The 288,358-nt window shown below is 41.7% G+C and overlaps 2 protein-coding genes across 2 annotated transcripts; one reads left to right on the top strand and one right to left on the bottom strand.

The window, feature by feature from the left end:
- Positions 1-42,173: 42,173 nt before the first annotated feature.
- LOC147425989 (uncharacterized) lies at positions 42,174-43,572 on the bottom strand. Its single transcript, XM_086498784.1, has one exon. It carries the CDS (start codon positions 43,524-43,526, stop codon positions 42,345-42,347), a length of 1,182 nt encoding a protein of 393 aa, XP_086354910.1. The 5' UTR covers positions 43,527-43,572; the 3' UTR covers positions 42,174-42,344.
- Positions 43,573-209,314: 165,742 nt separating this feature from the next.
- Positions 209,315-211,349, top strand: LOC147425988 (uncharacterized). The gene has a single exon (XM_086498942.1). It carries the CDS (start codon positions 209,403-209,405, stop codon positions 210,795-210,797), a length of 1,395 nt encoding a protein of 464 aa, XP_086355068.1. The 5' UTR covers positions 209,315-209,402; the 3' UTR covers positions 210,798-211,349.
- Positions 211,350-288,358: the final 77,009 nt, after the last annotated feature.

Genomic DNA, 288,358 nt, shown 5'->3' with positions numbered 1-288,358 from the left:
AAACCTTTTCCATGTTGTAGCATGATTTTTTGTTTGAAGAGTATTTTTATATAACTATGGATTTAACAATGTAATCTTTTTCACTTACAGGATGGACTTTGAATCTGGGGAGAAAGTACATATGATACTTGACAATGAAATTGTTGGTATTGGTTGTGTGTGTAGAACAGATCCAGATTCCACTTGTGGTGGTACAAAGATAGGGCAAGGAAATGTCTCCATACTAGTGGAGGAATGCTTGAAGGATGTGGTCCTACCTTTTCCTACAATGGATACTTCATCTCTCCAAGGCTCATTATGGAGTGTTGTTCTATGGTCAAAGCTTCTTTTGCAATCTTTTGTATTAAATGGGAAATTAATTGATCCACAGGAAAGCTACAATGGTGATGAAGAACATGATCATTCTGATCCTCTAGTTACAGATGCAATACCTATGACAAGCCCAGAATTTGAAGCAATGATTCGAGAGTCTTGGAGAAATCAGAGGGTCCTTTTAAAATATGACACAATGATGCAAACCATGAATGAAGGGACCATCTTATATGTATTTCCACATGATTATGTCAACTTTCAGGAACTTGGTCTTGATTGTGTGGGTGTGGGTATTGAAAGAGAAAATGCAAGCATTGATGATGTGGTTGAAGTGGGTAGCATCACTTTGCTAAAGTGGCCCATCAAGCAGACAACAATGTTGAATGGGAGCCCATTACAACGATTTGTTCATGTTGATGGCATGCATGCTACATATGAGGATGTATCCAACGATAACAATGTTTGAAAAAAACTTGATGGGAGTAATGTTGTCCAGTTGTCAAGGAAGAGACGATACACTTTCATGAACAGGACTCAAAAATCAAAAGCAGCACCAGCTTTGACTTTTTACCTTTCAAACAAATCAATTCAAAGGGTATCATGCATTGATTGTTGTGCACAAAAATGTTTCCAATTTGCAGATCGTGATATGGTGACAAGGTTACGACAACAGTTTTGGGGAGAGTCTCAAAAATCACACACTAATTATGTTTATGATGTTCTTTCTATATGTTATCAGAAAGATGAGAAGTCACGATATCAATTCAAGCTAAATGGCTCTATTGTTTGTTGTAGAGCATGGTATGAGCTACATGGAATACCAAAGACATCATTTTATCGATACAAGGAGAACTTTGAAAATGGTGTGCGCCAATATGTACATGGGAACACATGTACATTGAGAAGGGGACTTCAACATACTAGTTTAGCAAGAGCACTACTAAATGAGTTTGTGAAAAACAACTCTGAGAAGATGCCACATAGAAGTAGAACACTGCTAGATGGCTCAAGAGAGACTCAATTGGTGATTCCATCAACATACAAACAAGTGGATATTTTATGTGAAATCAACACGACACTTGACCAAATGGGCTATGAGAAGAAGCTATCCCAATCTTCTTTTGGTAGAATTTGGAACACATGTCACTTTAACAAAGACGAGTGAGTTCTCTAAGTGCAATATTTTTAGCTCAATCAAGGCAAGGTTAGAAGCTAAACCTTCTCTTGAAGAGAGAGCTCTTCTCTTGAGGGAGAGACAAATTCACATGGCACAACAAAAGATTTGCAGAAGCCTATATTATGCATGGCGCACGTATTCAGAAACTCAACCACAAAAATATGTATGCATAATCCATGATAAGATGGATCAAAAGAAGACTGCCATTCCTAGATTACGCATTGTTCCCAAGGGTGTGGATTCAGGATATAATCTGCAGGTGGCATTGATTGGCATGATCACTCATGGACATGGAGAAGGTCATTACGGACACTTTGTCTTGAGTGGTTTGTGGCCAGTTGATCCAAATCTTACAATTGGCTCAATTGCTAATTGTTTACATAACCTAGAGAGGATAGATAAGCATCCTCTTGGTGATCTAGTAACAAATGAACTTCCAAGGAGCAATATTTCACTACTACATGCTTTGAACTCAAGGGATGCTTTGGACTACCATAACTTGAGTGATGGAAAAGAGCCCATTTTGCAGTCGTCAGAAATTGCAGAAGAGGAATTGGGGTCAACATTTCGCAAATTGCCAGAGAGCTTGTTGCTACAATTGGATAATTGTGCAGGGGAAAACAAAAATCGATACTTATTTGCCTATTTGTCAATGCTTGTTGCAAGGGGTGTTTTCAAAACCATCCAGCTGGGATTTTTAATGGTTGGGCATACACATGAGGACATAGACGCCATGTTTAGTAGATTTTGAGAGAAGCTGAGAGTTACACAAACCTATACTTTGCCACATTTGATGGATACATTACGAAACAGCTCATCTTCATCTCCAACTCCATTTTTTCTCACAAAGATCCCCGATTTCAAGCAATATTGTGATGGCTATCTTTGTGATGGACAAGACATACTTGTTGGACATTCCAAACCGCTTCAGTTCAGGTTCTTTATGCAGGATGAGACACCAATGATGCAATATAAGGCACATGTAGGTGTATCAAGTTGGAGTGGAAGTATTCGCCTTTGGAAAACAGACATAGAAGGCAAGCCAATGTTACCACATGGAGATCCACCTCTAGTACAAATGGCGGAGAATGTCAAGGCCCACGAAGAAGTCATTTTGGGGCTAAAGAACTATATAAAATTTTGGAAAAATTTAGGGAATGGTTCAAGTATTCTGAGATATTATAGACCCGTGATAGATTATTGGAGTAAGGTAATTGAAGAGATTGGAAAAGCAATCATATCAGAGGGAGTCTTGTATGAAATGTTTTGGCCAAAAACTCAAGAATATTCTCACCTACAAAGCACTACAATGAATTTGCAACAAGGAGCAGAAAGATTCCTAGGCCTTGAAGAGTTGAACGATCATTTTTGTGGGCCTCAACGAGATATGCCAAGGGAAGAGTTTGACCCTATGTCTGATGTGCACTAAGGTGACTTTCTTATGCTTGTTCCGAGTGACATAGAAATCTATCCAGTGTGGCTTGCAATGGCTTTATCTGACATTGATAATGAGCCTACATCACCAAACTACAGAAAACTCTTGATTCAATATTGGGCACCTTGCGTGAGAAAAAGTGGGATGACAGATACTCAAGCTTACAGTAATTGTTGGAAGGGTTATTGGGCTATCAACTATAAGGACCCACAAGTGTGGGAAACTGTAGATGCAATTGTTTGGTCCTGGAGACCCAACAAAGAAGGACCATTTTCTAGAATAAAGATTCCAGAAAGGCATGCTATAAAAGCCAAAGAAGGCCTCACTCGTGCACATCAACCACACTTGGATCAAAGTTCAGATATGGTATCAAATGTGGAGTAGAATTATGTGGAGCTTCCATTGTGACTATACTAGTCAGTTTGTAAACAAAATCTTCTTTGTATCTTCCTTTGTTTTATGTAATTTATAGTTATTATTCAAATCCATGTGTTGTACATCCTCTTGAATTTTGGTGTTTATCAATACCACAATCCTATGAGATTTTCACTTTATTTACTAACCACACACCTCAATTTTTCCCACTTTAAGTGGAAAATTCCCAAATTACATGAATTTAGTCGATTTGGAGATTCCCATAATGTGAGATTTTTACCAAAATACCTAATATGGTCTTTTTATGTTCTCAAACTTGGGGTGAGTAGAGATCGAGGCTAGGTTTAGAGAGCATTTAGTCGGGTGCCCTTATGTGCTAATGCTATCTCTTTTTTTAATTCAGTCATTGAGCCCTCGCCATTAGGAAGAGAATAGGGTCTAGGAGGGCCTCTTTATTTTGCAGTTTAAGGAAGTCAAACCTTTTGTATTAAGAAAGTAATCAAAGAACATCTTTTGAATTCAACCAAGCAAAACGGTTAGTTTATTTGAAGTCAAAGTTTCCCCCCAAAATGTAATTTAAAATCTAGTAGGTAAAACCATATCATGTAGCATATCTATGGAAATATCTCGGCGTGTAGATTGTAGATCTATGATCTCCGCTTAAATTGGAGATCATATGGGGGAGTTATGGAAGGCCAAAAATTATAAAATTGTCCACCCATTTTTTTTTGGGGGGGGGGGAAATGCATCCTTTGACCACTCTTACACATCTCTTACACACCCACCATTCTTGTACGCATGGCTTATACCTATTTGTCAAAATGTTAATCACTTGCATCAGCTCATGGCAAATAAAGAGGCCCTCCTACACCCCATCCTCTTCCTAATGCTCTTGGTGTGACAACATCTTCCCATATCTGGTTGAATTTTCTCTGAAAATATTCTAGCCTCTCATCTACTTGGAGATTTTTGCCTCAGCTTTTGTCTCAAGCTTCTTTGGACATCTTCCAAGCTCTGGTCTTCTTGAAAAAACTAGCATATGAGTATTCAAAACTCCGTGGTAGACTTGAGATGGAGACCTTCATCCACCTCAAGCTTCTTTGAAAGCTAGAACCACGCCTTCATGGACTCTAAGTCAGGGTCATTCTAGCCCTGACTACCCCATTTGGCCTTGGATCTAGCCCTTCTTTTACTGGCCTCAGCTCATGAGCTTCCTTGTATTTTGAAACCACTCGGATGAGGTCTTCTTCATGTTCAAAGCGCTACCCAACTTCAACTTGCCTATCACAAGGCTCCTCCCTCTCAGTCATAGTCCTTTCCAAGTGTTTCCGTGACACTTTTGTCATGCCACAATGTGATATGGAGGCACGTCATAGTCACCCCCCATATTGTACTGTGGCACAACATAAACTTTCATATCCCACCACAACATGATATGGAGGTATATAGATCGTAGTCACGTCTCCATATCGCTTAATGGTGCAACAAAGGTAAATATTGCATCACAATGATAAGCAAATGTGACTAGAAGCCTCTCGCACTAATCACATTGTGGTGTGACATTTACCTTTGTCGCACCACAACACAAGATGGTAGGTGCGGTTTGTCAAGTCCCCCCATATTGCGCTGCATTGCAACAAACACTCAATGCCCCCCCCCCCCCCCCCCCCAAAAAAAAAAGTCGTTGTGGATGCCATGCCACGTGTTGCTCATGCGATGATGCACACTTCCCAATGACAATGAATGAGGAAATTAATTGTGAGGGTCGTCATAATTAATATCGTAGTAATGATGATGTTGTCTACCCTAATATATAATGTCCCTAGTTCCATAGAGCCCAATATTGTTTTATCTCTCTCCTCACCTCTCAGAGCCAACATACCCAATTGTGTTGCTTGATTTCTTTTTCTTCTCCCTTTCTTGTAACCTTCCATTTTCCCAAAAAAAATAGCTTCTCATGGCTTGCACAAAGCAGACAGCTAGGAAGATATACCCACAAGGCAACTAGTCTTCAACTTCATGAGTTACGAGCAAAACCTTGCCCAATTTATGCACAACAATTATGCAACTTAAAAGGTAAAAAAAGTACCAAAGCGTACTGCTTGATATTGGCAAGATCCAAAGGCACATAACCCTAGTTGTCCCTAAGCTACTTTTCTACAGGTTTGTGTGTGATATCTGCGAGACAACAAACCTGAATTTCCTAGGGGCGAGAAACGCGATGGGTTGCCTTCACGAGGCAACCAAAAACTTTTTGATTGAGCTATTCCAAGATAGATACCTCCTTAGAACGCATGCCCACAGAGTGACTGTGATGCCCCAGGATATCAACACCCTTAAGTTGTTACAATTCAATTATACGATAGGACACTAATGCTAGTTCCTCTTTTTTATAAGACAATGGATAGCATTTTGACAATCCCACTCATCAATAAAGTCAAGGTGAAGGATGTGAGCTCCACCAAGACTCATTAATTTTTATCAATTCATAGCATGCTTGTTTGTAATCTCCCATGGAATTGCCATAGATGTATTAGATGCATAGCTTTCAGTGGTGCTGACCTCAGAGTCGACTTCCTTGATCAATGTCGTTGATTGATTTCAATCAATCAACACGGACACAATCAAGGTTTTACTTCTAGCTTACAATGAAGAGTAAGTATTATCTATTTTATTATCGTTTCAATATTTTGTCTACTATGAATAGTAGCATAATTCCTAATTATTTTCAAATAGTTCACATTGGAGCTTTATTGGACTGAACATTGAGCGCAAGTGTTTCTACCTTGCAAACTTTATGGGAGGGTTTCATGCAAATATTCACAAGTAGCTGTTCTCTATTATTTGTTTTTGCAAATCATATGCAACATGCCATTACCATCTTCTATGTCTTGCAGGTCTATTAAAAAACTTGTGGCTTCTTGGGAAGCATTAACCCAGGACAATATTTGGGAAAACATGCTGATTCTCAGTGGCAAGGTGCCCAAAGCAGACGACGGGTATTCTTGTGGATGGAGAGTTCTTGCAAATGCAGAGCTTCTATTAGAGTACATTTATACTGAGGAGCATAGAAGTATAAGTGCACTCTTTTGCTTTTTCAGTCCTTTAACAATTTTTACATATATTTACTTAAGGTAGAAATTTGCAAGGCAAGGAACTTGGCAGATTCTTTCAATGTCCAAGTTGAGGTATTCAGGATGACGATGATCCAAAATAGGATCAATCTAGTGGAGAAACATTCTGGAGGAGCCCTCAAGGCATTTGCCACAACCACAACCACGGCCACGACCAGGGCCTCCACCTTAGAGGTATGATCTGGTGCCTCAAGCATCACACCAAGCTCCTGCAATTGCCTCTCCTCATATCTCTAATGAGTCCACCTCTAGAGAACAAGGAGACCATTGTACAATCCTCTCCTCAACCCCTAGACCATCATCTAACTCCGATACCATCTCTTGGGCATGACTTGGCACCCACAATCTCTCATGTTGTCAAGGCTGCTCATTCACCTACTCACTCACCTTCCATCCCTGCTAACTCTCAATCTATTCCTTCATGGATTGAGCCTTTACATTCTAGTCATGATAATCAATCTCAGAAGGGATCTCCCCCACTATTGTAAATGAGGGTTACAAATCAATGTATTGAATTGGAGAATTTAGTGTACATGATTGTACCTAATGTAAAGACAAGTTGAATCGGACTCGAAAAAACATTTGTGCTCATACTTTGTTTGCAAGAAAATTTATATTTTATTTTTGTAGGAATAAAAATTACAAACGTGCTCTAAAAATTTGTTACAAAATTGGGGCTCGAAAATATCATGATGCTTTGTGTGAGCCGCCTTCTTCAAGTAGAAGTTGCACTGCACCAAAAATAGTTGGTCATCATTTATCTTTGCGCAGATTATCTCCTTGTCCTTCTTTGAGGGACCTATATGACAATTAATCCAACATTTAGATTAAACCAATCTTTTTAACAATGACAAACAAGAAAGTGGTACATGCAACACATACTACCTTTCACATGTTGCACTACAAAAGAAATTTCGGAGGTAGGTTGAGGTCAACCTCATTCTCCAAGTCCTCGTGCACCTATCATAGTGTCACATTGTCTTGAATGCTAAGAATGGTCAACAAGCTAGGTCCACACCATACCTCAAGCATCCTCAAAGGGTTAGTATGTCATTAAAAAAATATTGATCAACAGCTACCAGATGACCATTCACTCAATGCGCCCACCTTATGTAGTGGAAGGAAGCTATGAAGTTCCGAGAAGCTATCATGCATTTACACACAACAGACTTCTTATCTACCTTGCACAATATGCCATCAAAATAATCAAGGATATCCCAAGACTTGTCCAAAAAGTCAAGAAATTTCTCTAGCTTGTAGATTAACATAGTTGCAATGTTCCTAAGGTCCTGATCATAATTGAAGAAGCTGATGAACGCATGCATGGGCATGAATATTGAAACACGTACCACCCAACTCGCAATATTTGGACTTAAGCTCTTTTGTATTTCTTGATGAAGCTTTAGTTTGAAACACTCAGAGGTTTCAAAGGCAAGTATTAGCCACTTTGGACTCTCCTTTGGAGGAAGCGGGAGATATTGTAAAGTGCCAAAGCCAAGCACAGAATGCGGTGCATTGTAAAAGTGGTCAACGAAAATATCCCTCCTCTTAGCCAAAACTCTTTTAGCACTAGTTTTATGTGTGGAATGCATAAAAACTTCCTATAATGAAATGCATCGGTTGCCACTCTTCTTTGTCCAAGGGATAGATATCTGCAACAAACAATTTAAACACAAGTTAAACAGTGAACAAAAAAATATTTAGTGGAGGTTAAAAAACATATATTTTGGTCAATGAGATGGAAGTCCTATCAACATTGCTCTCAGATGGAGCTCTGAGTGCATATATGCATGTTCAATGAGCACCTCTTTGATTGTTTTGCATGTTTATGACTAGCATAAATCTATCAGCTTGGCTTTGTAACTATTCACAAATTCATTTCCTGTGTGCTTTCTCTTTCTTGTCTACATGAGAACCCAACTTCCAATGGTAATGGTGATGGAAAGCGAGTGGAAAGCCAACGACCATTGTCCAAATTGAAGCTGTTGAATATTTCCATAGACTTACTACTTGTGGATGGTCATTGAGGTCTTTTGTTCTCCATTAGTGCTTCTTTGACGATGTTAATATGCATGATACAGAAGAGAGAGGGAGAGTGTTTAGTAGTGTCCTTGAGCACAAAGAGCATGTAGTCAAATGTAAGCAGAATAGTAAGTTGAGCGCAAGTGGATAGGAAGAAGCGAGAATACACAACCACATCAAGTGTGAGTTATTTCACATGTGTACTCGATGCTGACAAAAGAAATATTTGAGCAAATTGCAACGTATATTATTCTTAATAATTTTGAAACAACTAAAAATTGTTTTTTGAAAATGCAAAATTTGACATAAAAATAAGGAAAAACTGAGCTACCGTTACTGTAGGCCACCATCCATTGGTCGTGCAATATTCTCTCTCTAGCGCTAAAAGGACCAAATTTGACTCCAAAATTTTCCTAATGGGAGAGGATCTTAATGGTCTGCTCATTTAATTTCTTGAAGTCCACACAAATTCTAAGTTTGTTGTTCTTCATTGGAACCATAACTATGAGGAATAGTAAGTCAAATGAACCCAACTTTCACAAATGCATCTATTTCTTCTTTTTATTTTTCCACATAATTTGGATTTATCTTGTACCTTTGCAACCTTATTGGTGTCCATGCATACATTCTAAGTGAAATTTTGTGTTAGCACACCCTTGGATCAATGCCTTTTAGTTCGGTGTGATCCCAAAAATATGTCTTTGCATTCTTAGTACAATTTTGAGAGTGATTCCTTGAAACATTTGAGCAAATGTTTGCTCATTCTCATTATCCTTGCTTCATCTACGCTTATCTTTACCTCATCCCCAATCACTTCTTGGCTCGACTCTTGGTTACCTACTCAATGCCTACTTCATGGTGCCTGAAGTGAGTTGGGAACATTTCTTGCTAAGTTGCTAACTTCAACTTAGCACCTACTAGTATAAATCCAGGGTGGCCATCGGGACAATGGCCACCTTGGGCAATGTTGTTGGCTTCTATTTTTTCAACACTTCCTAGGGCTCAGAGACAAATATGTCTCTTGGTCTGCTACATTTTGGCATCATAGTAGAAGAGGTTGATACAACAATTTTTCTAGTGCCCAATCTCATGGTTAGCTCACCCGTTCACCCCAATCATGAAATGCTCCTACTACTTTGAGCCATGACTTTCCCAATAACACATTGTAAGAATCCCACACCTCCAATATAAAAAGTGAAGCTTTAAATTTGACCCCTGCCACTCTGATGGACACATTTTACACTATTCCCAAGGGGTCTCATTAGGAAATTTCGGAGGTCATTTGGAGGGCCTTCTAAGAAAATGTATTTTTTGCACTCTCTCTCTAGAAAAAATGGCATATAAAAGAGCTGGGTCTTTCATAGTAAAACTTCAAAAAGTGTACTTTAAGTAGATTCCTTACTCCTCTGAACATTCGTTCGTAGTGATTGAGGGATAATCCTCTTTTCAGTTGCATTGAATGAACAACGTCAATACGGAGGGAATGAGGCTAACATGGAGGGACGAATCCGTAGCCGCTATTCACTTTCCATTAAACCTGCACATTTGGCTAATGGCACACTCCTCAAATGGCACAAGTGTTACCCAGAAACGAGCCAAATATCACCTTCACATTGATTTGGACAATGAGTACCAACCATTGATTAAGCGCAGTAAAACAAACACACATATACCTCCCGCCTCCATAGACACGCTCAGAGCTCAAGGAGCTAAACACATAGATATCTGGACGAGAGGCTCTCTCTACCCTAAGAATCCAATAACTAATGCGTCTCCACCGTTTGTCAATCCTACAAGCTTATTGACCTTTGCTGGTGATGGAGAAAAGGGCCTTCTGGGTTATTGTAAATCACTTACAAGAGAAGCTGAAACTTACAAGAGCATTCTCCAAGCTCAACAATGTGAGATTGTTTGCCTTTCACATTTACATTCTACAGATCAGGTTACCATTTTGCAACATAAAACAGAGGTACAAGAACTGAAAGGAAAGGTGCGAAGTTGTCAAATGAAGGACACCATCTTGGGTGGTCGTATCCGAAAGAAGAAATTGCGCAATCTTGAAACATTGCAGGTTGCATCAGGAGGTCTCAAGAAAAGAATCCGAGCATTAAGGTGATGCTTCTTGGTTGGCTACATTGTCTTAGTTAAGTAATCTCTTTGTTTTTTCTTGTTATGCATTGTTTTCATGTGCCTAAATAGTGTTAGTGAAGCAAATTTTCTGTTATTTACTTATGCATTGTCTTCATGTAGAGATTCAATCTATCCTGACAAGGAAAACATTGACCCCAAAGCCAATATAGGAAAGAGATTGAAGCCACTTATAAGTAGAAGCCTGGCAGCAGATATAGTACATGACAAGAAGTTTAAGGTTCTACAAAGAAATGTAGTGGACCGCTTTATTTCAGAGAACTCAGTGCCTGCAAAAGAGATACAAGGCACACTTGATTCACTTGGTGTAAGCAAAAGAGGATATTCGGCTATCCAAAAGTCTGTCTCATCCATCTTTGTTAGGAAGGGTATAAAATCCAAACTTCTACCATCAGCCTCAAGTGTTTGGAAAGAGAGGCTTCAGCTTAACGAGGCACAGGGAGACTATCTTGGACAGCCCTTTCATATTAAAGCAACTTACAGTGGCCATGGAGCGAACATGGCATATGATGAGTTCAACAATATTTTTATGGACCTGCGGATACTACAGAAGAGAATGGTGGAGTTTTACAACATCACATTTGAAGAGTCACATGGGCTATTACATTTTGTGTTAAAACTGGATGAGTGTGAGCTTGTTAAAGAGAAAAAGCTAGAGCGTGTTACTATTACTTTAATGAATAGAGCCCTCTCAAAGTGTCCCAGTGATGATCCTTTATATTTTAGTGTTCAATCAGAATCTAACATATGGTGGCTTGGTGCGTTTGAGGTAAGCGATAGTCTCAAGTAAGCTCAAATGTTCAGATCTACTTAAGTCTCATTTATTTTGTGTTGCAGGTAAAGAAAGAAGATCATGAGATTCTATATTGGGTGTTCCATCGAACTAATATTCCGGAGCTGATTGATCGACAGACTAACCAGGGAGAGGTACTACGTCTAGATGGAAGGGGAGACTTTCAAGTTCAGTGGCATCTTGCAGGTGACCTTAAAACATTAAAGTGCATGTATAATTGTGGAATGGGTGCAATGGCAAAGTCACCGTGTTTGTTCTGCATGGAGCTTGCAAAGGTCATGGACCCAAAGTGGTGGAGAAAAGCTCCAACACGTCACATTGAGGATCCTGCTTTTCGACCAGTTTTGAAAATACCACTTGTGAATGTCCACATTTGTACAATGCATGCCCTTTGTAGAATTGTGGAGAAATTGGTCTATTTATACATCGGGTTTGCTTGGAAGATTAAGAACTCCGCAGAACGACAAGTAGCCCTGCAGTGCTTAGAAATGGTACTGTCAGATATGGGGCTTCATGGTGGCAATGTGAAAATCCAACGGGATGAAAAGAGATCAACTGCTGAGAAGGATGTCCCATGCAAACCATCCATCGGTGGGGTGAAGGCACGGAGGTTTTTATCTAAGCCCCAAGGTACAAGAGATCCAAAGCTAACAAAACATGGAAAAATATATAACACATCTTATGTTAGCAAGGTAGAGTATCAGAGCTGGAAAAAGCTACATATTGCAGTCAAAGACCACGAACCAACTACTCGTAACGCGAAGGCTGAGGTTTGGCGATCAATAGACATCCTATTTTTGATGTGCGACAAAGATGACCAGCAAGGTGATATGAACAAGTTCAAGGAAAATCTCAACCTTCTGAAAAAATCATTCAAGACAGCATGGACAGACACCCAGATTACTCACTACATGGTATTATAATGTATTCTTTCTCTCTTATGTGCAAATATGTGACTGTAAAACATTCTAACTAATCTGTTTTCATATCCAGCACATCATCTTCAATCATTTGCCATATTTTATACAGAAGTATGGGAACCCGGCAATATGAAATACCCAAGGGATGGAAAAGTCTCATTACATGGCGAGAAATGCTTATTTCAGGCACACACGACATGGTGGCTCTCGAATCAAGGCTAACAGTTTGAGAGAACTATTTGAATGGTTCTATCGTAGAATCATTCATCAAATGCAGGCAAAAGAAGTCTTGGCAAATTCAGAAACAGCACAAGCCATCAGACATTTACAACAACAAAAAGCTAAAAGATCAATGGCATACAACAACTCCGGAGCTCATGAAAGTCAACGAAGGTGGAGAGAGACAATGGTGTATGTGAATCACAAGTGGAGAAAGATACTCTGAGTGGATGACATTGTACAAAATTTATGTAATACATGATCTTATACAATTGGTACTTGAAGTGTATCAAGATTTTGCAGGTTCAATTTTGTTTTTTGGCACGTCACCCTTGTAACGAATCATGAGATGTTTGCCATACTCTAAAAGTTCATCTGGGTTTTGTCTACCAAGAGCTAGTGCCATTGCTGTGTAGGTGTAGTAATACGCTGCCCGACCACCTGTATAGCCTGGGCAGTAACCAAAACAATCTCTAGCAAACACTTTGTCCACAAGAATGACTTTATCTGCACTTTTGGGCAGCACCGGTCCACCCAAGAAGTGTGATAGTGTCTTGAATGTGTAAGTTGCTATTGAACCCTCTTGTGACATGGAATTGTGAAAAACTACTATCGGCGACTCGCAAAGCTTTGAAAGGTACTGTGCTAGGGCCGCATCCCTTCCTCGATACTCTCTTGTCCGGCGCCGAAGGAAGTCATCCTTGTCAGCAATCCAAGACTGCACATACAATGTCAGAAATGACACAAACAGAGAGAGAGAGAGAGAGAGAGAGAGAGAGAGAGAGAGAGAGAGAGAGAGAGAGAGAGAGAGAGAGAGAGAGAGAGAGAGACACTTACCATGAAGCTCTCATCCTGCAGAAAGAGGTTTTCTTGCCACAGGTCTACAGATGTAGTTGACCCCTGACCTAAATGGTTAAACCAATCCTCCACTTCTTTGTTACTTTTTGATGGTCTTAGGCTTTGTCTTATTGCTTGGAAGGTGGCTTCATCAGGTAGTGTCTCCTTGTACTTTTCAGCTTTCTCAAAGCATCTTCGAAGGCATTCCATTGGATTGCTGGATGTTTCCATTGCCTCATCATCACTACTATCCTCTGAAACAAATCCACTCCTCTCCTCTTGGACTCTGGAAATAATAGCTAGGGAGAAATCCTCCCTTAAATAAAACACACTTTGCACATCATGTAAGAAGATATAGGTCCTGTCTCCAATCCTGAAGTCAGGCACAGCAGGCAACATCATCTGAGCATGCTTCTCAGTGAAGTTACTGACATCCAATGGAAGTTTGATTTCTGTGGTTTTCACAGAGAGCATCTTACTTCTTTGTACTTCAATTGCCTCAACCTCAAGGTCGACTGTGTCTTCAACCTCCTCGACTTCTTGCATATGAGTTGTCTCCTCGCATTCCTCATCTGGTGTTGCATCCTGCTCCTCTAACACCTCATCAGGATTCTGCATGAGGAATCCAAACAGGTTGTTCAGATAAATCATAAAGCCAAAGGCTTCCTGAATGAGTTTGCATTCTTTTTTATGCAAAGGGTAGGCTGAATGTCGGCAAGAGGGTGGTAATTCCCTATACTTCTTCACTCCCTGTCCCTTTCCACCACAGTCATTTAAATGCACAAGAGTCATGTTAGGCAGAACAACCCTTCCTACCTACACCATCACTTCAAACTTATCTCTGTAGGCCTGCAAGAAATTACTGTGCTGAGCTAACAGGTCTTCAATGTCAAACTTTGGATTAAACATAGAATGAACTAGATCATACTTGTCCCCATCACCACAAGATGCTGCAAAATCAAACAGCCTCTCATCAGTTGCAGCTGGGTCTTCCAGAGAAGACACATCCTCTTTTTCTTTACATTTAGTTGTACAGGGACTACTTTCTAGCACATCTGCATCATCTGAGAAGTCTATATTTCTCTTTCTTGTATTTTTCTTCAGAAGTACTCTACAGGGCACCACACCCTTGTAGGGTGAGGGATCCTCTTGCCCTGGTGACCTCTCTGATTGATCTTCACCAATCGACTTTTCTTCAGATATGTCCTAACAAAAGTCAACAGTTCTTTTGGCAGATACATTAAGCAACTGAGCCTGCAAGGGTTGAAATCCTGGCACAAGCTCTGGATCTGGTTTCAGCCTCTTCTGCCTATTGGACCTTAATCCTGTTCATCAAGAAACATGACAAGTCAAAACCATGAGGAAAAATGACAACTCTGCCAAAACCAAACCATCATGATCTCTCTCTCTCCTGATAGATATAAATATATATATAAATATATATATATATATAAATAAATGAATAAATAAATAAATAAATAAATAAATATATATGTCTCTCACCAAAGCACAAACAAAAACACACCTAGTCTCTCTCTCTCTCTCTCTCTCTCTCTCTCTCTCTCTCTCCAAAGAACACTAAAAAATACACACAGCCTCTCTCTCTCTCTCTCTCTCTCTCTCTCTCTCTCTCTCTCTCCAAACAACACTAAAAAATACACACACCCTCTCTCTCTCTCTCTCTCTCTCTCTCTCTCTCTCTCTCTCTCTCTCTCTCTTTGTATTTTTCTATTTGACTAAAGGCGCGCAAGGAAGGAAAAGTCCCTTTTGCAAACCTCTCCGCGCGCCTTAAGTACAACTGAGAGAGCAATAACAATACTAACGGCGCGCGGAGAGAGTTGCAAAAGGCACTTTTCCTTCCTCGCGCGCCTTTAGTCAAATAGAAAAATGCACAGAGAGAGAGGGAGAGAGAGAGAGAGGCTGTGTCTGTGTGTATGTGTGTCTGTGTCTCTGTCTATGGAACTATGGGTATTCAGGTGTGTGTGTTGAACAACACACACACACACACACACACACACACACAAACAAACACACAATTTGTACCAACTGTTGGAAATACAGAGAGAAAGAGTGAGAGATCACCTTTTTTTCGTGGGGTTTGCAGGAACTCAAAGGGAGGTGTCTTCTCCATTGGTTTTTTGTGTGTCAAGCTGACTCTGTCTTTCTCCCTCCCTCTCTCTCTCTCTCTCTCTCTCTCTCTCTCTCTCTCTCTCTCTCTCTCTCTCTCTCTCTCTCTTTCTGAGAGTAAGGACTCCCTCTTTCTATCTCTCTCTCAATCTGTGTCTCTCCCTCTCTCTATCTCTGTGACATATTGATCACTCTTTCTCTCCCTCTGTCTCTCTAAGACTCTCTCTCTCTCTCTCTCTCTCTCTCTCTCTCTCTCTCTCTCTCTCTCTCTCTCTCTCTCTCTATTGTTCTCTCTCTTTGTCTCTTTCAAAATCACACTTATAACGGATACACACGGCGGCGCCCCACGTGTCACTATAAATTATAATATATTTGCATGTTGTCGCACGTGTGGTCATTATTGAGACCGTATACTTTTTGTACGCCATATAAAGCGGTCAAGAGAGAGAAAAAACACACCTCGTGAAAGAGAGTGAGTGAGTGAGAGTGAGAGAGAGAGAGAGAGAGAGTGCAAGCCGTCGCCTGCGTCTCCGACAGCAAGGCCACGCATTGACATAACGAAGGTCTGGTTCTCCCCCTGCCTTTGCCTAAATCTCTCTATCTCTGTTTCTGTCCACCACACACACACACACACACACACACTCACAAACACACTAACAAACACACAGACACACATCTTTAAAATACAAACACACACACACACAGACACACACATACACACCCACACACTCACAAACACAGACACACACACACACACACACACATACACACACTCACAAACACACTCACTTACACACAGACACACATCTTTAAAATACACACACACACACACATTCTCTCTCTCTCTCTCTCTCTCTCTCTCTCTCTCTCTCTCTCTCTCTCTCTCTATACCAAAGGCGCGCGTAGAGAGCCACACCCGTAGTGCATGTCTCTATGCGCGCCGTTAGTACTGTCCATTGACTAGAGAGAGAGAGAGAGAGAGAGAGAGAGAGAGAGAGAGAGAGAGAGAGTATGTGTATTATTTCCCCTATACTAACGGCGCGCGGAGGTGCTTGTTGAGGTTAAAAAGTGCTCCGTGCGCGCCTTTAGTAATGTGGACTCTCTCTCTCTCTCTCTCTAGTTATATATGCTAAGCTATAGAAAGGAGAGAGAGAGTAAGAGAGAGAGAGAGAGAGAGAGAGATTCATAGAAAGAGAAAAGGGGATTGAGACTCTTCTTTTGGTGTACAGTAAGATGGCTAGAAAAAAAGCCACTGCAAGGAAGGCAGGCAAGGGTCCAGGATTAGCATCGAAAGCAAGTGGCAGATCTGCAACCCCAAAGAAAAGAGTTGGAAAACCAAATAAAATTCTGAAAGGGCCAAGGATGAAGAAGCTGCAAACCTGCATGGGACTTTTCACAGAAATCAGAAAGGCACAGAAATGTGTAGATTTATGCATACCAAAGCTGCCCTTCCAGAGGATGGTGAGGTCCATATGTGATGAAACTACCTGGGGCACCAAAAGGTGGAAGGTGGTGGCATTAATGGCTCTACAGGAAGCAGCAGAGGACTTCCTACTGGAGTACTTTATTGACATGACCATTGTTGCATCCCATGCCCACAGGGTTACTATAATGGACAAAGATAGTGAGACATTGAAAAGAATAAGGTGGAGGTATGACAAACTGCTGGTCCCCAATGTCTGCAAGGATAAGAAAATGAGAGAAATTTTGTTATACCCCCCGGAGCTAGTGCCTCAGCTCACAGTTGTAGATGTCACACATGATGTGAATACAAGGGCAAGGGCAAAGACTATTGCTCGCCAAACAGAGGAAATGAGGGAAGCGGAGCTTAAGGAGAAAGCAAAAGTAGCAGTGGAGTCCCAGAAACAAACAGAGTGCAATGTGACCCTGTCTATAGAGGCAATGAATCAAGAAACTCTACTTTCAATGAAGAATGGTTTGCTTGCAGAGATACCATTTGTAGATGGAACCAGAAAGCTAGCTCTGGAAAAAGTGGACATCGATTTATTGCAGAATCCAGATGCTCAGATTTCAGACACAATTATCTATGCTTGTCTTAAGTAAGTGTTACTATCTTGCTAGCTTTGAAAACTCAGATAATAGGTTTGCTAACTCAGGTAGAGTCTCTGCAGCCTGATCAAAAGTCAACTCCCACTGCACACTCACACAGAGGTGTTTCTCCTTGATCCACAAATGTCTGTAATTATTAGACAAAAGAACAGTCCATCTGGGACCTTTGAGAGCTGGTTTCTCCACTGTGCTATGCTGGAAGTTACTGTGATCATCTTCCCATATGAGAACAACCATCACTGGAGTCTCATATGCCTTGATGTTGACCAACTAGCAATGTGGGTGTTCAATTCAATAAAAGGAACCCACCCCTGAAATTAGGCTGTAAGTGTTTTGTATCAGAAAGTGTTTCTTATAGATATCCATGTAAATTTGAGGCCTCATGCTAACATCTTGACATTGCTTTGTGCAGTTGTATAAAGAGGTTGTTGCTTGCCTATGGCAAGCTATGTGGAAGGTATGAACTATACAAGGCCCCAATCAAAGAAGTACCTGTCCCAAATCAAACCGATGGGAATTCTTGCGGCTGGAGATGTCTTCTCCATGCAGAATATGTCCTGTAAAGCTACTTTGCATTAAAACCTTTCATGACTAAGGTACCCATTTGGCAATGCATTCAGTTAGTTTTGGTTTAGTCTATAAAAGAATTCTCACCATGTGGTCTTTCAATTTTGCAGAGTGCTTTAAAAAACTACACATATGATTATTTGCAAAGATACCGGGTAAGTTTAATACAACACCTGCTTACTATGTCTAGCCCTAGAGAGCTTGAAGATAGCGGCTTGGATGAGCGCACTATTGATCTTACAAAACATGACGTGCCACCATGAAAAACCCCTACATCCGATACAGTGGAATCGCATCGGGCCGAGGGTGTCATATCAGCAGAAGATGAAAGAGCCGAGGATGAGGAAAGGACAAATGAGCATATGGAAGCTGCTAAGGTTCAACCGGAGGAGACAATGAAAGAGCCAAGTCAGCCAGTGGAGGAGCCAAAAGAGCCTATGGCTGAAACCCAAGATGAGGAAAGCAGGCCTATAGATGAGCAAAAGGATATGGATGAGGAAAGCAGGCCTAGGGATGAGCAAAATGATATGGATCAGGCAAGGATGTATGAGGCAAGCCGATCAACCTTGAATCAGGCAGAAAGGGCCATGGGGGAGACTCCTGATGAAGATTTGAATGATGACTATGAAGATAAAGCGGAGGAGAGCAACAACGACATGAACACTACAGAGACCCAGTATGGACCCTTGCTACCTGTAGATACGGTTGTTTCGGTAATGTCTATTCAAGTATGGCAAAATATGTTCAGCTTCTAACTACTTATATGTACTTGTCAACTTTTACAGAGGTTGATTATCTTGGACGTCAATGGATTGCTGCTGATGCGGGTGCCTCTCGGTGACAGAGGACCCTTTGAGGATTTGCAAACGTTTCGGATGGGAACTTGTCGAGTCGTGGTTCGTCCAGGAACCAAGGAATTTATTGAGTTTCTTCTTCCGCGCGTCAGAGTTGCCATATGGTCTTCAATGCAAAGTCAAAACTTATCGCCACTAGTTGCAATAGTTTGCAGTGTATGCCAAGCTCACACGTCAGATTTTGCCTTTTTGTATGATCAAAGAAAATGCGTTACCGTTGAGGGCCACTACCACCCTAAAAAACCAGGATTACCTCTTTTGTACAAACCGTTTAGCCAAATCGGTGTACCCTTTGATGCAACTAATACACTACTAATTGATGATACTCCTGAAAAGGGAGAACTAAATCCGCCGGGAACAACTATCTCACCACCTTCTTTCGAGGGGCATTCCTTTGATTTTTACCTTGAAGACATTCTGATTCCATACTTACAGAAATTGTATCTCAGTCCATTGTTCACGGACGAGTTTGTACTTTCTAATGAATTAAGATGATTTTTCTATCTGTCTTTGTCTTTTCTAACATATATATATATATATATATATATATATATATATATATATATATATATATATATATATATATATATAGAGAGAGAGAGAGAGAGAGAGAGAGAGAGAGAGAGAGAGAGAGAGAGAGAGATTTGACGTGGTAAAGAAATGTATTTCAAGCACACTTTTTCACAGGGCACAATTGAAAAATGAGATCAATAAACTTCATGTCTTGAAAGTCATTTGTATACACTTGGGTTTACAAGAATATCTGTTACATTGACACTACTTCAACCCGACCATCCAACTCTTTGCACAAAATATCTTTTTCCCTTCGCCGCATCACCTTACGGCCAGCTAAGAAAAAGGAAAAATCTGATAGTTCCTTGTCCATTGACTCTTCAATGATGTCATTTCGCAAATGCTGAAGACTGCATAGCTCCCTTATTGTAACCACCAATAGTAGGCCATGCTCTTTATCAATCACTTCCACATCCATAGTAGGATTATCTTCCAAACCTGCAAAAACCTGGTCCATAGGAATGTACTTACCGTTTAGCATTTGTGATTGCATATACCAAAATGAGAGTAACAGTGATTGGCTTGCAATCATGTACTTGACAACTAGAGTATCAAGCGCGACCTCGCACCGTAAACCAATCTCTTCCTTTGCATACCATCCTTTGTCAAGAAGTTTGTCACAGGATGACTGCTGAAATGACTTGCACATGAACATAGTTTTTGTAACTCTGATGTTGTAACTATGAAACAGCTCTATGAAGAGTGCAACAGGACAAAAGTTTGCAATTCTAACCAGTTTGGTAGGAATAGAGCTACGTAGAGACCTTTGTATATCCTTGTAGAGCTTACTTCGCATTGCCTCCACCATTGTTTCCTCGGGAACTGGCCAGTCCACAGTGTTCCAATCGGTTGGTAGAGGCACTTTCACCAACATGCCATTCTTATTCCCTGAGCTGAGTTGTTAAAAGTGGTCATAAAAAAAGATTCCCTCATCAGCCAATCTTTTGCTGCTCCTCTCTAAGTACTGTAGAGAACCAATATGGGCATGTACAACATGGAAGAGGCCTATTATGCACTCCACAGGTTCCCATTGCTCATAAGAAGAGGGATAAACATCTGCAATATATATAAGAAGAGTTAAACTAAGAGTATCAATAAGTACAAATGACAAATCTAATGCAATTGAGCTGTGAAGAGTGGAGACATTACTCATAACAAGCGGGAGAAACATTGCAAAATATATAAGAAAAGTTATAATGAGAGTATCAGTAAGTTCACATGTCAAGAGTACTTACAATTGCAACGTGGTTGATGTATATCTGATACATTTCCACCGTTTGCTATCACCTCTGGATGGGTAAACACATGCTGAACAAGAACTTCCTTTACAGATCTTTTGCCGATCTCAACTTTGAAATCCAACACCCTGGCCTTCCATGCTGAGCGGTAAACGTTGATACCACTAGACCTCTTGGGTCTTCTTGGTTGCATGAGGACCCATGAACCTTTGTTTATCCTTTGTCCAACCCATTGGTTGTCTGCACTTATTGAAGCTGGTATTGTAATTGAGGATATGCTACTACTTGGCCTTCTAGGCAAAGTGCCGTTGTTGGTTGTTGGTGTGAGAGACAGTAAACACTTGGAGGCTCTTGGGCGAGAAGACGTAGACGCCATAACTCTCAGAGAAAAGCTTTAGTGGAGGGAGATTCACTTTGAAAGCATTCTAATGGAGGGAAAGTGTTTTAAAATTCCAATATCTTGCGCGGGCTTAATGGTCACCCTCCAGTACGTTAATGACCGTAAGAGAATATCAGAAGTGGGACCACACGCAAGCACCTAAAAACTCGGTAAAAGGAAGGAAATTACTATGCTAGAATCCTAGTTTCGTGAAAGTTTTATGCTATTTTCCTATTTTTTGAGTCTTTCCAGGTACTTTCCTACGTAACGTAGCCTTCATGCTCATTGGACGTGCTCTATTTTTCTCTCTCTTCATATGGCCCTCCAAATGACCTCCGAAATTTCCTAATGGATATTGTTCGATCTTCCATTCCTAATCTGAAGGGTGCATGTTTGTATTTCAGGTCAAGGTGCTTCTCAACCCATTTTGACATGATGTAGACACTTGTCCCCCATCTAGAGTCACCTTGTTGATTGGTTTCCAGTGGTTCTTTATCTTACATTCCACCATTACCACTAGTGCTTGGTCATATCTCATACTAATTTTGTTGAGCTCATATGTAGTCTTTAGGCCTTCTTCTTCCAAACTCTCCTCCACTATGGTATTACGTGAAAAAATCTTGAAATTTCTAATGACAATTTTGTTATTATCTTTGAAATATTCTTCTAGAGAGCTCTCTTAACTTCTCTTTCCTCTGTCCTTTGCACATTTAGCACCACTGTTATGCCGTGGCACCTACATAGTGTGAAATAAAAACATTCACCTCACTCTTGAAACTTCTCAATGTATGCAAATAAAAGCAATCATGTACATATTGTGATATATGTTGAAGTGTCTATTGCGGTCATTATCATGTACATACCTATCCGGGAAGTCGTGGCCCTGGATGTGGCGCGCTTTTCTACTTGATAAGATGCTTAATTTGGTTTGACGGTGTACATATTCCAAGTGTTTTTTGGTATCACACTCATCTCGCCGAAAAAGACCGATGCCGATAAAAAGTGCCAAAAATAGCAGCTAACATCGCCGACGCAGAATTATATGGAAAGCGACCCAAAATGATATGTTGATGAAAACTAATTCTTATCTATCCTTTTTATGCTTATGCGAGTGATCCCAACAATTTAGGGATTTTTTAAACTCTGTTTGGGATTTTTGCATTAGAAATGACATTTTTTTGGGTCAAAAATGAGCTGAAAATGACCTAGTTTTGGTCCAAAGTGGCAAAAGGCCCAAAAATTGACACATAGCTCATATTTCCGTGGGTAAGAGAGAGAGGGCTGATTTTTACAAAAAAAAAACATGCAATTTTCTTCTACTATGTGCAATAGCTTCCATGGTTGCCCAATTTATGTGTGTTGCAGTCCCGCCTCTTCGCAATCTTGTATATGAGCTTGTGAGGGAGTGAATTAGGGTTTCCCCTTATCAAAATGGTGTTTGGGATTCACTCTGAAAAATATCTGCAAAATCAGAAAATTATCTTCGTGAAGGTGGAAGCTCAAGCATTCCTTTCAACTGTTTGATGTTACGACTATGTAATTAGGGGCGAGGCTACATGATACCATGAAAGAGGTTTGGGTTTTGATTGTGAAATGTGCTTGTATGAGCATTGAGGTTTCATGGCTGAAACTTTAGTGTTTTCAAATGGTCTTTTAAAGCAAAGTTGAATGTGATTTGGTGATCCTCTCATCATATTCTCAACTACAAAAACAAGGAGACTCCAAGCACGATAAGAAAGAGGGTTTGTGACTTTGCTATCACAAACGCTCTTAGATTTTTTGTCACCGTTAGAAAGAGGGTTGGTGATTCTCCACAAACGCTCTTTCACAAAGTGTTTGTGACTCTCATCACGAACTCTCACAGCCAGAGGTTTTGCACCTTCCCAGCTAGACTGCACACATTCCGACATTTCTGGTGAACCCAACGCGAAGCACCAGGGGTGGGGGTTCAAAAACATGTTTTGAAAGGTTTAATTACAAATACTTAAAGATCAGCAAGAGCAATAAGGCATGCGTTTTGATCAAGGCACAATGTAAATGTTTCAAGCATTCGCCATGTTTATACAACAACAACAAGCTGCAGAAAGAAGAGAGGTGTCAGCAACCAAAGCCCTTCAAGCTATTGTGAACAAGATGGACCAATTTGAATGGAAAGATGTCAGAAATTTTCTTCATTTTTATGTAAAGGAGATGGAGCTACAACGGGTTCCAGAGGTGGACATGATTTGTAGTTTTGAGCTTGTTGTGGTCCCCGAGATTAGAGAACATGTAAGGGGAATCAAGGAGGAGCATGGAGAAGGTTGGGAGCAATTCAAATTAGCCCTAAAGGAGGAATAATTCATGGAGGACTTTGAAAGGGTTACAAAAAGGACCTTCTTGGAATAGGTTGCAAAGCCAAAAGAAGGACTTTCCATCACTAAACTATTAAGAGAGTTTGAGTGGCGCTATGCTCAGTTGTCAAGAACAGAGCGAGTCACTTTGGATAGTGAAAATAATGAATTGTTTCTTCAAGCTGCACGTTCTGAGCTCCAAGAAAAGCTAGAGCTACTCCTTGAAGACAAAAATACAAAACAGGGTCTTAAGGCTGAGTGGAAAGAGATTTAAGACACAGCCTCATTGCTTGCTAAGAGGCAACGTTGTAGGGACAGATGGTGGTGAATGGTACTAGCTCTCCTCCTAGCACGCCAGAGATTCCATCAAAGCCTACTGTTGTGAGTCCAAAAGGTGATAATTCAATGCTTGATGAGCTTGTTAAGGGCATGCCAGAAAAGAAGTTAAAGCTAACAAGGCTTGAAGAGAAAGGACAACCTACTGCGGAACAAAAATCCTAGAGCAAAGAAGGATTTGTGCACAGATGCATATGGTGTGATGGCACAGACCATGACAGAAGGGATTGTGATAGCTTTAGTGATGCCTTAAAAAGAGATCTTGTGCTTTTTAAGGATGGCAAGATCCATCTGTGGGAGACAGGTATGCCATTAGGAACTAAATTAGTAAAAGGAGGTATGCGGAAGTTAGTGGAGGATATGGCAACTAGTCATGCTATTTTTGCAGTGGAGGGTGCTAACTATGGGGCAAAGATAGAGCTAATTCCAAGAAAGTGTTAAAGTATACTCCAGATGATTTTGAGGAGGTTGATATCTTGTGGCCATATGCAGTAGCCTTAGCCAAAAAAGGGAAGGTAACTAAACAGGTATTACATGAAGCTGGTGATTGCATACGCCATAGTGATAGGTTGGGATAACTTTATGGACTCTTTATTAGTGCATTCCTATCTTACAAAATGCTATAACAATGAAGCAATTGTGGAAGAGAAGCGCAGATGTGGGAATGGAGATGCAAGTCCTTCTACTTCAAAGAGGGTTACAAGAGCTATTGGAAGAAAGGATCCAAGACCTTCTTGTGAGGCTCCACCACATGTGCCTCCTCCTCCTTAGATTCCTATGGAGGAGGCATCTACAGGGAAGAAGAAAGAGCAAGGAAAAGCTAAAGCGAAAGGCCCTGCATACAAACTACAATCTGGCATTGAAGCTACAACAAACTTAAAGCAGGTATTGGAGGAAATAATTTTGAATAGCAAAGTTGAGTTTACCTTGGGTGAGGTTCTTGGCATTGCTAAACGTGAGTTTCATGAAGAAATTATAGATATCATAAAAAGAAAGAGGCAAACTCTCACTGATTAAATTCCTCCATAGTCTGAGGGTGAAGGGGAGTCACTTAAGGCACATGGAATACATGTCCAAGAGAGTGATTGTGATGAAAGTGTGGTAGGATGCTACCAGTCTTCTCGAAGAGATGTACATGCTAGATTCGCAGATGATGATGATGATGATGAAGCCTCCTATAAAAGCACTACTCCAAAAGTCATTGGGCAAGAGCTACGACAGAAACTTTAGTCAAGGTGGGTGATCTTGAGGAGCCATATGTTGCATTGATAGATCATGGATCGAAGATCAATCTTATGTCCAAGACTCTCTACATGAAGGGTAAGTGGCCGATAGATACAGACCATGGGTGGATGATTAGAGCTGCAAATAACTCATCAAGAGAGCTGTATGGGGCTTGTCCAAACGTGAAAGTGATGTTTGGTAATGTGAAGGATGAGCCAAACTTCTTTGTGCAAGAGATGTCTACCTATCCTCTTATCCTTGGGCAGCCATACATCACAGCCGTTTGCATGGAAACAAAGATCTTGGATGATGGTTCTGCTTATGCTAGGGTAAAGAGCAGAGATGGGAAGCAAGCTGTGCAATTTTTGACTGTGTGTGTGAATCACGAGAGGAACCGCAATAGTCTTCGTGAGTATCCTCTACCAAAAGCGAACAAAGAGTTCAAAGAGTACAGAGAGACAAGGGGTTTTGGCCATGTACCATTGTAAAGCTGGATTGCAATGGTACAAGAAGAAAAAGACTCTCGCCAGCTGACCCAAAGCGAGAAGAATCTTTTTCTATAAGTTTTCAGGGATTAACAGAGCATGGGTCAATATGCTTTATGAAGCTTGAGGATATGAAAAGAAGTGCGCGACAATATGTATACAGTGTACAGAAATACATGAGAGAAAATGGTTTCATAGAGGATAGTGAATGCATTTCAGGTTTCTTTAAACAAGTTTCTCATGTAGATACTATGCTTGAGCTTGAGGCTATAATGGACTCTAGCATGCAAGATGGAACCCACATTGTGGAAGTATACTCTACGGAAATGTATGATGTGATTGAGTCTTTTGAAGATCAGATAGATTTCAATACTAATGAAGGACCGGAAGTGCGTGTGGAGACCAAGTACAAAATGGTGGCAAAGAAAGTGAGATCAGTGGCCTTACCTTTACCATTAGATTGCAAGAAAAAGCTAGAGCAAGCTTCTTTGCAGCCGAGTCTCAAGGATCTAAAAAGAACTGGACACAAGTTCACAATGGAATCCCTAAAGAAGATAAAAGTTGGCTGTGAAGAGCTTTTAAACGAAGAAGAGTTCTAAAGAAATGCTTGCAAGACATGGTAAGGCTTTTAGTTTCCACCACATGAGATAGGGTGTGTTGATCCTAATGTTGTTGCACCTATGGTGACCTTCACTATCCCTCATGTACCTCGGAATTTACACCCAATTCCAGTTCCGAAAGTACATTTGCCAAAGTTAATAGAACTACCCAATGAAAAGATTAGCATGGGTATCTTGGAGCTTTCTTGTGCGCCATATTTGAACAGGTGGTTCACTGTGCCTAAGAAGAATGGAACTTTGCGATTCATACAAGATATGCAACCTGTAAACAAGGTTACCACCAGGAATGTGGGTACAACACCTATAGTAAATGAGTTTACAGAGGCATTTGCAAGAAGGTCAATTTACTCAATGGGACATCTCTATTCAGGATACGTTCAATTTCAACTAGATGTTGAGAGTAGAGATCTGACAACTATGAAAACACCTTTGGGACTGGTAAGGATGTATACCTTACCTCAAGGAGCAACAAATTTAGTTTCACATATGATGAATGGGATGAACAAAGTTCTATGTGACTTCATATCTCAAATCACAATGCCATTTCTTCATGATGTGCCCATCATAGGATGTGAAGACAAAGATAAAGATGAAGCTATGGATTCAAGGGGGTGCTGTAAGTTTGTTGTAGACCATATCGAAGATTGTGATAAGATTTTGTCAAAGCTGGAAGAAGTTAATCTTACCCTGTCATGGCAAAACTCTATATTTGGTGTTAATGAAGTGTTGATTGTGGGGCATATGTGTGGTCCTTATGGTAGAACGCCTTGTCCAAAAAAGATGGATGCAATCAAAAACATGGAAGAAACATGTACAGCTATAAGTGAAGTTCAAAGATTTCTTGGTGCTTGAATCTTCTATCTTATTTGGATACCACATTATGCACATGTAGCCAATCCCCTTTATAGGCTGTTGAGAAATAATCAAAATTTTCAATGGGAAGAAGAGCACACAAAAGCCATGAGAAAGCTAAAGAAGCTACTTCTTTCATCGCCAACCTTGAGAAAGGTAGACTACGCATGTGCAAGACCTGTCATTGTGACAGGGGACATGAGTCCTACAGGGATAGGATGGGCAGTAGGGAAAGATGATGATGAAGTAAAAAGGTATCTGGTGAGATTTGGAGCCAAGATTCTGAATTCTTGCCAACGCGATTATGCATGCACAAGTAAAAAGGGAACTATGGGGGGCGGTTACAGGGCATTGAGGTGTGACAAAGAGTACTTGATAGGGGCATTAGTGGTTGTGGAAACTAATTGTTTGCATCTTCTTGGAATGATCACAAATTGTTCGACTTATGATATTGCAATGCTGCGATGGATAGCCTACATAAAGTCCTTGAATCCTGAGTTCAAGCATATTGCAGACAGGGATAGACAATCCAATGGCAGACGTGCTATCTAGGGCAAGGTATGAAGATGAACATGACATGATTATTGAGGGAGATGATGTAGGCACAAAGTTTTATACTATTGATCATGCAAAGAGTAGTCATGCATGTTTTGTGTCTTCGCTTGAGTTCTTTTCAGAGGAACTATATGAGAGTGAATGGCTCTTGATAGGTCACTGCTTAAGTACTCTGCAAAAGCAGGATGATTGGACTGAGCAAGAATTTAAGAGGATAAGAAGAAAAGCATATGGATACTTCTTGAGGGATGGCTACTTATAGAAGCATCGATGGAACACCATTGCGTGTAGTATGCAATAAGGTTATTCAACAACAAATAATTAAGGATTTCCATGAAAGTTTATGGGCACGACATTGAGGTGTATGGGCAACATTTGCTAAGATAAAAGAAAGGTATTGGTGGAAAGGGATGTATAAGGATGTGGCTGAGTTTGTGGAGTCTTGTGTGACATGCCAAGTGTATTCAAATGTACGGCATCCTGATGGACTACATCTTACTTATCCATTAGCCATGCATTAAAAATGGGTTGTGGACTTGGTTACAATGCCTTTGGGACTTTGGCAAATGAGGTATTTGGTGCTTGCAAGAGAAGATTTGTCTAATCAAGTTGAAGGGCGTGCATTGAGGACAAAGAGTACACAAGATGTATGTAAATTTCTTCTTGAAGATGTGATCTGTCGCTATGGGCATGTGGGAAAGATAGCTACAGATAGAGGTGAATTGGATGCTGATGAAGCAAGGGAATTCTTCTCTAGAATGGGCATCAAACTAGCTTTAACTAGTGCTTATAACCCAGAGGGAAATGGCAAAAGTGAAAGAGGGCATCCTTCAATAATCAAAGCTTTAGCTAAGGCTTGTGAAAGTAAGCTTGGAGAGTGCCAAGGTTACTACCATTTGCATTGTGGACTGACCGTACAACACATAGTTCAGTCATTGGCAATATGCCTGTTAAATTGATGTATGGTCAAAAACATGTGATGCCAATTGAAGATGTAGTTCTTATGTACATAGAATGTATTGCCATGGGAAGATGGAATGAGTAGAGAAGACCTTCTTGCATTGCGCATACAGCAATTGGAAAGAAGGCCTGAAGACATTGAGCTTGCAAAAACTCAACTAAAGAATGCAAGGTTGAAAAACAAAGACAGAATTGACAAGATGCATAGGCTCAGACCAAAATACATTCAAGAAGGTGATTGGGTGTTGGTGTACGATAGTAGCCTTGAAAACAAGCACTCTATAATAAGGAAGCTTGCAAAGAGATGGTTTGGCCCTTATGTTGTCAAACATGTGCATGGAAACGCAACTTACACCTTGCGTGAATTCGATGGGACAGAACTGAAAATTCCCATTGCAGGAAAAAGAAATAAACTATCCAAAAGAAGAGGGGATGCTAATCCATTTGATGCACAACCAAGTGAAGAGGATGATGAAGCCAACTATATGAAAAATGAGGATGAAAGTGAGAATATCGCGTTTGACCATGAGTTTTAATGCTCTACAAATGTTGTTGTGGCACATACCAAAGGATATGCAGGTTCAGAGGGGGTGGATGTCGTGCCATGGCACGTACAGAGTGTGAAATAAAAACATTCACCTCACTCTTGAAACTTCTCGATGTATGCGAATAAAAGCAATCATGTACATATTGTGATATATGTTGAAGCATCTACTGCGATCATTATCAGTACATACCTACGGGGAGTCATGGCCCTGGATGTGATATATGTGATATATGTTGAACATCAATCAACATATTGTGATATATGTTGAAGCATCTACTGCGATCATTATCATGTACATACCTACGGGGAGTCATGGCCCTGGATGTGGCGCATTTGCGTGCTTTTCTACTTGATAAGATGCTTAATTTGGTTTCACAATGTACATATTCCAAGTGTTTTACGGGGCACACTTATCTTGGCTACAAAGACCGATGCCGGTGTCAGGAGTTTTTTGGAGCAAGGGATTGCGCATATGTACATACCCATGCATGGTGCATCAAATAAAGTATTGCCCATTTTCCAGAGCCAGGTGGTTACGTGGGGCCCACATGTGTACAGGTAGGACACCATGTACATAGTGCATCGATTTTCATCGTTACTAGTACCATTGTGTTTTTCTACAATAAGGAGGAGTTGGTAGCGCGTAAAACTTCTCGAGGAAGCTATCCGCGGGCCGACGACGTGAGGTCAGCAGGTGCGTCAGATGGCATCTAGTGGCGTCAGGAGGGCGAACGAGGTCAATATTTGCACGCAGATGAGGACGGACACAACGTGGGTGTTTTCTTGTGAGAATTATGTAGAAAGGTCATCATTAGGACCAATTTTTGGGGCCACTTCACGTGGTGGCGAGATGCATTATTGGAAAAAAGCTGAGTGCCAGGTGTGCGAATGATGCAAAAAGGTGACAACTATGCACTGCGAGGTCAGTTTTTGGCCTGTTCGGGGTCCGTTTGAGGTCATCTAAAAGGCCAAGGGTGCCCAACTAATAAAGCTAAGTGTGGGAACTGAAAAAACTGAGAGAAGACCAGAAAAAACGTGGAGAAGAGAGGAGGAACAGCCGCAGGTGTGTTTTTGCTCATTTTGGAGCCTGTTTTGGCCGTAAACTGCTCATCCGAGGTCGGATTTGAGCACTTTGACATTGTGGACTGGGGTTTTGGGCCGTTCCGGACGCGATGGCGCTGTCCATTTTGCCAAATTCCTCACTCTTTTCCTGCTGTTTTTCTGTGTAAGTTTCTCCTATGAGCGAAGTTTCTGCTCCAGTTTGTGATTGTATCTAGCTTATTTTACCCATATTGTGTGAGCTGTTTGCCCCATTGGTGTTGGCCCAAGCTCATTTGTATCTAAACATCAGAAATTCTCCTCTTTTGAGCTGAGTTTTTTGGGTGTGTGTGTGTGTGTGTGTTTGTGTGGAGTGGGCAAGTGGATAGTCTCTCTCCTCTCACTCCAGAGGTGTGTTCCCTGTCTCGGCCAGGTGTGTTGTGTAAGCCGAGTGGTGCCCCATAGTGTGTGTGTGTATCTTCCCAAGAGTGTGTGTCGGGTCGTTATAGAGGCGCTGTGTGTGTTTTCATCCCGCTCACATTCTTTTGGCGCCCCCACGGAGGATCTTCTTCAAGTACCTTCTGCGTCGAGCTTCAAGCTTCGAGATTCGGGGTTACATGTTGTAGGTTGCAGATTACAGGTTACAGGTCACGGTCACAGGTACAGGTACAGGTACAGGTGATTCACACAGGTACAGGTAACTGGAGTACAGTGATATACTAGCAGTGATGTCACTTGCAGTTGTTGTGGGAATGCATCACTTGGCGCCTATTTGAGCGCATTGTCTACTGAATTGTACGTTACTTGTGGAAACTGCCATTGTACGCATTTGTGGAGCCATAATTGGTTGTATTTGGCAGTCCCAGCCATTTCTGAGACTTGGTCTGGAAGATAGTCATTTCTGAGACTTGACTATATGCGATTTGCATTAGCCTTCGTGTGAGGGTCGATAGCGTGAGGTTTTTATTGAGTTGCGGGATTCTCAAATGTGGAGATCCTTTCGGTGATACAGGTAGCTGGAGCACCCTTTTTGTGACCTCGCCATAGGCTATGTACTAGTGATTCCTACTTGATGCTCGGGTTCTATTGTTGACAGTTTATGCATACATAGACAGTCTATATTTTGGGTTCCTACTGCTCTACTTATGGGGAAACTCTGTCGAAATTTTCCCAAGTTATGATGGCTGGTTTTTTGGTATTTTGATCCATTTATGCTGTTATGCTACTGAAATTTTGGCAAAATCAGAGGTTGAGTCAGGTGTGCCTTCTTGGGAGCTTCATGGTTGGCTTTAATGGATGATCAAAATGGCCCTCACTTCACTACTTTTCATTTAACTCAAAGAATTCAGATTAATGTTCATGTGTCTAGGAAGATCTTTTTCCAGCAGCGCATAGTCTTTATGTTTGGGCCAAGAAGATTGAGAGAGATCCTGGAATGTCCTTTGCCTGTTGTAATTCCGATGATCAACTATGAAAACTCATTTGATGTGCATGTGTTTGTTCTCATCTAAAGCTGAGCTCCATTGAAGTTTCTGGGGATTGGGTAGTGAAAAGTTTTGGGTTCTTGCACGTGTGTTTGAAGGGGTTCTCTAGCCATGGCTTTCTCTTATCCGGAGTTTCATGGAAGAAGTGATGAAGATGTGGAGGACTTTCTGGAAAAGATGGAGGTTGCCTGCATTAGCAACCAGATTCATGACCCTATGCAAATGTTACGCCTTCTCCAAATTTGTTTGAAGAGTGATGCACGAGTTTGGTCCAAGGCATTTGAAGAGGAGTTGCGTGCAGCAGATCCACCTATAAGATTGAGTTGGGACAATCTAAGGCATGGATTGGAAGTGGAGTTTGTGAAGATAGAAGATCCTGACAAAGTGTGGCAAGAAGTACAAGGTTTGGTGCAGAAGGAAGGTGAGCCAGTAGATGCGTACATACGTAAGTTTTCATTGGCATGGGAGCAAATGTGCAAGGCTTTAGCACCACAGGTACCCCCGCCTGACATGATGAAGAAGGACAGGTTTTTGGCTGGTCTTTGGGAGAATATACGTTGGAGAGTGGAGCTAAAGAAGCCTAGGACATATGAGGATGCACTAGAGGTAGCAAGGAACAAAGAGTGGAAGCTGAGGAAAATGAGCCAGTTAGGGGTGGAGTCTTTGCCAATGAGGTCTGAATTTCAGCCTATAGAGTCTTTACAAGGGCGCATGTCAGGGGTTCATCATGAACCAGTGGTTCCTGTTACTACTCAGGTTATGCCAGTAGTGGTCACTACAGCAGTGCAAGATGATGGCCTAAGGCAAGACATGAGGCAAGTGGTTGATTTGATGAAGAATCTCAGCCTAAACATGCTAGGTCAAGTGGAAAATAATCGAGGTCGAGGGCGGTTTGCAAATCAGCCAGGAGGTGAAGAAAGGCCTAGGAATGGTGTTGGACAAAGCAATGGTAGGTTTTGGAGGCAGACGTCCACATGTTATAATTGTGGAGAGTTGGGTCACATCAGCCCGCAATGTGATAAGCCACCAAGGATGGGGGGAGACATGTATCCATTGCCAAGACAGGTGCTAACTAGGTCAAATGATTATGGCATCGAAATTAAGGGAGATGAAGGAACCAGTGGACTGACCCAGGAGGAAAAAGGAAAGACAAAAGTGCTAAGTGTAGTCACCTTGGAGAAGGCATCAAAGCTAGAGGATACATTAGTGATGCCTATTGGGAAGAGGACCACAGAGGATAAGGAAGGAAGAAGTGCCCCAGGTCCTAGTAAGAAGAAAGGAAAGAGCCATGAAGGCGAGGATGTCAAGGCCAAGAGGAAAAGAAGAGCTCGTCGAAAGTTTCATGTTTCAGATTTTCCACTAGGGGATGGGCAATTAAGCTATGACTTGAGGGAGGATTTGACGAGTAGGAAGGCAGATGTTACTTTTGGGCAGCTTATAGAGATGGTTCCTAAGCTAAAGCGACAGTGGAAGAGGATGGTTAACCCAATGGAGAAAGAGCCAGAGAGAGGTTCAGTAAAGGTGTTGGCAATGGATGAGCTACCAGACATTTGTCCAATAGTAGATGTGTGGCATAAAAGGAGAAATTTGGGACAAGGTTATGTGGATGGCGGAGCCCAAATATGCGTCATAACACACTCATGCATTGAGAAGATGGGTCTCACAGTGGCTGGGGTGTCAGGGTTTCGGATCAGATTGGCAAACCATCAAAAAGTAAAATGCTTGGGTGTTGTAAAGAGCTTAGAAGTGGAGGCATATGATGCAAAGGCAGTGGTTGATTTTCATGTGATGCCAGCAGGGTTGGGAGCATATCCTATTATACTAGGCAGACCATGGTTACGTGCAGTGGGAGCTGTTCAAGATTGGCGACATGGTACGATTAGCCTCTATGGAAAGACAGGTACCAAGAAGCTTTATAATATGGACACAAGGAAACGATTAGAGGAGCTTTATGAAGATGAGGATGAGTCTAGTGATGAAGACTCTTCCACGGTGACAGATGAGGACAGTGATAGCACTACCAGTAGTGATGAGGATGCTGATGTTGCATTTCTTTTGATGGATAAAGAAATCCAGGAGTGTGGTTTAGTCGCATTTGCGAAGGAAGTTGAAGATGAAAGTGAAGGGCCTTATGAAGTGATTGAAGGGCTGATGCAAACCAAAGTTGAGTTGTCAAAGAAGCAGGAATTAATGACGCAAATGATTAGTGGAGACCTCTCAGCTATGGAAAAGGATATATTTTTGCATATGCTGGCTAGTTTTCCTGATTTGTTCATTACTTCATATGAAGAGATCAGAGGGTTCAAGGGCGAAGAGATGCATATAGAGCTGAAAGAAGGTGCTAAGCCAGTGCGGCAAAGGCTAAGAAGGATGGGTCAAGAGCAAATGGAAGCCTTGCGGGAAGAGGTGGACAAGTTATTGAAGGCAGGGTTCATAGTCCCTGTGGAGACCACAGAATGGGTGAGTCCAGTAGTAGTCAGTCCAAAGAAGGATGGGAAGTGGAGAATTTGTGTAGATTTTAAACCCTTAAACGCAGCCACTAAGAAGAACCCATATCCTCTTCCATTCATCGATCAGATCTTGGATTCAGTGGCAGGTTATGAGAGGTATAGTGTGTGTGATGGTTTTTCAGGCTATTTTCAATTGAAGATTGCTCTTAAAGACCGCACAAAGACAACTTTTATTACGCCATGGGGCTGCTATTGCTACACAGTATTGCCATTTGGGTTGTCAAATGGACCTTCCTTCTATCAAGAGAGAGCAAATTGGGTGTTGGAACCATTCATTGGTAGTTGTGTTAAAGCTTTTATGGATGACTTCTGTGTTTATAACAGTAGGGCTGAACACCATGAGAAGCTGCAGATGGTATTGGCTCGATATGATGAATGTGGAGGACAACTAAATCCAAAGAAATGTCATCTAGCACAACCAAGGGTGAAGTTATTGGGCCATATGGTGTCAGAAAATGGCATTGAGGCTGATCCAGATAAGGTGAAGTCTATTATTCTTCTTCCATCACCTATGAGTACGAAGCAGTTGGCAACCTTTATACACAAAGTGAAGTACATGGCACGGTTTATTCCATTGTCTTCACAGCTTCTTTATCCATTACAGCAAGTGGCAAAGCATGATCCATTGCAATGGGATGACAAATGTGAAGAAGTGTTTCAAGAGGTGAAAGAGGTGTTAGGGGGGTTGTCAGCCATGCAGGCTCCTGATTGGGAGAAAGTTTTTATGTAAATCCATCAGTAGGGGATGATGCCATTGGAGCCATGCTATTGCAAAAGGGGAAGGGCAGCCATTATATGAGGCCAGTGTATTGTGCAAGCCGAGTGAAGTTGGTAGCGGAGAGAAAGTTATCGGAAGTAGAGCTAGTGATGGCCAGTGTAATATTTGCTTGTCAACGATTTTGTCATTACTTGCTACCACGGCCTTTTGTTTTCTTGACGAGTTATGCCTTTTTGCCACAGTTAATTAATGGTATTAACATGTCAAATGTGGTGAAAAAATGGGTAATTGAGCTGCAAGAGTTTGAGTTCTCTTTTCTAGTGGAAGATAGTACAAGGGCTACCTTAGCTGATTTGTTGACCTACAAGGAGAATCCCCTTATTGTTAAGGAAGAGGTGGTGAGAAAGGTAGTTGAAGAAGTGCCACAGATCAGCAATGCACATGTGTTGTTCTTTGATGGTTCATACAGAAAGAGCCATGATGCAGCTTCAGGGGGTATAGCACTTTATGATCCAGAGGGGAAGCTAGTATGCAAGAGAGGGTTCAAATTGGATGCTCATAGTAACAATGAGGCTGAATATGCTACATTGGAAGCCGGATTACATATTTGTTTGAAGCATGGGGTTCGAAGGTTGAGCATAAAAGGTGATGCCTTAATAGTGGTGAAGCAAGTGTTGGGTGTGTGGAAGAGCAAGAACACCTCATTGAAGGAAATGTGCTTCAGAATTAAAGGTCTGTTAAAAAAGTTTGAAGCATGGAGTATCAGACACATTGAACGTGCTCTAAATGGAGAGGCACATGAAGCAGCTCAAGGCATGATTGGGGAGCTATTTGTGTTGAGGACCACTTTACCTCTTTATCATGGCCGGGAAAGTTTGGCTCAAGAAGAGGAGTTTTTGCTAACAGGAATTTTCCAAAGGAGATTCAGAAGTCTAAGAAGTATGGCTTTGTGTGTAGAGCATACAGGTACAAATTGATTGGTGATGTCTTATACATGAAAGGGGCTGATCTCGTGCTGAGACGTGTACCTTGGCGGGAGGAGCTTTACAGAGTGTTGGAAGAGAATCACGAAGGCGCATGTGGTGGCCATTTTGCTCTAAAGATCACCTTGCATAAGATTTTGCAAGAGGGGTATGTATGGCCTAGTTTGCACAAGGATGTTCACCATTGGTGTAGGTCTTGCAATAGGTGTCTAGCATTTGGGAAGAGAGTTTTGAAGCCAGAGCTACGAAAAACCATTATGGCGTTTGATGTGTTTGAAAAGTGGGGAATTGATGCAATAGGCCCGTTACCTATCACAAGCAGGGGCAAAAGCTATATTTTGACGGCAGTGGACTATCTCTCTAGATGGGCAGAGGCTATAGCAGTAAAACAGATCACTGCAAAGGATGTGGCAAAATTTGTGTATGATGAAATATGTTGCAAGTTTGGGGTGCCACTGGAGCTACTTTCAGATAAGGGGCCTGGCTTTAGAGCTAAACTGCTAGATTTTTTATGTGCAAAGATGAAGATTAGGCACCAGCATACCACTCCTTATTACCCGCAGTGTAATGGCTTGAATGAAAGATTCAATGGTGAGTTGGTACAGATTCTTTCGAAAGTGACAGAGCACCAAGGAAACAATTGGGATTTGGAATTGCCTAGTGCATTATGGGCTTACCGTACTTCGGTGAAGACAGGTACAGGGTTTACTCCATTTCATTTGGTGTATGGAAAGGAAGCACTATTGCCTGTGGAGGTAGAGTTGCCTGCGGTCAAGATGTTAGAGAAGTTGCTTGGGCCGCCTAGTGATGCATTCAAAGAGAGGCTCTTGCAGTTACAAGAGGTCCAGTTGGATAGGATGAGCGCATTGGAGCATTATGGGCAGATGCAGGATAAGGCTTTGACAAAGATAAATGAAAAGGTCAAAAGTAAGGGTATCAAGAAACATGACTTGGTTTTGCGCTACAACAGTAAGCTGGACAACACCTTCCAAAAGAAGTTTCAAATTAAGTGGGAAGGCCCTTTCAAGGTAGTAGAGTGTTTTCCAAATGGCACATATCAGCTGGCTAACCTAGATGGTGTTCTACATAAGTCAAGGGTAAATGGATTGTGACTTAAATTGTATCATGCTAGATTGATGATGGTGGAGCAAGATGAGTTGTCGATGGAGCAAGAAATGTTGGTGAAGGATGAGGAGACTTGTGATGCGGCGAGTCTCATATCTCTCTTTGCTGCTGTTGATCATGAATGATCTAGCAGGCTAGGGGATGGGCAAATTATGTCAGGAGTTTTTTGGAGCAAGGGATTGCGCATATGTACATACCCATGCATGGTGCATCAAATAAAGTATTGCCCATTTTCCAGAGCTAGGTGGTTACGTGGGGCCCACATGTGTACAGGTAGGACACCATGTACATAGTGCATCGATTTTCATCGTTACTAGTACCATTGTGTTTTTCTACAATAAGGAGGAGTTGGTAGCGCGTAAAACTTCTCGAGGAAGCTATCCGCGGGCCGACGACGTGAGGTCAACATGTGCGTCAGATGGCATCTAGTGGCGTCAGGAGGGCGAACGAGGTCAATATTTGCACGCAGATGAGGACGGACACAACGTGGGTGTTTTCTTGTGAGAATTATGTAGAAAGGTCATCATTAGGACCACTTTTTGGGGCCACTTCACGTGGTGGCGAGATGCATTATTGGAAAAAAGCTGAGTGCCAGGTGTGCGAATGATGCAAAAAGGTGACAACTATGCACTGCGAGGTCAGTTTTTGGCCTGTTCGGGGTCCGTTTGAGGTCATCTAAAAGGCCAAGGGTGCCCAACTAATAAAGCTAAGTGTGGGAACTGAAAAAACTGAGAGAAGACCAGAAAAAACGTGGAGAAGAGAGAAGGAACAGTCGCAGGTGTGTTTTTGCTCATTTTGGAGCCTGTTTTGACCGTAAACTGCTCATCCGAGGTCGGATTTGAGCACTTTGACATTGTAGACTGGGGTTTTGGGCCGTTCCGGACGCGATGGCGCTGTCCATTTTGCCAAATTCCTCACTCTTTTCCTGCTGTTTTTCTGTGTAAGTTTCTCCTATGAGCGAAGTTTCTGCTCCAGTTTGTGATTGTATCTGGCTTATTTTACCCATATTGTGTGAGTTGTTTGCCCCATTGGTGTTGGCCCAAGCTCATTTGTATCTAAACATCATAAATTCTCCTCTTTTGAGCTGAGTTTTTTGGGTGTGTGTGTGTGTGTGTGTTTGTGTGGAGTGGGCAAGTGGATAGTCTCTCTCCTCTCACTCCAGAGGTGTGTTCCCTGTCTCGGCCAGGTGTGTTGTGTAAGCCGAGTGGTGCCCCATAGTGTGTGTGTGTGTATCTTCCCAAGAGTGTGTGTCGGGTCGTTATAGAGGCGCTGTGTGTGTTTTCATCCCGCTTACACCGGTAAAAAGTGCCAAAAATAACAGCTAACAGGCACCATCACAAAATTACATGGAAAGTGACCCAAAATGATATGTTGATGAAAAATGATGCTTATCTATGCTTTTTATGCTTATGCGTGTGATCCCGCAAATTTAGGGATTTTTTTGACTCCGTTTGGGATTTTTTGCATAAAGAATGGCATTTTTTGGGTCCAAAATGAGCTGAAAATGACCTAGTTTTGGTCCAAAGTGGCAAAATGGCCCAAAAAATGATACATCAGCTCATATTGCCGTGGGTAAGAGAGAGAGGGCTTCTTTTTACAAAAAAGAAACCCTGCAATTTTCTTCTACTGTGCAATAGCTTCCATGGTTGCCCAATCTATGTGTGTTGCGGTCCCACCTCTTCGCAATCTTGTATCTGAGCTTGTGAGGGAGTGAATTAGGGTTTCCCCTTATCAAAATGGCGTTTGGGCTTCACTTTAGAAGCCCATAAATCTCTGCAAAATCAGAAAATTGTCGTCATGAAGGTGGAAGCTCGAGCATTCCTTTCAACTGTTTGATGTTACGACTATGTAATTAGGGTGAGGCTACATGATACCATGAAAGAGGTTTGGGTTTTGATTGAGAATTGTGCTTGCATGATCATTGAAGTTTCATGGTTGAAACTTTAGTGTTTTTAAATAATCTTTTAAAGCAAAAATTGAATGTGATTTGGTGATCCTCTCATCATATTCTCAATTATGAAAACAAGCAGACTCCAAGCACGATAGGAAAGAGGGTTTGTGACTTTCTATCACGAACGCTCTTAGATTTTCTATCACCCTTAGAAAGACGGTTGGTGATTCTCCACAAACGCTTTTTCACAAAGTGTTTGTGACTCTCATCACGAACTCTCACAGCCAAAGGTTTTGCACCTTTCCAGCTAGACCGCACACATTCTGACACCGCTCTACCCTAGGGTTTTCTTTCACTATTTTTTATTGTTCTTCTGATTGAGAAGCTTTAGCTTTCTCGTGCTCGCGTGAGCCTTGGTGTTTGGTGGTCTCTAGGCTTGCTTCTTTGCCCATATCAAAGTTTTATGCTTCTTCTGGCTTATCTCACCAATTGCAATTCAGACATCTTGAGCACCCAATGGAATCCCTTCGTGTTGGGGCACTCTTTTTCAAAGACCTTTCACTACCTAGGCCATCTCTTGTTTCAATTCCTACCAAACTTCATTTGGTGATGTTCTAGTTTTACTCAAATTTTTTGGGAACTCTCTGGCTCTTGCCCTAGTCACTACCACTACATCTGGTTGGAGCAAAGTAGCACTAGGGTTATTGGGTTCCTGGTGGGCAAGTATCTTTGTGCATTCTCTTGCAAAATGGTCCTCTTTTCCACATTTTCAAGAGTTGAATGTTCTCGGCGGAGGTCTTGGTGGGTAGTTAGTTCTGATCATCGGATTTACAAGCTACATTGAAGCTTCCTACGTGGTTGATGGGACCTCTAACTTGACTATTGGTGGTGACAACTTGACTTGACAATCCTCCCACATGCCCCTTGAACTCACAGAAGCCGCATTTGATGTACTCACTAGTCTAGTTGAGTGATCACTTTCTCTACAATGGGTGTACCATTTCTCTCCCTTGGCTGGCATTTTTCTTTTTACTCCTGACAATTTCTCTATTTTCTTCCTAAGCATTTCTAACTCCTTTTCCCAATCCATGGTTTTGTTGTGTTTGTCAAGAGATTCTTACTCTGAGGTGCTTGTGTCGTCTGAGCTATAGCTGGAGTCACTGGAACTGGTGTTACCCTATCAGTCTCACAGCTTCATCCAGTGTTCGTTTCTTGGGTCTACCAAGTTTCTTCCTTTGTTGTGTGCCTAAATTGTGAGGCCCAGCCCGATCATCTGTGTTCTTCGACATGCTCCTTTTAGAGCGCTTACCCACATGATTGTTGATGTTAATTTTGAATCCCATTATGCTACATATTTGCTCAAGATTCTAGTTTAGCCAACTTTAGTAAAACTTCCCCAGCTATACCAGTACCCGATACACAAACATTGTGACACAAAGATCGATTAACACATAGGCTAGTAAATACATTGAATACAAATTCACCAAGCAACTTGCTTTCGTAGATTTGTATTTCGCGTGTGGCACCATCTTGAAAGCGGAAAGAGTTTGTCATGACCTTTCTGTCAAGGATGTGATCTCCTAGGACGTTGATAAGGACAAGATTATATGGCTTTCCATGTGTATTTGTTGAAGTGTTTACATGCTAGTTATGTCTATACTACTCAAGTGACCACCTTCTGTGACAAGTTAGTGACATCGTAGCTGTATGGCCACCCGCAAATTGCGCTGGTTAATGACATGGAAAAAGCAGTTTGGATTTTTGTGATTTGCGCTCATGATGTGGCAGCTGAATGGATTTTTGCTAATTGTGTTGGCTAAAAAAACTGAGAGATTTTAGCGCTAGCTTTTCTCTTGTGCTTCAATAGGAAGCAGCATAGCCTGTGCTGATCTATTATCTCTAGTAAATGTTGTATGCTATAAGACTCTCCAAATGTGAGTGGATATCTTTGTTCAGTGATGGCTCTGTGTGCATAGCATGGAAAAACATAGTGCTCCTCACTCTCCACTTTCTCTCAACATAGTCTGTTACCTACTGTAAATCCTCTTCACTCTAGGGATGTAGTTGTTCGATTGGTGTTTATCTCAAGTTTCATACGTAATTAATGCTCAAAAAATATCTAAAAAACGATTGTTACCTATCTAGAAGAAAGTATGGGCCATAGATTTGGAATCCTATGAAACATTCAAAGCAATAACTTATGTTACCCAATACGTATGGTGGCAGTTTTTTATTTCATTTTTTTATTGGGTATCTCACAAAGATCCTTTCAATGGAGGGGACTCGTTACTAAATGACACCTTGTTTTGAGAGGTGGGATCAATGGCTCACGATCATCGGTTCATTGTGACTGTTGGATCGCCTATGGAATGCAACAGATTCTCACTTTCTCGGATCTGGGACTTGAACCCACTACCCTCTCCCCCACGGAATTGACGCTAACCACTAGGCTAACGTGCACTCGTTGAAAGGTGTGTGTGTGGTAAGTAATATATCACAGCGTCGCGGACAAGTTTACACCTAGTTCACACCGAGTTTGCATTGAGTTCACATCAAATTTGGTGTGGTGTACAGACCCTCCCCAAATCACACCTTGTTTATGTTGAGTTCACACCGAGTTCACACCAAATTTGGTGTGGTGCACATAGCTCCGAGTTCACTGTTCACACCTAGTTCAAATGATGATCGGAAGGCCCCGATTGCACTTGCATCGCGACTCCTAATGTGGGCCATTGATCCACCTCCCCAGAAAGGTGTCAATTTGAGAACGTGCCCTAAACACTGCCATCGTGGGGGGGGCCCGATGCTGATGGCATGGTGCGATCTGAGAGCAGGAGAAGCTACCTACATGAGGGTGGGTAGGTGGAGGTGCGGTGCTGTCTATCTCAGGTCGCGTCAATAGCTGCTAGCTAGTACTATACGTGGAGCAGAGAGAGGAGCCCATGAAAGCAAAGGCAAAACCCCACTTGAATATAGCGTTATAAAGCTTACACCTTCACATTGTAAAGCACCTGCTCAGCTAAAGATGAATGAATCATCTGTGAAAAGTCATATGATTTTTTCCTTCCTACCTGATCTGGCTACGATACGTGCAATTTCATTGTGCTTAGTTTGGTGCTTTTACCGAGTCCTCATGGAATGCTCCACTTCATGCCAAAGTTACAAGATCATACCACGGAAAGGAATATGCACCAACGTGGAACATACTACTGCATCAACAGCACCAACGGATAGGCTAAGTGACATCGTTAAGCTCTCATAAAATCCCAACACCCAGAAAACTGGTATGCACTCACAATGCAGACAACAACAACATATAGCTTGCAAACATCGCCAGTACACTATATTGCCCAAATGATGCTCTCCATACATTTCCATAATTATATATAAACAACACATCTTGTTAGAAAACGTGAAAACATTTTGTCAGATTTGTTCGATCATACTATGGGGAAATTAAAAAGGAACTCAGTGCAGTGAAGCTCGGTTCGAATGTGAAGGCTTTCCTATAGCAGCTGAACTATTGAGTGCTTGAGCTCGTTATTTGAGATACTTGCCACTGTCCAAAATCTTGAAATAGCATGGTAGACTCCTGCAGGCACTATATTGTCACCCCAGTTTTCAAGGTGGCGGGGGATGAAGAAAATGCGATCGGATTCCTTGTTCGAGAAGGATGTGTCGAACAACGCATGCAAGGGATGGACTGGCCCGGTGATGCCCGCGGCCAGCTGCCTTGAGAGTTGATGTGGCATGAAGCTCACCTCTAGCCAGTCATCGAGGACAGGATCGAGCTCGGAGACGCCGATGCGCACTGTATCTCCTTCAGCCGGGACGTAGCAGCCTTCCAAGAAGAGGCGTCCCCTGAGAGCATGGAGAGTGGTGTGGGCTTTAATGGAATCAAATGGTGTACTGGGCGGCGTGAAACATGATGCCGGCATCTTGAGTGAATCCCAACGGTCGCTGTGCACATCGTATGTTAGGACATGTCGGTGAGTTGTAATGCAAAACCTTCCCCTCCACCACACGTACTCTCGATTGGAGTAGCTAGTGAGATGCATCGGCATGACGGGCAGAACCCGCCATGAGCCAGCTGCAGAGTCGTACAATTCGGAGGCTAGCTCGGAGCAGATGATGTAGAAAGATGTGAAGCTGGCATCGGCCGCCGATACGCCCAGGCAATCGGTGACGAGGATGTGGCGGAGAGGCGGCAGGCTGATGTGGCACCCTGTGAGGGGGTTGAGAAGGGAGAATAGAGGAGGGGAGACCATAGATCGGTCACAGAGCAGACGGGATACTCCCGGGTTGCACGCACAAAGCAAGATCGCCCCATGACTACATGCGCCAGCCGCCTTGTAATCTTCAGGCGGTCGGAGAACAGGGCCATAACAGAGGTTTTGGCTCTGTCGAGGTGGTTGATGGCTCATACTGCACGGTAAGAAGAGAAGCGAATGTGTGCCATCATCAGTTACCCGCTCGCGCAGCAGCCAGACGTCCGCCACGGGGCTGGCAGAGACATGAGCTGCCCGGCGGGAGTCCCAGAGGCGTGCGAAGGCGGGCGACGTGAGAAGCGCCCGCCATTTCTTGCAGACCAGGCGAGCCTGCAGCACCAGGGGAAATGGCAGAAACGAGAGAACCTGCAGCAGCGTTTCCTCCGGAAGCTCATGATCATATTGCTGTGCTGACTGCATTCCCACGGTGCTGCCAGCCTGCACTGCACTTGCAGTTGAGACGAATATGAAAGCCACCAAGGGCACGTTCTCGCGATTTGTATTTAAAAATTTGTCCAAAGGACGTGTTGACTATAAGAGCCCAGACGCAGTGCCATTTGTAAGACTAAAATAGTATAATTAAAATGGTGCCACGCTAGGACTTTTTGGCCCGCCCAAAGAGCCATAGTGTCAAATGATGATTCTTAGCTTCGTTATTATGCAATGAAAGCTAGAAAAAATCGTAGCATCATCTTTATTATGATCATGAACACCTAATCTCACTACAAGAGGCTATTCATATTAGCGACGCTCACATAGCGACGCTCAAAAAAAAAAAATCAGCGTCGTTATGAGCGTCGTAAATTTCTTTTGTAAATTTGCGATGCTCATAGCGACGCCGACTGAGCTAAAAAAATAACCGAGCGCGCCCAAAAACTCAGATCTCAGATCTGAGTTTTTCGACGCTCTCAAGCAAGGAGCAGATAACGCTCTCTCCTTCTCTCTCTTTCTCTCTCTCTCTCTCTCTCTCTTTTTCTTCTCCACACACACACACACACACACACACACACACACACACACACGAGAAGAGGAAGGAGAGCCAGGTATGCTCCTTCCCTCTCCTCATTCTCATGTTCCCTTTCCCTCTTTCTCTCTCCCTCTCTCTCTCTCTCACACACACACACACATACACACACACATAGTGTTTTTGAGAGAGAGAGAGAGAGAGAGAGAGAGAGAGTACAAACATAAACAAAAACGCACACACACATCATAAACAAAAAATGCACACACACATTGAGAGAGAGAGAGAGAGAGAGAGAGAGAGAGCATGCATAAACAAAAAACGCACGCATTGAGAGAGGAAAAGAGAGAGAGAACATGCATAAACAAAAAACGCACACATTGAGAGAGGAAAAGAGAGAGAAAACATGCATACGATCCAAAAAAACGCACACACATTGAGAGAGAAAGAGAGAGAAACTAATTTAACGTCGTAGGAAACTAATTAAAATTAAAAGACCTAAAGATCTAGCCGACGAGGAGTTGAACTCAAGACCTATTATTCAAGAGGAAAATGGCATAATCAATCTATCATACTTGGCATGGGTGATAGAAAGGTTATACCATTTATCTCTTTTTCTTGGCACACACATCCACACACGCGCACACACACAAGAAGAAGAGAGTTATAACGTCGTAGGAAACTATTCTAAAAGACGTTAAAGATTAGGTTAGATGTAGACTTACGTTAAATTAGATTTAGGTTTATTTAAGTTAAATTAAATTAGATTTAGGTTTATTTTTAACTAGATTTACGTTTATTTACGCTAGATTTAGATTTACGTTATATTAGATTAGATTTAGGTCTCCATAGACTGCGATGCCTGCATGAAGCGGGTGAAGAAAGCCCTCAATGGAATATAGGGTATTGTTGCCTTCACTCATGGTGGGCTCCGTCGATCCAAAAGTACTGGTGAAATGTCTTCAGAAGATAGGGAAGAAGGTGGATCTTCAGGGCGGCAAGAGTCACTACATCCCCGACACAATGACCATCTAGACAACCTCTAGTCATTCAACAGCAACTTCAAAGTTAGTAACAAGAGCAAGAACGGTCTAAAGGGCCAATTGCTGTGGTCAGATGTGGATGGAGATGAGGCAGCGTCACCATCGGAAGTTAACTCTCACATCTTTAGTGATGAGAATGCCAACTCTTGCCGAGTTATGTGAAAAATTATGTGTTAAATCAGTTTTAAGGTTCTTATAATCCCTGTTAGTTTAGTTCTTTGTTTTTAATATAACATAATTTACGTTAGATTTAGATTTATGTTATATTAGATTAGACTTAGGTTTATTTAGGTTTACACACACACACACACACACACACAAGAAGAAGAGAGTTTTAACGTCGTAGGAAACTATCCCAAAAGCCGTTAAAGATTAAGCCGGTGAAGACACCTGACGTCCGTACCCCCATCGACACGCCGCTAGAGACCCCTGCCGGAACACCCAGGTTCACGCGTCACCGGCCAGAGGGCTTGTCTTACTCCGTCGACTTCAGCGGCGGCATCATCATGGATGATGACGGCAAGAAGGTGATCTCGCGCATGCGTGGTCTGTTGGAATTAGGGTTGCAGAGAAACACACACAGCTTGGAGAAGACGAAGGAAGCTCAAGGCACACAATAGAGAGTGTGTTACTTAGTGTGCAATGGAAAGATAGATAGCCCTAGAGTGATGGGCGTATATACAATGCACGGGGAAAAAAACCTCCTAAAGAGGGAAAAAATGCCCCGGCGGTCCTAGTGTGTTCACACACATCACTACCACATGTATATGGTAACAAATCCCCCCTGGAGTGATGCGGTGAACGAGAGCTGGCACATGAGTAAAGGGAAGTGCCATGCCCTGAGGACAGGATCAGTCCACAAAGGGGAGTAAGCCCAAAGCTTTGCGGAAAGCTTCAAGCTTCTCACGAGACAATGCCTTTGTGAAAAGATCTGCAAGGTTGTCCTGTGTTGGCACATAAGCCAAGCTGATCTCTCCTGCTGAGAGCCTCTCCCTGACATAGTGGTAATGCACCTCAATGTGCTTTGTGCGAGCATGAAAAACTGGGTTCCTCGCAACTGCCAATGCGCTCTGACTGTCAGTGTAGATAGTGTTGGCAGTGTCCTGTCCAACACCCAAGTCAGCCATAAGGCGTCTGAGCCATACACACTCAACCGTAGCTGTGAAGACTGCCCTGTACTCAGCCTCACAACTCGAAGTGGCCACAGTAGGTTGCTTCTTGCTCAACCATGATATACATGAACTGCCAAGCATGAAACAAAAACCACTTGTGGACACTCGCGTGTCAAAACAACCAGCCCAATCTGAGTCCGAAAAAGCATGTAAGTCTGGCGGCAATGATCCCCCCTTGGGATAAAACAAGCCAAGATGTAAAGTGCCACTAAGGTAGCGGAAAATCCTCTTGACAGCCTGCCAATGCTTAGACCTTGGGCTATGCATAAATCTGCTGACCTGCGAGACTGCAAACTGAATATCTGGCCTCGTGTTGCATACATAAATGAGGCAGCCAACAGCAGTTTGGTAAAGAGTGACATCAGCAGGATCGCCAGCATCATGTAGACTCAACTTCAAACCTGTTTCCATGGGAGTGGCAATAGGTTTGCAATCCTCAAGTCCAAACTTACATAGCAATGTCTCTATGTAACTTTTCTGACACAAGGCAATACCACCATCACACTGCTTAAACTGTATACCCAAGTAATGATGCAACAGCCCCAAATCTTTCATCTTGAAAGTAGCATTCAAATCAGCCTTAAATTCAGCAATATGTCTCTCATTTGGTCCAGTGATCAGCAAATCATCAACATAAAGAACCACAATGAGAAATACATCATCCTCACGCTTTACATACAATGTGCTTTCTGTTGGACTGTTACGAAAGACTCGTTTAACCAAATGAGTGTCAGCTTTCTCATACCAAGCACGAGGAGATTGCTTCAACCCATACAAAGCCTTCTTACATTTGCACACTTTGTCCTCTTGTCCTTTTATGACAAAACCGCGAGGCTGCGTTACATAAACTTCCTTAAATATGTCACCATTCAAGAAAGCAGTAACAATGTCTGATTGATGTACATCCCAACCAAAATGAGCTGCCAATGCACATAGAAAACGCACAGTAGTCATACGACAAGTGGGAGCAAAAGTCTCTTCATAATCTATGCCTTTTTGCTGTGCATAACCCTTTGCAACAAGTCGAGACTTATGGCGATCGATCTCACCATCCGGCTTGCGTTTCAACTTGTAAACCCACTTCGTACCAATGGCCTTTTTGCCAGGAGGCAAATCACATAAAGTCCATGTGTCATTCTCTATAAGTGCATCATATTCTGATTTCATGGCAGCAATCCAATTTTCTGAATTCTGTGCTTCATCAAAAGACAGAGGCTCCTCAACATCATGTAAACTAGACACAGCCAAAGCATAACAATCTGATGCATAAGATGCATGGCGAGAGCCTGAACGAGTACGACTAGATAAAGGTGCATCCAATTTACTGTCACGCAAAGTGTGCACCAGCCATTTTGGCATACCTCTAGCCTGCTCATTTTCAGCCCTTTCCTCATCAAGTACATCATGTACATCTGCATCAGTAATAGGCTGTTCTAAAACATTTTCAGAAACCCCCATAGGCTGTACATTTGCCTCATTGGAACTTACATTCGGATTTCCACCACTGAAAAGAGGCAACAAAGTGTCATAAATGTCCTGTGAGCTTACATTACTGTCTCTAGTACATGACAGCAAGGGTTGAACAGAATCTTCCACAAACACTACATCCCGTGAAACCAAAATACGTTTTGTTTGCGGATGATACAACCTGTAACCTTTGCTTTCAGCACTATAACCAACAAAAATACATTTGACAGCCTTATCATCCAATTTTCTGCGCTGCACTTGTGGCACCAAAGCATATGCCAAACAGCCAAAAACACGCATGTGCTCAATAGAAGGTTTTCTATCATGCCATGCTTCATATGGAGTAATAGACTGCAAAGCTTTCGTAGGACACCTGTTAAGTACATAAGTGGCACACATGATGGCCTCAAGCCAAAAAGAATGCGGCAAAGCTTGACTTTTGACCATACATCGTGCCATTTCCGTTAGTGACCTATTTTTCCTCTCAGCAACACCATTTTGCTGAGGTGTATAAGGCACTGTACATTGGTGTTTTATCCCATGACTAGCCAGAAATGCATTAAATTCATGAGACATATACTCCCCCCCTCGATCGGAACGGAGGGTGCCCATAGTACATTTTGAGACATTTTCAGCCATAGCCAAAAATTGTTTGAAGCACATAAAAACTTTGGACTTTGCTTTAAGCGGAAATACCCATGCATGCCTGGAGTAATCATCAATGAAAGTCACGAAGCACAGGTAATTGCCCAAGGACGGAGTTTGCATGGGCCCACAAACATCACTATGCACAAGATGCAACCTGCATGTGGCCCTAACTGAACCATCCTTTGGAAACTTAGAACGCTGCATTTTACCCAGAATACAGCCTTCACAAACATGTTTGATAGGTGCTTCAAGAGGCGGAAAAGAAGCAACCATATCAGATTTCTGCAAACGCAGCAAACTGGCAAAATTCAGATGACCAAAACGTGCATGCCAAAGTTTTGCATCTGAAATAACCCTTGAATCTGCAACAGCATTTGCAAAATTTTGTCCACACTTGTCATACAAAGTGAGCTTATACAGCCCACGGCACAAAAGCCCAGATGCAACAATTTCATCACCAAAACTGAGATCATGAACTATACATCTGTCATCCACAAATTTGACTACAAGTCCAAGTCTAGCAAGTGCAGATACAGACAATAGATTCTTCTTGATCCCAGGTACATAAAGTGCATCAACAAGTGTGAAGGAACTGCCATTAGCAGCAGTGAGCACAATCTTTCCAACTCCCTGAACTGGATAAGAGGCGTTGTTGGCACAAGTGACTGAATTCCCATGAGGGACAGACTCGAGAGAGGTAAACAATTCACGATGTGAGGTAATGTGCTTTGTAGCACCACTGTCGAAATACCACACATGTGAATCTGCAGCAACTGACAAGCATGCATCATGGACAGCAGGATTGTAAGTGCACTCTGCGCTAAAAGCCCATTCTGCATCAACATCAACATCACAATCTCCTTTCACAGAAGACTCAACAATGGCTGCATTTGTAGTGGAACCAGCATTTGCAGTGGAACCACCCTCTTTCTTCTTAGCCTCTTTGGCCTTCAACTTAGGACACGACTTGATCAAGTGATCATTGGCTTTACAATAATGGCAACGCATCTTCTTTTTGCCCTTATCACCAGAATTGCCAGACGAAGTGCTGCCAGCAGAAGCATTAGGAACAGAATTTTTGCCACTCGCAGCAGAACCATAAGAAGTGGCTGCATTACTGTTACCACCCTTTCTTTGAGAAGCAATAAAAGCCTGTTCAACTGCACGCTGCCTAGTCCTGTTTTTTCTAGAAAGTGACTCTTGCAACAGCAATGTGCATAATGCATCAAACTTGACAACTTCAGGATTTCCTTGGGTCATCAGTCTCCAAGTACTAGCAAAAGTCTGGTAGGAATCTGGTAAGGCATCAAGAACAGTCTGCACAAGGGAACTGTCAGAAATGACTTCACCTGCAGAAATGAGTTGCTCATTGATATCCTTGACACTAGCAAGGAAAGTGTCCATATCATCTTCCTCATGCATAATCTTCGACTCTAGCTCTTTACGCAGCAAAGCAATTTTAGCCTCATTGCGGCTTGCATAAAGACCTGCTAGAATATCCCAAGCCTGTTTTGCCGATTTTGTTGAACGGATGTGAGGAATAATGGTGCGCTTCACAGACAACGCAATCAATGCATGAGCCTGCGCATCCTTAACATCCCAACGAGCTTGTTCTGCTGTAGGCAAAACAACTCTAACAGCTGCAATCCTTGCAGCAAGACCTGCAACATCCTCAATATCGCCTACATCTTCAGAACCAGGACGTACATCAATGCCCTGCACAATGTTCCAGACACCTTTTGACACAAGAACGTGTTGCATCATATAAGCCCACATAGGGTAGTTGTCCCCATCCAACCTGTCCTCAGCAGCAAACATCTTGAACACATCTGTGTTGTTGTTGTTAGCCATGGTAAATGTTGCACCTGATGTGAAAACTGCCCAAAAATAGGAGAAATGGAGCGGGAACAACTTGTGCTATATAGCACAAACCGTAGAAGACTATAAGGCACCTGTTATGCAGAAAACGGCACTGACAGAAAATCTGCACAAAATGACGAAATAACCTGTGCAGTACTGCCCGTAGTGGAAACGGAGGCCGAAATGAGCCCAAATCAAAATTCTGAGCAGACCAAGCTCTTCGAGCGCTCCCAAAATATTTGTCGACCTGCGAACGCTTGCCAAAGCTCACTGAAATCGGAGAAAGTGAGCAGGCGTGTGCTGGAGCAGCTGGCGACTAAGCCCGGGAGGACGTGACCTGCTCTGATACCAATTGTTGGAATTAGGGTTGCAGAGAAACACACACAGCTTGGAGAAGACGAAGGAAGCTCAAGGCACACAATAGAGAGTGTGTTACTTAGTGTGCAATGGAAAGATAGATAGCCCTAGAGTGATGGGCGTATATACAATGCACGGGGGAAAAAACCTCCTAAAGAGGGAAAAAATGCCCCGGCGGTCCTAGTGTGTTCACACACATCACTACCACATGTATATGGTAACATGGTCTTTGCTCTCAGCTGTTTAGACACTACATACTAAACAAATGGAGTGAAGTACCAAGTGATTTAAAAAACAGAGTCATCAGCATACTTCATGATGAGTTTCCCGTTCCAACACGGGATCAGCGCTTCAATGAAGACGTGATGAAGATTTGAATGCGCGAATACTGCAAACACAAGCGTTCCGAAGTGCAAAAAGCAATCAAGAATGGGTGGAACAGGCCAGATTGGCTGGCCAAAGAAGATTGGAAGAATGCGAAGAAAGCAGCGCGCGAGAATCCCGACAAGTGGAAGCAACAAAAGGATGCAGCCAGAGCGCGAGTAGAGGCAGGGAGCTCACACCACTTGGGGAGCGGTGGATGGGCATCATTTGAGGCCGATTTTGTAAGTGTTTTCGCATTGCTCTTTATGTTCGATAGTTTAGGGTTTATGAGTTTTTTAATTCTAACATAATGAAATCTTTGTATGTTTTGACAGTGGTCGATGACAGGACGTGATCCCACACCGTACGAGCGCGAGTACGCAGGCAGGAAGGGCTTAAACGCCCTGATGGACATTCTCAGTTCTCGCGGCGGCATGGTTAGTATTAGGGTTTAATCTTTTCTATTTTTTGTATTGTTTTATAAATATCGTTATATGTTTATATTTACTGAAAGCTGTCTTATTGTCTTTTTTTGCAGAATCCGACAGATACGCCGCTTGGACGCGATGAGACGTCTGACTAGACGACGTCAGTTTAGCCGTAGCTAGATAGCATTAGTTTAGGGTTTCTCATAGCTTATGTATCATGAGACGGATTTTATACGTCTTTTTGAACCATGTATATTATTACATTTGTCACCGCAGTTCCTTTTGCCAATCAATTCTTTATGCCTATGATGTTGTACAATTGTCATTATTACATTTGCCAATCAATTCATTTTGCCTATGATGTGTACAATTGTCAATTTTGCAAACAATGCGTCTTGTGGGTGACTATTTTGGGTCTATTATCTACCCTTGCACTTTTTTAAAAAAGTGAATCAAGTACAATATTGTTGATGGGTGGCAGGGCATTCAATGCCCTGTCACCAAAAAAAAATTCTCTCGGGCATTGCTATAACCGTCGCTATTTATGGCTCGGTAGCGTCTCTATGAGCGTCGCTATAGTCTTCTGTGTAAACGTCGCTATGAGCGTCTCTATTTAGCGACGCTTATAGCGACGCATATAGCGACGCTCTCGTAGCGACGGTTTTAGCGACGCCGGGGGTTATAAAAACCCAGTGTATTTCCGTCGCTAACAGCATCACAAGAGCACACAACCTCTTGTAGTGTCTCTAAGCTGTTGACCCTTAAATTGCAAGGAAAAGAGGGTCTAGATGTTAGGATTCAAGCCAATGGGATGGACACCCTTCACTAACCTCGCTAACATTATCTCCTACTCATTGGTAAAAGAGATAATAATGAGTGGTGAGGACATGGCCTCATTAAGAGATCATGTGTAGATTCACCTTCTTCACTGCACCTATGCACTCGAATGCTCCATACATGCTTCGCAAGTGGTAGATCACAGGCAGGGGGAGCGTGGCAACATCATCTTCATCCGCTTCGCATGTGCACGAGCTTTGACGGGTGCATAAGGTTCAAGCACCTTAGACGCAGGGAGTTCTGACTTCTATTGTTCTTCAGGTAGAAAACACTAGTGTATCAGACTGTGAAGAGAACCATAGCATAAAAGACCTTATCACTGCACCCTATCTGATTGAAGGAAGCGCAAAGAGTTTCTAAAGCACAAATAAAATTCGACACAGTTCGGGGCTTTCGGCTGTTGTTAACAGAACATAAGCACTTTTTGGAGGTGTTTATGGATAGCGATCCCATGCGCATAAAGACTAGGGAAAAGGGAATTGGTTGAAGCTCGGGCATTGAATAACAGAAATATTGAATGGAATCAACATCAACACTCAAGTCTATAGCAAGCGAAAGCAACTATGTAATGCAAGCTACTCGACAAGGTAGAGAAGAGCTTGGGGAGGCGAAAAGAAGACCTCAAGAGGTAGCGTCAACTAGCCACGAGGCGTTGCAAGTGAAGCACACACATTAAACACAACAAGTGCACAAAGGTGAAGGAAGATGTGTGTAGAGTTTCCTCACTGCACACCCGACCCCTAGAGTGAGGGCAGATTCATGGGCCACTAGAATGCCATTGTGAGCTATTGGGAGCAGATTGGGACCATCATATGCACCCAAAATTGGTAGTTAAGCGGTGTACATAGCTTGACATACATGCTTCTAGTGCCACCCTGTGAATTTTGTAGGCATTATGGGAAGCATAGGCAACCTATGAAGCTTGCTTAGAGTAGCCAATGCATCACCTTGTAGCAGCTGACAGTTACTTCTACTTGCTAGTGTAGTTGGAGTGTAGTTGTATGCACAACATTTAATGTATACCACTTGTGGGCACCACTCTATTACTTAGTTGTTGGCAGGTGCTACTCACGTCATTTGTGCTCAGGCCGGGGGGGGGGGGGGGGGGGGGGGGTGTGCAGTATGTAATCATGTTACTGTATAACGTGAGTTCGAAAGGAGGGGTTTTAAAATGTAAAAATTATAGGCAATTTAAAAGACATACATTAAGATAAGGGGTTTTTATATTCAATTTTGAAAAATTTTCTTAAAATAAGGGGTCATTTTATTCATTCAAACATGTTAAAAGAGGGGTTTTCTTAATACCCCATGAACGCACTTCATATAGGGGGGTACTGGTGGATTGTGAACCCCCCGAGCATTTGTGTATCTGTGGTCTTTCATGCCCAAGCTTAGTTGGTTATTGACAGGTTTTATTACCGTAGTTTTTCACTTCTACTGCGAGGGTTCAACATTATCCAACTATCTCTTTTGGAAGTTCTATGCATTGTGGTATGTGTGTTAGCACCTAGATTTTTCTTGTTGTCATACCAAGGGTAAGACTAGGCAGCAAGCCAAGGGCCAAGGTGAACATGAAGTATAGGGGGTCCCTATATTTAGCAAGGCAAGGCCTATATAGGGCAAGGTTGGGTGGTAAGTGGCATGCTCCACTCCCCTCAGTCTCGCATTGGTATCAGAGCTCAGGGGAGAGGGCAGCTATGGAGGAGGGGGAAAGCAGGCTTCTAAGGTCTCGCATGTGATGCATGTTCTTTCTCTTTCTCTCTTTGTAATGGAAATGGCCTATGAACATTGAGAATAGCGGAATTAAGAGAACTGTAGTGAGCATTTTTATGAGACTACTTTGAGAAGATAGAGGGTGAACTTAATTAGCGGTAACAACATAACCATTATACTTAATTAACTTGGCAAAAACAATACTTTGTAAGAGAGAATTAGAGAACTTGAAAACAATTGAGGACCGGATTTATGTGGTGCCGATCCCCCCTCCAAAAGGATTTTGCATTATACTTTTTCCCATAAAGAGAGACTTGATACAATACAAGCTTTTGGTTCCTTAAGACCTTGATGGTGCAATGAAGATAGAGAGCTTCATGCACCACAATCATGTGCATAACTTAGCTAAATAAAAGCATTAACTTGTCCCAGTCCTCAATCCCAAGACCGCAAACACCTTCGAAAGAAGAGGCTAGCTGGGCATGAGGATAGGGAAGAGGAAGAAGAAACATTCTTATGAGAAAGAAATAGCTCCTCACTTATCATCACTCTCCTTGCTTAGCATAGCATAATAGCATATTAATGAAGATAGAGAAGATGTAAAGCTTTAGCATTGGAGCATGGCTCTTGGTTGGATTTGCATTCCAAGTCAAGAGTGTTAGTGTAGGCTCTCAGCTTCTCAGCAAGCTTAGAGAAGGAGATGAAACTCTTGCACTTGGCACTTCACACAATGAGAGAGAGAGAGAGAGAGAGAGAGAGAGAGAGAGAGAGAGAGAGAGAGAGAGAAGAGTGTGTGTGTGTGTGTGTGAGAGAGAGAGAGAGAGAGAGAGAGAGAGAGAGAGAGAGTGTGTGTGTGTGTGTGTGTGAGAGAGAGAGAGAGAGAGAGTATAATAGCCTAGTTAGAGGCCAACCAATAGGCTTTAGGCACCTTATGAGGGCAACATGGGGAGGAGCTTGACATGTGTCCTTGTTGCCTCTTTAGATTAGGCTTGCCTTGAGTGAGGGTGTGTGTGTTCTCTCTTAAGCTCCTACAAGTAGGGCTCGCTCCCTCATATGTAGGGATCCTTGTTGATTTTTGAAACAACTTAAGCCCCTCTAACACCTTAGTCATGAAGCACCTTAAGCACCTCAGTCATGAAGCACCTCAAGCATTAAGCATAACAAGCACCTCAAGCACCTTAGTCGGCAAGCACGATAAACACCTCAAGCTTGGGACGGGTTCTTACCTCAAGTACAACTCTAGCTTTCTTAAGGTCCTAGCTCTAAGGACTTTTAACACTAACCTTTGGAGGTATTTAATGAAGCTAACCCTAAGGTCTTTAAGCTCCATTAGCTAGCATTTCTCTTTGACAGACCATCTCATTTGGACCCATTGACTTTGGCCCCGTGTTGAGATAGATCCATAAGCACTCTTGTTCCTGTTTATTCTTTGTCATGCCAAGGGCATAGCCCGATGGTCAAGGACCAAGCCCAAGGGGCCGGCTGCGAGTGTGGATGGGTGAAAGCATAGAATGGTGTCTAAATACTTGGTGTCCATGGACACCAAGTATGATGCTATGGCAGTGGCACCATAGCTGGGCTTTTTAAGTCAATAATTTTTAAAAGAATACTGGTAAAAGAATATAGGTAAGATAACTGACTTCATGACTCCACTACTCGGATTGAAAGACATGGAGCGGTTAGCACGCGTGGACCTCTCCCTCTCTCTCTCTCTCTCTCTCTCTCTCTCTCTCTCTCTCTCTCTCATATGGCCTCCAATGCCCATCTCCATCTCTCTCTGTCTCTCTCTCCTACTCTCCTATTCAGAATATGGATGATGGAGACTCTTTTCCTCTCACCGGTTCCAGCTCATACCTCCTCACAAGCAGCAATGGAGCTTCTTGAACTCAACAATGCAGCACAAATGGATTTCAGTTCACTATTACAATCAGGAAGTTTTGTACGACTTCATTCATTTCAAACTACTGCAAACTGTTCCAGGATGGTGGACGAAGGATTTTATGATGAGGCACATGGAATAGATATAGTTCATACGTAGGTGCACTCCAAGAGAAAGGCTTGTCTAAATGAGGATGAAATTATTGTAGTGAGGAAGTATGAAGCAAAGGCTAAACGTGAGTACAGAAAGCGATGTCATGCAAGAAAGCAAGTACAGCCAAGCATCAACATTGGAGCGAAAGATTGTCATAGGGAGGACGTTGATGTACACACAAAGGAAGACAAGAAGCAACATACTATTCAGAATATTGTTCAGCACATTGTGAGACAGTTGCATAGTTACGGTAAAGAAGATAAGAATGCAATTCTTCAAGGTGTTTTCAATGATGATAGAATCTTGCCATTCTGTGAAGATTTGTATCTTCCTTCAAATGGCCTTATTTCTGCACTAAAGGTCTCCTTACAGGAATTAAAGATTCCAAAATCAGCTGACGAGATGTTTTTAAAACGAAGCACATTCAGCATGCTGGTGAATGGATTACTGCATGATAATGGGAGCCAAGGTAGAGGTGTTACTCTACATAAAGTGGCATAGCTATTAAATGTTCATCCAAGGAATTTATATTCAGCTTTGGGTAGACTTGACAACGATCCTATGTCAAGTACGTTGAGGTTCGACTTATGCAAAAGGAAGTCTGGAAATGTTGGGTCCTTATCGGAGGAATTGAAGCAGACAATTATTACATTTTGGATAGAGCACATTAGGGTGTCTCCAAACAAGAAAGATATTTGTCGAAAACGATTGGGCAGAACACATTATCAAGAGCATCCCATACACTTACTTGATGAATCTCAAGTAAACATGTCTCATTCTTACAATGAATAACTCTCAATTAGTGAAACATATCACTCTTATGAACAGCTACCCATTGGGTGTTATGGAGTTGTGTACATGCTACTATATGTGATATGTAGCCAAGTAATGTGTCAAGATAGTCCATTGTCTCTACCTAGGCTATTATGTGTGCTATATTGCACAAGTGTAGCCCAATGTCCCTATCTATGCTATAAGTGTGCCATGTAAAAGGACTCTATTGTAGTAAGATAGCAACATGTGTGCTATACAGTAAAAGTGTGTGTAAGAATAGCACAATGTTCTTGTCTATGATATGATGTGTGGTATGCAAAAGAGCTATATTACATATTGAGAGCACTATGTGTGCCATATAGCGTTAGTGTGTGTAATAAGAGGCCAATGTCCCTATCTATGCTATTATGTCATAGTATTTCTTGCAGTATGAGTGCTATATAGCATAACTATGTGTAATAATAGCATGATGGTCTTGTCTATGCTATTATGTGTGTCATGTAGCAGGACTCTATCAGAGTATGACAACATCATGTCTTCTATATAGCAGACATGTGTGTATAATAGCACAATATACCTATCTATGGTATTATGTGTGCTATCATATTATATAATATTGTGAGAGCACTATGTGTGCTACATAGCAGATGTTAGTGTAATAGTAGCACGGTATCCATGTCTATGCTATTATGTGTGCTATGTAGAGTGCGATATGTGTAATAATAGCACAATATCCTTGTCTATGCTCTTTTGTGTGTTATGTAGAAGAACCGTGTTATAATACGAGAGCACTATGTGTGCTATATAGCAGACGTGTGTGATGTGTGTGTAATAACAACTAAAATTCCCTATCTATGCTATTATGTGTTATATAGCAAAATTGAGCATGTAATGAAAGGTGAGTTATCTATCTATGCTATTATCTGTGCTATGTAGCATAGCTATATGTATTTATACCAATGCATTTGTAGCTATGCTATTATGCGTGATATATAGCAAAATATAATTCTAATGCATTTTTTTTTCAAGCAGACATAGTATTTCTTGAAGTTTAAAGATAGCCACCCACATGTGACAATTGGGCAAAGGTCCTTTGAGAAGTTGAAGCCTTGGTTCGTGTGAAAGTTGAAAGATCGAAATACTTGCTATTGTGTTTATCATATACGACTGATGTATGTCAAAGATGTATTTAATGTTATGCGCTCATCTGCTTTTGGTTTTCATGGGAGGTCATGTACATGTAAATGCAATGTTTGCAAATCAGATGGGGTGAATGCAGAATGTCTTGCTGTTGAGCACTCGTTTTCAGGGATCACTAAGTTGTGGGAATCATGCGTATGTACAAAGGCTGAGGGGGATATGTTCCATAAACACACATGCTTGATGGGCCAATGCAAAAACTGTGGTGTGGAAAAGCTCAGCCTTTGTCCACGAGAACATGCAGAGATGACAAAGACAGTTCCACTGCAAGTCTTCGAGGACATTAAAGTTCAAACTAAGCATGGTCTAAGTAAGAGAAAGATGTTGTCACTCAAACAAGTGGCTTTAAGTGAGCTGACAGGGAGGATCAAAAACGACATCAAAATCTTCATCGAGCACAATTTCACTTACAAATGGCAGGCACATCAATACAGAGAATGTTTGAAGGTGTTTCCTTCAGATACCATTATATCTGTAGTAGACTTTGCTGAAAATTACTTGTTCAAAGAGCAAAATGAAGTACAATCCATGCATTGGTATACATATCAATGCACCATCCTTGTTCACATAACGTACATGCGTGACAACGAAGATGACAATATTATCAAGCATATGCATTTCTACATCTCCGATGATAGGCAACATGATACGCTATTTGTCCAGCATTGTTTTCTTCTTTGTGATCAATGGCTAATTAAAGACCAGGGGTTGAATTTCAAGAAGCACTGGGTGTGGTCAGATGGTGCAGCCTCGCAATTCAAGGCTGCAAGGCCATTTTACTTTGTTGCTAGATATTACCAACTAACAGGTACAGAGATGACATGGTTTTTTTTTTTGCTATGGCCATGGCAAGGGGGAGCATGATGGCGCTGGCACTGTGATAAAGAGAGCCAGAGAGCCCTTACACATGAACGACTCAAGAGTAATAGATTTTTTCTTAGGCAAGTTGCAGACGTGGTTGCATTTTTTACAAGAACAATGTCCAATGCTGCATGTAGCTCTTATGCACCATCCACTAAAGCAGGTCCTACTATAAACATGAAATTTTGGCTAGTAAAAGAGACAGAAGTGGACAGGTCTAATCTATGGGGTTGTGAGAGAGTACCAAGATCTCGATCACTCCATTGCATTTCAGGCTTTTGTCGTCATGATCCTACTCAACTAATGACCAGGCGGCTTTCTTGTTTTTGTGATGCTTTCATGAAGGGCCATTGGAGGACTTGTTCCAACAAATCATATGCAGGCAAGTGGACACATAAGGCATTGAAACCACTCTCTGAGGTACCACAAGAGACTGAGGTACTAGAAGATGAAGCTGCAATGTTTGGGGGATCCCAGGATATGCTGAGTGAGTATCTCATTGAAGGTGATAACTTTGCAGTCAATGCAGACGCTAGCAATGCAGAAGGTGTAGAGTTGTTTCTTTTGAGATGTACAAAGAGAAAATGGATGACAGATTGCATCTTAAGAGATAAGTGGAAAAACAAATGTAATAAAAACACTTATGTTGTCACAGGGTGTTATTATCAACAGCAAGAGGGGGACCCAAATCACTACACTCTACTTGATGATAGGGGAGTTACTAACATGTACTCTCACCTTGTTCGGGCAATCAAGTTTGACATACCTTTGGGAGATGCTACCTCAAAGACATATTATTTATCTCTGGAACTACATGAAACCATTTACAGTGACATGCCCTATGAAGCAGCATGATACCTATTAGTAACAGGCTTATATTATGTTCTATATAGCCTTCACCATTCAGTTGCTCCTTACACATGTCCATTGTGCTATGTATCACATAGCACACAACCACATAGAGCACATAGCATAGAATCACACACATTTCAGATAATGAGGTTACTATTGTGAACATGTTGCACCTTGAAAAAAGTTAGCCAAGATATTTGTCGAAAACGATTGGGAAGAAAACATTATCAAGAGCATCCCATTCACTTTCTTGATGAATCGCAAGTAAACATGTCTCATTCTTACAATGAATAACTCTCAATTAGTGAAACATCTCACTCTTATGAACAGCTACCCATTGGGTGTTATGGAGTTGTGTACATGCTACTATATGTGATATGTAGCCAAGTAATGTGTCAAGATAGTCCATTGTCTCTACCTAGGCTATTATGTGTGCTATATTGCACAAGTGTAGCCCAATGTCCCTGTCTATGCTATAAGTGTGCCATGTAAAAGGACTCTATTGTAGTAAGATAGCAACATGTGTGCTATACAGTAAAAGTGTGTGTATCACATAGCACAATGTTCTTGTCTATGATATGATGTGTGGTATGTGAAAGAGCTATATTACATATTGAGAGCACTATGTGTGCCATATAGCATAAGTGTGTGTAATAAGAGGCCAATCTCCCTATCTATGCTATTATGTCATAGTATTTCTTGCAGTATGAGTGCTATATAGCATAACTATGTGTAATAATAGCCCGATGGTCCTGCCTATGCTATTATGTGTGCCATGTAGCAGGACTCTATCAGAGTATGACAACATCATATCACCAAAATAAAATTACATCATTCAATCATTAAGTTCAGAGAACTTTGAACAGGTCAGTTTTTTGTATAGTAATTGCAAGTACATTCAGTGCACAAAATGCTGTATACATGATTCCATAATCACAATCAACCGTTCCTGCATACTTCTCGTTGACTTCTATAGTGGTTGATGACACGAGCAGACACTATGTCCGAAGGATTTTCAAACCGGTTCATCTTTGCATAAGCATTAGGGCTGGGTGAGACTGTCCACTTGACTAACCAAGGGAAACATGTGCTAACCAGGTAAATTGGCGACTGACAAATCTCTGCTGGTTCAAATGAAGCAGGACAGACCCAAGTCCCGGGAGGGTTGAGCAGACACTTGTAGAGTGTGTCATCCACCACCAGTGTATTATCAGAGTTGAACTTAGGATAGTGCTTCCAAAAGTCTTTCAAACACTTGAAAAATATGGGCTTTGCGTTATCTCTAGATGGAGGGATCCCAGGAACTTCATTTAGCTTGAAGCTCACCTCTCTACACCCCTCTTGACCAATAATATCGAGGAAAAATTGTTTGTTCAACCTAGGAAAGCATGCACTCAAAGAAAGTGCTAGATTATCCTGGGTCATGCATCTCCATAGTTCAACTTGTGCTCTTTGCAGCAGTGCATGCAAAAAGATTGATGCATTGGGTCTAACCATATATTCAAATTGCATATTTCCTGTAGCATTTGGCCCAATGGCTACCTGATACCTTGATCTTGCCCAATCAGGAGTACTGCTTCTCGCTATTCCTTTGTAGAAGGAGACCTTATACCTCCTTATGAGAAGCCCATTCACATCCAGTATGATGCATAAATTGTCCCTTCTCTTCTTGTCCTCACAAGACGCAGGAGGTAGTGCAACAATCTGTACTGGCATTACCACAAGACACTCTGGCCTCTCTTGCCTCTCATATTCATGTCCATTTTTGGCCTCTTTATCAATTCTTTGTACCTGCCTCATTTGTATCTGTAGCAGCCGCTCGACCCATAGGGACCTCTGGACTTTTACCTTTGGTATTCCCAACAGTGGGATCTGTACAAGACTCAGTTGTATCATGTGTAACTGCCTCTTTCGTGTCCACAGCAGCCATGAAATGTTCTCCCATTGCCTCTCCTGATTGAGCTGCTCTGTCAGTGGGCACCTCCGTGCCTTTCCCTGCCTCATTGTTTTGCTCTATACATGCCTCAGTTGTATTATGTGTATTTGCCTCTTTCATGTCCATAGCAGCCACGACAACTTCTCCCATTGCCTCTCCCGATTGAACTGCTATGTCACCTGCCTCAGCTGTGTTGGCAGAAGCCGCGACATCCCTATTACCCACTGCTGAGCCTATTCCAAGTACTCTCTTAGTGAGGTCCTCCTCACCCAAGCCTCCCATATATTCAACAGCGGCATTTGTACCCTTTGCCTCCTCTACATCAACAATGTCATCAGCTGCATCACTTGGACAAACCACCTCGGCTTGGGCTGTGACATCACTTGCACCCACTGCCTCACGTGTTCCAACTTCTCTCTCAATGAGGACCTCCTCACCCATGCCTCTGATATCCTCAACAGTGGCATCTGTACCCATAGCCACAACTGCATCAAGAAGGGCATCTATGACAGCATTAACAATACTTTCTGTTCCGCCATCATTAACATTGCCATCAGCAGCAGCATCTGTGCTAGCATCAACTTCCATAGCATCCACAATGTCATTTGTGCAGGCATCAACTACCGTAGCATCAGCAATGGCATCTGTGCAGGCATCAACTGTGGTAGCATCATCAATGGCATCTGTGCCAGATTCAACAGTGGCATCTGTACCCATAGCCACAACTGCATCAAGAAGGGCATATATGACAGCATGAACAATACTAAACATGTATAGAAAATACATCAAATATTTTGCAACTACTCGATGCAAAGAATTAAGAGACATGTCACTAACAAATTCCAACACTTGATTCATCAATGAGCATGGATACAATAGGGGTGCAATGGATTGCACATGCCTTCTAAAGACATCTTCTAATTGCATGAAGTTACAACAAAAACACACTCATTGCTTTGCATGTGGTTTCTTCCTCTTCCTAAATGAATCAAGAGGTATATCCATTGTGGGACTTCCACCTAAGTTCTTGGGATTCGAGTGCTACATAGAGTATGCATTGTAGCAGAGAGGCTTTTTAAAATACCAGATATAGCCCAAACATTTTCTCTATATGCTATATAGCACAAGCTTGTTGAGTATATGATATGCAGTGGGCTATATGAGACATAGCACATAGCATATAACACAAATATTGTGCTATGTAGCACATAGCACAATTAGAGATGGTTCTATGTAGCACATAGCAAAAATAGAGATTGTTCTATATAGCACAATTCACTATTCCACACACTCCAGAGCTATACTGTGAACATATAACACACAAAATGTGCTATTTAGCACATAGCACTTAAAAAGATTGTGCTATGTAGCACATATCAATATTTAACACACACTTCAGGGCTATACTATGAGCATATAGCATACAGGTTATGCTATATAGCACATATTACACATGTCCATTGTGCTATGTATCACATAGCACATATTACACATGTCCATTGTGCTATGTATCACATAGCACATAACCACACAAAGCACATAGCATAGAATCACACACATTCCAAATAGATGAGGGTACTATTGTGAACATGTTGCACCTAGATTGAACTATAAAACGCATAGCACATAACCACACATGACACATAGCATATAACCACCCACTCCATGAAGATGATGGCTATGTTGTGACCATATAGCACATATTTTGTTCTATATAGCACATAGTAGAAATAGAATATGCTCATATAGTACATAACCATACAATCCAAAACAGTCTAACCACATAACCACATGGAAGTGAACCACATACTCCAAAACAAAGTGAAGCACATGTAGGAGGGTATGCACCTTTGCTTTAGCCACATTGGCTTCTAATTCAGCAACGTTCTCTCTAGTAGTACTCGAGAATTGTCCAATCAAATCAATCAAGCACTGTCGAGCTATAGGGTCTTGCACGCAATCAATCTCCGTTTGCAACTTTATGTCCAAAGTGTTTGAGCTTTGAGCAACCTCAGACCTATGCAATTCTATGACTTGATCCTCTACCTGCTTCTTTGCACCCTCTAGTCTTGACTTATAGTCTTGCAATCTACCCTCTGCAATATTCTTCATTTCTGCAAGTGCCCTGCTATCCTCCTCTACCAATTGTACCAGGCATCCTCCTATAGGCACGTTTGACAATGGTACAGACGTACCTTCTGTTTTCAATGATGATCTGGTAGAGGCAGCAGTGGTTTTGGAACCTTTCACTCTACCACTCATTTGCTCTTCCCACCTCTTGATCTTGTTTTCAAGTTGTGTCTTTCTTCTAAGGCTCTCATTGCCCTCTCTGCAAAGATAGCCCAAGAAATTTGATGTTCGCCAGATTCACTGCAGTGAATCAATGCAAAGTCCTTTGCAAATTGAGTCCCTACTTCATACATGAAGGGACCCTCTTAGTAGACATCCCAGTGTCTCCACACAAGCTTTTGTAAGAACTCCGTCCGAGCATGGTATGCCTTCACTTTCTTCTGGCTACCCGAAACAGGCTTTGGGCATATAAGACAGCTTCCCAGTCCTCCTCAGAGATGTCATTGTTTCCTGTCAAGCTACATGGATCAACTCCCTCCAATGGCAATCCACGCTCCATATGAAATTCCTTGGCAAGACGACAAAACTTCATCTGTAGAGGTGGTTCGATGTTCCTAACTAGACTGTTGCTTGCTTGAATCGGATGCTTTGAGGAAGGTGCCATAATACAGTCTTAAGTGATATACCTGCACAGCATCCAACGAACTCATGAGACATGGTGTGCCCTCGCTTATCATCCCTGCTAAAAAGCAACAAGAATTTCATGGGCCTACTCTTGTAAGCAGGGCATTCAAGGTGATGTGCTATGGGATTTGCCACAAGGTTGCATGCAGCTTGTGGACTAGAAAATTACCTTGGGAGTCTATGTCCTCTCATGCAACCAGCAGTAGCATTAGGTTTTCCTCGCCTCTTGTTGCAAATGAGCAAGGTGTGGCACTCATGCAACTCCAAATGCAGCTTAATGTAGCTAAATGATCCCAGGTGGGGCACGCGTGCTAAAGCAGTAGAGAGTGTACATGTTCAATGGGAGAGACATACCTCGAAGAGAAGAGGGCGGTTACTGTAATCGTCCTTAAAGTAGCCAAGCTTGCACAGTAGAATCTCTAAGCACAGTAGACCTTGAGGATGCACGTGCGCAAGAGAGAGGGGTTGGGGGGGGGGGGGGGGGGGGGGGGGGCACGGTGTTTGAAACTGCCAACTACTCATGAAAGAAAGTGGGTGTGTGAAGGCTGAATTTTTAAGTATAACATTTTTTAGAATATAAATTTGGACGTCTGAAATATGGCACCAGTGACCACACCCCCAATGTCATGCTATGCTATTTAATTATATCACATATATAGATTTCCACCTATTCATGCTTTTACCCGGATAGGGAATGAGGCCCAAGGGGCTATTTAAAGGGAGGTTAGGAGGCTCATTCCATGCAGTCCCACCAGGGGCATTATACTGGTATTAGAGCCAAATATAGACAAGGGCGGGTATGGTCCTCTCATGCTTTTTTCATGTGCATGCTACAGGTCGTGGAGCTCCTCTCTTGTTGAAGGCGGGGAAGTTCTCTATAGAGAGGGAAGTCGAAGCCGCAGCGTGGGCAGCAACCCTAAGAGGGGAGGAAGGCGGTGATTTGATCGGCACCAAACTGTGCACAAGCAAGCTTAGTAAGAGCGCGAGGGGGAGCTGATGGGAACTTGTCACATGACGAGCGCAGTGCAGCACCGCAACAACCTCGATCTCTCTTTCTCTCTCTCTCGGCGGCTCTACTGTGAACGCCATTGCCAAACTCTTGAAGTGTTTTCTCATTTAAGCGTCCAAAGGCCTTTGGCCTTAGGGAAAAGACCTTTTCTTTCCTTAAGGGCAAGTACCCACGGGATTTAAGCCTGCATCAAGGAGTTGGTTCGAGAGATTTTGACAAGGTGTCGAATCTTGGCACGTATTTGGCACACCTTCGATAAGCCACTGGTTGCTTCACCTGCACCTGCATCAAGAAGGAGTTGGTTTGGGAGATTTTGACAAGGTACCAAATCTTGGCACGTATTTGGCATACCTTCGAAAAGCCACTGGTTGCTGCACCTGCAAAAATTTGGCAAGCGTCTCCAACACAATTCCCTTTGCAAAGCTTTTAAGCGGTCATCCTTGGAGCTTGAAAAGTTGCTTCTATTTAAAGGAAAGCTTGACATAGCACGTTCGAATTGCAAATTATGCAAGGTGATTTCACAACGAGCTTGATTTCCCGGATTTGTAACTTTCGATGACCATATATTGCGATTGCAGGGCCTAATTAGCACGGCTAATTATCATCTTTTGCGGTGCATACTCAGTTTGCGATACCTTTTGGGAATCAAGATATTCTTCTATTATTTTCCCCTTTATTTTCTAGCACCACACAAACCGGAAATGGAATCCTCGTTCGATTTTTTGGATACAAAACTTTTCCAGAATCGTCTTTTTGACTTTGAACTTCCTTCCCAAGTATCTACTCCTCCTCCTCAGAGTGTGCTTGAAAATTTGGAGGACAATAGTAATTTAATCGACGACAAAGAATACGTCACAAGACGCGACTTTCAAAACTTTAAAGAACGGTTTCAAAAATTGGCGGTTCACGTCCAATTGCTTGCTACACGGGTGGATCACCTTACGGAGCTGATCATCTCGTGCATCCCACAGGCTACAATATCTACACCTATGGCAGTCATCGAACCAGTCTCCACCAAGGTGGAAAAGAGGAGACTTTCCACATTAGACTTTCTGAAAGTCAAATTGCAAAAGTTATGTTTTAATTGTATGGGACAACATCAACAGAAACATTTTCCCCAGGTATTGGATTGATAGGTCTTTTTGATGGATTCTAAGATTAAGTAGTCGATCGATTTTTTGCATGCTCTTTAGTGGTTATCTACCCTTTCAAGTAACCCTTTCAGCTCTTTGTATAGGATACAATAACTTGCTTAGTATAGCATATTCAGTCAAGATATCATACATAATGCTTTCTTTCTTTATGAAATTTTGACACGGTCGGTTCCTTTCCACTTGGACACATGTGCGTCAACGGAAGCATAATGGTTTTCAAAGGTTTGGCATACACTAATAGCAAGTTCTTATGTCACACGAGACTGTATATGGCACATGCAATGAAATTCTCTTCCGTAGCAGATCTCGCTAAGATCCAAATTTCAACAAATTTTATTTCGCCAAACTCAAGGCAACTTGCCAGAGTCGGGCAACCAGGGTTCACAATTTTAATTTTTCTTTTACGTTGGCAATGATTTCCTATTGTACAAAGCAATGTGCTTTGACACAATTTATGAGACGCAAGGATTCTCTCTCATGCCATGATCATACCAATGACTTCCACTCAATGCCATTGGCACACAGTTCTGTGCATTCGGCAATATGAGGATATAAGCTCACAATTTCCGTCAGACAACGGCAAATTGTGATGTATAGATGCTCAATTGTGCAAGGCACTTTATGTATAGGCTCGATTGGTAGAGACCGTCAATGTCACCAAGGGCTTACACCTCTGCATGCATGGCATGCCATTGAGATTGACATACTCCTATCTCATTGCTATTTATGATACCTATTCTCTCAAAGATGAGACATGTTATTGCCATTTTAAACCCTTCTATGCTTATTCACAGGAAAAGTGCCATATATATGCACCCTGATATAGTCATGATCACAGACAAGGTCAGTGGGTCAAGAAGTGACTTATGGTACCTCTCTCCAAGAGGGCATGGTAAAGTACACTATTGTATACTATTGCAATAAGCTATGACACAGACATGGTCTACAGTGGAGCCTCTGCAAGGGCATACAACACATTAGAATCCGGGTTTTTTCCTCAGCCCAGCATTCTCTCTCTCTCTCTCTCTCTCTCTCTCTCTCTCTCTCTCTCTCTCTCTCTCTCTCTCTCTCTCTCTCTCTCTCTCTCTCCAGCTTCTATGTGGGAAAGGTCAAACTAAGTATGATTTTATTGACATCTTTCTATGTCAATAGAAAGGGCTATGAGCCACCACGAAGGCCATAATAGAAAGGGGTACGAGCCCACACAAAGGGCTAAAGCACCATCTATTGCCACCTCTTTTGGAAATGCCTAAGGGCCATCTATTTGTAGTTAATCAGCGATTGAGTTCAATATTGAACAATTCTATCTAGGGGTGAAAGCATGACTGGGTGGACACCAAAGCTATGTCCGGGACATCACTATTTGGCAAATTAATAGTTGTAATATGTTTGACAAAGATAGAAGAACCCAAGGCGTGTGATATATCATTGGATAGCTCTTGAAGAGGAGAATCTAAAAAGCTGTTTGGTGACAAATTTAGAATAAATTTGCAAAAATTTTACTACGTGCCACGTCTAGTAGTGCAGCTATTCAAAACTAGTAATCAACCCATAAAAGTGTACCACCCAGTCATGCTTTCACTCCTAGTTGAGTACCCATCAATTACGATGGACAAGCAAGAGTCTTGCCATTAGTAATTTATGGAGAATTGTTTTAGCACTACACACCTTAATGTGAAATTCAAGTGAGTTTTTGAATGTTTTAAACTCATAAGGGCTTATCTATACCCAGGTGTATAGATGACGCCAACATTCCTGACAGCATGACTGTTCACAACAACCCAATATGGATCTAGTTGTGAATATGACTCCAATTTCAATGGAGTTTCTATTAGCACTAAGAGTGCCTATATAAGTACAATTTTGGGGTAAGACCCAACTCGTGATTACTAAATCACTTAGTAAGGGTTGATGGTCAATTCTTGGAACCTTCACACTTGCATTTTCAAGGAAAGAAGTCCACATATTGCCAAGGGGTGGTGGAACAATTTCAAACTTCCAAAGGAATGTAATGCCACGGGCAAACCCAATGGGGGTCACAAACATAGGCCAAGGGTCGGGTGCTGGTCGCGAATCTGTTTTCCTCCAAAGTTTAACCAAGGGGTTTGACAATGTTGATTTTAAGCAAGGGGTCTGGATTGCAAAGGCAACACCCAAGGTTACATGTGCAATACTACTTGCATTTCCCTAATTTTCAATTAGTGTTCCTAGGCCTTTGTAGGCGGAAAATTTGGGCAGGTGCCTTTCACTATGGATAAGTGAACACTATGTTCAAACATCCAGGTACACATCTGATTTAGTTTCATTTCTATGTTTTCATCCATTTTTGCTCTTCAACGAGATGACAAGGTTAGGTATGAGCCAAGAAATTTGGGCTAAATTTGGGTTGTAGTGTCCAAAATAAGTTTCTGCATTATGCAGTTATAAACCTACTTGTAGGGTTTATTTGGCACATGTTGTCGCATGGGATGCAACAGGGTCTAGAAACTTAAGGAGTTCAATTTAGCCAATGTGGAGCAAGACTACTGAGAGTCCTTCTCACTCCTATCGTAGAGTGTTGCAGTTACCTCCACGAACAAGTACATCTCCTACTTGAAGGATGTTTTTTTTCAAACACCCTTACATGAGACATAATCCACATGTGGAGAATATGAGTCTCTGGGAGTGACACTGGCACCCACTATTTCAATTATGTGTCACGACAAAGTCCCTTGGTGCTGGTTGTATCCGTTTTTTAGACCATTTTCAGCACGTGATATCAGGAACAATTTCAGTGGCGAAAAATTGTCAGATACTGTGAATGACTTATTAAGGTATAAGTGTTGCTAAACATCATTAATGGATGGTTGTTTATGCATATAGAGATGCTATGATTTTATGAATATTATGATTCAAACGTTTTAGGCACATGATTGCAGCAAAAAATATTTAGTTTCTTTTCAACACTATTTACACTCCTCTTTAATGTGTGCTAGGAGCATCACATTTTCCATCAGTATTGGCAAGTATGCTTATGAATATACAGGTTCGGATCTGTTTTTTGCTAAATGCATGCACACTGGGTGTTATGGGCCCTAGTGTTTAGCAAAGGCTAATTTGGAATGGCATGTGCATTCATCAAGTTGTTGCTTTTGAATCATATTGCACTCTATGTGTAGTATCTCTCTGAGATTATGTTTGGATCTACCAATCACCAATAGAGGTCATGGATCGGTTTGGGTGTTGTTGGTTCTTCATGACATTGTCATTTTCTGAACACTGTTGTACGACATTGTGCTCCATATTTACCAGTCATTTGGAAGACTCTCTGTAAACCATGGGGAATCCCACACCTCATTATTGTCAGTATCCAAGGGGATGGGCAAATTACAACAGTTATTCTACTGTCAATATCCAAGGGGATAGGCAGATAACAATAGTTATGCTACTGTCAGTATCTAAGGGGATAGGCAGATTAAAGTTGTTATGCTACTGTCAATATCCACGGGGATAGCCAGATTAGGTAGATTACGAAGCGTAATATTGTACTAAAGGATATGCAAAGTGCGTATGTTAGCACCAAGCAATCCAATTCTTGCCTTTTTCTTCCTTTGTTTCCTCTCTTCCCTTTTGAAGTAATGAGGAGAAGGACTATGGGTTACCCATTTTCTCTTGGGAGGAGTTGGCGACCGTCTAGACCATCATCTTTGTGGAGCCACATCTTGAGAGGAAGTTAGGGATTCATTACTTTCTTGTTCTTTGGATTCCTCCTCTCGTATGGGAGAGATTCTTCTTTGGGGGGTCTCATCAAGAGGCCTCCTAAGCTCTCTCTCCTCTTGGAGAGGAAGGGAAATCCCATAAGCACAAAGTTGTTGAGTAACTTTGGCTTGCAAAGCAGGGCTGTCCATTGCTTGCTACAACCTAGTAAGAAAATAATTGACAAACATGGGGGCATCATCATTAGCACCTTCATGTGCAAAATCAAAGCTATCAATGTTTATTCTACTCTCTTCGTTATTGTCAGCCATGCTAATTATACTTATGTGTTTACTTAGTGTATTCTTTGGCATTTCAAAACCTTAGTTGCTACTCCTCTTAGCCTTTGAAAATTAGCACTTAAGTATCTACACCCGCGGCTCGAATTGGTAATTATAGAGAGTAGTGGAGTGGGTCTAATATTGAAGAATTACCAAGGGCTAGCTCCTTTTAAACTTCTTACGGCTCAACAATACTAAAGTCGTAGGCAAGTCTAGAAAGACTCCACTATTAAGACGAAAGATCTAGAGGTGTGCACCATATCCCACATAGTGGGCTCAACAAAACCGATAATAGATCCTAGTCCCACTTACCCTAATATAATTAAAAAAAAGTAACCATAAATAGGCTACTTAAGGACCACTCTTCTTAAGCAAGAAAAGAGAAACCAAATGCTATGATACCAATATAATGGAAATGGCCTATGAACTTTGAGAATAGCGGAATTAAGAGAATTAGAGTGAGCATTTTTGTGAGATTAATTTGAAAATATAGAGGGTGAACTTAATTGATAGTAGTGATAGCCGTTTTTTGGCTATCCAAATTGCCATAGTGACCTACCTCACCCTACCAAAATCACCCAAACACTCTGGCTATCCCTACCATTTCACTGTCCATAGGTGTGTGCGAGTTAGGGTACTTTCCCCATATTTTCTTAAAAACCCTCAATTAGCTAGTCACTGGGCTAGTTGAGCCAAAAAAATAAAAGTATATTATGGCCTCTTTGTGTGTAAATATTTCATTGTATATAGGGCACAAATACAAATGTATACATAGACTAAATATAAGGATTTTTCATTGTATATAGGGCACAAATACAAATGTATACATAGCCTAAATATAAGGATTTTTCATAATTATTTTGGTATTTATTTAAATATTTCTACCTAGGTGTGCATTATTTATGCTATGTATATTGACTCACCATTACCATATTTTTCTTACCATTTTGCATACTCTTTATTTCATATAGAAATATTTTCATTAAAGCTTCTCTTATTTTTGGTGTAACTCCACCCCAACAAAAATCCAAAATAACTAGTTTTATTTATGTGCATATTTTTTCACTATTGTGATTTTTCCCTTCCTACATCTATTCTCTTTTACTCTCAGAAATTAGAACACCAAAAATATTCATCTTTTTATGGTAGCCTCATAATGAGAGAGATTTATTTTGACCCCTTTATATTTTCTTTACCTATATTATTTATATTTGACATGTACATATTTTTTAGAACCCTCAATATTTGATTTCCTTAGTTGTACTATTCATTTATATCATGATCTCAACAATATCTTCAATTATAGACCCACAAAATAAGGTCAAGGATATGTAGCATGCATGCATGCACTATGAAGGGCTCACTCTTGGAGGCATTCAAAAGAATCATCCAAAGAAGGACCCCACAAGGACTTTGTGCAGTGGAAAAAGACAGTCGGTTTTGCTGAATTTTTAAAGGTCACTTGCTCTTCGAATTTGAAAAGGTGATACAAACAAAAGTTATAGCTCATGAGCTGAAATTTTGCCTCAAATTTTTTCATATTTTTTTGAGCTCGTGAGAAACCATGGTGAACTCATGAGAAAATAGTGAACTCATGTCTCCTACCCACACTTCCATTCCAAAATTGACCACCTAGTCTCATTTTTCCTCCTCCAAATTGCCTATATCTATCAAAAAAACCATAAAATTCAGTCTCTTCTCTTGAAAGACAGCATCATGGTGATTGATTACTCATATTCAAATACCTTGGCTCCCAAGGAAGGTCAAAAGTGGAGAAAAAACGTACCGTCAAAGCTAGTGGACCGTCAACAAGCGTCAAAATTGGCCCTACTCAAGACACTTGGAGCATCAACCTTGTAAGAAATCCATCTTTTCTTATCCCTTAAGATTTTTTCTTTCTTATTTGTATCCTACATGGATACTCCCATTGTAAATATCCAACTCCATTTGTAAATTAATAAAAATACTAACTCTACTAATCTACTAACACTAACCCACTATGAAAGTCCTGTCACCTCCATTTCTCTCCTTTCTCTTTTCTTCATCTATCCCCACCAACTTCTTGATAATTCCAAGAAAAAAGAAATTAGATAAGTGCTGAAAATCTAACCCAACCATGGTTAGAGAAGTAACCCTACCCCTCAAAATTGCTATAAAAGGAGGGTGTAGCTAGCACAAAAGGGGGAGAAGCCATAAGCAAGAGCACTATGCTATAGCTTGAGAAGCCAAGCTCAACCTCTTGAGAAGGAGCTCTTGAGTGGAATCTCTTTGGCTTATGCGTATGTGGGTGGATTCAGATTAATCATGGATAATTTGTCTCTCTTCCAAAGTGAAGTCATGGATGGACAACAATGATGTGCAAGTGTCTTGGTGTTTTATTTAAGTTTTTGATAGCTTGTCTCCGGGTGTTGTTATCAATTTAGCCATAAATCCCACATATTGTAAGAGGGTGACAGGGTGGAGAGGACTCCCCTGACCTTAAGACAGTGATTGGGGTGGCTTTTCTTGTGATGTGTTGCGGTGTAATTTACTCAAGCTATGTTGAACAAATACTAATCTCACTTTGATTGGTCATGACAGATTTGTAAGAAGGTATCAGTGCAACAAGCACCCCTTCCCCCTTCTCTCTCTTTCTTACATATATATTTTTGTTTGCTTGATCACCGCCGATACATTTCAAAGAAGCCCGAGCACTCTCTCTCTCTCTCTCTCTCTCTCTCTCTCTCTCTCTCTCTCTCTCTCTCTCTCTCTCTCTCTCTACGCATCCTAGTTCGTATCCAAAACTAGGTGGTGCCCCAAATTTGTGTAGGGTTAGGTTGTGGGTTTGTATGTGTGTTTGTTGTTTTTTCCAACCCCAACCCAATTGAGCAGCACGGGAGCCTAGAAGGGTGCTTAGAGGCCACTCTTCTTGTTGCCCGCCCCGGATCGCCTCAAATTGGTGCCCCCACTGAGGATTTAACTTGTGTATGTTTTTGTGTAGGATCAATCTTTAGAATAGTCAAGTAGTTTGCATGAATCACGAGAATTTGTATGATCCTTTCATTCCCATTGCAAGGCAAAAGGTACACATAATTGTTAGTACTAAGTTGCAATTTCAGCATGTATTTTGTAGAATTTTAGGTTCTCTTAGGTTAGCCGAAATAAACACTTCGGTAAATCCTTGTATTTTGCCTTTCATTAGGTACGATCTTAGTTTGGATGCATATATCTTTGTTCTATTTTAGGCATTAGGTTATGTATAGAGCATGGATAATGGACCAAAATTTTTTCGTTTTTACTTCACACCACATATTAGGATAAATATTGCACTTAGTAGAAAGATACATTTCCAACAGCGTATGGTGTTTATATTTGGGGTTGAAAAAACAGGGGAAATTCTTGCATCTCCACAACCTGTCATCCTACCTCTCATCAGCTACCACACTTCTTTTGATGTATATGTGTTCGTTTTATTTTAAAATGAAGTGCAGCCCAACAAAATAGTGTGTATGTTGGTTTTTTCTTTGTCCAAGTTTGTTACAAAACACACAAAAAAAAAACGATCATTTGTTCTAACAAGGAATGTGTGTACAGTGAAAGTTCAATCCTTAGAGATCTAGCTCTATTACCGATTGAGTTGCAGGAGCAGGTAGTAAAGCTTCTCCCTCATAACAAGAGGGTGGTGAAGTTAAGACGAAAGGTCCTGCGTGTGGATTATATTTTCCTCTTGCTGTTGGGCACTAAGGAAGACCGCACATTCATCCAAATAGTGTGTGCCCTAAGATTGGTAAATAGAGTGAAATTTGGTGTTTGGCGAGTGCATTTCACCATTGAGGAAGATTCTTCAAGAAACTTGCGGCGGCCAGAGTTCATGCTTCATAGACTCACATTTGGTGAATTTTTCCCTCCTTTGTGTCTTATTAATAGTCTTCCTTTCACTTTCAACAAAGGAGATAGGGAGCTATTTAGGGCTTGTCTTAATAAAGAGAGCATAGAGAAGATTGCAAATTTGTATAAATTCTCATCCTTCTCTACTTTCTATGACACTTTGTTCATAGAGACATTGTAAATCTCTTGATGCTTCTGATTGATTTAACCATAATCCTAAGGAGTTTTTGTCCAGGAATCTTGTAGCACAAGTGGAGTCTTTAAATCTTGCAAGCTTGATTAGACTTGATGAGGATGTTCTTTATGAAATTGTGAGAAGGTTTCCTCATTCGGACTATGTGGAACTCGAAGGAAAGGAGCTCCTAGTCAATTGCTACTTTCTCACAGCCTTCGACGAGCATGAAGATCTAGTTTTTATACAAACCGCTTGTGCGTTGGGAATTGTAGAGCAAGTGTAACTCATCACTTGGGACGTGGTTGCTCTTCTAGATCCAGAAAATGAAGTTCTAGAGATTTCTGTTTATCACCTTAGCTTTGAAGAATTTCAACTCTTCTTAGAGCTCATCAATAGTCTACCTTTTTGTTTTGATCAAACAAATCGAGACCTCATTGAAGCTTGGATATCTGAAGAAGAAAACCTAGAGTGGTACTTTCTTACTTCTTCATTTGTAGGCAAGTGGTTCTAGATTTCTATCGTATCCCTTGTTGTAACTCGTGTTGTAATCTTTCATAATAATGGAAAGCCAACGCCAAATGTCCTGTATCCTCTTTTCTTCAAAGAGACTAGAGAGGATGCAGAATTATTTTTAGAAAATTTCAAGATGTCTTACCGTATCAAGAGAATAGTAACTGATCAAGAATGCATAGAAATGTTTGAGGTGGTCCTTAGGAAAGATGCTCGCACTTGGTTTGACTCTTTGCCTAAGGAAGTTAAAGGGAATTACACAGAAGTTTTGAATCATTTCAAGAGATACTTCTTTGGTCCCCAAAACACTCAAAAACTATGGCAAGACATTCTTTCCCATAAGCAAAAAGATTTAGATGACTACTACTTGTACAAGCAAGAGTTTCTACGTCTTTGGGCTCTATGGATACGAAATGTTGCTAATCCTGGTGACGGTGTAGAATTTCTAAAGAAGGAGAGATTCATAGTTGGACTCTTTCCTGATCTTAAGGTAAAGGTGGAGGCGAATGCACCTGCCACCTATGATGCAGCTGAAATTAGAGCTTCCAAGAACTATAGGAAACTCAAGTGCCTAAGGGGAGAGGTTCCAATAGAAGGTCTTAGACCCAAAGGTAAGTCACAAGCATCGACATCTAGGGAGCTTCTTGAGGTAACAGCTAAAGTAATCGAGAAGTTAAATGAATCTTTAAGTAGCCTGTCAATTCACCTTGCACAAGCCGTAGGTCCAAAGCCACAAGAAAAGAGAAGAGAGAGAGCAACGACCTAGGAGATTCTTTCAATGTTGGAATTGCGGAGAGTCTCGACATGGGATGTATAATTGTCCTTGGTCCCGTGGGGAGCCAAGGAGACCTAACTTGAATTATCTAGTAATGAATGCAGGTGAAGGAATGGGTCAACAACCAAGGCTTCTACAAAGGCCAAATGGACCAAGACCACCTCCACATGGGGTAGAAGGAGTTCCACCTTTGCTAGATCCAAATGTGCATGTGGTAGAGGTGAAGAATTCAAATGAGGTTAACATGGAAGCAAATGGCATTAAGCATGGACGAGGAAAAGGTAAGGAGAAAGAAGGAGTTACGTCACAAAGTGACAATGGACGAGAAATGAAGGCAAAGGAGACAAGAGGAATCAACGACGTATCAACCTCCAAGACTTCCCTCTTGGACACTGGGTATGGCTCCATACAACCTGTTGGAAGACATGAGAGGTAAGGGTCCTGATATCTCATGGCCTCAATTTCTTGCATTATGCCCACAAGTTAGCAGGGATTTAACAAAGTCAGTTAGCACTAGGAAAAAGGTAAAAGAGAGTGTGCCTGTTGTAAAAATTGCACAAGCTGAAATGAATGAGGATATTACACCTGTGCTAGATTGTTTCATCAAAGGAAGATTGGTTAGGAAGGGTCTAGTGGATGGGGGTGCACAAATTTGCATCATGACAGAGGGACTCATATAGAGACTATGCATGCACATCCATGAGACACCTGAAATCAAAGTAAAAATGGCAAACAATAGCAAGACTAGGTGCCTAGGCATTTTTAAAAATGTTTTTATGGAGGCCTTTGGCATTAAGAAGGCAGTGGATTTCTATGTTATGTCTACCAAAGGAAATGGTTACCCATTTATCCTAGGAAGACCATGGCTAATGAAAATGCGAGCTTTGCAGGATTGGGAGAGTGGAAAATTAATTTGCAGGAATGACAATCATAAGAAGGTTGTCACTGACATGAAGAAGCAATGCCAAGAGGAGCTCCATGAAAAATCATCACAAAGTGAGACGGAGGAAGGTTGGACCGATAGAACTTCAGAAGAAGAAAGTAGCAGTAGCATTACTGAAGAGGAGTCTTCCATCAAAGTCATGGGGGTAAGGTTTAGGCCAAACAACCAAGAGACCTCTTGCCCAGGTTTGGAAGAGGTAGGTTCCCAAGAGAACCAAAAAGTGGAAGATGAAGGAATGCTAGAAGGTATGTTGTTTACAACACTTACAAAGGATGAAAGAGAGGAGTTCAAAGGTGTGTTAAGGAAATTTCCTAGGCTTTTTGCTAAAGATTACACCGATGTGCATGGAGTAGATGTTGTTCAACACAAGATTGAGTTGAAGCCAGAGGTCACACCTAAGGCTCAAAAGCTACGAAGGCTAGGAGTCATCAAGGAGCAGGCTTTACTCAAGGAGGTAAGAAAGCTTCTAGCAACAGGTTTCCTTTATGTAGTGGAGAATTCAGAGTGGGTCTCTCCCGTTGTTGTCACTCCTAAGAAAAACGGCAAGTGGAGGGTGTGTGTGGATTACCGTCCACTCAATGAGGCAACAAAAAGAGATCCCTTTCTCCTCCCATTTCAGGATGAGATATTAAATGAGGTAGCTGGTCATGAGAAGTACAATGTGTGTGATGGCTACTCAGGTTACTTTCAAATAGGTATCACATTGGAGGATCAGTTAAAAACAACCTTCATCACTCCTTGGGGTTGTTATGCTTTTAGAGTCATGCCATTTGGCCTCATAAATGCTCCTGCAACTTTCCAACGTTTCATGAACATGGTGTTTCAAGCATTCTTTGGAAATATAATTAGGGTGTTCATTGATGATTTCTGCATTTATAGCTCAAAATCATTGCATCTACAAAAGGTAGAAGAAGGTCCAAAAAAAATTACAACATGGAAGGTCAACTCAATCCTGACAAATGTCACATAAGTGAGGATGAAGTGATCTTGCTCGGTCACAAGGTTCCCTATAAAGGCATTGAGGTGGATCCTTCAAAGGCAAAGGTTCTTATTGATCTCCCGTCACCCAAGAATCTCAAAGAGGTCATCTCATTCATTCAAAAGGTGAAGTAATGTCACGCTTCATTCACTTAGCTTCGGAGTTGCTTCACCCTTTTCAAAACTTGACACAACAAGTAGAGTTTGCATGGTCTAATGAGCTTGAAGAGTACTTTTGTAACATTAAAATCATCCTATCAGAGCTACCAACACTCATGCCTCCTTGTTGGGAGTACACATTCTTTGTTAGCTCTAGTATTGGGAAAGAAACAATTGGTGCAGTTTCGCTACAACAAGATTCCCATAGTACTCGGATACGACCCATCTACTTTGCTAGTAGGGTCATGAATGCTTTGGAGAGAGACTACACGGAGGAAGAACTCTTGATGCTTTCTCTCATGTTTGCGGTGAGAAAGTTTAGATCCTACTTGATACCAAAACCTTTTGTAATTCTCACTGCAGAAAATTTGTTTCCTTGGGTGTCATCTCAAATGAATCTTAGTACGAGGATCTCAAAGTGGATTATGGAGTTGCAAGAGTTCCAATACTCTTTCAAGGTAGAAGATAGTGTACGTGCACAATTGGCAAGGATCCTTACTTATAGGGTACATGAGAAGGAGATTAAGGTGCCTGAAATAAAGACCCTACCATTGCCACCACCAAAAAGTATTCCTCATTCTTCTATATTGTTCTTTGATGGAGATTTTCAACGAGCCACAGGAAAAGCAGGGGGAGGGCTAGTGTTGCTCAACCTAAGTGGAGAGGTGGTCATGAAAAAGAAGGTCAATCTACCAGGTTCAACTAGCAACAATGAAGCAGAATACGACACACTACTTTATGGTTTAAAGATATGCATTGGCCAAAGTATACAACGTCTCATGGTAAAAGGGGATGCACTTCTCATTGTGAAGCAAATTTTAGGCATTTGGGCATGCAAGAATGAAAGCCTAAGGACAAATGTTCATGCCATTCGTAGATTGTTTAATCAATTTGAAGAAGTGCAACTATATCATATTCCTAGGAAACAAAATGAAGATGCTGATTTACTTGCACAACAAGCAGTTACATGTGTTGAGAAAAAACTGCAAGTCATCATGGTGGCAGCAACTGTCAAGCAACCGAGGTACCAGGGATTGGAGTCATTGACCCCCATTATTGGCTACATTTTGGAGGGTGAGTTTCCACAAGACTTCACGAAGGCTCAGAAGAGGAGACTCATGAAGAAGACAAGTGCGTATCTCTTCCTAGAAGGATCAAGTGTGCAGAAGAGTACCAACTATCAAGGAAATTCCAGCCATTCTAAAAGGTTTGCATGAAGAGGCATGTGGTGGTCATTTTTCCCAAGAATTAACTGTGAAGAAGATTTTGCTTGCGGGGTATGTTTGGCCAAATCTGCATGTGGATGTCCAACATTGGTGTAAAATTTGTCACAATTGCCAGGTAAATGGGAATAGAATATTGGTTTATGGCCCAAGACAAATTGTGCTTGCAAATGGACCCTTTGAAAAGTAGGGCATTGATGCTATGGGTCCTCTGCCTAGGACAAAAAATGGTAAATTCTAGTGGATGTAGACTATATGACTAGGTGGGTGGAAGCACAAAGTGTGGCAAAGGTAAATGGGAGGATAGTGAGAAAATTCATCTACACTCACATTTGTTGTAAATTTGGCACACCTTTGGAGATTGTTTCTGATAATGATCCAGGGTTTAGAAAGGGCTTGCTCACAGAAGTCTGTGAAGAACTTCACATTCTACATCGTCACAATACACCCTACTATCCCCAGTCAAATGGTTTGGTAGAAAAAGCTAATGGTGTCATTGCAGGTATCATTAGAAAGATAGTGAAAAACAAAACAAAGTTGTGGGATGACTTCTTGGATGGTGCCTTGTGGGCATATCGAACCACATATAGGGAAGCCACAGAGTTCACACCATTTCACTTAGTCTATGGTCAAGAGGCTTTACAACCAATTGAGCTCAACATTCCAACAAGGCGACTTCGTGGCAAAGCAGCACAAGATGATCAAGAATCATGGATGGATTGACTTCTTACCTTAGCTGAGCTTGAGTGGAAAAGAGAAGCAACATACGAGTGCTACAAGAGGAAAGTTGCACAGGTGAAGGAGAAGCTTGACAAGAAACTAAAGGACAAAGGCAACAATGAAGGAGATCTTGTGCTAAGGTATGACAATCAACTCGATAATTTCTTTGATGCCAAATTTGAAACTAGATGGCAGGGGCCATACATAGTTAAGAAGGATTTCAATTCAAGTTACTATCAACTTACATACTTGAATGGGAAAGAGCATTCGAGGAAGGTAAACGGGTATCGCTTGAAGCCCTATTTGAGTCGCCTTCTACCAAAGGATCTACCAAAGATCTGTCAAAGGGCAGCTATCTCATGTAATTATTGTTCCATGAGCATGAGTGTAACTCAAGCCAAAATGCCAAGGGGCCAAACAATGAAGATCTCGTCAAGGACTCTGAAGCACTCTCTTTGGAAAAGATGCTCTATGATGGTACATGAATATTCCATCATCCTGGGGGAGGACTATTGATAGCCATTTTTTGGCTATCCAAATTGCCATAGTGAGCTACCTCACCCTACCAAAATCACCCAAACACTGTGGCTGTCCCTACCATTTCAATATACATAGGCGTGTGCGAGTTAGGGGACTTTCCCCATATTTTTTTAAATACCCTCAATTAGCTAGTCACTAGGCTAGTTAAGCCAAAAATAAAAAATAAAAGTATATTATGGCTTCTTTGTGTGTAAATATTTCATTGTATATAGGGCCTAAATATAAGGATTTTTCATAATTATTTTGGTATTTATTTAAATATTTCTACCTAGGTGTGCATTACTTATGCTATGTATATCGACTCACCATAATTTTTCTTACCATTTTGCATACTCTTTATTTCATATAGAAATATTTTCATGAAAGCTTCTCTTATTTTTGGTGTAACTCCACCCCAACAAAAATCCAAAATAACTAGTTTTATTTATGTGTATATTTTTTCACTATTGTGATTTTTCCCTTCCTACATCTATTCTCTTTTACTCTCAGAAATTAGAACACCAAAAATATTCATCTTTTTATGGTAGCCTCATAATGAGAGAGATTTATTTTGACCCCTTTATATTTTTTCCACGTATATTATTTATATTTGACATGTACATATTTTTTAGAACCCTCAATATTTGATTTCCTTAGTTGTATTATTCACTTATATCATGATCTCAACAATATCTTCAATTATAGACCCACAAAATAAGGTCAAGGATATGTGACATGAATGCATGCACTATGGAAAGCTCACTCTTGGAGGCATTCAAAAGAATCATCCAAAGAAGGACCCACAAGGACTTTGTACAGTGGAAAAAGACAATCGGTTTTGCTGAATTTTTAAAGATCACTTGCTCTCTGAATTTGAAAAGGTGATACAAAGAAAATTTGTAGCTCGTAAGCTGAACTTTTGCCTCAAATGTTTTTCAAGTTTTTTGAGCTAGAGCTGTGAGCTATGATTTTATTGGTGGACCCCAGTTTGCCCATGCCATGCAGCCACACTCTCTCTTCCACTTTATCATTTTCCTCTTTCACACACACTTCTCCACTCATCATCCCCACCTCTCTCACCACTCCTCTCTGCACCCTACTCACCTTCTCCTCAACCTTGAATATAAGAGAAACCATGGTGAACTCATGTCTCCTACACACACTTCCATTCCAAAATTGACCACCTAGTCTCATTTTTCCTCCTCCAAATTACCTATATCAATCCAAAAAACCACAAAATTCAGTCTCTTCTCTTGAAAGACAGCATCATGGTGATTGATTAGTCATATTCAAATACCTTGGCTCCCAAGGAAGGTCAAGAGTGGAGAAAAAACGTACCGTCAAAGCTAGTGGACCGTCAACAAGCATCAAAATTGGCCCTACTCAAGACACTTGGAGCATGCATCAACCTTGTAAGAAATCCATCTTTTCTTACCTCTTAAGAGCTTTTCTTCCTTATTTGTATCCTACATGGATACTCCCATTGTAAATATCCAACTATATTTGTAAATTAATAAAAATACTAACTCTACTAATCTACTAACACTAACCCACTATGAAAGTCCTATCACCTCCATTTCTCTCCTCTCTCTTTTCTTCATCTATCCCACCAACTTCTTGATAATTCCAAGAAAAATAAATTAGTTAAGTGCTGAAAATCTAACCCAACCATGGTTAGAGGAGTAACCCTAGCCCTTAAAATTGCTATAAAAGGAGGGTGTAGCTAGCACAAAAGGGGGAGAAGACATAAGCAAGAGCACTATGCTATAGCTTGAGAAGCCAAGCTCAACCTCTTGAGAAGAAGCTCTTGAGTGGAATCTCATTGGGTTATACATATGTATATATTGTACTAGGGGTGATTAGCAAGGGAGCTCTATGCCATTGTATGAGAGAGTGATCATTCAATTGAGAGTAGGAAATCTATCATTTCTTCTACTAGTGTAAGCCCAACATTTGCTGAATCAAGGAGGGTGGATTCGGATTAAGCATGGATACTTTGTCTCTCTTTCAATGTGAAGCCATGGACAACAATGATGTGTAAGTGTCTTGATAGCTTGTCTCTGGGTGTTGTTATCAATTTATCCATAAATCCCACATACTGTAAGAGGGCGACAGGGTGGAGATGACTCCCCTAGCCTTAAGACAATGATTGGGGTGGATTTTCCTGTGATGTGTTGCGGTGGAATTTACTCAAGCTATGTTGAACAAATACTAATCTCACTTTGATTGGTCATGACAGATTTGTAAGAAGGTATTAGTGCAACAAGCACCCCTTCCCCCTTCTCTCTCTTTCTTACATATATATTTGTGTTTGCTTGATCACCACCGATACATTTAAATCAGCCCGAGCACTCTCTCTCTCTCTCTCTCTCTCTCTCTCTCTCTCTCTCTCTCTCTCTCTCTCTCTCTCTCTCTCTCTCTCTCTCTCTCCACATCCTAGTTCGCGTCCAAAACTAGGTGGTTCCCCAAAGTTGTGTAGGGTTAGGTCGCGGGTTTGTATGTGTGCTTGTTGTTTTTTCCAACCCCAATCCAATTGAGCAGCACAGGAGCCTAGAAAGGGTGCTTAGAGTCCACTCTTCTTGTTGCCCACCCTGGACCGCCTCATTAGGAACATAAACATAGTACTTAATTAAGTTGGCATGAACAATACTTTTGCAAGAGAGAGTATTAGAGAACATGACAATAGTTGAGGAGTGAATTTACTTGGAGCCCATCCCTCCTCCAAAAGGCGTTTGTATTATAGATTCTCCCGTCAAAAGACACTTGGTACAATACAATCTTTGTGTTCCTTTTGACCTAGGTGTTGCAATGAAGATGGAAATTTTCACGCATCACTAGCATAACATCAACTTTGCAAAAAACATACCTAACCCCACCCTCAACACCTTCGAAGGTGGAGAGGGCTAGCGGGGAATGAGGGTAGAGAGAGGAAGAAGACTCATTCATAGGAGAAAGAAATAGTTTCTCACTTATCATGACTCTTCTTGTTTAGTGTAACATAATAGCATAGTAATGAAGATGAAGAAGATGTCAAGCTTAAGCATTGAAGCATGGCTCTTGGTTGGATTTGCATTCCATAGCCAAGAATGTTGGTGTAGGCTCTCAACTTCTCAACAAGCTTGGAGAAGGAGATGGAGCTCTTGCACTTTGCACTTCACACAATGAGTGTGTGTGTGTGTGTGTGTGTGTGTGTGTGTGTGTGTGTGTGTGTGTGTGTGTGTGTGTGTGTGTGGGGAAGAGTATACCCCCTCTCATGCTTGGCACACCTCTCTCTCTCTCTCATTATTTAATTATATCATTTGGACATGTGTCCTCTTTTTCCTCTTTGAGAGAAAGAGCTTAACTATTTATTTTTATGCATCTAAATTCTCATTGGACACCTTCAATAAAGCCTATCCAATAGGATTCAAGAACATCATGAGGACCAAATGGGGAGGATCTTGACATGTGTATTTTATGCTTCTTAAGCTATCATGTTTAAATTGAACACTTCAAGCAACTTAGTCATTTAAGCATGAAAAGAGTTTATGCCTCTCGAGAGATCATGTTTGAATTGAACAATTCAATAACCTTAGCCATTTAAGCATAAGAAGAACCTCAAGCTTGGGCAAGGTTCCCACAAACACCTTAAGCACCTTAGTGAGCAAGCATGACAAGTAGTTCATGCTTGGGGAGGATTCCCACCTCAAGGTCAGGACTAGCTTATCTAAGGTCAAAGGACTTTTTAACACTAACTTTTGGAGGTTTTTAATGAAGCTAACCTTAAGTTCTTTAAGCTCCATTAGATAGCATTGCTCTTTAGCAGACCATCTCTCATTTGGACCCCTTTACACTTCGCCCCATCTTGAGACAGATCCATAAGCACATGTCTATATTCTAACCCTTGTTCCTGTTTATTCTCCCACATTAAATGATCAGGTTTAATATGAGAAAATCATTTGGGTTGGCTTAAGGTCTTTAAGCTCCATTAGGTAGCATTGCTCTTTAACAAACAATCTCTCATTTGGACCCCTTTAACCTTGTCCCCGTGTTGAGACAGATCCATAAGCACATGTCTATATTCTAACCCTTGTCCTCATTTATTCTCCCACATAAAATGATCAGTTTAATATGAGAAAATCATTTGATTGGTTAGATATTAAATTTTATAACAAGATGAGTCCAATTCTTCTTTATTTCTACCACTTTGTTTTGTTAAAGCATTAGCATTAGAGACTCTTTGAAAAAAATCATGTACGAGGAAATTGAACTTTGACTTGTCAAAAGCAGGTGAATTTACAAGTGGTATAGTATGACCAGACTCATTAGCATCTATATACATGCTCTTTTCTCTATAGGTGAAGTAGATTCTCCTTTTAGGGAAATTATGTTGGTAGCCATGCATTTGAACCATGGTGCCCCTAGGATAACATCCTCATGGTGGAGAGGAAAACATCCTCATGTTGGAGAGGAGAGATGAAAAAGTCTTCTTTGTCAACGTAGCTTTGGACATGAAGCCTCAACTTCTCAATCAAGGGAGTAATGCTTACTGTCCCTTGAAAGATCCATCAGTAGTTACAGTATCTCCCATCTCAAAAGCTTGAAATCTAAACTTAGTGTCCAACTCCGTTGATATAAAGTTGTGATTAGAGCCAGGGGTCAAACAAGATGAAGTCATCATGATCCCTTACCTTTTCCCAAGCATAGGAGAGAGGTGATCCTTTGCAATGAGCATCCTCTTTTGGAGCTTCAATCGTGGAAGCTCTAGGAGTTTCATTGCAGGCATTTCTTTTGGGGCAAGAACGATAGCCATGTCCTTGCTCCCCACACTTAAGAAAAGCTTCTAGCTGTTCAAGAGAGATTTTGTTTTACCTTTGTAAGCTTCCTTCTCCTTGGACCAATTGTTGTTGTTGTTGTTGTTGTTGGAATTGCCTTGGGAAGAGTTTTGGGCATTGTTCTTCTCCTTTACATCATTTCAATCTTTTTTTTCCATGGGCTTGGCATTATTTCTAGCCCCTTGTTGGAAATTGATGCGCAAAGCAACCATAGTGTGGTGGATTACTTTGATGATAGTAGCAGGACGTTGCGAGTTGACATAATCAACCATTTCTTCAGGTAATCCCGCACAAAATTGTTGCTTTTGCTCGACGAAGTTTATTTTTTGAAAGATAGTAGCCTTGAGATGTAAATCCCAAAACTTGTCAATATATTTATGGATAGAATCATTGGAGAGAAACTTCAAATTCCACCATTCGGTAAGCACTTTGTTCTTTGCATCGCTTGCAAGGAATTTCTTCATGATGGAAACCCATAGAGTATTCCATGCTTTGGGGCTTTGCCGTTGCCACGAAGACTAGCCCACCATTGACAAGCAAATTTTTGGAAGTGCATAGCTACATGTCGTAGCTTGAAGGACTCCGTGAAGCCCTCATCTCCAAAGGCCGCATCAAATTGCTGGATAAAGGCCAAGACTTTGTCGGTAGCACCAAAGGTGCCATCATAGGTGAGAAAAGAGATACTGTTTTCTCCCTCTTTGAAATTCTTTAGCTTTTGGGACCTTTTCCAAATAGCGTAGCATTTGCGATTTCCTCTCCTCTTGTATTCTCTAGGAGAATACAGGAGGAGAGGACATCGCAAATCCTCTTGTATTCTCTTTTGTCGGTAGCACCAAAGGTGCCATCATAGGTAAGAAAAGAGATACTATTTTCTCCCTCTTTGAAATTCTTTAGTTTTTGGGACCTTTTCCAACCAGGGTAGGATTTGCGATGTCCTCTCCTCTTGTATTCTCTAAGAGAATAACCGCTGCTTTTGTCGGAAAAGGAGGAAGGTGAAGAAGAAGGAGAAGAGGGTGACCTCTTTTTTGCCTTTTTCTTCCTTTGTTTCCTCTCTTCCCTTTTGGAGTGACGAAGAGAAGGTCTATAGGATGATATTTTCCTCTTGGGAGGAGTTGGGGATCGTTGAGACAGTCGTCTTTGTGGAGACACATCTTTAGAGTAATTTGGGGATTCACTTCTTGCTCGTTCATTGGATTCCTCCTCTTCTCTTATCAAAGAGAGTCTGTTTTTGGGAGTCTCAAAAAGAGGTTCCTAAGCTCTCTCTCTCTTCTTGGAGAGGAAGGGAGATCCCATAAGCACGAAGCTGTTGGGTAACTTCAGGTTGCAAAGCAGGGTTTCCCATAGCTTGCTCCAACCTAGTAACAAGATAGTTAACAAACATTGGGGCATCATCAGTATCACCTTCATGTGAAAAATCAAAGTTGTCAATATTCATTCTACTCTCTTGATTATTGTTAACCATGCTAATTAAACTTATGTATAAAATACCTTGTGCTTTGGTACCCTCAAAAACCTTAGTTGCTACTCTCCTTCACCTTTGAAAATTAGTTCTCATGCAGCCACACTTGTGGTTTAGAGACTATTGATTGCAAAGAATAGTGGAGAGGGTTTAATATTGCTCGATTGATTATGGTTCCTGTTGATCTTGCTAGTAGCTCAATAATGGTCAACCAATCATCCTCTGTTTCAGCGTGGAATGCATGTGTAACTCCAAGGTTGGCCTCCTGTTTGCGTCTTATGTGTTGTTGTTGCTCCTTATTAGCCTCAGCTTGAGCTTGTATCTTCTTCAACCCGGCTTGTGCCTTGGCTGCCTTTCTCTGATGGATGGCACGCAATTCTTCTTGGCTTAAAGGATCATAATATCTTTTAAATTTACTCCCATTGAGGAATCCAATGGTTTCTACTCCATCAAGAGTTTCGACCCGAATGGTACCTTGTGGGGTGATTTCACATACTCTATATAGTCCTTTTCCCTCACATTTCAACTTTTTCTTCTCGTTTAGCACTCCATACATGGGAACTTTATCACCAACATTGATATCTTTGTCCTTTAGATGATGGTCAAACCACTTTTTCCTCCTATCTTTCTCCACAAGTGCATTTTGCACAGCCAATTGTCTTTCTTCATCTAATCTCTCAAGGATATAAGCAATCAACTAAAGGATTACCATCCCAACCTTCTTGTGAAGCTACACGCAGACTAGGAATTACAAACTCCCATGACATAAGTGCTTCTTGGCCATATACCATTTTGAATGGTGTACAATTAATAAAAACCTTGTAAGAAGTACGGTAAGCACATAGAGTTGATGTCAGCTTGGCCATTTGCTTGTGGATAATAAGGCCTGGACTTATGGTGAGCTATCATGAAGTTGGTAGTGAGTTCTTTTATCACTCCATTTATAAAATGAGTGCCATTGTCACTCACAATCTCAAAGGGACAACCAAATCTTGTAATAATGTTCTCAAAGAGAAACTTTGCAGTTGACCTTGCATCAGCCTTACGTGTCGCCCTGGCTTCCACCCACTTTGTCACATAGTCAATGTGGCAAAGATAATATATTGAGATTGAGTGTTACGAGCTGTCGGACTAATTGGGCCTACAAAGTCTAAACCCCATTTTTCATATGGTTGAGTCACTTTAACAGGATGTAAAGGCATCTTATCCTTTTGTCGTGTAATCTTGTAACGTTGGCATTCATCACATTGTTTTGCAAAAAGTGATGCATCCTTGAATAAGGTAGGCCACCAATAGCCTGATTGGAACACCTTTCTAGCAGTTAGTTCCCCTAAGAAATGTCCTCCAGCTATACCCATGTGGGCCCCTTGTAGTACGTATAAATACTCATCATCACGCTCACAACGTCTAAGAATATCGTCCTTCCCTAGCTTGTAGAGAGTTCCTACAATTAGAGAATAAGGTTCACATTATTTTAATAGTTTTCAAGCTATATCCTTACGAAACTCCTTGGGTGGAAAACCATTAACTAGAAAGTTCACAATCTTCTCATTCCATTCAGGCATGGTCTCAACTAGAAATAAGAAAGTATCAGGTAATTCATCATCGACTGGAATAGGGGCTTCACCATTGGGTATGCAAGACAAATGATCCACCATGACATGTCTTTTACCAGGTCTCACCACAACAGTAAAATCAAACTCAAGAAGAATTAACAACCATCATGTAATTCGTCCCGTGGAACAAGGTTTATTTACTAGATACAACAATGCTTGATGATCAACATAGAAACCAAAATTGTTGGCAAGAAGGTAGTAGCAAATTTTCTTCACTGCATAAATCATAGCTAAACCTTCCCTCTCTGTAGTGGTGTAGTTTCTCTTGGCATCATTCAATTGACGACTTGCAAAGCTAATGGGGTAGTCCAATTTATGTTCTCCTAGTTGAGCTAGAACACACCCAATAGCAAAGTTTGATGAATCAATATGCACATGGAAAATTATATTCCAATTGGGCACTTGTAAAATGGGAGCGCTTGTCAAGGTCTTTTTCAATGACTCATAAGCATGGTCACACTCCACGGTCCAGTGGAACTCAATAAAAAGCTTGTATAAAGGACGAGCTATCTTGACAAAATTTAAAATAAACCATCGGTAATAACCAACATGGCCCATGAACCTTTGAAATCCTTCATAGTTTGTAGGAGGTGGCAATTCAGCAATGGCTTTAATTTTTCCCTCATCTGTGGAAATCCCATTTTTGGACACTATATGCCCTAAAATGACTCCATGTTTAACCCAAAGTTGGCATTTGAAAGGGTTTAAGGAGATGCAATACAATCTGTACTTTTCAAACACTTTTTGTAAGCATGATAGATGTTCTTTCCAAGAGGAATAAACACAAAGGTCATCTAAGAAAGCTTTGCAAAACTCCCTCAAATATTCTCTAAAAGAAGTGTTTATTAATCTTTGAAAGGTAGCAGGGGCATTGGTTAAGCCAAAAGCCATAACACAAATTGCGAACACGCCAAATTCGGTTATAAAGTCTGTTTTAGCTTGGTCCTCTAGTGCAATTGTGATTTGATTGTAGCCAGAGTACCCATCTAGAAAGCTATAAGCTTCCTTCCCTCTGCAACTCTTTCAAGCACATGTTTTGAATATGGCAAGGGGTAATGGTCCCTCCTAGTGATGACATTGAACTTCTTGAGATCCACACACACTTTGAGTTTTCCATTCTTTTTTGTCACAATAACTATTGGAGACACCCATTCTGAGTGCTCAATAGGGTATATGAATCCACATTTGACAAGCTTTTCAATTTTCTCCTTGAACAATCTTTGCATACTTAGGATTCATTGGGTAGGGTTGTTGCTAGATTGGTTTTGCCATGCTATTCATGGGGATTGTGTGTTGCACCGCAAAAGGTGGAACACCTTTCATATCATGATATGTCCAAAAAAATATATCATTGAATTCCTTGAGAAGTTCTTTAAGTACATACTCCTCAGTCTCTATGAGATCTTGGGCAATGAAGACAGGTTTGGACTCCTCACATGGGTCTGATAACTCTATTTCCTTAACTATTGCTGGACTGTAATAAACTCAGTTGCTTCCATCGATAGGTTTTCTTTGAGCCTTTGTATAAACAACCTTACGCTCCTCTGTGTTGTAGGATTTGAAATGATCGGGTGCAGGGTGTAAGTCTGTGGGGTCTTGTTGTTCTGTGGACTATGATTTCACTTCTGCTTCCTTTTGTTGTTGAGCTAACTCTCAATTTTGTCATCTCCTTACGGTATGGCTCAACTTTGGCTTCTCTATAGCCTCTAGCTGTGTGATGTCAATGGGTTGTGGACTACACCACATAACGCTTTGAAGGTATTCACCCTAGTTATCTACCAGCTTCCAATGAGCATCACATGCCCCTATATAATTAAGCCATTCCATGGTAGATTTCTTTTCATTTATTCTAGAACACACATTTGCTCGATATTGTCGCCTCTTATATCTCTTAATCTTCTTGTCTAACTTTTTAGTACGGCTGATCTCTAGTGAAGAGTCACTAGATGAATCGCTACTTGTGTCTTCTGCTCCCTTGTATAGATTGTCATCTAGGGTACCACTGGGCCCTGGATGGTTTGTCCCCACATTTGCACTAAGATTTAACTCAATTCTTCGTCCTCAGAGTAAATTTCCATTGATGATTCTGACTCCGAATCTTGTGGACTATAGTGTTGGGAGACGCTACTGGTTCCAATGTCAGTCAAGCCTTCATCTTATAGGTCAACATAAGCTATATGCATTGCTTCTATCATATTTAAAGGTACGAGTGGTGGCATTTCATCCCCCTCAGTTGTTACCCAGGTTGTCCCCCTATTCCCCAAGTGTCTATGGTTGCTGATAGGTGGACCCAATCCACATTTTCAGACTCAATCATCCCAGGTAGAACATCCATATAAAGAGAATCTTTCCCAAAATCAGTGTCCATTGTACATGTGTAACAATACTGCAATGGGGCCGAGTGAACTGTGGTGTCAGAATCTATGATCAATTATAAATCTGTTCCCTAGAGGATGTGCTCGACCAGTTACAAGATCCACTCGAATGACATAATCTTGGATCTGTAAGTAGACATGGTTTTTAAACCAATCATGCACAATCTTTGCTTCCCTCATGAAAGGATGTCCTAAGATCATCCTAGATGTCATAGTGTGCTTGGAGAAATCCATAACAATGAAGGTATTTCTTATTTGTGTCCAAAGACCAATCTTGAGATCTTCTAGCATCCCAATAGGTTTAACAATAGACCCATTGGCCATCGTTACTACTATGGTTGTGGTCCCAAGGTGAGGTCTTCCCATAGCTTCCTAGCAATTATTAGTCACAATGCTAGCTCCAGCGCCACCAGCAAGGATTCCCTTCACAGTTAATTCCTTGGTAGTGATTGGTATGGTTGCATTGGATTCATCGCCCTCAAAGTATTGTCCCAACTTGTTAACATGTATTTCTACAACGGAGTTCTCATCTAGGTTGGGTTATGGATCTAAGTGTTCCTCCTCTATTGGCATCTCCCTAGCTCCATCCATCTGTGCAAATTGTGGTAGCCCAACTTTCAGTTCTCCATTGAGGTAAGCTCGAAGAGCTAAGAATTGCTCGGGGTCTCCATATAGTTTGGACATGATGGTGGTTCTAACTTTTGAAGCCATGAAATCCATCAATTTTGCAATATTTATGGGCACCTTTTGGGCTTCATTCCCTTGATGTGGGAAGATGGGATCTCCATTTCTTTGATAGGGTTAGGTAGTCCCTCTGTAAACATTCTTTCCAACAAGAAGTGAGTACGCCCACTTTCCCATGACTTTAAGTCACTTTCTTCTTGGATGACACTAGGTATAGCTAGGGGTCTATGTACTTTGTGAGGTTGTTGTTGCATAGGGAACATTGTGTCTATAATCTGGATGTACCTAGGTGTTGGCTCTAGATCCTTTTGGGTATCTTATACCAAAATCCTTAATTGCTTGACTTGCTCGATCTTCTCTGTAGGGTTTGGGTAACTTCCTATCCTTTTCTTGGGGCCTGGCCATTGTGGTTCATGACGATCTTCCTTGTTGGTTTCTTTAGTGGTCATTTTGGTCTCCATGGTTTCACTTAATCAGAATCCTCTTCAACATCGTTCATATATACGGGTCATCACCAGTCCCTATGTTGGTCTTTGAACTGGGGTCTGACGTCGCTGCTTTTTGCAATCTTTTCCTTCGTGTTTTCTTCTTCTTCTGAGATTGGGCAATTGATGCCGTGTCTCTTTCGTTAAGAGTATGATTTTGTTTTTGGAGCATTGATCGTGTGAGTACGTTTACTGATACCATAGGTGTACTTTGTGATGGCTCCTTGTTGGTAACCTCAATCAAGTTTAATGGCGTGATCTTTGGTGCATTTGGATTATTTGGACATTGGACAATCAAATGATCTATGCCACATCGGTCACACATGAGTATCGGCATTGTAGACGTGCTTGCTTGATTGGTTTTCATTAGTGTAGCATTCTTTTGTAGCCTAATAGGACACTCGGCTACACGATGTGGACCTCCACACTCATAGCATTGAAGAGGTGGTCTCTTGGTAGTGTAATTGATATTTTGGCCTCTTGCAGCAAGAGCAACTACTTGATAGATAGGCTTGACTTGTCCTCAATAGTCTTCCATGTAGTATTGTGGACTTTCTTCAAGTGCATCAATCCCATTAGCAATACTGGGTTTATACCTTCCGCACGGCCTTCCAAACCAACAGTAGATGACTCACAACCCACTTGATTCTTGGATGTGGTGGTTGTGGTCCTAGCATTGGAGGTGGTAAGGGTGTTGTTTGAACAACATTTTGGGCCCTAGGGACCATGTGTTGTGATGTTTGTTCAAGAGGTGGGACCGGCATCAATGCAGACACTTGAGGTGTGTCCGTCCATGCTAAGGTTGGTCTATTAGCCATCGCGTGCTTAAATACTATGCAATCCTTAGCGTGATTACCATACCTCCCACAGGCATTGCAATTCCCATTGAATTTTACTTTAAAAGTAAGGCATTCACTGGTACGATGTGGACCATAGCATACTGAGCACAATTGTCTCTAATACTCTCTTGAATAGCCTTGGTGAGATATGCTAAAGTCATCTTAGATATCTTTAGCTCCTTAGCATTGGCTCCTTAGCCATAGGCTTTAGGGTCATTGGTTGATGCCCTGATGCTTGCGAGCTAGTAGATTTAGGCTCAACAGACACTCTTTCTCCTTGAATCAGTAAATTTCTCCAATTGGATCGCATTGGTGGTGATTGCTTCCCAAGTGGTGTTACCTCTAATGACTAGGCCATTGTAGATATCCTCATGCTGTAATCCCCTAATGAATCTATCAAGAAATTGGTTATTACTGAAGCGCTCATTTGGATTACAATGAGAATTCAAATGCTTCAAGCGACTAATAAAGTCTCTCACCGACTCTTCTTCCTCTCGTTGGGCTTTCTGGAGCTGAGATGCGATAAGGTTGGTTGTTTAGCCTTCCCTATATCCAAGAATCTCATGAGACCCGTTGAAGGCATGTGGATCCCCTTGTTTTGTCTCTGTAGCACAATAACCCTATGGATGACCTCACAAATTCTTTGTTGTTGATCCTCTACACTAGTAGCACCCGTTGTGGATTGTAGGATATCTAACCAACCCAGGTGATAGGTGTGACCTATGTATATGTTGGTTAGAGTTTTTGTTTGTAGTAAACGCTCCATCCAGGATTGAGGTGCTAGGGGTGTCCTTTGAACTAGATGCAGTGGGCTCTCTATGGGTTGACCCTTAATGGTCGCTAATTCAAGAGCACTCAATTGATCTCCTAGCAAGGATATTGTTTCATAGGGGCTTTCGGTTTTAACTCTCTTCGTTGGTCTGCCTTGCGTAAGCTCTCGATTTCCTTTTCCCTAGCCTCAATGATATACCGCTCAACCTCTTGCACTTCGGCAAGGCTTCTATCATCAGGTAATATAACCTCGGAGGGGAATAGCTCTGAAGAGTTAGGGGGTGCCGTGAATGGAGTATTCATGTGCACACTCTCTAGGAGCATGGGGTCTACGTTGGTCATGAATGGTGAATTTACTTCCCCACCCCCTCATTTACATCGTTAGCTCCATGTTCAAAGTGAGTGGCTCTACTAAAGATTTCCTTCAAGCGGTTAAGCATGCTCGGTCCAGACCGTGGACCCATGGCATGCATGTCTTGGCTTGAGCTATCAGGATTAGGCATTGAGTAACCCTCCACGATGTCGTAGTCATAGGAAGAGTCACTAGATGTAATATGTGGGTCCTGAGTGGTACTACCTTGGGTTCCCGTTGAGGGCCTAGAGCCTAAGGTAGAGGAATAATGAGTGCTCGCGTAAACGGAGACACTCTCGATGTGCTTGTCCATTAGCACACGACCAGAGCACAAGTTCATGTGACCTCAATACTCTAGAGGTGTTGGTAAGTGCCCGTGAAGGCCGCTCACCTAGTTTTTTAGGTGTTTACAACCCAAATTTTTTTGTATTTTTGGGCCCTTTTTTTAACCGAGCAACGGAATATGGCATATGATAGCTCAAAACAAGCATCTTTGCTAGAGGGATAGACATGCTTTATAGCCCATGATTCGGTTACGTACAGCCCTCGGGATCCTAAAACTAGTCTTTTCCTAGGTGGGGAGATGGCTAGAATTAATAAGTCCAAAGGGTGAGTGTGAAGGGGATGGTGGAGAACTTGAGGAACTTTTTCCACATGCCCTCCCTTCACTTGAGATCCTAGCTTTATATATAAGGTAGTGTGAGTAGTATATCATAAGATGGAGGATTGAGGCCTGGGCCTGGGCTTGGGCTTGGGGAAAGATCCCGATCCCTTCCTTTTAGGATAATATTTTTTAAATTTATTTTCTGAATTTATTTTTGGTCTCATATTCTCGAGCGTTTTTTTTCAAAAAAAGTTTTTCATGTGGATAATGTGGCCACGTGGACGCCGAGCTCCCACGCACACACAACAACGATAAGGAGCTCTGTCTTATCTCCTTGTAGCTAATTAGAAACTAATTAATAGCTAATTAACTGTCTAACATAGAATTTCACACTCATAGACAGTTAATCTACTGCTCACTATCTACTCTACTTCTCACTGTCTGCACCTGCACATTACAAATCTTGCAAAACTAACAAAAACCAGTACAATGCAGCACTAATAGAGCTTACAACCACTAACAATATCTGACAAAAACTTGCTAAAACTGCACATTTCAGTCACTTAACAGAATCTAACAGAAAACCTGCTAATCTACCCATTGCAACCACTTAACAGTTCTCATAGAACTCAACAAAAAGCAGAAATACAGATGGAAGAAATGAGGTAGCACTGAGTGCTCCTCAAGCTTAATGAAAGGCTGTACCCGGGAGTGGGAGCAATGGCAACAGTGCCAAAAATGTACGCTTTGTCGTACGTGTCGAAGGCTGGGAACTTGCCTGTGCACTGTGTGCGAGCCTCGTAAGGCTGCAAACACACAGCTAGAGAGTCCTAGCAAGCTCAAAGAACAATGGTGTGCCACTCACCTCTCAATGCATTCATCGTGAAGGATCCTGTACTGCGAAGAAGAAGGAGCTGCCATCGATGCCGCACTCTACCGCCTCGCCGCCGCCAATGTCGCCACAATGCTCGATCGCACACACTCTCTCTCTCGCTCTCCCTCTCTCTCTAGCATACACACGCAATACACAAAGGACAGAGATGGAGCAAGAGCACTTCTTAGCTTACACCTCAGAGAATAAGGATTTTTAGGTCAAATAGACCTTTTATAAGAATTCGGCCCATTCATACATGGGCGTCCACAGTGGCTGGACGCTGCACAAATATTGTAAAAATAAGATAAGTGATGCACCTCTCATCGGCAATCACCTACACACCTATTGGACCGACAAGCCCGGTCCATGACTCTACCAAATAAATAATACGGTGTCCGTTGTAGGTGATAGGGTGTTCGTGAGGGTTAACACTACACTAGCAATAGCTCTAACTTTCTAGTCCATTGGTGGTTGCCACAACATGCTTCATCCATAGAGAGGCACGTTTGGTGTTTTAACTTTTGATCCATCTATCTAAGTTCAAAGCACATTGCATATGGCAAGAAACGAACATGGCGTATACAAAAACACTATGGATGTGTTGCAGACAATTCATTGTTGTTGGCTAGATTATGGACCAAGTGTGTTCCAAAGCTCATGGTCTTGAAAATCTTGGACATGATGTGTTCACAGTTCATGATCTATTGATTAACTTTCTATGCGGCAACAAATGCTCAAAATAGCACGTCCACACACGCGCGCGCGCACACACACACACACACACACGCACCCGCTAACTTGACCCCCCCTCACCAACTCTCTGTAGTGTATAGTGGAAGTGATTTATGGTAATAACTCAAGATGAGTGCTCGTTGCTTCCTCAAGGTTCCTTTTACTTCATGAGAGAGATGTGCAATAGACTAGAAAGAGACGAGAATGAGATACTGTGAGTGAAGGTTTTGTGAGTGAGTGATAAAGAAGAAGACTAAGACCAGATGGGGTCCCAAACCCCCCTTCAAGGGCCCCCCTCTCTATTGTGAGAGAGGTATTTGATTGGATTGCACTAATGTTGATACAATGGTCTTAGATGCTGAAATGTTGATGGGATCTTACGGTAGATGCTTGGATCTGCGAGGCTGAAGGTTTGAAAACTGAATACACTAGATGCACTTGGCTCAGATTTTCAACTTGATGAGGCTATGGGCTGATCTACTAATGCTGACGTCGTTGATGCACTGACAACTGAAAACGCTAGTGCTGATGATGTGCGAAGGCTGTGATCTAATGCTGTGGCTGATTTGGAATAAAACACTGATGGGCTGGCTGATGCTGATACAAAAATGCTAAGGACACTTGCTGAAAATGTTGATGATGTGCTGATTCTATTGGTTATGGTTGAAAACACTAGGTTGGGGTGCTAATCGGCTTGTTGCCCATAGGGTACTGAGGGTACTGGAATGTTGACCCATTGAGTCACCTTTATAGGGAAAAAATTTTGGGTCGACAAGGGGTTACCTTATAGAGCAAAACTGTTGGGTCAAGCAGGGCCCTAGAAATACCCCATGACTTGCTAATAACATCCTAAATGTCACTTACAAGAAGTATTTAACTTACCCTATAAGAGGTGCTTCACATGCATGACACTACCTAGACTTGATACTATGCTATTGTATGGGGAACATTGCTCAATGTCTACACCTAGCAGATCCTAGCTATGTTGATGTGCAATCAGAGGGTATTTATCTACACTAAATTTCCTGAACATGCATGTCCTACGTACGTGCTCATAAAGGTTCCAGAACACTTCTTAGGTTGTCCTAAATCCTAGAAGTAGGAGTTAGCTTGTCCACATGCACATAGGGTTAGATATGCACGTGACACTCTCTTTATCTCTCTCTCTCTCTCTCACTCACTCACTCTCTCTCTCTCTCTCTCTCTCTCTCTCTCTCTCTCTCTCTCTCTCTCTCTCTCTCTCTCTCTCTCTCTCTCTCTCTCTCTCTCTCTCTCTCTCTCTCTCTCTCTCTCTCTCTCACCCAGTCCCACATCTCTCTCCCCCTTGCCTATCTTTCAGTGACACTCACTTCCCCCCTATACCTCACGTGCACTTGCTTCAGACACGTCTGCGCGCAGACACATATGGCGAGCCCGAAACAGTCACTAGCCATACAAGAATGCCAAAAACCATGAAGCAATAGGTTATAAAACTGTAACAACCCCTCGCACCTGGTGATTCAAAATCCTCTGAGGGACAGCCTTCGTGAAGAAGTCTTCAACATTGTCCATTGTAGGATAGTACTCCAATGAAAGATGCCTTGTCAAAACTGCAAAATGAACATAGTGTTACCCAACCTCTATGTGCTTGGTCTAAGCATGGAGGACTGGGTTCTTGGCAATAGCAATGACAACTCTGATTATTGCACAACAAAAGTGTACAATAGTTTGGAGAAAGCTCAACTCCTCAAGTAATCTTCAAAGCCCAATGCCTTTACAAGCAGCGAAATGAGCTGCTCACTGTACTTGGCACTTTGCAGGCCACGTTGCCAAAAGTTTCACAAACAGAGAAACAAAAACAGGCAAGACATGGAAGAAATAGAGTTCCAAGCCCAAGAGGAAACGAGGAAAGTTCCTCAATTATCGAACCTCTATGTGCTTCGTCTAAGCATGAAACACTGGGTTCTTGGTGATAGCAATGAAACTTTAATTTGCGACAATCTCCAAGCATCAGAAGTAATCTCTACTCAAGTAATCTCCAAGGGAGATGACTCTACAAACAGCGAAACAAGCTGCTATGTACTCTATGGCCCATAGTTGCCAAAAGTTTCAAAAGCAAAGAAACGGAAACAAGTAGGACATGGTAGAAACATGGTTCTGAGCCTAGGAGGAAAGGGGGAAATGTTAGACTGGAAGAGAAATAAATTCTAAAACATAGTAGATACAAATAGTATATTATGAAGAGATGTTACTAGTAGCCTGTATCAAACATTTTACATAACCCTAATTTATGCACTCTCGATGTGAGAAGTATGATGGGCTGAAAACGCAGATCTCAACGAGGTCGATGTTGGACAGCAATGGAGCACTCGATGCTGACAAGGGAATGGCCGAGGGGAGGCTCAATGGGCCACCAAAGTACCAGACCGCAATAAGAAACACTCTAGCACCGGATCCGAGGCGATCCGTGGGCTGAAATCTAAAAACACTAGCTGATCTGCTGCTGCAAAACTGGGCGCTAGGGCCGGTTGCTAAAAACGTTGCTGATATGTTGCTGTCCCAAAACACTGGCTACTGTGCAGGGCTGATCAGTGTTTTGGGAGAGTAGCAGAACAACAACGTTTTTAGCAACCAACCCTAGTGTCCAGTTTTGCAGCAGATCAGCCAGCATTTTCAGATTTCAGTCCACTTTCTCGCAATGGATCGCCTCAAATACGGTGCTAGCGTGTTTCTTGTTGCGGTTCGGTACTTCAACAGCCCACCAAGCCTCCCCTCGACACTTCCCTTGCCAGCATCGAGTGCTCCATTGCTATCCAACATAGATCTTGTCGAGATTTGCGTTTTTAGCCCATCATACTTTTCACATCGGGAGTGCAAATCAGCATGTGGTGGTCATCCACAAATCCCACATCGAGAAGGATCCAAGCTATATCAAATCAGCCTTGGAGGTGCCTTTTCCTGAGGAGTTTCCACGGTGATTTGTCGTCGTCAAGTCAGTAGAGTCTGCATTGAGGTATTGCATTGTGTATACATTCCATTTATGCAATCTAAAGCAAATACCACATCGGTAAGGGTGTCGGGGGCCCTTGAGATGGATGGTTGGAACCCCATCGGGTGTCGCTCTCTTCTTCTCTCTCTTTCTCTCTCCCTCTACACGTCTCTATTGCATTCTCTCAGCCCCTCTCTTCAGGGGAACATAAAAGGAACATTCATTGAAGCACAAAGCATTCACTAACGCAAGGAAAGAAGGAAAGGATTTTGTAGAAGTGTAAAACTAGATCTTTACCATTTCAATTCCACTGAACTTGACATTGGTATCACACCTTTGAAGATTTTGCACTAATCCGCTAATCCCCAAAAGGTTTTTTTTCTCTCTTGTGTTTTTGGTTGTGTTGGCAGCACTTCGGTGTATACTCCTCCCACTCTTGGAACAACAAGCCTACCATTGCGCGTAGAGCCGTGCGGCTTGAGCGTCGAAAAATAGCAATGAACTGTATACCGGGTGTTGCATGTGGGGTGCACCAACGAGGGGATAGATAGTCTTCCAAAGATTAATCTGCAACCTTTCTTGAACCAAGAGGAGAAATCCTTGCATGGTCAAGAATTGTAGCGGTATGGATACCTCCAACAATCAAGAAGGCAAGCAAGTGCCACCTATGGATTCTCCAAGCCCTCCCCCAACCCCTCCTCCTTCGCCACCAAATCCCATGGATGATATGATGTGCATGATGATGGAGATGATGATGCGTCAAGACAAAGCTCGACAACAAGAGCGTTTGGAAGCAGAGGAGGCACGTCATGTCGAGTGTGTGGAAGTGGTGGAGTGTGAGGAGCATTTATTGGTGGCCGAAGGTGAGGCTTGTAGATGGGAGAGTGAAGAAGCGGCGGAATGAGAAGAACGTTGCTTAGCGGGTGAGGTCGAGGCACGTCGGCAAGAAAGGACAACTATGCGTGATCTCATCACCTCTTTGGTGGTGCAATCCCATATCTCTTCTTCGGAGCCCAATTATGACAAGCTTGCCAAGACCATTGCGGAGGCGACCTTTGCTACACAGACGACCAATGATCCAATTCCCGAAAAAATCACGTTCAGTAAGTATGACGGTAAGATGGATGCTATTGTCATTTACTCTTGGTTACATCAATTTACATCCTATTTTGCAGTTGTGAAAAAGTTTGAAAATAACAAGGTTCTCTTGGCTTCCATGCATCTCACGGGTGATGCAATCACCTGGAAGGATGAGTGGATGGAGAAGCAAGAGGCAGCCCACACGGCTATCGATTTCGAGTCTCTCCTCATTCCCCTTCTTGAGCTTAGTTTGGAGCACGAAGGATCTAAAGACTTGCTTCTTACCTCCATAGTACTTGAAGCGATTGAAAGAGGATTTTCGGGGTTTGTCTCAACAAGGTAAACCGGTGATGTCGTATGCTAACCGTGTGTCACAGCTAGGTGGACAATTGCAAAAATCGGATGAGGAAAGGTTAGAGGCTTTTCTCTTGGGATTGGACCACTCGATCAAGTTTGATGTGGAGGTCGGTGATCCAAAGACATTGCAAGATGCTATATGCCTAGCTCAACTCCTCAGGTAATGCTAACTCTTCCTCTCATGACTCGTCTAATGACAAGGATTCTAATGGGAATGGTAACAAAAAAAAGAACTCTCTCAGTTCTTCTTCGCAATCTAATTCTCCATCTCGATCTCAATCTAAGGGCGATAATTCTAAGGATAAGGGTAAAGGAAAATCTCATAAACCTCAACTCACACCTGATGAAAAGATTGCTCAAAGAGTTTTAGGTGGTCAATTAAGTGAGGAAGAACAAGCATTGTATGCAAAGGAACATAGGTGTTTTCATTGTCACATTGTCGGTCACTTGAAAAGGGAATGTCCTAAGAAAGAATCTAACAAGGAAACATCTACTGCATCAATTTTTGATGCTACCTCTCAAGTGTATGCTATGAGTGTGGTAGAGCAAGAAGCTAAGCAAGAGGGAAGTTTGAAGATGATGAACTCATAAAATGTTATGGACATGTGAATGGTCAAAGGGTCATTGTGTTGTTTGATTTTGGAAGTTCTCAAGATTTCATAAGTGTATCTCTTGTGAAACGTGCACGTCTTTAGACTTCTCCCATCCCCACCCTCCTGGTGCAGGGGTTCTCTAAAGGTATGGACGCTTCAATTTTTCAAGAATGTGATGATGTCATGTTGATCATTCAACAAAGCCAATTTACTCGTTGTTTTGTAGTCTCTAAACTTGCAGGATGTGATATCATTTTGGGCATTAAGTGGTTTTGCATGTTCAAAACCATTATCGATTGGGAGAAGCTCACGTTTCTCATCAAGGATAATTTAAGAATCCATGACATATGTTGTCTCCTCTTCATGTATATCTTTGTTTACAAACCCTTCATTGTCATTGATGAGATCCTCTTTTGAAGGCATGTTTGTATAACACATAGGGGGCAACAATGAAACACAATACGGAATAGAGCTTACCCATGGAGAATTTGCAAACACTGCATGTTCGCAATCGTGAATGGCTTTTACTTGCTCTACATGTTGTCAACCCCACATCAAGGAACTTGGGTATTTCTAATAGTTATAGTGAAGGTTTTGTTAAGGTCAATTCGGTGTTTTCCCAGGATCATCATTCCCCTACACACCCTCCCTATCAACCTATGGACATTGTCTCCGACCAATTGGATGACGAGGAACATGTAGGTAACAATTTTTATCCATCGGATAAAGAGAAGCCAAAACCAAGTGATTTCTCATTCAGGAGGCTTTGCCCTCCCAAGGTACTGTCTTTTGGTTTACCAGTTCTCTTTGTTCATAACATCAAACTCATTTCAGTTTTGTGTGGATTTCAAGGCACTCAAGTCAAGGATGGTCAAATTCCGGAAGCTGATACCTCACATGGCCTTTCTTTTGGAGCATCCACAGGAAACATAACAAGTTTCCAAAGTGGACCTGTTGAGTTGCCACCACACAAGAGTGGACTTCCAAGGAGCAATCCAAAAGAAGAACCACAGGAGATCATTGTTCCAGTCAAAGTCACCAAGTCAAAGTGTTTTCAAATGCTTCCATTTTAGTTTGGCAATAAGAAAGAAGCAAAGCAACATTTTCTCAAATTCAAGGATCGAGGGACACATGAAGATGCTTGGGTGGACAAAGGTTTTTTCATTCACTATCCAGAACTTGCTAGCCTCATACAAGAAGGCCATGCAGATCAGTACCCGTACCTCACCTGAAGCAGGAGGGGATGTCACGTGCACATGGCTCTGTGTGCCACGTGGACATACTTCATCAACTACTAGAGCCAGTTTTCCCCGTCTTCCTAGATAGGGATGTTTATAATCCTAGGAGGATTAGTACCGGAAATTCTGTGAGCCTGTCCACAGGACCTGCATGTTCGGACAAGTCCATTAGATTAGGTTTTCCAATTTGGAACCCTCTTGCATAAATGGTTTGTATACGCGTTTTGATAGATGTTATTACACTACAGTGGGCATCTAGCATGACGAGCATGTAGTTCTAGGTTAGAGGAATCCAACAAGACATTCCTTGCATCGATCAGATTCTTGGGTAAGTGGATGTGTGACAGTTGCACCCAGATTTGAACCCCCTCGACCTATTTTTAAAATAAATCATTTTATGATTTATTTGTTGGAAAAGCTGGTGGACAGTTGCCCTACCTGAATCCTAATAGGTATTTAACTAGTGATATCCACCTATGAAGGGAAGCATCTGCAGACAAGTGCAGGAGATAACCTCAACCAACGTTTTCAGCAAATCAGATCCAGTGTTTTCAAAATTCAGCCCTTGCCGTTTTGAGCTCTGCACAACAGCCAGCATTTTGGGACAGCAGTAGATCAACAACGTTTTTAGCAACCAACCCTAGCGCTTAGTTTTGCAGCAGATCAGCCAACATTTTTAAGTTTTAGCCTACTTCCTTGACAGATTGTTGCCTCAGATCCGGTGCTAGCGTGTTTCTTGTTGCGGTCCGATACTTCAGTAGCCCATTGAGCCTCACCTCAGCCATTCCCTTGCCGGCATCGAGTGCTCCATTGCTGTCCAACATCAACCTCATTGAGATTTGCATTTTTAGCCCATCATACTTCTCACATCGGGAGTGAAAATCAGCCCGTGGTGGTCATCCGTAGTTCCCACGTCGAGAAGAATCCAAGGTGCATCAAATCACCCCGGAGGTGCCTCTTTCCGAGGAGTTACCGCAGTGATTTATCATTGTCAAGTCAGTAGAGTCTGCATTGAGGTATTGCATTGTGTATACATTCCATTTACGCAATCTAAAGCAAATACCACATTGGTAACGATGTGGGGGGCCCTTGAGAGGGTTGGTTGGGACCCCATCGTATGTCGCTCTCTTCTCTCTCTCTCTCTCTCTACACATCTCTATTGCATTCTCTCAGCCCCTCTCTTCAGGGAAATATAAAAGGAACATTCATTGAAGCACAAAGAATTCACTAATGCAAGGAAAGAAGGAAAGGATTTTGTAGAAGAGTAAAACTAGATCTTCACCATTTCGATTCTGCCGCACCTGACATTGGTATCACAGCTTTGAAGATTTTGCACTAATCCGCTAATCCCCAAAAAGTTTTTTTTTTCTCTCTTGTGTTTTTGGTTGTGTTGGCAGCACTTCGGTGTATACTCCTCCCACTCTTGGAACAACAAGCTTGCCATTGCACGTAGAGCTGTGCGCCTTGAGCATCAGAAAATAGCAATCAATTGTATACTAAGTGTTGCATGCGGGGTGCACCGACGAGGAGGTAGATAGTCTCTCAAAGATTATTCTGCAACCTTCCTTGAACCAAGAGGAAAAATCCTTGCATGGTCGAGACTTGTAGCGGTATGGATACCTCCACCAATCAAGAAGGCGAGCAAGTGTCACTTATGGATCCTCCAAGCCCTCCTCCTTTGCCATCAAATCCCATGGATGCTATGATGCGCATGATGATGGAGATGATGATGCGGCAAGACAAAGATCGACAACAAGAGTGTTTGGAACCAGAGGAGGCACATTGTGTTGAGCGTGTGGAAGCGGCAGAGCGTGAGGAGCACCAATTGGCGGCCAAATCCGAGGCTCATAAACATGAGTGCAAAGAAGCAGTGGAACGAGAAGAACGTTTCTTGGTGGCTGAGGCTGAGACACGCCAACAAGAAAGGAGAACTATGTGTGATCTCATCACCTCTTTGGCGGTGCGATCCGATACCTCTTCTTCGGAGCCCAATTATGACAAGCTTGCCAAGACCATTGTGGAGGCGACCATTGCTACACGGATGACCAATGATCCAATTCTTTAAAAAAATCATGTTCAGTAAGTATGACAGTAAGATGGATGCTATTGTCATTTACTCTTGGTTACATCAATTTACATCCTATTTTGCGGTTATGGCAAAGTCTGAAAATAACAAGGTTATCTTGGCTTCCATGAATCTCACGGGTGATGCCATCACGTGCAAGGATGAGTGGATGGAGAAGCAGGAGGCGGCCCACATGGCTACTGATTCCGAGTCTCTCCTCATTCCCCCTCTTGAGCTTAGTTGGGAGGAGTTCGTGGAGGATCTAAAGACTCGCTTCTTACCTCAAAAGTACTTGAAGCAATTGAAAGAGGATTTTCGGGCTTTGTCTCAATAAGGTAAACCGGTGATGCCGTATGCTAACCGTGTGTCACAGCTAGGTGGACAATTGCGAAAATTGGATGAGGTAAGGCTAGAGGCTTTTCTCTTGAGATTGGACCACTCGATCAAGTTTATTGTGGAAGGTCGGTGATCCAAAGACATTGCAAGATGCTATACGCCTGGCTCAACTCCTCAGGTAATGGTAACTCTTCCTCTCATGACTCGTCTAATGACAAGGATTCTAATGGGAATGTTAACCATAAAAAGAACTCTCTCAGTTCTTCTTCTCAATCTAATTCTCCATCTCAATCTCGATCTAAGGGCAATAACTCTAAGGATAAGGGTAAAGGAAAATCTCATAAACCTCAACTCACACCTGATGAAAAAGATTGCTCAAAGACTTTTAGGTGTCAATTAAATGAGGAAGAACAAGCATCGTATGCAAAGGAACATAGGTGTTTTCATTGTCACGTCATCGGTCACTTGAAAAGGGAGTGTCCTAAGAAAGAATCTAACAAGGAAACATCTATTGCATCAACTTCTGATGCTACCTCTCAAGTGAATGCTATGAGTGTGATAGAGCAAGAAGCTAAGCAAGAGGGGATGTTTGAAGAGGATGAACTCATAAAATGTTATGGACATGAATGGTCAAAGGGTCATTGTGTTGTTTGATTTTGGAAGTTCTCAAGATGTCATAAGTGTATCTCTTGTGAAACATGCACCTCTTCAGACTTCTCCCATCCCCACCCTCCCGGTCTGCAGAGGTTCTCTGAAGGTATGGATTCTTTGATTTTTCAAGAATGTGACGATGTCAAGTTGATCATTCAAAAAAACCAATTTACTCATTGTTTTGTAGTCTCTAAACTTGCAGGATGTGATATCATTTTGGGCATTAAGTGGTTTCGCACGTTCAAGCCCATTATGGATTGGGAGAAGCTCACGTTTCTCATTACTGATAATGTGTCACAGCCCGTCCTCATTCCAAGCGAGAGCGGTATTCCCTCTCTCTCTCTCTCTCTCATCCTTTATGTCCAGGCAAACTGAGAGCTACGTCAAGGAGCCCAAGTGGCGGTCCTCTATGTCAACCCCACATCAAGGAACTTGGGTATTCTTGACAATTATAGTGAAGATTTTGTTAAGGTCAATTCGGTGTTTTCCCAGTATCATCATTCACCTACACACCCTCCCCATCGACCTATGGACATTGTCTCCAACCAATTGGATGACGAGGAACATGTAGGTAACAATTTTTATCCATCAGATAAAGAGAAGCCAAAACCAAGTGATTTCTTGTTTAGGAGGCTTCACCTCCCAAGGTACGGTCTTTTGGTTTACCAATTCTCTTTGTTCGTAAGAAATCAAACTCATTTTCAGTTTTGTGTGGATTTCAGGGCACTCAAGTCAAGGATGATCAAATTTTGGAAGCCGAGACCTCACATGGCTGTTCCTTTGGAGCGTCCACAGGAGACACAACAAGTTTCCAAAGTGGACCTATTGAGTTGCCACCACGAGGGTGGACTTCCATGGAGCAATCCAAAAGAAGAACCACCGAAGATCATTGTTCCAGTCAAAGTCACCAAGTCGAAGTGTTTTTGAATGCTTCCATTTCAGTTTGGCAATAAGAAAGAAGCAAAGAAACATTTCCTCAAATTCAAGGATCGAGGGACACATGAAGATGCTTGGGTGGACGAAGGTTTTTTCATCCACTATCCAGATTTGCTAGCCTCATACAAGGAGGCCATGCAGATTGGTATCCGTATCTCACCTTAAGCAGGAGGGGATGTCACATGCACATGGCTCTGTGTGCCACGTGGACATACTTCATCAACTTCCAGAGCCAGTTTTCCCCTTCTTCCTAGATAGGGATGTCTAGAATCCTAGGAGGATTGGAACCGGAAATTTTGTGAGCATGTTCACAGGACTTGCATGTCCGGACAAGTCCATTAGATTAGGTTTTCCAATTTGGAACCCTCTTGCATAAATGGTTTGTATACACGTTTTGACAGATGTTATTTCACTATGGTGGGCATCTCGCATGACAAGCATGTAGTTCTAGGTTAGAGGAATCCAACAAGCCATTCCCTGCATCGATCAAATTCCTGGGTGGGTGGATGTGCAACAACTGCACCCAGATCTGGACCCCCTGGACCTATTGTTAAAATAAATTATTTTATGATTTATTTGTTGGAAAAGCTGGTGGACAGTTTCCCTACCTAAAGGCTAATAGGTATTTAATTAGTGATATGCACCTATGACGGGAAGCATCTGAAGACAAGTGCAGGAGATAACCTCAACCAACATTTTTTGCAAATCAGATCGAGCATTTTTAGAATTCAACCCTTGGCGTTTTGAGCTCTACACAGCAACCAGCGTTTTCGGACAACAATAGACCAAAAGTGTTTTCAGCAACTAGCCCTAACGCTCCATTCTGCAGCAGATCAGTGAGTGTTTTCAGATTTCAGCCTGCTTCCTCGATGGATTGCCTCAGATCCGGTGCTAACGTGTTTCTTGTTGCGGTCCGATACTTTGGCAGCCCATTGAGCCTCCCCTTGGCCATTCCCTTGCCGGCATTGAGTACTCCATTGCTTTCCAACATCGACCTCGTCGGGATCTACGTTTTCAGCCCATCATACTTCTCACATTGGGAGTGCAAATCAGCCCGTGGTGGTTATCCGCAGTTCCCACATCAAGAAGGATCCAAGGTGCATGAAATCAGCCCCAGAGGTGCCTCTTCCCGAGGAGTTACCGCGGTGATTTGTCGTCGTCAAGTCAATAGAGTCTGCATTGAGGTATTGCATTGTGTGTATACATTCCATTTACGCAATCTAAAGAAAATACCACATCGATAACGGTGTGGGGCGAGGCTTGAGAGGGTTGGTTGGGACCCATCGGGTGTCGCTCTCTTCTTCTTCTCTCTCTCTCTCTCTCTCTCTCTCTCTCTCTCTCTCTCTCTCTCTCTCTCTCTCTCTCTCTCTCTCTCTCTCTCTCTCCCCCCCCCCCCCCCCCCCCCCCCCCCCTCTACACATCTCTATTGCATTCTCTCAGCCCCTCTCTTCAGGGAAACATAAAAGGAACATTCATTGAAGCACAAAGCATTCACTACCACAAGGAAAGAAGGAAAGGATTTTGTGGAATTGTAAAACTAGATCTTCACCATTTCAATTCCGCTACACCTGACACCATGTCATAAGCAGAATTCGTGGATACTCAACTTTGGAAAAAGTCGCTCCTTACCCTTTTGTTTCAAAGGCGTGTCTTCTCAAATCAAAGAAGCACCCAATCACCTTCCTTCAATTGCAAGTCATGTCGATGCTTGTCTGTTGCCTTCTTATGCCGTGCTTGAGACTTCTCAAGCGCCTTCTGAATATACTAACCTGCTTTAAAAATCTTATCTTGGTGCTTAGAATAGGTGGAACCTTCCTTGAACCCTCGATGATCTCAAATGGCACTTTCCCCATAGATGTATGTACTATGTTGTTGTAGGCAAACTTAATGAGCCTTTTGATAAGAGATGTGAGGCTTTAACAAGTCCAGAAGCACTGAATTCTCTATCTCCGACTGCTCATCTGTCTATGGGTGGAAAGAAGATGAGAATTGTAATCGATTACCAATATTCTCCTAGATTGCCCTCCAAAACAAACTAGTAAAACGGAGATCTTGATCTGAAACTATCGACTGAGGCATGCCATGTAGTCAAATTTTTTGTGAGACAAATAGTTTAGCCAAATGATCTAGCTTAACTGTCTTTTTGAGTGGAAAAAAACGAGCCTGCTTGCTAAATCTGTCGATGAGTGTCCAGATACCATCGTGCCCACTCCGAGTTTTGGAAAGGTAAATAATGAAATCCATTGCTATGCTTTCCCAAGGTCTGCATGGTATAGGTAAAGATTGAAAAAGATCTGGTGCCTTATGCCTGCCAAACTTGACCTTCTGACATACTAAACAACAAACAAACTCATTCACATCCTTTTTGAGCCTCATGCCACGATGGTTCAAAAAAGGTGGATAGTGGTACTCTGTCTTATTCCACAATGCTTGTGTAACCCACAAGTTTTCTTGCATCAAATAGCCATCCTTGAGAGAGTAGCCCGCAACCACTTTCCCACTTTGTAATCGGTCAAAGATGCCTGCAAAATTCGAATGTGTGGCGTACTGAAACCGACCCATAGGGTGGTAGACTTTGGCTTTCACCTGAAACTTTAGACTTTAGGACACAGAGTAACTTTGAAAATAAAAACCTGTAATGGGAATTGATACTTCAAACACACACGGCTTGGAAGCTAGAGTGCTACCAAGCAGAATCGACACCTGTTGGCCCCAAAGACTGATGCCCCTTTCGGTATTTCTTTATTGTATTTAAAGAGGGAATAAAACGTGTGATTTCCTACAAGTTGCCCTGCATAATCCGGGCTGAAAATGACTTTTCTTGGTCCAATTTCGGCAGCATAAGTGTACTAGGACGCCTCACAAACAGTATCCCCACGCGAAAAGTGACTTTGCCGACGCATACAGACTCTTTGTAAAACCTGGCGATAATTTGCAGCAGGCTGAATTCTTTGTTTTCTGCCCTGAAAATGTGCTAGATCACTCGCATAGCAGTCCCCTCGCATCCCTGGACCTCCTAGGGGTATTAGGGACCGTTTAGGGCCAAAACGCTAAACCTGCAAAAATACACAACAAATTGTATTTCCCTATTTTGGGCTTCGTTTTGTGAGCTAGTTGCATCTGTAGTAAGTCCTCGAGCTCACGCACCTTTAGGGCTACTTCAGAATCGAATGAGATTTCTCACGTTGGAGAGGGGGAATGGGGGAACACACCCGACACAAACACAAGGGCCTCTCTATAGCTCAGGGTATTCACAGCACCCCTATCCTCGCAGAAAACACCTTCAAAGAAACACTTTACACTAGCAGACCACCGCCTGCTCAATTTCTACTGCTCACACACTCCACAAACCACCACAAAAGGTACACCTGCTACCACTGCCTGTCTCCACCCTTACACACACACACACACAAACACACACACACACACACACACACACACACACACACACACACACACACACATTACACGATACCTAAGAACCTGGTTAATATGCTGGTAACTTGCTACTCATGCAGAAATCGGTCGGACATACACTATAAGGCAAAGGAAGCAGTGGAGGAACAATGTGAATGCCCCGGAGAGTTTTCGGAGAACATCTTATGCCATTCTCATAGAAATTGTTCTTCATATGGTTGTATTCAAATATTGTTTGGAATGGAACATTCTAATTGGTGCCTAGGAATAAAAGGACTCGATGTCTTCGCACGTGAATTGGGCCTAATGGATTAAGGGCACAACACAATTTTAAAGGAATCTCACATGCTAAGAATTAAATAAAAGGTATTACTGCTAAATGTAGTCTTTGAGCCGAGTCATGAGCATGGCTGTCTTGAAAGCACCGAATTCGGGTCGAGCTATTGAGGCGCATATAAACGCAGCGCGAACCATAGCAGGCACCTCATTTGCACTATTGCCTAATCAAGCACACACACCACGCCTGCACCATCGCTCGTCGAGCACACACACCACACCTGCACCATCGCCCTTTGCACATACGCAGGCATCAACGCCCGAAAGCTAATCCGAACATAAGGGAGTGGAGGAGACTCCGCGCATTGACATTTCCTGCAGAGGCATCTCCTAACGCTGAGGGAGGCAATGACGAGTTCACAGGTAGATCTCCACCTTGATCTACTGAGCTTAACACATTATACTTACACATATTATGCGTTGTCTTAATGCGCACAACTGAGGTATTAAACTCAGAGTCCATAAGGATGAATTTATATGAATAAAAGTGTAGCATATTTAACATCTGTGTGCACTAATTCGCATGAAAAAATAATAGTAAAACAGTTGTTTTCAATGCATGCAACAGGGTACTGACCCGAGAATTATGGTCTTTAAAAGTGTAAATTGTACTGATAGCTTCTAGTGCATGAGCATAAACGGTACTGATCTTTAAAAACGTAAACTGTACTGATCGTTACTCTGTATATCATTTGCAATATAGCTTTTGTACTAGACATGAGCTGATGTGATTAGCTGGAGTACTGGATTATTGAATATATTCAAGCAGGAGGAAATGCATAATTGGGAAATAGGAAAACTAAGACTTTGGGAACCTATAACAGGAATATTGAATAGATAATGCATGCGTGATCAACTAAATGTCTAGGTACTAAGACCGCTTTTCCAGCTTTTTCAGTTTTTTTTTGAAAATAAACACCCACTTAATCACACTGATACATATAGATTAATGTTTCCTGGTAGTTGATAACACTTAGTTGTGAATACCTGAGCATATGCATGTATACATGATGTAGTTCTGGAAGAGAATTAATATGGAAGTGGTCACTTGTCGAGAACAAATGACATAATAACTATGGTTTTTTTTTAGAGATTGTTGAATCACATGTATGGCTGGACTGAAAATGAATGTACTCTCTAAACATATCATGGTGAATGAGCAAGATGGCTTTGCTGGTCTGAGCAAAAATATATAAGTAACTGGATGGTTACAAACTTAATTTGAATAAGGAAATGCTTTTTGTGATTGAGAGTATATTATGATTAACCAATCATTTGTAGGTATTGATAAAGGTTGTTTTTTGAAAGTCATGCATATTAAGGTGTTTTCGAAAAGCAACTGGTTGCTTGTCAAGATAAGTAACGGGTGCTGTTTGAGAGCAGGTTTTGAATCACATATAGGAAGATAATTGAAATGTTTGAAACCTTGATACGGTTATGGTTTTTTTTGAAAATTGTTTAGAAAAATAAACAGAACTTTGGCAAATTTTTTTAAACAATGATTGCCAACGCTCATGAAATGAATGCTTGTCTGATACAAGAACCAAACAAAGTAAGGCTGACTGCACGAATTAGGGTGAATAGTAACCCAGAGAACATGAAGGCAATTAATAAAAAGCTACAAATGGCCAGATTGGAGCTTAAATTACCTACAGTAGAACCCTATAGGACTAGGGAATACTTACCTAGGAAAGCAAAAGCGGTTTTTGAACCGACCAATGTAAAAAATCAAAATTCAGGATAATAGTAGGAGGTTGTTCTAGGGGTGTGACAGCAATAACAAGTGGCAGAGGTCACTTGGTACCTGTCTACCCATTCATTGTAGCCTATTCTAATAAGCTTTGATGTTTGGATGGTGGCAGGTACCGATCTCTGCTTCACTTACCAGAGGACGTCCTACTCCTCCTAAGTGACATATTGTACTTCATTCTTGAAGAATTAATTCAGTAATTTATGATCATGTTCTCTGAGTATATAAATATGATTGTATCATGTCTTAAAGTCTACTAGTTGTGTTCAATGGTGCAATTCACTATATAGTTCTGTATAGTTGGAAAAATAACAGTAAACACACACAATATATTCCACGCAGTCTTTGGTCGGACTGTCACTATATAGTGAATTGCACTATACTAATAGCATATCCTTATCTTGATGTCTGTGTTAACAGGCTGGATGGATTTCATCCCTGACAAAACTCGGCTACGCCGACATTAAGGACCTTCCAATTCCACCGTTGGGGACTCAGTGCATATTATCATGCTTTAAGGGCCCAGATTTTCATAAAAAGCTTTTGGATTTTGAGAAAGAGGCAATTGCCAACCACTCCTTGTCTGCTCTTTGTATAGCCTCAGTCAATGATTGGATCTCCCTTCTAGCAGTAGCAATAAAAGATCTTCGTAAGCTTCTTTCCTCTCTAGATAATTTTCTTCTTTCTCTTTGCTTCATTGATTTCCAGGATCGTACGGACGTGGAGTTCTATTTTAATTCCCTCCCCACTATTGTTAATAAGCTTTACCTCATTAACAATCTCCCGACAGTCCCCTTAGAAATCAAACATAGCGAGAAAGTGGTTAACCCATTACTCGATCTCGATCTCCTTGACCGTGAAGAAAGAGAAGCCATTGCATCTCTAGCTATCTCAAATTCTGAGAAGGGCGAAAAATCCATATCTAAAGTCTTCTCGGAAGCTATTCCTCTTCTGCCTCCCAGACAGGTAGAGCTTGATGCCATTCGTCTAGATAATAAACTATGGGATTTTGAGCTAATTAACCACTGCGCCCCTTTTTCTATCTCTGCTATAGCTCTCTTATGTAGCCTTGCCCCTGAAGTAGTAGATCAATGCCAAACTCTAGCTCTTCAAGCAAAACACCTACTTTCTTCCGACTTACCTTTTGATCTTCCCCAAGTTAAACTTTCAGATGTGGACTCGAACAAATGCTCCAACTCGAAGCTCATCGCTAGGACTAAAGGATTGGCACTCACAGACAAACTCAAAGACCATAAAGATTCTTGAGAAGCTGCTGGAACACTTATAGACCTTTTGTCAAATGCCAATGCAGGAAATTGGATGCTAACTCGACTTGTTCGGCCTCGATCATATGGTTTGACCAACTACTCTGGAGTGTTTTTCAAAATCTTCCTAAATTTTTCCAATTTTCTTCAGGACCAGCACAAATCTATGCCTTCATTGCCTGGGTGGCTGCCTTCCCTGTGGAGCTACGCCATGCAGTCATTGTATATTATGCCTTTCATGAGCAACTAATTGAAGCAGTTAAAGGGCTGGTGGTCTACTCCCCTGGTACTCCTCTTCTTCCCAAAATTCAATCCACTCCCATTGCTCAAACCATTGAAAGCATCCTCAAACCGATGAAAGGAAAGCAACCAATGAAGAGAATTACCAACACCCGTGGCAGTTTTGCCTCTTCATCCACAAAAAGACCACGTCAATTTCGGGGCTCAGACGATCTAGGTGACACCAAAACCTTGGAGTACAACACCCAAGAAGAAGAGGTACGAACTTTATACACAAAAAATAATGGCTTACAAACATTGGTAAAAAAACATAGAAAGAATGGTAGGTTTATACACTTGTTATTCTGCAATAAATTCATGGATTTTATTCACCCTACCTCTTTCTTTAGTAGAATTCTCACTCATTTTAGGATCCCAAGATCCATATCATATTTCAAAATTGTCTTTGGGTGGAAGTACGCTAATAACATAGCTCACTATATGTATAAGCCTAGATCCACATTTACGAAATTCATTAATGCTAATGAGGAATGTGGATGTCTCTCGCATAATAGGTTTGCTAATCACCTAGTACACTTTGGGAATATTGGAAAACATGTGTTATCTACTTCACCCAATGTATTCAGACACCCTCTGCTTAAAGAATTTATCAGTAAGGGTCTTAACCATATACCTTATGTTCCTGTCAATCCTAGCCCTGTGATAAAAGAGTTTTGCCTAGCATGGGATACAATATGCGCCATTATGCATATTTCTAGTACTTCGGAACACCATGATTGCATCAAACACTTGATCCTCGAACAGTTTCAGGAGACTTTTCCAAACTTTAGGAGGAATCAAACTCCTTGGTTTTTAAACGAAGAGCTAATGGATGAACTGAATTATGTTATGCGATTCATATATATCTGTGGTATTGATAAGTCTGCACAAACTCCGATCTTCATTTGCAAGAAGTTAGCAAGGATCAAAGCAAAAACTAGACTCTTGTCTGAGGAGTTTATCAGGGCACCTATATCTGAACCAGAACTCATAGAAGAAGTTAATGGATTTTGTGAAAGCATGAACCTGGAAACACCTAAAACACCTACATTACCTTACCTAATGGGGAACTATAAGCTTCACAAAAAAGAGTTTCGATGGATTACGAATGCACATAACTGTTTATTCTCAGAAATCACAGCCAGAATATCATCCATGCTGTCAGCTTTGAACACTGGATTTATTGAGATCACGGAACTCTTGCATCTTAAATATAAAATGTTTGTTCACACACAGACAAATTGTTATTGGTTAATCAATAATCAATTTGACTTCCATATAAACCTACCTCCACAAATATTCTCTATATACTCTTTTGACATAAAAGCATGCTATGAAGACATTCCCCATGATGGAGCTAATGGCCTGATCATAGTTATGGAAGACATATTGAGAATCATTTCATCTGCAGGTTACATGGGTTTCAAACGGGTAAAAAAGCAAATATACCTTACCAAACAATACAAAGAGGTCACTTGGTCCTTTGATTATTTTAAAGAATTAAACCGGTTTGTGTTGGATCATTGTTACACTCAGCTTGGGCGGGACATATACAAACAAAAGAAAGGCATACCAATGGGGTACTCGTGTTCCCCTATCTGGTGTAACTTATATTTGGCTTGGTTTGAACTAAGCTTCATTAAAAAACTCGCAAAATTGGGTGAATTGGAAATGATGGCTACTTTTCTTTACTCATGGAGGTTTATGGATGATTTACTATTCATTAACAACAGGTTTGTGTTACAGTGTTTAAACCATAATAAACCCTTGTCTCATGAGGACCCCTTTACCATATATCCATTGGACATCATCAGTATGAAGCAAACATCTGATACACATGGTGCAAAATATTTAAACACAAGAATAGGATTGCTACGACCATATATTGGGGACTTTACTTCATCTACATATTGGGAAAAGGACGGGTTACCAATAAATAGTATCTCATTATACATGCATCCGCTAATAGACCCAAAGCGATGGCAGCCAAAGTATGTATATCACAAGTTATGCCAATTGTATATAATGCCTCGCACCTAGCAATTGCATATCAGGACATAGTACGTCTAATCGACATGTTTGAAAGAAATGGATTTTCTAAGCAGGTGGTCACAAACTATATTAACAAATTTTTGCAGAACATTCGATTTCCTGGAGCACGATTTGACACTATTAAAATCATTAAAACACTTGGTGAGGGGATAGGTCCACTTAGTGGGCCTACCCCCCACTAAGTGTACCTTACCCCAGGGATGGGGAGGGCCACACACACACACACACACACACACACACATTACACGATACCTAAGAACCTGGTTAATATGCTGGTAACTTGCTACTCATGCAGAAATCGGTCGGACATACACTATCAGGCAAAGGAAGCAGTGGAGGAACAATGTGAATGCCCCGGAGAGTTTTCGGAGAACATCTTATGCCATTCTCATAGAAATTGTTCTTCATATGGTTGTATTCAAATATTGTTTGGAATGGAACATTCTAATTGGTGCCTAGGAATAAAAGGACTCGATGTCTTCGCACGTGAATTGGGCCTAATGGATTAAGGGCACAACACAATTTTAAAGGAATCTCACATGCTAAGAATTAAATAAAAGGTATTACTGCTAAATGTAGTCTTTGAGCCGAGGCATGAGCATGGCTGTCTTGAAAGCACCGAATTCAGGTAGAGCTATTGAGGCGCATATAAACGCAGCGCGAACCATAGCAGGCACCTCATCTGCACTATTGCCTAATCAAGCACACACACCACACCTGCACCATCGCTCGTCGAGCACACACACCACACCTGCACCATCGCCCTTTGCACATACGCAGGCATCAACGCCCGAAAGCTAATCCGAACATAAGGGAGTGGAGGAGACTCCGCGCATTGACATTTCCTGCAGAGGCATCTCCTAACGCTGAGGGAGGCAATGACGAGTTCACAGGTAGATCTCCACCTTGATCTACTGAGCTTAACACATTATACTTACACATATTATGCGTTGTCTTAATGCGCACAGCTGAGGTATTAAACTCAGAGTCCATAAGGATGAATTTATATGAATAAAAGTGTAGCATATTTAACATCTGTGTGCACTAATTTGCATGAAAAAATAACAGTAAAACAGTTGTTTTCAATGCATGCAACAAGGTAATGACTCGAGAATTATGGTCTTTAAAAGTGTAAATTGTACTGATAGCTTCTGGTGCATGAGCATAAACGGTACTGATCTTTAAAAACGTAAACTGTACTGATCGTTACTCTGTATATCATTTGCAATATAGCTTTCGTACTAGACATGAGCTGATGTAATTAGCTGGAGTACTGGATTATTGAATATATTCAAGCAGGAGGAAATGCATAATTGGGAAATAGGAAAACTAAGACTTTGGGAACCTATAACAGGAATATTGAACAGATAATGCATACGTGATCAACTAAATGTCTGGGTACTAAGACCGCTTTTTCAGCTTTTTCAGTTTTTTTTTGAAAATAAACACCCACTTAATCACACTGATACATATAGATGAATGTTTCCTGGTAGTTGATAACACTTAGTTGTGCATACCTGAGCATATGCATGTATACATGATGTAGTTCTGGAAGAGAATTAATATGGAAGTGGTCACTTGTCGAGAACAAATGACATAATAACTATGGTTTTTTTTGAGAGATTGTTGAATCACATGTATGGCTGGACTGAAAATGAATGTACTCTCTAAACATATCGTGGTGAATGAGCAAGCTGGCTTTGCTGGTATGAGCAAAAATATAGAAGTAACTGGATGGTTACAAACTTAATTTGAATAAGGAAATTCTTTTTGTGATTGAGACCATATTATGCTTAACCAATCATTTGTAGGTATTGATAAAGGTTGTTTTTTGAAAGTCATGCATATTAAGGTGTTTTCGAAAAGCAACTGGTTGCTTGTCAAGATAAGTAACGAGTGCTGTTTGAGAGCAGGTTTTGAATCACATACAGGAAGATAATTGAAATGTTTGAAACCTTGATACGGTTATGGTTTTTTTTTTAAATTGTTTAGAAAAATAAACAGAACTCTGGCAAATGTTTTTAAACAATGATTGCCAACGCTCATGAAATGAATGCTTGTCTGATACAGGAACCAAACAAAGTAAGGCTGACTGCACGAATTAGGGTGAATAGTAACCCAGAGAACATGAAGGCAATTAATAAAAAGCTACAAATGGCCAGATTGGAGCTTAAATTACCTACAGTAGAACCCTATAGGACTAGGGAATACTTACCTAGGAAAGCAAAAGCAGTTTTTGAACCGACCAATGTAAAAAATCAAAATTCAGGATAATAGTAGGAGGTTGTTCTAGGGGTGTGACATCAATAACAAGTGGCAGAGGTCACTTGGTACCTGTCCACCCATTCATTGTAGACTATTCTAATAAGCTTTGATGTTTGGATGGTGGCAGGTACCGATCTCTCCTTCACTTACCAGAGGACGTCCTACTCCTCCTAAGTGACATATTGTACTTCATTCTTGAAGAATTAATTAAGTAATTTATGATCATGTTCTCTGAGTATATAAATATGATTGTATCATGTCTTAAAGTCTACTAGTTGTGTTCAATGGTGCAATTCACTATATAGTTCTATATAGTTGGAGAAATAACAGTAAACACACACACACACACACACACACACACAGCCACTCAATCTCACTCTCTCACTCAAAACACCGTCGGTCCGGGGGGCACACACTTCCACACAGTCGACACCGATGGGAAACAGGAAAGCAGGAGAAACAGAAGGGGGGAAGGGGAAACAACAGCAAAAGGAGGCAACGGTGGCTTGATTGCACTTCACAAAACATGTACACGGGCTTCTAGTACCATCACCATGGCCATTTTCACAAGAAAATACAAAGGGCTTTGACAGGCACATCCCTCTGTCAGAGAGCTCCACTTGCAGGCTTCAAAACGGCACCCAAAAGTCCAGAAAAAACCCTTAATTTGATCCAATTTTGACTTTTATAGGGGGCGGCTTTAATTTGGGAATTTACATTTTAATTGGTCCACTTGGCACCTTGAATTGGCATTTTTGGGAGAGGGGCACCGCCTTGCTCTATCTGCTCTCTTCTTCTCTCTTTTGCACTTGGGAGGGGGGGGGGGGGGGGGGGGGGGGGGGGGGGGGGGGGGGGGGGGGGGGGGGGGGGGGGGTCGCTATTTCCCCTTGGCTTTTTATTTTTTATTTTTATCTTTCATTTTTTACCCATTTGTGGCCTCAACCTTGCATTGCTCCACACGGCTTGACTTTGACCCTCTCTCTCTATCCGACTCCTCCTTTTGCCCCCTTTTGGCCTTGGCCTTCATTTTTGCCCTTTCATTTGGCTTGGCTTCAACCTTACCCTGAGCTTTGATTTGTCCAGCCTCTACTAGCCCTTTTACTGCTTGCTTAGCCCACTTGGCCCTCGTTTCCTCCTTATACACACTAGCTCGTGCGACCCGCCTACCGGTGGGTCTCACTCACTCTTACCACAGGTACATGTATATTGTGTGTATATGTCTATTTCTATACATCTCCAATTCATGCTCTACCACTGTATAATGTTGCGTGCTATCAACTGAGCAACTTGGCGATGGATGCCAGCTCAGACACAATTAGACATCCTCAATACGGGGCGGGTGTGGTTGATTGCCATGCTGGTGAATGATGGGTAGAGAACAAATTGAATATTTATCGAATACAAACATATGTACACCGCACTTGGCATACATATGACCAACAGGTTGTTGACATAGTTTTTCCTTTACCCGCTACTTTCTGGGCTTGCTTTGTTTGTGTACCTTGCAATGACCAATGCATCCCAGAAGACCACATCTTGAATAGGTAGTTCATCCAAAAAAAGATTCCCAAATTTAACGCTTGTGTCGACTAAAGATGTAAGCACATGTCATCATATTTGGAGAGAGACCTCACTAAACATACATTCGTTTACTTCAAATCCCTTGGCTATTTCCAAATTCCTTCTAGATGTGAGCATGGGTGATCATATTTCAAAACAAATCTAGGGCCACATGCCTTCTAGATGCATGGTATCACATTTAGAGAGCCCCCCCCCCCCCCCCCCCCCCCCCCCCCCCCCCCTCCTTGCATCCAATGAAAAAAACATAGATAAGCTTCCTTGCCTACCCATTTTGGAACCTCTTCAACAACTTGGAGAGAATCCTCACCATACAATTGTTGAAGACATAACAACCCACATTTCCTGGCCTTGTTCTTGTTTGCATACCTGACAATGGTCAATGTATTCCAAGAGACCACATCCCGAATAGGAAGCTCATGAAAACAAATACACCACATTTTGCAAACATGCAGACTGAAGAGCAGAGTTCCCAAAAAGCAGAAGAGTGGAAAGATGGTAATTGTTGCGAGGATGAAGTCAACGTGGCGGCTGGGCTTCCCAGCCTTACCTGCACTCCGCGAGGTCCCTGTGTTTCCACTGCCTCGTCAGTCAGCCTCACAACCCTATTTCTGTGCGGATCGTCTGCTCCCACTCTCCTCCTTGAGTTTGAGCAACATGCGAAGCGAGGCCCACATTACTTGCTTCGTCCGCGAGCGACCGGCTTGAAACACATTTGTTAGTTATCAGCTTTGGGTTGATCGGGTGGCCTGTACCCTCCAACATCCCAACAATCAATGGCCTGAGCCTAACTGGTCTCTTCTTCAATAGCATTGGCCCCGATCTTGCACACTTGCTTACATGCCCTGCTCTCACATCCCCCTTCTAATTGTGGATGGCCACCTGGCACATTGGCCTCTTCATTGTTCTCCTTCTTGGACTCAAGGGCTGCAAGGAGGGCTACTTCTGAACATAGGGGTCTTGCCTCTCTCTCTCTCTACAACTTACACCTGAAAGCTTGGCTACCTTCCTAACTTTTTGTTTTGCAAGGCATTCCCAGTATTAAATGCTCACTTGTTGAGAACCTCACATAACATGCAGGGTTAAAGAAGACTGTTGACGTTTGTCGGGAGGCCAGTGGTCGAAGGAGAGCGAGGAGTAGGAGAACTAAATAGCGCATTGGAGGCTTGTAGCAGCAATGTCGTGGAGAGTGGGGTCTATGTACCTCCCTCCCGCAAATCAATGATCACTTAGTGTGCATGCTTAGAGGTACAACTTGATTTTTTCTAGATTGTATGAACCCGCAACTTAAAGGTCCAACTCGATTATTCTCTTCTTATTGAATTGCAAGTAGCCACCAACGGGCTGCCTCTAGAAGCGTAAGCAGTCATCTTGGCATGAGGGCATGCTTGCTATCGTGGAGGGTGTTGCATAAGGGGAGGCCTTGACTGCGAGGGGGGTGCGCAAGCTGACGGGAACCAAGGGCTTGTATATGGAGAGCAATAAGCTAAGAGGGTGGATGTTGTGTGGTTGCATGCATTTGCAGCAACCTAGACATCCACCCTTGCCTTTTAATATAGGACAGAGATATATAAGAATATAAGATAAGATTCTAGACTCAATAATAGATTTTGTAGGTAAAACAATATCAAATATGTCCTCTCTTTATCCATCGTCTCCCTTTCTATTGAATTCCACATCCTCCAGCCCCTTCACTCTCCTCTCCCGCATTTATTTTGGTTGGATTGCTGAAGATTTTCTAATCTTTATTCCTTTATGAAAATTGAGATTTGTTTCTGAGTGCTTAGCATGTAATTTGTCACAAATTCCCTAGCAAAAAAAAAAAAAGAAGCAATTCATCTCCAAAGCTTACATAACCAACTCAAATTCTAGATTTAGCATCTTGTATTGATAGAGAATTAGTCTTTTTATGAAAAGCTACAAATTTTTTTATCTTTGGAGAAATTTAATCCCACAACCACGGGTATTTTGGTATTTTTCCTTTACACTTATACTCTAGGTCTCTCTCTCTCTCCTCTCTCTCGCAAATTCCTTTACACTTATACTCTAGGTCTCTCTCTCTCTCTCTCTCTCTCTCTCTCTCTCTCTCTCTCTCTCTCTCTCTCTCTCTCTCTCTCTCGCAAATTCTGGAATCTGCACAGCGTGTGCAAGGCTTATCCACATCAATATAATTGCATGATGCGTTGAAGAACAGGGTACGTAAGGCTGAAGTATGCAAGCTGTGTGGGGTAAAGGGGTAGGCGCTATAAGGAGAGGAGACTTTTTGTGTCTTCTCGATAGTGAAGGTTATGGAGGACCAAATCAGACGCATTCTGCCAAGAAGAAGGCGGTGTTGCTGCCAGTGTTCATGCCTGCTGTGAGCACCATGGATGCCATATCCGCAGAGGCCAAGCTGGTGCGGTGAAATGCTCAAGAAGATAAATATACCCTGAAGGTAGATGCAAGAGAGAGACCGAAGATGGCATCCTCCCCACCCTAGGCCGATTTTTCTACTACATGGTTATGGTCGTGCCAATATCGGTAAAGCTAGCTGGGCTCCTTCACAACGTGATCAGTAGAAATAACAATGGAACGCTGCTTGAGAGAGAGAGAGAGAGAGAGAGAGAGAGAGAGAGAGAGAGAGAAAGAGAGAGCCTGGACGCAGCCTAAATTATCCTGAGAGGAGCCATGAAAGATGGGTCCCGACTCCCACTTGGCCTCTTGGGCGTTGGCAAGCAATGGGCATTGACCAGCCATCATTTCTCTGAGTGCTCCAGGAACCGGTGATTCTGATTGCACCTCACTGGAATAACCATGGAATTCCGTCACATGCACAACCTTATTGAAGTGCCCTTGCACCACATGGCAAGCCGAAATTCCTTTATGCTTAATAGAGTAGTATAGATGTGACTACCCCTTGGCATGGCCAACCGGCCCTTGCTTCACCTTTGTGGGATGGACCTCTTTCATGAGGGGGGGAGGCAATAGCGAGATCGCTATTGCCCTCTCTCTCTTTCTCAAAATTTTGGGACGCCAAGGGCTACGGGATAAACCCTTAACCGGGACACGCCATCACCCGGCTCAATTGCGTCGTTGCTGGACAATGTCCCCTCACGACGCGGGCGCGCGCCACCACGCCACCCCGCTCGGCCAAAAGCCGCATCGTCTCCGTCCTGCGCAGCGCCCACGGGCTGCCATCTCTACGAGCTCCAAAGCTTCACCTCACTTTGTGATGCTACTAAGGGTCACTACCCCCAGCCCATATAGGGCGCGCTGTTTGGCCCCTTTTCCACATATGGGTTAATCTACCGGGCCACATGGCAGCCCCTGGCTCCGTGGTCTCGGGCTCACCAAAACTACCGAAAAATATTTAGAATCCACCATATTTTTTGGCCTTTTTCTCCTGGTACTCATACTCTGCTCATTGGTCGGAACTTCGTGCCTCTAAGCCATGCCGAACCTTTGCCGTGTCGGTCCCGGGGATAGGAAAATCTCCCCGCACTCCAATCCTTCTGAGCTCACTATTCGAGGCCATCAAAACTGAGAAAATCACCCGCATGCACTCCCCTGCTAATTGCCCCAATTTGATCCTACCGTATCTTGCTAACTGCCCCAATTTGATCCTACCGTATCTTGCTGACCAAGTGTCCGTTTGATGAACCGTCGATTTGTGCTAGCTCCTCATGATGCACACTATCACCGAGAACTTTGGCGAGGCCCAAAAGAGGCCAGATGGCACATCCTCCAATGCGGGAAAGTGGGCTCACACCTGGCCTCCAGAAAATCTTCTAACGACCATAACTTGCTATCGAGAGCTCTGATTCGCGATCCGAGAAGACTGGCATGCTCCACAACTTGAGCATTATACATGTATATACTGACATCAGCCTGGGCCACCTATCCCCAACTGCCCTGTCCGTCAGGGATCTGCTACACACTCCAGCTTTAAACTTCAGTATCTCACTCACCGGGGCCCTGTTTGATGAGCCGTTTGGACCGACTTCTAGAGCACACTGAACACTAAATTTCAAAGCACTAACTTGGCATTTTGGTCACCTTCATTTGCCATCCCATCTGGACCATTCCGCAACACTTTTGGCCTAAAGGCCGCTTTAAGCATACATTCCCGCTATCCTTTGGCTTCCTAGGGCCTTGGCACCTGCCCTAGCCTTCTGCACTGCACTTGCGTGCCGCCTCTGCCTGGCATAGACCATCTCCTAGACCATCTCCTAGCTTCGACCAGCTTTGGCTGCACCATCATTGCCCACCCCCTCGTTGAACATTTATGTTCAACCACATCTAGGCTTATCGCACTAAAAAGTTGCACAACCAAAACAAACTCTCTGTACATTGCAAAACACCCACCTTATGTACAAAACTGGCATCTGCTACCCACCACCTTTGCTAATGCGGGTTGCCCAACCCCCTGCTTTACCTATTATCAATTGCCTGGGTCAAACACCTTGCATTGATCTCTTTTGTCCACCTGCAAAAACCTTGCATAGTGCCACACTAAGGCACATATCCAAATGCATAGCCAAACTACCATCATCATATTTCTACCACTCCAAGCATTCCTTGGTAAACTGTCCACTCACAACAAAGCTCCTCCAAAACACCAAATAGAGCACTCTCGTGCTCACCATCCAAAGACGTGCTTGTACCATCACTCGCACCAAACAAACCTAACATACCCGACTCAATCTCCCAACCATGTAAGGCTACATCCTCGTCTAGCAGATCCTGTACCTGCTTAATATCACACTACACAACTGCTTTTATCACCATTCCTTTCAACCACCACTCACAGACCTCCTTAGAAATCTTAGACACTGCCTTTGGCTCTACCTTCTCACCTACCATGAACTCAATTCCAGCATCGTCTAGCTCCTCCTCGTCAATTGGCCCTTCAAGGTCAATAAGCATTGTCTGCTCGTCCGTTGCGATTACTTGCTCTTCTACTGCTGCATCATCAAGCTCTACCAAGGAAGAGAGAAACTCGTTCTCTATCACATCCTCCTCGTCCTCTTCCATAGGTACAACTTCTCTAACCCTTTTGGTAAAATTTTGCACCAGTTGCACCACCATGGCATACTCTACTGCTATTTTTATCAACATGGCCATTAGCATGGCATTGCAGATCACCTTTACCTGCTCTTCACCACCTGTAGGGCTAAATTGCTCCACTTGGTCTTCACTAAGCACCTCGGCTTGCACTTCCTGCTGCTCCGCACACATATTCACTGCCTCTCCACTCACATGTAAGAGGTCGAACTCATTATACCGGGATTGAGATGACTCCGTCTCCCAACTCGTGTCTGCGTCCATAGAACTATCATCACTTGACCTAGTCTCTTCTTCGGTTTCAAGCTCAGGAACTTCCTCTAGCTTTACCGCTTCAACCTCGTCTTCAAACCGCACTCCTTGCTCTTTACCGCACTTCAATGGAGCTTCAACAACTACACTTGAACTTGGCAGCACATCCTTTGTCCACTCTAGAACCACCTGCCCATCCTCCCCAATTGGAATCGCTCTAGCCGACATTTTTCGGCATAGGAACCATCCTGTCTCTCTATAGCCAAAGAACTCTTTGTTCTTTTTGCACCTGCACTTCCCTTTGCATCACCTTTGGCTCGGCTACCACCACATCACACTGCCTTGGCTTCACCTCACTTTGCAAACACTGCATAGCCTCGTGCTTCTTCAAAATCTTCTTAGTTCGCCCTCTCGCTAGAGCTACTGCCTCTTCATATGACATTGGGTCATCTACCTCCACTTTATCTCGCACTTCCTCATGCAGGCAATCCATGAATTTACACAATTTCAGAAAACTGGCATTTTCTGCAGTAGTTACCTTGATTAACTTCCCCCATAGGACTTCGAACTCCCACTCAAAAGCTTGAAAATCACCCTCCAAGCTTTGCTTCAAACCATCCAGCTTCCGCTTTACTTCATCCAGCTACGCATCCGCAACAAATCTTCTCCAAAAAGCCGTCTCCAGGGCCTCACAATCTGCTTTTTCTTCTTCACCAAGGCTATCAAACCATAGCTTTGCTTTACCATGAACCAGGAGTGGGAACACCTCTACCGCACCATCTTCTCTCGATAAACCGCTTTCCAATACGAACAATCCGTAGTCTTGAAGCCAAGTTTCTGCATCTTCAACCCCAGTGAAAATGGGAAATCCCATCCAAGCCATCACTAGCGGCACCTGATCTTCAAAGGCCTCACCTTTGGCATCACCGAAATCACCGCTTCGACTTCACCTAGGAGCATCAACATACTCCTCAGTGGGGGAACCATAAGATGGAGAAGGGGAATGGGGGAACACGCCCGGCACAAACACAAGGGCCTCTTTATAGCTCAGGGTATTCACAACACCCATATCCTCTCAAAAAACACCTTCAAAGAAACACTTTACACTAGCAGACCACCACCTGCTCAATTTCTACTGCTCACACACTCCACAAACCACCATACAAGGTACACGTGCTACCACTACCTGTCTCCACCCTTACACACACACATAGCCACTCAATCTCACTCTCTCACTCAAAACACCGTCGGTCCAGGGTGGCACACACTTCCACGCAGCCGGCACCGAGGGGAAATAGGAAAGCAAGAGAAAGAGAAGGGGGGAAGGGGAACATGGCTTCTACTACCATCACCATGGCCATTTTCACAAGAAAATACAAAGGGCTTTGAGCTCCACTTGCAGGCTTCAACACGGCACCCAAAAGGCCAAAAAAAGCCCTTAATTTGATCCAATTTTGACTTTTATAGGGGGGGGCTTTAATTTGGGAATTTACATTTTAATTGGTTCACTTGGCACCTTGAATTGGCATTTTTGGGAGAGGGGCACCGCTTTGCTCTATCTGCTCTCTTCTTCTCTCTTTTGCACTTGGGAGGGGGGGCATTAGCGATGTCACTATTGTACCTTGGCCTTTTATTTTTTATTTTTATCTTTCATTTTTTACCCCTTTGTGGCCTCAACCTTGCATTGCTCCACATGGCTTGACTTTGACCCTCTCTCTCTATCCGACTCCTCCTTTTGCCCCCTTTTGGCCTTGGCCTTCATTTTTGCCCTTTCATTTGGTTTGGCTTCAACCTTACCCTTAGCTTTGGTTTGTTTGGCCTCTACTGGCCCATTTGCTCCTTGCTTAGCCCACTTGGCCCTCGTTTCCTCCTTATACACATGTGACTGCCCCTTGACACTTAGTTTCTCGGCCAACCGGCCCTTGCTTCACCTTTGTGGGACGGACCTCTTTCATGAGGGGGGGAGGCAATAGCGAGGTTGCTATTGCCCTCCCTCTCTTTCTCAAAATTTTGGGGCCCCAAGGGCTGCGGGATCAACCCTTAACTGGGGTCTGCCACATCATCACCCGGCTCAATTGCGTCTCTACTGACCAATGTCCCCTCACGACGCGGGCGTGCGCCACCGCGCCGCCCCACCAGGCCAAAAGCCGCATCGTCTCCGCCCTGCACAGCGCCCACGGGCCGCCATCTCTACGAGCTCCAAAGCTTCGCCTCACTTTGTGATGCTACTAAGGGTAACTACCCCCAGCCCATATAGGGCGCGCTGTTCGGCCCCTTTTCCGCATGTGGGTTAATCTGTCGGGCCACGTGGAAGCCCCCGGCTCCATGGTCTGGAGCTCACCAAAACTACCCAAAAATATTTAGAATCCACCATATTTTTTGGCCTTTTTCTCCTGGTCCTCATACCCTGCTCATTGGTCGGAACTTCGTGCCGCTAAGCCATGCCAAACCTTTGCCGTGTCAGTCCCAGGGATGGGAAAATCTCCCCGCACTCCAATCCTTCTGAGGTCACTATTCGAGGCCATCAAAACTGAGAAATCACCCGCATGCACTCCCCCGCCAACTGCCCCCAATTTGATCCTGCCGTATCCTGCTGACCAAGTGTCCGTTTGATGAACCATCGATTCCTGCTAGCTCCACATGATGCACACTACCACCGAGAACTTTGGCAAGGCCCAAAAGACGCCAGATGGCACATCCTCCAATGCGGGCAAGTGGGCTTAGACCTGGCCCCCGGAAAATCTTCTAACGGCCATAACTTGCTATCTAGAGCTCTGATTCGCGATCCGAGAAGACCGGCATGCTCCACAACTTGAGCACTACACATGTATATACTGACATCAGCTCAGGCCACCTGTCCCCAACTGCCCTCTGTCCGTCGGGGATTTGCTACACACTCCAGCTTTAAACTTCAGTATCTCGCTCACCGGGGCCCCATTTGATGAGCCATTTGGACCAGCTTCTAGAGCACACTGAACACTACATTTCAAAGCACTGACTTGGCATTTTTGTCACCTTCATCTGCCATCCCATATAGACCATTCCGCATCACTTTTGGCCTAAAAAGTCGCTTTAAGCATACATTCTCACTATCCTTTGGCTGCGTAGGGCCTTGGCACCTACCCTAGCCTTCTGCACTGCACTTGCCTGTCGCCTCTGCCTGGCATATACCATCTCCTAGCTTCAACCAACTTTGGCTGCACCAACGTGAAATCTCTTCGAGTTGACATGTACCTAAGGGGAAATAACAACTAGCTAATCCAGTACCTATGCAAGAGGCTCTTGCCTTGGCAATCGCGCATGAACCCACACAACTGTACATAGGTCAAATGAAGAGCCATCTTGTGGGGAATCACATAACTGCACAGAGGGGGGAGAGAGAGAGAGAGAGAGAGAGAGAGAGAGAGAGAGAGAGCAATGAATGTTATGCAAGGCTTCAATTCTTGCACTTCACTGTACATAGAGGGTAGGCAAGCACACATTAGCTTTGGTACCTGCAACAATCCACCATACGACTGAAAATAATGCAACCCATGTTTTATTTTTAATGCTTCTCTCTCTCTCTTAAGTTGGAAAATGCCCAAAAATGTGCCAATTGGCACTCATGCATTAATTCTCTGCTTTGGACCTTTTGGTCTAAAAATATCTGAACCGGTTGCTCATTTGACTTAGCGGGGTGTACACATCAAATAAACACTAAGACCTCATTTTGATTACAATTATACAACTTGCTTATGAGGCAGGCTATATAATAGGTTCTTAGAAAATGGTACACACAAAGCTTGAGCTCTCTGCCGACAGTATGGGATGGGGTCAATGCTCCCCTACTCCATAAACTAAATGTTTCTCTGTGTGTGTGTGTGTGTGTGTCAGAGAGAGAGAGAGAGAGAGAGAGAGAGAGAGAGAGAGAGAGAGAGAGAGAGAGAGAGAGAGAGAGAGAGAGAGAGAGAGAGAGAGAGAGAGAGAGCACATGCAAGAGACAATGTCCAATGGAAATGAGAGAGTGCAATCAGCCATCCATTGACTTGGCACACGTGCATCTTCTTCTTCGTGGTTCGGGTTAAAGATTGGGGGAAGGCAAGTCCTTTAAGTAAAGAGAATTGCATGGTTGACATAGAAGAGAGACCCCAAACGACACACAATGGTGCTCCATCGAATTCTCAAAGCGCTTAATGTTCCAATAGCGCTAATGGAGCAAGCAATAGATCCCTATAGGAGGGTGGTGTTCTCTTCATGGGCCTATTTCCCTTTTTAGCCAACAACGAGGAGCACAAAGTGCATGTGTGCATTGTAAGACAAGGGGAGAGAGAGGTGGGGGTGGTGAGGGATGACAATAAGAAAGAGATAGAATGTGATGTGGGGTTGGTGTGTATCTATATATGTATGTGTGTGTGTATCTATATATGTATGTGTGTGTCTATCTTTATACATCTCCCCATGACACACATCACATATAGGTACATATACATATCACATATACATACACACTTAGGTACGTATGCACATACTCACATGAGTGGATCTGAGAATCTGTATAGGATTGACCCATTGGTAAGAGCAAGTGAGACCCACCAGAGGTGGGTCGCGTGAGCTCGTGTGTATCATGGTGGTCTCTTTGCAGAGAAATGGAAGTGTTGATGGAAGAGGCAAGTGGGTTCCTTGGATAGCTTATTGTTCATGTCTTGAAATGTAGAAGTAGTTGTGTTTCTGGTGAAGATACCTATCCTCATTTTTTCCTTGGACCTCATTGACTCCCCCTCATTATGCAACTTCAATGCTTCTACCACTATCTCCTTTGTGATGCTAACTTATGTGGCTTGGCCTATGGAATCTGAAATTTTGGTCGTTCCATCCCGTGAATAGAGCAAAGCAACTCATAAGCTCTTTGAAGGTCTACTCCACAGGGCTCCATTTGGTAGAAAGGTAGCAATCCACGCTTGTGATGTGATTCTTTGACTTATGGAGTATGGCCTACATCATATATTTCTTTAAGAAGCATCTGCACCTCCACAACTTGGCTATTAACACTCTTGAACCTACCATGTGCCTCGCCACCATAAGTCTTCTTGGCCACTCGGATAGATGCTTCCTCTAGCTGGTACGGTGGTAGTTCTTAGAGCTTTTGCTTCATGGTCTTTTTATTTAGTGCAAGAGGTGAACTTTCATTGATCATGGATCCAATACATAAAATTTTGTCATTAGTTACATTTTAGAGTTGAAAATCCTTGTGATGCCCCATTTGAGTTGAGTTGAGTCAAATTCAAGCTTGAAGCCAAATAATTATTACTAAAAGCCATTAAAGAAAATGCAATCACCAAAAAATCAATCTAGCGAAAAAATTACATCTGGGACAATAAGCGTGCTTATTATCTAGGGCATGATTTTGGCATCAAAAATGAACTTTGACTGTGCAGGTGGGTTGTAGGCATTGAAAATATGTGGGATTTGGGCTTCGGCAAAATTTGGATGCATGCTTGGAAGGCTTTTGAAAATGAAAAACTATTGGTGCAAATTCTTGGATAAATTTGATGTGTAGGCTTGTGATAACATGCTTAAGCTGATGGTGATAGAATTTTGCAAAGATGGGCTCATTTTGGCATCAGAGATAATAAACATGCTTATTATCTATGTTATCTTTTTTGTATTTTTGCTTCATGAGGTGGTTGACCATCATGTATTGATGTGTTGAATGTGGATTTGAAGACATTTGGGTTTGAAGGTGTCCCCTTGAGCTAACTTTTGGAATCTAGAAGCCCAAGTGCGTTTTTAAGAATCGGGAATAAAGTAAAATTCATTTTTGTTCTTTTTGTGGGTTTACGGGTGTGATGAAACATGTATAAGAGATTTGTGATGAAAAAAATGCAAGTTTGGATAATTTTTGGGCCTAAAGATAATAAGTGTACTTATTTTTTAGCTTAGGGAATATTTGACAAACTGAACTTTAAATGACATATACTTGTCCTACAGGCCTAGTAAGTAACCCTTAGCCCCCTTTTAAAATTGTTTTGGTCCCTTGAGCTATTGTTCTCACTTGGTCCTCTGACTTTGGTGGTTTTGCCCCCGACCTTGGTGGTGGTCATTTCCTTCAATCTCGAGCTTATAAGCATGTCCCATAGGTTGTAGGAATCTACCTCATCAATTTTGGTTCCATTCAGAGTCGATTTTAGCTGTAGGTCGAAGATGATGCTTTGTGGCCATCCAAGCCATTTTCTATTTCCATTGGCCACAAATGGTGTTTTCTTTCAATCTTAGTTAGGTATATTGATTATGACCCCTATGGGGAAGCCTTTTCTGAAGTAAGAACTTGATTCTGACACTCAACAAAATTTGGGCTTACTATTTATAGACTCTCCTCAACCTCGATGAAATGGTCATCTAAGCTTGTGGGATTTTTCTATATGTATATGCTATGGCCCCCTTCAAGTTTAGTCAACTTTGGTGTACCAGACCAGCTGCTACAATCCTTTTTGCATTTGTCTTTTCTTGAAAAGGTTCTGCTAACGTATGGCTTTTTTGAGCTACCCCAACATTCATATGTGCATTTAAACATGCTCGTTAGTAGGTTAGGAATTTTCTCTAATGTCTCGTGTGAGAGTGTGTAGCGTGGAAGACATTGGAAGTCCAAAAGCATGCACCAAAAAGAAGTCTGAGCGCTCTCCTCCAAAGTTGCTATTGAGAATGAGACTCTATTGGTCCAAAGAAACCAAGCAAGATAAATCGTGATGTATACTTTCCCCTCAAAAATTTCTCCATTTGGATTTCGATTGCCCTGTTTTCAAAGATTTTATAGAATCAAGTTTCGTGGGCCTAATTTAGGCCTCCCATCACCATCGTTGGAATTGAACCAAATTTGACATGCCTGATCATCATGGCTTCCTAATCCCTGTTGTATCTTTTTTTGTCAATCTGACCCTGTTTAATATTTATTTCTTATTTGTAAAATTTTTTAATTATAAATATCAAAAGAAAATCCCAAAACCAATTTAGAAAATAGCAATCCAATCCAAAGAAAATCAAAACACACATAAACACTATACTTGGCCATATTTTTGTGGATTGCTTCATTTTCATAACTTTTTTTGGCCAAAAATAGGCAAAAAGAGTGAAAATTACAAGATTTTTTTAACTTTTTAAATGATATTTACACTATTTACACACATCTCGGGTTTATCATATTACATTTTCTCCATTCTCTTTACTTATAAGGGTATTTCCGAATTTGACCAAAAAATACACAAAAAAGTGAAAATTACAAAAAATTTTGCTTTTTAAATGATATTTACACACATCTAGGGGTTATCATATTACATTTTCTCCATGCTCTTTACTTATAGCAATTTTAATGGAATCATACGTTTACACACAAACACTTCAAATAGTGCCATTTTTTCTAGTAGATTTCATCTGTTTGGGTCTACATTTGTAAAGCCTCCCCCCCTTCTAATTGGAGTCCTCTAGGATGATAGTGTGTAGCCCAAGTAGTGTAGTGCGTAGGTTGATAAGTTGTGTTTATGCACAACCCTAATTGGCTCTACCATGCTTGTTAGATTAATACATCGCAAAACATTATGACATGCAAGAGAAGGGTCTTGAGTAGATTGCTAAAGGGTTTTCAATGTTGAGGCTTCCTGCTAATTAATTCTCTTGAAAAGAAGATCTTGAAGTAGTTGTGCTTATTCTTCAATGGTCCTTTGGGTACAACCATCTTTGCTTGTTTTGTCAAATTATTGAGAGATTGGTGCTTGATCTGGTAGTTCTTGAACATGTGGCATCCATTTGTAAATTATCTTGCTTGGTTTCTTTGCCTCTAGCGTGTTCTTTGGCACTGACACCTACTAGGTTTTTGGTGGTTGTACTTTCTTCTTGATTTTGGATTATGAAACCTGTTTTGGTGGTTTGCAGATACTTTGTGTGCTTTCTGATTATTCCTTGGGCACACAAATGTGCTTAGGATTTTTCTGAAGCTAAACCTTTGGTATCCAATATTGCCAGGTTTCTTGCATGCCTATGTTATGCGGATAGATCTTGTGTTGGAACAATTGGCATAGGTGCCCTGCTTAGACTTTGCCTTGCCAACATTGACGCACGTAAGTCCACCTTCCATTCTTCTCTATTGTAAGCAAATGATAGTTTTAACTCTCATTTTAATTGGTCACCTTTGAGAGTCAGTTCCAGGACTTTGGCATCTTGAACAGCTTTATATGCTCGCATCCGTGGAACTCCAAGTACCATATCTTTGTTCATGTTCCCAATCCTAAACAACTTTTATATGTTCTCATCTATGGAACTCCTAGTACCATATATTCATTCATGTGCTCGTCTAGAATGGTGTGTGGGCAAGGAAATCTGTGCACAAAGATGTTGAGGTTGATCATTCCCAAGCTTGGAGTAAATTCTTATGGTGTGCTTTCACGTTAGCTTTGCAATACTCCAAGGGTTGGGTAGTTACCTTTTTGTAAGTGGAATGACTTACTACATTTATCTTAGCACTTGTATATGCTAATGATTTGATTTTAGCTCCATCTTTCAAGGTTACTATTTTCCTCTTGTCAAGACCATCCATCCATCCATCATCCGTTTCAACCTCATCTTTGCTAAGGCTTCAATGAAATGGAGTGATTGGACTTCAAGCATATTGAACGGCATGATTTTTGGGACTAGTCACATTGCCGCTTGTCTCTTCAAAATCAGAATGCCAGCTTCCCCTTGAACCTCTTCAATAACTTGTTGACACATTCTTTCATTGCATGCTTTCTTTCTAGAAGATTATTGGTTAGTGGCATATTATATTTTCACAAACGACATCCATTAATCTAGTTTTCCATGATTTCCCTATTTAAGGTGGCTAACTTAACCGCCCCACTTGGTGAAACATTCTCGATAAAAAATGGAGCGTGTCCCTCTTTCTTGAACTTTGGGATGTGCTGCCTGAAGGAATAGACCAATACGAGATCTCCTTATTTGAAGATTTTTGTCAATAAAAAATGGGAATCAAAGAACTGTTTTTGTTTCTTCTTTTGAGCATAGATGTGCACAATGTCTCTCAACCTTTTCTCATCTAATCATTTCAAGATTTTCTTGTTGTTTTGACGGTTCACGATCCGTCCATTCTAGATCTCGTGCAACTCTAAGTGTTGAAAGTGAAAACTCCATCAACAATATCGTATCAATTTTGTAGACTAAATTAAAAATAATGGCATTCATAGCTGTTTTGTATGAAACCCTATAAGCCCAAAGAGGTAAATAGAGATTCACCTCCCAATCAGTACGTCCAAAGCTTGTGATAGGGTGCACATTTGTTGTGGATGACCATGAACTCATTCAACAAATTTTCTATCACCTCATTGAGGAATTGTGTCCCTCTATCACAAGTCTGTCACTCATAAGATTAATAGGATGTCTATATCTATACATTCATACAAGAATGCAACCATAGTTTGTGCATCCTTCTTTTTAGTGGTTCTAGCTTTAGTCGACTTGGTAAGTAAGTATATGCCTACAATAATATATTGTGCTTGAGTCTTGTAAGCTAATGGCTATATAAGACCAACAAAGTCAATCCCCGACTTAGAAAATGCTCTTGCTCCTATCATTGGTTACAATGAAATGCTGTCTAGATGGAATTTTAGCTCTTTGGCAAGAGTCACATCTCTTAAAAAATTCTTTAGGATCTGTGAACAAGGTTCACCACCATGTCTCGGCCATCAAAATCTCTCTAGACATAGTCTCATGAGAAAAATGCACCAACCCCCCCCCCCGAAGTAGACCTGCATGTACATATTCCAAGATAGAAGTATATTTGTCTTCATTAGCACATAGTTTGAGCTGCTGGCCCTTTTTGCGTCCATATAGTTGCTGGCCAATCATGGTGTAATTGAAGTCTCCCTTTCAATTGCGCTTTGTTTGTCTTACTCATGTCTTCAGAGAATCTTTTTCAATCAAGTACTCCACCAAATATCTATTCCACTTGGGTGCTATCTAGAACAAAGTAGCATGTGGTGTTGTTGCTCTTTTTGTGCATTGGGAGTGAGCAATTGTTTACATAGGCATGAACATATCTTTCCATGTTTACACAGGCATGAAAATATTTTTTTTCATTGGGAACAAGAAATTGTTTACATAGGCATGAACATCTCTTTCCATGTTTGAACAATAAACCCCTAGCCATGTAAGTCTCTTCAGTGTCTGGTCTATTGAAAAATGGATCGCAACTACAACTGTATGAGCTTGATGTGTAACATTTAATGGTCTAGTAACTTGTGTGCAACAGAAAATAACATAGACATAGTGAGCAATTCATTAAGAATAGATTCCTAATGAGCATAACAAGAGTGCTTAGATGGGGAGAGCAACAAAAGCATAGCACCTAGTTAGATAGACCATTAAATGTTACATTGGTATCAGAGCACAAGGTTTCTCTTTTCTTGCTCAAGAAGAGAGGTCCTCAAGCTGACTATAAATGGTTGGTATTATTAATTGCAATTAAGTAAGTAGAATAGGGATTTTTCAGCCTAGCAGTGCACCTACTTCGTGCAGATAACGGGGCATCACCGTCAAGAGCTATGGTCTTAATAGTAGAGTCCTACGGGCTTGCCTATGGCTTAGCAACTATTGAGCTATTAGAAGCTTGATAGGATCCGGTGCCATTTTGGTGGTGAAAGACCCTCTCTTCTATTCCTTGCAATTAATGATATTTGAGCCATGGGTACAGGAGCTTGAGTGCTTTTCTAAAGGGTTAAGAAGAGTAGCAACTAGGGCTTGAAGTGCCAAAGTACACTAAAGAATGTTACACCTAAAATTTGTTAGAATGGATGACAATAGTAAAGAGAGTGAAATTAATGTTAAGAGATTTGATTTTACTAATGAACATGCTACTAATGATGCCCCTATGCTTGTTAATTACCTTGTTACTAGGCTTCAACAAGCGATGGCAATCCATCCCTCCAAGGTGAAGTGCAACGGCAGCTATGTGCTCATGGGATTCTCCAAACTCCCCACCAAGAAGAGAGAGTACCTAGGAAGCCTCCTTGTGAGACTTCCAAAAGAGGCCTCTCTCTGGTAAGGGAAGAAGAAGAGGATCCGTATGAAGGGCTCAAAAATCTACTACTTTTGACGATGCATCTCCTTCCCAAAGGAGAACTCAAGTTTCAATGGTAGAGCCCCCACCAAAAGAACGAGAAAGAAGTGAGTCTCTTGCCACCTTGGTGGAGATGGCTCCACGAAGACAGCGGGCAAAACGCTCTCCAACACCCCCCAAACAGAGAAGACCATCGCATACTTCTCTACACCATAATTCAAAGAGGGACAAGAGAAAGCAAGAGAAGAAAAATGCGAGAAAGAGGTCACCCTCCTCTCCATCTTCTTCATCCTCTTCCTCCTCTGAAGAAAGTACAAACAAGGAGGAACAAGGGAAGAAAAAGACGAGAAAGAGGTCACCCTCTTCTCCATTCTCCTCATACTCTTCCTCTTCTGAAGAAAGTGATGGTGCAGCTCTTGAACCACCTAAAAGAAGAGGCCATAGGAAATCCTATGCCAAATGGAAAAGGTCGTCCAAGCTCAAAAAGTTCAAAGAGGGAGGAAAGAACATCTCTTTCCTTACCTACGATGGCACCTTTGGTGCTACGGACAAAGTCTTGGCCTTCATCCAACAATTCGATGTGGCATTTGGAGATGAGGGCTTCATGGAGTCCTCTAAGCTACACCATGTAGCTATGCATTTTCAAAAGTCCGCCAGGCAATGGTGGTCTAGCCTACGAGCAAACGGTGAAGCTCCACAAACATGGAAAGCTTTAAGAGCTTCCATCATGAAGCAGTTTTAGGCTACCAATGCCAAAGACAAAGTACTCACCAAATGGCGAAGCTTGAAGCTCTCTCCCTAAAATCTATTCACAAATATGTAGACAAGTTTTGGGACTTACCTCTCAACGCCACTTTCTTCAAAAAGATGGATTTTGGAGAGCAAAAACAATAATTTTGTGCGGGTTTAACTGAGGATATGGCTGAGTATGTTAACTCCCAAAGGACATGCACCATATCTGCGGTCATTGTAAGATCCCCAACCCGCCAATACCAAGATCAGGATGGGATCCTTTACAGGTCTCTAGGTCTGGTAAAAATCAGAATCTCTAAACAAGAAAAATCCAAGGAATAGACCTTTACCATTGACAATGACTTGGGTCTATAGCCTTAGAAGAAGACCTAGTCCTGTCTCGTAGCGAAAATGGGACAACGTATTAAAAGTCCAAAAAACTATTTCGGCCCTATAACTTCCACAAATTGGGCTAAGGTATCCTCAACCAACGCTTTTTTTTCCCTAACATATGTGAGGGCACAGCCGCTGGTGGACTCCTCTTCCAAGTGAAGATGTTTTCCAAACGTTTTTAGTGCGCAAGAATGGATAGTTACCTGACTAATCAGGTCCACCCGTCCATGATTGACAACCTTAGTCAATTCCCACTTACCACCCCGCACTCACACATGATTCATTTATTTTTTTAATCACTACCACGTTCTTATCACAATTAAAATAATGATTCCTTTTATCCTTCATAACAGGATTTCATTAAAACAACCCTTGAAAACAATATTGAAAACATTCTTTTAGCAAACAGACATCTTTAGACTTAAGACAGAGTACTGTCGATCAAAACATTGTCCATAATAACCATGACTAGTACTCTTCTTGTCTCAAGACCACCTAAGGGTGAAAATACGGCACCCATTCCTTATTCACAATTCGGAGTGGATAAACCCCCACCCAAGGTTCCGAGTGCCCATACACAAAACGTGTTGCCCATACAACCGGGCGGCTCCCCTAGGATAAAAAACAGTGTCCTAACTTATGTAGAAACATCAAGGTATGACACGGAGTAGAAACTCAACATTCATGGGGGTAACCGACTTACCATGGCTGGAAAGCCATCATTATTCACCAATTTATACCAAGGAGTCAAAGGTGACTTGAGACAAGCTGTCTTAAGGATGGTCAATCATATCTTTCCTAATTCAACCAGTTTTAACCCAAAAAATTCTTTCCTACATTATAAACAAATGCACGTTGGAAGTTACCTTTCTTTTTTGGTCAATTATTCCTTTTCTGATTCTTACTGACTCCTTATGTATGCAGTGCTAACTTATAAAAGAGCTTAAACTATTTAAAGACTTAATTGAATAATGGGAAACTCACCTGGGATTGATCGGCCATCTTCTACTGCGCTGGCGCTCGAACACTCTCCTCCGTAGGCCTACTACTAGGCCCGACTTCATCGTCGTGCGACGCTCTAGTTCGTTTTGGAGCTACGTCCTTATCATCAGATGTAGGATTTGCTCGGGTCCTTTTAGGTGCCATAAATTCTTATCCTTATAAAAAGAGCGTCTAATCATTACGTAAATTATCCGAAAGCTAGACTTTAACTTTGTATTCAACCGTAATCCATCCAAGGTTAAATTTGTAGTCTTTATTGGTAAATTTCTTGACCTAGTAATTTCTTAATTGTCTATATAGGGATGATAACTTTTTCCACAGCTTCCCTAAGGGGTTTCTAAAGTCTTCTAATTTTCATATAATTTTCTATATCGTTTTCCTAATTTCTCCATCGAATTTTAAGCTTGGAATCTGCTTATTTTGAGATTAATATTATTTCTATTTATTTTTCTCATAAAGATTTCATTTCCCCAAATTTATATCACAGGTTAACACTTACTATAATTTTCCTAAAAACTTTTGAATGCAAGGTCTATTTATTTTTATTCTTTTACTAAAAAATAGGACTTTTGGTCAATTATAATTTTCTAAACTCACTAATTAACTATGGTATAATTATCACAAGTAGATAAGGATATTTGTGACCTCTCATAATTACCTTTTAATTTTCCAACTCAATTATCTAATTTCAATCTTTAATTTTTTGCTAAAATTAATATAATTTTATTTAGATAGATATCTATACTACTTTTCTAACCTTGAAATAATTATCACGGCCTTTGTATCATGTAATATAGCTCTAATAAATAGCATGTAATCGTATCACATGATTTACTAATTCCCCTCTTTAGTTTTTCAGCTAGAATTAGTATAATTTGACTTAGATAAATATCTACACTACTTTTCTAACTTTGAAATAACTATCACAGCCTCATTATCATGTAATCTAACTCTAATAAATAACATGTAATCATATCACATGATTTACTAATTTTTCCCTTTAGTTCTCAGCTAGAATTAGTATAATTTGACTTAGATAAATATGTATACTACTTTTCTAACCTTGACATAATTATCACGGCCTCTTTATTGTGTAATCTAACTTTTATAAATATCATGTAATCATATCACATGATTTACTATTTCCCCCCTTTAATTTTCCCTTAAAAATAGATTTTTTCTACTAAGATAATTAGCTAAACTAATTATCTATGATTAAGATAATTATCACGGGTTTCTTAAAATGTCTTTTACCTCTGTTGATTATCTCAAAGCTTTTGAAATTACTTTGCTATTTCTCCCTTTAATTTTCTCATAGAAATAGTGTTTTCTGCTAAGATAATTAGTTAAACTAATTATTTGAGATTAAGATAATTTTCACAAATTTTTTAAGATGTTTTTTACCTTTGATAGTTATCCCAAAGATTTTTGGATTAATTTGTCATTTTCTCCTCTTTATTTTCTCTTAAAAACAAATATTTTTCTACTCAGATAATTAGTTAAACTAATTATCTAAGGTTAACATAATTATTACAGGTTTCTTAAGATGTGTTTTAAATCTAATAATTATTTCAAAGCTTTTTGGATTAGTTTGTTATTTTCTCCCTTGTATTTTCCCTTAAAAATAGTGTTTATCTGATGAGATAATTAGTTAAACTAATTATCCGAGGTTAAGATAATTATTGTGGGTTTTTGAAAATATGTTTTTGCTATGATAATTATCTCAAAGCATTTTGGATTAGTTTGCTATTTCTCCCTTTTATTTTCTCCTAAAAACAATATAATTCTATTGAGATAATTAGTTAAACTAATTATCTAAAATTAAGATAATTATTAGGGGTTCCATAAGATGCATTTTTCTTCTATTAATTATCTCAAAGCATTTTGGATTAGTTTGCTATTTTTCCTCTTTTATTTTTTCTTAAAAACAGTGTAATTCTACTAAGATAATTAGTTAAACTAATTATTTGAGATTAAGATAATTATCACGAGTTTCATAAGATGTAATTTACCTCTAGTAACTATCTCAAAGCATTTTAGATTAATTTGATCATTTTTCCCTTTACTTTTCTCTTAAAAACAGTGTAATTCTGCTTAAATAATTATAAAATTACTCAAAAAATTAAAAGATAACTTTCCTAACATAATGATAGTCTAACATAACTTTGATAATTATTCATCTTAATCTAAATTTAATTAGTATAATTATCATTAATTTATGATTAAAATGAGTAATTTCAGTCTTGATATAATACAATAATTAATTAGCTTAGTGTCCCTAAGTTTGATCTCAATAATCAGCAAAGAATTTTGAATTAAGAGAGAATTTTAGAGTATACATAGGTTTAATCTTCAATTAATTAAGAAAAATATAAACAGGTTAACATAATTTTACTAATTAAAAAAGGTTAGTGCTAATTACCGTTCATTAACCAACTAGAGCAACTAGAGCTTCGCTCTCTAGTGATTTCTGTGTAGGGGTCTCTCTAGATGAGAGAGAATGTACCAAGGCTCCGAGTTTGTCCGAAATTGTGAAGCAAGGGGTCCTATTTATAGGTTTCTGACACTCACAATCTCTCATAGGCTAAAAAAAGCAGTTGCTTGCAGCTCAAGCAGCCCCCAGGCTCAAGATGGGGCCCCCTGCTACTAATTCTATCTTGGATAGGTTCATTACTGCCCCACACAGCCCCCTAGCTTCCAGAATCGATTTTTGCTATTTCTCCTAACTTTTAATGATTAAACTTGGAAATATCTGCAATTTCTAGAACCTTAGGATAAAAAGTCTTTAGTAGTAATAATTACTCGAACAATTCAATTTTACTTAACTAATTAAATTCATAGTGTAATCTTTCAGAGACCGTAACTTTTTTAGATTTTATCGGAATTCGGTTATGAAAAGTTCTAACCCCAATAAAGCTTTGGTTACGGTTCCAAAATTACCAATATTTTCCATAGTTGGATCATTCTACCGTGTTTTCTTAACAACCGAGTTAATTTGATCAGGCTTTGTACAATTTCTAAGGTTTCAGAAACTGGAAACCTTACAATCACCCCATCTTAAGAATTTGAGATGTCCTTATCTCAACCGAAACTGGGAAACATGTTTCATTTTTCCAACTGGCATCCTTAGTGGGATAATCTTTCAACTTTTCTAAGAGTTACTGATTACTCTAAGAGTTCTTTCTAGTTTCAAGGATTCAATCTGGTTGGAGTTACTTGCTAGTCAACTTTTCCCCAAGAAACTCTCAGTGTTGAGCTCATCTTAAAAACCTTTACAAACCATTTGTATCATCTCAAAAACCAGGTTAAATCAATTCCATAAAAGATCCATATATCCACCTTGTCATCATGAACGCGCTCGATCTAACTGACCTTTCAGAGTAATCAACATTAGACAAGTATCATGTATTCGAGCTTTGCCAATCTGAATGCGCTCGACTTGTTCTTGCCATCTTGAGCAATCTGCATTCGACACAAGCTTCTAGTATTGCACCAGAGGTACCCACTCTGTGCTCTAACCTGGTTGACCAACAATATGTAAAGGGTTTTAAGAAGTATCATACCAAGAGTTCTTTTCGGCTTCCTATTAGTCTTGTACCTTAATACTTTCATATCTAGGTCATTTTCCAAGAAAGGCTATCGCGGGCACAAAAAAAAGAGAGAGTTGCAACAGTGTAAAGGCTATTTACACGAGTATTTTCCTGAGATTAAATTAGTGGAATTTAGTACCAAATGAAATCTCTCTTACTTATGCTTTTAACTTATTTTCACACAGGATGAAGACAATTGCCAAGCCATAAACAAAGATGCTTATAGCATACCCATGAGAACCATAGAATGTACAATACTTAATACAATCCATGAAGGTCCTACTATGTACAAGGGTGACGACAATCCTATACTAGAATCTTGTGGACTCTGGGTGGATCAGATATAGGATCAAAATATACAACATCTTTTGGTCCATTAAAAGCAGGGTCTACACCTATGGGCCTAATTCTACATAGGTGTATTACTTTAGACACCTGATCAAACACCCACTGATTTTGTGATACTTGGACATCATATATTACAAGGGTTTCCTTTGGATTCTCCGTTCCAATGAAAAATTATACTTCAATCACTTGAAGATCTTCGGCCCATTGGAGTCTCTTCATATTTAGTTCTAAACCTTCTCCCGCATCAATGAAGAAAATTCCACCAGATCCTGACCAGCTGATCCTCCAAGTGGAAGGAGAAAATCTCTTATCTAACCATTTCACACCCCTTTTCACATTGAATAGTGTCCGGATAGGCAAGCTCTCATAAACCTAATGTTGAAATCCATGGATTTGCGGTAGGCTTGATGGAAATCTTCTTGCAAGGATCGGGATAATTCTCTCTCTTTATTTCTCTCCCTCTTTTCAATTAAATACGTCTTTAATTGAATTTATCAAAGATCACTTATTTCAACCTAACACCTTAAACTTTTCCCTAGGTCCAGGACTTTAATTAACACATACTCTGATAACACTTGTAAGATCCCCAACCCGCCGATACCAAGATCGGGATGGGATTCTTGACAGGTCTCTAGGTCTGGTAAAAATCAGAATCTCTAAACAAGAAAAATCCAAGGAATAGACCTTTACCATTGACAATGGCTTGGGTCTATAGCCTTAGAAGAAGACCTAGTCCTATCTCACAACGGAAACGGGACAACGTATTAAAAGTCCAAAAGACTATTTCGGCCCTATAACTTCCACAAATTGGGCTAAGGTATCCTCAACCAACGCTTTTTTCCCACGAACATATGCGAGGGCATAGCCGCTGGTGGACTCCTCTTCCAAGTGAAGATGTTTTCCAAACGTTTTTAGTGCGCGAGAATGGATAGTTACCTGACTAATCAGGTCGACCCATCCATGATTGACAACCTTAGTCAATCCCCACTTACCACCCTGTACTCACACATGGTTCATTTATTTTTTTAATCACTACCACGTTCTTATCACAATTAAAATAATGATTCCTTTTATCCTTCATAACATGATTTCATTAAAACAGTCCTTGAAAACAATATTGAAAACATTCTTTTAGCAAACAGACATCTTTAGACTTGCGACATGGTACTGTCGATCAAAACATTGTCCATAATAACCATGACCAGTACTCTTCTTGTCTCAAGACCACCTAAGGGTGAAAATACGGCACCCATTCCTTATTCACAATCCGGAGTGGATAAACCCCCACCCAAGGTTCCAGGTGCCCATACACCAAACTAGTTGCCCATACAATCGGGCGGCTCTCCTAGGATAAAAAATGGTATTCTAACCTATGTAGAAACATCAAGACATGACACGGAGTAGAAACTCAACGTTCATGGGGGTAACCGACTTATCCGTGGCTGGAAAGCCATCATTATTCATCAATTTATACCAAGGAGTTGGAGGTGTCTTGAGACAAGCTGTCTTAAGGATGATCAATCATATCTTTTCTAATTCAACCAGTTTTAACCCAAACAATTCTTTCCTACATTATAAACAAATGCATGTTGGAAGTTACCTTTCGTTTTTGGTCAATTATTCCTTTTTTGATTCTTACTGACTCCTTACGTATGCAGTGCTAACTTATAAAAGAACTTAAACTATTTAAAGATTTAATTGAATAATGGAAAACCCACCTGTGATTGATCGGCCATTTGCTGCTACGTTGGCACCTGAAGAATCTCCTCCGTAGGCCTACTACTAGGCCCAGCTTTGTCGTCGTGCGACGCTGTAGTTCGTTTTGGAGCTACGTCCTCATCATCAGATGTAGGATTTTCTCGGGTCCTTTTAGGTACCATAACTTCTTATCCTTATAAAAAGGACGTCTAATCATTAGGTAAATTATCCGAAAGCTAAATTTAAACTTTGTATTCAACCGTAACCCATCCAAGGTTAAATTTGTAGTCTTAATTGGTAGATTCTTGACCTAGTAATTTCTTAATTGTCTATATAGGCATGATAACTTTTTCCATAGCTTCCATAAGGGTTTTCTAAGCTCTTCTAATTTTCATATAATTTTCTATATCTTTTTCCTAATTTCCCCATCGAATTTTAAGCTTGGAATCTGCTTATTTTGAGCTTAATATTATTTCTATTTATTTTCTCTTGTAGATTTCATTTCCCCAACTTTATATCACAGGTTTACACTTACTATATTTTTCCTAAAAACTTTTGAATGCAAGGTCTATTTTTTAAAATTCTTTTGCTAAAAAATAAGACTTTTGGTTAATTATATTTTTCTAAACTCACTAATTAACTATGATATAATTATCATAAGTAGATAAGGATGTTTGTGACCTCTGGTATAATTTGACTTAGATAAATATCTATACTACTTTTCTAACCTTGACATAATTATCACAGCCTTTGTATCATGTAATATAGCTCTCATAAATAGCATGTAATCATATCACATGATTTACTAATTTTCCTCTCTAGTTTGTTCAGCCAGAATTAGTATAATTTGACTTACATAAATATCTATACTACTTTTCTAACTTTGACATAATTATCACGGTCTTGTTATCATGTAATCTAACTCTAATAAATAACATGTAATCATATCACATGATTTACTAATTTCCCCCTTTAGTTCTCAGCTAGAATTAGTATAATTTGACTTAGATAAATATCTATACTACTTTTCTAACCTTGACATAATTATCATGGTTTTTTTACTATGTAATCTAACTTTGATAAATAGCTTGTAATCATATCACATGATTTACTATTTTTTCCCTTTAATTTTTCTTTAAAAACAGTTTTTTTCTACTGAGATAATTAGCTAAACTAATTATCTATGATTAAGATAGTTATCACGAGTTTCTTAAGATGTCTTTTACCTCTGTTAATTATCTCAAAGCTTTTAATTTACTAATTTCCCCTTTTAATTTTCTCTTAAAAATAGTGTTTTTTGCTAAGATAATTAGTTAGACTAATTATTTGAGATAAAGATAATTTTCAAGGATTTGTTAAGATATGGTTTATCTCTGATAGTTATCTCAAAGCTTTTTGGATTAATTTGTCATTTTATCCTCTTTATTTTCTCTTAAAAACAAATGTTTTTCTATCGAGATAATTAGTTAAACTAATTATCTAAAGTTAACATATTTATCACGGATTCCTTAAGATGTATTTTACCTGTGATAATTATCTCAAAGGTTTTTGGATTAGTTTGCTATTTTCCCCTTGTATTTTTCCTTAAAAATAGTGTTTCTTTGACGAGATGATTACCTAAACTAATTATCCGAGTTTAAGATAATTATTACACATTTCTTAAAATATATTTTTCCTCTGATAATTATCTCAAAGCATTTTGGATTGGTTTGCTATTTCTCCCTCTTATTTTCTCCTAAAAAGAGTGTAACTCTACTGAGATAATTAGTTAAACTAATTATTTGAAATTAAGATAATTATCATGGGTTCCATAAGATGCATTTTTCTTCTGATAGTTATCTCAAAGAATTTTGGATTAGTTTGCTATTTTTCCTCTTTTATTTTTCCCTAAAAATAGTGTAATTCTACTTAGATAATTAGTTAAACTAATTATTTGAGATTAAGATAATTATCACGAGTTCCATAAGATGTGATTTACCTCTGATAACTATCTCAAAGCATTCTGGAATAATTATGATCATTTTTCCCTTTACTTTTCTCTTAAAAATAGTGTAATTCTTCTTAAATAATTATAGAAATTACACAAAAAATTAAAAGATAATTTTCCTAGTGTGATGATAGTCTAACACAACTCTAATAATTATCTCATCTTAATCTAAATTTAATTAGTATAATTATCATTAATTTATGGTTAAAATGAGTAATTTCAGTCCTAATATAATATAATAATTAATTAGCTTAGTATCCCTAAGCTTAATCCCAATAATCAGTAGAGAATTTTGAATTAAGAGAGAATTTTAGAGTATACATAACTAATTAAAAAAGGTTAGTGCTAATTACTGATGATTAACCAACTAGAGCTTTGCTCTCTAGTGATTTCTGTGTAGAGGTCCCTCTAGAAGAGAGAGAATGTACCGAGGCTCTGAGTCTATCCGAAATTGTGAAGCAAGGGGTCCTATTTATAGGTTTTTGGCACTCACAATCTCTCATAGGCTAAAAAAAGCAGTTGCTTGCAGCTCAAGCAGCCCCCAGGCTCAAGATGGCACCCCCTGCTACTAATTCTGTCTTGGGCAGGTTCATTACTGCCCCACATAGCCCCCCCAGCTTCCAGAATTGATTTTTTCTATTTTTCTTAACTTTTAATGATTAAACTTGGAAATATCTGCAATTTCTAGAACCTTAGGATAAAAAGTCTTTAGCAGTAATAGTTACTGGAACCATTCAAATTTACTTAACTAATTAAATTCATAGTGTAATCTTTCAGAGCCCGTAACTTTTTTAGATTTTATCGGAATTCGGTTCTGAAAAATTCTAACCCTAGTAAAGCTCTGGTTATGGTTCCAAAAATACTAATTTGCCATAGTTGGATCATTCTACCGTGTTTTCTTAACAACCAAGTTAATTTGATCAGGCTTTGTACAATTTCTAAGGTTTCAGAAACTGGAAACCTTACAGTCAGACACCATACCATGGTGGCTTCACGAATCAATTTACAACAAGGGGCTAAGAGAAATTCCAAGCCCACAGAAAACAAGGACCGTAACAAGCCTAAGGGGAAGGACAATGATCAAAAGTCTCCTAAAGGCAATGCCAACAACAACAAAGCTAAGGACAAGGGAGTTTATAAAGGCAAAAATAAACTCTCTCCTGAAGAGCTAGAGCGTTATCGTAAAGATAACCGCTGTTTCAAGTGTGAGGAGCAAGGGAATGCTTGTCGTGCTTGTCCCCACAAGACTACACAAAATGAGCCTCCTATAGCTACCTTGGTGGAAATCCAAGAAGAGGATGCTCACCACAAAGGATCTCCTCTATGCCATGCTTGGGGAAAGGTAAGAGAACATGATGCTTTCATTCTCTTTGACCCTGGTTCTACTCACAATTTCATATCCACAGAGTTGGCCACCAAGCTAGGCATACAAGCCTATGAGATGGGAGATGTCCTACCTGCCGATGGGGCAAGAATCCTTAGTCACTCTCTTGATTGGGAAATTGAGGCTCCATGTCCAAAGCTATGTAGACAAGGAGGATTTCTTTATCTCTCCTCTCAAGCATGAGGATGTAATCCTAGGGGCACCATGGTTTAATTGCATGGCCGCCAATGTTAAATTCCCTAAAAGGAAAATTTACTTTAGGTTCAGGGAAAAAGATATGTATATAGATGCTAAGGAGTTGAGTAGTACCATACCTCTTGTACATAAGCAAGCTTTCAATAAGTCAATAAAGAGCTCTATTTCCGTGTACATGATTTTGTTAAAGATTCTCAAAATGAACATAATGCTTTAGCAAAAGAAAATATAGCAGTCAAAAGGAATTAAAGTTATCCAATTTCCTCAAGGGGTTTCAAGATATTTTTATTGAGGATATCCCTTGTGAACTACCTCCAAAATGAGGCAATGATGACCATGCAATTGAACTTCTTCCAGGAGTTCACCGCCTAATAAACCTCCTTATAGAGTTTCCCAAGCTCAACAAGAGGAGATTATGCGGCAAGTGCATGAGTTAGTTGAGAAGGGCATGGTTAGGTCTAGCTCATCTCCATTTTGTTCACCAGTGTTATTAGTGCAAAAGAAAGATGATACATATTCTATGTGTGTCGACTATAGAGAACTAAATAGGATCACTATCAAAAATAGGTTTCCCATTCCAATACCAGTACTCTGTGTGTGTGTGTGTGTGTGTGTGTGTGTGTGTGTGTGTGTGTGTGTGTGTGTGTGTAGGGAGCAAGAGCATGTAAATAACAAGAAGAAAAAGAAGGGATTGGTTGATTATCTGTCGCTTAACTTAGGAAGCAAGCAAGTAGGAGACAAATAAGCAAAGACGACGAAGGAGAGTGTAAGCTTTGGTTCTTTCTTTCTACTAAGCTTGGCTTTGAGCTTGTGTTCTCTCTCTCGATTTGATGAAGCAAGGGACCACCAAGGAGAGCCTGGTTCTGACTTTGTGATCTTTCTCTCGACTTAGTCAAGTGAGCAAAGGTAGAGAAGCTCAGCAAGGAAGAGAGAAAGGGAATTGTAATCTCTCTCTCTCTCTCTCTCTCTCTCTCTCTCTCTCTCTCTCTCTCTCTCTCTCTCTCTCTCTCTCTCCACTAATGGGAGCTTCAAGGATGGCAGGAAGGGGGAGATAAAAGTGTGGTTAGGAAGGTACAAGTCAAGGGAGCTTGGATTTGACCTTGGTGTGACAGACTGGCCTTGCATTAAAAGAGGAGATACCAAACAAGGGATACAAAGTGGGAGATGTGAAGCAGGAGAAAAAGCTTGACTTGAGTCCCACTCTCTTCCTCTTGATCTAACCAGAGGTGCACCAGTTTCCAAGTTCTAATATCATGCATACAAAGTAGTTAAGCTTTCAAGGTGTAGCCAGGGTTAATTATTTACTCTTTTGGGTAGATTTGGGAGAATTAAGCTCTCACCAACTCGAGAACTGTCTAGCAATGCTGTTAATGGAAACTTTTGTAATCAAATTTTACTTTGGGTTAACCATTAGCAACTTGAGGCTTTTAGTGTGTCAACTTTAAGTAGTTTAAGTCTTTCTCAAGTTGTTTTCTTGGTGTAGTGCATCCCATCCAAAGGGTTCAAACAAATCCTCTGGAAATAATTCCTTAATGTAAGCTTTATCTTCTACTAAACTCTCTAGGATGCAATCTTCCTTTCTAAGACTCCTGCATTCTGATGCCCCACACATCCAAATGTGTGCTTTTCTTTGCAACCAAGCACGTACCTTGTTTTTTAATTTAGCTGTGGAGTGTAATTCTTCCCCCCCGGTTCGCTCCACATCTCTATAACTATGATCTTTGACACTAATTTTTGTAGTGACCTCTTTGTATCTCAAGTTACAGCCCTAGTCTTGTACCATTTTGAGCTAACTCATGAATGGTCTGCCAATATGATATCAAAGTTGCTGCTCTTGTCAAAATTCATTATGGCAAAGGTGTACTCATACTCAATGCCACACAAGGATACAATGATCTGCTCTAACATTCCTATCATTCTCTCCATGTATCCATCCCCTAATTGTAGTTTCATTTGAGTTTTCCTAAGAGCAGGATTTTTCCATTTTTTCCACATCCTTTGGTTGCAATGGCAATTCCTACCCCACTATCTAATATCGCAACCGTCTTTACTCCTTTGTACTCGTGTGGCAAGGTGGTGTTTCCTTCCTTGACTTTGCAGTAATCACCCACCTTATTTACTGATAATGGTTTTGCTTGTGGTCTCTTAGGCAAATTCTCATCCATGTTTTCATCTGCAAGTTGGTCATGTGAAGGGATTGTATAGGAGAAGACATCAATTTGTGCAAGCTCTTGGTATCCATCATTTTTGGTGTGGATTTCCACTGAGAAGTTACCACTCTAACTTCAGATTTTGTTTTGGGTTCTCCTATGAAAGATGGCAAAGTCTGTAGAGAGCGTGGTTTTCTCTTTTCAGACGCTACAAACCCAGCATCTTCATATAGAGATCGTATATCCCCTGGCAAAAACTCATGATCCATGTTTATTTCAGGGATATGTGCTGCCTGTAAGGTAGCACTACCATCTTTTTGGTTTCTTATCTATTCCCATAAGGATTGTGGCCACGGTTCTTCTATCTCTGGAATTGGCATCACTACTTATGAGCCCACCCCATCTGTGGTATTGGCTACTTCCCTTGTATCTAAAGGTGCCTCAACTCTTGGCTCTTTCAAGTCTCTATTTACAACATCTTGGTTCTCCATTTCCTGGATTCTTTTGTGGATTTGCACCTCCGTTGTTGGAGAATTTGGAACATGTGGTTCCATAAGATCGTGGGGCTCCTGGATGAGCTCCTTGCATATTTGCAACCTCTCTTTTTCGTACCGTGGAATGCTCTTGGGTTTGATTGGGTTTTAGCCTAGCTTCATAGGCCTTTAAAATTGCATCTAAAGGTTCAAATACTTTGTCCACCAAGACTAAACCTCTCGAGTCAATCTTTGACTCTTCCAGTCCCTTTGTGTCTTTCTTACTTTTTTGCTCATGTATCTTTTACAAACATACACAACACTAACCATAACAAGCTTCACTTCATAATAACTCTCCCATTAGCATTCCTAACTCGGTTGGCAAAATATATGGGCCTCATATACTATGATCCTTTCCCTTTTTGTAAAATCAAGGCACCAGAATCTTGATGTCTACGTAAACAAGGTAACCATTATCAAATTTTACGATGAAGATGGCTATGACATAACTCCCTTATTTACAATAAAGGTGTTGAAGGAAGCTAATGAAGTTTGTGAGTATGAAAGCAAAAAAGGTGAGACAGATGGCTACATCATTGAGCATGATGCCAAAGTGCAAACAAAGGAAGTAGATAAATCACAAGAATATGTCATCATTGACATACCTGAAGAATCGACAAAAGATGTTTCAAAGAAGCCAACTACAGAAACAACACAATTGAAAGCAGAAGGACTTGTTTCACAAAGCAGTGTCAACATACGACAAGCAAGTCAAAAGGAGCCAAAATATGCCAACCTCCTTGACAAAATGGTTGCATCCAAAGACCAACACGATGGAAGGGACCTAAATTTTTAGAACTCATTGAACTGGGTTTTTGGCCTTGAACGGGTACATCTAAGACTCCATAAAAAATACATGGCATAATAGTCAGAGTCGGGCAACTAAGCTACTAAATGAGCAAGGTGTTAGTCTCAAAGCTTCAATTAATATCTTCTATGGTCTAAGCATCTTAGCTAGTCTAGGTATTGCTCAATCTGGAAGAGTTGAGAATAATTACGATGATGTGTCTCTCATGTTGGTATAGGTGAGCATAAGAGTCAAAGTCTATGTAAATTATGTGTGGTGAAGTGAAGGAGGAAGTCCAAAGACACTCATGCACTAAGCATAGTGAAGTATGAGTGGAGAAGCTTCTACATCGAAAACCCTTCTTGGAAACGTGGAAGCTATTGAAATATCCTTTGATGTCACATGTGCTACATTTGTTCCTTGAAGCACCCATCAACTCCATCTCTTACACTGCATGCTTTTGTTTGACAAATTTTCATATGCATATAGAATGTCCCATAATTGGCACTTGCATTAGGCTCTCTTCCTTTGTTTCTCCCAAGCACTCACCTTGCATGATAGGTACTTCAAGTGGAATTGCTCAGCTCCAATAAGAGCGTATACCAAAGGCACTCATTTCCCACCGGGTTTTTTTTCTTTGGTCATCCAGGTTTTAGACCCTAATCTAGAAACACATCATCTTCTTGTATATATTCCTTTTACATCAACAATGAGGAAATGGCTACCCATAACAATCAGCAACGCATTGGAACAGAGCGACGGATATCAAGCATGCTTGTCAAAAGCAAATATTATCTTCAAGGACACAACAAAGCTTCAACACAAACAATGGTACGTCAAAGAATGACCTATAACGACTAGCAATGACAAATTCAACAAGAGGGATATCAACAATAATTAAAAGCAACTCACAACGTGTTTTGAACTTACTACAACATTGCAGAGGACTCGCATTGCTATGGAACCAAAATCAAAGTTCATCCTCAAGTCAACGACCCAAAGGGCTCAATTTTTGAAAAGGCAAAAGTGGCACAAACAAAAGAAGAATGTGGAACAAAATGCAAAGTCGCCTCAAAAATTAAAGTCCAATTATGCATAAAAAAGACACAAAAGATATGAAGCACTCAAGGAACGGGGGAGCGGAGCATCATCAACGACAACACACTTCCCAAGCTAAAGACCAATATTGAAGACAACCCTATGAAAAGACTGCACATGGTCATGTCAAGGGACGCCATGTGCTAGGAACGAGGGAATGTTAGCAGATTGATTGAACGGTGCCCACCTGGCCGAACACGTAGCCGGACACCACATTTGTAGTCTATTATTTTTACGAGATAATGTAGTGATACTCTGTGCAAATCTTGATTCCAGAGTAGCAGGTCAATTCCTTGAGATGTAATTCTTTCAGGACATTTGTAAAAGTCCATGTGAGTCGACCAATGGCCATTTAGAAATCTCTAAGTATAAAATTCAATAACTTTAATGTGAAAGGGGGCTTATCTTTAGAAGGAGAAAGAGCTCTAATGTATGTACACTCAAGCTATGAAGCTGCTTCAGCTTGTAATCAACTTTTCTAATGATTGGGTGATCCATTTTTTATTCCGAAACTTGTATTGTGTTCCTCTTTCCATGCTCTTTCAATTAAGTGTAAGCATTGTCAATTTTGTTGTGGTTTACCACTATGCGTTAGTGAGCCTTAATTACAAATTTGAGTGCTTAACTCACTATTTTTTATGTTTTTGACCACAGGAGAGTGTTCCTAAACCATAGGGCAAACTTTTTGGATTGATCTCTTGCAAGTTTTAGGACCTTTTTTATGATGGATCGTGATTTTGGTACCTTGTCCGATTGTGATCAGACCTGTTAGGATAGTGCCCCTTGTTGGGTCCAAGCCCTTGTCGGTCAGCCCGTGGGAAAAGCCTCTTATGGGCATGCAGTAGAGATTCAATTAGAACTCAAGTTTGCATGGTTTTTGTAGCTATTTACTTGACAATCAATCAAAGAGAATAGCGTGTTGTTTTGCAAGTCTCTCTCTCTCTCTCTCTCTCTCTCTCTCTCTCTCTCTCTCTCTCTCTCTCTCTCTCTCTCTCTCTCTCTCTCTCTCTCTCTCTCTCTCTCTCTCTCTCTCTTCTTCTCGTCATCTCTGCACGCTGATTCACAGCCATCATGCTTCCATAGCTCCTTCCGCAACAGATGGTATCAGAGCCTCTCTTCCCGGCCATATCTTGCAGAGAAGCCGATGAAGCTACCATAGAATTGGCTTCTTGTTAAGCGAAGCAACTGCGTTTTGAACTGCACCAAAGTATTGGGTTTTGGGATCATTAGGAGCGCAATGTGCTCATAGGGCTTTTTCGTTTCTGCTTCTATCCACAAATCGGCTCCCACAGGTCGCCATGGTTGCGTGAAGATTGGTGCAGATTTTCTCACACTGTGTTACAGAGTTCCTTTTGTTTTTTTGATTGATTTTCACATTTAAAATCGTGTCCACCCTCTTTTTTTTTTGGTCCAAACTCCTTAAGCCAGTGGGCATTCCCACCCTTGCAAAATCCGTTATGCTACACTTCTTGCAAGCTGTGCTCGGGGTTCAGTTATGGTGTGCTCAGTATTCGATCATGTTGGCGACGACCTCAAAACAGTAAATTGACATACAATATTAGTCATATTTTAAATCTTCGACACCTTTGCTTTGGAACTTCGAAAGTTGATTGGAATTTCTGCTACAAGTTAAATCTAACCGAACCTTCACCTTCTTTTATTTTAAAGACCCCAACATGGCGTTGAAAGTCGAAAAATACAACGGGACCGGTTTCCACACTTGGCAAATCAAAGTTAAAGGCTATTTGATGCGGAAAAACCTATGGAACGTGGTCAAGCCTCTCACAATCGACGAATCTGGCACATCCGTTGCAGTTACAAGGGCATTATTGCTAGGATTTGGATCGTGCTAGCTATGGTGGATGAAAGAGAAACATGGTGCAAGTGTGTGAGTGTGTGTAAGCAAGGTTATCACTCAAGTGAATTAGGTGCCAAGATAGATTAGCTTGGACTCATAAACACAATCTTGAGTATTGACTTAGCTTAGCACAAGCTCACCATAGACAAGCATGTAGTGCAAAATGAGTTGTTGTTTATTGATTCAAGAGATGAGCTTTAAGTAGCTCTACAGCCTTGCTCCACAGTATGTGGGATAAATCCACTCTCCACTCCTTGACTCACACCTTAGGACAAAGCTCACACTTTAAAATCCTCCCCTTGAGGTTTGGACTAAGACAAGATACTGAAGATGCACGATCCACACACGCTAACAAAATCCACACAGGATGGTGATATCCACACAGGAAAATAAAGTCCACAAAGGATGGTGATATCCACACATGATGGTAAAATCCTCACAAGAACAATCCACAAAGGATGGTGATGTCCACACAGGATGATAAGCTGGTATCCACACAGGAAAAAGTCCTCCCCTACAAGTAGAGAGTCTGCATCTTCAAAATGGGTCTTCCCAAACGCTACCTTTGTCTTCGTCCTTTTTGTCTTCTACTATGTGAGCTGATCCTCTGTCAGGTCTCTTGCCTTCGTTGCTTCTGCTGTTGCTTTTACTGCTGCTGCTTTCTCCACTGCTACTGCCTCCACTTGAGTAGCACCGAGAAGGAGGGTGTCCCTTCCTACCACATTTGTTGCAAGGTTTGTTTGTGTAGCAATCTTTCGCTATGTATCCCATTCTTCCACATTCATAACACTTTCTTCCGTTTGTTGATGTTGATGGTGAATATCTTCCCCTTGAAGATGTTGCGATGAAAACTCCTCCTGATGGGGTAAGCGAACCTCTTTGCTTTCTTTCTTCTGCTTGGACTGAGTTGATCTTGAAATGGTGGTGCCAGTTATTTTTCTTCAAGAATTGTGACTAAGTGGTCATAAGAAGGTGGAAGTGCACTTAAAAGTATAGCCACTTTGTCATCTTCTGGTACTTCAACTTGGATGTAAGTGAGCTGCGTGACAATGCTCTTAAGCATGTTCACTAGGCTAGCAATGTCCTCCCCTTGAAGCATAGTAACTTTGTAAAGCTGTCTTTTAAGACTAACTTTGCTTCTTTTGGCTTGAGCTCCAAAATTACTTTCTAGGACATGCCAGGCTTCATGTGCATGCTTACATTCATCTATGAAATGCACATAGTTATCATGCAAAGAACTGATGATAATTCCCAATGCTTGTTCATCTTTGGCCAAATTTTGTGCACTTGCTATGAGTGTAGATGCCCTAGTGTGTACTCCATCGGGTTCGGCTTGTTTTTCTAATGCAGTGCTAATGATAGACCACAAACATTTTTTCATAAGATAGCCTCTTAACTTTTTTTGCCAAGTGTGAAATCCCTCCCCATTGAATTTTTCTATTCCCTTGTCCCCCATTTGTGCCAATAGAGGGGTCTTAGCTTAGGAGACTCTCCTAGCCAGTGTCTGCCTCTTTACAGTGTGCACAATTGATAAAAAAATTTAATTTGCAAAATTGTGCTTGGTTGCAAGATTTCAATTTTAATGTCACTTTAATAAAATGTGAAGTACCTCTTCACTCGAGGTGAAGTCACCCTTCACAACCTTGAGTTCTTCTTTGATTGGAATCTACCTTCGAAGTTGGCTTTGGATGCTTTTGTGATGATTTGAAGATTTTCTTTGAGTGCTTTGGAGAATCCTGATAAAGCCTTTTGAAGAGCAATGAGATCCGCCTTTAAATGCCTTTTGGAAGGCCTTGAAAACCTTTCGGGTGCCTTGCTACAGTTTGGTGGGAGCAAGCTCTTAAAGGGTTCTTGGCGGCTTGATGGCAGCAAGCTTACGGGAATGTATTCCTTCTTGAGGTCGGGTCTCTTGAGGTGCTCGGAGTTGTGAGGCAGCAGGCTGTGGGAGCAGGGGCTTAAGAAAGCCTTGCTTTGGGGTTTTGAGGCCGGCGGATGCCAGGCAGTGGGACCCGATGCTTAGGATGGGGAGCACCCCTTTGTGGGGCCCTTGAGGCTTTGAGGCAGCGTGGTGGAAAGAGGGGCCCAACAGGAAGCCGGGCAGGCGGGCAACAGTCGCGGGCAGACGCGAGCAGTCGGGCGCCGGTCGGCAGAGAATTCAAATGCGTATCGCTCGCCAGCGCCGTCGGACGGACAGTCGACCGGCCGCGTCCGTTCGTGGACCCGAAAAAAATTACAGTGCATTTGACCGCCGGTTGTAGTCCGCGCCCAATGGGCGCCTATTTAAGTGTGGCCGCCCTTTAAAAAAGGGTCAAAGGCCCCTTTAGGCAAGGTGTTCCCACGTGCTGCTTTGAGGACTTTTGAAAACTCCTCCAAAAAAAATTCTTTTGTGCATTAAATGCTTCCCTCTCACACACACACAACTCTTGAGTTGCTGCAGGACAGAAATTCTAAAGAGCAAGTGGAACTACTAATCTTGCAAGATTAATTGGACAATTAGGTACAAATTAGAAACCCGATTATAGCGAACAAATAGTTGTCGGATAGCTCTCGAGACGGGCTACGCACACACACTAATTGCAAATGCCAATTAACCTAAAATAAGGAGCAGCCGTTGAATGTAAAATGCAAGTTCTTGATGGAAATTGAATGCAATCTAATGCTAATTCTCTCCCTAATCAAGTCTACCTAGCCATGGAGGGTAGTGGCCTCTTGGGTGTGCCAAGGACATGCCCACACATAACTAGATTAAGGTCTAATTAGTGAGATGCAACTAATCATGAAGAATGTTAATGGGCCGTGATAATGAAGTGAAAATCGATCTAATGGAGATGCTAATGATTAACACACACTAATGCATAATGGAAATCCTAGCTAGCACACCATAGCTTTGATACCAAATGTTAGGATTTGGATCGTGCTAGCTATGGTGGATGAAAGAGAAACATGGTGCAAGTGTGTGAGTGTGTGTAAGCAAGGTTATCACTCAAGTGAATTAGGTTCCAAGATAGATTAGCTTGGACTCATAAACACAATCTTGAGTATTGACTTAGCTTAGCACAAGCTCACCATAAACAAGCATGTAGTGCAAAATGAGTTGTTGTTTAGCAGTAACGATTTAGTTAGAACTCAAGTTTTGCATGGTTTTTGTAGCTATTTACTTGAAAATCAATCAAAAAGAATAGCGTGTTGTTTTGCAAGTCTCTCTCTCTCTCTCTCTCTCTCTCTCTCTCTCTCTCTCTCTCTCTCTCTCTCTCTCTCTCTCTCTCTCTCTCTTCTTCTCGTCATCTCTGCACGCTGATTCACAGCCATCATGCTTCCATAGGCTCCTTCCGCAACATCCCTAGGTGTCTGTCTTAGACCTCCTCTTAAAGTTTCATTGCATTTCGAGTCCGTTTGAGTGCCGAAATAACGTGATGACCTAGAGCAATGAGAAAGGACATAGATAGATTTCCCTAATCGTTGAGTGGTGGTTTACTTGTTGAGTTGTTGCATTAGCTTGTTAGGTTTGCTTCTTGAGATTGACAACCTCAAAGAGTCTTCGAGTCCCATCCGAGTCACTTCCTTGAGTATTGACATTATGTTAGTGCCAGATAGCTATGCTAGAGACGTCCGTCATGACAACCTGCTTACATTTTTCCATTTTTTGAGCTTGTGCTCTTGTGATTACCTGGATTGGTATCACATTTTTGTTTTTTAATCCACTTCTAGATGTTATTGCCTCTAGTATATTCAACATTACTTTTGCTCCTTTGTTAGGGTTCTTTGGGCAATCAAAAATAAAATTAGTGATTCCACAATCAAGACAGTATGTATTTACTATTATGATCTCCATGCGAGGACAACCTTTCATCAGGTGTTCACCACCACACTTATAACATGGTCCTCTAGGTTGTTGAGGTGCTCCTTGAGAATATTTTTGCGGATAAGCAAGTCTTGATCCCGCTAATCCTCCATTATCTATGAATAGCAATGTACCTTCGTCCAAAATGTATCTACCTTCTCTTGAAGCATGTGCATCCATCGGTGGTCCAATAGATCCAATCATGCTCCATGGTTCTAGAGCTTTTGGTTCTTCAGGTGGATAATATCATGTATTAGTCATATATGCACTAGGCTCCTTGTAATATGTCGGGCTTGGCACAAGTTCCTACTCCTCAAGCTCTTCTACAATTATCATATTTGATTTCTATAGGTCTCCTTTGTAGTAGTGGAGGTTGTTGTCCTAAGACTGGTTGTGGTCTTTCAACTCCTACTAGTCCCAGAAGAATTCATGTTGTGTATCTTGGCATTGGTGGGACTTGGGCTTGCAAGGCATACTTGCATTCTTTTACATACCCTTATTGAAATAGCACCCTTTAGTTGCATGATTTGTCCATCTTTTCTCTATTCTACACCACTTAATTTGCTTAACTTGTGGCTTAGCAAACGGATTAATCATCTTGAGCACTTGTTTGATGAGTTGTTCTTGATTTAGCAGAGATTCAAATTTTAGTATTGACTTGGCAGACTTGGATCCACTCTGCAATGATGAGGAATCATCATCTAAATCCTTGTAATCTCCTTCCTTGTAGGCAACACACTAATCTACCAGATATAGAGCTTCTTTTGTTAGCTCATTCAATGTAGTGCTCTTTTTCATGTGTAGATCTTTTTGGAGATCTGTGTTCCTCAGTTCTTGGATAAATATGAGCATTAATCTTGATTGGGTTGGTAGTTCTTCTACTGGACATAACTTCACAGATCGTTTCAATCTTAAGGCTGCTTTTCATATAGACTCACCTTCTTTCTACTTGAATTTATGGATTTGTGAGATAGTGTTATGAGCTATCCCTCTTTGAGAGAATTCCTTGATAAACTCCTCAAACACCTTCTCACTCAACACAAAATCCCTATATTCCATGGTATCGAACCAGGTGGCAACATCCTCTTTAAGAGTCATTCCAAATCCTGCAAATTACGTCAAAAAATCTAGGACTTCCTCATCTCTAATTACATGCACAAAGGCTACCACATGATCCCTCCGATATTTGATCCCAGAATACTTCTTGTAAACCCATTTCTGGACCTGGGATGGTCTAATCCTATGATGATCTACCAACCTAAGCATAGGGTCTCCCATTCCTCCTCTATGAGCTCTTTTTAGTCCGTTAGCAATGGCTAACACAGGCTACATCGAATGTGCATCAAGCGGGAGATATCTATGGTTGTGCATAATATTTCCACTCACTTTGTATAAGTTTTGGGCTCACTTGGAGTTCCAAACTTGTATATGGTAGTTTGAGGACTCAAGCTTAAACCCATAGTAGAAGGGATTATGGTGAAAGCCCTTAAAAGGAAGCCTTTAGGCAAGGAGGCTTCATTCTTGAGTATCCACTCTTGAGGATCCACTTTTGAGAGCTCCCTCTCTCTAGAGTGTTCACTCTTTGGCCTAGCCTTGAGCTTAATGTCTATGCTTGAGAGGCTAGTGCTAACCATTGTAATTAGAGTAAGCTCTTCTTGATTAATATAATCTTTATTTTCTCATCAGTCTACTTCTTCTCTACATTTCATCTTGTCATGAAGTAGTATTACACTTTCATTATTCTAGATTTGAGAGATGTATGTACTTCTTGCTAGTAACCACTTCTCTTCTTCCATAAGCATTTCGATTTGTGATATTTAGCATCACTAATTAGGTTGATTAAGTTGGGTCTTAATCTTGTAATTAGTGTATGTGCCCTATTGTTTGCTTGTGTGTAGATAGGTTTTATGAAGCTCTAGCACGATTCACTTCATGTGTGTAGCTATTGATGAAGTGCCGTGATTGACGTGTGGTAATTAGTGTGTGCTTATCATTAGTGTGCTTGGGGTTTCTAATCTATGGCAAGTCAGACTTCGGTGGACTTGATGTGTGTAGGAGTTGTTAGATTAGTGATTAGAGTGTTTAGAGTTAGTCTTGCCATGGCTAATCTCTACTTGCATTGGAGAGGTGATCTCTTGAATCCTCTATTCCATTCATCCGATGCTCGTGCTTCCATGCCCTAGCCGGGTTGCCGCTCCACGGATTTGATAATTCTTTGTGGGTTGCAATTAGGTCGTGCTACAACACCTCCCTACATTTGGTGCCGCTGCTGGGGATCAATAACCTAAGCTAGTGAGTTTAGGATGTGTAGAATAGAGTAATTTCACTACTAATTTTGTTGGTTTTTGAGTGTGTGTAACTCGATTTTGGTGTGATTTGTTGATGTTTGTGCAAGAAACTGATGGTAATGTTGAGTTATGAATACCCCAAACCCCCAATTTTACTAATTTCATGCTAACCCTTTCTAATTCGCTTCATTTCCATGCTAATTGTACTAATTTCATGCTAATTTTGACTAAACTTGCTAACCTAACCACTAACATTTGAAGTGTAAAGTATGTGAAATCCCCTTGCAAGAGGTGGAATCATCACTCTAATCAAGTTAATTGTACCAATTTATGCCTAATTTGATGATTTGAGTGTTTGATTTTGACCTACAAATGGTCAATTTTGGAGCCGATTTGATGGTGCACGCACTTGTGTGTGCAATGATGCGTCTAATGTGGAGCAAAGGAATACCTTGGAGTGTAATTACGATGTAAGTGCACTCACTTGTTATGTCAATTCTTGATTGATTAATGAGGTTCAATGTTGCTAATTATTTGCTAAAATTAGGTGTGTAACACAAATTGACCTACACTTTTCACCTAATTTGATACACTTGGAATGAAATTGATAGTCAAATTGTGACTAATAAACTTTGTGTGTATTCAAATAATGCTTAATTCCCATCAAGAATTCATTTGTGTGCGTAAAAATAATTGTGTGTGTGCATGCACCAAAGAGGGAAAAAAAACTGTCAAAATTTTCAAGTGTATGTGCACCTAATCTTGAATGTGTGCATACATAAAAATTGATGGAATTGATGATACATGAGTATGCAAGCATGTAAATGATGTGTATGCTAGGATAATTCAATCATTGGATAAGCCTAAATGCCAAAAAATTGGGCAAAAATTGAGTGTGTGTGCCTATCCAAGACCACTTGATTTTCTATGATTGATGGTCAATTAGGGCACCTAAATGATTTTTGATTGTGAAATGATCATAAAAAGTGTGTGCAATGATTAGGTATAAGCCTAAATTCAATGCCAATTGAGCCAAATTTGATCTTTTGTGCTTAATTTTTGAGTGTGTGCATTGTTTGATTGGGTCAAAATAGTGTTAATTTTTTAGAAATTGAGCATGTATGCATTCACTTATGATTGATTGAGTGTGAAATTTGAGCATTGCAATGTGGAATCTATGTAATTTTTGCATATAATTATGGTCTAAATTTGGGTTTGTGTGTCTACTCAATGGCATTCGGTATTCAAATTGGAATGAATAATTGGTAGCAATAACCAATTATGATGATTGTTAGACCTAAAAGATTGGTGTATATGAGATTGATTGACTTTGGATGATTCAATTGGTACTCAATTGAAGATGATTTATGTGCATTACCTTTGCAACTCACTATGCCAATTTGATTGAAAATGGTAAAAATTTTGTTGATTTGTGCATGTGCAAATGCCGGAATCAATTGTGTAGCTATGCAAACCTAAATGACAAGCCTCATTGGGCTTGAATGATATGGGATATTGGAATTGAGCAACCCAAGTTGCAATGATGATAATTGGGAAGAATTTTGCAAATGAAATGAACATGGCAATGATACATTGAGGTGTGTGCACAATTATACCCAAAAGTCATGTGTGAGTAGATAAAAAATGACTAATCCAATTGGATTTGGATAAATTTTTGACATGGGATGTGGCAATCAAAATTTCAATGATTGATTGTTGGATATGATTATGCAAAAGGGGAAGGAATTTTGAACTTTTTAGTGTGTGTACAAAGCTTGGCTCGAAATCACCTTTGAAATTGAATAATTGAGTTAACTTTGCATGTAGTATGATCAGTGCTTTCATCTACAATGCATGGCTTAATATACGTCCTAATTGGTTTGAGACCAAAATGAGGGAAGTTTAGTGTGTTTCCATTATGATTCGTGTTTTAATCGACTAAGTATGTGGCGATAATGAATAAGTTGCAACATTTGTGTGTATAATCATGTTGAATCAAATTAAAATTTGGCATAATAAATTAGCGGAATTTTTCGTGTCTCGACAAGTCATATGTTTCCCTCTTGTTGCTCTTATGAAGCGCACACTCATGCATGCCACTACACCCACATGTTGCACTTTCTAGTTTCTTTCCCCTTGAAAATACCATTCAAATATAAGATGCTTTTGGACTGCCTGTTGTCGTGATTCGGCCGTGATGCACGCGTGGCCCCACGCTTGCTGCGGTGGATCTGCTCGCCATCCTGCTCCTTGCCAATGCCTAGCTCAGCGCTCGCAAAACACACACACACACACACACACACTTAGGAACATGCCGCATGACACACATATGGCCATTTGGCCCCGCAGACCGGACCCCTGCAAGCCTAAAAAGGCGATGTACCTGTCCCACTGCTCTCCGCTGCAGTGCTTGCAAAACAGGCAAGCCAGGCTAGCGAACAAACACGCACACACATAGAAGCTGCCAATACAGCTCGGCTTTTTGCCGCTGGCCTGACCCACTCACACTCTCACACACATGATCTCCTGCCGAATATGGTGCATAAAAAAACCAATCACTTGCTTGCAGCTATCGTGCTTTTGTCACCAACGCTCTCACACACACACACATACTACCTCCCTGCCAGGCCTTGATAACATATGCAGTAAATCTACCGTTTGTTGTTGATGATCTCATCAATGCGCCTCGCCATGCGACCTGGTTTCTATTCACCTGCACGTGAATTCGCTTTCTTAGCATCCCGCACACAGGAAATTGGAGATGAAACCCCTTCTACCTACCCTTTGCCTTTCCATTTAGTGCACACTGCCACACACGATTCATCACTGCTTTTGGTCGTTTCTCAGCAACGTGTAGGAGGCTGAAGCCGACACAAGATTCAAAGCTTGAGGCCCGCCTTAAACCCGCGCCTCAACTCTCCTCAATCTCTTTCCCTCTCTAGAAAGCTTTTCCTGACGCAGCAGGCCACGATTCAAGCGGAAACCCCAAGCCCAAGAGCGACGGCCATGACAGAATGCATTCTGCAAGAAGACTCTTGCCAAGTGCACTGTTTTGTGGGTGATGTAGAACCTTCCATCTTGATAGAACGCAGAGCTCTAGGAAGCGCATCAGTGTTGGTGGTGAGCCCCTCCTTCTTCCTCTTGGACTTTTTGACATCGACGCCTGCAGCGACAATGTTAACGGTGCAAAACACATTTACTTGGTGATTGTCTCAGCCAAACCTGAAGGAATCATGCTGCTTTTGACCATGCACCCACTTGATTGGGTTGAAATTTACTTATTGGGCTATATGTGAAAGATTTGATGAATTTGAGATCTGATAAATGTCTTCAAAGAGATAGGAGAGTTGTAGGAGACCAAATTAGCTTAGTGTTGATATAAGAGAGTGTGAGCTAAACAAGGATAGATCTTTTAGCACCAATCATAAAAGAGGGTAGTGATATTGACACCTCTTTCAATGAATCACATTAGTTGATGGCTAACCAACAACTTGAAGGCTTCCAACAGCAAGGGACTATGGGAGGTAGCACCTCCCAAAAACCCTTAAATATATCAAAATACATGACAATCTTCCTAAAGGAAACAAACGCCCATGGAGCGCTAGTGTATGCGGATGTTTAAGGATGTCAATGTATTTTGTATTGAAGAATGACCAACTAGAGGATTAGTGGTAATCCTAGTAAACGATGATGGTGATACGTTCCACGATGAAGAGGGAAACCACTATCTCATTGTCAAAGACCCAAAAATTTACAATCAGTATGGAGACAAAGTAGCAAAAGCCTTCTACATTAGTGAGAGTGGCTACAATTCACAAAAATATTGATTTACAAGCACGAGGAGGGGAGAGACATCTCTTACTACCGTTGCATGGAACCCCATGTGAATAAATTAAGCAAAGACAAAGTCATGTACTTGTTTTCATATATTCTGTAACTAGAACCCATATCATTTTTTTCAATAAGTACGGACGAGAATACAAGCCAATTCACCTGGAAGATGTAGGGAGAGTGATAATGCCAGAGTTGTTGGCACAAGCTTCTAAAGAGAAGCCATAGAAATCCCTATCAAATCTACAAATCCCTTCTCAAATGATTACGACACCATATCGCAATCAAATAGATAGCCATTGCCCAACCCTCAAAACTCACAAACCTCCCACTATCATTTCAAGCAGTTTGTAGCACTAGAACCAAACACAAAAGGGGATGAGTATCAAGCCATGTCAGGGCTAGAAGCACCACCAATACCACCGGTCCATCAACAATACCAAGATGAGAGTAGAACAAGAATGTCAAACCTGACCAGCACTAAAGCACCACATCAAGAACGAGCAGAGGAACGACTACTTGCTAGACCAATCAGGAATTATGGATTAGGAACACCCCTAGGTGAGGAACATGTACCATATCCTAGGTCAGAAAGAGCTCATAGAGGAGGAATGGGGGAACCTATGCTTAGATTGATGGATCACCATAGGATCAGACCATCTCAAGTCCAAAAATGGGTTAACAAGAAATATTCCAAAAATAGGGATCCGAGGGATCATGTGGCAGCATTTGTGCACATCATTAAAATCTTAGACTTTCCCATGCAATTTGCAATATTTGGACTAACTTTAGAGGAGGGCCACCACGTGGTTCAATTCAGTTGAACATAGAGATTTCAAGTCAATAAAAGAGGTATTTGATGAGTTTGTCGAGTAATCAAAGAGGGATAGCTCACAATACAATCTCGAAAATCCATAAGTTCAAGCAAAAAGAGGGAGAATCGGTTAGAAAGGGACTTTAAGGTTGAAACGCTACGTAGAATTTTCCCATGTGGAAGAGTTACCAACATAGCCCAGACTCATGTTGATATTTATCCAAGGACTGAGGAACAGGGACCTTTAAATGGATTTATAGAAAAGAGCTCAACTCTAAATGAATTGACCAAAGAAGCCCTATATGTAGTAGTAGACAACTATGTTGTCTACAAGGAAGGTGACTATAAAGACTTAGATGATGATTCATCATCACAACATAGCATAACTAAGTCCACAAAATCAGCACAAAAGAGCAAGTCAGTTGTAAGTCAAGAGAAACTTATTGAAGAAGTGCTCAAAAGGATAAGCCCATTTGCTTAGCCACAGGCTAAGCAACCTAAATGGTGTGCCATTGAGCAAAAATGGACGGATCATGCAACGAGAGAGTGTTACTCAACAAGGGGTATGTGAGAGAGTGACAATATGCCCCACCAGCCCAAGAAGCACCTCCTCAAGTACCACCAATGCCTAGGTATACAATAAGAAATTTGTCAAGGCCAGTAGGGGTTGAACATCCACAACCAATTTTGGAGCAACAACCACCTCTCCCAAGAGCAAGACTAGTAGGCATTAGGTATGCACCCACTTTAGAAGAACCGAATGGAACAAGACTTAGTGCCTATGCATGCATATTACAAAGACCCAAGTGGATATATGACTAGTTCAGCATATTATCCACCCAAAGAGCCAAAAGCATTGGAAGCTTGAAGCATGATTGGGAATGTTGGACTACTAACATTAGCTCATGTTGCAGGAGAAGGTAGATACAACTAGATGAATAACATTATTGCTCATATCCAATGGTGTCTTCGCAGGACAAAGGCCTGCCTATCAATAGAGACCGGCTCCAAGAGAGCCTCGACAACAATTAGGACCGTGCTACAAGTGTGGTGGTGACCACCTTATGAAAGATTGTCCTCATACAAAGATCATTAGAGTAAATGTATACTATTCAAATTGTGGAATGACTCATTTGATTAATGATCACGCGAAAAACCCAAATAAAATGGTGAAAACAACGTTGAACATATTAGAGGCAACCCCATCAAGTAGTGGTTATGAAAATGTAACGGTGATACCTATACAGGTTGTCACAAGAGCACAAGCTAAAAAAGCAATGGAAGAACCAATAATTGAAGAACCTAGAATAGATGCGCCTAGTCTTGAATAGAAAAGCCAACAAAACACTTGGAAGGCTAGGAAAGCACGCATAAAAGCTAGGAAGGAATGTGAACAAACATCCCTGATTGAGGTGCTAAAACAAACCAGGGACATATTAAAAATACTTGATAATCAAACCAGTCCTAGGTTGGAAATCCCAAAAGCCGTAGAGCCTAAGAAGAATGAGGAACCAAAAAAAGCAAGTTTGGGAGGATATGTACTAGTTGAAAAAGAGAATGAACCTCTAGATGCACTTATGAAAGCTTATGAGGCACGGCTTAAGAATAACCAGAATCAGGAACAAAGATGGATGACATACCCATACACTGAGTTGGAAAAAAAAAGGTTGGAGATATGTCAGAAGATGATCCAAATAGCCCAAGCTTTGTTAGAGCCACTGACAAGAAAACCAGAGGGTTGGATAGAGGTTTCAACTCCAACACCAATGGTCTCACCAAGACACAAGCCTCGAAAAGATAACTAAGATTCCCAAAGCTGAATTAGAACCCGTGAAGTTATTTAAAAATCCAAGAGTAGTGATGAATACCACAGATCAGGCATCTGATGATGGTTTCCATCCTATCATACCTGAGATATACAGAGAAGAGGATGAATTAGATGAACTTTGGAAACAAATGCGAGAAGCAAACGAGGCAGATGAGCTAAGTCAGAGAGTTAACAATACCAATAAATGAAGGGATGTCTTTCTTCCTCCTATTGAGGAATTTGAGGCAAGATCTCAAGCAAATCTGGACATTCACTCATATTGGGGGAATAGAGGATCTGTAAGATCTTTAGATAGCCACCCCCAATCTGTGAGAACCTTACCCTCTTACATGGGATAATATGAAGCAAAGTTTGATGTAAAAGCACTCCCATCACAAAGACTCTCTTAAAAAAAGGTGATGGACTCTAGAGGATTGATAAACATATCGTCTACACAGTGTGACTTGCACCATTATACTAGGTGAGCTTCTCCGCATACGATCAAACATGTGGACGAAAGTCGGAAAGTGCTTATAAAATTCTAGTGTAAAAGATCCAACTTCACAGATACAAGAAGGGATCAGGAGCAGTAAAAGCCTCAATTAAACATGTGACCAATACCCTTAAACAAGGTAGGAGAGTATTGTGAAGGCAAGGATGGCAATACTATGCTCCTCGTTGAGTTTCAAGGTGTTACAACCATGGCAATTCTTGACAACAAAGTGGGTGTGGCCATTGCAACCAAAGAGATATGGAAGAAATGGGGAAAACTACCATTAGATCCACAAGGATGACATTGAAATTAGCATATGGTTACATGGAGAAATCCCTAGGACTTTTAGAGAAGGTAATTGTTACTTCTTGTGGCATTGAGTATGAGCATACCTTTGCTATAGTAGATTTTGGAAGAAGAACAACTATAAAATAATACTTGGACGACCATTCATGCGATAATTGAAGATGGTCCAAGACTGTGGTTATGGTCATATATACATTAGTCACATGGAAACCACAATGCGCATAAATCTTAAAGACCATAGTTACAAAGATGTGAACTAAAACCCACTTGTTGACAAGTTTGATTTAGCTACATTAGCAGAATCTGAACTTCTATCTTGGTTAGGGAAGCCAAAGGAGCATGGATGTGTGGAGCATCTCATTGCGGAAGCTTAAAACAAGAAGAGTGTATTTTAGAAAGGGTGATTGAAGATAAGAATACATTCTTGAATCCTTCCCTGAAGAAACTTTAGATCCTTTAGAATGGACACATATTCTAGCAACCTTGGATGTGTGTGCTATTTTGGATGGTCCGATGACAAAATTTTATGACAAAGATGGTTATGATGTGGTCCCATACTATATGGTTAATGGGGCAAATGGGAAAGATGAGGAACCATCCAAAAAAGATAAATCGATGGAAGTAGATGAAGAGAAGTTGTTTTATGACTCTCTAGAGCATCTTGAGCAAGATGATGATGCAGATAATGAATGATCTAACAACCCAAGTGAACAAGAGTAAACAATAGTAGATGTTAGGTTCTATGACTTTTGCAATAAAAGACCTAGACGTCAACAATGCTGTAAGGAAAAGAGAGCTGAGCACATGGCTATAGATAATCTGATGCCTAGAATAAGAGGTAAAACACACAAAATTTTTATGTTTGTAAAAGTTGAAGATTGTGTTAAAGACAAAATTTCAAGAAGATTCTCTAGAGCTCAGGATCCTAAGACATGAGATAGCATAAGAAACCTGAGAAAACAAACTTGAAAGTTTGAAATTGAAACAAAACCCAAGAAAACAAAAGAACCAGGACTAGACGAGTTTCGAGAAACTAAGTGGACCAAATTTGAGAGGAATAAGAAATACAAAAGAGCTTAAGAAAAGTATGAGGGAAGTGTGGACAATGGAAATAGAGAGTGGTGAGGAAGAGGATGAGAAAAATGACAAAAAGATGAGCGTGCCTTCCCACTATAGAAAATTCACTATCTAAGACAGAAAGGTAGTGATGACTCATCCCATACGATAGTGAAAGGACAAGGAGTCATATGATGGGCAAACGGGCGCAAAGAAGATAGACTTGGCAGAACCAAGAGAAGAGCCTAAGCCGATATATATAGAAATTGATCTAAGTTTGAAAGAATAAGAGAAGCTCATAAGTCTTCTCATGGAGTACAAAGACGTGTTTTCTTGGTCATATAAAAACGTAAAAGAAGTAGATCCGACAATATACAAGCACATGATCTCATTGAAACCTGATGCAAAGCCTAGCCGACAGAGACCGTACATGTATAATGATACATTTGCTAAGCATTTCAAGGAAGAGATTGATAAACTGAAGGAAGCTGAGTTCGTCTACGAGATAGAACACACCGACTTGGTATCTCCAATTGTGGTAGTGCCTAAGAAGAATAGTAAACTCCGAGCGTGTATCAATTCAAAGAAGGTCAATACAACCACAATAAGGTCCAACTATCCTTTGCCTATCGTTGACCATGTTCTAGAATGAGTGGCAAGAAAGCGGGCATATTCCTTCTTAGATGGATTCTCTGCCTCAACTAGCTTGCAATCACGCTTGAAGATCAATATAAGATGGCATTTGTCACAAATTGAGGTATATATGCGTATAGAGTCATGCCGTTTGGATTGACTAATGCCCCGAAAACATTCCAGAGATTAATGGCACATGCTTTTCAAGAATACTTGAGAATATTCTTGGAAATTTATATGGATGATCTATGTGTACACTCTCTCTTGAGAGACTGTGCGCTCCTTGCCGCACTGTCGAAGCAAGGGACTTGCCGATACACCGTGTACGAGCCGCAGACGGCTCCAAGCACACAACTAGTTTAACTAGTAAGCTCAAGAGGGCAATGGTGTGTCACTCACCGCCTTATGCTCCTGCCGTAGAGGATTCCTCACCGCGAAGAAGAGGGAGACGCCTCTACGCCGCGCTCAACCGCCTCGCCGCCGTCGTGCCGCCGCAACGCTCGATCGCACACACACTCTCACTCTCTCTCTCTCTCTCTCTCTCACACACACACACACACACACACGCACACACACAAGGAGATGGTGAAGGAGAAGGTGGAGATGGAGCAAGAGCAGTTTCTATTGCACAATGAGATAATGACTCAATTTTAGGTTCAATTGGCTTTTATGTGAGCTCACCCCATTCACACTTGGGCTCCCATGCTTAGCCAACTAACCCTAGCATGTTCGTGTTAGAGTGCGCCTCTCATCGGCGATCACTCTACCTTTCCCTATTGGACCGACAAGCCCGGTGCCTAACTCTACTTAAATAAATAATATGGTTACAGTGTCCGTCGTAGGCGATAGGGTGTCCATGAGCCACGAGGGTTAACATTGCCCCCCTTCCTGATGTAGATTCCGTCCTCGGAAGCTATTGAGTTGAAGCTTGGTATGTCCATGTTGTAGAGCATCTAGATTTGAATCTGCAAGGCAAAGTCACTGTTTTAGCAAGCGGAATTATATTGCCATAAATCATGAGGGGAATGTAAAGTACATGTGGAAATGAGTAAATGCAAGATTTATGAAATGTTAGACTGCCATTAAGGACAAATAAATTGCACTTTGAGTAAATTAATTAATCAAGAGTTTTGAGCTTATGGGTGAGTCTATCAATTAGTTAGCTATGACTAAGGTTAAAACAACTACTCTAGTACTAGCTAAGCTAAGAAGATTATCTAAATGCAAGATTCCCTAATTATGCTTTTCAGCTTTGATTAGCCAACTTGCTCTCACAACTGCAAACAAAAGCTTGAAATGTTAACTGTAAGCTCAATGGAAGTCTTTTAATTTTTTATTTTTTGGGTCACAATCATGTGACGTGTGTGCTTATTTTGTATGTCCGGGGTTTTTTGCTTCTCAAGGAAAAGCGCCCACACTGGGAACCTCTAGGGCTCTAGTACCATAGACAATACATGTGAGTGAAGTACCAATTCAAGCCAGGATTTCTCTTCCAGCGTAAGATTTTTCATTTGTGGCACTTATGTTTTTTTTTTTTTTTTCTTCCATTTCCTTGGTATTCGCACTAGTGTTTTTTGTTGTTTGAGTGAGCAAGCCTTTCTCTGCCTAAAACATTCCTAAGGTCTCAAATACTCGGATAATTTTATTAACTAGGCCTAGTGGTCAAGTAAATGAGTTAACCTAAAGTCACGGTCTCCTCATCTCCAGGCTCATCCATAAGATTAAACTGGAGTTCAATCAACTTAAGCAAAGACAAATTTATACATCTATAATGGCAGATAACAATCATAACTATTGCACTCAAACAAAGAATGAAAAATCATTATTAGCAATTACACATATCCACCAACATGAATCATGGAAAGTAGTACACCTGGAGGTATGGAGTGGCTCATTTCGTTGAAGCAGATGTCCTCAGCCATGTGGATGGAGATCCATATAAGTCCTACCTAACACATCCAAAAACAGGCACTATACCTCTAGGAGGCATGTCAGTGTGAAAAATTAAAACTCCTAAAAAACAAACTCAAAACACAATCTAGACCCCTAACCTACCTATCTGTCACCCCTTTTAGAATCAAGGAAAGAGGATATTATATAAACCGGGTGGCCACCCTAAGGCTAGGCCTCTATCCTCATCATCTAGATAAATAAAATCGTTGTCCGTGAGGCCATAGTCTTCCTCGGTCTCTATTAGTTCCTCTTCATCATCCTCTTGTGCAAGCATGCTAATCAAGAACCTCGTGATGCGTGGATACTCATCTTGTGCAAAAGAATAAGCATGTGCTATTGGAGACACATTCGCTACTGGGTAGGGATCTCACTAGTTAGCCATAGATGTATCAGCCATTCTAACTCCTCAAAATTTCTCTCACATGCAAGGCTCTCTATCAAATCCCATTCGCAAGAAAGTATAGGGTAGCATACGTAGAACACTTGAGGAAAAGACAAAGGGTACCTTTCATCAAAAATAGAAGTACATGCCTCTGGTGAAGTAGCCATTTCTGACAAGACAGATAGATTTGGTTAGGCCTTTAAAACATAAGAGTTGTTTTTGTGTGTTTCTTGAATTGACACGGTGAATTTGGACTTATATGTAAGATCTGATAGGGTGCTCTCTCGTTGCTAGTCGCTCTTGCTCTTTACTATTTTTGTTTTTTTGTGAGTATAAGGCTATATATATACATTCCCTAAGATTGGAATTGAGAGGTCAGGGAGGAAGGTTGAGAGGGGAGCGAGTGAATGATTGATGTTAGCAAACACTCCCGCCTTCCTTGGGTAGATCATACCTTTTGGAATGAGGTCGTCACCTTTTGAAACCAATTGTTCCAAGTTGTTATGGGTGAAGGTTTTAACCAATAGTTTTCGACCGCCCATGCGTTTCATCTAGTTGCAAGGGTGGTAAGGTACTCTCCCATGATTTTATTTGCAACGTTGTTGTAGGTGGTGAACTTACCCCGAGAGGTGCAAACTCTTTCGTGCTTGTATGGATATGTACAATGGTAGGTGGAGGTTGTGTCGAAGCTTCTATTTGCGTATAGGAACTACATGAAGAGCAAGAAGCTTCATTTGATTTCCCTGTTCTTGAGCTAGGTGGAACAAATCGTTCTTTCTTTGGTACCCAAACTAGCTCTAGATCGGGTGTGTAACATTCCATGATTTTTTCCTTTCCGCGATTTTCAATTTGTTTTGGAAACACAGGATTGGGTTTACATGGGCCAGGTGACAGGTAAGAGTACACTTTACGTTTGGGCACCCATATTTGATCATTTCCTTCATAGTATCCTTGGGCTTCCAATAGTCGTTTAGGAATCCAACGCAGCGTTTCTTTACATTTCTTGGAGTGAGTGGTACGGTTCTTACTAGGTTTCCGTTTTTTTGCATCAACCATGCTCACTACATAGGCTTTAGGGACCCACTTGTATGTTTTCTCTGTTATATTAGGATGGTTCTTGTGTGTCTCAAGCTTTCTTTCAACTACATCAGTTGAAGCTCTAGAGAGTTGGGCTATGGGGACGTATGGTTCAACCTCCTGGACATGCAATGTCTTGGATTTTATTTCCTTAGGCAATATCTCAGGGACTATGGCTTGAGTGGTAGGGCTAAGAGTTGTTTTTTGCGTTGTAACACCCCCAATCCCCCAATCAATAGTGCATTTGGTGGCTATCATCCACGTGCGGCCTAGGTTTATATTACCCTCCATAGTTCCAGTAGGCATGACCAAAAAGTCTTGAGCTACAATTCCATTGTCATAACTGACAGAAGTGTGCCAGATTCCAAGAACCGTAGTTTTTTTCTTGTTGACACCCTTGACTTGGATAATACTCTCAGATAGAGGTGGCTTCCCTAACTGACACCACACCCCATAGGATAGCAGATTATATTTAGCACCCGTGTCCAATAAGGCGTTATATAGCACTTTTCCATAGGCACTATTTAACTCAATAGGGTATCGTAGAGGTGTGTCAGAGTCCAACCCATCCTCTTCGATTTCCACGTGGAATGCATTTGTGACTCCAAGGTTAGCCTCTCGTTTTTGTCTTATACGTTGTTGTCGCTCCTTAGCCTCAGCTTGAGCTTGTATCTTGTTTAACTCGGTTTGTGCTTTGGCGGCCTTCTTTTGATGAATGGCCCGTAGTTCTTCTTGGCTTAAAGGATCATAATATCTTTTGAATTTACTCCCATTGAGGAATCCAATGGTTTCAACTCCATCAAGAGTTTCCACACGAAGGGTACCTTGTGGGGTAATTTCACATACTCTATATGGTCCTTTACCAGCATATTTCAACTTTTTCTTCTCTTTATGTACTCCATACATAAGGACTTTATCACCAACTTTGATGTCCTTGTCCTTCACATGGCGATCAAACCACTTCTTTCTCCTATCCTTTTCCACAAGAGCATTTTGCACAGCCAACTGTCTCTCTTCGTCTAGTTTTTCTAAGATAAACAAACGCTCAGTTAAGGGGTTACCATTCCATCCTTCTTGCGAAGCTACCCTAAGACTAGGAATGACAAACTCCCAAGGCATAACCGCTTCTTGGCCGTATACCATTTTGAATGGCGTACAATTAATAGCCACTTTATAAGCAGTACGATAAGCCCATAGAGCAGATGTCAACTTCAAATCCCAATCAGCGCGATGAGCTTCTACCGTCTTGGTTAAAATAGAGATTAGAGTCTTGTTGGTGCTCTCGGCTTGTCCATTAGCTTGCGGGTAATAAGGTGTAGACTTATGGTGGGATATCATAAAGGTCGTGGTAAGCTCTCTTATTACCTCATTTATAAAATGGGTACCATTATCACTAACAATTTCAAAAGGGCAACCAAATCTTGTGATAATGTTCTCAAAAAGAAACTTAGCTGTTGTCCTCGCGTCAGCTTTTTGTGAAGCCTTAGCTTCAGCCCACTTTGTTACATAGTCCGTAGCAACTAGAATATATCGAGATTGAGTGTTGCGAGCTGCGGGACTAATTGGACCTACAAAGTCTAAGCCCCATTTTTCAAATGGTTGGGTTACTTTAATAGGATGTAAGGGCATTCTGTCTTTGCGCTGTGTGGTCTTGTAACGTTGGCACTCATCACACCCTTTTGCAAAAAGTGATGCATCCTTAAATAAAGTTGGCCACCAATAGCCTGATTGCAGCACCTTTCTAGCAGTCAGGTCTCCTGAAAAATGACCTCCTGCTATGCCAATATGTGCTTCTTGCAAGATATACAAATATTCATCCTCGCGGGCACAACGCCTAAGAATATCATCCTTGCCTAATCTATACAGAGTTCCGGCAATCAGACAATAGGGTTCACATTCTTTTACTAGCCTTCGAGCGATATCCTTACGAAGTTCCTTGGGTGGAAAACCATTAACTAAAAAGTTAACAATGTTCTCACTCCATTCAGGCATAGTCTCAACTATGAATAGGGAAGTATCGGGTAATTCATCATCAACTCCTGTGGGGGCTTCACCATTGGGTATGCGAGACAAATGATCAGCCATGACGTGCCTTTTACCGGGTCTCACTACAATCGTGAAATCAAACTCCAGAAGAATTAACAACCATCGTGTGATTCTTCCTGTGGAGCATGGCTTGTTTACCAGATACAGCAACGCTTGATGGTCCACATAAAATACAAACTTTTTTGCCAGAAGGTAGTAGCGAAATTTCTTTACTGCATAAACCATTGCCAAACCTTCTCGCTCTGTAGTGGTGTAGTTCCTTTCAGCATCGTTCAATTGACGGCTTGCAAAGCTAATGGGATAGTCCAATTTATGTTCTCCTGGTTGAGCGAGAACACACCCAATAGCAAAGTTTGATGCATAAATATGCACATGGAAAATGACATCCCAGTTAGGTGTCCTTAAAATCGGAGCACTTGCTAGTGTTTTCTTCAATTGTTCATAGGCCTGGTCACACTCTTCAGTCCATTTAAATTCAATGAGAAGCTTGTACAAAGGACGTGCTATCTCAGCGAAAAATAAAATAAACCGTCGATAATAACCCACGTGTCCCATGAACCTTTGAACTCCCTTGTAATTGGTTGGTGGTGGTAACTCTAGAATCACTTTAATTTTGCTCTCATCGGTTGAGATACCATTCTTGGATACTATATGCCCTAAAATAACTCCATGCTTGACCCAAAATTGGCATTTGAACGGGTTCAATGAGATACGATATAACCTACACTTTTCAAACACCTTCCGCAAACATGATAGATGTTCCTTCCAAGAAGACTAAACACAAAGGTCGTCTAAGAAAGCTTCACAAAACTCTCTCAAATATTCTTTAAAAGCAGTGTTTATTAATCGTTGGAATGTAGCAGGGGCATTTGTTAAGCCAAAAGCCATCACACGAAATGCAAACACGCCAAATTCTGTGATGAAGGCAGTTTTAGCTTGGTCCTCTAGCGCTATCGTGATTTGGTTGTAGCCTGAGTACCCATCTAGAAAGCTATAAGCTTCCTTGCCTGCAACTCTTTTGAGTACATGTTCGGAATATGGTAGGGGGTAATGGTCTCTTCTAGTAGCTGCATTAACTTTTTTGAGGTCCACGCACACCCTGAGTTTCCCATTCTTTTTTGGCACGATAACTATTGGAGACACCCATTCAGAGTGTTCAATAGGATATATGAACCCACATTTGATAAGCTTTTCTAGTTCTTCTTGAATGATCTTTGCGTACTTAGGATTCATCGGGTAGGGTCTTTGTTGTACGGGCTTCGCAGTGCTAATCATAGGGATTGTATGTTGGACCACAGAAGGTGGAACACCTTTCATATCATGGTATGTCCAAGCGAATACGTCCTTGAATTCCTTGAGAAGCTCTTTGAGGACCGCCTCTTCAACTTCTGTGAGGTCTTGGGCAATAAAAACAGGTTTTGATTCTTCACCGGGGTCAGCTAATTCTATTTCTTTAACTATTGCCGGACCATCATAGATTCCATTATTCCCATCGATAGGTATTCTTTGGGCTTTTGTGTACACAACCCTTGCTTCCCCTGTGGTGTAAGATTTGAAATGTTCTGGTGCAGGATGCAAGTCTGTGGATTCTGGTTGTGCTTTGGTTTGTGCTTCCATTTCTGCTTTCTTGTGTTGTCGAGCTAACTCTTGGTTTTGACACCTCCTTGCAGTGCGGCTCAACTTTGGCTTGTCTATGATCTCTAATTGGGCTATGTCATGGGGTCGTGGTCTACACCACATAACATTTTGGAGATATTCACCCCAATTGTCTACCAATTTTTGATGAGCATCACATGCCCCTATATAACTGAGCCATTCTGCTGAGGATCTCTTCTCTTTTATCCTAGCACGTATATTGGCTCGATATCGACGCCTCTTAAGGTTTTTATTTTTCTTATTTGAGACCTGCTTTTGATTTGCATTTAGATCTGGCTCACCAAAGGAGTCCTCGTTGGTGTCCTCTTCACTCTCGGGGGAGCTATCATCGGTTGATGTGCTCGGTCCTTCCGAATGTTTTGACTCTAAACTTGCTCCACTCTCTAAGTCATGAGATTCAGAATCCGTTTCACTCTGGGAGTCAGTGTCCAAGTCGTGTTGGTCAAAGTCTTCTATTGAGCTATCGGTGTCACTATCAGATTGGTCCACAATTGCCTTGCCCTTAGAAGATGCATGTATGGCACTTATCATGTTCAGAGGTGCAATTTGTGGTACCTCTTCCCCCTCTGGTGTGACCCAAGTGGTTCCTCTATTTCCCCAGGTATCTATGGTTGCAGCTAGGTGTACCCAGTCTACGTTGTCTGATTCCGTCATACCCGGTAACACATCCATGTAAGGAGAATCTTGACCAATGTCTGTATCCTTCTTACAAGTGTAACAATATTGTAGTGGGGCCGAGTGAACGGTGGTGTCAGAGCGATGATCAATAATGGTTTTACTCCCTAAGGGGTGTACCTTACCAGTCACCAAATCCACTCTAAGGACGGAGTCTTGGAATTGCAAATAGACATGATTTTTAGACCAATCATGAACCATTTGTGCTTCTCTCATGAATGGTCGTCCTAAAATCATTTCATATGACATAAGGTGTTTAGAGAAATCCATTACAATGAAGGTATGTCGTACCTTGTGTCCTAGAACTTTGATCTTAAGATCCTTGAGCATCCCCATAGGTTTGGCTATGGTACCATTTGCCATCTTTACCACAATGTTAGTAACACTGAGGCGGGGTTTTCCCATGGATTCCCAACAATCTTTTGTAACGATGCTAACTCCCGCACCACCTTCAAGAATTCCCTTTATAGTTAATCCCTTGGTAGTGATGGGTAGGGTCGCATTAGACTCGTCGCCTTCAAAATACTGCCCTAATTCGTTAATGGGTACCTCGATCACAGACTCGTGTCCATCTAAGTCAAGTGATTGCACATGATTTTCCTCATCAATCATAATCGAGTCAGGACTATTTGGTTGCGCAAACTGCGGTAATCCCGTTCGTAGCTCTCCGTTAAGGAATGCTCGAAGTGCAAGGAATAACTCAGGATCTCCATACAGCTTTGCTATGATCGTGGTTCGGACCTCAGAAGACATGAAGTCCACTAGTTTGGCAACATTCATTGGCATTTTGCAGGGTGTAGGTCCTTGACTAGGAACTGGTGAGGATGGAATCTCATATTCCTCAATGGGATCAGGTATTCCTTCGTTAAACATCCTTTCCAACAAGAAAGGTGTATGCTCACTTCCTGATGCCCCGTCCTCACTCCCTTCTTGGATGATACTAGATATGGCTAACGGTCTATGGTTCATGTGGGGTGGATGAACTTGCGTGGGAAACACTGTGTCATGAATTTTGACATGCATGGGTTCTGGTTCTAGTTTCCTTTGAGTCTCCTCCACTAAACCTCTTATATGTTTCACTTGCTCAATCTCGTCTACTGGGTTTGGGTACGTCCCAACCTTCTTTTTACGATTCTTCCCTTTTTGCCCCTGCGGTTTATCTTGGGGGTCTTGGATTGGATTTGGAAACACTTGTGGTGTTTCAGAGGCTCTTTATGGTTTTCTCTTATTCGGTTTTCATTTGGTTCCATGTTACGGTTTTCTTTGTCGGTCTTTCTCTTTGTGGTATTGGTTCTAGTCTCCATTGTCTCGATTGAATCTGAATCGTCCTCGAGGTCATTCATATACACGGGGTCATCTCCTGTTCCTATGTTTGTTTTGGAACTTGGCTTTGAATTTCCCGTATTCTACGACCTCTTCCTTCGTGTCTTCTTTTTATTTGCTTGGATAACTGACGCGGTATCTCTCTCTTCGAGGATATGGCCTGGCCCTTGAAGCATGGACCGTGTAATCGCATAAGCGGGTGCGACGGGTGGTATTGGTGATGTCACACTAGCAATTTCGACCAAATTTAGGGGTGTGATTTTAGGCGCATTTGGGTTATAGGGGCATTGGGCAATCAAGTGATCTATGCCACAACGATTACATGTGAGTATTGGCATTGCAGACGTGCTCCCTTGATTCATTTGCATCTGTGCAGCATTCTTTTGCAGCCTAATAGGGCACTCCGCTGCCCGATGTGGTCCACCACACTCGTAGCATTGAAGAGGTGGCCTCCTAGCCTGGGTGTTGATATTTTGACCTCTGGATGCGAGAGCAGCAGCTTGATAAACCGGCTTGACTTGCCCCCAACAATCTTCCATGTAGTATATAGGACACTCTTCCAATGTATCAAGTCCGTAGGCAATACTAGTGTCTATTTCCTCCTCACAGCCATCTGCATAAGCATTTGATGGTTCGCAACCCACTTGGTTCATAGAGGCGACTCTTGGATGCGGGGGCTGCGGTCCTAGCACAGGAGGTGGTAGCGGTGTAGCTTGTACAACATTTTGAGGTCTAGGGACCATGTGTTGCGGTAGTTGCTCAACAAGTGGAGCAGGCATCAATACAGGAGCTCGAGGTGCATCCGTCCAGGCTACAGGTGGTCTATTTGCCATAATGCGTTTGATCATTAAACAATCCTTAGCTTGGTGACCATACCTACCACATGCGTTGCAAGTTCCATTAAATTTTACTCTAAACGTAGGGCACTCACTAGTGCTATGTGGACCTAAGCAAATGGAACACCATTGTTGCTCCCTTCTTGGATACATGTGACTATTTTGAGGGGGTCGATTATCCTTAAGAGACTCTTGGATTGCCTTGGTGAGGTCTGTCAAGAATGTCTCAAATACCTTTGGCTCATTGGCAATGGGCTTTGCAGTCATGGGTTCATACTCAATGGCTTGTGAGCTAGTGGATCTCGTGTCGGTAGACACCCTCATGCCTGCTATCATCAAGTTGTCCTCTAATTGGATTGCATTGGCAGTGACATCTTCCCAGGTTGTGATACCTCTAATCACTAGTCCATTATAGATTCCTTCATTCCTCAACCCTCGAATGAATCGATCAAGCAGTTGGTTATTGTTGAAGCGCTCATTTACAGGGCAACGAGAGTTTAAGTGCTTTAGACGACTAATGAAGTCCCTTACTGACTCTCCTTCCTTACGTTCGGCCTTCTGTAGCTGAGATGCTACACCCCAAAGCACACCTTCTCGTATGTACTCCTTTAGAAACAACCTCCGAAGGGTAGGGTAGATTGTTTTCTCGTCCACTCTTAGGGTCCTATACCAATCTCCAGCCTTCCCACTTAATGTCAAGCTTAAGGCATTGCACTTATGTAGTTCATTGCGTTCCCCTAAGGAATCACATACTTGTTCAAACACTTCAATGTGTTTTCTAGCATCTTCGTCCCCATTGAATTTTTGCGTGAGTTTGGCAATTTGTACTGCCTTACTTCTAGGCTCTCTATCAGATGCATGACGCATATTTTCCGCGATAGATCGACCTATGGTTTGAGCAAACGCTGCCAAGTCACCTATGTGAGGAGGCAGGGCCGGTGGAGGTACTCTTGGAATCATATGTGGGAGAGGGACGGGTACCGGTCTTGGCATATGTGTGGATGATGCAGGATATGGAACATAACCGGGCATAGGTCCACTCGGATAAGGGCTAGGGAGCGGCACTCGAGGAGCATAAGCAAGTGGTACAATTGGAGGTGTGGGGGCCATGTGTGCATAAGGGGCTAGAGGCACATACGGTCGAGGCCCCATATTAGGTACTACGACACTAGGTAGTGGCACTGCGCTAACCGTAGATGTCATCGGTACATTCTCTGTCAGGCTTATCCCTGGAGTGAGCACTGGGTTTTCCTTAATAGAGGGTTGAGCCAAGTTAGGGAAGCTAAAGTTGTCGCTCGGAGGCTCAGATTGCATAGAGACCCCAGGTGAAATGACGTAAGATGGGTCCATGGGGCTCATTAGAGGAGTCTCCATTTGTGATAGAGTAGGCTATTGAGCCTTGCTCGTATCCAGAAATCTCATGGGGCCAGTTGAGAGTATATTTACCCCTCGGTTTTGCCTTTCTGATTGAATAATGCCATGGATAACATTACAGATCATTTTCTGTTGATCTTCGATGCTCGTGGCACTAGAGGTGGATTGTACAATCTCTATCCATCCTACATGGTAGGCGTGGCCAGAGTGTAGATCCGTCAACACCTCAGTGTGGAGGTCGTATGTCCAATGATCATTAATGAACAATCCTTCTAGAGTCGACGTGTTAACGGTTTCTTGTGAGGTAGAAGCAATGTTGCTCCCCGTGGTTTTACTTGTCACCAACGGTACTCTAGAGGGAACTTCTGAAGGAGGCAGCTCAACAGGGCCTTCTTGGTAAGAAGTTGGCAGGATATCCACATGGACACTCTTTGGGGGTGTGGGGTCCACGTGCGATGTGAAAGGAGAGTCCACTTCCCCACCCCCTTCGTGTGCTTCATTTGCATCAAGTTCCGAGCGAGTAGCTCTACCTAATGTTTCCATGAAACGGCTAAACATACTAGTACTAGGCTGTGGAACTTCGGGAGGTGCATGGCCTTCTCTCTCAGTGTTTTGGGTAGGGTATGCTTCCATGATTTCTGAGTCGGAGGAGGAATCACTAGCGGCTATTTTAGGGTCTTGGGTGGTGCTACCTTGTGTCCCCGCTGAGGGTCTAGATCCTATCGTGGATGGGTAATGGGTGTCCGTATGAACAGAGGCACCCTCAATATGCTCGTATTCTAGCACCCGCCCAGAGCGTAAGTGCATGTGCTTTTGATACCCTAAGGTGTCAAGAAGCGGCCCTAGGAGGCCTTGTGACTAGTTTTTAGCACGTTTTTTGTTTGTTTTTTTGCTAGATTTTTTAGAGCGTGTCGTGGAATGGGCCGTGTGATAGCTCGAAACGAGCGTATCGGTCAGAGGGTCGTGCCGTGCTTTACATCCCTCCGTTTGGTCACTCTATGCCCTCGGAATCCCTAAAACTATCAATTTCCAGTAGGGAACTAGGCCCAAACTAGAAAGTCTAAGGGTGCAAGTGGGAAGAGAAGGGAGGAGAGTGGAGGACTTGTCCCACATGCTCTCATTCTCTCTTGAGGGAGTAGGGTATATATATAAGAGTGAGTCTAGTATATATCATAGGACTGAGGCCTGGGCCTGGGCTTGGGCTTGGGCTTGGGGAAATGATCCCGATCCCGATCTATCTTTTATACAGACCAACCCGTACATTTTTATAACTCACGTTTTTTATTTTCGAAAATTTAACCTCCCACTCACTCGCGTTTTTATTTTTCGGATTTTTTTTTTTTTAACAATTTTTTTTTTGAAAATATTTTTTTTTGGAAAAAGAACAAATTTAATTTTTTTAATTTTTTTATTTTTTTTATTTTTTTTTATTTTTTTAGATATTATTTGGTACGCGTTTTTGTGCGCGTTGACCTCACCTACCTGTTTACTGTCCCACCTACCTACTGACTTGCTAGTCAGTGGTTCACCTAATTACTAACCTACTTAATTAACTAACTGTGCGCCTAACTGTGCACAAACCAGAAAACACAGAAAACAGAGAAAATGCAGAAATTGAAACTTGACAGAACTGTGCAGTGAAAACACAGAAAACGCAAAAAACGCAAGAAATGCTAGCTGTGTGACTAATGCTAACTGTGTGCAAACAGAAAAATAGAATTTTGCTAACTGTCTAACTACTACTAAATGTACGCAGCAGAAAAACAGAAAATGCTAACTTCCTTTCCCTCTTCTTTCCTACTGCAAACCACTCATACAAGAAGCACAAAGTGCCTCTTGGGCTTAGTGCAGGGCTATTCCCAGTAGCGGCGCCAAAAATGTGCGCTCCTTGCCGCACTGTCGAAGCAAGGGACTTGCCGATACACCGTGTATGAGCCGCAGACGGCTCCAAGCACACAACTAGTTTAACTAGTAAGCTCAAGAGGGCAATGGTGTGTCACTCACCGCCTTATGCTCCTGCCGTAGAGGATTCCTCGCCGCGAAGAAGAGGGAGACGCCGCTACGCCGCGCTCAACTGCCTCGTCGCCGTCGTGCCGCCGCAACGCTTGATCGCACACACACTCTCACTCTCTCTCTCTCTCTCTCTCTCTCTCTCTCTCTCTCTCTCTCTCTCTCTCTCTCTCTCTCTCTCACGCACACACACAAGGAGATGGTGAAGGAGAAGGTGGAGATGGAGCAAGAGCAGTTTCTATTGCACAATGAGATAATGACTCAATTTTAGGTTTAATTGGCTTTTATGTGAGCTCACCCCATTCACACTTGGGCGCCCATGCTTAGCCAACTAACCCTAGCATGTTCGTGTTAGAGTGCGCCTCTCATCGGCGATCACTCTACCTTTCCCTATTGGACCGACAAGCCCGGTGCCTGACTCTACTTAAATAAATAATACGGTTACAGTGTCCGTCGTAGGCGATAGGGTGTCCATGAGCCACGAGGGTTAACAGAGACAAACATACAAAACACCTCAAAAAAGTACTCAAGAAGTTCAGGATGTATAGGATCTGCCTTAACCCATAAAAGTGTGTATTCATGGCTAGACAAGACAGATCCTAGGACATATCATCTCAGAGAATGGCATATCTACGGATTTGGATAAGATAAAAGTGATTGTAGAAATGCCTAGACCAAACAATGCAAAGCAGGTACAATGTTTTATGGGACATTGTGGTTATTACAGGAGGTTTATACACATGCATGCATTCATTGCTTAATCCGTGTATAAATGTATAGTAGTCTTTGTATGGATAGATGAGTGTGAGGAATCATTTAAAAAGTTGAAGAGAGCACTCATATCAGCCCCAGTATTAAAAGCACAAGATTGGGAAAATATCTTTCATGTTCATATTAATGCTTTGGCATTTGCTATAGGATGCATCTTGGCTCAGCCAGGAGAAAAGAATATGGATTTCCCATTCTGTTATGCAAGCAAACAACTTAACAGTGCTGAAAAGAACTACACTATCACTGAGAGATAAGGGCTAGGGATGATATATGCTATTAAGAAATTTTAGCATTATCTCCTTGCGAACAAGTTTTTGTTTTTCACTGATCATCAAGCCCTCTTATAACTTGTAAACAAATCATGCAATTTTAGCATTATATCCTTGCGAACAAGTTTTTGTTTTTCACTGATCATCAAGCCCTCTTATACCTTGTAAACAAACCATGCAATATCAGATGATTTGTATGATGGTATATCATATTGATGGAGTTTGATTTTATGGTAGTGGTTAAAAAGGGCAAGATCCATCTTCAAGCATATCATCTTTTTAGATTTCCAAATGGAGAAGCTCCAGAAGGGGTAGACAATGACATCCTTGATGCATATCTTTTCAATGTTGAAATGGTACCTAAGTGGTCTCGGAAGATAGTTAGTTTACTATCCCATGGAGGAGAATTTGATATGACTAAGCAATAATTAAAATGACAAATGGTTCGGCAATCCAAGAAGTTTCAATTTGGCAGACATTTGTATCATTTAGGCTCAGACAATATTTTACAGTTATGCATAAGTTCAAAAGAGTATGACTGCTATCTTTTAGAAGCACATGTCCAAGACTTGGCATTTCATCGCTTGCAAACAAAAACATAGCAGTGCTTGAAACAATTAGGAGTTTATTGACCAAATAAGGGTGCTGATGTTCATGAGTATGTTACTAACTGTGCTACATGCAGTTCTAAACCACAAGTAGAACATGCAAGGTTGTTTCAAGTAACAATTACACCAAAATGAAATCAATATATAATTGACTGAGAATGCTTCCTGAAAATACCTCTAGAGCACGTCAAAGGGCCATAGTAATAGAGGCTCGAGACTTCACATTGATTGAAAATCAGCTGTATAAGAGAGAAAAGAATAATCAACTCAAGATATCTGCAATAGAAAGAACGTATTTGCCAATATTAGCGCAGGCACATGGAGGAATAAGCGGAGTGTATTTCTTAGAGGATAAGACATCAAAAATTCACTTAATTGCTTGAATATGGTGGCCTACATTACATTTGGACGTTGAAGAATATGTTAAAAGATGTGATGCTTGCCAGTGTACCAAGTGTCAATAAAGAGGGATGAGATGCCTTTAAGGCCAACAATGGGAGCTAGGGAATTTGCTAAGTGGGGTATAGACTTTGTAGGACCAATTTCACCTCCCGCTTACAAAACTCACACCCAATATATCATTGTTTCCACGAACTATCTCACTAAATGGGCTAAAGCTAAAGCCACATAGAAAGTTGATGCAAGGACCACTGCACAGTTTCTATATAAAAATATCTTTGCTAGATATGGTCTACCAATAGAAATTTTCAATGATCATGACACACATTTCATTAATGAAGTTATTGAAAATCTTCATGGTAACTCACAAAAAATCTGCTCCATACCATCCACAGGCAAATGGACAGGCTGAAGCTACAAATAAAACTTTATGCACTGTATTGACTAAAATAGTATCTGGTTCAAGGATAGATTGGGATCAAAAATTGTACTCTACACTGTGGGCTTATAGGATAGCTTATAAGACATCTATTGGAACACCATCGTATAACATGGTGTTTGGTCTTAACACTGTCTTGCCCATGTATTTTTCAATCCCAACTCTACGGATAGCTAAGCAACTAGAATGGATAGGCCATGAAATGTCTTTGAGAGTAGATGACCTTGAAAAGCTAAATGAGCTCCGCTTGAAAGCCATAGCTTATATCTACGCTCAGAAAAGAAGGCAAAAGTAGTTCTTTGATAAGTATGTACTCTTGAAAGAATTTAAAATAGAAGATTATGTCTTGATTTATACATTAAAACAACATGCCAAGAAACTCAAAAAGCAAGGGATATTGGAAAAGATGGGTATGCAAATAATCCTAAAGCTAGGACTCATTTACTAGGAACATTCAAAAAGCGATCAAAATCGCACGCCGTAGATTGAAGAAATATCAAGAGGAGCATCTTAAGCAATTAGAAGACAAAATTGAATAGCTTACCTACCATTAAAAAACAAGAAGGAACACCCTTTGAAGCTAAACATAGAAGGTGATTACAAGCCAAAACTGAGCTGGCTAAACTATAGCTCGAAGAAGTAAAAAAAGCCAGACTTTTATCCAGGGAAACCTACCTGCAGCCCGAGGCGTCTAATCAAGCACACTTTTTCAGGGTCTTAAAAATCAAGAGAAGTCTGAGCTTGGTCTACCGGCTAGCATAAGGAGAGGGGAATGAGGTGAAGGACCAAGAAGAAATGGCAAAGATGATGCTTGGTAGTTTAAGACAAACCTTAGGCGAGCCGGAAGACCAATCTACCAAAGTAGAGGAAGCGAACGTCAAGAAAATGGTTTGACAATCAAAAGCTAGCATCTTGGAGAAGCCCTTTATTGAGGAGAAATGCTTATTCGTGCCGAAGACATTAGGCAATGTCAGGACAAGGATCCTAAGGAGCAAGGCTCGACCTAGAGGGTCAGGGACCTGAGCCAGGGGCTCGGACTGGACCAGTGTGGACTGGGGATCCATATTGTGGCTAGGGCTAGGAGCTGGCCTACATATAGGGTGGTAGGGTGGTGGATCGAGTATCACAGTCTCCTAGGTCTTATATTGGTATCAGAGCTCAGGGAGGAGGAGCCATGGAAGGGGGAAGGAGATATGTTTCATGAGGCCTGCATGGTCTTGCTCTTTCTCCTTTCCGGCGAACTCTTCATGAAAGGAAGGGTAATCCATTGTGATGCATGAAGCTTCTCTCTCTTGCTCATAGTAGGCTATGCCGCTGTCAAGAGGTCTCTCTTGATGCCTTTCTTTCTCTCGCATGACGTGCTTGCATGCCTTTGCATGCTCAGGAACAAGGACAAGGCATGAGCCATGGGCAGTGTCCCCTGTAGAGCCGATAGGAGTAGGCTACGGGAAACCGCTTGCACGAAAGGAGGGCCGGGACCGAACTCCAGGAAATCGCTCGTAGGTAGGCTCGTTGGGCTCGCACTACCATGGAGATGACTTTTCAACACAGGGGCATATGCCCTCGCAGGTTGTAGGCGCCGCCACAGTTTCTCTCTCCCTCGTCGCTGCAGGTTCTCCGCCATCGCCACGCTATTTCATGTTTTTTTAAAAAAAAATTGGGTGCCCTCAAGATGCCCTAAAGCCACCCCAAGGGGCCACTCCCACAGGATTGGGTGCTCTCCACCGCATGCATGCGCCATGCAAATGCATACGTCGTAAAATTCATCGTTCATGTATGCATAGTAAAGAGGGCGATCAACATCATCATTTTGTTGTAGAACGCCTGTAGTTTTTGATGCCTGCAATTTTTGCCATGGTTTTAAGAAACCATTCAAGTTCAATTGCAATAAGTTTTCCAAAGATTATGGAAAGCAGTGGACAGAAACTTGGGATATTGTTCGACTGTAAGCATGCGAAGTACTGCAAGGGCTATGCACCATCAAATGGATTCCATGCCGCCACGAACACATCCATTATATGGCCATCGAGTGGAGTTTTTGATAAGGGAATCAAAACTCCGTGTATTGCAATCTCCACATGGTCATCTGGTATTCTATTTCATTCAAGTTGGTTTTTTAATCGATATGTGCGGTTATTTTACAAGAACCTACAAATGGAAATCAACAAATGTTATTTCGATACACAAGCAAGGCTTGTTGCTAGTTTTGATCGTGCATGCCAGTAGTAATGGGCAACACGTACACTTTGTTTCTTAGTTACTATAACTGTCCTCAAGTTTGGTACATTGTTCGACAAGGTCAACAATCAACAAGGATAATTTACTTTAAACTCTGTTTCCTTTGACAATGTCATAAGATGCACCATGGTACATCAATTTTAACTAGGGAGCAAGGCTCCACACATTGGATACATAAAGAATATTTTGCCTATGAAGTAGGACTTTGTATGCGGCCACCACGAGCAAGGCTTGGGTCAAAAATTGTCTTCTTACAGTTTTCATAACGTTGATGCTTGTATCTTTGACCTAATGTCGAGGAAGAGAAAAGCCACTCAAAACCATGACAAAAGAAAGGCTTTCACGAGCAAAGCTTCATACCTATGTATATGCATTGGGTGCATGGTCACTCCATACTATGCCGGATTTGAGCGCACTACCAGAACCCTCGCCACAAGTGGGCAACAAGGTTAGTATATTTCAAGTTATGTTTGTTCTTGTCTTTGTTTTATTTTTCATTTTGAAAAAGCTCTCTCTGTTGGGCAAAGCAAAGTGCTTGGACAGACTCCATAAGAAGCCGTTGTACAAAGCAAAGTGCTTTGTCGGACTTCATGTGAAGCATGACTTCTCTTATGTGCCAATGTATTATCAATTGAGTACTTCAGATCGATGATAATGGCACACATCTTTGGCACTATGTGGATATAAGCACACACTTTACGCCATTGTACTTGTGTACAACACGTATACCAACGACTCACATGGTTGAGACTGTCATTGAAGCCACATGATTACTATTCTATTTTGTGCTATGTATGCACGACGTCTTACACTCCATCATTGTATATGCTTCCGCTATAACACTAAATACTCTGTCAAGGACAAGGTATGTAACTGATATCTTCAAGCATTTTTTATGTTATCACAGGCAAGGTGTCTTGTTTACAATTTCCTTGGTAAGGTCATGCTCACATACAAGGTAAGTGGGTCAAGATGTGACTTATGGTATCTCTTTCTACGAGGGCATGGTACATGTACACAGTTGTACACTTCTAGGATAAGCTACGGAATAGACATGGTCTGCACGGGGCATACAACGTATGAATAATGGGTTTTTCTCAGCCCAGCATTATCTCTCTCTTTCCTTCCTACTTTTCTGCGGGAAAGGTGACACTAGGCATGATTTTATTGACATCTTTCTATGTCAATACGATAACAGAAAGGGCTACGAGCCGGCAGGAAGGGCTACGAGCCATCTCCTATTACCACTTATTTTGGCATGGCTACGAGCCATCTGTTTGTTGTCCATCAGTGATTGATTTCCAGATCGACAATTCTCTCTAGTTGAATACCCATCGATTATATGGACAAACAAGAATCTTGTCATTACTGATTTTTTGGGCATTATTTTAGCACTCCACACTTTAAGTGTGAAAGTCAAGTTGAGTTTTTGAACGTCTTAAACTCGTAAGGGCTTATCTCTACTAAGGTGTAAGGATGAAGCCAGCATTTTCGACTGCATGACTATTCACGACTACCCAAGATTCTGGATTTTTGGTGTGAAAACAATCTAGTTGTGAACACGACTCCAACTTCAGTGGAGCTCCTCTTCGCACTAGGAGTGCCTATAGGCGTATAATTTTGGGGTAAGACCCGGCTTGTGATTACTAAATCACTTAGCAAGGGTTGATGGTCAATTCTTGGCATCTTCATACTTAGAAAGAAGTCCACATACTACCAAGGAGTAGTGGAAGAATTTCAACTTCCAACAAGAGAAAACCCAAGGGGGAATCACGGACATAGGCCAAGGGCCGGCTGCTCATTGAGCAGTTTTCCTGCAATGTTTAACCAAGGGGTTTGACAATGTTGATTTTAACCAAGGAGTCTGGATTGCAAAGGCAACACCTAAGGTTACATGTGCAATACTACTTGCATTTCACTAATTTTCAATTCATGTTCCTAGACCTTTGCAGACGAGAAATTTGGGCAGGTGCCTTTTTCACTACATATAAGTGAACACTATGTTCAACCTTCAGCTATGCATTGACGCGAGCAAAGCGAACCCCGAACCCCGACGGCCTCTAAAACATCGAGGACCGAATGGCGCGCCTCGAGCCTGCCACCACGGTAAAGCGACAGGGGGCACCACCTAGATTTGAGCGGCTAGACGCAGATCACGATGATATGAAAACCACAAACTTACACACAGTGATAGATAGAGAGAGAGAGAGAGAGAGAGAGAGAGAGAGAGAGAGAGAGAGAGAGAGAGAGAGAGAGAGAGAGAGAGAGAGAGATTTGCAAATGAAGAAAGACCTCGGGGGTGTGAGGGAGAGTTATTTCTGCAGTATTTACAATGACCTTCCTTCAAGCTACGCAGCACACTGTGGTGATAGAGAGGTAGGGAGAAAAGATGGTGCAACTATTTGGTGTGTTCTCTAAGACAACTCAATGATTGTGAAGCTTGCTACCAAGAACGTGTATATGTGTGTGCATCAACCATTGGAGTTGAGAGGTGGACGTGGCTCCCTTCGCATGGTGCAATTCCCAAGGAAAACCAACACACAAGCCCCTTCCTCGTGATGCCAATGTATTTGTATATGTATGTGTGTGCGCGAGCGTGCGTGTGAACGTCTATTATCGACCACTAGAGACGGTGAGAGAGCGTAAGACGAGGGAGTGTGTGTGTGTGTATATGTATATAGGTGAATTTGTGTATTCGTATATGTGAGAGCGCGTGTGTAGACGGGAGGGTGTGCCGTGTGGGTGAGGGTGTGTGTATGAAAGAGTGTGCGTGTGAATGTCTGTTTATATATATATATATATATATATATATATATATATATATATATACTGAAAATCTTCTTTTCTTTTTTTTCTGCAGACCTCTGACGGCTCAGGGCGATGGAGCGTGAGCAAGACGAGGGGGTGTGTTAAGGGTTGTGTGTGTGTGTGTGTGTGTGTGTGTGTGAGAGAGAGAGAGAGAGAGAGAGAGAGAGAGAGAGAGAGAGAGAGTGGTGTGTGTGTATATATATATATATATATATATATATAGAGAGAGAGAGAGAGAGAGAGAGAGAGAGAGATTAAGAGATAATTTTCTACGCCTTCGGGCTGGAACAGAAGAGAGAGAGAGAGAAATGGTCGGTTGCGACGGCTATGTGCAGAACGCGCGAGAGAGGGATAGGGATGGGGTGAGGTGGTGAGGGAGGGAGAGGATGAGGCGGGTGTGTGTGGATAGGAGAGAGAGAGAGAGAGTGGTTTTTTATCTACTATGTGGGCTCGAGAACGAGGGGTGGAGAGAGAGAGAGAGAGAGAGAGAGAGAGAGAGAGAGAGAGAGAGAGAGAGAGAGAGAGAGAGGTGGTGAGAGGCTCGGGCCTTCCCTTGGGCTCGACACAGAGCGAGAGAGAGAGGGAGGCCTTTTACTGTGCTGCACTAAAGAGCGAGATGGAGAGAGAGAGAATAATGAGGTGGTGGGGGGAAACGCCCTTGCGGGCCTCCGACAAGAGAGAGAGGGAGGGGGGGGGGGGGGGGGTTTCTTTGGCAATGAAGTGGGGTAAGGGGGGTGTGTGGTGAGAGAGAGAGGGAATATTATCCCTTTGCATGGCAGCTCAAGGACGAGAGGAGGGGAGAGAGTCAATGGGGTGGGGAGAGAGGGAGAATATTAGCGGGCCAAGGGAGGGAGAATGAGGCCGAGGGAAGGGTGAGGTGAGCGGGTGGGGCTAGCTGTAAGAGTTTGGATAAGAGTACGGGAAAGAGAGTTCGCATGCGGCTCGACACAGAGGGAGCGTGAGAGAGAAAGCGAGAGAAGGGGTGAGTGCTCGAGGCCGCTCCTGGCCAGTAGGGGGGGGATCATTGGGGTCAACGAGGTGTCGTTAAGAGAGAGAGTATATTAGAGAGAGAGAGAGTGTGTGTGATCGGCCATTGGTAGGCAACGAGGAAGATAGAGAGAGAGAGAGGATTAGCCGGACCACTTGCGGGTAGGTGATGAACTGCGTCGGGCCACCTGCAGCCTGTGACCATCACCCTGGCTGTGAGCGAGAGAGAGAGGGAGAGAAAAATGGAATGGATGAGGGGAAGAGAGAGATGGAGGCTTGCGAGGTTGGGGTATGGACGAGTTAGGGCCGTGAGGTTGGCCAGGGCATTGCTTAAGCCTTCTGATGGTGTTGCTAAGGCTTCGATAAGGGAAAAATAAGTTTTTTTTTCTTTGATTTCCAGAAATCGGCCATCATTATCCCTCCCCTTTTGGCTAGAGGCATTCATGTCTCTAGCTCTGACTCTGATTCTCCTTCAGCTGAGCTGTAGGAGCCGATATCAAGTTGCCTTCTGAACTAGCCATTCCATTTGGCCATTGGTGTGATTTCTCGGATATTCATGAATCTGCAACAGGTTCGGCTGATAGCCTGTTCCTTGGAATAGTGGCGGTTGATTAAACGGGAAGCCCATGGCTTCCAAAACTTTGTGCCAGTGTCCTCCTGGATCCCAAGTGAAAAATAGGATCATTGTCTGCAGTGTCCGAACAATAAAATTTGCATGCCAAATTGTACCAAATTTGTAACCACCAGTAGCGAGAGGGGAAATGAGCATCTTGACTCCTGCAAAGCCCGAACTGAAAATTATGATTCCCAAGAGTGTGCCAAGAATCCACCATATATGGCCACCTTGTTGGTGTGGTGAGCTCCAGTTGTTTTTAGAATCCTACTTACTGCCATGATTGGAAAAAACTGCAAGCACATCATGTTTCTTTTGGGTGTGCTCAAACATGTTAGCTTCCTTTTCTGATGCTAGTAGTAAGCCACCTACCTTGCGGCTTAAAATACAAGCGTGATCCACTTAGCTTTCTCCAAAGAGAGGATGCACTATTTGTAAAAAATTGCACCAAATTGGGAATGAGGCCTTCATTCTTGCATTCTATCAGCCTTTTGTCTATCCATGGCTCCTTAACTCTTATCTCCATGCTGATCTTACCTCTATATGTTATAACAGCTAGCCATAGCCATAGGTCTAATGCATCCCATTTAAACACAATGCTGTGATGTGGAGGAGTCTGGAATATCCTTAAAAGGTTGGCAACATATTGATCATCAAACTTACTCTGAACACCCTCACATAAACTGGAGGCATTACCCATCTCCAAGTTTATAACACCTTTCAGTAGACTAGAGGCATTACCCATCTCTAAGTCTATAACACTACACCATAAAGTCTTGCTCGGCTGCCAAGCCTCTGGAGCAATATCCAACTCCAAACCTTCAGTCTTGTTTACCTCTTCGTTATGGTCCTCTAGTGAAACTTCCTTGATGCAAAATTCCTTTAGCTTGCTACACTGTCCTTGGTCCATGTTGGTGCACAGGCTTCTAATTTCAAAGCCCTCCCCTTTGCTTGATATGTTTTCCATCTTCTGCAAAGCCTTGCTAGTAGGTCGGTCTTCCTCTTCTCTTGTATCTTTCATGCCCTTTGCATTCCTCTTACTCTGATGAGGCCTGAACAACACCTTACACCTTCTTACCCTTACTGCCCAATGCTGTTGATTGATTGCCTTGGTGCCTATTTCATCCAAGGTTAAAGATGTACTCACATTTGTAACACAATCTTCTTGACTTACCTCCCCCACTGGGGTAGCATCTTTTGATTATTTAACCTCTTGTTCCACTGCTTCAATCCTTTGAATAAACTTCTCGATTGATCCTTCTTTTGTTACCTTCATCTTGACCTCTACTGCAAGACAAATGATACTTGGTGTGCTGGTACCAATTGGTGGTGGGCGTAAGATGAGCGTAAGTGGTGATTGTGGCGGTGGTTGCATCGGTGGCTGTAGGGATTGAACTTGTGGGGCTAGCTGTGGTTGCACTGCTGGTGGTGGGATTTGAACATGTGAGATTGGTTGCCTGGGTGGTGGTGGTCTTGCCCTTGGCGGAGACATCTGATTCTGTCTCCCTCCTCTATTGAAATTCTGCCTCCTTGGATGTGGACAGTAGTACATTCCATGTCCGTCCTCCCCGCAATTGTAACAGTGGTACTCTTGGTTCTGCCTTCGTTGTCCTCTTCCTTGTTCTGGATTCCTGACAGGTGCATGCCCTTGCTGCACCAGATGCACGGATAAACTCTCTAGTTGGGTGGTGATGCGACTCAGTAGGTCTTGCTGCTCTTCTGATGCCTCTTGCGGTTGGGCTCTATCACTGGCTGTTGCAGTCACTGGGGTTGTTCGGGCCGAGCTTGTTTCCTCTGACTCGTTTACTCTTGCTTGCATGCGCAACTTCTTGTCTTTAAGGCGGGCTACTTCGACTGCCAACTCATATGTTGCAGGAAACCTTCCGTTCACCTTCTCTCTAAGTGGCGACCATAGACCAGCAATGAAATGGTCCTTCTTTAGGAAATTAGGCGCTCCTTCGCCTTCCTCCAGTGAGGAAACCCATCTCTCCCATAAGTCCACAAATTTGGACTCGTAAGTTGCATACTCTAGCAGACCTCACTGCTTCAATTCCGTCAGTAGCTGCCATAGCTTCTCCGAGGCTGTGCCTCCACCAAACCTCTTTATAAAAGCATCCCTCAACACATTCCATGCAATCTTGGTAGCCTGGGGCAGTGCATTATACCAGGACTTGGCCTCTACTTTCATCAGTAGAGGAAAATTCGAAGTCGTGAAGCATCGTCATCTTTGTTGGAAACGACACAAGCAATGTCGAAATCATCCAAAAAGTCGGTGGTGAGATCTTCTCCCTTCTTTCCACTGAACGTGGGGAAAGAAATACTTGCCATGGTAGTGACTCAGGAAATTACAAACCTTTTTTTTTTAATACTAACAACAGTAGCGGCTCATAGAGGCTTTTTACAGAGTTGAATGGATAGGTTAAAACATGATAAAGAATGGGTCACAAAGCCAGAACAGAACAAAAATGCTTACATCAAAAGAGTGGTAGTAATCCAGGAGGGGCAAGATGATGGGGCATGGAGATCTGAGGATTTCATCAAGCATCTCGGCTCCGAATAAGAAAACAATCTTTTGCTGGTAGAATATCTTCCTATCAATATACACATTTACATGCATGTGTTGCAAGAAACGGAAAGGAAATACTTATGGCCTATTGTTATTATCCATGTCAGGTGTAGGGCAAGGATCTTGACCACTAGGGTTGCGTACCTCAGGTGTTGACGAGGTGACACCTTCACCACATGCTCCTACCTCTTGTAGTAGTCCACACAATCCTCTATATTAGGCTCAAAACAGACTGGGCGAGAAGAGTCTACCTCAATCGTCTTTCCATTCTGCATGCGGCGACGGTGCTTGGGTGGTCGAACTTTGTTTGAACTCTCCAGGCCTAGAGAGAGTGTAGGCCCACTTGTGTCCACCAAACTTTAGGCTTTCGGACTTAGACTTTGTGGTTGATGTAGTTGATGACTCCTCTCGAAGCATTAAAGAGAAAACACTTGGTGCTATAGAGAATCTGATTGTTATAAGAGTGCCGCACTTTTCAAAAGTAAAACTCACCGTTATTTCTTCACTTCCTCTGTCGGCACTCATTGACAGAATGCTGTGGTTGACGGCAGTGATGGCACTTCATAGGCCTCCCATCTGATGCTCTCAACTTGTGGTTAGAATGAGCAACACGAGATGGAGAATTTACCTCTAGAATACTGACGACACTGCAACCTGGCAGTAGTACTTAAATGAAGGCGGCTAGCACCTCCTTAGTCTCCTCCTCTTCCGTCCTCCAGTTAGAAAATTCCTTCAACCATTCGTTCATGATTGATGGCGTGCATCATTTTCAGCATTGTAAACTGAAGGGTCTTAGAAGCCCTCCTCAGTGGGGGCACCAAATGACAGGAGAAAAGCGAACCCCGAATCCCGACGGCCTCTAAAACGTCGGGGGCCGAATGGCACGCCTCAAGCCTGCCACGGTAAAGTGAACAGGGGGCACCACCTAGCTTTGAGCGGCTAGGACGCAGACCACGATGATATGAACACCGCAAACTTACACACACACACACACACACACACACACACACACACACACACACACACACACACACACACACACACACACACACACAGAGAGAGAGAGAGAGAGAGAGAGATTTGCAAATGAAGAAAGCCCTCGGGGGTGTGAGGGAGAGTTATTTCTGCAGTATTTACAATGAACTTCCTTCCAGCGAGGCGGCACACCGTGGTGATAGAGAGGTAGGGAGAAAAGATAGTGCAACTATTTGGTGCGTTCTCTAAGACGACTCAATGATTGTGAAGCTTGCCACCAAGAGCGTGTATACGTGTGTCAATCGACCATTGGAATCGAGAGGTGGACGTGGCTCCCTTCGCATGGTGCAATTCCCAAGGCAAACCAACACACAAGCCCCCTCCTCGTGATGCCAATAGTGTCAACTCTTCCCACTACACTCTACCAAGTGCTGACCTCTCATGAACTGCCCCCCCCTCGATAGTGACCTCTCAGTGTCAATTTATAGGTGTTGGCTGCTTGGATTATGGTAATCCCGGTGTGATTATTGTAAGCTAATCGGGGAGACAAAGCAAGTGGTGGGCCCGGTGTGGTTGACCCTTGCTATGTTTTAGGAGATTATTAAAAAAATGGGAATCTCTAGGTGGGCCTTTGTAACCATCACCTAGAGAGAGGGAATTTACAAAGTGGGAATTTTACAAGGCTTGGGTGAAAACTGAAGGAATGATGAATATAACCTACAAATTACTGAAAATGGCATCGTGATTGCGTGATGCCGGCAAATGGTGTGTTGCCGGTGCGTCGGTGTAGCACGTACTTCTTTTCTGGGTCGGTCCGGGCATGCCTTCGGCGCATTTCTCCTTTTTGTTGTTGGCGGTGCGTGCTTTGGGTGTCCTCCTTCTTTTGTCGAGTTCAATGACGTAAGATCCTTCTTTTTTGTATTTTTTTAAAAGTGCGTGCGTATACATTTGTCGTGTGTTTGTATGGGTGAGTGCGCGAGCATGTATAAGTGAGAGTGCATAAGAGTGAGTGTGTGTGTATATGTATTTGTATATGTATGTGTGTGCGCGAGCGTGCGTGTGAATGTCTATTATCGACCACTAGAGACGGTGAGAGAGCGTAAGACGAGGGAGTGTGTGTGTGTGTGTATGTATATAGGTGAATTTGTGTATTCGTATATGTGAGCTTGTGTGTGTAGGCGGGAGGTTGTGCCGTGTGGGTGAGGGTGTGTGTACGAAAGAGTGTGCGTGTGAATGTCTGTTTATAGATATATATATATATGTATACTGAAAAACTTTTTTTTTTTCTTTTTTGTAGACCTCCGACGGCTCAGGGCGGTGGAGCGTGAGCAAGACGAGGGGGTGTGTTAAGGGTTGTGTGTGTGTGTGTGGTGTGTTTGTGTGTGTATATATATATATATATATATATATATATATATAGAGAGAGAGAGAGAGAGAGAGAGAGAGAGAGAGAGATTAAGAGAGAATTTTCTGCGCCTTCGGGCTGGAACGAAAGAGAGAGAGAGAGAGAAATGGCCGGCTGCGGCGGCTGTGTGTAGAACGCGCGAGAGAGGGAGAGGGATGGGGTGAGGTGGTGAGGGAGGGAGAGGATGAGGCGGGTGTGTGTGGATAGGGGGGGGGGAGAGAGAGAGAGAGAGAGAGAGAGAGAGAGAGAGAGAGAGAGAGAGAGAGAGAGAGAGAGAGAGAGAGAGAGAGAGAGTGGTTTTTTATCTGCTACGCGGGTTGGAGAACGAGGGGTGGAGAGCAAGAGAGAGAGAGAGAGAGAGGTGGTGAGAGGCTTGGGCCGGTCCTTGGGCTCGACACAAAGCGAGAGAGAGAGAGAGAGGGAGGCCTTTTACTGCACTGGCTGAAGAGCGAGAGGGAGAGAGAGAGAGAATAATAAGGTGGCGGGAGGGGGGGGGGGGGGGGGGGGGGGGAACACCCTTGCGGGCCTCCGACAAGAGAGCGAGGGAGGGGGGGGGGGGGTTTCTTTGGCAATGAAGTGGGGTAAGGGGGGTGTGTGGTGAGAGAGAGAGGGAATATTATCCCTTTGCATGGAAGCTCAAGGATGAGAGGAGGGGAGAGAGTCAATGGGGTGGGGAGAGAGGGAGAATATTAGCGGGCCAAGGGAGGGAGAATGAGGTCGAGGGAAGGGTGAGGTGAGCGGGTGGGGCTAGCTGTAAGAGTGTGGATAAGAGTACGTGAGAGAGAGTTCGCATGCGGCTCAACACTGAGGGAGCGCGAGAGAGAAAGCGAGAGAAGGGGTGGGTGCTCGAGGCCGCTCCTGGCCGAGGGTGGCCAGTAGGGGGGGGATCATTGGGGTCAACGAGGTGTCGGTAAGAGAGAGAGGATATTAGAGAGAGAGAGAGAGTGTGATCGGCCATTGGTAGGCAACGAGGGAGATAGAGAGAGAGGATTAGCCGAACCACCTGCAGGCAGGTGATGAACTGCGCCAGGCCACCTCCAGCCTGTGACCATCACCCTGGCTGTGAGCGAGAGAGAGAGAGGGAGAGAAAAATGGAATGGATGAGGGGAAGAGAGAGATGGAGGCCTGCGAGGCTGGGGTATGGACGAGTTAGGGCCGTGAGGTTGGCCAGGGCATTGCTTAAGCCTTCTGATGGTGTCGCTAAGGCTTTGGCAAGGGAAAAATAAGTTTTTTTTTCTCCTTTTTTCTTTGATTTCCAGAAATCGGCCATCGGCATCTGATTGATTTTTCCACGTAGGGTGCACAAACTATGTTATCATCCGTTTTTGCTTTTACAAGAAATGACAAGGTCATGTAAGAGCCAAGAAATTTGGGCTATAGTGTCCAAAATAAGTTTTTGCATTATGCAGTTCTAGACCTACTTGTAGGGTTTATTTGGCACATGTTGTCACATGGGATGCAACATGGTCTAGGAAAAGGAGTTTGGTTTAGCCAGTGTGGAGCAAGGCTAATGAGGGTCCCTCTCACTCCCGTCGTAGAGTGTTTGCAGTTACCTCCACACACAAGTACATCTTGTACTTGTAGGATGTTCTTTTTTTAGACATCCTTAGTTGAGACTATTCCACATGTGGTGAATATGAGTCTCTGGGACTGACACTGGCGCCCACACTATTTCAAGTATGTGTCACGACAAAGTCCCTAGGTACTGGTCAAATCTGTTTTCTAGACCATTTTCAGCACGACGTATTAGGAGCAATTTCGGTGGCCAGAAATTGTCGGATACTTAGAATGACTTGTTCAGGTACAAGTACTACTAAACAACATTACAAATGCTTGTTTATACATATAGCAAGGCTCTGATTTGTTAATGAAAAAGTTTCATTGTTTGTCCCTAAAAGTGATTAATGTTTCATCTTCTATTATGGTTCAAACATTTCAGCAAGGCTTGAAAATGATTGCAACTGAAAGTATTTAGTTTCTTTTCAGAACTATTTACATTCCTCTTTATGGTGTGCTATGCACATCACATTCGCCATAAGTATTGGCAAGAATGATCATGGATATCCAAGTTCGGATATGTTCTTTGCTAAATGCATGCACACTAGGTGTTATGGGTCCTAGTGTTTAGCAAAAGCTGATTTGGAACGGCATGCGGATTCATCAAGTTGTTGCTTATGAAGCATTTTGCACTCTATGTGCAGTATCTCTATGAGATTACTTTTGGGTCTACCAATCACCAATAGAGGTCATGGATCGGTTTGGGTGCTTGTGGATTTTTTAAGTTAACCACGATGGTTATTCCGGACATTGTTGATTCCTCAGTAATGTTGTACGATATTGTGATCCCCGTTTACCAGCCATCTGGGAAGACTGCCTATAAACCGTGGGGGAAACACACCTTAGTATTGTCAGTTATCCAAGGGGATAGGAAAATTAGCACCAAGCAATCCAATTAATAAGCATTTATTGCTCTACTTGGAGTTTGCTTACCATTAGATAAAGCATGTTTGCGATTAAGTTTAGTCCCTTCATGTATAAGTCAGGTTTTCAACCTTGAACACTAGTTATGGTGGGGTTGTTTACTAATGAAAATTGACAACAAGTCAAGGACTTATATTTTGTTGATAAGTTTCGTCAGCCAGTTATTTTCATGGAAAGTGAAAAGAGGCACTCTTTTTGGGTACATCTTTGTTGTGATAACTCGTTTAGCATGCTTGTATGCGTTCTAAATGGAGTCTACACACTATGTAGGATAGGAGTTGGTAACACATGACGGTTGCAAATGGACAACAATGTGGAAAATCACGATGTTACTCTTGGTTTCATTGAACCTCCTACTACACCCGGTTCATACTAAATACACAGCAGCTGGATCCATGAAGGATGCCACTGTGGAACACATTAGTCTATCACCACTCTTGTTTTCGAGGACGAAAACGCTTCTCCAAGGGGGGAGTAATGTCAGGATAAGGATCCTAAGGAGCAAGGCTCGATCTAGGGGGTCAGGGACCTGAGCCAAGGGCTCGGACTCGACCAGTGTGGATTGGGGATCCATATTGTGGCTAGGGCTAGGAGCCGGCCTATATATAGGGTGGTAGGGCGGTGGATCGAGTATCATAGTCTCCTAGGTCTTATAGGCAAGGAAAAATCCCACGGGTGGGATGGTCTAGCTATGAAGTTCTTCGATAAACTCTGGGAGGATTTAAAGTCCCTGATCATGCAAATGGCCAACCATGCCCTTATGGATTTAAAGTCCTTGATCATGCAAATGACCAACAATGCCCTTATCAATGGAACCATGGATTCAAGCATGTAATGGAATTGGCCTATTTAACTTGAGAGTAGCGGAAATTAATGAGAGTACTTTTGAGAAATAATTTGGTGAGCATAACGGGTGAGCATAATTGAAGATAGCAACATAATCATAGCAATTAGTTAACTTGGCATGAACAATACTTTTTGCAAGAGAGAGAATTTAGAGAACATGACAACAGTTGAGGACCAGATTTATGTGGAGCGTGTCCCCCCTCCAATAGGCATTTGTATTATGATTTCTCCCATTAAGAGAGACTTGTTACAATACAGTCTTTGTGTTCCTTGTGACCTAGGTGATGCAATGAAGATGGAAAGCTTCATGCATCACAAACATAACATAAACTTGAAGAAAGCTTTAACTATCCCAAGCCTCAGTCCCAAGACCTCAAACACCTTCGAAGGTGGAGAGAGCTAGCAGGGAATGAGGGTAGGGAAAAGGAAGAAGAAACATTTCGTAGGAGAAAGAATTAGTTACTCACTTATCATACTCTTGTTGCTAGCATACATAATAGCATAGTAATGAAGGAGAAGGAGATGGCAAGCTTAAGCATTGAAGCATGGTTCTTGGTTGGATTTGCACTCCATAGCCAAGAGTGTTGGTGTAGGCTCTCAACCTCTACTTGCTTGGAGAAGGAGAGGGAGCTCTTGCACTTTGCATAGCACACAATGAGAGTGTTTGTTAGTGTGTGTGGGTGAGTATACCCCCTAAGCACCCCCCTAGCTTGCTTGGGTCGACCCCCCCTTGTAGCTCATGCTTGAAGCTCATTGGACCCCTCCAGGCCTAGCCAATCACAAGCAGGAGCCATTACAAGCAACAGGGGTAGCCTTGGGACAAGTGTCCCCCTTTCCCCTTTGAGAGAGAGGACTTGATAAATGCAAAAATCAATTAATTAAATATCCTAAATTATCATTGGACCCCTTGGGTGGCCAACCAATAGGCTTCAGGCACACCATGAGGGCAACATGAGGAGGAACTTGACAAGTGTCCTTGATGCCTCTTCAAGTTGGGGCTTCCCTTGTGTGTGTGTGTGTGTGTGTGTTCTCTCTCATCCCCCCCCCCCTTGTAGGCTCGCCCCCCTCCTTGTAGGGATCTTTTTGACTTTGGATGAGCAAGCCCCTTAGTCATCAAGCATGACTAAGCACTTGAAGTAGGGGGTGTTCCAACAAGCATCTTAGGCAAGCTTCTCAAGGCACTTCAAGCACCTTAATCATGCACCAAGTCAAGCACCTCAAGCATCTTAATCAAGCACCTCAAGGATGACAAGCACCTCAAGCACGACAAGCACCTCGAGCTTGGGCCGGGTTCCCACCTCAAGCTCAGCCCTAGCTTACCTAAGGTCAAAGGACTTTTACACACATTATTGGAGGTTTTCAATGAAGCTAACCCTAAGGTCTTATGCTCCATTGGTTAGCCTTGCTCTTGATAGACCATCTCCCATTTGGGCCCCTTTACTATTGGCCCCGTGTTGAGATAGATCTATAAGCACATATCTATATCTTAACACTTGTTCCTGTTTATTCTCCCACATTAAGTGATCAATTTAATATGAGAAAATCATTTGGGTTGGTTAGATATTAGATTTTATGACATTACCTCTCTCTTGAAATCATAGTCGTCCTCGACTATGAGGTAGAAGAGATAAAGCCTTAGTCATTAGTCAATCGTACTTAGCGGGTAGAGGATCCCTTTTTTACCCTACGACTTCTTTCCAAGATGGATGACTAATCCATTTGGTGCTTGGGAGACATAGCTACGGCAAGCATGTCTGCTCTTTAGTCCATTTCATTCTCCCAAAGTAGAGTGACAAATTCTACTTGGTGTTGGAGAGACGTCGTCATCACAAACATGATTCTAAGCATGCATACTAGTTAAATTTGTGCACAATTAAAAAGAGGACTAGTCTTATAAGACAAAAACATGAGTCATTAAAAAAAAATAAAAAATTGTACATTTGCTTACTCTAATGTAGCATTGTAAGCATTGACAAGGTTCATACTATCCTTAAATTGTACTCCTTGCATCCATCTAGCATCTTCAAAAGGATAATTTTTGAACTTAATAAGATACCGTCGGATTATCTTACCATGTCGTAGTACCTTGTCTTCATGCCGAAGGACAGCTTCGGGTTGTAGCACCTCTTCTGGGTCTTCAACTTCGGGAGGGTCTTCAATAATTGGTTCAGTTGGTGGCTCTCCTTTGTAGGGCTTAAGTAGGCTTACATGAAAGGCATTGTGTATAAGCCAATGGTTGGGCAACTTGAGTTGATAAGCCGTCTCATTGATGGGCTTCAAGATTTGGAAAGGACCATAGTATCTTTTTGCTAGTTTAGCATAATACTTTTGATGGCCCGTAGGATTTTTGCCCGTCGTTTGCCTTAATCGAGCCTTAGGAAACTTGAGTAAGACCCAATCATTTTCTTTGAACATTAAGGCTCTTCTGTGCTTATCAGCAACAGCTTTTTGCCTTTGTTGAGAGATGGCTATAGCCTCCCTAATCTTTTGAAAAGATTCTTGTAGGTCACGGCTATACTCATCAGCGGCGAAGATCTTCCCATGTACTTTGAGTAGCAAGGGACTTTTAGGTCTTCTCTCAATGATCTCAAAAGGTGCTTTTCCCGTAGAAGTATGTACAGTATTATTGTAGGCATACTCTACAAGAGGTAAGTACTTTTCCCATTGTGAGCGTTGATCTACTTCGGTAATATAAGTCTTGAGTAGATCGAGTATCGTAAGATTGGCTATCTCACTTTGGCCATCCGTTTGTGGGTGATAGGCCGAAGAGAAATTCAATCTTGTTCCTAGATTTTCAAAGAGACCTTTCCAGAAATTACTGGTCATTCTAGGATCTCTATCTCACACGATGGATGTGGGTAATCCATGGTGCTTGAAAATCTGAGATATGAAGAGAGTTGCCATTTGGTGTGCCTTAATAGTCTTTTTGACAGGAATAAAATGTGCTTGCTTGCTAAACCTGTCGACTATTGTCCATATTCCTGTATTCCCATGGATAGACTTGGGTAATCCAAAGATGAAATCCATGGATATACTCTCCCATGGTGAATTTGGAATAGGCAATGGCTGGAGTAATCCAGGTTGCTTCCCTCTATCATACTTGGTCTTTTGGCATACTACACATTTTGAAACATACTCTTGTATGTCCACTTTCATGGTAGGCCAATAGAAATACATCTCTACTCCTCGGAGAGTAGGTTGAATACCTCTATGCCCTGCATATGGAGGAGAATGGGATTCATACATAACCTTCTCACGAAGGGAATGGGTAACACATAGCCTATTTCCGTGGAGAAGATAACCATCCTGCAAGGTGAATGGTTCCTCTTTCTTCCCCAAAGCAAGGGCTGACATTATGTCTCTAAAGTCAGGGTCAGTAGCATACTCATCTATCATAGAGGATAGATCATTGTGAGTAGCTATAGACACCGCATTAACTTTTGGTCGTCGTGAAAGTGCATCGGCAACTTGATTGTGCTTACCAGCTATGTGAGCAATATGGAAATTAAATTGCGAAAGAAAATTTTCCCACCTCATTTGTTTGTCGGAAAGCTTGGTTTGCGTCATGAAATACTTGAGGCTTTGGTGGTCGGTTCGTAGGATAAATGGAGTCCCCAATAGGTAGTGCTTCCATGTGTCTAGGGCATGTAGAACAACTAAAAGCTCTTTCTCATAAATGCCCAAGACTCGTTTATCACTATTGAGCCTTCGGCTCTCATATGCTATGGCATGCCCTTCTTGAAGCAAAACCGCTCCAAGGCAATCACCACAAGCATCACATTGGACCTCAAATGGCTTTGAGAGATCTGGAAGCACGAGGACTGGTTGGGAAGTAAGCTTCTCTTTGAGTTTTTCAAAAGAATTTTGCTCCTTAGCAGTCCATACAAACTTAACGTTCTTCTTAGTTAAGTCGTGTAGTGGTCCTGCTACTTGAGAGAATTTTGGTATGAAGCGTCTATAGTATGCACACATACCAATAAAGCTTCTTATCTCATGTAGATTTCTTGGGTTAGGCCATGCTTTTATTATCTCTAACTTTGATGGATCCATTTGGATACCATCTTTAGAGATAATATGACCTAGGTATTGAATCTCTTGAAGGAAGAATTCACTTTTCTTTTGGTTAAGATAAAGCTTGTTCTCCCTCAATGCTTGAAAAATCACTTGGAGATGTTGCTTATGTTCCTCCAAAGACTTGGAGTAGATGATGATATCATCAAAGAACACTCCAATGAATTTGCGATATGGTCTAAAAATTTTCTCCATCAAACGATTGAACGTAGCTGGTGCATTAGTCAAGCCAAAAGGCATGACTAGATATTCATAAAGACCAAACGTTGTGCGAAACGCGGTCTTTAAGATATCTTAATCCACTATCCTTATTTGGTGATAGCCACTCTTAAGGTCAATCCTACTGAAGTAGGTAGATTCTTGTAGCTTATCAAACAGGTCTTCTACCCGAGGTACGGGAAATCTGTTTTTGATAGTGATATGGTTTAGTGCTTGATAGTCCACACACATACGGTATGTACCATATTTCTTTTGCACTAAAAGGACTGGAGAACAAAAGGGAGAGGAACTAGGCCTCACCATCCCTTTGTCTACCAGCTCTTGTACTTGCCTCATGATCTCCTCTTGTTGAGCTTGTGAGACTCGATAAGGAGGTTTGTTAGGCGGTGAGCTTCCTGGAAGGAGCTCAATACGATGGTCATCATCCCCTCGTTTTGGAGGTAGGTCCATAGGGATATCATCAATGAACACATCTTGGAATCCTTTTAGAAAAGTAGACAAGTCTAACTCTTCTTGATTCCTATCATTTACATTTGATGAAACATTATTAGCTTTTAGAGACTCTTTGAAAAAAATCATGTACGCAGAAACTGAGCTCTTCATTGACTTATCAAAAGCAAGAGGATTTACAAGTGGAATAGTGCGACCACGCTCACTAGCATCTATATACATGTTCTTTCCCCGGTAGGTGAAGTAAATTCTCCTTTCAGGGAACTTCATGTTGGCAGCCATGCGATCAAACCATGGTGCCCCTAGGATAACATCCTGATGTTGGAGAGGAGAGATGAAGAAATCTTCTTTGTCAACATAGCTTTGGACATGAAGCCTCAACTTCCCAATCAAGGGAGTAACGGAGGCTTGCTGTCCCTTGAAAGCTGCGTCAGCTATTACTATATCTCCCATCTCAAAAGCTTGAATGCCCAACTTGGTGGCCAACTCTATTGATATGAAGTTGAGAGTAGAGCCAGGGTCAAACAAGATGAAGGCATCATGCTCTCTTACCTTTCCCCAAGCATAGGAGAGTGAAGATCCTTTGCAATGAGCATCCTCTTTTGGAGCTTCGATGGTGGAAGCCCTAGGAGTCTCATTGCGAGTATTCTTCTTGGGGCAAGAACGATAGCCATGTCCTTGCTCCCCACACTTGAAACACTTATGGTCCTTGCGAAAAGCTTCAAGCTCTTCAGGAGAGAGTTTGTTTTTACCTTTGTAAACTCCCTTCTCCTTGGACCGATTGTTGTTGTTGTTGGAAGTGCCTTGGGAACTATTTTGAGCATTGGATTTCCCCTTTGCATCATTTTTATATTTGTTTTCCATGGGCTTGACATTACGTCTAGCCCCTTGATGGAAATTGATGGTGAAGAAACCATGGTGTGATGGATTACTTCGGTAATAGTACCAGGCCATTGAGAGTTGATGTATTCGGCCATCTCTTCAGGTAATCCTGCACAGAATTGTTGTCTTTGCTCGGCAAAGTCTATCTTTTGAAAGACAGTAGCTTTGAGATGTATATCCCAAAACTTGTCTACATACTTGTTGATAGACTCATGAGAGAGAAGCTTCAAGCCGCGCCATTCGGTAAGAACTTTATCTTTAGTATCGCTTGGAAGAAATTGCTTCATGATGGAAACTCGTAGAGTTTTCCATGTCTTTGGAGCTTCTCCATTGCCACGAAGGCTAGCCCACCATTGACGAGCTGATTTTTGGAAGTGCATAGCTACATGGCGTAGCTTGGAGGACTCTGTGAAGCCCTCGTCCCCAAAGGCCGCATCAAATTGCTGGATGAAGGCCAACACTTTGTCGGTAGCACCAAAGGTGCCATCGTAGGTGAGAAAAGAGATACTCTTTCCTCCCTCCTTGAACTTCTTTAGCTTTTGTGACCTTCGCCATGTAGGAAATGATTTGCGATGTCTTGTATTCTCTAGGAGAATAGCCATAACTTTCATCGGAAGAGGAGGAAGGTGAAGCAGAAGGAGAAGAGGGTGACCTCTTTTAGCCCTTTTCTTCCTTTGTTTCCTCTCTTGCCTTTCAAAGTGATGAGGAGAAGGACTATAGGTTGCTCTTTTCCTCTTGGGAGGAGTAGGCGATCGTCTAGACCGCCGTCTTCGTGGAGCCACATCTTCAGAAGAACTTAGACTTTCATTGCTTTCTTTCTCTTTGGATTCCTCCTCTCGAATGGGAGAGAGTCTTATTTTGGGGGTCTCTTCAAGAGGCCTCCTAAGCTCTCTCTCCTCTGGGAGAGGAAGGGAAATTCCATAAGCACGAAGTTGTTGAGTAACTTCGGCTTGCAAAGCAGGGTTGCCCATAGCTTGCTGCAACCTAGTGATGAGATAATTCACAAACATGGGAGCTTCATCATTAGCACCTTCATGTGCAAAATCAAAGCTATCAATGTTCATTCTACTCTCTTGATTATTGTCAGCCATGCTAACAAAATTTATGTTTATACTTAGTGTATGCTTTGGCAATTCATAACCTTAGTTGCCACTCCTCTTAGCCTTTGAAAATCGGCTCTTAAGTATCTACACCCATGGCTCAAAGTGGTTAATTATAGAGAGTAGAGGAGTAGGTCTAACATAGCAGAGTTGCCAAGGGCTAGCTCCTTTCGGACTTCTTATGGCTCAATAATGGTAAAGCCGTAGGCAAGTCTAAAAAGACTCCATTATTAAGTCCAAAGCTCCCGAGGTGTGCGCCATCCCCCACATAGTGGGCTTAACAAAACCGATATTAGATCCCAGTTCCACTTACCCTATTATAATTAACAACATCAACCATTTATAGGCTACTTAAGGACCTCTCTTCTTAAGCAAGAAAAGAGAAACCAAATGCTCTGATATCAATGTAATGGAATTGGCCTATTTAACTTGAGAGTAGCGGAAATTAATGAGAGTACTTTTGAGAAATAACTTGGTGAGCATAACGAGTGAGCATAATTGAAGATAGCAACATAATCATAGCAATTAGTTAACTTGGCATGAACAATACTTTTTGCAAGAGAGAGAATTTAGAGAACATGACAACAGTTGAGGACCGGATTTATGTGGAGCGTGTCCCCCCTCCAATAGGCATTTGTATTATGATTTCTCCCATTAAGAGAGACTTGTTACAATACAGTCTTTGTGTTCCTTGTGACCTAGGTGATGCAATGAAGATGGAAAGCTTCATGCATCACAAACATAACATAAACTTGAAGAAAGCTTTAACTATCCCAAGCCTCAGTCCCAAGACCTCAAACACCTTCGAAGGTGGAGAGAGCTAGCAGGGAATGAGGGTAGGGAAAAGGAAGAAGAAACATTTTGTAGGAGAAAGAATTAGTTACTCACTTATCATACTCTTGTTGCTAGCATACATAATAGCATAGTAATGAAGGAGAAGGAGATGGCAAGCTTAAGCATTGAAGCATGGCTCTTGGTTGGATTTTCACTCCATAGCCAAGAGTGTTGGTGTAGGCTCTCAACCTCTACTTGCTTGGAGAAGGAGAGGGAGCTCTTGCACTTTGCATAGCACACAATGAGAGTGTTTGTGAGTGTGTGTGGGTGAGTATACCCCCTAAGCACCCCCCTAGCTTGCTTGGGTCGACCCCCTCTTGTAGCTCATGCTTGAAGCTCATTGGACCCCTCCAGGCCTAGCCAATCACAAGCAGGAGCCATTACAAGCAACAGGGGTAGCCTTGGGACAAGTGTCCCCCTTTCCCCTTTGAGAGAGAGGACTTGATAAATGCAAAAATCAATTAATTAAATATCCTAAATTATCATTGGACCCCTTGGGTGGCCAACCAATAGGCTTCAGGCACACCATGAGGGCAACATGAGGAGGAACTTGACAAGTGTCCTTGCTGCCTCTTCAAGCTGGGGCTTCCCTTGTGTGTGTGTGTGTGTGTGTGTGTGTGTGTTCTCTCTCATCCCCCCCCCCTTGTAGGCTTGCCCCCCTCCTTGTAGGGATCTTTTTGACTTTGGATGAGCAAGCCCCTTAGTCATCAAGCATGACTAAGCACTTGAAGTAGGGGGTGTTCCCACAAGCATCTCAGGCAAGCTTCTCAAGGCACTTCAAGCACCTTAATCATGCACCAAGTCAAGCACCTCAAGCATGGAGCCAGTCAAGCACCTCAAGCATCTTAATCAAGCACCTCAAGGATGACAAGCACCTCAAGCAGGACAAGCACCTCAAGCACGACAAGCACCTCGAGCTTGGGCCGGGTTCCCACCTCAAGCTCAGCCCTAGCTTACCTAAGGTCAAAGGACTTTTACACACATTATTGGAGGTCTTCAATGAAGCTAACCCTAAGGTTTTATGCTCCATTGGTTAGCCTTGCTCTTGATAGACCATCTCCCATTTGGGCCCCTTTACTATTGGCCTCGTGTTGAGATAGATCTATATACACATATCTATATCTTAACACTTGTTCCCGTTTATTCTCCCACATTAAGTGATCAATTTAATATGAGAAAATCATTTGGGTTGGTTAGATATTAGATTTTATGACAAAGCATTAATAGGGTCCTCATTACACCCATTCCGAAGAAAATATGTTGCTCCCAGGTGAAACACTGGCAACCCATAACCATGATGTCAGTGGCTTACAAATTTATTGCCAAGTCAATTTCCCTAAGGCTCTCTCCCATGTTGGATAAGGCTATAAATCCTCACCAACACGGGTTTATCAAAGGAAGATCGGAGATTCCACTTGCGTCTTTTGTTTTGGAAAGAATGCATATACTAGGCCGGATTTAGACAGTGGCACGGAGATAACTTCACAATGGCACACAAAAGTTTCCACTCTTTGTTCACACAAAATGGAGGCAACAATGCAAAAAGCACTCTTGTACTAGTTTTTTAAACAGATATTGATTTGTGTAGTGTGTACGCATGGATAACAACTCCGTTTTGCACAAGAAACATAGCACTTTCGAGCATGGGAATTGCCTAGAGAATGGGAGACCCGGAAGCTTCTTGTTTTCTTCGGAGCCAGTGGAAAGAGCACTTTTGAGTAGGGGTATTGGGAGAATGGCGGATTTGGAAGCTTCTTGTTTTCTATGGGCCAATGAAAAGAGCACTTCTAAGCAGGGGTATCAGCAAGAGAATGATGAGGTGTAGCTCCTCCTATTATTTTCAATCTGCTTGAACTTAGCCTTAGAGAGATCATTGCAAGATAGAACTCCGGGCACTGGCATACAACTCGGGTTTCGTACCCTCAACCTCTTCACTGGCAATAGCCTAGTGGCCTATCCACATGTCCTCCTTACTCGCATTGCCACTCCACTTTCTTATGAAGCAAACTGTTATAGATAGGCAAAAGTAAACTTGGACAAATCTGATTAGCCCCAGTTATTGCGAGGTTGATCCCACCGCTTGGGGTTTATTCAAGATCTAGGGGTTTATGGTGCTGTTAGTCGCCTTGCGACTCAGAGCTCCATGGCATTTATATTTAAAAAGATCACCAAAATACCCCTTTAATTTGTAGAAATTCCCCAAATACCCTTCAAATTTCAAGTATTCCCAAAATACCCCCAATATTTTGTCATAAATTCCCAAAATGCCCCTCAAATTTTCCAAAATTCCCAAAATACCATGGTTGTGAGATCAAATTTCTCCAAAGATAAAAGAAATTTGTAGCTTTTCATAAGAAGACTGATTGTCTATCAATACAAGATGCTAGAATTTGAGTTGGTTATGTATGCTTGGGGAATGAATCGCTTCATAATGTTTAGACATGATTGCCCTTTTTAGCTAGGTAATTTGTGACAAATTATATGCTAAGCACTAAAAAAGGATCTCAATTCTCAAAAAGGAACAAAGATTAGAAAATCTTGAACAATCCAACCAAAATATATACAAGGGGTATTTTGAGAAAATTTTTCCCTTTATATTTCTATTACTTAGTCTAGCTGCTTTTCCGGTGCTTTTACATTTCCAGGCAAACATATGTGTGCATTTTAGCTGTCGCTTAAGATCCGTGTCATCGTCGAGTCCGAGTGCTGCGTTACGCTCCTTTGGCGATGGCGCCCAGGCTTCACAGATGCTTTCTTGCAGCCTTTGAAGCTCTTTCCGAGCACGCAGAACTTGTTCAAAAGCCCCTCCGCCGTCCCTTGTATGGGTGCTCCCAATCATTTAACAGACATCAGAGGAGGGATGTGCTCGGAAGCGGGAGAGGGCAGTCGCAGCATGGGGGGCTTTATGATTTAATGCTGCAGAGGGAAAATCCCCATGTATACGTCAAAGGAAGACGCCGTGCCATCCAGCCATCAGACAGAATTGCCCCTGCTCTCTCACGAAATGAGTTGCACATCAAAACCTCACCTTTACACGAGCTCCCTCACTCATCTGTACCGTTACCTTCTACAGAAACCTTTCTACATCACTTCAGCAGCTGTCGCATATACTCGTCCTCATTAGCCCGGCGGGGTATGCAGGCCCATATGCTTGGACATTCTGGTGTGACAGGGAAAACTTGCATCCATATGCATTCGGTTTCTTGTATTATGCAGCATGACCCGGTTCAAGCGTCCAGCACGGATGAGAGAGAGGAGGCTGATAAGAAAGAACCGGTGGTAGTCGTTGTTTTACTCGGTTGGCTAGGGGTCAAGCATCGACACTTGAAGAAATATGCAGATTGGTATGCATCGCAAGGAATACATGCTGTCACATTCACCTTTCCCATGAAGGATGTGCTCACATTGAGGGTTGAAAAGCATGTAGAGATCCTGAGTCAGAAATTGCTGAACTGGCTGAGGGAAGATGCTAGCAACCAGGGCCGGGAAAAACTTGTGATCATTCACACTTTTAGCAATACAGGCTGGATGACATATGGGGCGCTTCTAGAGAGGCTTTTGCAGAGTAAAGAGGGAAGTACACTGGTGGAAACGATCAAGGGTTGTGTTGTAGATTCGGGTCCTGCACCCAAAAATGACCCTCGTGTTTGGGCAGCTGGGTTATGTGCAGCTTTGTTGAAGAAAAGTAGTGTTGCAACACAAAGGCAGCTTGAGCATGAGCATAAATTGCCTAGTATGAAGGAGACGGTCCTGATAGGATTGTTCGAGAAGGTCCTGACAGGATTCTTGTGTGTACCGTTTGTTAAAAGGCGTATTGCTGATGTGGTTGCGGTGCTTTTGAGGAGACAGCCTTCTTGTCCACAATTATATCTATACAGCAATGCAGACACCGTCATCCCAGCTGCATCAGTTGAGTCTTTTATTGCAGAGCAACAAAAGGCAGGGTGCGTTGTGCGAGCGTGTAATTTTGAGACCTCACCACATGTGGACCACTTTAGATCATTCCCTTTGAAGTACATGGAACAGATTGCAAGCTTTTTAGAAATTTGTATACCGCAGAGAGGAAAGGATAGCAGATGTCTAGCAAAAGATGAGCAAGAGGTGAAAGCAGGAGTATCATAAGCAGGAACGAGGAATACATATTGTCTGCACACCAAGTAATCGATATGCCTGCACAGCAGATGATGGGATTGGTTGCTGCTACCGCTCTAAGGTTTTTGCCTGGGAATGAAAGTCAGCTTACCCATAGCATAGACACGTCCTTTTTCTGTCAATGGGAATAAACCTGCTATACAAAGCAACAACTCCAACTGCGAAACCAATTCATTGAGGAAAGGATAGCAGATGTCTAGCAAAAGATGAGCAAGAGGTGAAAGCAGGAGTATCACAAGCAGGAACGAGGAATACATATTGTCTGCACACCAAGTAATCGATATGCCTGCACAGCATGTGATGCGGTTGGTTGCTGCTACCATTCTACGGTTTTTGCCTGGGAATGATATTCAGCATAGACACGTTCTTTTTCTGGCAATGTGAGAGTTTATTTAACTGTAAGGAAAAATACCACTATGTCGCCATGAACTAGGCGAGGCAGTTGGAAACATTTCCGGCAAAAGAGAATGTACAACCTTTGAATCAACTTGCAGTGGAAATTGCATTGCCAGTTTTTGCATTTTTGCAACTTATTTTGTTCTTGAATGCTTTGTTAATATGAATGTTTACGTCCGACAAAGATTGGGAAGGATGGTCTCTAATGAACATTGATGTATGCCTATGAAGTATAGGAAAGTACGATGATGATGAAATTGAACATGTTGAAATTGTTGTGATAAGATGCCATGTCAAGTCCTTTGGGGTCAATGTGTATGTGTGGAGGAACAAGGCATGTGGTGTGCCTCAATATAATGGAAGCTCGCCCTCAGCAATGCCAGTATACACTCACCTAAAATAGGAGACATGTGCATATGAATGATTGGATGCTCCTCATGCTCTTGATGGTGCGTGATGAGTCAAGGTTTCCCCATCTCTTTGTTCATTGCTTGCTTGAAAACTCCGTTGGGTGTGTTCCTCTCACATATGGTGGACTTTACAAGAGACCAATGCTGTGATTCCTTGGTGAAAAGTATACCTTATACACAATTCAGTATCCAATGCAAAAATATCAGGTTCCTTTCAAGCTTGAAACTGTTAAGAGTTTCAAGGGTCATCTTCTGGATATTTTGTGTAGATGTAGGGAGAGAGGGGATGATTGCAGGGGGAATCATTTTGGAGTTCGTTTCATCCCGGGTGATGATAAATTTCGAGCGCTTCTGCCTATGTGGCAGGAGCACTTGCCAAATAGGCAGAAGCGCTTGCCATTAAAAATTTCAAGATCAGCAAAATGAACGTCTTTCGCTAGTGCGACGTAGGCACTAGCGCTCGAAATTCAACCCCATGGTTTCATCCCTATGTACCTCTCTGGTCGGAGGAGGTTGGAGATTGACTGATGGGAGCTTTGCTTGCAGCCTTGATCTTGGTCATCGAAGGATTCTCTCTCGACTTTGGGTCTGCGTGACCATGCCAAAGAGCACTGCAGAGAGTTCCAGAGCAGGTGACATTGTTATCAACTCCATGCTTGACTCCTTTGAGCACCAAAAACTCATGATGAAGAACTCCTATTGGAAGTCTTTGTCAAGAAATCAGGTCGACCTTCTAGGAGCTTGATCCCTAAGCTGTTGGGTTATATCATATCCAAGTGTGGGCTCATCATGCTACTGCTCCCCAAGTGAAAGTCATGTCTGCCAAAAAGGAAGTGAGCCAAATTTGCTAGGCTCTGAGCACAATATCTCCCAGGCCATGAGGGAGACTTTTTTTTTTCGACACACCAGAGGGCCCACAGGGGGTTCCTCCCATCGGTGACTCAATCCGACATGGTATGCACATCTTTGTGAAAAGTCCATCGAGTCTTTGGGCGAACCACTGATTTGACTTGGGAGGAGCTTGTTTGCATCATGTTGGATCGTTGGATCAAGAGGACCAAGTACAGAGCTCTAGACTTGGGAGGGGACTAGGGAGGAAGTCATTGAAACAAAGTAGAAGCAAGGACGACACTTATGGATGTGGTGGTGGACTTTTCAAACAAAAGCTTGTTTATCATAAGTGACACTGGTGACCCAAGCCATATTTGTAGAAATACTTTGAAGAAGTCTGGTTTGGTTATTGTTGCAATGGATGTAGATTGTAGTGAATGTAGACTATCTATCCAGTTTTTTGAGGAGGGTGTGCTGAATGAGGTGAAGGTTAATCATCTATTGCTCGACTCGTTCTTGAAGGAAGCCCTACCTATCTGTCTAGAAAATATAGTTATTAGGTCAAGCAAGAAATTTGGAATCTAGTCACTCATTATCTCGATGTGCGAGCAATTTGTCAAAAGTTTGTAGTAGAGGAGTCTACTATTCAACTTGCAATCATGTGCAATGTTTGCAACACCTTGGTTCTTGTGAAGCAACCAAGTTGTAATGAGGAGTTGTATTTGAAGAATACAACATTGTCCATGATGTTGAATGTGAAGGAGAACATGCATACGTCAAAAGTAGGGGGACACATGTATCTCCTAACAAAAAGGATGTCTATCAAAAGAAAATGGGGAGAAAAAGTTACATAAAACATCCTATACACCTCCTTGATGAACCTCACATAATTGATCTAACCAAAAGACCAATATTTAAGTACACTAATAAGCATTTGAAAATTAACAATTAACATACCGGTTGTTATTTAACATTGTGCTAATTTGCATACTGAAAACGATAATTAAATGGTAGTTAGCACATGATCTAATGCATAATGGTAGTTAACATACTGTATATGCTACTTAAGATCTTGAATATGTTAATTAGTTTATTGTGTGTGTTAGTTATCATACTAGTAATGCTAATTATTATACAAGCCATACATACAAGCATATTGTAAGTGTTAGTTGGCATATTGTATGTGCTAATTAGCATACTATGTGTTCGAGTTAAGTTCTTAAATATGTTAATTAGCTTAATGAGTGTGCAAGTTATCGTATTAGTAATGCTAATCAGGATACAAGCCAAACATGGAAGCATACTGCAAGTGATAGTTAGCATATTGGAAGTGCTAGTTAGCATAATGCATGCGATGATTAACATACTATATTTGTTAATTAACATAATATATGTGCTAGTTAGCATACTACGTATGCTAGTTAAAATCTTGAATATGTTAATTAACTTAGTGAGTGTGCTAGTTATTATACTAGTAATGCTAATTAGTATACAATATGTTAATTAGCTCATCGAGTGATACTGTATTTGATACTTAACATACAATATGTGCTAGTTAAAATCCTGAATGTGTTAATTATCATCCTATATTTGATACTTAACATACTATATGTGCTAATCACCATATTGTATTTGATACTTAACATACGATATGTGCTAGTTAGCATAATGCATATGCTAGTTAAAATCTTGAATGTGTTAATTAGTTTATTGAGTGTGCTAGTTATTATACTAGTAATGCTAATTAGTATACAAGACATATAGGGAAGCATACTATATGTTCTAGTTAGCATACTGTAATTGATAGCTAGCATATTATATGCAAGCCATACATGGAAGCATATTGTAAGTGATAGAAATCATACTATAAGTGCTACTTAGCATGCATATGCTATTAGTTTATTGAGTGTGCTAGTTATTGTACTAGTAATGCTAATTAGTATACAAGACATACATGGAAGCATAATGTATGTCCTAGTTAGCTATATCGCTCAATCAGTGGCAAGCACAATAGTTCAATGATTGTATTCTTAGATTTCTCGACGCTATGGTTGTTTCGGTTGTAGATTTTGCAAAAAATTATTCATTCAAGAAGAAAATTGAGATTCAATTTATGCATTGGGACTCAAGTCAAGTAACCATTTTTGTGCACATAACTTACTACCACAGGAAAGGGGAAGTAGTGAAGAAAATCCACTTCTTCATATCAGCAGATGACAAGGTGAATGGCACATTGTTTGCCCAACATTGTTTTATGTTGCATTGTGATTGGTTACAAAGAGAAGGTGCCACTCCAAAACAACATTGGGTCTGGTCAAATGGTGCTACCTCATAGTTTAAGGTTGTTAGGCCTTTCTATTTTGTTGCAAGGTATGATGGACTGATAGGAATGGAGATGGGTTGGTTCTTCTTTGGATTAGGACATGGAAAGGGAGAGCGTGATGGTGCATGCATAGTTGTTAAAAATATCTTTGACACATGAATAACTAAAGCCTAATGAGGCCACTTTAAATTGTGCTACACATGTGGTTGCTTATTGCAAAGCCAACCTACAATCTCCATTTTTTATCTTCTTAACTATCTCGCTTTGGTGACTTGCCATTTACATACTTTTTGCATACATATGGATGCATTTATATCAAGCAAGGCAAGTAATGATTGTTTCTCTTCATCTACATGTAAAATAGTGATACCAAGTGAAGAAGTTATAAAGGAGTAGCAAAATATACTCGACTATTGCTCAACATTATATTTATGCAAAAATACCTTTTCATTGGAAAATAAATAAATTACATGCTACCACATGAGGCCCTATGCAAAAGAGGTTTCCAAAATGGCATAGCCAAAATAGTGAAGGGCACAATAGGTATGGGAACACCAAGTAAAGTCATAACTGTTAAGTATGGAGCCTGATTTACCCTTGTAATTTTCTGTGGTAAAAGCGCACATTTGTAAGGCCCCCATTATGAGGAGAAGCCATCGTGCGTGAAGGAAAATCACTCACCGGAAACCAAAATTTTCACGGAGAAGAATCAGGGGCAACTTTAAACGCCTCGGGGGCGGAGGCCCCCGTGACTTTTCTTTTCGCCGGAATATTATGGCCGGACGGCGGCCGGAAAGTGGTCGGAAAAAAACCGGTGGGTTGGCCGGTGGCCGGTGGTCGGAAGTCAATGGCCGGTGGCCGAATTCAAAAGCGGACTTGTCTTCTCAAGGGCGGCCACACATGGGCGGATTGGAGGGTCCGATTTGGACTTATTCGCACAAGGGCGGCTACACATAGCTGTCTCTCATAAGAGAGGGCAGCCCTTTTGGCCTATAAAAGGAGGCCATTTCTACACACATTTCATAGTGTGAAGTTGATGCAACAAGGTGAGTGTGAGGTGGTGAGAGTGAAGCAAGGCGGGAGCTCCATTAAGGGTATAATCCCTTTGTAAACTACTTCTTGTTTTGAAGTACTAAAGCCATTGAGTGGCTGCTTTCCCGTGGACGTAGCCCACATTGGGTGAACCACGTATATCGTGTGTACTCTCTCTCTCTCTCTCTCTACTCTATAATCTCGTGTATATAAATCTGTCTCTCTCCATTAAGTAATCTACTCAATTATCTATTTAGCTACGTCTTATTTCCTAACAACTGGTATCAGAGCAAGGTTTGCTCGTAGCTAAATTATCTCAAGGAAAGGATTCCTTGAATTGAGTGGGAGTTATGGCGGAGGAAGGGAAGCTCAAGATTGATAAGTTCAACGGCAAAAACTACCAACATTGGAAGATGCAGATTGAAGACTATCTCTACCAGAAGGACCTCTATTTGCCACTAAGCGGTCTTGCGAAGAAGCCCGCAACAATGGCAGATGAAGCATGGATTGTCCTTGATCGAAAGGCACTGGGAACAATCCAGTTAAGCTTGGTGTCAACGGTGGCCTTCAATGTTTCGGAGATGAAGACCACGGAGGGCTTGATCAAGTCACTTGACGACTTCTACGAGAAACCATCGGCATCCAATAAGGTATTTCTTATGAAGCGCTTGTTCAATCTAAAGATGGCAGAGAATGGTTCAGTTGCAGAACACCTAAATGACTTTAACACAAACATAAGTCAACTTCGATCAGTGAAAATCAATTTCGATGATGAAGTGCGAGCTCTCCTTATACTATCATCTCTACCGGATAGTTGGGACAGCCTTGTGATGGCTGTAAGTAATTCTATCTCTGGCACAAATACTCTTAAGTTTGATGATGTTGTGGGTGTTCTCCTAAGCGAGGAAATGCGAAGGAGAAGCACAGGAGAATCATCAAGTGCTGCACTATCAGTGGAAACAAGAGGAAGGCTTAAGGAGAGGTTCAAAAATCAAAAGGGTCGTGATCGCTCAAGGCGGAGCAAGTCACGCACAAAGTCAGTTCTTGAATGTTGGAACTGCGGCAAGAAGGGCCACGTCAAGAAGGATTGCTTGTCCAAGAAGAAGAAGGAGACAGAGTCTCAAGACAACAAGCCAACATCGGAGGCCAATGTGGCAGGTAAAGTAGAGCAAGATGCTCTAATTCTCTCATTAGACAATGTGTCTAATTCCTGGATAGTAGATTCCGGGGCTTCATTCCATGCGACACCACACAAGCAACATTTCCAAGACTACACCAAAGGTAATTTTGGGTATGTATACTTGGGAGATGATGAAGCTTGTGAGATTGTCGGAAATGAATGGAACCTTAAAGATGTTAGGCATGTTCCTTCTCTTCGCAAAAATTTGATCTCTACAGGACAATTGGACGATGAAGGTCACAACATTGCATTCGGAAACAAACGGTGGAAGATCTCAATGGGATCTTTGGTGGTTGCCAAGGGTGAAAAAATCGGTACACTTTACTTGTGTACTGTTAGCACGCAACCTTCAGCTTGTGCAGCAACTACAGAAGTTGACAGTGTAGTGTGGCACTACCGACTTGGGCATATGAGTGCCAAAGGAATGCAAATCCTTCAAACAAAGAAGCTTCTACCAGGTTTGAAAGAAGTGGACTTAGAGTTCTGTGAAGATTGTGTTTATGGTAAACAAAAGAGGGTAAAATTTCAAAAATCAGGAAATGAAAGAAAAAATAAAAAACTTGAGTTGGTTCATTCTGATGTTTGGGGTCCTGCAAGTACACCATCACTTGGTGACTCATTGTACTATGTAACATTCATAGACGATGCGACTAGAAAAACATGGGTTTATGTCATGAAGAATAAATCCGATGTATTTTCCATATTTCAAAGGTGGAAAGCCTTTGTGGAGAATGAAACAGGTACCAAGGTTAAATGCCTCGATCCGACAATGGAGGCGAATATTGCAGCCAAGCTTTTGAAAGCTTTTGTGCTAGCAATGGCATTCGGAGGCAAAGGACAACCCCAAGGACACCTCAACAAAATGGGATTTTGGAAAGGATGAACAGGACAATCATGGAATGAGCACGAAGCATGCGGCTACATGCAGGCCTACCGCTTGAGCTTTGGGCGGAAGCTGTAAGTACGTCTGTGTACTTAATCAATCGGTCACCCTCAACGGCATTGGATGGGGGAGTTCCAGAAGAGGCATGGACAGGTAAACCGGTGAATTATGCATTTCTCAAAGTGTTTGGGTGTGAGGCTTTCATGCACATAGATAGAAGCCTAAGATCAAAGTTAGATGCAAAGTCCAAAAAGTGTTTCTTCATTGGCTATGGAGAAGGAGACTTTGGGTATCGCCTATGGAATCCTGAAGATGGTAAAATCTTAAGGAGTAGGGATGTAATTTTTAACGAGCAAAATATGTACAAAGATCACTTGGAAACAAAACAAACAAAAGAAACAAGTGATGAGTACATGGAGCTTGAGAACGGTGAAGACTCAAGGACTGCAAACGGTGACAATGTGCAACAACGTCAACCAAATGAGGAGCCTCAACCTATTCCCCGAAGATCTACAAGAGCAAGTAGACCTCCAGAAAGGTTTGTTCCTTCCTTCAACCATCTCTTGATCTCAGATTCTGGAGAGCCAGAATCATATGAAGAAGCTATGCAACATGAATCCAAAGAAGAATGGACGAAGAGCATGCAAGTGGAGATGGACTCACTACATGGCAACCAAACATGGGAGTTGGTTGAGTTGCCTAAAGGTAAGCGGGCACTTCAAAACAAATGGGTGTACAAGCTAAAGGAAGAAGAAGGTGAGAAGAAAAGGTACAAGTCTAGGCTTGTGGTAAAAGGTTTTTCTCAAAAGAAAGGTATTGACTTCAATGAAATATTTTCTCCTATTGTAAAAATGAACTCAATTAGGCTTGTCTTAAGCCTTGTGGCTGCTCATGATCTAAATCTCGAGCAAATGGATGTAAATACGGCATTCCCTCACGGTGACTTAGAGGAGGAAATCTACATGCTTCAACCAAAGGGGTATGAAGTAAAAGGTAAGGAGAAAATGGTTTGCAGATTAAAGAAGAGCTTGTATGGTTTAAAGCAAGCATCAAGACAATGGTACTTGAAGTTTGATCGATGGATGTTGGATCATGGATTCACAAGATGCAACTCGGATCACTGTGTCTACACGGAGAATTTGGGAGATGGGAAATTCATCATCCTAATGTTGTATGTTGATGACATGTTGATTGCAAGTGCTAACATGCAGGACATCAAAGACCTAAAAGAGGAGCTATCCAAATCTTTTTCAATGAAAGATTTAGGTGCTGCAAAGAGGATACTTGGTATGAAAATATCAAGGGACAGGACGAAGAAGACAATAAAGCTATCTCAAGAAGATTACATCAAGAAGGTACTAGAAAGGTTTGCAATGCAAAATGCAAAACCAGTTTCTACACCTTTGGCTGGTCATTTTAAACTAACGAAGGATATGTGTCCAAAGACACAAGAGGAGATAGCCTATATGTCTAAAGTTCCATATGCTGCAGCGGTAGGTTCTCTAATGTATGCTATGGTCTGGACAAGGCCAGACATTGCACATGCAGTGGGAGTTGTGAGTAGGTTCATGGACAACCCAGGTAAAGAGCATTGGCAAGCTGTGAAGTGGATACTTAGGTATCTAAAAGGGACAACAACAAATGCTTTGTATTTTGGAGGAACTGATATTTTTCTAGAAGGGTATGCTGATGCAGATATGGCAGGTGACAAAGATACTCGAAGGAGCACTACTGGCTATGTGTTCACGGTTGGAGGCGCAGCAGTAACCTGGGCTTCAAAGCTGCAGAAAGTGGTTTCACTTTCTACCACGGAAGCAGAGTATGTAGCAATGACGGAGGCAAGCAAAGAAATTCTGTGGCTTCACAGATTCTTAGAAGAGCTTGGATTCAAACAAGACAATTGTGTCTTGTACAGTGATAGCCAAAGCGCTATCCATCTTGCAAAGAACTCAGCCTTTCATTCAAGGACAAAGCACATTGAGGTGAGATATCACTTCATACGCACTCTTTTGGAAGAGGGACAACTAAAGCTAGGAAAGGTGCATACAAGTGAAAATCCTGCAGACATGTTTACAAAGGTGGTCAACAAGGAGAAGTTGAGCTTTTGCTCATCTTCAATCGGCATTCAAGGATAAGAAGCCAAAATGGAAAGCAGTCACAGGTTTGGTTTGGAGATCAGTCTCCAAGTGGGAGATTGTTAAGTATGGAGCCTGATTTACCCTTGTAATTTTCTGTGGTAAAAGCGCACATTTGTAAGGCCCCCATTATGAGGAGAAGCCATCGTGCGTGAAGGAAAATCACTCACCAGAAACCAAAATTTTCATGGACAAGAATCAGGGGCAACTTTAAAGGCCTCGGGGGCGGAGGCCCCCGAGACTTTTCTTTTCGCCGGAATATTATGGCCGGACGGCGGCCGGAAAGTGGTCAGAAAACAACCGGTGGGTTGGCCGGTGGCCGGTAGTCAATGGCCGATGGCCGGTGGTCGGAAGTCAATGGCCGGTGGCCGGTAGTCAATGGCCGATGGCCGGTGGTCGAAAGTCAATGGCCGGTGGCCGGTTGCCGAATTCAAAAGCGGACTTGTCTTCTCAAGGGCGGCCACACATGGGTGGATTGGAGGGTCCGATTTGGACTTATTCGCACAAGGGCGGCTACACATGGCTGTCTCTCATAAGAGAGGGCAGCCTTTTTGGCCTATAAAAGGAGGCCATTTCTACACACATTTCATAGTGTGAAGTTGATGCAACAAGGTGAGTGTGAGGTGGTGAGAGTGAAGCAAGGCGGGAGCTCCATTAAGGGTATAATCCCTTTGTAAACTACTTCTTGTTTTGAAGTACTAAAGCCATTGAGTGGCTGCTTTCCCGTGGACGTAGCCCACATTGGGTGAACCATGTATATCGTGTGTACTCTCTCTCTCTACTCTATAATCTCGTGTATATAAATCCGTCTCTCTCCATTAAGTAATCTACTCAATTATCTATTTAGCTACGTCTTATTTCCTAACAATAACAACTACACAACACTTGCTTGCTTACGATACCAAATTTGGGTAGAATAGGAAAGGTTTAACACAAATTTTTGCAAGCTCTTCAATGGGTGGCTTTCTTTTCATCTTTGGTGCTATCCACTTTGTCATCCATCTTCTTTGGGGGGCCACAAATGTTGCTTGCAATTTCTTCAAGTTTCTCTTCAGGGCCAACTCTTCTCTTTAGCTTATCTTTTTGCAAAAAAACCTTGAAGGGCTCTTATCACCAACTTCTTGTGTGTCCTCTATAATGTCATTCTTCACTGTTTCCATTGAGGCACTATTCATCGTCTGTTGAGAAGTTTTACTATTTCAGTTGCAGTAGACATGGGTGAAAACTCATCATCCTCTATCGTCTTGTTACTCACATCATTGCCTTCCTCTGTTGTTTTTCATGCTTACAACACCAAAATCATGTTGCACTTGATGGGAGCCCACATCCACTCCTTCATTCATTGAATCCAACTGACAAGCCTTCTCACTCAAAGGATTCTCATTTTTAGCCTTTCTCTTACTTTTGGTGTCATGCACACTGCCCACATCATGGCATGGATTTGAGAGGCCTGCAACAATTTTCATTTTGATTACAACAGGTATAAGCATGCCATGTATGCTATATAATAAGTTTAATATGCTAACTATGGATGCGGCTTAGCATACCATGAATGCTAGCTATCATACTCTCTATGATAACAAGCATACACAATATGCTAATTAGCATATGATTGAACTTGTTATATTTGCTAGATCATATCCTAGTTAGTATAATTTTATGCCAACTAGCATGCCCAATTTTCTTCAAGCATACACAATATCCTAACTAGAATACCCAATATACTAACTAGCATAAGTATGCTAGTTAGCATACTTATGTATATTAGGTATGCTAACTAGCATACCTAATATACTAACTTGTAGACCCAGTGTATTAACTAGCCAACCTAGTATGCTAACCAGCCAAATAAGTAAGCTAACTAGCATTCCTAGTATACTAAGTAGCATACCTAGTTTTCAAATTAGCATATCCAATATGATAAGTAACATACCTAGAATGATAAATTGTAGTCCCAGTGTACTAACTAGCCAACCCAGTCTCCTAACTAGCATACCCACAATGCTAACTTACAATCCCAGTGTACTAACTAGCCCAACCTTGTATGCTAACTAGCATATCAAGCATACCAAGTATGCTAGGTAGCATCCCTAATTTGCTAATTAGCATACCCAATATGCTAACTGCCATAATAATCAATATCTAATTCTCCTAAATGATTTTCTCATATTAAACTGATCTTTTAATGTGGGGAAGTGCCAGGGGAGAAAAAGCTAGAATATTGGTTAAGATAGCAGACCGGCCACAGTAGGGATCCAAAGGAGGGAAAATAGGGATCCAAAGGGGTGGCCATCTGCAAAAGAGCCATGTGCAACAATGGGCTAAAAAGACCCTAAGGTTCAGCCCATTAAGACTTCCAAAATGCTAAGGTTCCAAAATTCAAAGGTTGTGTCCAAAGGTCAAACCTAGAGGAAATTGGATGCTTTGTGTGTGACTAAAAAGTCTTGGCATATCCCTACATGGGAGGGGGCGAGCCTTGAGAGTAGGGGATGAGAGAGAAAGCCACACACACACACACAGGCTCCCTTTACACAAAGGGAATGAGGGACACATGTCAGCTCCCTAGGCTAGATGCCCACAAGGTGTGCCCAGTTTCTATTGGAAGACCCTTGAAGTGGACCAATGAGAATTAAGCTAGAGTAAATCTAGTTTAATTAATTTAAAAACATTTAATAAAAGAAACCAATGAGAATTAAGTCTCCTAGAAGACTATTGGGCAGTCTCCGAAGGGGTCCAATGAGCATTCAGGAGCCCAATGGCTTGCCTGATTCCTATTGGCCAGGAGGCAAAGGGGTCCAATGAGAGTTTAGTTTAATTATTTAATTACCTAAAGCTCTCACAAAAGGGGAAAGGGGGACACATGTCAGAAGGCTATCACTTATGCTGCTTAATAGTCATTGGCTTGACTTGGGGAGAGCCAATGAGGGCTCAACAAGAGCAAATAGCAAGAGGGCTCGCCCAAGAGAGAGAGGGGGCTGATTTTTGCAAGGCATTATCACACACACACACAGTCTATGTGTGAAGCAAAGAAGACTATCTCTTCCCAAGCTTTAATGCAGAGCTCATCACCTACTCCAAGCTTGTGAGATAGAAGCCTACATCAACACACTCTTGGCATGTGGATGCAAATCCAACCAAGAGCCAAGCTTCAATGCATGCTCATCTCCTCTACCAAGCTAATTACTAAGCTAAAGCTATGCTAATATGAGTGATTATGTGAGGAGATGTACATCTTTCTCGTAAGATACTCCTTCTTCCTCTCAATCTACTCTCATACCCTGCTAGCTCTCACCATCTTCGAAGGTGTGTGAGGTCTTGGGTTTGAGAACGGGGATAATTAAAGTTGTGTTTGTTAAGTGTTTTGCTTAGTGCATGAAGCTTTCATCTTCATTGCACTAGCTAGTCTTGAAGGAACACAAAGAATTGTATTGTACAATGTCTCTCTTTATGGGAGAAACCATAATACAAAGCCTTTTGGAGGGGGGACCGGCTCCATGCAAATCCGGTCCTCAAATGTTGTCATTAGCTTAATTTCTCTCTCTTTTGAAAGTATTGTCGATGCTATCTAACTAGGTGTTATGCTTTTTGTTGCTCTCTCCACCCAAGCACTCTTGTAATTCTCATTAGGAATCTATTCTAATGAAATGCCCACTATGTTCATGCTCATTTCCGCTACACACAAGTTATTAGGCCATTAAATGTTACATTGGTATCAGAGCACAAGGTTTCTCTTTTCTTGCTCAAGAAGGGAGGTCCTCAAGCTAGCTATAAATGGTTGGTATTATTAATTGCCTATGAGTAAGTAGAATAGGGATTTTTCAGCCTTGCAGTGCGCATGCCTTCGTGCAGTTAACGGGGCATCACCGTCGAGAGATATGGTCTTAATAGTGGAGTCCTACGGGGCTTGCCTACGGCTTAACCACTATTGAGCTATTAGAAGCTTGACAGGAGCGAGTGCTGTTTTGGTGTCGAAAGACCCTCTCTTCTATTCCTTGCAATTAATGGTATTCGAGCCGCAGGTACAGTAGCTTGAGTGCTTTTTTTAAAGGGGTAAAGAGGAGTAGCAACTAGGGCTTGAAGTGCCAAAGTACACCTAAAAAGTTTACACCTAAAAGTTGTTAGAATGGCTGACAATAGTAAATAGAGTGAAGTTAATGTTGATAACTTTGATTTTGCTCATGAGCAAGCTACTAATGATGCTTCAATGCTTGTTAACTATCTTGTTTCTAGGCTTCAACAGGCCATGGGCAATCCGTCTCTCCAAAGTGAAGTGCAACAGCAGCTCTGTGCTCACGGGATTCTCCAAGCTCATCACCATGACGAGAGAACACCTAGGAAGCCTCCTTGTGAGACTACCAAAAGAGGTCTCTCTCCGATTCGGGAAGAACAAGAGAATCCATATGAAGGGCTCAAGAATTTACTTCTTGAAGCAAGAATTTACTTCTTGAAGATGCATCTCCTTCCCAAAGGAGAACTCAAGAGCCTCCACCGAAGGAACGAGAACGAAGCGAGTCTCCCGCCACCTCGGCGGAGATGGCTCCATGAAGACGGCGGGCTAAACGCTCTCCATCACCACCAAAGCGGAGAAGACCATCATACTCTTCTCCACGCCATAATTCAAAGAGGGATGATAAAAAGCAAGAGAAGAAAAAGGCGAGAAAGAGGACACCCTCTTCTCCATCTTCTTCATCCTCTTCCTCTTATGAAAGCTATGGTGAAGACGACAAAGATCAAGACAAGAAAAAGGTGAGAAAGAGGTCACCCTCTTCTCCACCTTCTTCAAATTCTTCACCTTCTGAAGAAAGTGATGGTGCAACTTTTGAACCATCAAAAAGAAGAGGCCATAGGAAATCCTATGCCGCATGGAAGAGGTCGTCCAAGCTGAAGAAATTCAAAGAGGGAGGGAAGAGCATCTCTTTCCTTACCTATGATGGCACCTTTGGTGCTACGGACAAAGTCTTGGCCTTTATCCAGCAATTCAATGCGGCGTTTGGAGATGAGGGCTTCACGGAGTCCTCTAAGCTACGCCATGTAGCTATGCACTTTCAAAAGTCCACCAGACAATGGTGGTCTAGCCTACGAGCCAACGGTGAAGCTCCACGAACATGGAAAGCTTTAAGAGCTTCCATTATGAAGCAGTTTTTGGCCACCGATGCCAAAGACAAAGTACTCACCGAATGGAAAAGCTTAAATCTCTCTCCCAATGAATCCATCCACAAATATGTAGACAAGTTTTGGGACCTACAACTCAAAGCCACTGTCTTCAAAAAGTTGGATTTTGGAGAGAAAAAGCAACAATTTTGTGCGGGCTTAACTGAAGAAATGGCGGAGTATGTCAACTCCCAAAGGCCACGTACCATATCGGCGGTAATACACCACACAATGGTGGCCTCTCGAATCAATTTCCAAACGGGGGCTAAAAGAAATAATAAGCCCCCGGAAAACAAGGGTTCCAATGAGCCTAAGGGGAAGGACAATGTCCAAATGTCTCCTAAGGGCAACTCCAACAAAGCTAAAGAGAAGGGAGTTTACAAAGGTAAGAATAAACTCTCTCCTGAAGAGCTTGAGCGTTATCGTAAGGATAACCGGTGTTTCAAGTGTGGTGAACAAGGGCATGCGTACCGCGCTTGTCCCCAAAAGAACAACCACCAAGATCCTCCTAGAGCTTCCTTGGTTGAAATCCAAGAGGAGGAGACTCACCAAACTCATCACAAAGAATCTCCTCTATGCCATGCTTGGGGAAAGGTAAGAGAACATGATGCTTTTATTCTCTTTGACCCTGGTTCTACTCACAATTTTATATCTATAGAGTTGGCCACCAAGCTAGGCATACAATCCTACGAGATGGGAGATGTCCTACCCGCAAACAGTGCCTTCAAGGGGCAAGAAGCTTCAGTCACTCCCTTAATCGAGAAATTGAGTCTTCATGTCCAAGGATATTTGGACAAAGAGGACTTCTTTATCTCTCCTCTCAAGCATGAGGATGTAATCCTAGGGGCACCATGGTTTGACCGCCTGGCTGCCGATGTTAAATTTCCTGAAAGGAGAATATCCTTTAAGTTCAGGGAAAAAGACATGTATATAGATGCTAAGGAAATGGGTAACACCATCCCCATTGTACATACATCAGCTTTCAACAAGTCAATAAAGAGCTCTATTTCCGTGTAAATGATTTTTGTTGAAGATTCTCAAAATGAACCTAATGCTTTAGCAAAAGAAAATAAAAGCAACCAAAAGAAATTAGAGTTATCCAATTTTCTCAAGGGGTTTCAAGATGTTTTTATTGACGAGATCCCTTGTGAGCTACCTCCTAAACGAGGTAATGATGACCATGCAATTGAACTTCTTCCAGGAAGTTCACCGCCTAACAAAGTTCCTCCTTATAGATTTTCTCAAGCTCAACAAGAGGAGATTATGCGGAAAGTGCATGAGTTAGTTGAGAAGGGTATGGTTAGGCCAAGCTCATCTCCATTTTGCTCACCTGTGCTATTAGTGCAAAAGAAAGACGGCACATATCGTATGTGTGTCGACTATAGAGCACTGAATAGGATCACTATCAAAAATAGGTTTCCCGTTCCACGGGTAGAAGACCTATTTGATAAGCTACAAGGATCGACCTACTTCAGCAGGATTGACCTAAAAAGTGGCTATCATCAAATAAGGATAGTTGATCAAGACATTGTAAAGACCGCATTTTGCACCACATTTGGTCTTTACGAATACATTGTCATGCCTTTTGGCTTGACCAATGCACCAGGCACATTCAACCGCTTGATGGAGAAGCTGTTCAGGCCTCATCGAACCCTCACTGGAGTGTTCTTTGATGATATTATCATCTACTCTAATTCATTGGAGGAACACAAGCAACACCTCCAGGTAATATTTCAAGTTTTAAGAGAGAATAAACTTTATGTTAATCGAAAGAAAAGTGAATTTTTCTTGCAAGAGATTCAGTATTTAGGTCATATTATCTCTCAAGATGGCATCCAAATGGATCCATCAAAGTTAGAGGTAATAAAAGGATGGCCTAAACCAAGGAATCTTCATGAACTGAGAAGCTTTATAGGTATGTGTGCATACTATAGACGCTTCATAGAAAAGTTCTCACAAATTGCGGGACCATTACATGACCTAACAAAGAAAAGCGTTAGGTATAAATGGTCTGCTAAGGAGAACAATGCTTTCCAAAAGCTTAAAGAAAAGCTTATCTCTCAACCTGTGCTTACACTACCGGATCTCTCAAAACCATTGGAGGTCCAATGTGATGCTTGTGGTGATTGCCTTGGAGCTGTTTTACTCCAAGAAGTGTTGAAGATGATGAAACAGGAAACAGAAGGAAGACAGCAACTCAGAGTAGGAAGAAGATGGAGAAGGAGAAGACACAGAGCTTGTGTACGAGATCTCTGTAGTCTGTCTCTCTGTATTGAAATAATAATTGTGTACAAACTCAGAGCTACAAAGCTTATATGAAACCCTAAGAGATAAGGTGTCCTTTCACACCAGATGTCCAGGGGGAAAAACCTAGTGGGAGAAAAGTGCCCCTGGTGAAGCGCGTATACACACTAACACTACTACATGTCTACAAATCCCCCCTGTAGAGATAGTGTGAATCCGTACAAGGTAGCAGATCATCATGTGTATGAGAGTAAGCCCAAAGCTTTTCGGAAAGCTTCAAACTTTTCTCGTGATAACGCCTTCGTAAATAGATCTGCAATGTTATCCTGTGTAGGACAGTAAGTTAGTGTGATCTCCCCTGCATGTAGCCTTTCCCTGACATAGTGGTAGTGAACCTCTATGTGCTTTGTTCTTGCATGAAATACTGGATTCCTTGCAACTGCAATAGCACTCTGACTGTCAGTGAAAATGGTAGTGGGTGCCTGTTGACACTCACAAAGATCTGCCAATAACCTGCGTATCCATACACAATCAACTGTTGCCGTGAAAGCTGCCCTGTACTCAGCTTCACAAGTTGATGTAGCCACTGTGGGTTGCTTCTTGCTTAGCCAAGATATACATGCATTTCCCAAGAAAAAACAATTGCCACTTGTGGAATGTCGTGTGTCAAAATCACCAGCCCAATCTGAATCGCTGTAACCAAGAAGCTGCATAGAATTGTGCTTTCCATACATATCCCCCCTTGGAAAGAACATGGCAAGATTAGGGGTACCTGAAAGGTAACGAAGTATGCGCTTCACAGCCTGCCAATGATGCATACCTGGGCTGTGCATAAATCTGCTTGCTTGTGAAACCCCAAATTGAATGTCTGGACGAGTGTTGCCTGCCAAATATATCAAGCAACCAACCGCTGCTGCATAAGTATGTACATCAAAAGGTTCTCCAGCATCGTGCATGCTCAACTTTGATCCAGTTTCTACGGGTGTAGAGATTGGCTTACAATTTTGCATACCAAACTTGTCCAAAATTTTATGCAAATATTTTGCCTGCAACATGTATATGCCATCCTCTGATTGCACAAACTGAATACCCAAGTAATAATGTAGCAAACCAAGATCAGACATCTCAAAGGTTTTTCTCAAAGCATCTTTAAACGCTTCAATTTCATTTGCATTATTGCCTGTAAGAAGCATATCATCCACATAAAGTGTTAGCATAATGAGAACTCCATCTCTCTTTTTGACATACAAAGTACTTTCTGTTGGACTATTCTGAAATCCCTGGCCAATCAAATAAGTATGTATCTTCTCATACCATGCTCTTGGAGCCTGTTTGAGACCATACAAAGCTTTACGCAATCTACATACCTTTTGCTCTTGACCTTTTACAACAAAACCACTTGGTTGACTTACATAAACTTCTTCCTGCAAATCACCATTCAAAAAAGCAGTCTTGATATCCAACTGATGCACTTTCCAACCATGATGAGCAGCAATTGCAACTAGTGATCTAACTGTGGACGCACGAGAAGTAGGAGCAAAGGTTTCATCATAATCTATGCCTTTCTGTTGCGCATAGCCTTTTGCCACAAGCCTTGCTTTGTACCTGTCAACAGTACCATCTTGTTTCCTTTTTACCTTAAAAACCCACTTTGTACCAATAGGCTTTTTACCTGTAGGCAAGTCCACTAGATCCCATGTATGATTCTTATGAATAGAATCAATTTCTTGCTGCATAGCATCTTTCCACTGAACACACTCTAAAGCTTGTTCAAATGAATCAGGCTCATCTGCATCACAAAGAGTACTAAAGCAAGCCAAATCTACTTGCTCTCTGCCAAAAGTAGTACCAGCACGTGTTTTCCGTGGCAACGGTGCATCCAACTTGCTATCCTGCAAAGTTTTCTGAACCCATTTAGGCAAGGTTCTTTCTTCCCTGAGAACTTCTTGCTCTTCACGCACAATTTCCTCTACATCATGAGGTGTCACATGCTGATCAAAAGATTGATCAAGATTATCAACCTTTTGTGATTCTTGATTCTCCACAAAAGAAGGAAGCAAACCTTCAAATACATCATGTGCCTGCATATGAGGTACATCAAAAGCAACCATAGGTTGAGCAGTAGTTTCTGCAAAAATTACATCACGACTTTCAAAAATCTTGTTTGTAGCAGGATTGTAAAGTCTATAACCTTTACTTCCACTACTGTACCCCACAAATATACATTTGATTGCCTTATCATCAAGCTTCCCACGTAACTGCTGAGGGATGTGAGCATAAGCAAGACAACCAAAAACACGAAGATAACTGACTGAAGGTTTTTTGTCATACCAAGCTTCATATGCAGTAATGGTCTTCAAGGCACGAGTAGGACACCTGTTCAAAACATGTGCTGCACAAGCAACTGCCTCCATCCATAGCTTATGAGGCAAACTCTTAGCCTTGAGCATACATCTAGCTGTCTCCATTAAAGACCTGTTCTTCCTTTCTGCAACACCATTCTGTTGTGGTGTGTATGGCATAGTGCATTGGTGTTTAATGCCTTTCTTTCCCAAAAAATCCTTAAATGCACCTGATATGTATTCACCTCCTCGATCGGTACGAAGAGTCTGTACTTTGCAACCTGTTTCATTTTCAACCATGGCGACATAATGTTGAAAAACTGCAAACACATCTGACTTTGCTTTGAGTGGATACACCCAACAAAACCTGGAAAAGTCATCAATGAAGGTCACAAAATAAAGGCTGTTTCCCAAAGATGGCGTCCTCATAGGACCACATACATCACTGTGTACAAGCTGCAACTTTCGTGTCGCTCTAACTGAACCATCCTGCGAAAATGCAAATCTGTGCATCTTTCCAAGAACGCAACCTTCACATACATGTCTTGGTGGCATCTCCAATAAAGACAAATCATGCACCATATTATGACGTTGTAAAGTCATCAAACTGCCATAACTAACATGCCCAAATCTAGCATGCCACAACTCAGCATCCTGCATGGCCTGAGTCTTTGTTTCTGCAATACATACCTGAATCTGCTTTTCATAACGATCTAGCACAAATAGTCCATTTTCCAGCGTACCTGTAGTGATAAGAGAATAACCATTCTCTCGATCTCGTACAGCACATCTGTCATCCTCAAAAATGACCCGAAGACCATTTTTTGCAAGAGAGGATACAGACAACAAATTCTTCTTGATCCCTGGAACATATAAGACATCTGGCAAGCATAAATCTGAACCATCTAAAATGGTAATCAGAATCTTACCAACGCCTTTGATTGGATAAGAAGCATTATTTGCACATGTCACCTTCTTTCCTGCTGGAGCTGCATCCAATGAACAAAACAAATCCTTCCTTGAAGTAATATGCCTGGATGCACCACTATCAAAGTACCAAATCATTTGTGTCTTGTCAACACTGTAAGCAGAAAAATTTGAACATACTACAAAAGCATAAGAATCCTGCACAAAGTTTGCAGACTCTTCTTTAGCTGTAGAAGAATCACCAGAAGCTGAAACAACCAAACTTGACGATTTCTTCTTTTCTTTAGCAATTCGCTTTTTACACTCACTAATGTAGTGACCAGGTTTCTTGCAGTAGTGACATTTACCTTTCTTCTTGGACTTGTCTGAATCACCTTTAGACTTCTCTGAAGACTGTCCTGCACCAGACTTGGAGTGATGAGCACTCTCTTTACCCCTGTTTTTGTTCTGTACAACAAGAGCATGATCCATACCATCCACCTGTAAAGACTTGTTCTTACGTGATTGATCCTCCTGCAATAGCAAAGCCACTAACTCTTCAAAATGAAGAGGGTCAGGATTAGCTCGCAAAGACAGAGTCAAAGAAGTCTGAAAAGTCAAATAAGATGGTGGTAGTGAATTGAGTGTTTTGGAAACCAAGTCCTTCTCTGGAATCACTTCATCAATGCTAAGCAATTGCTCTTTAAGATCCCTGATTTTTGTAAGATGCTCGACAATATCGTCACCTTCGTCCATCTGTATTTTGTCAAGTTGTTTCTTCAAAAACTCTATTCTGGCAGCGTTTCTTCCTCCAAACATAGCTTGCAGAGTGTTCCAAGCATCCTCAGAAGTTCTGCAAGATCTGATATGTGGTGTGATTGTCCTCTTTATGGTTAAGGCAATCACAGCCATAGCCTGTGCATCTTTAGTATCCCATCTCTTTTGCTCTGGAGTGACTTGTGAGGGTCCTGCACCAACAGCTGCACCACGACCAGGCGTGGCAGGTGCAATGCTACCTGGACGAACTTCATCTCCAGATACATAATCCCACAATCCTTTACCAACCAAAACATTTTTGGCCATAAAAGACCAAAGAGAATAGTTGGTACCATCCAATTTGTCTTCGGATGTAAACGCACCAAAAATCTCTTTCTCCGTAGATTGAGCCATACTGTAGATGCACACAAGAGAGCAAAAGAACCTCCAAGAGATTCACAAATCTCTTCTCCAATCCAAGCAAAACTCTACACAAAATCTCAGCACAAAGCTAAGACAAGCTGCTTCCCAAAAGAACTGTTTACCTGAAGAAAATCTGTCAGAAAGCACACCCTCTTGATCTAAACGCCTCGGAAAAGTAACTTCTGCTACGCTGCTCAGAACGAAATTCTGAGGGCTCGAACGGCTTCGAAAGGGGGGTAAAACCCCAGGTCGCCTGATCAGAATACTCCCGGAACGTCGAGGATGCTCCCACGAACAAATTTTCCGAAAACTGCCTGAAAACTGCGATTGCGCGCGCGGACGCGAAAACGCAAGTAGAGGCTCTGGAAATCACCTTGCTCTGATACCAATTGTTGAAGATGATGAAACAGGAAACAGAAGGAAGACAGCAACTCAGAGTAGGAAGAAGATGGAGAAGGAGAAGACACAGAGCTTGTGTACGAGATCTCTGTAGTCTGTCTCTCTGTATTGAAATAATAATTGTGTACAAACTCAGAGCTACAAAGCTTATATGAAACCCTAAGAGATAAGGTGTCCTTTCACACCAGATGTCCAGGGGGAAAAACCCAGTGGGAGAAAAGTGCCCCTGGTGAAGTGTGTATACACACTAACACTACTACATGTCTACAAGAAGGGCATGCCATAGGCCATGAGGGTCAAAGGCTCGACCCTATTGAGCAAGCTCTAGGCATATATGAAAAGGAACTCCTTGCAGTTCTACATGCCTTAGACTCATGGAAGCACTATTTATTGGGGACTCCTTTCATTCTGCGAACGGATCACCAAAGTCTTAAGTACTTCATGACGCAGACCAAGCTCTCCGACAAACAAATGAGGTGGGCAAATTTCCTTTCGCAATTTCATTTTCATATTGCTCACATTGCTGGCAAACATAATCAAGTAGCTGATGCACTCTCAAGACGACCGAGAGTGAATGCGGTTTCCATAGCAACTCACAATGATCTATCTTCAATGATAGATGAGTACACTATTGATCTCGATTTTAGAGATGTGATTTCAGCCCTTGCATTAGGGAAGAAAGAAGAACCATTTACTTTACAAGATGGTTATCTTCTCTATGGCAATAGACTATGTGTTACTAACTCACTACGTGAGAAAGTAATGTATGAATCTCATGCTCCACCTTATGCGGGGCATAGAGGGATTCAGTCTACCTTAAGGGGAATTGAAACATATTTCTATTGGCCTACCATGAAAGTGAACATACAAGAGTATATTTCTAAATGTGTGATATGCCAAAAGACAAAATTTGATAGAGGGAAGCAACTTGGATTGCTTCAACCCTTGCCAATCCCTAATTCAGCATGGGAGAGCATATCCATGGATTTTATCTTTGGATTGCCTAAGTCTATCCATGGGAATACGGGAATATGGACGATAGTAGACAGGTTCAGTAAACAAGCTCATTTTATACCTGTCAAAAAGACTATCAAAGCCCATCAAATGGCAACCTTCATTTCACAAATTTTCAAGTACCATGGCTTGCCAATGTCCATAGTGTTGGATAGAGATCCTAGAATGACCAGTAATTTCTGGAAGGGTCTCTTTGAGAATTTAGGGACAAGGCTAAACTTCTCTTCGGCCTATCATCCACAAACGGATGGCCAAAGTGAAATAGCTAACCTAACCATTCTCGATCTACTAAAAGCCTATGTAACGGAAGTAGATCAAAGATCCCAATGGGAGAAGTACTTACCCTTAGTGGAGTATGCGTACAATAACACTGTACATACTTCCACGGGAAAAGCACCTTTTGAGGTAATTGAGGGAAGATAAAAAAGTCTCTTGCTACTTAAAGTACATGGGAAGATCTTCTCTGCAGATGAGTATAGCCGAGACCTACAAGAATCTTTTCAAAAGATTAAGGATGCTATCTCTATCTCACAGCAAAGGCAAAAGGCTGCTACTGACAAGCACAGAAGAGCCCAAGCCTTTAAAGAAAACGATTGGGTCTTGTTAAAGTTTCCCAAGGCTCGATTAAGGCACACGACGGGCAAGAATCCTACGGGCCACCAAAAGTACTATGCTAAATTAGCAAAAAGGTACTATGGTCCCTTCGAGATTCTTAGGCCAATCAATGAGATGGCCTATCAACTCAAGTTGCCCAATCATTGGCTCATACACAATGCTTTTCATGTGAGCCTATTAAAGCCTTACAAAGGAGAGCCACCTCAAGAACCAACTATTGAAGACCCACCGGAGATCGAGGACTAAGAGGAGGTGCTGAAGCCCGAGTCCATTCTCCGACATGAAGACAAGGTACTAAGAGGCGGTAAGACTATCCGACGATATCTTATTAAGTTTAAGAATTATCCTTTTGAAGATGCTAGATGGATGCAAGGCATACAATTAAAGGATAACCTAAACCTTGTCAATGCTTACAATGCTTCCCAAGAGTAAGCAAATGTAAAAAATGAACAAAGTTTTTGTCTTATAAGACTCTCTTTTTCTTTATTGTGCACAAAAATGAAGTAGTATGCATGCTTAGATCAAGTTTGCGGAGACGACGTCTCCCAAGCACCAAGTAGAGCTTGTCACTCTACTATGGGAGACTGATAGGACTAATCAGCAGACATGCTTGTGGCAGCCTCAGGCTCTCAAGCGCCAAATGGACTAGTCATCCATTGTGGAATGATGTCGTAGGGTAACATAGGGATCCTCTACCCGCTAAGAAAAGGACTCATGTATATGCTTTATCTTCTCTACACCATAGTCGAGGAAGACTATGATTTCAAGAGAGAGGTAATTTCATAATAATCAATATCTAATTCTCCTAAATGATTTTCTCATATTAAAATGATCATTTAATGTGGGGAAGTGCCAGGGGAGAAAAAGCTAGAATATTGGTTAAGCTAGTAGACCGGCCACAGTAGGGATCCAAAGGAGGGAAAATAGGGATCCAAAGGGGGGGCCATCTGCAAAAGAGCCATGTGCAAAAATGGGCTAAAAAGACCCTAAGGTTCAGCCCATTAAGACTTCCAAAATGCTAAGGTTCCAAAATTCAAAGGTTGTGTCCAAAGGTCAAACCTAGAGGAAATTGGATGCTTTGTGTGTGACTAAAAAGTCTTGGCATATCCCTACATGGGAGGGGGCGAGCCTTGAGAGTAGGGGATGAGAGAGAAAGCCACACACACACACAGGCTCCCTTTACACAAAGGGAATGAGGGACACATGTCAGCTCCCTAGGCCAGATGCCCGCAAGGTGTGCCCAGTTTCTATTGGATGACCCTTGAAGTGGACCAATGAGAATTAAGCTAGAGTAAATCTAGTTTAATTAATTTAAAAACATTTAATAAAAGAAACCAATGAGAATTAAGTCTCCTAGAAGACTATTGGGCAGTCTCCGAAGGGGTCCAATGAGCATTCAGGAGCCCAATGGCTTGCCTGATTTCTATTGGCCAGGAGGCAAAGGGGTCCAATGAGAGTTTAGTTTAATTATTTAATTACCTAAAGCTCTCACAAAAGGGGAAAGGGGGACACATGTCAGAAGGCTATCACTTATGCTGCTTAATAGTCATTGACTTGGGGAGAGCAAATGAGGGCTCAGCAAGAGCAAATAGCAAGAGGGCTCGCCCAAGAGAGAGAGGGGGCTGATTTTTGCAAGGCATTATCACACACACACACACACACACACACACACACACACACACACACACACACACACACACACACACACACACACACACACACACAGTCTATGTGTGAAGCAAAGAAGACTATCTCTTCCCAAGCTTTAATGGAGAGCTCATCACCTACTCCAAGCTTGTGAGATAGAAGCCTACATCAACACACTCTTGGCATGTGGATGCAAATCCAACCAAGAGCCAAGCTTCAATGCATGCTCATCTCGTCTACCAAGCTAATTACTAAGCTAAAGCTATGCTAATTTTAGTGATTATGTGAGGAGATGTACATCTTTCTCGTAAGATACTCCTTCTTCCTCTCAATCTACTCTCATACCCTGCTAGCTCTCATCATCTTCGAAGGTGTGTGAGGTCTTGGGTTTGAGAACAGGGATAATTAAAGTTGTGTTTGTTAAGTGTTTTTCTTAGTGCATGAAGCTTTCATCTTCATTGCACTAGCTAGTCTTGAAGGAACACAAAGAATTGTATTGTACAATGTCTCTCTTTATGGGAGAAACCATAATACAAAGCCTTTTGGAGGGGGGACCGGCTCCATGCAAATCCGGTCCTCAATTGTTGTCATTAGCTTAATTTCCCTCTCTTTTGAAAGTATTGTCGATGCTATCTAACTAGGTGTTATGCTTTTTGTTGCTCTCTCCACCCAAGCACTCTTGTAATTCTCATTAGGAATCTATTCTAATGAAATTCCCACTATGTTCATGCTCATTTCTGCTACACACAAGTTATTAGGCCATTAAATGTTACACTAACTAGCAGATCCAATGCACTATCAAACCAACCCACTATGCTCATTAGCATATCCAATGTGTTAATTAGCATATCTAGTATCGTAATCCACAAATCAAGTATGCTAATTAGCATACCCAATTTTCTCACTAGCGAACCGAGTATACTAACTAGAATATATAATATTTCAGTAAGAAGATCCAATGTGTTTACTAGCCAAAAATTATTCTTACTAGCAATCTCATGTACTAGCTTACCACATACTATGATAATCAACATATCCATTATGCTAATTTATAGATCCAATATGCTAATTAGCCAACCCAATATGCTAACTACCATACCAATTATTCTTGCAAGCAGACCTAGTATGCTAACTAGGAAACCCAATATGCTAACTTGCAGTGTTAGTATACTAGCTAGCTAGCCTAGTATGATAATTAGCATACCCAATATGCTAGCTTGTGTAATAGAATGGACTATGAACATTGAGAGTAGAGGAAATTAGAAAAAGCACTTTTGTGAGATTACTTTGTGAGCATAGAGGGTGAAATTAATGGATGGTAGCAACATAAACATAGTATTTAGTTAACGTGGCATGAAAAATACTTTTGCAAGAGAGAGAGTTTAGAGAACATGACAACAATGTAGGACCGTATTTATGTGGAGCTGGCACCCCCTCTAATAGGAATTTGTATTATAGTTTCTCCCATCAATTAGAGACTTGGTACAATACAATCTTTGTGTTCCTTGTGACCTAGGTGATGTAATGAAGATGGAAAGATTCATGCATCACGAGCATAACATAAATTTTTAAAAAAGCATTAACTATCCCAAGCCTCAGTCCCAAGGCCTTAAACACCTTCGAAGATGGAGAAAGCTAGTGGGGAATGAGGGTAGGGAAGAGGAAGAAGAAACATTCCATAGGAGAAAGAAGTAGTTCCTCACTTATCATCACTCTTCTTGCTAGCATACATAATAGCATAATAATGAAGATGGAGAAGATGGAAAGCTTAAGCATTGAAGCATGGCTCTTGGTTGGATTTGCATTCCATAGCCAAGAGTGTTGGTGTAGGCTCTCAACTTCTCTACCAGCTTGGAAAAGGAGATGGAGCTCTTGTACTTTGCACTTCACACAATGAGAGTGTGTGTGAGTGTGTGTGTGGGAGAGTATACCCCCCCAAGCTAGCCCCCTCTTGCTTTGGTCGACCCCCGTTTGTAGCTCAAGCTTGAAGCTCACTGGACCCTTGCAAGACTGACCAATCACATGCAGGATGCATTACAAGCAACAAGGGTAGTCTTGGGATAAGTGCCCCCCTTTTTTCCTTTGAGAGAGAGGACTTGATAAATGTAGAAATAATTAATTAAATATACTAAATTATCATTGGAACCCTTGGGAGGCTAACCAATAGGCTTTAGGCACACCATGGGGGCAACATGAGGAGGAAATTGACAAGTGTCCTATATGCTTTCTTTGTATCAAGCTTTCCTTTTGTGAGGGTGTGTGTGTTCTCTCTCTAGCCCCCCCCCTCTTGTAGGGCTCTCCCCCTCCTTGTAGGGATAGTTTTTGACTTTGTGGAACACCTTACCCTCAAAAACCTTAGTCAGCAAGCACGACAAAGCACCTCAAGCTTGGCTAATGTTCCCACAAGCATCTCAAGCTCCCTGGTTGGCAAGCACTCCAAGCACCTCAAGCACCTTAGTTAGCAATCACACCAAGCACCTTAGTCAGCAAGTATGACAAGCACCTCAAGCATCTTAGTCATCAAGCACGACAAGCACCTCAAGCTTGGGCAGGGTTTCCACCTCAAGATCAGCCCTAACTTACCTAAGGTCAAAGGACTTTTTTAACACTAACCTTTGGAGGTCTTCAATGCAGCTAACCCTAAGGTCTTTTAAGCTCCATTGGGTAGCCTTGTTCTTTGACATACCATCTCTCATTTGGACCCATTTACCATTGGCCGCATGGTGAGATAGATCTATAAGCACATGTCTATATTCTAACCCTTGTTCCCATTTATTCTCCCACGTCAAATGATCAGTTTAATAAGAGAAAATCATTTGGGTTGGTTAGATATTAGATTTTATGACATTACCTCTCTCTTGAAATCATAGTCATCCTCGACTATGAGGTAGAAGAGATATAGTCTTAGTCATCAATCAATCTTGCTTAGCGGGTAGAGGATCCCGTTTTACCCTACAACATCTTTCCAAGGTGGATGACTAATCCATTTAATGCTTGTGGCTACCACAAACATGTATGATCTTTAGTCCATTTTATTCTTCCAAGTAGAGTGACAAATTCTACTTGGTGTTTGAGAGACGTCGTCATCACAAACATGACTCTAAGTATGCATACTATTTAAATTTGTGCACGATAAATAGAGAACTAGTCCTATAATACAAAAACATTGGTCATTTAAAATAAATTTATACATTTGCTTACTCTAATGTAGCATTGTAATCATTGACAAGGTTCATACTATCCTTAAGCTCTATATTCCTTGCATCCATTTAGCATATTCAAAAGGATAATTTTTGAACTTAATAAGATACCGTTGGATCATCTTACCATGTCATAGTAACTTGTCTTCATGCCGAAGGATAGCTTTGGGTTGTAGCACCTCTTCTTGGTCTTCAATTTTGGGAGGGTCGTCAATAATTGGTTCACTTGGTGACTCTCCTTTGTAGGGCTTAAGTAGGCTCACATGAAAAGCATTGTGTATGAGCCAATGGTTGGGCAACTTCAGTTGATAAGCCATCTTATTGATTGGATTTAAGATTTGAAAAGGACCATAGTATCTTTTTGCTATTTTAGCATAATACTTTTGATGGCCCGTAGGATTTTTTCCCGTCGTTTGCCTCAATCGAGCTTTGGGAAACTTAAGTAAGACCCAATTTTTTTCCCTTCTGTGCTTGTCACTGTAGCTTTTTGCCTTTTTTTTGAGAGATGAATATAGCCTCCTTAATCTTTGAAAAGATTCTTGTAGGTCATGGCTATACTCATCGGTAGCGAAGATCTTCCCATGTACTTTAAGTAGCAAGGGACTCTTAGGTCTTCCCTCAATGATTTTGAAAGGTGCTTTTTTTTGTAGAAGTATGTACAATATTATTGTACGGATACTTTACAAGAGGTAAGTACTTTTCCCATTGTGAGCGTTGATCTACTTCGGTGACATAAGCCTTTAGTAGATTGAGTATCATAAGATTGGCTATCTCACTTTGGCCATCCGTTTGTGGGTGATAGGCCGAAGAGAAATTCAATCTTGTTCCTAGATTTTCAAAGAGGCCTTTTCAAAAATTACTGGTCATTCTAGGATCTCTATTTGACATGATGGATGTTGGCAATCCATGGTGTTTGAAAATCTGTGATATGAAGAGAGTTGCCATTTGGTGTGCCTTAATAGTATTTTTTAAAAGAATAAAGTGTGCTTGCTTGCTAAATCTATCGACTATAGTCTATATTCCCGTATTTCCATGGATAGAGTTGAGTGATACTAAGATGAAATCCATGGATATACTCTCTCGTGGTGAATTTAGGATAGGTAATGGATGGAATAATCCAAGTTTCTTTCCTCTATCATACTTGGTCTTTTGGCATACTACAGGTTTTGAAACATACTCTTGTATGTCCACTTTCATGGCAGGCCAATAGAAGTACATTTCTACTCCTCGGAGAGTAGGTTGAATGCCTCTATGCCCTGCATAGGGAGGAGCATGGGATTCATACATGACTTTCTCACAAAGGGAGTGGGTAACACATAGCCTATTGCCGTGGAGAAGATAACCATCCTGCAAGGTGAATGGTTCCTCTTTCTTCCCCAAACTAAGGGATGACATTATGTCTCTAAAGTGAGGGATAGTAGCATACTCATCTATCATAGAAGATATATAATTGTGAGTTGCTATAGACACCGTATTAATCTTTTGGTCGTCTCGTGAAAGTGCATCGGCCACTTGATTATGCTTACCAGCAATGTGAGCAATATGAAAATTAAATTGCAAACGAAAATTTGCCCCCCTCATTTGTTTGTCAAAAAGCTTGGTTTACATCATGAAGTACTTGAGACTTTGATGGTTGTTCATAAAAGGAATGGAGTCCCTAATAAATAGTGCTTCCATGTGTCTAGGGCATCTAGAACAGATAAAAGCTCTTTTTTATAAATGCCTAAGACCCGCTCATCTGTATTGAGCCTTCGGCTCTCATATGCTATGGCATGTCCTTCTTGAAGCAAGGTTGATCCAAGGCAATCATCACAAGAATCACATTAGACCTCAAATGGCTTGGAGAGATCTGGAAGCATGAGGACTAATTGAGAGGTAAGCTTCTCTTTGAGCTTGTCAAAAGCATTTTTCTCCTTAGCACTCCATGAATACTTAACGTTCTTCTTTTTAAGTCATGTAATGGTCTTGCTATTTGATAGAATTTTGCTATGAAGCATCTATAGTATGCACACATACCAATAAAGCTTCTTAGCTCATGTAGATTCCTTGGATTAGTCCATGTTTTTATTACCTCCAATTTTGATGGATCCATTCGGATACCATCTTGGGAGATAATATGAACTAAGTATTGAATCTCTTGAAGGAAAAATTTGCTTTTCTTTTGGTTGAGAAAAAGCTTGTTCTCCCTCAATGCTTGAAAAATCTCTTGGGGATGTTGCTTGTGTTCCTCCAAGGACTTGGAGTAGATGATGATACCATAAAAGAACACTCCAGTGAATTTGCAATAGGGTCTAAAGATTTTCTCCATTAGAAAACTGAACGTGGCTGGTGCATTAGTCAAGCCAAAAGGAATGACATATTCATAAAGGCAAAATGTTATACGAAACACAATCTTTAGGATATCTTCATCCACTATCCTTGTTTGATGATAGCCACTTTTAAGGTCAATCCTACTGAAGTAGGTAGAGCCTTGTAGCTTATCAAACAGATCTTCTACCCGAGGCATGGGAAATTTGTTTTTGATAGTGATATGGTTTAGTACTCGATAGTCCACACATATGCGGTACGTACCATATTTCTTTTGCACTAAAAGATTGGAGAACAGAATGGGGAGGAGCTATGCCTCACCATCCCTTTTTCTGCCAGTTCTTGTACTTGCCTCATGATCTCATTTTGTTGAGCTTGGGAAACTTGATAAGGAGGCTTTTTAGGCTGTGAGCTTCTTGGTAGGAGCTCAATTCGATGGTCATCATCCCCTGGTTTTGGAGGTAAGTTCATAGGAATATCATCGATGAACACATCTTGGAATCCTTTTAGAAAATTAGACAAGTCTAACTCTTCTTGATTCCTACCATTTACATTTGATGAAACATTAGGATCTTTTAGGGACTCTTTGACAAAAATCATGTATTCACGAACGGAGCTCTTCATTGATTTATCAAAAGCAAGAGGATAGTGGTATAGTACGACCAGACTCACTAGCATCTGTATACATGTTCTTTTCCCTGTAGGTGAAGTAAATTCTCCTTTCAGGGAATTTCATGTTGGCAGCTATACGGCTGAACCATGATGCCCCTAGGATAGCATCCTCATATTGGAGAGGAGAGATGAAGAAGTCTTCTTTGTCGACATAGCTTTGGACATGAAGCCCCAACTTCCAATCAAGGGAGTAACAGAGGCTTGCTGTCCCTTGAAAGCAATATTGGTAGTTACCGCATCTCCCATCTTGAAAGCTTGAATGCCCAACTTGGTCGCCAACTCCATTGATATTAAGTTGTGAGTAGAGCCAAGGTCAAACAAGACTAAGGCATCATGCTCCTTTACCTTTCCTCAAGCATAGGAGAGAGGTGATCCTTTGCAATGAGCATCCTCTTTTGGAGCTTTGATGGTGGAAGCTCTAGGAGTCCCACTACGAGCATTTCTCTTGGGGCAAGAACAATAGCCATGTCCTTGCTCCCTACACTTAAAACATTTATGGTCCTTGCAAAAAGATTCAAGCTCTTCAGGAGAGAGTTTGTTTTTACCTTTGTAAACTCCCTTCTCCTTGGACCGATTGTTGTTGTTATTGTTGTTGGAATTTCCTTGGGAAGAATTTTGGGCATTGATTTTTCCCTTGGCATCCTTTTGTCTTTATTTTCCATGGGCTTGACATTCTGTCTAGCACCTGGTTGGAAATTGATGCACAAAGAAACCATGGTCTGGTGGATTACTTAACCAGGCCATTGAGAGTTGACATACTCGGCCATCTCTTCAAGCAATCCCACACAAAATTGTTGCTTTTGCTTGGCGAAGTCTATCTTTTGGAAGACAGTAGCCTTGAGATGTAAATCCCAAAACTTGTCTACATATTTGTGGATAGACTCATGAGAGAGAAGCTTCAAACTGCACCATTCGGTAAGCACTTTGTCCTTCGCATCGCTTGCAAGGAATTGCTTCATGATGAAAACTCGTAGAGTTTTCCATGTCTTTGGGGCTTTGCCCTTGCCACGAAGGCTAGCGCACCATTGACGAGCATATTTCTACAAGTGCATAGCTTCATGGAGTAGCTTGTAGGACTCTGTGAAGCCCTTGTCTCCAAAGGCTGCATCAAATTTCTGGATAAAGGCCAACACTTTGTTGGTGGCACCAAAGATGCCATCATAGAGGTGAGAAAATAGATACTATTCCTCCCTCTTTGAACTTATTGAGCTTTTGTGACCTTTGCCATGCAGGGTATGATTTGCGATGTCCTCCCCTCTTGTATTCTCTAGAAGCCATATCTTTCTTCGAAAGAGGAGGAAGGTGAAGAAGAAGGAGAAGAGGGTGACCTCTTTCTTGCCCTTTTTTTCCTTAGTTTCCTCTGTTCCCTTTCAAAGTGATGAGGAGAAGCACTGTGGGTTGATCGTTTCCTCTTGGGAGGAGTTGACGATCATCTAGATCCTTGTCTTTGTGGAGCCACATCTTTAGAGTAGCTTAAAGCTTCATTACTTTCTTGCTCTTTGGATTTCTCCTTTCGTATGGGAGAGAGTCTTCTTTTGGAGGTCTCTTCAAGAGGCCTCCTAAGCTCTCTCTCCTCTTGGAGAGGAAGGGAAATCCCATAAGTGTGAACTTGTTGAGTAACTTCGGCTTGCAAAGCAGGGTTGCCCATAGCTTGCTGAAACCTAGTAACAAGATAATTGACAAACACGGGGGCATCATCATTGTTGGACGAATATGCCGCGACGGACGCCAGCACAGCGAGAACTCACCTAACAAGATTTGTCAGTTAAGGACGAAGCTCGACCCGCAGGCGCGTGGAAGCAAGCATAGGGTGTCAACCTACACTCAACCTAACTAATTCCTATAGAGGTCTCTACCCAATGTCTAAGCTACAGTCTTAAGCTACAGTCTTCAGGAGTGCATAAGAGGAAACTTCCTACAACGCTTTCGAGAGCCAAATACCCATCCAACAATCTCGAAACACCATAAAACTTGAAGGAGACCCTACTAACACCAATAGGTCGCTCTCCCTAAGGTCTATGAACCAAAACCCCAACCCAAAACACTTGGTGCAAAATCACGTAGGATGTCTGGCCAAAATTTGAAGGTCGTCGTTTCCGAAAACTAAAGCGCGTAATGTGTAGCTCTACTCAATGCGAATGCGTGGATATGCTGCAATGCAAAATCGGACAACGTATGCTCACCGAATCACCAGATGAAGCTCGTAGATGGAGCTCACAAAACCGGACCGTACGCGTGCAATGTAGGTATTGGCGCATAGCTCTCGTCAAGGGCAACACGCTGCACTTCTCCGCACTCGATTCCAACCACTGGTGCGCACGTAGCGTCAAGATGAAGCTCTCACTCTCTCTCGTACACAGTACGCTCACTCACAGACTGCAAACTTTTTTTAAAATGACAAAAGGGTTTTTCCATTAAGGTCAAAAAGTGGTATAAATACCTTACAATTCTCAAACCCTAATGTTCCAATTTAACCATCTACTCCATCTAAGTGTCAAAATTGGGATACAATCTGGAAACTTCTGTAAGCCCCAATATTTACAAAGGTGAAATGTCGGGTTTTCTCAATAAATGAATAATTATAAAAAATAATAATCTATTGAGCAGTCATTTTTTGTAGGGTGTGTCCAGCTTCTAACACTCCCCCCTCCTTGCTCATGTCGTCCCCGACATGGCTGTTGAGCTGCTTCTTCATCTTAGGCTTTCTCTCATCTTGAGTAGTGACTCATATCTTGCATGTTGAGCTAGTAATGTTGGGCCAAATATGTTAGTGCTGATTGTGAAGAAGCCGGTGTAGAAAGCTTCTTCAAAGGCCTGGAGGTGATAGGATGGTAAAAACATGATCCTTTGATACAATGCATGTATCACCTACTTGGAAGGCTGACCAGACAAATTATATGCACATCTGTATGTATCTTGAAAGAAGAAGATATTGTCTGTCACTTGGCCTGGTTTGAACGTCTCAAAGACTGCCAAAAGTGTTTTGCAAATCTTTCTCATCATAATGCAAGATAGGTCAGGCGAGCCAGTGAACAATTTGATGGCACCCGTTAGGGTTTTCACCATGTATTGAACACTTATTCTCTCGCCTGCCTTCAAGCCTGGCAGCTTTGGGTAATTTAGCCAAGTAGGTTGGCTTCTTTGCAATAGCTCATGGGCCTTCCACGTCCGCATCCCTTGTAGAGGACAAAAACTTAGGTTATCTCTGATGACTTTTGGTGCCTCTACCAGATGGATTAGATACTGTGGATACTTTGTTAGCCATGCCTTTCTCCACCTGGGCTGAGAGTTGACTATCAACTTTACCCCTTCAGGCTTGGAGATGTCTACTTTGTACAGTGGCACTGTTGGCTCCTCTCTGATTCTTTTGTTGATTGTGGCAGCTTCGTACTTTAGCAGAGGATATGGGAGAGAGGGCTGTAGCCAGGGCTGTAGCCATTCATGCCGAAAGTTGCTGGCGTCTATCTTTTGAATAGTCATTGATTTAAAGACCCTCTGCTCCCATTCCAAGGCTTCTTTGTCCGTTTCTCTGATTTTCGCTTCTATGGACTTTCGCAGCTTCTCTTCTTCTTCTTGTGTCAGATCTTGTGGCTCTTGAGAGGGTCCTACAAGGATTTCCTCTTGCATGGTTGTGTCCACAGGATCTGCCACATTCTCTAAGTCTATTCCTTCCATGGCTGCTGGATCGGTGCTGAACTGCTCTTCTGTCTGCTGGCCTCTCAGGTCTTCTATTTGCTTTTGGAATGTCTTCTTTTCTGCTTCAGCTTGCTCTCCCATATTCACAAGGAGGTCGTTCAAATCGTCATTTATCTTCTCCGCCTCCTCGAGCTTTCTCTTGATGGTTTCCATCTCATTCTACATTGCTTTGTGCTCTTCTTCCATGCGGGTTTGCATGACTACTGACCCTCGGCCATCATCAGCCTCTTCTTTTTCTCTAAGGTTAACTCCTTTTGGAGCTCTTTCATTTGTTCTTCATAAAGCTGACTCTCTGAAGTGGTGTGAGTCAAGCTAGTAGCTCTAACTCTGGAAAGAGATGCCCGTAGCCGTTGGATGGTTTGATCTTTAACTTTAATCTGGTCTTTGAGCTCGATGACCTCATCCTGGCTAGCCTCTTGCTCTATCTCTGCCTTCTCTTTGGCATTCCGCATGGCTTCCACTTCCTTGGACTCTTCAGCAAGTTGTAGGGTTAGGTTGTCCCTTTCCCTCTCTGCATATGTCAATGACTTGCTGAGTTTTCTGTATTCGTCTTCAGCTCCTTGCAGTCTTCAACTCCTTGCAGTCTTTGAGCTGCTACCCGATTTTCTCTTTCCATCTCCTGGCATCTTTGCAATGCCTTTGCCAGACTGGCTTGCAGCTCTGCTTCTCTCTCTCTCTCTCTCTCTCTCTCTCTCTCTCTCTCTCTCTCTCTCTCTCTCTATATATATATATATATATATATATATATATATATATATATATATATATGCCCTTGTTTCTGTCTTTGTAGTGTGTCTACTTCGGATTTGATAAAAACTTTATTGGCTTTGAGATTAGCCATCTCACTTTCCGTGGCCATTGATCGTGCCCTGATCCCGGTTAGCTTGGTCATCACCTCATCCCAATGATTGGTGGGTGGTTGCAGATCCACTGTATCAGTGGCCATCTCTTTTAGCTCCACCAATCGCAGGCTCTGCATTTGTTCTTTGGGCCTTGTGATTGCCATGTCAAATGCGACTGTGGCTGCCTCTTCTCTTGAATATCCCGCAGCTAGTAGATCAAGAAACATGTTAAACCTTGCTTCATCTGGCTCTGGCTGCTCATCTTTGGGCTTAGCTTCTTCTTTTTGCTCTTGTTCTTGGCTCTGTTCTTGCCTTGAATCTGCTTGATCTTCAGATTTGTCTAGCTCCTCCTTTTGTTGAGTTTGTGGAGGGCTACGAGGAGGTGGTGATGGCGGTGGGCTGGTCTCCGGGCTGGACGGTGGAGTTGCCGGCTTTTTCTTGAAGTCCATGTCCACCTTTGTCTTTCTCTCTCTTTCCTGGCCTTCATGCTCTTCTAGCAGTTGCCGTCGTACTTCATCTACTTCTTCTTCTGTAAATGGGATGTTAGGGATGTTTTCTGCCGTAGCATCTAGTATCTCAAAATTCTTAATATAATCTTCAAATATGTCTCTGTGCACCCTTCGGGATGATCCCGACATGGCTTCCATAGCTCGCTAAAATCTCCCTTGAGGGCTCTTTTGGCTCTGAAGATTTCCATTAGCCACTCTAGCCGTGCTGCCTTCTGTGATTTTGTCTCTTTGACCGGCACTTGGACACTCTCTTTCTTTCCTTTCTTCAACTCTAGTTGCTCCTCTTGCACGGTCTCTAACTAGCGTTTCAACCTTGTGGCAACTCTGGGTGCTTTGGGCTGTTCCTCCTCTTTATCTTCCTTGAGCCTCAGCCAGTCATTATGTGATGGAGGGTTAGACCATCTTCCCTTGGCGTGCAATGCCCCATAAACCACTTTCGTGATCAACTCACCCGACACAATGTAGGTGGGGTTCTTGTTGCCCATCTTCACCAGATTATCATGGATATAGGCAGCATAGTTGATCACCTTCGGCTTGCTCTTCATCATTGCCTAGGTGAAGGTTGTGGAAATTGCTCCAGCGGCATTCGGTACTTTTGTGGCCGCTTTGTACACATGTGGAAATACTGGTTGTAAAGATGGCTCATGATTTCCACTTTAGGGTTTGCAATGTCTTCAAAGGTGTAGTTGTTTTTCTTTTCAGAGTACACCTTTACTTCATCTCTTCTTTTGGTTACACTATCCCCTTTGTTGGAGAGGTCTAGTGCAACTGCCACTACTTTCTCTGTGATTATAATCACAGTTTCCGGCTTGCCCTGCAGATCCGTAACTCTGGCCACTCCATCTTCTTTGATCGTAGTCACATATTCCCATACTCTTTTTATGTCAATTCCAGCTGGCAGAGCTGGCACAGCTTCAAAATAGTTATGGAGATCTATTTTCTCCAGGTACTCTGCCATCTTGCTTCTGACAAACTCATTGAGCTCCCGAGGTAGCATGGGTAGCTCTATTACATTTCCTTTAGTATCTTGAACACGCCTGGGTAGATTTTCAGATCATTAGACTCTAGCAAGTCCTCTTGAATCCACGTGCTGGTTGGCTTTAGAGTTCCTTCTGGGATGACAAACAGCTCCACTTCTTCCAAATAGTCTTTTATGGTCATCCTCTTCTTCTTTGCCGGTGATTTTGCGGCTGCCATGGATCGTGTTGCACTCAGTAGTCCGAAGTTAGCGTTTTTTCCATATCAGCTGAGAAATTGAGTTTTAACTATCCAAATGACTTGAAAATTGAAAATAACACTTAAAAGGAACTTGGGAAACCCTGCATGTGCTCACATTATGATTCTGGCCAAAATTTATCATGTAGACAACTTACGCGTAGGGTGTCTTTTTCATCAGTTTTTGTGAAGCTTGGCATGCTGGTGGTTCTTGGCCTGTGCAACATGGCTATATGATTGGAATTGGGTTTGGGCATCAAAAAGTGAATTTTTGGGCAGATTTAGTCTTGAGGCTCACAAATTGGGTAGGATATCCACAGCAGGTGGCAAATGATTTTCAAATGGGTTGAAATTTGATATATGGGCTCCTTGCACCATGGTAATGGCTTCCAGGATGTCATTTCTTGCACAGAAGTTTAAAAACATGCTTGAGACATCCTATGCGTAGGATGTCTATTTCTTCAAAATTGCTTGGGATTTGTTCTGTGGGTAGCCCTTGGCATGTGGAACATGGCCCTGCTCTTGGATTTTTATTTGGACAAGAATTGATGTTGGTAAGAGCATGTGTAGTGTTTTTGGGCTAAAAAAGTGTATCTTGGAGTGTTGGGGGTCAAAAATGATTAGAATGGCTTGAAACTTGATATATGAGCTCTTGAAGGTGATATGAATAGATCTTGAATCGAAAAACATCATCTGTGGGCCAAAAATATCATTTAGACATCCTACGCGGTAGGATGTCTATTTCAACATTTTTTGCATGTGTCCACACAGATTGGTTGGCAATGTGCCCATGAATGTATTGCGCAAGTTTCATGTGATTTGGACAAGTTTTGGTAGGTCTATGGTCCATTATTGCCTCTATGCCCCGACTTTGTGTTTTTCATGCATATGAGGTCAATTTTGGTCCAAATGTGATGAAACTTGGGGCTAGCATGTAAAGGCTATTCAGAAAATGTGTGATGAGAGTTGTTAGATTTGGTGCCCAAATTTGGCCTTGAGACATCCTACGCGTAGGATGCCTCTTGATGAAATTTTTACTGAAGTGCTACTGGTGCCTGCCCTTAGTCCCCCTGAGTCCCTTTTAAGCCTTATTTCAACAAAAAGTCAATTAGATAGAAAGTAACTCCCTGTGTGGATTTCAAAGCCTCCGAGCCATTTTTTGACTTTTGGAGTGCTTTTCGGCGATGAAATTTCTTGATGTTGGTCTCCATAGCTTCCTGATCCCTTGGGGAGCCTTACCGTATGGTTTTTGTCGACTTTGGCTTCACAGGAGCTCCATTTGGCAATTTGTCGCTCTAGAAGCACCCGTGGTTGCGTTTACATGCCTTCGATGACTTGTGGTGGTCTACCACCATAGGACTTGGTTGTTGATGGTCTAGGAAAGCCGCTCATGAAGTTTGGTGGCAAACGGATATGCGGTTTGGCCGTGAGAGCTATTTGACGCTTTGTGTGTCTGATGCCGTTTCTGAAGTTTAGTGCCGCTTTGGGTCACCTTTTGGTCATGTGGGCTACATAGACTTTTCGAGCATGTCGAGATGCTCCTATCCATGAATTTTGGTAGTATTTGGGCGCCTCTCCGCCGATTTCCCATTTGGTGGCCTCTTGCGGGGCTCTAGAAATTAGGGTTTTTCCCGATGGTTTTCTACTGCCTTTGGGCATCCAAGACTGGTCTCCTATGCTAGGGTAAGATGTCGATGAAGTCTCATTGCTTTTGGGTTAGCCGTTAGGTGGACACTTCTATTTGTAGGTCTCTATTGCCCGCTTTCTGTGTGATCCCTACGCTAGTTTTCACGACAAAACGACAAACATGCGCGAAAAGCTCAAGGTGGTGAGCCTACCTCTCATGTCTGGAGCCCGTAGAGTAGTCGTGCGCGTCGTAGAAGCTGCTGGAAGCTCTGTTCGCTCTAGGTGGCAGAAGCTCTCTCTCAAAAGTCAATAGTGAAATTAATGAGCTTAAAATGAAGTGAACATTTCTTATAATGGGGGTCCCCGAACCACTTTTCATGAAATTTGACATGTGTTCCCAACTTCTTGCGAGATGCGGTTTAGGCTCAAAAATTTCTTGATTTGGACTACATTTTCCCAGTTTACAAGAAATTTGACGTTTCGGTCAAAATCTGACCAAAACACGCTTTCCGTTCCAGTCTCATAATTGCACCCCCATTGTACCATAGGTTGTCCAATAGTCACTGATCATCCCCATATTTTTTGTTTTTCATTACGGCCGTTTTTCACTTGCTTTTTGTATTTTTGAAGTTTTTTTGCTGAAAATTAGTAAAATTAAAAGAAAAATAGCAAATTAAACCCAAAAAATCGCCAAAAATCATAATAAATCAACAACATCACTGAAAAACATTATATACACTCACATGAAATTTTTCTGATCGAATTTCTCCGTTTTACCAATATTTTGCCCGAAAAATGGCTATTTTTACTTATATACACACAGTTAGGGGCTTGATTTGGCGTTTGGTCCCATATACCTGTAGATTCATGCTGTATAAGGGCATATGTACTTGGGTTAGTCCGGTAAATTTCGCAATCAAACAAAAACCCTTAAAAATAGTCAAAAAACATGCCCTTTTTTGCTCTTTCTGCCATTGGGTCCGCATTTGAGAATGCGTTCCCCCCTCCTAGCCGGAGTCCTCTTGGACGACAAGGTATCGCCTCGGTGTATGTATCGGGCATGGGTTGAAAAAATTGTGCTAATGCTTGGCCGTGTAATGTGGCCCTATATTATGCATACTCTGTCAATGCATGGAAAAATTAATGCTGTGTAAGAGAAGGGTATAAGCAAGATGCTTATTGGCATTCTCCATCGAGATTTCTTGTTTTCTTGTTGATTTGGTGGGCGGAGTTTCTTTGCAAGTAAAAGTTGTAACTCCACCGCTCTTTGTTTGATCGTTTTTCTAGCAACAATCGCGAGTGTTGCCGCTACTGTCAATATGGCCTTAGTCATCTCCTTGGAGAGAATTTTCGTGGTGGAATTGGCCGTAGACCTTGTCTCTTTTGCTTTCCATTTGTAGCTTTGTTTTGACGGTCTTTGTAGGTTTATTGCTACTGCCTTGGTTGCCATTGTTGTTTTGCTGATTGGCACCCACATAAATCGGTTTGCCGGTTTCATATGCAGTTGTCTGCCTTTCGATGTTGCTTGTACTGAAGGGAGTTCCTATTGCTTCGGTTTCGGGATCTAGATGTGGGTCGTATTTGAGCTGTTGCTGAGAATTTTCTTTGGGATCCATATCTTTTTTATTCCCTTGGTTTTTGGTTGGACTATCTGTTTCTGTTGAATTCTTCTGTTGTATTGTGGTTTGTCTGCCATGTCATTTCTATCTTTCTGCACCCATACTTGTTTTTCTTGTGTTGGTAACCTTGATCTTTTCACTGCGGTAGGTGACTTTTTATACTTATAGTAAACAATGTCGACAGTTACCTGTTTGCTTACCATGGGTATCGTGTTTTTCTTTAGTGGCACCCTTTCTTTTGGCTCTTTATCTAGTGATTGCATTGCTGGCAGCTGATTATTCCGGGGTTGCTGAGCAATGACTACCACCTGTTGTTCTTGTGCATGCTGAATTTTGATTGCATTCGCATTCCAATCTATCAGCACATTGTACTCTTTTTGCCAAGGTTGTCCCAACAACATGGGGTGTTGTGTGCTTTCATCCTCGACCACATAAAATTTGTGTGGGTAAATATATTGATGTATTTGTACATGAAATATAGTCCAGCCCAATGTTTTCAGTGAATGTGATGTACTACTTTCTAGCACTTGTGGAGTAGGATGAAGTGGACCCGTGGGCTTGAGCTGTTTGTATAAGCTGTAAGAGATCAAATTTGCTTGAGCTCCAGAATCAAGCAATGCCGTCGATGCAACTTGATTGCTACTCACTTTGACTGCAATTATTGGCTCCACTGTGTCTTCATCAAAATTCATTAGTCGAATAGCCTTTATTCACAATGGTGATCCACATTGTTGTTGTTGTCATAGAAGCTTTCTTTTTGCAATGCGTTCTTTTGCTTCTGCTTGAGCTTCTTCTCGTACCCTCTGTTTTTCCTTCATTCGTTGTTTTTCTTGATGGATTTGTTGAAGCATATCCTGTGTTAGTGGTAAATGATATTTCTTTAATCGACACCCACTAATCCAATTTGGCATTTCTTCACCTGCTAATGTAGCAAGCTTGACAGCTCTGCTTTGTGATAGGTCACTAATCACAAAGGGTCCCATCCCTCGCTTTTTAAGTTTCTTGGCATGTTGCTTCAAGGTATAAACAAGTACATAATCACTTGTTTTGAACTCTTTCGTGCGCACATGCTTGTCAAAAAAGTCATTTTGTCTTCTCTTTTTAGCATAGATAGAAGCTATAGCTCTCAAGCGAAGTTCATCTAGCTTTTCAAGATTATCTATTCTTGAAGAGAGCTCATGCCCTGTCCATTCTAAGTGTTTTGCTACTCGTAGAGTTGGAATTAAAAACTCTATGGGTAATATAGCATTTAGGCCAAACACAATGTTGTACGGTGTCGTTCCTATCGATGTTTTGTAAGCTACCCTGTATGCCCATAGTGTTGAGTGTAGTTGCTAATCCCAATCTGTTCTTGACTCTAATACAATTTTAGTGAGAACCGTGTATAGTGTTTTATTTGTGGCCTCAGCTTGTCCATTTGCATGTGGATGATATGGAGCAGATTTTCTATGTATGACCATGAATCCCTCTAGCAGATATTCAATGACTTCATTAAGAAAATGTGTTCCTCGATCACTGACTATTTCTATTGGTAATCCGTATCGTACAAAGGCATTCTCATACAAAAATTGTGCAGTGGTTCGTGCATCTGCTTTTTGTGTTGCCTTGGCTTCCGTCCATTTCATGAGATAGTCCCTAGCCACAATTATATATTGGGTATGGGTGTCATATGCAGGGGGTGAAATAGGTCCCACAAAATCAATGCTCCATTTTGCAAATTCCCTTGCTCCCATCATTGGCTATAGTGGCATCTCATCTCTCTTTATCGGCACCTTGGTGCGTTGACAAGCGTCACAACGCTTTACAAACTCGTCAGCATCCATATGTAATGTAGGCCACCATATTCCTACGGTTAAGACAATTTTTACCGTCTTATCGCTTGAAAAATGGCCTCCACTTATGCCTCCATGTGCGTGTTCTGGAATCAGCAGGTATTCACTGTCACTTGCACAGATTCTAAGTTGATTGTCCTTTCCTCGCTTATAGAGTTGGTTCCCAATTAAATTATAGTCGCGAGCCTCCAGCTCTATAGCCCTTTTCCGTGCTCTTGCTATGTTTTCAAGAAACGTCCTTGTGGTTAAGAAATCAATGATATATTGACTCCATGCAGGTGCAATGTTTACGTGAAACAATGTCGCATGATCCACTGGTCGTTTGGCACTACATATAGTACAATTGTTAACATAAGCATGTGTGTCCGCGTACATAGTTGGCCAATAAACCCCTAATTGTTTCAGTCTCTGGTGTGTTAAAATTGTTGAACAATGAAATGCACAATCCTGGACATGTGCTTCTTCAAGATAACACTCGAATTCCTCCGGATTTATACATAGTCGTAGAATTTGGTCCAATCCTAGATGATACAGCCGTCCTGCAATCAACTGGAAGTTTTTCGTTTGTCGAATTGTTTTTTGTTTGGATCTGTCTTCTGTGTTATCAAACCTACCTCCAAAGGAAAGAATGCTAACAATTTCCTGAGACCATTTGGGTATCATTTCAATATTGAAAAGATAAGCATCTGGTATGTCATCATCTACTCCTTCAGGAGCTTCCCCGTTTTGTATCCTTGAAAGATGATCTACCCGTAGATGAGTTTTACCCTTTTTGACTACCACTGTGAAATCAAACTCTAGCAGTATAATAAACCAGCGTACAATCCTCCCAGTATTGCATGGTTTATTAACCAGATACAAAAGAGCTTGATGATCTGTGAAGAACACAAATTTGTTTGCAAGAAAATAATGCGGAAATCTCTTTACAGCATAAATCATTCCTAACCCCTCTCTTTTGGTGGTTGTTAGTTCTTTTCTGCACTATTTAACTGTCGGCTTGCATAACAAACTGGAAAATCCATTGTTCCGTCTCCAGGTTGAGCCAGAATACTCCCGATTGCATATGCATAAGCATCAATGTGAACATAAAATATCTTTTCCCAATCCGGTACTTTAAGTACAGGTGCGGATACAAGGTTTTCCTTCAGCTTTTGGAATGAAGTTTCACACTCCTCTGTCCAGTCAAAATTGACTAACAAAGGATACAAAGGTTGTGCGATGATTGCATACATATATATGAATCTTCGATAATATCCGCAGTGTCCCATGAAGGATTGCACCTGTTTCACATTAGTAGGCCTGGGCAGGTCTACTATGACTTTGATTTTGTCTAGGTCTGTGGTTATGCCATTTCTTGAGACAATGTGTCCTAAGATGCGGCCTTGCCTAACCATAAAAATGCACTTTTTCGGGTTAAGACAGATTCAATATGTTCTGCATTTTTCACATACCTTTTGCAAATGGTCAATATGTTCCTCTCGTAGAAGAGAGTGTACACAAAGGTCATCCATGTATATTTCTAAGAATATTCTCAAGTATTCTTTGAACGCATGCGTCATTAACCTTTGAAAAGTAGCTGGGGCATTAGTTAAGCCAAAAGGCATAACCCGATACGCATAAATTTCCCATTCTATGGCAAACACTATTTTGTGTTGATCCTCTATTGCAATTGCCAGTTGGTTATACCCTGAAAATCCATCTAGAAAGGAATAAGCCTATTTCCCTGCCACCCTCTCAAGTACATGTTCTGTAATCGGCAAGGGATAATTGTCCCTTATGGTGGCTGCATTTACTTTTTGAGGTTTACACACACTCGCAGTTTCCCGTTCTTTTTGGGGACAACCACAATGGGTGATACCCAATCTGTATGTTCGATTTCATAGATGAATTCAACATCCATCAACTTGTCAATCTCCTCCTTGATTCGTTTAGCAAATGTGTCATTATATGTATAAGGATGCTGTTTGCTAGGTTTGGCATCTGATTTCAAAGGAATTGTATGTTGGCATATCGATGGATCAACTCCTTTGAGGTATTTGTAGGACCATGCAAACACATCTTTATACTTCTTGAGAAGCTGTATTAGCCGTTCTTCTTCTTCAGGCTCTAAATCGGTTGCTATATAGATCGGTTGAGGTTTTTCTCCTGCTTCAGCGAGGTCTAACCGTTTTGCATTTTCCAGCCCATCGTAAGATTCCTGGTTTAATCTTTCCCTGACTGGTGGTGTCATTATGATTTTTCTATCCTGGATGGTGAATTTTCGATAGTGTGATGGTACATTCATGTTTCCTTTTTCTGACTCCCCCTTACCATCACTATGTCCCTCAGTAGTCCATACCTCTCGTAAAGACCGTTTTAGTTCTTGGTATTTCTGTTCACGCTCCAGTTTGGTCCACTCTGGGTCTTTTGTTTTTTCCTGTTTTGATTTTTGTAATTTTGTTTCTGTTCTAGCTTTCCATACTTATCTTATTTCCTCTCGCGTTCCTTCCCTTCGAACTTTTGAGAATCTTCCTGATATTTGATCTTTTACACAATCCTCTTCTTTTACAAGCATTAGATAGTGAGTTTTATCTTTTATCCTGGGCATCAAGTTCTCTCTCACTTTGTTTTCTGCTCGTTTTCTCCTATAGCGTTCCTGGCGTCTAGGGTGCTGATTGGCAAAATCATAAAATTTGATATTATTTGTTTTCTCCCCACGCTCACGTGAGTTGTCTGAACACTCATTATCTGCATCGTTATTTACTTCCAGATGCTCAGAGGAGTTATAAAACTCTTCTTGTTCTGGTGGTTCTACCATCTCATCTCCTCCTGGTATAAGGCTTACCATGTAATAGTGTAGCACATCATAGCCATCCTTATCGCAAAATTTTGTTGTTGGACTATCTGTAATGGTACAGACATCCAATGTTTCTAGTATGTATTCTCATTCCAGAGGTTCCAAGGCATCTTCAGAAAAAGGTTCTGGAATATAATCCTTGTCCTCTATCACTCTTTCTAAGACGCATTCCTCTCTTTTTAAGCTCCCACAATTTGAAGCTCCGTACATCCATAGGTCTTTTTGTTGCCCTAACCATGCTGGGAGTTCCGACCCTGCCACTGTAGCTAAATCAAACTCTTCCACTGGTGTCTGGTCCACATCCTTGTAACTATGGTCTTTCAAGTGAATTTTGGTTGTTGTCTCGCCATGTCTGAGGTATATGTGGTTGTAACCCCAATCCTGGACCATCTTTAATTGTCGCATGAATGGTCTTCCCAAGATGATCTCAGAATTGTTCTTTTTGTCGAAATCGACTATTGCAAATGTATGCTCATACTCGATTCCGCACGAAGTGACAATTACTTTTTCTATAAGTCCTAGAGGCTTCTCCATGAACCCATCTGCCAATTGCAATTTCATTCTGGTAGCTCTCAAAGCTGGTTTTTTCAAATTTTTCCAGATTTCCTTGGTGGCGATAACAACTCCTGCTCCACTGTCAAGAATAGATTTGGAAACTACTCCTTGGAATTCTACTGGTAGCGTGGTGTTTCCATATTCTCCCTCACAATACTCTCCAACCTTGTTTAAAGGTACTGGCCTAGTGTTTAGTTGATGCATGTCCAATTCTCTGATCCCTTCCTAAAGCTTCGAGGTGGGGTCTTTCACTCCAAATTTTTCGAGGCATTTGCCTACGGTGGTCCACATGTTTGGTTGTAACCTTAGGAGTTCGGCTAATGTGATTGTGCATGCCACCGGGGTGGACAATAACTCAATCAACCCTTGTGAATCCATCACTCTATTAGAAGAAAGTCTTTGAGATGGGATTGCTCTCACCTCAGACTGGTTTCATACTCTCCTAGGTAAGAGGGTAGAGTTTTCAGCGAGTCTGGTTGGCTGTGCCCCGAACTAATTGATCCCTGGTCTCCCCCTTGTGAATGTATATCAAAGTTCATTTGTGATCTTGCCTCAAATTCTTCAATGGGAGGTAATATCTCATTTTTCTCTTTTCTCGTGTTGTTCATGTGGCAACTCACCCTGTTGGCTTCGTTGGCATCACGTATTTGCTTCCACAGATCATCTAGACTGTTACAATCCTTACCCATTTCTGCCAATGTTTTAGGCTGGAACCCCTCACTTGCCTCATCTGTTGTGTTTGGCACTATGATAGGTTCTCCCCTAGACTCAGAGGCATTCGTGCATCTTTCCTTCGTTTCTTCTTGTTCCTATAAAGTTGGTTTGATAGGAGTGGGAGCTGGTACTTCATGCCAATTTGCAGGTTTACCAAACGGGTTTTCTATCAAAGATTGAGCTGTTTCAATCATCTTTCTACACATTTCCAACCTTTGTTTTTGTATTTCAGCATATGGATAAGTCATCCATCTTTGCTCTTGGGTTTGGTTCTTTTTGAGTCTGGCTTCGTAAGCTTTTAGAAGTGCATCTAACTGCTCATTTAACTTTTCTGCCAACATTGATCCTCCTGATCCTGCACTTTTGGGTTCTGCTATTTCCTTGGGTGCTATGGTTTCCGTATTGTTTGAGCTTAGGCTAGCTAGATCCTCTAACCGCTCTAATCTATCCTTTGTGTGTTTTAACTCCTCGGATAGAGCCGTTTTCTCTCGTTCTTTCCTGGCTCTCATACGCGCCTTTCTAGCTTTCCAAGTGCTTCTCAGATTTTTTGTTTCTGAACTTGGGGCATCGGTTTTTGGCTCTTCAATTATAGGTTCGTTCGTCATTCTTTGAGATTGGGCTCGTGTCACTGCCTGGATAGGTATTATTGTTTCGTTTTGTGAACCTCCACTGGAAGGCTGCTTCCAGCATGTTCAAGGTAGTTTTTGCTCCTTTGCTCGGATTCTTAGGGCAATCAGGAATCAAATGAGTAACTCCACACTCGGTGCAATATGCGTTGACTCTAATGATTTCATCATGAGGACATTCTCTTAGCCAATGGTCTCCGCCACACTTGTAGCAAGGTCCTTTAGGTTGTTGAGGTGCTCCTTGAGCTCCTCTTTGTTGGTATGCATGTCTCTGTCCACCCATGCCTCCATCGTCTATGAACAACAATGTTCATTCATCCAAGCTGTATCTTCCTTCTCTTGCTACCTGCGCAGCTGTTGGTGGTCCTGCATTTCCTATCATGCTCCATGGTTCTGGTGTTGAGGGTTCTTCCGGTGGATAATAGACAGGATTTGCAGCATATCCATTGGGATCTTCATAATATGCATGCATAGGCACCAAAGCCTTCTCTTCTGATTCAGTTACTATTGGTGTGTATCTTACATCGACTGGTCGTAATCCCGGTAGGGGTGGTTGTTGCTCCAACACTGGTTGTGGTCTTTCTACACCTACAGGTCCTGGTAGGTTTCCTGCTTGATACCTAGGCATCTGTGGAATTTAAGGAGATGCTACCTGAGCTTGGGGAGCATAAGGTATCTCTCTCACATATCCCTTGTTATAATAGCATTCCTCCGTCCCATGGTTTGTCCATTTTTGTTCAATAGCACACCACTTGGGTTGTTTAGCCTGGGGTTTTGGTGTACAAGTTAATCTTTTTTAGCACTTCCTCTACAAGCTGCTCCTGATTTACAGCTACTTCTCCTTTTGGTGCTGTCTTAGAAGACTTGCTTCCACTTTGTTGTAAGGATGAAACGTCGTCAAGATCCTTGAACTCACCCTCTTTGTAGACCGCACAACTGTCCACAAGGTAAAGAGACTCCTTAGTTAACTCATTTAACGTCGTGCTCCTCTTCATATGTAAGTCCTTCTGGAGATCTGCATTCCTTAGTCCTTGGATAAATATAAGCATAAGTCTGGACTAAGTTGGCAGTTCTTCCACAGGGAAGAACTTAACATATCTTTTTAGTTGTAGGGCTGCCTTTTGCATAGATTCCTCGTCTTTCTGTTTGAATTTATGGATTTGTGAGACTGTATTATGAGCTATTCCCCTTTGTGAGAATTCCTTGATAAACTCGTCAAACACCTCCTCCATAGACTCAAAGTCTCTATGCTCCACAGAGTCAAACCAAGTAGCAGTGTCATCCTCTAGGGTTAGTCCAAACCCTGCAAATTGGGTAGGGAAGTCTAACACCTCTTCAGCTCTAGTTACACGCACAAAGGCTGCTACATGATCTCTAGGATCCCTGTTTCCTGTGTATTTCTTGTTTACCCATTTTTGCACTTGAGAAGGTCTAATTCTACGATGGTCTACAAATCTCATCATTGGATCTCCTCGTCCCAATCTATATACCTCATCTGGTCTTCTATAGTAGGCTGGTTCCTCTCCCAATGGTGCTCCTAAGCCATAATTTCTAACAAGTCTTGCAAGAGATGGTTCATCTCTTCGAACTCGTTCTTTGGGTGGTCTTCCAGGCTCTGTTGACCCTTGAGTTTTTGGTTTACTCTCTCCTTGATACCGTGAATAGAGTGGTGGTTATTGTAAATCCCTTAGCCCTCGTGTGGCTTGATAACCATCTCGGTTTTGGTCTTGTTCTAATGTTGCAGTTTGTCGAGGCCATGCCTGCAATGATGGCTGGGTTGTTGGTTGGTTCTGGTTGTTGAATATCTGCGGTCGGGTAGAATGTGAGGTCGCGTCATACTCCTGTGAAAAGGGATTTGTCGACTTGCTAGGGGTGTAGGTGGCTCTTGGCACTTCATCACGGGGCATATGTTGATGCTCCTGGAACTGTTGCCTTTTCTACCTTCTCTGGGACCTTTTCTACCTTCTCTGGGAGTATTCTCGCCTGTACCTATCAACAAAAATGATATCCTTCCCCATAGCAATTTCATAAGAGAATAAGTAAAGAACCTTATCTTTGCTTAACTCGGTTGGGTATGGTTCTTTGCAACGAAAGTAAGAGACCATTCCCTCGCTCTCATGTTTGTAAATTCCCACATTCTCATTATAAGTTGAAACCCTAGTTGTTTCCTTATCATACATAAAAATCTCTCCACGTCGATCAATGTTTGGAGGCGGTTCTTGAGTTTCTAAAACCATTTTCCCCTTCGCCACGTTATCTCCATATCTATTGTAATCCTCAGGGTTACTAACTATCATATAGTGGTTCCCCTTTTCGCCTCGGAATCTATCTCCATCATCATAAACTCGAATTATCTCCAGTCTCTGAGCCGGCAATACACTTGCATCCTCGATAGTTAGAATAAACTAGGGCTCCCCTCGAGTTTGTTCCTTCTAAGAAGATCACAGTGAACTTGGAATCATTCAAAGGATTTAGGGAGGTGCTTCCTCCTGGCATAGGTCCGTCATAGGTGAAACCTCCTGGCTGTTGACTACCCATCATGAAGAAGGATTTGTTTGGTGAAGTGTTAGTATCACTACCCTCCTCAATAATCGGTGCTATTGGATCTAGCCTTGCTTGAGTTACACTCTCTTCGGTGGATACTAAGCTACCTTGATCACCTGCCACCTTTTGGTCTCTAAAAATGTATCTTCCTGATCTTAAATTCATCAAACTTAGTAATGCAATTTATACAAATCCAACCACTCACCTGGCAAAGGATCAGTCTCCGCACATCTTTTGCCTTGCTGCTAAATATACCTGTACAAAAGCGTTTAATTTCGGCAATCGAATCGTAGCATCTAACCGCTAGAGGTGCTTTTAGTAATGATTGGTATAATTGGAGAGTTAACCTCAACCACTACTGTATTTTATACACTTCTAATATTCTGATTAGGTCTGCTAATCTAGAACTGTACTTCCCCTAGATGTCGGTCAATTTACATGAAAAGACTGAATTCAGTCTTTGCTCCGTCAAAAGGTCAAACAAGGTCCAAATTCACTTCTGAAAGAAGTTCTGGAACCCTTAAGTCAAATGGAACCTCACTATATAAGCTCAATCAAATTTTCTCTTCACTAAGCCCCAGTAGAGATCCTACGCGTAGGATGTCTCTTGCTCTGTTTTGCCTGGATTTATGCACTATGGATTTCCCTTGATGTGCTGAGTCCACAACTGTTTTTACTTTTTGATTTGGACACCTATAAGCTGGTCAATCTATCAGAAATCTGTTCCGACAACTTGCTGATGGTCTGATCAGTCTAATCAACTCCAATTTGGACCAAAATTGACTAGGAGACTTGCCTTAGGCTATTTGCCTCAGGCTATACAACACCTTGCTAGGCCTACAGTCAGTATTTGGCTTCAATTTCTTGCTCTAGACATTCTACGCGTAGGATTTCTTTTTTCTCAAAATGGCTTTAAATGCAAAGCACAGACTCTCCTTAAGGTTTTGATCACTCTGGTATGCTCAAATATGGATTTGGAGTCCCAGATCACCCAAAACACATCCTACGCGTAGGATGTCTCCTTGGCCTGTTTGACCCTAGACTTGATCCACAGCTTCCCCTTGATGTCAGCAACTTAGTGGTATGCTTAGATTTTGGTTTGGATTTCAAAAGTCCCCAATTTTAGCTGTTCTAGCCTTTTTCAGTCAAAAGTGCCAAAGTCTGCTTAGAACCCAATTTTCTCACCCAAATGAGATGAAACCTCTCTCAGACACTCAATATATCATGCAGATCATGCTCATGCAACCATCCTATGGTTTTGGTCTTAAAATAATGCCTTGGCACAATTTGGGTAGGATGTCTGGCAATTTTTGTCTATCTGACCTTATCCTATTAAGATATGGTCAAATTTCCACTTTCCAGGTGAAGACAGGGTAAAACCTACCTTCTGAACACACTGGTCAACTCAAAATTCCAAAATTCCCACCAGATTAGCCTGTAGACATCCTATGCGTAGGATGTCTCCTGGCTTAAAATTAAAATTTTTCATGACAGAAATGCTCTTGATGCTCTGCAGCTCTATCAGAAACACTCACAACAACTTTTGGACTTCACTTCAGCTTTGAAACACACATTTGCATCTTTTACAACTTCGTGATGAATCTAACAAACAAGTATACATGCATGAAGTGCTCTAGATCCTGAATCATGATGTCCTACTTACTCTACTCCTACTCATCATGCGAAATGGTGATAATGGTGTTTTTTTTGCTTCTTGGCCTCTCCGGACTCTCAAGATCTCCTCTCACCGCTTCTTCCAGTGCAACTCCTACTCTCTATACCATAACTTAACTAAAAACTACGTAAGTCTACCTAAGTCAAAGGATCTAGGCCAGACACATGCTCCCTAGACTCCCTCTAAGACCTAGAGAGTCCTCCACCCTCTGATCCTTTCTAAATGTAAAACGAGACTCTTGGCAAGCCTAAGAATCCCTATCCTCAAGAACTAGTCTCGGTCACCTACCTAAGGTTTTCGTCCCCGGCAGCGGCGCCAATGTTGGACGGATACGCCGCGACGGACGTCAGCACAGCGAGAACTCACCTAACAAGATTTGTCAGCTAAGGACGAAGCTCGATATGTAGGCGCATGGAAGCAAGCATAGGGTGTCAACCTACACTCGACCGACTTCTAACTAATTCCTACAGAGGTCTCTACCCAATGTCTAAGCTACAGTCTTCAGGAGTGCATAAGAGAAATCTTCCTACAACGCTTTCTAGAGCCGAATACCCATCAAACAATCTCGAAACACCACAGAACTTGAAGGAGACCCTACTAACACCAATAGGTCGCTCTCCCTAAGGTCTATGAACCAAAACCCCAACCCAAAACACCTGCTGCAAAATCACGTAGGATGTCTGGCCGAAATTTGTAGGTCGTCGTTTCCGAAAACTAAAGTGCCTAATGTGTAGCTCTACTCAATGCAAACGCGTGGATATGCTGCAATGAAAAATTGGACAACGTATGCTCACCGAATCACTAGATGAAGCTCGTAGATGGAGCTCGCAAAACCGGACCGTACGCGTGCAATGTAGGTATTGGCGCGTAGCTCTCGTCGGGGGCAACGCGCTGCACTTCTCCGCACTCGATTCTGACCATCGATGCGTGTAGCATCAGATGAATATCTCACTCTCTCTCGTACACAGTACGCTCACTCATGGACTTTAAACTTCTTTTAAAATGACAAAAGGGTTTTTCCATTAAGGTCAAAAAGTGGTACAAATACCTTACAATTCTTAAACCCTAATGTTCCAATTTAACCATCTACTCCATCTAAGTGTCAAAACTGGGATACAATCTGGAAACTTCTATAAGCCCCAATATTTACAAAGGTGAAATGTCGGGTTTTCTCAATAAATGAATAATTACAAAAAATAATAATCTCCCGAGCAGTCATCTTCCGTAGGGTGGGTCCAGCTTTTAACAATCATTAGCACCTTCATGTGCAAAATCAAAGTTATCAATGTTCATTCTACTCTCTTGGCTATTGTCGGCCATGTAAAAAAATTGTGTACTTACTTAGTGTATGCTTTGGCAATTCAAAAACTTACTTGCTACTCGTCTTAGCGTTTGAAAATTAGCACTTAAGTATCTACACCCACGGCTTAAATTGGTTAATTCTAGAGAGTAGTGGAGTGGGTCAAATATTGCAGAGCTACCGAGGGATAGCTCCTTTTAGACTTCTTATGGCTCAATCATGGTAAAGCCGTAGGCAAGTATAAAAAGACTCCATTATTAAGACCAAAGCTCTCGAGGTGTGCACCATATCCCACATAGTGGGATCAACAAAACCGATAATAGATCCCAATCCCACTACCCTAATAATAAATCAACCATTAATATTCTATGTAAAGACCTCTCTTCTTAAGCAAGAAAACACAAACCAAATGCTCTGATACCAATGTAATGGAAATGGCCATGAACTTTAAGAGTAGCGGAAATTACAAAAATCACTTTTGTGAGATTACTTTGTGAGCATAGAGGATGAACTTAATTGATGGTAGCAACATAAACATAGTATTAAGTTAACTTGGCATGAACAATAGTTTTGCAAGAGAGAGAGTTTAGAGAACATGACAATAGTTGAGGACCGGATTTACGTGGACCCGTTCCCCCTCCCATAGGCATTTGTATTATAGTTTCTCCCATCAAGAGAGACTTGGTACAATGCAATCTTTGTGTTCCTTGTGACCTTGGTGATGTAATGAAGATGGAAAGCTTCATGCATCACGAGCATAATATAAACTTTTCAAAAAGCATCAACTATCCCAAGCCTCAGTCCCAAGGCCTTAAACACCTTCGAAGGTGGAGAGAGCTAGCGGGGAATGAGGGTAGGGAAGAGGAAGCAGAAACATTACATAGGAGAAAGAAGTAGTTCCTGACTTATCATCAATATTCTTGATAGCATACATAATATCATAATAATGAAGATGGAGAAGATGGAAAGATTAAGCATTGAAGCATGGCTCTTGGTTGGATATGCATTCCATAGCCAAGAGTGTTGGTGTAGGCTCTCAACTTCTGTGCTAGCTTAGAGAAGGAGATGGAGCTCTTGCACTTTGCACTTCACATAATGAGTGTGTGTGTGGGAGAGTATAACCCCCCAAGCTAGCCCCCTTCTTGCTTTGGTCGACCCCCCCTTGTAGCTCAAGCCTGAAGCTCATTGGACTCGTGCAAGACTGGCCAATCACATGCAAGATGCATTACAAGCAATAAGGGTAGTCTTGGGACAAGTGTCCCCATTTTCCCTTTGAGAGAGAGGACTTGATAAATGAAAAAATAATTAATTAAGTCTACTAAATTATCATTGGAAACCTTGGGAGGCTAACCAATAGGCTTTAGGCACGCCATGAGGGCAACATGAGGAGGAACTTGACAAGTGTCCTATAGGATTTCTTTGTACCAAGATTTCCTTATGTGAGGGTGTGTGTGTTCTATCTCTAGACCCCTTTTGTAGAGATATCCCCCTCCTTGTAGGTATATTTGTTGACTTTGTGGAACACCTTACCCTCAAAAACCTTAGTCAGCAAGCACGACAAAGCACCTCAAGATTGGGTAATGTTCCCACAAGCATCTCAAGCTCCCTGGTCAGCAAGCACTCCAAGCACCTCAAGCACCTTAGTTAGCAAGCACAAGAAGCACCTCAAGCACCTTAGTTAGCAAGCACGATAAGCACCTCAAGCATCTTAGCCATCAAGCACGACAAGCACGTCAAGCTTGGTTTGCACCTCAAGCTCAACCGAGCTTACCTAAGGTCAAAGGACTTTTTAACACTAACTTTTGGAGGTCTTCAATGAAGCTAACCCTAAGGTCTTTTAAGCTTCATTGGGTAGACTTGTTCTTTGACATACCATCTCTCATTTGGACCCATTTACCATTGGCCCCATGGTGAGATAGATCTGTAAGCACATGTCTATATTCTAACCCTTGTTCTCGTTTATTCTCCCACATTAAATGATCAATTTCATATGAAAAAATCATTTGGGTTGGTTAGATATTAGATTTTATGACAACTTGTAGATTGTATGTACTTACCAGCTTACCTAAAATGGTAGCTAGCATTCCCTGTATGCTAACTAGAAAACATATATTCAAGGTTGATTATATTACCAGTTTTTGGTGTGATTGGATGTATGTTTGTCGAAGGTTGCACAATAATTTGGTAGGTATTCTTCTCTTGCAATTGGGAGCCCTACATTCATTCCCAAGGGAGCATGTAGTATCAAAGCATAGAAGGTGATAATTTATCTCATTGAGGAGCTTGACCATTGTAAGAATTGTTGTATTTCAAGGGGCATACCACAACCAGTACATATGTTTGTTCTGACGTTTTCTTGTACCTCTCTGTCCTTCATAAAACTAGGAAGGGCTAGATTAATGAGGGCAATTTAGAAAAACGAGCCCTATATCTTGGACTCCATGTGCATCAGTAGTTTAAGGTGACTTTTTGAGGTCTGCACTTTGGATTTTGTAATTTCTCAACTTACAAAACAAAGAAAAAAAGAGCATGGTAAATACATGTGCTAAGCACATGTACCAAACATAAAGTTCAAATATGAAAATTATGAACACTTACCAGTTGATAGGTTATGCCTGTGTCACTATCAATGGGCTTTATCTTCACTATGAGGAAACCCTCAAGCCTCTATGGTGTCTTTCACTTTGTCTATGGTGACTTCAAGCTCCATTTTTTTCCGTGCATCCACATCATTACTCTACAATAGAGTTTGCAACTCCTTCTCAGTTGCTTGGAACCTTTTTCTCATGCCCATGGAAATTGGAGTGAAGTTCACATTTTTCCCATCGAAAACCCTTACAAATTCTAGGGCCTCTTGCACATTTTAGACATTCTATTTATCATATTGTACTTGTGTTTACAAGAAAAGGATAGTTTCCTTCATGTGCTACCATGTGATAATTGTGTTTACAAGAAAATGATAGTTTCGTTCATGTGCTACCATTTCTCTAATCCACAAAATGAAGAAGTTTCTAGCTCTTGTTGACTATTTTGATAAGGCAGAGGTGTGGCCTTGGTAGATTTTGCAGTACCTTTACTTGCAAAATCCATGTTATTTTAGTAGATTCATCTTCAACTTTTGGAGCTGGAAGCTTAAGATTGCGTATTCTCTACATGTTAAGATGGCCCTCATAATAGCCCTTCTCTCAAATATCCTAGAAGTACTGCACGACAACCTCAGTCCAATCATGGCAAGACTAAATGTTTTCACAAAACCCTTGCAAAGGAAATTGCCATGTTGGTTGGACCCTTCTGGTATACATTATAGTGCAATTTTAGCAATAAGTCATACATGTTGGTGCGTATGGTGCTACATTTGATGCGGTATTGTCTGAGATCCTTTGTTTTTTTGAACATACTAAACCATTCGGCATTAGTGACCTACTCCCAAATTACCATTTTGGGATCTAAACTCTACACATGAAAGGCCATAAGCAACATCAAACTCTGACAAAGTTGTACAGGATTTGTCCTACATGAGGATCATGATTGAACACATCAAAAAGAAATTTGATAAACTGAATTGTATCTAGAAAAGCATTTAAAATACTTAAAAAAAATCTTTGCACACATTTATTAAAATTTTATTGTTAGCATATAATGTGCTTGTTAGCATAATAAATATGTTGATTAGCACATTGAATTAGCTAGCTATCATACTAAGTATTATATTAAACCATGTGTGGTTATTAACATACTAAGTATGCACTTCCCCCTTAGCAAAGCACATGATAGTGGGTATCTACTTTGCACCCAAAAAGACACGAAGAAATGGTCTCCTTTCCTACAAGGGAATTTCATGAAGCTTCTTGTGGTACTTAAGCCAAAAAGTAGAAGTGAAAACACACAGAACATGAAAAAGGGGGGGGGAGAGAGAGAGAGAGAGAGAGAGAGAGAGAGAGAGAGAGAGAGAGAGAGAGAGAGAGAGAGAGAGAGAGAGAGAGAGAGAGAGAGAATACTTGAGTCATGTTTCTCTTTGGCCGCCTATCTTATATGGAACATTGGGGATCCCTGAGATGAAGAAAACTTTTCACTTTTGTAGGGAGAGGGAGAAGAAGTAGGTAATTTTTCTCTGCCATGTTTTCTATTTGGAGGATGGTCAGGTAGCTCCTTGGGGATCCTTTGTTCATAGTACAAGCTCTACTTACATCCTCTTGCTAGCTACTAAGGAGAAAATAAATGCCTTCCATGCATGGGCTTGCTTGTGGGATCCACACTCCGGTTGCCTTTTTGCTTCATCACCCCACTTCTCTGGGGAGCCTTGTGCAACTCTATCGCTTGTTCCAAATAGCTTCAAAGAACAACGAACCTCGTTATTCAATATGCCATAACTTTCACTCATGGTGTTAAAACTCTTTTATTATACTTTTCACTTTAGGGAATATAAATATAATTTCTACAGACATGATTGACATGCCAAAACTAATGCTAGCAATATATGCTTGTTGGAACATGTGAACTAGCATAAAAAGTGTAGCACATTAACATGATCCTACCCAAGATATTTGGTGAAGATATGTGCACAATTATCTTTTGTAGGAAAACACTATAGCTCCACAATCTCATCCTCAATAAGCTCTCAAACATAATGATATTGAGCCTTAATATGTTTTTGTGTGCATGGAAAATATGATTCTTGGCAATCGCCATCATGCAACTCTAGTCGTCACATTGAAGTGTTGTTGTTGAATCATTACGAATACTTAAGTCCATGAGAACTCTCCTAATATAAACTCCTTCACAATTTGCAAAACTAGTAGCTTTATACTCAACTTCTATTGAAGAAAGAGTGATAGCTAGTTTCTTCTTGCTAATACAAGAAAACACTCCAGATCCAAGTGAGAACCAATATCAAAAAACTAAATTTTTAGAATCATTATCTCCTGTCTAACCACAGCCACAATACCCATTTGAGGTATTTGTGCCAATGCCATAGAAAATTCAATGGCCCAAAGTACCTTTAATATACCTTAGAACATGTAGGCTCGCCTTCCAAAGGGATTCCCTAGACTTGATGGAAAACTTACTCAAGACATTAATTGCAAAACAAGTATGGTCTAGTATTACACAAGAAAATCAAACTTCCACAAGATTCCTATACTTTTTGATGTGGACTAAGGGAGAAGAATCCTCCAATGAGAGTTTCACATTCACGTCCATTGGAGTGCTCATAGGTTAACAATCCATCACCCCAAATTCTTTTAGAAAATTTTTTGCATACTTTTGCTAAGAAATGAAGGTGCCCTTTGTGAATTGCCAAACCTCACTCAAAAGATAATGTAAAAGTCCCAAGTTTCTCATTTCAAACACAAAGACTAAACTATTTTGAGTTTTTTGAATGAGCTCTTCATGAGATCACTTGTGAAAGTTAATTCATCCACATACAAAATAACAATGACATGCTTTCCATTCTCTCTTAGTACATACAAATTTGCATCAAAAGCACTCCTTTTGAATCGAAGATTTTTGAATAACCTACCTATGCTAACAGGCCATGCTTTTGGTGATTGCTTTATACCATTAGTTTTGTTTTTAACCTACAAACATCCATTTTGAATGGGGCGACTTAAAACTTGGTGGATACTCTATATAAACCTCCTCCTTAAGATTCCATAGAGAACAGATGATACTACATCTATTTGGAAAACAACCCAACAAAAGACTCAACAACAAAAGTAAATTCAAGGTGAATAGTGGTCGTTTGATCTATGGAAGCGAAGGTTTCACTCACATTAGACCATTCAATTCATGAAAACCTTGTGCTATTAACATTGCTTTGTACTTTGCCAATGAGCCATTGGCCTTGTGTTTGATTTTGTAAACCCATTTGGTGTCAATCACCTTAATATTTGGTGACTGATCTACTATTTTCCACGTGCCATTTTTAATGACTACATTTCCTTTTTCCACTTTGGAACATCCATTGTTGGAATTAGGGTTACAAGGATGCACACATTGCTTGGAGAAGATGAAGAAGCTCAAGGCACACAAAAGAGAATGTATTGCTTAGTGTGCACATTCAAAAGCTTACTTAGCCCTAGAATAATGGGCATGTATAAAATGCACGGGGAAAAAAACCTCCTACTGAGGGCAAAATTGTCTTGATGGGCCTAAGTGTGTCCACACACACATTTCCACATATATGGTAACAAATCCCTCTTGGAAGTGATGCAGTGAAGGAGAGCTAGCACATAGTTTATAGGGAAGTGCCATGCCTTGATGACATAATCAATCCACAAAGGGAAGCAAGTCCAAAGCTTTGCACAAACCTTAAAACTTCTCACTTCTCATGAGGCAATGCCTTTTTGAATAGATCTGCAAGGTTGTCCTATGTTGGCACATAGGCCAAGCTGATCTCTCTTGTTGGGAGTCTTTCTCTCTGACACAGTGATAATGCACCTCAATGTGCTTTGCAACACCAATATTAAAGTACTACACATGTGAATCTACAGTAATTGACATACATGCATCATGGAAAAAAGGATCATAAGTGCACTTTGCACTAAATGGCCACTCTACATCTACATCAACATCACACATATTAAAGTACTACACATGTGAATCTACAGTAATTGACATACATGCATCATGGAAAAAAGGATCATAAGTGCACTTTGCACTAAATGGCCACTCTACATCTACATCAACATCACACTCTCCTTTCCTAGAAGATTCTACAATCGCTGCACTTGTAGTGGATCCAATTTTTTTTTTCTTGGCCTATTTTGCCTTCAACTTAGGACATTGCTTTATCAAGTGATCATTAGCCTTGTAATAATGGAAACACAACTTCTTCTTGCTATTTTCACCAAAGTTTCCAGACGAGGTGATGACACTAGAAGTTTTAGGAATATGTGATTTGCCACTCATTGAAGAGCCACAAGAAGTGGCTACATTGCTATCACCACCTTTTCTTTGAGCAACAAAAAAAACCTATTCAATTGGAGGTTTTTTAGCCTTGTTTTTTCTTGAAAGTCATTAGGAAGAGAATGGGGTCTAGGAGGGCCTCTTTATCTGGCAATTTAAGAAATTCAAACCTTTAGTATTAAGAAAGTAATCAAAGGACAGATTTTGAATTCAAATAGGCAAACGGCTAGTTTATTTTGTTGGGTTCAAGCCCTTGTCGGTGTAGCCATGGGAAATTCCTCTTAAAGGCATGCAGATACACTTGTAGTTTGCATGGCAAGATGGCTTTTTATAGAGGTTTAAATTATAGTATAGCGTGGTGTTTTTATCGTGTTGACTCTTTGTGCTCTCTCTCTCTCTCTCTCTGTCTCTCGTTCTTCTGCCTTCTCTCTCACTATGGCTTGCCCAAGGTATCACCCACCATAGTTGTGCACCCACCACTGGTATAAGAGCTTGGTGCTTGCAAGGTAAGGCAAGCTTGAGAAAGTTGTCGTTAATTTTTTTAGACAAGCCAAGCGCGGCATCGCCTCTCAAAATGCTGATGTTTTGTGACGTCTAGGCGTAGCAAGAGGCAGTTGAAGTCCCTCCATCTTACTTACATCTCAAAAGGCCATGCTGTGGCGGTTGTTCCTAGGCCGGCAAAGACCATAGGCGCAGACGGCATCATCTCAATACACAGCAGATCCGGCAACATCTCAAGACATAGGAGACCTGATAGTGTGCTTCTCAAAACACAGCCCCTCTGGTGGCATAGACAACATTTCAACATGCATGGCATAACGGTTGTGTAAAGTGCATTGGCAGGAGCTTTTCAAAATGCTACTGCAAAGCACTTGGTTGATCTTGACAACTAGATGGGGAAGGTCCTCCTCCTTGCAAGCATCTCAAAAAGCCGCAATTGCCAAGGTGTGATGACAAGATCTTGCATGCACATAGTGCTTTTTAGGACGATACCTTAGGGTTTTACTGGCGCTACCAAAGACTGCAGAGGGTGATTTCTCTTTGCTAAGCATATCAAAACAGTACAAGTCAACATAAACAATAAGGTAAAGACAATGCAATGACCCTCATTACCAGGTTTCTTGAAGGCTTCAATATGGCATCGAAATTCAACAAGATCAAAGCTCATCAAGAAAGAAATTTGATGATGACTCTCTTCACGGTTCATTTTAAGCACTCCGTACATCAACAAATGCTACACATGAAGATCTACTTTGAGATTGCAGTACAAGAATTCACAAACTGATTTTTGCTTGTTTAGTGTCATAGATTTGTCATCTTTTGTCTAATGTCAAAATGATCATACAAAGCTTTGTGTTAGGCTTGAATCTGCCAGTTATTTCCATGCAATCAAAATTTTGAATAGGGTTATAGACATTGCCACAAACAAAAGTGGTAGACCTCCCTTTTGTGTTTGGTTCTCAGTTCTGGTTTGTATCACACTGATAGTTATTTGAGGGAAGTGCATACACCCACCTATGTTATTGTATGAAGTGCACACACAAACCTATGTTATTGTCAAGGGGGGGATTTCTACTCATAGTTTCAGGTGATTTAACTCTGCCATTGTCTCACATCCATTGTCAGTGGTTTGGGCTTGAGGGGGGGGGGGGGGGGGGGGTTGTTGGGTTCAAGCCCTTGTCGTGGGAAATGCCTCTTAAAGGCATGCAGATACGCTTGTATTTTGCATGGCAAGATAGCTCTTTATATGTATAAGGAAGTTTTAATTATAAAATAGCGTGGTGTTTTCACCATGTTGACTCTCTCTTCTCTCTCTCTCGCTCTCTCTCTCTCTCTCTCTCTCTCTCTCTCTCTCTCTCTCTCTCTCTCTCTCTCTCTCTCTCTCTCTCATTCTTCTGCCTTCTCTGTCGCCATGGCTTGCCCAAGGTATCACCCACCATAGCTATGCACCCAACATATTTGAATTTAAACTTCCCCCCCAAAATGGAATTCAAATTCTAGCGGTAAAACTATATCATGTAGCATATCTATGGATCAAGGGATACATTGTAGATCTATGGTCTCCGCTCAAATCGGAGATCATATGTGGGAGTTATGGAAGGCTGAAAATCATAAAATTGTCCACCTCCTTTTTTGGCCGGGAGGGGGGGGGGGGGGGAAAGTGCATCCTCTGATCACTCTTACACACCCACCATTCTTGTACACATGGCATACACCTATTTGTCAAAATGTTAATCACTTCCATAGGCTCATGGAAAATAAAGAGGCCCTCCTAGACCCCAACCTCTTCCTAATGGAATCTTGCAATAGCAATGTGCATAATGCATTAAACTTGACAGCTTGAGGAGTTCCTTGGGTGTCCAAGTACTAACAAAATTTTGATAAAAATCCAGCAATGCATCAAGAATAGTTTGCACAAGTAAATTGTCAAAAATGACTTTGCCTACAAAAATGAGCTGCATACTAATGTCCTTGATACCAACAAGCAAAGTGTCTATGTCATCTTTCTCTTGCATAATCTTTTCCTCCAGCTCTTTACACAAAAATGCAATTTTAGCCTCATTGTGACTTGCATAAAGAGTAGCTGGAGAATCCCAAGACTCTTTCGCTAATTTTATTGAGTGAATATGAGGAGTAATAGTGTGCTTCACAAATAATGCAATCAACGCATGAGCCTGCACACATCTAACATCCTAAACAAGATTTTCAGTCATAGACAAAATAAATCTAACAAAAACATACCTGCCAGAATCTGCAACATCCTAAACATAGCATGTATCCACCGAAGGCGGACGTGTATTAATGCCCTACCCAACATTCCAAATTCCCTTTGACACAAGAACATGTGTCATCATGTAAGCCCATATTTGGTAGTTATCCCCATCCAACTTATCCTCATCAAAAACGAACATCGTGACAACATCTTTGTTGTTGTCAGCTATGGCGAGTGATTGGACACCTGACGTAAAGACTGCATGAAAAGAGAAAAACAAAGTAGAAGTAACACGTGCTATATAACACAACCCAAAGAAGACTATAAGGGACATATTCCGCAAAAAATTGTGACATAAATTCAAAACAAAAAGGACAAAATTGCCTACAGAGTACTACCTGTAGTAGAAACAGAGGGCCAAATAAGCCCAAATCAAAATTTTGAGCTCATTTTGGCTCACCCAAATCAGAGAAAGTGAGCAAGAGGGTGCTAGCAACTATGCCCATGCGGATGCAACCTACTTTGATACCAATTGTTAGAATTAGGAGTAGAGGTTTTAAGGGATCTTTCTCTAGAATTTTTCTCATTTGAACAATTCCAGAAAAAAGCTTGCTTCACTCCAAAATCAATTTTTGGAGCGAGTTTTTTTTCTTAATCCCTCAATCTCTCTCTCTCTCTCTCTCTATATATATATATATATATGTGTGTGTGTGTGTGTATGTGTGTATACATTTACACACACACACACACATATATATGTGTGTGTGCATACATTCACACACACACACACACACACATATATATGTATATGTATATACATACATACATACATACATACATACATTGATAGCGAGAAAAAGAGCAGTGCAATCGGGTGGCCTCTGTACTCGTGCACACTCCACAAACCACGCCTCATGCAAACAAGCAAAGAACAAAACAAAGGGGGCACCACCCTAAATTAAGAGGTTTAGGGACCTCACACATAGTGCACATAGGCAAGTGAGACTTCTGGCATTATGATGGCATCAAAACATATGGCAAAACACATAGAAACGAAGCTTAGGGACCTTATGTAGCATATATATACACAAGACATCAGCTTAACAATACAACGGCATCTGATCATACATAACAAGGATATAGAGAAGCAAGCCAAGGATGTCATAATCCCTTGTCAAAAACAATCAACCCAGCAAGTAGGTATGATCCTACTAGCAACACATCAATACCTTAGAGAATGATGGCGAGGATGGTGGCCATGGAGCATGAGAGAAGACTCTTTATTTAGGTTTTAGGGCTAGTAATGTAGCATACTAGAGGGAGAGAGAGTAGAGCTCCATCCATAGCTCCTCGTTGTGAGCAATGTCGTCATAGCTTCGTTGCTTGGTGAAGTGGGTGAAGTGTTGGTTTTGAGTGAGAGAAGGCATCCTTATATAGGTTTCTGAGAGGGTTTAGGATTAGGGATAAACATGCTTAAATCCACTGATTGGGGTTACTTTTTGCTTAGGGTGGTCAACAGATTGAGGTCACCTGATATGTCACCATCAAGATATTCTCTAGAGTGATGTGAGAGGGGAGGGTAAATGCTAATTTTTTTGATTGTGGCACATGGGGATAAGGCCTTGACCAGCATTTAAGAGCAGGTAAGGTGGCTGTTGAAACTGGAGGTTCTGCACATGCCAGGGGGGGACCTGCGGGGGGGAGGTGGCAGCTGGGTCCTCCTGAATATCAAATTCTCAAAAAATCCTCAACCATGGCTTCTTTTGACATGTGTTCTTTGAAAAAATCAGCATGTCTCTTTTCAACTTAAAAGTCTTTATCCCTGTTGACTCACCTTTACCATAAGATTTTCCCCTTTTCTCCTCCTGTAACTGCATTGTTGATGCCCAATCACTGCTTCTAGTAATGGTGAACTGTAACCTACCAAATACTTATGGTGCAGTAAAAAATATTTACCATGGGTAAAAAAAGTTACTGTAGGTAAAAAGTGATTTGTATTTACCATGTAGGTGAAAAATATTTACTGTAGGTAAAAAATATTTACTGTGGTAAAAAATATTTACTGTTGGTAAAAAAGTGAAAACGGAGTATGCTGTGCTGTGAGTCCACACGAACATCCTCGTGTAAATTTCACTAGAAATTCACACCTAGAATGGGCTATTCTGTAAGATATAGGTTGTAGGCATGCATAAGAGCTCGTTCCCACGTATCTTCTGTCCATGGCACTTTTTACTCTTTGGTGCTTGTGAAGTAGATTTTTCTTCTCTTTCGAGATCCCTTGGACTAGAGTATCCTCATCTCCCCAACAACTGACTGTGCCTTTATTGCATCTTCAGAAGGGGTCCTAAAAACCATGCATCATATAGCCCTCCCCCTTAAGCTAGAGGTATTTGATGCCTCTAGCTATAGGTTGTGCTACAATAGGGTTCTCTTGAATACTTACCCACCTAGTACCAATTGAATTTGCCATGTTACTGCTTTCTTGGCTGATGCACCCTGTTTAGTCCTTTCTGATGAATAATTGTATCCATCCATGACTAACAACTGGTCTCCTAGACCCTCTAAAGCCATACCCCATCCATTGTCAATATCCGCTTTCACTGGTAGCATTCTCTTTTTTTCTTTTTTCTTCTCTTTTTTCCTTTTTTTTTTTTTTTTTTTGAAACGACTATGTACATGATTGTTACCTTAGTTGGAGCTCGAATAGGATGAGCTCTCCTGTGAACCATCCTTAGCATTGATTTCACCAGCATATGGATGTGAAAGACGACATTGGTAGGCCTTCAATCGCCAACCATTTACCGGGGTCTGATGTACCTTACCATCTAGGTCACCTAGTTGGTAACTACCATTTGAGAACCTCTGTATCACTACAAAAGGGCCTTCCCACTTAAGCAAGAACTTACCATCCTTCCTGCAATCAAAGCGATTTTCGTATCTGAGCACTAAAGAACCTTCCTTGATACCTTTATTGACAAGGTTGCGATTGAACTTCTTTCGTCTCTTCTCTGCCTGGGCTGCATAGTACTTCACTGCTGACTTTCGATCTAGCCCTAATCTCTCCAAATCGATGATTCTTCCTTCCACCTGCTTCTCTTGACTATCCTCTTGATGTGCTTTTAGAACTCGGAGGCTCGCTAGCTCCACTTCTATAGGCAATAGTGCCTCTTGCCCGTAAACCAAGTGAAAAGGTGTATACCCCAAGGATTTTTAAAGGATGTTCTGTAGGCCCAAAGTGCTGCATCTAGGTGTTTGTCCCATGCCTTAGGATGTAAATGCACTTGCTTAGTGATGATTTTACATATAAGACCATTTACCTTTTCCACAAGACCATTGCACTGAGGGTAGTATGGTGTAGAGTGCCTGCGCTTGATTTTTAACTTGCTCATCAATTGCCCGACTAAATCAGCTCGAAATCCCGGTCCCCTATCCGAGAGAATCTCCAAAGGTGTGCCAAAACGGCAACAAAGGCATTCAAAAATGAAATCACTCACGTCCTTGGCTGTGATGCGCTTTGTGGGACGAGCTTCTGCCCATCTGGTCATGTACTCCACCCCCATAATGATGTATTCCTTCCCTGATTGAGTGCAAGGTAGTGGCACTATTGCATCTATCCCCCATTTTTCAAATGGCCCATAGGTTTTGATTGGATGCTGATTTTCATGGGTAAGACGCCTTGGTCCAGATTTTTGGCAAACCTCACATGTGCGGCACCAATGTTGTACATCTCGATGGAGGCTTGGCCACGTGAACCCTGCTTGTAAAATCTTTCTGCTAGTAATCTCTTGTGCAAAGTGGTCACCACACACACCTTCATGACCACTAAACAAAATATCCTTTATCTCTTGGGATGCAGGAACTCTCCTTAAGACACCATCTTTCCGTCTACAATACAAGTCCTCATTCACTAAGCTATAGCTGGTAGCCTTTTTTGCCAACCACCTACGTTCACTTTTACTCATACCAGAGGGTGCTTCACAATGCTCAAGAAAGTAAAGTAAATCATGCAGCTCCTCCTTTCCCTGGTATAAAGGACTTTTCACAAGGATAGCACCTACTATGAGAGTTTGTAGTTCTTCACCTGCTAAGGCATCTGCTTCTCGATTTTGATCTCTAGGTACAAAGTGCACTCGAACTTCTTTAAAACCCTTCAACAAGGCCTTTGCTTCCCTCATCTTAACAGACAATTTGTCATTTTTACAGGCCCATACACCAACCATTTGCTTAACAATCAACATGGAGTCACCAAAAACATTTAGCTTTGTGATGCCCTGAGAAAGACAACATTGCAACCCTAAAACAAGGGCATGGTACTCTGCCTCATTGTTAGAATGAACCTCTTTTAGATGAAACCCTTTTGCAAAGATCTTCTCCTTCTCTGGACCTAATATTACTATGCCTGCTGATGACTTGTCTTTGGTCCTCTTGTAAGCCCCATCAAAATACAGACGGTGTGCTCCCATTAGAACTTCAGGCTCCGGGATAGGCGGTACCTTACTAGGTGCCTCTTTCTTGGCCTTCTCATAACACCTTTGTGTGAGGACATCTGCCAAACAAGCACGGGTGGAATCCTCTACTTGTAGTGTGTAGTCAAACTCTTGAAGCTGCACCACCCACTTTGCTATTCTTTGAGACAATTCCATGTGTTGTAGGGCATATGGAAAAACCTCCTCAGTTGTGATCACCACAAATTGTCTCGGAAGTAAGTAAGCCCGAAACTTCTCCACTGCAAACTTAAGAGCTAGCACCAATTGCTCAGTTGCGCTGAAACCCTTTTCAGCAGCTGTCATCACTCTACTAGAGAAGTAGACTGGTCTCATGAGAGATGTCTTTGGGTCTTTTTGCATCAAGACAGCTCCTAGAGCTTCTGGACCTACACTAGGATTTACATAGAATAATTCACCCCATGTGGGTTGTAGGACGACAGGCAATGAGCTCAAAATGGTTTTAACTTCTTGAAAGCACCTTTCACCCTCCTCACTCCATGTCAATGTAGTGTGTTTAGTGAGCTGCTGCAAAGGATAGATTGCCTGAGAAAGGAGATGTATGAATCGTCCCATGTAGCGAACCTTTTGAATGAAGGAGACTAGTTGCTTCACGTTTGAAGGAGTAGGTAAAGCTAACAATGTCTTTACCTTTTCAGGGTCAGCCTCAATACCATCTTGAGACACAACATGGCCTAGTAGAGTGACGTTGCTCTCACCTATGTGGCACTTGTCTTTATTCAATTGCCCACCCAATTGGGCCAGACGGGTGAAACCTTCATCAACCTTGGACAGATGTACTTCCCTAGAGCTGTAAATGCAAAAATCATCAATGAAGACTCGTATGGACTTACCAAAGTAAGGTTGAAACACCAAGTTCATAAACCTCTGGAAAGTAGCTGGGGCATTAGTTAAACCAAAAGGCATAACTCTATAAGCAAAACACCCCCAAGGTGTTATGAAGGTAGTCTTTCTTTGGTCTTCATCTGCAATTCTGATTTGGAAGTAGCCTGAGTACCCATCACACACTGTGTACCTTTCATGACCAGCCACTTCATTTAGTATTTCATCTTGAAAAGGCAAAGGAAAATGGTCCCTTTTTGTGGCTGCATTTAGAGGCTTGTAATCCACACATACCCTCCACTTCCCATTTTTCTTTGGTGCTACCACAACTGGAGACACCCACTCAGAATCTTCCACTGGGTAGATAAATCCTTCCTTGAGTAATCTTTTTACTTCTTTTAAGAGTGCATCTTGTTGCACTAGCCCTAATCTCCTTAGCCTTTGCACCACTGGTTTGGCACCTTCCTTTAATTGGATATGGTGTTGGGTTACCGTCACTCCTTTAATGTGCTCGTAATCAGTTATAAAGAGGCCAGCATGCTTCTTTAGTACCTGCAAATAGGGTTCTCTCTCTTCTTCTAGTAGGTCCTTAGCTAGAATCTCCTCTAAGCCTGTGGCTTCTTCCTTGTTTAGAGAGTCTTGACCACCTTCTCCTTCTGGGTTTCGCAGTATTATACCCATGACTTCCAAAGAGCTAGCATCCTCCTCAGATGACTCATCCTCAGATGAACAGCAGCTGCTTATGCTCCATTCATCCATAGAAGTCTCCATCTCTAGGTCTTGTTGTCTACCCTGCTTCATGTCATACACAATTTTTTGTTGCTTGCCACCTACCTTATGATTTGGTCGCAACTCAAGGGAACCTGTCTCCCAATCTTGCCTAGCTTTCATAGCCATAATCCAAGGTCTTCCAAGGATTAGCGGATAGCCCTCCCCCTTAGTTGGGATCACATAAGCATCAATTGAGATTGCCACACCAAAAGCTGAAACCTTCACTCCATTAACCTTTCCCACACAAGCCACCCTTACATTATTTTCCATCTTAGCTTGTAAGGAAGTTTGCTCGTTTACTTCCAAACCCAACCTGTGCATTAATTTCTCTGTCATAACACAAATCTCGGCTCCACCATCTACGTACACATTGGAGACTGGCTGACTCTTAATCTCTGCATCAATGACTAGCACGATATCCTTCATGCCTCTTGCACTAATAGACCCAATTGACTTTGCCTTAGCCCTCCTGATGCTGACCATCTTAGACCAGGTTCTACGCATCTTTGGGGAAAGGTGGAGGAGTTGCTGCCATGAAATCTTTGGTCCTTGATTACTCACATCTGCTACCAGGTCGTAAGGTATGGATCCTACCCCAAGTGGAAAGTCTTCTACTCCTATGTGCCTCCTTGACCTACTCTTCCTTTTCTTGTCTCCTATCACTTGGGAGGAACCCTCATTCCCTTTATCCGGCTCTGAAGCTTCCATTTCATCAGTTCTTTGTCTCCTAACTCTCTTTATTGGCATGGCAACAGCTTCCTCCATTTTTTCTTTCCCTTTATCCTTACCATTGTCAAGACTTATGACAGAGACAACCCTGTCCTCCCCTTTCGATGGTAGTGGAGGGATCTCTGCTAGTGCTTGTGGTGGTGGAGGAGGGGGTCTCAATATTTGGATTGGTGGAGCCACATGTGCATTTTGTCCATTTAGTGGCCTAGCTCGAGGAGGAGTGACTTGCTGGCGAGGAGGCCGTCTTTGATTACCATTTCCTTGATAGCGTCGTGGATGGGGGCAATAATACATGCCATGAACTACCTCTCCACAATTGTAGCAAATGTACTCACGTGCTTGCCTCTGTCCTTCTTGTCTATTTCGTTCATTTCCTGGCTGGGGAGCCCTTACACCTTGAACCAGATTGATGGACAGGCTCTCTAGTTGATTGGTGATTTGTTGAAGTAATTCTTGTTGAGAGGACTCTTGGTCTGTTGCTCCTGTCCCTGCTACTACCCTTGCCGTAGGTTGAGCTAGCGGTGGAGGCTCCATTCCCCCTTGTAGTTGAGCTTGGAATTTTAACTTCCTATCCTTCTCCCTTGCATAAGTCATAGCTTTATCAAAGGTATCTGGGAATTTACCTTTTACCTTTTCTCGAAGGATGGGGTAAAGCCCTGCCAGGAAACAGTCCTTCTTTAGGCATTCTGGCGCCCTTTCTCCTTCACCTAGTGATGCACACCATTTCTCCCACAGGTTGGAAAACTTTCCTTCATAGCTTCTATAGTCATTGGGTGATGTTTGGTGTAGCTCTAAGAGCTGTCTCCATATCTCCTCTGGAGGCTCATGGCGGCGAAATTCTTCGATGAAGGCCATCTTTAAGGACTCCTAGTCTCTTCTTTCTTCAGGTGCCAAAGTTTGATACCATAATTTTGCACCTTCCCTCAAGACCAAAGGAAAGGCCCTTAACTTAGTAGCTTCGTCATACCTTCCCGATACCAGAAAGGCCATTTCCAAATTATCCAAAAAGTCTGGAGCAACCTCCCCAGGCTTACCATAAAAATTAGGGAAGGCCATAAATGAGAGAGTAAATAATTACACAAACAGCTCCAATTTATTTTAAAATAGAGTATGGTAATTACAATTTGGAGCTTTAGCACAACTTAGCTCAAAATAGGATGAATATCGACACATCAAAGGAATGGTAATAGTCTAGTAAGGGTAGAATGACAGGATGAGGAGAGCACAAGATTTCCCCAAGTCTCTCGGCTCCAAACAACAGGGCTATTCTTTGCTGATAAAAGATTTTTCTATCAATACAAATATTCACACGGATATGACGCACAAAATGGAGAGGAAACATGCGGGGATCATCATTCTCATTATTGGCATCCATACTTACACACAAGAGCCTAGCTTAGTTGCACCACCTTGGGACCAATGAGCCTGATCAGCCACAGAAGGTCAGCACCTCGGATCACTTCGACTCTTCCTGATGCATCTGTGAAGACTTAAGGCGTGATGGCAACACTTTGTACAATGCTGAGCCTTTTAGCAAGCAACAATTGGATGCTATTACCATAATCAGCATGATGAATGAAAGTGACACCATTAATGTGCAGCACATCATCAACTAAGATAGTTTCCTTAGATTGAGATAACTTTTTGAAAATTAGCAGCAAAGGTAGGGCAGGGAAGCTTTTCACCCGGTCTCCAAAGCACTTTGGACAATATCCAAAGTGATCTTCACGCAGACAGGAGGTTGGCTTGGGATTGGTGGTGTCTGGATTCACAAAGTGCACTGGGAGCACTCGCAGATGGGAGGCAATCTTGTAGGCAAGCCTTCGCCTCTTTGCTTCAGGAGGATTTAGGGGTGAGAGTCGTGGTTGCAAGTTGGAGGTTGAAGTTGGTTGCTCACTAGCCTTTTTCTTGCCTGTAGTGGTCATGTAATCCCTTATTAATAAGATTAAGCCAAATGTTACCTTACGCTTGAGCACGCGCTGCGCCCTTGGGCCACTTAGGTGTAGAGGTGATCTTCCTCCTCTTAGTCGGCTCCTCAGGAAAGAGAGGTCTGGTGATGCTTTCTCTTCCCTTAATGTGTGTCACAGTACCTTCGTGTATGTTAATGTAGAATATTTCAAGCTCCTGTGCGTTGGAGGTTTCTGGAGCACTCATAGGTTGAGAGGAGAGGTATATCAAGCTCTTCTTCTTACTCTCCTTCGTTGGCGACGATCACGAACAAGGCATGTAGAAGAACTTACTTCTTGAATTTCAACGACACTGCAACCTGGTAACAAGACCTCGATGAAAGCTTTTAAGGCCTCTAAAGCCTCCTCCTCTTTTGTTCTCCAATTTGCAAACTCCTCACGCCATTCGTCCATGTTGTAGATTGCACATCTTCATTGCTTGTGGACTGAAGGTCTGTGCAGCCCTCCTCCGTGGGGGCACCAAAATGATAGCGGGAAAAAGAGCAGTGCAATCGGGTGGCCTCTGTACTCGTGCACACTCTACAAACCACGCCTCATGCAAACAAGCAAAGAACAAAACAAAGGGGGCACCACCCTAAATTAAGAGGTTTAGGGACCTCACACATAGTGCACATAGGCAAGTGAGACTTCTGGCATTATGATGGCATCAAAACATATGGCAAAACACATAGAAACGAAGCTTAGGGACCTTATGTAGCATATATATATACACAAGACATCAGCTTAACAATACAATGGCATCTGATCATACATAACAAGGATATAGAGAAGCAAGCCAAGGATGTCATAATCCCTTGTCAAAAACAATCAACCCAGCAAGTAGATATGATCCTACTAGCAACACATCAATACCTTAGAGAATGATGGTGAGGATGGTGGCCATGGAGCATGAGAGAAGACTCCTTATTTAGGTTTTAGGGCTAGTAATGTAGCATACTAGAGGGAGAGAGAGTAGAGCTCCATCCATAGCTCCTCGTTGTGAGCAATGTCGTCATAGCTTCGTTGCTTGGTGAAGTGGGTGAAGTGTTGGTTTTGAGTGAGAGAAGGCCTCCTTATATAGGTTTCTGAGAGGGTTTAGGATTAGGGATAAACATGCTTAAATCCACTGATTGGGATTACTTTTTGCTTAGGGTGGTCAACAGATTGAGGTCACCTGATATGTCACCATCAAGATATTCTCTAGAGTGATGTGAGAGGGGAGGGTAAATGCTGATTTTTCTGATTGTGACACATGGGGATAAGGCCTTGACCAGCATTTAAGAGCAGGTAAGGTGGCTGTTGAAACTGGAGGTTCTACACATGTCAGGGGGGGACCTGCGGGGGGGAGGTGGCAGTTGGGTCCTCCTGAATATCAAATTCTCAAAAAATCCTCAACCATGGCTTCTTTTGACATGTGTTCTTTGAAAAAATCAGCATGTCTCTTTTCAACTTAAAAGTCTTTATCCCTGTTGACTCACCTTTACCATAAGATTTTCCCCTTTTCTCCTCCTGTAACTGCATTGTTGATGCCCAATCACTGCTTCTAGTAACGGTGAACTGTTACCTACCAAATACTTATGGTGCAGTAAAAAATATTTACCATGGGTAAAAAAAGTTACTGTAGGTAAAAAGTGATTTGTATTTACCATGTAGGTGAAAAATATTTACTGTAGGTAAAAAATATTTACTGTCGGTAAAAAAGTGAAAACGGAGTATGCTGTGCTGTGAGTCCACACGAACATCCTCGTGTAAATTTCACTAGAAATTCACACCTAGAATGGGCTATTCTGTAAGATATAGGTTGTAGGCATGCATAAGAGCTCGTTCCCACGTATCTTCTGTCCATGGCACTTTTTACTCTTTGGTGCTTGTGAAGTAGATTTTTCTTCTCTTTCGAGATCCCTTGGACTAGAGTATCCTCATCTCCCCAACAACTGACTGTGCCTTTATTGCATCTTCAGAAGGGGTCCTAAAAACCATGCATCAACATATATATATATATATATATATATATATATATATATATATATATTCCTCCTCTCTCCCTCATGTACATATGTGTGTGTGTGTGTGTGTGAGTGAGAGAGAGAGAGAGAGAGAGAGAGAGAGAGAGAGATGCGGGGAGATGTAGAGCATGATGATTAAGATGAGTTGGATGATATTTGCAGGTCCACCATTAGGTATCTTTGTCAAAACTATTCACTTCAAAACAAATACTCGCCCCCCCCCTTCCCCCCCCCCCCCCCCCCCCGCTCTCTCTCTCTCTCATTCTCTGATTCTCTCATGTACATGTGGGAATGACCACATGTTCATGTGTGTGTGTGTGTGTGTGTGTGTGTGTGTGTGTGTGAGAGAGAGAGAGAGAGAGAGAGAGAGAGAGGAGGAGGAGGAGGAGGAGACGAATATATATATATATATATATATATATATATATATATATATATATATATATATATATATATATATATATATATATATATATATATATATGTGTGTGTGTGTGTGTGTGTGTGTGTGTGTGTGTGTGTATGTATATACATATATGTACACACACACACACACATATATATTTAGAGAGAGAGAGGGATTAAGAAAAAAAGCTTGTTCCATAAATTAATTTTGGAGCGAAGCGAGCGTTTTTTTTGGAATTGCTCAATTGAGAAAGAATCTAGAAAAAGCTCCATTCCCATCCTCTTGGAATTAGGGTTTCAATAATACATAGACAACTTGGAGAAGATGAAGAAGCTCAAGACCCACAACAAAAGTGTATTGCTTAGTGCACAATAGAAAGATTATTTAGCCCTAGAATAATGGGCATATACGAAATGCATGGGGAAAATGTCAAAGTTGATGATGCAAAAGCATAGAGACCAAGGGGGAAACCCGAGAGAGAGAGAGAGAGAGAGAGAGAGAGAGAGAGAGAGAGAGAGAGAGAGAGAGAGAGAGAGAGAGAGTCTCTCTTGAACCAATCACCTTGGCAAGGAATAATTGAAATGAATATAATGGGGGTTAAGGGTTGCTTATATATCCACCTCAATAAATTTCCCTACCCAAACTTTGACAAATAAGTGAAATAAATACCTAAAAGCCAAAATAAATATTGGGATCACATTGGGAAATTCACTAAAGATGCAAAAACTCTAACACCCTCTTTCTAGCTCATAGGGGACATAAATAGTGAGACCATGTTGATGAAGAAACAACCATCAACACCCTAGCACCTGCAGACTATTGGATACACCTCGGATTTGCTACCCTTAACTTTGTACCTTAGAAAAATGCCATCTTGAACATTGGTTTCCTTTAAGAAAAATTGAGTTGATACCACACTATGTCCTAGAATCCCCAATCTTGAACTATGAACACATCACATCCAAAATAATCCAAGAAAATGAACTTTGGAACACATCCTATCCATAATCCAGCCAACAAAAATGGATTGGTGTGCACTCATCCATAATGTTTTATATACATCTGATTGGGTCCTTGCTAGATGCATGTGCCTTGAACTTTGACCCATGGGTTAAAACACCAAAAACTTGAACTCAACCACAAGGGTCCAAATCAATTATACGGAGCACTTCTTGCCCCTCTCTGCCACTCACAAGCCTCTCTCTGTGGATGAAGCTAGTGGCAAGGATACTGCTCTTTGACTAGGAATTTGGTGTCATGGGGCCAGCGTGGTTGCCATCACATGTGCCATGCCAATCTCCTCTGTCAAATCTTTATCACTGTTATCTCTATCTCAGTTTCCTTTGCCTTTATTTCTTTGAGAGTTCTTCATTTTGTCTTTGGCTTCAAATTCTCGAGCCAAACAAAGCGTCGTTACATTTAAAACATTGGTTGTCAAACCTCGTGGGTACTAAGGTATCTAATTGAGTGTTGGTACTACCATCCTTGTCAAGCTCGCCTTTGCCTTTGTCCTCTAACTTGTAGAGAATAAGAAAGCCCATACACTCATACACACACTTAAGAAGCTCAATCCATGGCTGCACTCACTTCTACGTCTTCATTGAGGTAGTATAGAATACACACTTACTTAATAGTAGACTAGTTAGTAGAGAATATAGTTAGTCATTTTATGTGTGTCACTTATATAGCTGATTTTAGTGACCTCCAAGTACACAATAGCTGAAGTGTAAATATCTCCACCATAGCATATATCTTTGTTAATCCATCACCATTGCATGTTGAATCAACCATCAAGTATCACATGGTTTACATTCTTCATTTCTCCCACTCAAGCTCAGAAGGAGCTTGCATATCATGCACACCCAATGCTTCTCTAAAGTATGCAAACTTGTCTCTTCCAAGTGCCTTTGTAAATATATCCACAACTTGATCATTTGTCTTCACATGAACCAACTCAATATTACCATCAATCACTTTCTCATGTACATAATGATAATGCACCTCAATATGTTTTGTTCATGCATGATAAATCGGATTTTTGGCCAGCATGCATATTGTCACAATAAATCACCACCTTGCCATCCACTTCAACTCCCAAGTCATACAACAAATTCTTCAACCACATTGCTTCACATGTAGCTATGGATGCTACTCTATACTCCGCTTCCGTGCTTGACAATGTGGTTGTATGTTGCTTCTTACTACTCCAACTAACAATGGAAATTCCAAAATGTGAATGCATAACTACTTGTAGACCTTTTATTACTTACAATTCTATCCCAATTGACATCTATAAATCCATACATACATCCTTCCATAGTCTTCTAATAAACAACCCATAGTTACACGTTGTCTTCACATACCTCAAAATCCTTCGAACAACATCCAAATGACTCTTGCATGGATTTACCTAAATTATGAAACCACACCAGCTGCATAACTCAAGTCTGGATGTGCTATATTCAAGTAAATCAGCCCACCAACAATCTTCCAAAACATGTATGCATCGTCCAAATGGTTTTCATTGTCAACAAGCTTCACATTTTGATCCAATGGTACATCCAATGGCTTGCATGCTGTCATACCAAACTTCTCAAGCATGTCAATGATGTCTTTTCTTTGAATCAGCCATATACCATCTTTTGTGCCAATGACTTCAATGCTAAGAAAATATCGTAGTTCACCAAGATCTACTCCACATGAAATTTTTGTTCCAAGTCTTTAATGGCACTCATATTGTCTCCCATAATAATTAAGTCATCTACATAAATCATCACAATGACAATACCACCATTTTCATGCAATACATAAAGTGAGTAATCCACCTTTTATTGCATGAATCCAAATCTCTTTAACAACCTGCAAAAATTTTCACAACATGCTCGTGATGCTTGTTTTATACCATAGAGAGTTTTCCTCAATCTACATACATAGTCTCAATACTTTAGATGCACAAACCCTTGTGGTTGATACATGTACACCTACTCCTATAAATCTCCATTCAAAAATGAATTTATCACATCTTTTTTCTTAAATCTCTAGGCATTCATTACTGCCAATGTTACCACACTCCTCACGATAGACATTTTTGCAATCGGGCTAAATGTTTCATCATATTCCACACCGTAACTTTGTGCATATTACTTTGCAACCATACTTGCTTTATATCTTTCTACCTCTCTATCAACCTTGCATTTGACCTTATAAACCCGTTTATAGCCAATAGATTTCTTTTGAGGAGGTAGTGGTACCAAATCCCATGTCTTATTCTTCTCAAGGGCTTCCATCTCCTCATACATAGCATCTTTCCATTCATCACTTTTGATTGCTTCTTCATAGTAGCAAGTAGGCCCTACATGTCAAACTTTTTCCATCATATAATCATAATGCATCCTAATGTGGCTATAATATGCCAATCTATCAATAGGGTACTGTGACTCTTTGTGATCTTCACAAGACCGGCCCACTTTGCACTTGCCTTTCATGGAGAAGTACATAACGTCCACTACTTCTCAACACACCCAAAGTTTACACCTTTGGAAAAGTATTCTCACTATCCACACTACTATTCAAAATATATCCATCTACATCATGCTCATCTATCTTTTGTTTGCCCTTATCTTGAGTCATGTAATGCAATCTACCACTCCATGGTTTCTCTGATGTACTTGCATCATGTGACTCTTATGGTCCAGACATACTTCTACTTAAGTGTTTCTCTTCCACATGAATTCTATGTACATTATGATCATATTCATTCTCATATACACAACAAGATCAACTTTCTTTGGTTTATACCAAGAATTATCCTCACAATAGACTTACATACACCTTTCGTGTTGTCTGATCTTAACACTTGTATCATTTCTTCTCATCCGGATAGCCAAGAAATACGCATTTGATGGATCTTGCATCCATTTTTATTATCACTTCATGTAGTACATGTACATAGCAAATACTTACAAATAAATGAAAATATGTCACCGTAGGCTTTCTCCCCCAAAGTATCTTATAAGGAGATACACCATGAATAATTACCATAGGTGTTATATTAAGAATATGCACATCCATATGAGATGCTTTAGCCCAATAGTACAATAGCATGTGTTTTTCATTCATCATAGCACTTCCATGATCACTCTATTCTTCCTCTCGTCCACACCATTTTGTTGTGGGGTATATCGGCATGTAAGTTGCCTTCGAATACCATGCTCACGTAGATTTGCATCAAAATCATGTGAGATATACTCACCACCGCCATCAAACCTCAAT

Source organism: Adiantum capillus-veneris, chromosome 24 (genome assembly GCF_014529385.1).
Source record: "Adiantum capillus-veneris isolate H3 chromosome 24, ASM1452938v2, whole genome shotgun sequence".
In the NCBI taxonomy this organism is placed as follows: domain Eukaryota; kingdom Viridiplantae; phylum Streptophyta; class Polypodiopsida; order Polypodiales; family Pteridaceae; genus Adiantum; species Adiantum capillus-veneris.
Note: the sequence above shows the minus strand (reverse complement) of the source record. Positions and strands in the feature narration are given on the sequence as shown.

Coding starts and splice junctions, on each gene's coding strand:
- LOC147425989 (XM_086498784.1), bottom strand. CDS start 43,526: ATGCAGTCAGCACAGCAATATGATCATGAGCTTCCGGAGGAAACGCTG.
- LOC147425988 (XM_086498942.1), top strand. CDS start 209,403: ATGGCGCCCAGGCTTCACAGATGCTTTCTTGCAGCCTTTGAAGCTCTT.